Source organism: Mustela putorius, unplaced genomic scaffold (genome assembly GCF_011764305.1).
Source record: "Mustela putorius furo isolate JIRA1106 unplaced genomic scaffold, ASM1176430v1.1 tig00000421_pilon_pilon_pilon, whole genome shotgun sequence".
Lineage (NCBI taxonomy): Eukaryota > Metazoa > Chordata > Mammalia > Carnivora > Mustelidae > Mustela > Mustela putorius.
This window is the reverse complement of record NW_025421375.1, coordinates 9,037,978-9,326,335: the sequence shown is the minus strand read 5'-3', so window position 1 is coordinate 9,326,335 and position 288,358 is coordinate 9,037,978. Positions and strand designations below refer to the sequence as shown.

Below are 288,358 nucleotides of genomic sequence, written 5' to 3'. Positions count from 1 at the left end.
TAGAGTGATCAGGAATTAATCAGGTTTTTAAATAGGAGAGAAGTAATTCAGAAAGTACAAACAGCACAGAAATGAGTCTTGAATGAAATAGCCAGGTATCTGGAAGACAGAGTTCTGATAAAAGCCACTGAAAAGGTCTACTAGACCTGGAGCTTGCTGATGATGAACTTTCAAGGATCTCCAGAGATCCAGGGGACTCTAGACCCCACTGATCACAGCAGCAAGTTCAATAACACGCCCCCCATGTATTTCCCCTCCTTCCCCGTCTCACTCTCCCACTCTCTCTTGAAATCACTCCCTAATAAATTACTTACAAACAAATCATGGTTTCAAGCTCTGCTTTCTGGGAAAACAACCCAAGACAAAATGATTCCTATTTAAACTGTAGTGTGAGCAATCTTAAGGTCAATACCAAATTTTACAAATACCTTAATACTTCCCATAATATTTCACTGGTAGGTAAGTCTTAGTCACATGCAGAGTAAAGACTATGGAATTCTGCATTATTTACTGACTAAAGAACAGACTTGTATTTTGGAATTAGTTCTCAACCCACAAGCTGAGGACATGAAAAATCTGTTCATTAGACAGAACTATCTGTTGTGATGGGAATTTGTCCCAGTGGGATTTGAGCTATTATAAGCCTACCTACATGATGCCTAAGAAACATACATTGAAATGCCTGTTTTAAGGAGGGAGAAATTATTTTTCTGAATGGTAGGAAAATAAAGATTCTTCTTATGAACCAATTTTTGTTCATTTCAAATTATCAGTAGCCAAAAATAATCTCTGAGGCAAAGGGGATTCCCCGGAAGGCTACTGAACAAAACAAAAGCTTTGTCAAAGGAAATGTTGGGTGTGTTAGTGTGTGGAAATGATCCGGGAACTTTTTTTATTAGCAGAATTGGTTTCAGTAATTCAGTAATGAGTGCTCTGCACGAACGGGATACCTCGCTAAGTACAGGAAAGAAACAAAACAGGCATCTTCTTCTTTCAACTGAGCATATATTTCTAGTGGAGACATAGACAATAAGTCAAAAAATACAAACCGTAACTAAAAATCATGGTAGGTGCTAGGAAGTATTTTAAGGAGAGAGAATAAGGAAAAAGAACAAATTTAGATTAGGGTCAGGAAAGAGCTCTCAGTGTGCCAGATGATGCTGAATCCTCAAAAGTGAGTAGGAAGGAGTTATTTAAATGAAAAGTAGAAGGACAAGAGGTCCAAAGAGAAGAACACTCGTGTGCTGATTTCACCGGGGGGAAAAAGAGCTCATTTGATTCATGGAAGATTTAAAAAAAATTAATGAGTCAGAACATAATAAGAAAGGTCAAGAGGGGTAGAGGAAGCTGTAGGAGTGGGTGGAGACTAGATATGCAGCTCTTTGATGGTCGTATTAAAATATTTGAAATTTATAATAAATGCAGAGAGGCTCAAGGAAACCATCTTGTGTAAAGTTAAGCCAAATGCAAAATAAATAAATAAAAAGCATCACTCACCTTCCTGGCAAAGAGTGGATCATATCATCTCTTTCCTAAACAACAGCTGCCAGGGACTTTATTATTAAAACATCCAGTTTTGATGCTGGATATATTAATAGGAAACTCTGCCTCCCCAGATTTCACCCCATGTGATTTATCTTGATTTCATGGAACAGAGTTGTAAGACGGATCTGGGACAAGCCAGATCTGAACTGCAAGTGAGAACCCTCACTGGGAGTTTGTGGGTTGAGAACTAATCCCAAAATATAAGTTTGTTCTTTAGTCAGTAAATAATGAGCAATCCGAGTACTTACTCTGCAGGTGACTAAGCCTTGTGAACTATTATGAGAAGAATCAAAGTATTTCTAAAATGTGGTATTCACCTTGAGACTTACTCACCCTATAGTGAAAATAGCAATCACTTTGTCTTGGGTTGTCTTCCCAGAAAGCAGACCTTGAAACCATGACTTGTGTGTAAGTAATTTATTAGGGAAGTGATCTCAAGAGGGAGTGGGAGAGTGGGATGGGGAAGGAGGGGAACCCAGTGTGTTTAGCTTCTAGGGCTCGGGTGGGGATAGATGGAGTCAGGGGAAGAGAGAGAGGAGGGTCTCTCAAGCAGACACTGGGCTGTACGGGAGTTACCTTAAGTTTTTACATCGTCTTCACAACCACCTTATGAGCTAAGTGCACTCACTTCCACTTTACAGATAAAGGAAAGGCAAGTCAGATCAGGTCCCTGACTCTGAGGACACAGCTGGGATGGCACTTCGCCACCAGAAGTGGAGAGGGGAAAAAAACCTGTTCCCTTTCACGCAGAACTTTGCCTTGTTCCTCATAACGCCCTCCAAATGTCTGCCTGCGGCCAGTCATTTATATCTGCGGATTACTTGACGATGTGACCAGATTGACGAGATTGTGGCCATCCTGCTGTCTTCAAATCGCGTCATTGGTGTCAAATAAACAATGAGCTCATTAAGAACCACTTGTGAAACAATTGGGCCGGGGGACTTTTCGCTTGGCAGGCGTGAAAGCCGGGAAAGGGGACTGGGCTGCAGACTCTTGCAAGGGCCCCCAGGTCACCCAGGGCCAGGGCAGCCGCGTCTGCACTCCGAAGGCACGTCCCGCGGGGCACGCGCGCGCCGACCTGGAGAAAACGAAGTTCCCACCCCCGCCCCCACCAAACCGCCTCTGCAGCCGGGTTTCTCTCCGTTTGCCGTTGAAGAACACCGCCAATAAACCGCCGCTAGGGGTCCTCCAAGTAAAAATAATACGAGAAACAGTACGCGCGCGCTCTCCCTCCCTCTCCCCCCTATTCCGCCCGAGTGAACCGCACGCTTTGGGAACGAACTTCAGTTGTCGGGGTTCTTGGACTCCCGGGCTCTTAGGGACAAGCCGTCCTGAGTAGTGAGGCAGCAACACCCGACCTCTGTGATTCAAAGGGTGTTCCGTCAAGCAAGGGGCCGCGAAGCTGCTCGTTTTCCTTTTCCGTTAGGATTTGTCTCCTTGGGCTTCAGGAAGACAGACCAGGGAGGCCTGGGACGGGCGGACGCTGCTGTCGCCCGAACCGCCTGGCTCTCCGCGGGGGCAGGGCGCCGCGGGGGACAGAACCCCTGGGGGCCCCTGAGCTCCGGCACTCTCCGAGCGGCCGCGCCATCTCCACTGTACAGAACTGTGCTCTAGCGGGTCTCTAATGGCTAAACCTCTTAACATTTAAATGAGGTGAATTGCAACCATTGCTTTTCCCTGAACAGAGCAGGTGCGATCGTCTCTGTTTGCTCTCTCGTTATTTCATGGGCATATAATAGAAAAGCACCATTTGGCCAAGTACGTCCCCTGTCCCCCGTCCCCCGTGCCCGGTCCCCCGTCCCCCGCTGGCAAAGTTACAAACACGGACTTCTCCCCCTTGCTCTCTGCAGGCTCCGCGTCCCCTCCTCGCCCAACCGCGGGTCCTTTTCTCCTTCCCAGCGTGTTTTTGCCATCCCCCCCCCCTCCGCCTTCTGTCTTTCCTCGTCCACTTTCTCTCCCTTTTGAACATTTTTACGCGCGCACACTGCTTATCAGCTTCTACGCGCCCAACTTGAATATGCTTGCCCTGGCTTTACAGTCAGGAAGGGAGGGGGCACAAAAAAGTACAGAAGAGGAAGGGAGAAAAACAAGATTTATAAAACAGGTGTCTTGATCTGCACCTGCCCAAAACTTAGATGGAAATTAGGCCACCAGGAGGGGAGCGGGGGAGGGGGGGAGTGATGCAAGCCTAGTGGGCCGCTTCCCTTCTATTTCCCTGCCCCCAGTGCCGGACTCCTATATCATGTTGTAGGAATTTCTAATCTTACCATAGCCCGATGACTCATACCGACTGACTGGCTCGCTAGGCTTCTACAAAACACCTGGGAAGATAAACCTGACCCAGAAAACAATCTCTGGCTCCAGGTTAGCCTTTCAAGGTAGGTAGGGGAATTTTCAGCCCTCATTTCCATTTTGTTCACCTGATTCACAGACCTTAATCTTGATTTCAGACATAGTTATGTCTGAGAGTCAAAAAGGATTCCCAAATGAAGTGATGAACCACTGTGGACTGGGCTTGCTTCTGCCTGGGGAGGGAAACTGAAATGAGCCAAAGATGACCTTATTTGGGGCCAGAAAGTACCGACGTCGCTGTGGAAGGGCACCCTGTCTGCTTGCAGAAGCTTCTCTATGGCTCTTCAAAACATCCCTCCTCTGAAGCGCCTCAGGGTCGCGCCTTGCCTTTCAGGGACACATTGTCTTTACCTCCTTAAGCCTAACTAAGAGGGTCTGTAACTAAATGCTCTCTGAGCGCAAGCCGTAAGGTAAATGAAAAATGGGATCCACAGAGCCTAATTCAAAATTTAAATGTGAACTCAACCCAAAGAAACAGTCCTATACTAGCTCGCCTCTTCTCTTTGTATGCGAATCAGAAGGGAAAAGGATTTAAGAAAATACTTTTCAGGAAACACACAGTGGAGTCCTGAATTTAGAAACTCTAGCCATAGAAGTAAGTCATAATCACCAATAAATCACTAGTCTGTATGACCCAGTAACTGTTTGTTCAGCTCTTGTTTCTAAGATAATATTTATCAAGTGCTTCAAACACCCCTGGCTCTGTGTTAGGAGCTCTACAAACATTAGTTAATTTAATACTTTCAACAACACTAAAAGGGGTATCTTGTTTTTTAATGGCAGTATAATGGACAAATAATATTGGGTAAGTTAAGGTATATGATGTGTTAATTTGACACAATTATAGATTGCAGTGGGATCACCACTATATATCATTATATGCTTAACAGATAGGAAAACCGTTGCTCAGAGAGGTCTGAAACTTTTTTAAAAGTCAACAGCAATTTCCTCTGACATAATTTGACCCTGAGCATGCCTGAGAGCCTGAGGGACCTGGGTATTAGGAAAAACTGAATTAGAATTTAATGGAAAAAGAGATCGTTCATTAATTTTTGGACCTTCAAGAGTGAAAATGCCTGATGTTTCTCATTATACAAAAGAGGGAAACATACATTCTGACCATCACCTGCTTTTGTCTTTCTCTCCTTTAGAAGATTACCCATACTCTTTCCTAGTAGATGCCATTCCTCATTCAAAATAGCCATGGGTACAGAGCTAGCTGGCAAAGGCTCAGAATTTGAAAAACACAAGTCAGAGGCTGGACTCTTATTCATTTGCCTGGCTGACCTGTCACTGTTGGCACTACTCGTGCCCCTGCCATGGAGACTGAGTTTGAAGGGTAGAGGAACCATAACTTTTAGAAATCTGAGTGCTCCTCTGTGAATGAAGGGGAACAACAGTGAAATGCCAGCAGGATGGAGGAAAATTCACTGCTTCAGCCAACCTGCATTAGAAGCTTGTCTGTAGTCCTGTAGTCTAGCCCTGAAACATTTCCGGAAGCCTTTTACTTCAGTGCTCCTCGGTGTGGTCCAAGAACTTCTGAGTGAAATAAGGACAAAAATTGAGAGTGTGTCGAAACCTTTGGTAGTACCACAGCTTCTAAGCAAAAGATTCCAGATGTCCAAAACTATCTGCCTGCCCTGGATTGGAAATAAAAACAAATAAAAACAAAAATCAAGACAAATGGTTTAAAAATCACTTATTCCTAATTCCATTAGGATCTTGGTTGTTGTTTCCCTGTCTCCCTTGTAAGGCTTAAGAATCATTCAGCAAAACCCAAGTTGAATGCCTGCCTCTCCGAGTAGAACCTAAGTTACCCAAGGGTGGGATTTTGTTTTGTCCCCTGCTCCAACCCTGATTCCTAGAACGATGGCTGATGTTCAATGAATATTTGTTGATTGTGGAAATGCACTCATTTCCCAGTGGGAAATGTGCAAAAAGTCTTATCCAAGAGTTGCCCTTGTCCATTTAAAGATGACCCAGGTGATGACGGATCCTCTGCACCCAGGCTGCCTCCTTACCTTCCTCGCATCTCTACCCCTCACCCAGCCCAGACCTCCACCTCCCCAAGAGGAGAGACAGGAGGAATTGTTGACATTTATTTTCCCAGATTAGCTTCATGATCATTTGGGCATTCTCTCCACACTGGTCCATTAAGATTCTGATTGACATTACACTAAGGATAGAAATTAATTTAAAAAGATACACATCTTTACACCTTTGAGCCTTCTCACTCATGAACATGATATGTCTACTTATTTTCTTGCCTTTCTATAACTTATAGCAAATTTTGTTATTTTCACATTTACTGGTAATCAAATTTTAGGATGATTTATTTTGATAGTTGTGGTCATGTATGGGGTCTTCCTAACATTTTATTTTCTAAATCTTGGCATAATGGAAGAAAGGAATAATTTTGTGAATGTTTATTTTGTGTCCATTCACTTTCAATAAATTTTACCAATTCTAAGAAATTTTTATTTGATTTTCTTGGGTATAATATCATAATATCAGTAACATATCATTTTATCTTGTGCCATGTCCTTCCTCTAGTTGTACCTCTTTTTCAGCTTTTTCTTACAACATTCACAAGAGTGAATTCTTCTTGAATAAACTTTTGGTTGGGAAGACATGTAAGATATTTAAAGAACAAAATTATGAGAGTCTACATCTCAGTCTGGGATGCTGCCAATGCAGTACTTAGAGGAGATTTATTGCTCTCAATGCTTATATTAGGGAAGAAGAAAAGAAAAAATAAATTAAGTCAATACTTGATAAATTTTGTCCTCTTTAAGTTATAAACCAAGAGGAAAAGAAAAATGAAGTAATAAAAAAGAAGAATGAGAAAACGAATTGGTTAAAAATCATCCTGCATTACAAAGAGTTTAAGAAGCACTAGCCAACTATATTAAGGTCTTGGTCAGTATCTCTGGGTCTGCCTTATAAAGCCTAAGAATCATTAAACAAAAGCCAATTTGTAAAGAGACATTTTCCTTCAGTCAACAGACTACTTTCTAAAGTTTTTGAAGCCTATAGGTCTTGAAAATAAAACTAATTGATATCAGTAATAGTAATTTGTGAACTTAAGACTCCAGTGCCATATTTGAGGTGAAATACAAAAGTGTGATCTGCATTTGTTTTAAAGATGGCAGATTTATATGTTCAAGCACTCAGCCACAGTGTGCTAGGTCATTCTTGTTAAGAGTCAGAGCCAGGGGCACCTGGGTGGCTCAGTGGGTTAAACCTCTGCTCAGGTCATGATCTCAGGGTCCTGGGATCGAGTCCTGTATCTATCTCTCTGCTCAGCAGGGAGTCTACTTCCCTCCCCTCTCTCTGCCTGCTTCTCTGATTACTTGTGATCTCTGCCTGTCAAATAGATAAATAAAATCTTAAAAAAAAAAAAAAAAGTCAGAGCCATTTCCTGCCTGTCCTATAAAAAAGAAAGAACTGGTGGGGCATTTCTTCAACAACAGCTATAGAAACCAGCTCCAGGAATTGCCCAGATGAAGAGGATTGACCCAGTCTTCTTGGAGATACAGAGGCTGTGGAAACAATCCTCACTGCTTTCCATCAGTTTGTAGCAAACCCTGACTAGAGGGGTGAGCAAATGTCATTTATAAACTTGGCTGCCTCAGTCCTTTGTTCAGTAAAAATATCTCCCCAATGAATAATAAAATTTTAAGTTTCCCATCAGGAAAGTCAGGGGTTAGAGGTTTGTTTTTTTTTTTTTTAAGATTTTATTTATTTATTTGACAGAGATCACAAACAGGCAGAGAGGCAGGCAGAGAAAGAGGGGGAAGCAGGCTCCCCGCTGAGCAGAGAGCCCGATGTGGGGCTCAATCCCAGGACCCTGGGATCATGACCTGAGCCCAAGGCAGAGGCTTTAACCCACTGAGCCACCCAGGTACCCCAGGGGTTAGAGGTTTAATTCAGACCTCTGGGAAGCCCTGAACATGAAAGCAAATATATTGAAATTATATTATATTATTCAAATATATTGAATTAAATGTGTGTCTAGATTAAGAACACCCCAGGATCTTGTCAAAATGAAACACAAATCTTTTCTGGAACTTTGGACATCTTCATCCAAGTCTCTACAGTATTCTGAAACAAATACAAGGAATAAGATGTTATCAAAATGAGCAAAAATGTGTGAGAAAAACAGTACTTCCAGGAATGAATAGGCAATTGCCAAAATTAAAAACTCACTAGATTCTTTAAATAGCAGGTAAGAATGAGCCAGAGAAAGAACCAGAAAGCTAGAAGCTAGGCCTGAGTAAATTATGCTTAATATTTCACAGAGAGAGCTGGAAGAAATACAGTAAGAGATGTGGAGGAGTAAATGAAAAAGGGCTAATAGTTGGCCAGTTAGAGTTCCAGAAAGAGAAAATAGAGAAAATCAGATAGTGTTAGTTTTGTATAACCATGTGAAAAATTACCCCAAACTTAACTTTAAAAAGCCAAAGGTTGCTTCTCATGGCTTCAGAAAGAGGTTTTGGTTTCAGTTTCAGAAGGAAGTTTCAGTTTCAGTGTCAGGAATCCCAAAGCTGCTCTTACCTGAGTTGCTCTGGCTCAGGGTCTCACAGGAGGCTGCAGTCCTGCTGCTGTCAGCCAATGCCACAGTTACCTAGAGTTTCACTAGTTTAATTAGCCAGGATGATATAAAAGCTCTAAACTTGTATGTAGCTATCAACAAGGTCTCATAACATATAAAGCCAAAATAGTAATAAAATTGCCAGGAAAAGTTGACAAATCCACCATCAGTGGGGAAAATTTTTGAATACCTTCTATATGATAGATAGATAAAGTAAACCAATATAATCTTGGGAATAAAGAATATTACATAATGGGCACAAATTAAGCCCTATATGATCAGAGAATACATATTCTTTTTAAGCATGCATGGAACATTGATGAAAACAGACCATATATCAGACCATAAAAAATGCTCTGTAAATTTCAGTCAGTATCATTCAAACCATGCTCTATTTCTTCAATGCAATTATATTTGGAATCAGTAAAAACAACTATTATAAGAAAACAGATTTGGAAAAAATCATAAACACACTTTATTAAACAGCTAGAAAATCTAAGAAAAAATCATAATGAAAATCAGAATAAAGCTAAGACTAGACGGCAACTTTTATAAGGACAAGAGCCACATGTGTTTCTTTAATAGCTTTACATTCTGAGTGTAACAAGGACCTCATCAGTAATTGCCAAATAAATATCTGAATGGATTTGAATTATGAAAGTTAAAAAAGTATTGGCATGTTTTTACGTTCTTGTAACTGCTTGCATTTTTCTGAGGTAGTTAAAAAAAAAAATCTCTAGATGTTGTTATATTGCAAGGTGTCCCTAGCTGAGTTGTTTTAAAAGTCCACTTATAGGAAGATTAGTTAGGTAATTTTTTCTTCTTTATTTTTCCTGAGATGTAATTAACAAGTAAAAATTATATATCTATAGGGAGTACAACTTGACGTTTTAATATACATACACGCTGTGAAATGATCACCACAATCAAGTAGTTAAAACATTAATCACCGGAGCACCTGTGTGGCTCAGATGGTTAGGTGTCTGCCTGTGGCTCAGCACAGAGTCTCCAGGTCCTGAGATGAAGCCCCACATCAGGTTCCCTGCTCAGCTAGGAGTCTGCTTCTCCCTCTCCCTTTGCTTCTCCCCCTGCTTGTACTCTCTCTGTCTCTCTCTCTTAAAAAAATAAATAAATAAAATATTCATCACACCATACATACCTTTTTAAAATTTGTGTTAAGAACACTTATGGGGGCACCTGAGTGGCTCAGTGGGTTAAAGCCTCTGCCTTCAGCTCAGGTCATGATCCCAGGGTCCTGAAATCGAGCACCGCATCAGGCTTTCTGCTCAGTGGGGAGCCTGCTTCCTCCTCTCTCTGTCTCTGCCTGCCTCTTTGCCTACTTGTCTGTCAAATAAATAAATAAAAATCTTAAAAAAAAAAAGAACACGCATAGCAAATCATAGGTATGAAAGTATACAATGAGATATTGTTAACTATAGTCACCATGCTGTACATTACATCTCCAGAACTTACTCATCTTGCATAACTGAAATTTTGTACTATTTCATCAAATTCTTTCCATTTTCCCTATCCTCCACTCCCTCAATTTCCTGGCAACCACCATTCTACTCAGTGTTTCTATGAGTTCATAGAAATAAAATATTTTATTTTACTTTTTAAAGATTTTATTCATTTATTTGACAGAGAGAGAGATAGCATAAGCCGGCAGAGCAGCAGGCAGAGGGAGGAGCAGACTCCCTGCTGAGCAAAGAGCCCACCATGGGTCTTGATTCCAGGGTCCTGGGATCATGACCTGAGCTGAAGGTAGCTGCTTAACCCACTGAACCACCCAGATGCCCTGAGTTTAACTATTCTAGATTCTACATAGAAGTGAGATCATACAATATTTGTGTTTCTGTGGTTGGCCTATTTCACTTAGCATAATGTTCTCCAGATATATCCATATTATCACAAATGGCAAGATTTCCTTCTTTGTAAAAGCTGAATAATTTCCTATTGTATAATGCATGTAATTTTTGTAATTACCATAACAGGTTGAAGCAACTCTTTTCATGAAATCTGTTTTTAAAAAAAGAAAAATAAATGCAGTTATAAAAATAAAGGAAAAAATAAGAAACAATCTATTTCTACCTGGATACAACTATGCATATAAAAATGATTTTGTCTCAGAAAGTGAATCATATACCATAGCAAGTCAAATAGCATGGAAATATTATATTCCACCAAATCTCCACTCTATAGACAAATGAGGACCAGAGAGAATAACGATCTTTCCCAGGGTCCTTTCAGAAAAGGACCCATCTCCTGACTCCTCTAATTTGTAACTGTGCCATGTTTACATAATGTGTCTTCCACATGGTTCCTGCTTTCACACATCATGACCTCCTCCTTCAACTACCTTTCCCCAAGTGATCCCTGAAGAACCTGGCCTAAGAGTGTAGATAGTATTTACAGTCATTTTCAGGAATTTCTTGTTATGTATGCCTAATCAAATTACTACAAAATTATGTATAGTCCTAAGTCCTAAGAAATTCTCAGCTAAATACTGCTATAAATTGTATTTTATCAAAAAATTATATTGCCCCGTGTTTATCTTCATAAATTCTATCATTTCTATCAGCTCCTGAGGAAACATTGGCACAAATATTTCTGAACCAACTACCTATGTGGTCAAGAGAGGAAATGGGACACCAATACTGAGTAATGAGAATTTATTCTAACTGAAGATGTCTGAAATTAGCCAGAATGTGTTTTTTCCTTTGTGCTGTGTAATCCGAGTTTAAATTTTTTTAAGGGATAACAGGGATATCACTCGCAAAACAGAAAGGCTTATCTTTGGCAGTCTAAAGTATTCCAGTAAGTCATAAATCAACTGGTCATTTCTCCATTTAATAATTTACCACCTTATCAAAAGCATCTCGTTGTTAGCTTTTTATGAGGCTTATCATCTAGAGACAGCCTCCAAAATTAGAGGCTAATAAATTATTAGCTACATGTCTAGATGTGCAACAGCTGACGGAGGAGTAATAAAAGATCCCTCCCTTCTTACTATTCAGCTGGGTAATTAGTCTGTATTCACGGGCACAGTGTTGTAAAGATCTAGAAACCATTCTGTTATTGTGTTCAATATATGCAGCTGGGGGTAAAGCCTGGCGAAAGGGTTTTAGAAAAAGAAGCTCAGTAACATTTGACTATTTCTACTGGTCACATTTAGACATCTCAAACCTCTACCTCCCTCTGCCATCTGTCTGTGATAGAGGCAAATACTGATTATTTTGATTTATAATTATGAAAAATGTGGGCTTTTTGACTACACTGTCAGATTTCACTCATCTTGATTTGGCTTTTGGAAGTCCACATAATGCCAGCAAAAAGGCCACTTTTTTAAAAGCAAATCCTAGGGTGTCTGGGTAGCTCAGTCAGTAAGCGTCTGTAAGGGTCCTGGGATCGAGCCCCACATGCTTCTCCCTCTCCTCTGCCTGCCGCTCCCCTTGCTTGTATGTGCACTCAATCTTTCTGTCAAATAAATAAATGAAAATCTTTTATTTCCTGGTGAATTTACAAGCAAATTATCTAAATATATCTTAAGGGGGTAAAGATCTTTTTTTTTTCCTTTTTATTTATTTATTTATTGTCAGGGAGGGAGAAAGAGGGAGCAGAAACAGGGAGCAGCAGTAAGCAGAGGGAGGAGAAGCGGCTCCCTGCTGAGCAAGGAACCCAGTGACGGACTCAATTCCAGGATCCCGGGATCATGACCTGAGCCGAAGGCAGATGTTTGAAGACTGAGCCAAGAGGGTGAAGATCTTTTATATTCCATTAGATAGTGAAAGTTTTCATGCACTTCAGAAGTATCCTTTCTAGCCCCATCTAGATATGTAATTATGTCTTGCCTTGGAAGATCACAGACAGACTAGATAGGTAGATGGATGGGTGGATGAAAGGAAGGGAAAAAAGAAGGAAGAAAGCAGTGGGGGGAGAAGGAATTGAAGGAAGGAAAGAAGAATATATAGGTCACTAGGGACCTAGAACCTATCATCCAGGCTTGCAGTTCTAGAAATGTAGTATGCTTGATTTTCTCAGTATTGATGAGCCTCTTGGAAGTGGACTCAGTCCAACAATCCCACGTAAGAATATTTATGTTTATATTCACAGTAATTTTAAAATTTCACTAGAAGAAATCTTCCTGACCAAAATCTAAGACCCACTGCCTGCCTTCTTCTGGAAAGATGTAGTCAGCAGAAAAGTTTGGTCAGTGGAGAAAGAATTTGAACCAAAGGAATTGATATGCTCTCGCAGACGTCACTTGAAAGTATAGAAAAAAACAGAACTGAATAGCTAAAGTAAGCGAGCTGATGGCTGAGGCAAAGAGATACACATAGCCGTACGTTCCAGAAGTCACCACATTCAAGATTCAGTCCAGAGATCTGAAAGGGCAGGAACTCAGTGCTGATGGTAGTCACAGAAGACCAATCAAAGAGGGAAGAATGCTTGCTCATGTAATTCACAATAAAGGAATGTATATGTCAACACTTTCCACAAAATATTTCCTGCTTCTCACTTTTCCCCCACTTTGTTGTTACTAGACATGCTCACTGCTTTAACCAAAAATAAATAAATAAATAAATTGGAGTGAAACGTGTCATTTCCAGGCTGAAGATCCAAGAGGCAGGGTCTGATTTGCCACATCCCCTGCTATGGTTAGTATGGAAGCAGAGATGACCACATGGAACAAAGCCCTATGTCAACCTTTGCTGGGCATGTGTATGAGAAAGAAATAAATAATTATTGGGCTAAGCCACTGAGACACTGGGGTTGTTTGTTCTGAAATATAACCCAACCTATCCTTCCTGTTGTGGTATATAGGCTGGAATTAAAAATTATTCTAAATTAAGGCACCACCTTCTTAGAGTCGAGGAACAATGACAATCTAGTTAATACTTAGAAGTTGACTTGTTGTTTATATAATCAGAACAATGGGAACTGAACAGTGCTGTTAGATGCCTGGAAAAGCGTAATGAACTGCCACTCACTATAATTGAGCATACTTTCCAGTGATTGCGTTAGACCCACCTGCCAAACGCCATAGCTCATTTATTCATTTACTCATTCATTCATTCATTCATTCAACAATATGTATAGAGTGCTTACTCATGATGGATCCTGCGGATACAATAAGGAAAAGACTGAGACCATCCCAGTCCTTACAAACTAGTTCTTATTATCTTAGCCTCCTTACTCTCATTCTTCTTGATTCCACGAAGATCACGTACTTTACACAAACACATATTCTTTATTGGGACAGTTTAGGCTACCACTTTCCTTAGTTATATTTTTGTTCTAAACATACACCATCAGTGCTTCTGAAACTATAATGTTTCTTTTCTAATCCATTCCAGACCACGGCTTTTGTAAAATGCTGTACAATAAAAACAAGTTACTAGAAAGACATTTCATGTGTTTCAGTGTCAAAGCAATGGTGGTAAGCTATAAAAGTTTCTAAACGATTACTTGCAACTCTGTACTTCTCTCCTTCCAGGTAGACAAAAATTCACAGACCAGCACTGGTCTGTGGACAATACTTTGAGCAGGACTCCTCTGGACAAGCAGGGAGAACTAATACAAACTAAGTTTTCTATTTGCTTTTGTAAAAACCATCTGCCTCTTAATCACCAAAGTGGTAAAGTTTTAAATGCCAAGTAACCTCTTCAGGTTGGCCCCCGAGGCCCATTCAGCTAATTGTTTGTATGATTATTTAGTTAGTATTATTTTAAACCAACTCACTTTTTTATATGGACCAATTTTTTTAATGTCTACTCCACACATGTAGAAAATCCATTTCACTTGCCATAAATAAATGCAACTGAGCAAAGAAGTGGTTTAAATAAGTTGTTACTCAAGTCTAGGGAGAGAGAGGGTGGCCTGCTCTGAGAACAGTTCAAATGTTACTAATGCAGAACTAAAACTTCCTACTTGACCTAATCAGGAGACTGAGAGGAAATTAAAGAGAACTTTTGCTCATTATGTATTTCAGTGCTATGTAATGCCCAGTTATGTTCCATCTAAAAGCATTTTAAGGATCAAGCCATAGTTTCATTATTTTTCAGAAAACAGGGCAATATTTTAACTCATCCCATATGAGGGCCATCCAAGTTGTCCACCATGACTGTGTCTGTCTACAGCCGCCTGTCAGGTGGTCCTAATCACATGGGTAACTGCACACAGGTATCAGATGTCACCACTTCCCCTCCTGATCACCCTGTCTTACAGACCACTGATACTGTAGACCACAGGCCCATTGCAATTCTGAAAGTAATACTCTCCTTAGATCTATACAGTCTTTATGAGCCTTTTTTTTTTTTTTTAAGCAGACTCCACGTGCAATGTGGGGCTTGAACTCACAACCCAGCGATCAAGAGTCCCGTGCTCTACTGACTGAGCCAGCCAGGCGCCCCTGTGAGACTTACTGGACTCCAGTTGTAGCATCTGACACACCATAAGCATCCAACTAACTTGTATTTTCTTCCTTCTTCCAATAATAACCAGTTTCTTTTCCTGATGAGATGAGAAAAAAAAATTTTGAAGGCTGGAATTCCCCCCTCAGGCTCCCTTGTAGCTACAAGGAGGAAAAGTATTCTTACACACTTATTTTTTACTGTTGTAGTTATTTAATTACAATCCACGATTTTTTTCAAGAGAACATTTTGCCTGGTACATACACAAAAATATTTACAGAACTTACCAGAGGTTAGATATTATGATTAAATTAGATAATTCACAAAATAAAAATGGCTTAAAACAACAAAAAAAATCATGACCCACAGTTATAATATTGGTCATATCCGATGGACCTCAGAGGTTTGGCGTGGTCTCTCAGTTTTCATGTATCCACAACTTTATCCAACTTTGAACATTACTCTGGCATTGGGGAGCAGAGAGTCTAAGGTCAGAAAAAGAGTCATTCCGCCAGTTGTGAATTCTTTGTTATTTACTCCCAACTCCCTGGCTTCTGGGTACACATGCTGTGCATAGGAACAGTCTGAAAATTTAAATTTGTATGATATTCCCAGACACGTGAATATGAGCCAAATCTTACAACAATGGAGAGATCCTTCCACAGGCATTTCTTACCTAGTGTTGAACTTTATCAAAGAATTTTTTCCCCCAAACTAACAGTTTCAAATAAATGCTAACCATACAGTGTCTCTTCTCTTCCCTCAGGATATACAAACCACAGAATTCCGATGACTCACCCCAAAATAGCTTATGAATATGCCAGGGGCGGAAGGGCATGCTGTTTGGTTCTCTAAAACTTCCTGCCAAACTGAAGAAACTGAACATACACAGATATTTGGGGACTAACTGTGAGTAATAATGAGAATTTAATCCCCTTTAGTCTTCTGAGTTAGCAACAGCTTGCCTAAAATGTCCGGTTACATCCTGTTTGCTACGCATGTGACTCCTCGAAAAAATAATAATATAATATTATTAGCACAATGTTTCATTGTTAAGACTGCTATTATCTATGTCAGTGGTTCTCAAACATTGGCAGCCATTTGTACACTAAGGTCATCTCTTGGAAGAACTATAAATTCATGGTTTTATGAAATGAACATGTTATTATTGTGAAATAAATTGCAGGATTCAATGTATGGAATTTTAGGGCTCCACAAGCTCTTAAAAAGGAAAGGCAGTTACTTATATTGATTAAAATCTTGGATGTGAATCTCAGTTCTTACACCAGCTATGTCACCTTTCGTAGGTACTTGAGGTAAGTCCTATTTTTCCCTATGTAAAATGAGGATATTAGTACTATCTATGTTTAAGGCTAGGATTCTAGGTCCATAGGGTGAGGATTAAATAGAGAATGTACACAAATAAGGAGTACTGTTAAGTAACTAAATTATCTAGTGCGATCTCTTTTCATGAATAATGAATCTGAAGACCAAAGCCATTAATGACCTTGGAACAGTCACACACCCATCTCTGCATTACAGAGCATTATAATGTTGTGGTTAAAAACAGCCCAATTCAGGGGGATATGGGGTATGGTGAGGGCTGTGAAGTATATAAGCCTGCCGATTCACAGACCTGTACCCCTGGCCTAATAATATAGTATATGTTAATAAAAAGAAAAAATTAAATTAAATTAAAAAAAAAAAAAACAGCCCAGTTCAGGCCCCAGTTTTCCTACTTGCTAGCTGTATAACCTTGGGCAAGTCGCTTCATTTCTCGGTGCCTCAACATTCTTATCTATAATATTAAAATAATAGTAGTATTTTTCTCACAAAGTTGTTAAGACAGCAAAAAAAATGTAACATGTCACAGTGTCTGGCATGTACACACTAATCAATAAATACTACCACACCAAAATTAAGAAGTTCTGGTTCTCCCAAAAACAAATTTTAGAGTAAAATGAATGTCAACAATGCCATGCTCCTTAAAACTAAATCCATAAAAGCAACCCAGACCTAAAATAAATAAATAAATAAGTAAGCAAGCATCCAACTCAAAAATGTGTCAGACACAGTTTACAAGGTGATCAGATTATTTGCAGATGCCTTTTCAGATCAAGGTACGTGTCTTCTTCAATGACGTTTGTGTGTCATGTTTCCCGTCTTTTATAAAGGAAGGATACCAACGCACAACTTAATATTTCAAATAGTTGCAGGAGTCACTTTGATTGGAGTTTGAAAGGAATGCCAATATCCAGCTGCCCTTGACATGTGTGGAAGAAGTGTAACGCAGTGGGAGAAGTGCCAGACCCCCCTTTGCAGTCCAGGCTCTGCCATGTGTCCAGATAGACTCAAGCTGCTGGATCTCTGAGTCACCATCTATAAAATGGGGACAGTTTCTGCCTTGTTACAAATCCTACATGGAAACAAGTATGAGACATGTTTCATAAATGTAATATGTTCTATGATATGCATTCTTTAAACAGTTATGGCAGTTATTCAAAACTATTCTGCAAGAGTTAAGGGTCAGAAATATACTTTCCTTTTTTTTGCTTAGTACATACTCAAAGGACATAGAGACTCTCGTTTTAAGGAGCAGTACAGGAAAGAAACAGGAGAAAGACTTTAAGCCCAAAGACAGAAAGAATTTGAATGTTGCCCATCTTGACATGGGATAAAAAAGCATGCAAGACTATATGCTTCCATATCTCTTGACAATAATTAGCACCCATGGTAGGTACTTAAGACATATTTGTTAGAAGAATGGATGAGACGCAAATGAAAGATGTTAGGATTTACTGTGTCCAGCCCTTAGAGGACACCACTGTATCCCTACTCCCACCCATTTCGTCCCTAATTTGAAAATCCCAGAATTAGGCACAGCCATTGATGACCTCCAGGAGTTATATGCCTATAACTGCTAGCACCTGCACAAAAGACTAAGAAGGTGATTATGGTGTAGATACAGAACTTCTCCCCAGCTCATCATTTGTTATTTGTTTGTTTTTTAGCAATAGACCACCCTTTGTCTTTGCATTGTCTTGAAATTTTGTGAGTGATTTCAATCCTGAGTTGACACCAAGGGCTCAAAGGACCTGAGAAACCATACTTCCTACCCACAATAGACGTCATTTCCAAAAATGAGAGCAAAAGCACCTACATGACCTTTTCACTCCCCGCGTTTCTTGAAACACCACAAAAGAATGAATAGGAACGTTCTGTGATTTGGGATGGGAGCCTGGACAGGTATGGCCTCTCACAGCAACTCGCACACAGTCCCAGAAAAAACTTGCCAAACAGAACTCTGCTAGGGGACTTCAGGGAGCACTGCGATTCAGACTGCTGCCTTCCGGTCCTATCAGACCAAAGATCAGTTGGAGATGCTTCAGGGTTGCACGTGTTTGCTGGCCCAGAACTCTTAGTGCGTCATAGCCTCACCTGACACTGACTCATCGTTGGATGGAAAGCCAAAGCCTAATTGTGTTGGTCATGTGTAGCTTCCCACTTGCAACCAAGTGTTCCAACCCCTTGCAGAAAAATTTCACCTTGCTTTCCCACTACACCCTCAGATATTTCTAAGACAATAGACACCGCAGACTTCTGAATTCTCTTGCCACCCTGAGTCTGCTCCTGTCTCTTCTGATGGCTCCCCTCCCCCATCATGGCCCACCTCGGCATCAAACCTGATGAAGCTGCTGCAGGGGGTTGGGGCTCCTCCCTGTGGGCTCTCAATAAATATGCATCCAACTCAGTTGGGTCACTCTCAGAGATAAGAGGCAGCCCGGATGACCAGATTTCCTAAATACATCTGAAAACCCATTACCTGGGGTCAGGGTGACAGGAGATTTTTTCTTTACAGAAAAACCAATTTTCTCAAATGCACAGTGGTAAGCCTCAATACAGATAACTGTGTCTTACTTGAGCTTTATAAAAAATTCAACATATCTGGCACAGGAGCTTAAGATTCTGAGGCAGAAAATCTAAATGGGTAACAAAATTCTCCCGAAGTAATAGGTGGTTCACAGACATCAAAGAGTCAAACCCAACATGAAATATGTATTGGACAAAAATAGCATAGAGCCAGCTCTTGTTTCTTGATATTTCAGGCTGCATGTTTTCCCATCTACCCTGGCAGATTCCTTGTCTTATCAGTTTGTGTACACATTGTGCTTGCAAAGTGCTAGAAACATATGTATTTTGGATTTTTTTTGTTATAGAAATAAAGAATGGATGAATGTGAGATTAGTAAGAACTAAAGAGAAGAAAGGAAAAGGGAAAGAAAAAAGAAAGACTAAACCTGTGGCGAATCAACATTTACTCTATGAGCATAAGCACTTTGTGTTATTTTTGTGCGACTTAACACCCTAATTCTAAAAATGAGCCTCTGAAGCCCGATTCTGTGTACAGCGGGCTGCGTGGGTGGGAATGGAACACCCAGCCCTTGAAATCAAAAGAAAAAATTGGGGAAAGAAAGTTTCACAATACTGTTAAAAAGAATACCCAGGTTATTCAAGGTAAAAATACTGAACATGTGGTAGGATCAAACAAATCTCATTTACCAAAGACGGGCATAGTCAATACTTCTACAATTCGAGAAGGCAAGAGAGGCTCTGGTGGGCAAGAGCACACACAAAAAATACCTACATAAATAAAAGTAGGTGGGCCTCAAAGAATTTAGGAGACTTAAACAAAACAGAAAAAAGAGAATTTTAGGGACCAAACTGGGATTGGTGTCTTCTAGGCGCATGCATGTGAGATGACTGAAATGAATACAAGCCACCACCAGGGAATGAGGAGGAGATAGAACGAGAACCGTCCCTCTCCCTTCCTGGAGAAATCAGCAACTCTTAATTGTAAATGATAACATTGCATAATAAATATTTTTTAAAGATTTTATTTATTTATTTGACAGAGATCACAAGTAGGCAGAGAGGCAGGCATAGAGAGAGAGAGAGAAGCAGGCTCCCTGCTGAGCAGAAAGCCTGATGCGGGACTTGATTCCAGGACCCTGAGATCATGACCTGAGCCGAAGGCAGAGGTTCAACCCACTGACCCCCCCAGGTGCCCCATAATATTGTATAATAAATATTAATGATATCTATTAACAAGTAATAGCTACAAATCCACATTGGGTGGAAAATTATGGAGAAAGAAAAATGTTGGGCAAGAGTCTGGCAAGATCACTTGGGGATAAGTGTGGAAGGCACAGGCCACGTCAACCAAAAAGCAAGTATGTGGAACTGCCCTTGCCCACAGCAGAGGGGGACAGCTCTCTCCTGGGTGCTCACACAGCTCTGTTCACACATAAAAGCCCGAGCAAGTATTCTTATATATCACTGATTTTGTTGTTTTCTTTGCCAATTGTATCATCTCCTGTCATAGTATTAGCTTATAGCAGGTCCTTAATAAACAGTTGTTGAATGAAAAAAAAAATTAACCCATGTTATGGACTCTGACAATGACAGACTTTTCAAGCAGCTTAAGTGGGAGTAAGTTCAGCTTTAAAAAAAAAAAAAATGATACATGCTTAAGAAAAACAAAACAAAACCCTAGAACTGACTGTAAATTTGAGCCTGCACTGGACTATCCTAAACAAGGAAATTCAGTAAGAATAGTCTCCCAACCTGGACAAAGCTAAACTCTTATCTATTCTCTGCACCTGTAACCGCTTGATTTATAAATAGTTTGCCCTTTTACTTTGCTTCATGGTCAGCTGCACAGCAGAAGAAATGCCTAAGATCACGTTGCTGTTGTGACTGATCTTTGCAAGAACAGTGCAGTAGATGAAAGTGAGAGCATCTGTGATGTGACTTGCGAGAGAGAGAAAGAAAGAAAAGAAAAGAGAAGAAAAGAAAAAAGAAAAGAAAAAGAAAAAGAAAAAGGGTGCCTGGGTGGCTAAGTCATTAAGCATCTGCCCTCGGCTCAGGTCATGATCCCAGGGTCCTGGGATCGAGCTCTGCATCGAGCCTCACATCAAGCTCTGCATTGAGCCTGGCATCGAGCCCCACATCAGGCTTCCTGCTCGGTGGGAAGCCTGCTTCTCCCTCTCCCACTCCCCCTGCTTGTGTTCCCTCTCTCGCTGTGTCTCTCTCTCTGTCAAATAAATAAATAAAATCTTTTAAGAAAGAAAACAATAACACTGAAAAGAATTGGGGTACCATGGAAAGAGATAGCGCAAGAAAAGAAAATGATGAACTAGTTTCTGAGAACGTTTGCCCTTATAAGGCAGATGTTACTATATCTTAATATAAGTTGCAAAAACACACTACCCTAATTAATTAGCTCAACAGTATGGTACACAGCCTCAAAATTCGTCATTATGAAAACTATATGGTAGCACTTACTGGTTGATCTGTTCAATATATACTGACCTCCTATGTACCAGCTCTGCTCTATATGCTAGGTGTGCACAAGGGAATAAAGCAGGCAAAAATCTGTCAGAATGAGCCTAACATTCTAGTATAATGTGCATAATATAATGCTACATCAAGGCCAAGGGAAAAAAATCCAAGACAGCATAAAGGAAAGAAGATGAGCTATAGTGACCTGGCAGACACAGCTGGAGACCTCAGTTCTGATCCCGACTTCTATAATGTCCAGCAGTCAGCTGCTCTTCCTGATTCTCTTTTCTACAGTTCTTTTTTTTTTAAATATTTAATTTATTTATTTTACAGAGAGAGACAGCAAGAGAGGGAACACAAACAGTAGGAGCAGGAGAGGGAGAAGCAAGCTTCCCACTGAGCAGGATGCCTGATGCGGGGCTTGATCCCAGGACCCAGGGGTCATGACCTGAGCTGGAGGCAAACACTTAGCCACTGAGCTACCCAGGTGCCCAAGAGCACACTTTTGAAGATGTCACAAAAATATATCCTTATATCTGGTTGGAGAACTTATATCTGGTTGGAGAATAAAATACCCAGAAAGTTACTAGCCATAATTCTGCACTCACCCAGTTTTAAGACCTTCTGGTCTCAAAACCTGTGTGGACCTTAAAAACAAAAACAAAGCTGAAAATTTAATTTCCAAGATTCCTTGGTTACTGATGCCTCTCCCCTGGGCCCCACCCCTGACCCCTCATCCAGCACCTGACAGAAGTAAACATAAATTCTTTCTAGAGGAAAGCCATTAAACTTAGGCTTCAAAGAACTCCCACAGATAAGGTGGCAAGGTGTTTATATGCAATAAAACCAGCCTCCAGGCATGCAAATCAGTAGGAAGAATAAATTCTAACAAGTAGTCAAGATATTAAATAAGTGTACTATTTCAAAGAAATAAATAAGTGCAAAAACATGTAAATAATCATTGAAATTAGAAATGCACTGGGGAAAGTATCTAGCCAATATATGGGGTCATGTTTATTCTTGTAGGCTTGTATCAATGACGCATACTTTTATCCCATCTTTATTTTTGACAGCTTTATTAGGTATAATTGATATACAACATTGATGTACTCATATTTAAGGTACAATTTGATGAGTTCAGACAGATGTAAACACCTGCGGTATCATCACAACAAATTTTGAAGTACACTATTATTGTGTATTGTATTGTTAACTACAGTTACTATGTTGTACAGCAGATCTCTAGAACTTCTACCACTTGCTGAAGATGTATACACATACTGAAGCTTTTTTTTGAGAGAGTGTGCAGGTGTGCACCAGTGTAGGGGAGGGGCAGAGGGAGAGGAAGAACCTCAAGCAGGCTCCACACTCAGCGAGGAGCCCCATGTAGGGCTTGCTCTTATGACCGACCCTGAGACCATGACCTGAGATGAAATCGAGAGTCGGTCGCTTAAACGACTGAGCCACCCAGGCACCCCTCCCATAATGAAGCTTTATAACCCTTGAACAATAACTCCTCATTTTCCCCATCCCCCAGTGTAGTCTCTGCTTCTATGATTTTGACTATTTCAGATTCCCTATCTAAGTGGGATCATGTAGTATTTGTTCTTCTATGACTAATATTAGTATAATGTCGTCCAGGTTCATCTGTGTTGTTGCTGCTGGCGGAACTCCTTTTTGAAGACTACATAGTGTTCCATTGTCTTATATATTCCACGTTTTTTTAAGCCATTCACCTGTTGATGGACACATTGATTTTTCCTATTTTTGGCTATTCTAAATGATACTGCAGTTACATGGAGTGTGATCCATATCTTTTCTATGAAGGTATCATAAAATATAATGATTTCCTTAGAACGAAGTTCTTAAGTGGGGTCCATAATGCTTAGAACTCAGGGAGTCTGTGAACTTGAATAGAAAAAATTTCATATTTATTCATTAGTAGAATTTCTTTCCATTTTGAATGTAAACAACAGACAATAGTAGTTGTAATGAACTGACTTTTTCACAATTACGAATCTCAGATATTTTTATATCATATAACAGTTATTTTGCAGATATCACAGAATATTTTATACTCATCTCATTAGAATTATAGTACTCATTATAATAAACCTACAGTGACTACTCTGTTATAAAGTGATATTTTTAGTGTGTACATATTACCAGATCACGATTTTTAAATTTTTAATTTTTGGATACCCATGTTTCAAGATAATTGGTTTACTTTTTATAACTAGCTTCTTTGTAGTCTGGTATATTTGATTTTATCCATTTAAAAAACATTATGTAGAGACATCTGTAGACCTTATCTGACAGCCACAGTTGTCCATGACACAGTAAAGATTAAGAACAATACTACACCAAACAAACTCAGAAAAAAATACTATGACTCTGAAAATTTAAGTTTAAATTAATTTCCTTTTACTAGCGCAGAGGTCCAGAGGGGAAGGGAAAACTGAATGGGAAGAAATCAAAGAGGGAGACAAACCATGAGAGACTCTGGAATCTGGAAACCAAACTGAGGGTTACAGAAGGGAGTGGAGTGGGGGATGGGGTGACCAGCTGAAGGGCATTAAGGAGGGCACGTGTGGTGATGAGCACTGGGTGTTACATGCAACTAATGAATCACTGAACACTACATCAAAAACTAATGATGTACCAGGTGGTGGGTATTATTGAGGGCACGGATTGCATGGAACACTGGGTGTGGTGAAAAAATAATGAATACTGTTATGCTGAAAATAAATAAATTTAATTAAAAAAAAACCAAAAAACTAATGATGTACTACTATATGTTGGCTAATCGAACATAATAAAAAATTAATTTCCTTTTTATTTTTTAACTCTAAAGATGATCTTTATAAGTCAGCTAGACAAATTTTATTAAGGGCATTTTGTTTTGGCTTTCACATTTTTATATAGATGTTTGTCACAAATTCAATAATGAAAGAGGAAAGAAATAAAGAGAAGAAGAAGCGGAAGACACGTTTTGCAATCTGTCAAGCTATAAGCTTTTACCTCCTGTCTTAGCAAAAACAAAAAAACAACCCGCCCCCGAAAAAACATTTGAATGCCTTTACATTCTTAGTCATTTCCACATCATTTATCTAGAAATTTCTACCAGGCATATTTTCAATCTCTTGAGGAAGTAAGTTACTTAAACTTACAACCTGGCACATAAAATAGAATTTTCACTTTCAGATGTTTGTCTGAGTTTGGGTATTCCATGGTTTGTCTAACAAGGCTGCTTTATCACATTCTGTCTTCAATCTCTTTCTAAAATGTAGAAATGAAATTTAAATATTTTCCCTTCACACTGATCTTTCACTCGATTTAGCTCCCTCTCTGGCCCTTTTGTCTAGCGTTCTATCTTAGTCCTTGGATTTCTGCACGTTTGTGTCTCAGGTTCAGTAAACTCAGCTGACCCACCCCACCCCAACCAGAACTTCAAAAGAGGCTGGGAACAGCCACACTTGTTCTAGCTGGAACATCATCATTCTAAGTCCCTCCCTGTTTACTCTTGAGATGTTTGGGTCTCCTTTCATCTCCAGTTCTCGGATTCTGGCACAATAACCCAGCTCTGACGTCAGCATCTAACCGCCTGGATTCCAGACTGTCACTGAAAGTTTTATGCAGTGATGATTCTGGGGCTGTGCTCTCCACACAAATTTTGCAGTTTCTGCTGCCTTGAGGGAGAAATCCCCTTGTCTAGAATAAGACTTCCAATTGCCAGAGGATAGGGATGTGGCCAGCTATTGCTTCTTTTCATACAGCCCAGCAAGGCCTGTATACCATTTGCCACCACTGAAAAGGACTTTTCAATGACCCGTTGTATGATATCATTGACCTTCTCCTGTAACTAAAATAACATGAACCCTCTTGTCACACTTTCATATCCACTTCAGCAAAGTGACATATCCAATAGAAAAGTGGCCTTTTCTAAAGTTTTCTCAGGGGTTAGAAAGTGCAACGAATTACACCTCACAATCCAGAGAAAAACTTCCAGAAAAAAATGTTTCTTACTCATCTTTTTCCCCCAAATCCCTACATCATACAGCAGTAGACCAATCTCCCTCTCTGTCCCTCTCGCTCATTCTCTCTCTGAATCTCAGCTCATTGCTGATTTCTAATTTCCATGCAGCTAGAAAAGAGAATGAGGAAAATCACTATGAATTCATGTGAAGCAATTTCCCAAAGACATGAAGAGACTTACAGCACAATGCATAACAACATGTGTTATGCTCCCTTTTGTGTGGCGAATCATACACGTACCTGCATCTCTTTACTAAAAAAAGAAAAAAAAAAAGCAATCAATGAGCAACATGAAAACTATGCACATGGTTACCTACAAGGGGTGAGGGGAGCAGTGACTATTTTTATAATTTTGACTTGAAATCATGTTAATATTCTGTGTACTCAGGGCACCTGAGTTCAGAGGGTTAAGCCTCTGCCTTCAGCTCAGGTCATGATCTTAGGGTCCTAGGATCAAGCCCCGCATCAGGCTCTCTACTCAGCGGGAAGTCTGCTTCCCCTCACCCCCGCCGGCCTTTCTGCCTACTTGTGATCTCTCTGTCAAATAAATAAATAAAATCTTTAAAAGAAATATTCTGTATACTCAGAGAATAAACAAAAATTTTTTTAAAATAAAAAAGGATAAGAAAGAGGAAAAAAACACTAAAACTGAAAGCAAGTTGAAACAAATGAATCCAATGTTATTTCAAAAAATAACATCAACAGGGGCTCCTGGGTGGCTCATGGGCTAAAGCCTCTGCCTTTGGCTCAGGTCATAGTCCCAGGGTCCTGGGATCGAGTCCCGCATCAGGCTCTCTGCTCAGCGAGGAGCCTGCTTTCTCCTCTCTGCCTGCCTCTCTGCCTACTTGTGATCTCTATCAAATAAATAAAATCTTAAAAAAAATAACATCAACAAAAAACCTATATTACAGGGATGAAATGTCAGTGAACAAGCTACTCCAGGACTCTCATGGCTGCAGCGTCTGACTCAGGGGCTTGGGCCATGCATAAAGCAGGGGTTGAAGAATAGCAAACATGTTCTGAATTCTTAGTAACAGGTTTGTTTTTGAGTGGTATAGGCAAAAGAATTCTGAAATTATTTTATGTCTATTATAGGATTTAGAAAATAAACTAATAAATAATAAATAATAAATTAATGTATGGAGAACCATGGTTTTCTCACTGTGGAAGGAAGGACAAACTAATATGGAACAGGGAATACAAAAACCCTGTGAGCATAGAACCAAACTGGTAGTATGGGCTCAAGATTTTTAATACACATATTTCTATACATGTGTATGGGGACATATATATGTATTTGTGGAATTTATGTTTATGCATACATACAGCATGTGTTTATGTAATTTATATATGTGTACATGTATCGCATATGTGTATACATAGAGATTCTGTGAATAGAATTAAGATTCTATACGTAAACCTATACATATAGTTATAAATCTATATGTAGACATTAACTAAGATTCTATTTACAGAACGGCTTACAAGCTATCACAGTAGCAATGAACACCCCTAGTGCCCAGATCTTAATCTCAAATACCATTTCTCACTAAAGGGAACCAGGAATCCCAGTTTCCCTGATATGAGGCTTCATTTAACAGCTCAAACTGAAAATTTTTAATCTACTTTTAAAAGAAATAGTTATGACTAAGGATTAAAGATCTCCAAATGTTCTCCATGTTCTTTTGAAAGGTGTGTAAAGACCCTCAACTTTTAATATCTTAAAGTCAAATCAAATTCCTAAAGTCCTTTGGCAAATAACTTCTTAAAATCTTTAAAGTCCCTACCTTATAATTTGAAACAGAAATGAGCTATTGATATGAGTTTACTGGGCTTGGGGATAGCAAAAATGTCACAATGCTAGCAAACCTAAGACTGTGTCTATACCTATGTCACCAAAGAAACTGTCTAGGAAATAGATAAACTCATAGATAGGTAGCCTTCATGTGGAAAACACATTATTTTTTCTTCAGGAAACTTTTTTTAGATTAGATAGCAGTAACTCAGGAAGATCTGTGATCTGTGAGTTAAATCTGCCTTTAACACTTCTAACCTCTAAGCTTGAGAATAACTAAGTGACCTTTTTTTTTTTTAAATCCAAGAAAGTTGACCATACAAGGAGAGTTGTACACCTTTTGTTCACCCCAGGCAACCTCCCGTTTTGCATCGTATTTCACTTAACTTTTTGACACCAAATTTACAGTTTCTTTACCAAGAATAGTAGTCTTAGCCAACCAGTATATTGTGAAGAGAGGCTTATCATAAAGGGGGAAAAAAGTATATGGTCTTCTCATAGTTTTCTTATAATGAAGTAGGACCATAGGTTTCAAGGGAGACCTACCTTCAGATGCTATCAGGAAGGAGCCATTCAAATCCCCACTAATCCCACAGCAAATGACTCAACCTGCTTCCTATTTATAAAGTCAATGAAGAAAGGGGTAGCCAAAGCCCCAAGGGGTAAAATCCCCTACTTGGGAGCCAAAGCACTGCCGTAGGCAGTTAAACCTACATTCTACCTAGTATGACTACATAGTCAGTTTGCCAGCAGGTCGGGAAGCGTGGGTGTCCTGAAAACTCAAAACAGGAAAGAGACCATTTAGGTCTACTAGTTCATTCTTCAGAGATCAAAAGTGAGGTGAAGTGAATTGCTCAAGACAAAACAAAACAGCGGCACACCTAGGACTAAAACCCTACTGTTTGGTCTAGAGTCCAGAATTTTCTCTGGAACAGAATTTGTGTGATGCTGCATTTTTTTTTTTAATGTAAGCTGCTTTAATCAGCCAATAACACAAGTTATTAAGAGTATATAAAGAAACCGTTGAAGTAAATTTACCAATTTATGGAAATCATTACAGATGAAAACAAAGGCAAGTGATGCAATGTGAAGAAAATGAAAAAATTCTTCAAGCATGGCATGTTAGCCCTGAAAGAATACTGGAAGGCGATATCCTTCAGGGTTTTTACAAGAGTTTGTCGTTGTTTTGGTCTTTTGTGGTTGTGTTTTTCCGGGGAAGAGGAGAAGTCATTTTGTTTGGTTTTGCTTGTTTACATCCTTTGTGTGTGTGTGTGTGTGTGTCTCGCAATTTTTTGTCATTAACATATAATGTATTGTTTGTTTCAGGGGTACAGGCCTGTGATTCATCAGACTTACACAATTCACAGCACTCACCATAGCACACACCCTCCCCAGTGTCCATCACCCAGCCACCCCATCCCTCCTCCACCCCACCCCAGCAGCCCTCTGTTTTGTGAGATGAAGAGTCTCTTAGGGTTAGCCTCCCTCTCTGCTTTCCTCTTGTTTCATTTCAAACAGCGCCCCCCAGGTACCTTTTCTTTTCCGGGGACTCGGTGTGAAAAGCCCCATGGACTTGAGCCCCTTGTTTTATTCCACGGGAACTGAAGGCCAGACACCAAGGTCTTTCCCTTAGAAGCAGAGACGTTTCTTAACGAAGTAACGAAATAAAGATACTTTCTCAATGCGTTCTTATACTGTTGCAAAGGGAGGCAGAGGGAAAGGAGGAAGGGAAGGAAGTGGGGCGGGGTATCTATCCTCTGCGCCCCCTGCCCCAAGCCCTGGCAGAGCGCAGGCGGGCGGCGCGCTCTGGACGGAGACCGGGGAGTCCCAGGCCCAGCTAGACACAGAGAGGCAGCCGCCCATCACCTCCAGGAGACCCAGGAGGAGGTAGGAGGCCGCCGGAAAGCTGGAGATCCGCTTCGCTGCTTGCCGCTGGGGTGGGAGCGGGAGTGCAGCAAGGTGTGGGCTCGCCTGGGAGCGAACATCTGGAGCGTGGAGGCTGTGCCGCAGGGGGTTGCAAAAGCAGATCGGGTCCCCGCGGGGCTGTAGTTTACAGTAGAGTTAGGATCGCTTTGCGTGTGTGTGTGGGGGGGGGCGCAGGATCGCAGGGGCGCTAAGAAAGAATCTCCGCAGGCCGATTTTTAGGGAATATGTTGTTGAGATATTCCAGACTGGGTTGGTATATATGGCTAACCCGGTGGATTGACAAGACACGGTGCAATCTTCAAAGGGCTTTTGCAAAAGGTGTCTGCTCATTGCTAAGGTTTCAGAAATACCAACCTGCACCACAGTTGCTTTGGAAGAAGGATGAATTAAAATGACTTAGCTCCTAATGTTAATCTTGAACCCGAGGAACATGAAAATCTAGCTTGGTGCTCCGATTTAGGAAATGACTGCGCCTGAGTAAAGTTACAGGAAAGAATCATAAAATGGAGGGGTCCTTAAAAAAACCGATCAGGCCCAGCACTCCTTTTCCCCAAAAGTTAAATATTTAAAACAACCAAAACAATTATTTATCTTAAAGTTAATACTTTCCCAGGTATATTAATGACTCATTAATCATTTATATCACACAACACATTTTCATTGACTGTCATGTTCAAAGTAACACAGGAGATTGAAAAGAAAGAGGCAGGAGAGGGAGAGGGAGGGGGAGGGAGAGCGGAGGAGAAGGGGGCGGGAGGAGGGGGAAGAGGAGGTGGAGGAGAAGAAGACGACTGCAAAGAGGATCCTCTAACAATCTGCCAAGGGCAGTGCCTGGGTGACTCAGCTGGTTGAGCATCTAACTCTTGGTTTTGGTTGAGGTCTGATCTCATGGGTCTGGGATGGAGACCCTGTGGTCTCTGAGCTCAGCAGGGAGTCAGCTTGAAGATTCTCTACCTCTGCCCCACTCCTGCTCCCTCTCTCTCTTAAATAAATCAGCCGCTGCTCTCTCTCAAATAACTAACTAGATAAATAAATCTTTTTTTAAAAGATTTTACTTATCGGGGCGCCTGGGTGGCTCAGTGGGTTAAGCCGCTGCCTTCGGCTCAGGTCATGATCTCAGGGTCCTGGGATCGAGTCCCGCATTGGGCTCTCTGCTCAGCAGGGAGCCTGCTTCCTTCTCTCTCTGCCTGCCTCTCAGTGTACTTGTAATATCTCTCTGTCAAATAAATAAATAAAATCTTTAAAAAAAAAAGATTTTACTTATTTATTTGACAGAGAGAGATCACAAGTAGGCAAACAGGCAGGCAGAGAGAGAGAGAGGAAGGGAAGCAGGCTCCTTGCCAAGCAAAGAGCCTGATGCGGGACTCAATCCTAGGACCCTGGGATCATGACCTGAGCCGAAGGCAGAGGCTTTAACCCACTGAGCCACCCAGGTGCCCCAACAAATAAATCTTTTTAAAAAAATCTACCAAGAAAAGATCATTCTAGGTCAATGCACATTAATGTGCCAAGCGGGCATAAAAGTTCTGTTTAAAAAAAAATTAAGTGTGTGATAAAGTTATGACCAAAAAATTAATAAGGAAAGGAAACGTTATCCTTTATATGCTATGAAAATGAAATGATTGGAAAAAGTCTTGTCGGTGCTTCTCATCACACCATACTTCTAAATTTAATTCAGAAGGAATAAAGAATAAAGTATTTTTAAAAGTCATAAACCAACATGAAGCAAATTTAATTATATATTTACTACTTGAGAATAGGAAGGACTAAGCAAAATCTTTGAAAGAAATAACAATAAAAACCACTGACAGGCTTAACTGTAAAAAATGTAAAATCTCTTTAGGAAAAAACAAATGAAATTAGAAGAAAAACTTAGAAAAATATTTGCCAGTGTAAAACAACAATATAGAAAAAGTTTATATCTTTACTATAGACAAAATATTAACTCAGTAAGATGGGTCCTGAAATAGAAAGTTGATCAAACATATTAACAGGCAAAAAAATTACAGTTATAGATAAACATTTGAAAAAATATTTCCATAAAACACTGAAACATAATTCATTGTCACAAAAACTTAAATGGAAAAAAAAGAAGACAGATGTAATATTTTATGCATCAATTTATCCTAAAACTTGTATGTTAATATCGTATGCTAAAGAAGTAGAATTAAAATAAGTGCTTATTTTCTGGAAATTGGAAAATAATTTCTGAGGGACCATTAAGCAATAAATACTAAGAATCTTACAAGTATTCTTACCCTGAACACAGTAATTCCATTTTAGCAACTTAATCTATGGACTAGTCATAGATTCACACAGATTTGTGAAAATAATGATTGTTGTTCAGAGACTTGGGAAATGCATAAGATAAAATGTAAATTGCAAAAAGTGGGTTACAATTAATAAAAGCCTCTTTGTACACATTACATACACCTATATGTGTCATAAACGGCCACACTGAAGACTAGAGGAAATATTCCAGAATATTGAGGGTCATCACTGGGTCATGAAATTATGATTAATATCCCAACATTTTTATAAGGAACACAAATTGCTTTCATTACCAGCAAAATAAATATAAAATGGAAAACAATACAAAAGAACAAAAATAAATTATCCAACATTCTCAGGAAACCAAATAAAATTCTATAAAAATAAAAAGCAACACTTTTAAATTCTAAAATATTATGCAATTTAAAGCTAAGGATTTTGCAACTTAATCCCTGAGAAAATGATTACTTTCTCTATAAAAAATCACAAGTCTAGCCTCCTCTTCCTCATCACCATATGTTATTAGTGTAAGTGTGTCTTCAAATAATTGTCTTTTATGATTTCTAGTGACTTTTCACATTCTTTTTGCAGAATTATAGCAAATGGGACATGTTGTTAAGATATGTGAGACAATCATGTAAATTTGAATATGGATTAAATATATTAAAATTTGTTAAATTTGTAAGTTGTGATGATATGGTTTGCACATAAAACATATTCTTTCAATCAGCAATGCACAATAAGTATTTATGGGTGAAATGACACAATGTCTAGAATTTGCTTAAATACTCTAGCCCCTCCACAAACACAAAAGTGAAGGTCTAAATGAAACAAGATTGTAAAAATATTTATAATTCTTGAAGCTGCATAATAGGTTCATGAGAATTTATACTTTTTTCTCTCCTTTTGTGTATGCTTTAGATTTTTCACAATAAGTTTTTAAAATGTCAATGGAATAGTTTGGGCAGCTACTAATAAATATATTTGTCAAATGTGAAGACATCATCCAAGAGAAATCCAATAGAATGACAGCTTTTAAGGCAGTAGGATTTTTCCTCAGTACTTTTTATATTGTTCAGCTACCACTGGCTTTTCAGTTACTTTCCCTCCCCAACACCTCCTGTTCTACTCCTTCCTGTTAACAACATTTGTCGCTACATGAATACTAGACGTGGGTCAGGAACCATGATGGATATTTTTTTCAAATTTCAATAATCTAAAAGCTGTTTATCCTATTTAAAAGAAACATATTCTCAGGGGTGCCTGGGTGTCTCAGTGGGTTAAAGCCTTTGCCTTTGACTCAGGTCATAATCCCAGGGTCCTGGGATGAAATCCCTGCTCAGTGGGAAGCCTGCTTCTCCCTCTCCCACTCCCCCTGCTTGTGTTTCCTCTCTTACTCTGTCTCTCTCTCTCTGTGTCAAATAATAAATAAAATCTTTTAAAAAATTCTCTAATTTATATATATTTTTTTTAATTTTTTATTTTTTATAAACATATATTTTTATCCCCAGGGGTACAGGTATGTGAATCACCAGGTTTACACACTTCACAGCACTCACCAAAGCACATACCCTCCTCAATGTCCATAATCCCACCCCCTTCTCCCAAACCCCCTCCCCCCAGCAACCCTCAGTTTGTTTTGTGAGATTAAGAGTCACTTATGGTTTGTCTCCCTCCCGATCCCATCTTGTTTCATTTATTCTTCTCCTAATTATATTTTTAATAAATAGACAAAAGCACATTATTTCATTTGTATTGTTTTAAATAAGTCAATATTTCCATCAGTTACAGGTGGAAATAATTTATTTGTATAACTGTAAAGAAATACCATCCAAAAACCTGGCCCTACCCTGCTATTCCTTGTTGCCACAGCTGGGAGCCAAGTTTGAAAAGTCCAGAAAGAGGAGATAGAAGGATACAGTTCTCTTGTGTTATTTCAATATTTGTCTTTTCTCCTGCCATAGATTTGAGATAGGAAGCAGCACAGAAATATATTATTATAGGAGATGAAACCTCTTGATTATGAAAATCTCTTATCACCTTCAAACTTGATACAAGACTTCTGCCCACATTTGGCAGTTTGTAATCTGCCCTGTCCCAGAGCCCTAAATTAGTGGAGCCACCACGGATGAGAAGCCAACACAAGGGGATTTCAGGCCATCACGCTTGTGTGACTCTAATCCATCTTCTTGATCCTTACTCATCTCTGATCGCCAGGCTCTATGCCCCGCCCTCCATCCTGGCATGTACCACCAGAAGTCTTGATACTTATGATTTTTCCTACCATTTGTACCTTCAGTTTTCCCCCAAAGACATTTATTTATCATCCTGCTTTCGGTGACTCGCCTCTGCCTGAACCTTGGTTCCAGTGAATTCTCCATGCCTTTCAGCTTTTTTTTTTTTTTTTTTTTTAAGCTTTCCCACTTTCCTGCTCCTCCTCCAGCTATTCAAACCACACCCCAGCGTCGTCGCTGGGCACAGGTACCTGATGCTTCCAGGGCTAGGGGGTTGTGATACCGTTCACGACCAGCCCTAAGCATGTGATTCTCACAAACTGTCACTTTGACAAAGATTTGTAAAATAAATGCTCATAATATGTATTTGCTGAGGTGTTTTTACCATCACCTTGGCCAGAGGGAAAGGATGTGGGCTTTGCAGTCATAGCGGACAATGAAGCACATTTACTTTTCGGTGCATTTTGAAAGGATAGCTTCTCTCATACCCACTTGGTGCAGATATCGTTTCCTGGAAACAAGGAAAATGAGTAACACTTAAACTTGAAGCTAAAACCAAAAGCTTTGCTTGAATGAGTATTTTCTAATTATTCCGCAACCCAATCTTAAACTAGAAAAATTACCCAGACTAACTAAATCAAAACTTTGAGTTTTACTTATTTTCCCTCAGTTTGCATTCAAACATTGTGTGACTTAAAACTTTTTTTTTTTCAACTACTCACTTATTCAACAAAACAGCTTGTTCCTGTGGACCACTCTATTCAATTCAACCAAATTAGCTAGGCATCAATTATGTTCAAAATACTAAAATTAGGGGCGCCTGGGTGACTCAGTGGGTTAAGCCACTGCCTTCAGCTCAGGTCATGATCTCAGGGTCCTGGGATCGAGCCCTGCATCGGGCTCTCTGCTCAGTGGGGAGCCTGCCTCTCTGCCTACTTATGATCTCTCTCTCTGTCAAATTAAAAAACAATAAAATAAAAATTTAAAAAATACTAAAATTATAAATGTGTCATAATAATCATAGATGACAGTTACTAAGTACTTAGTCTGTGCTAGGCACAGCAATTGTCATGCATTGTTTTTTAAAAGATTTCATGTATTTATTTGGGTGAGACAGAGCAGAACAAGAGAGAACACAGGGTTGAGGATGAAAGCAGAGGGAGAGGAAAAAGCAGAGTCCCCAGCTAGCAGGGAGCCTGACATGGGGCTTGATCCCAGGACCCTGAGATCATGACCTGAGCCAAAGCCAGAAGTTTAACCGACTAAGCCACCCAGGACCTGTGTCGTGTATTATTTAACCCTGACAGCAACACTACAAAGTACGGGGGTTATTATTTTCAGCTGCTAAACTGAAAATTCCTTAGTATAGACGTTTAGAGATATTTTAAAGTATTATCGAAAAATGAATTACAGGGGCACCTGGGTGGCTCAGTGGGTTAAGCCTCTGCCTTCAGCTCGGGTCATGATCTCAGGGTCCTGGGATCAAGCCCCACATTGGGCTCTCTGCTCAGCAGGGAGCCTGCTACCCGCGCCCCCCCCACCTCTCTGCCTACTTGTGACCTCCATCTGTCAAATAAATAAATAAAATCTTTAAAAAAAAATGAGTTACATTTTTAAACTAAAAAATGACAGGCTGCCTGGGTGGTTCAGTTAGTTAAGCATCTGTCTTCAGCTCAGGTCATGATCCCAGGGTCCTGGGATCGATCAGCATGTCAGGGTCCTTGCTCAGCGGGAAGTCTGCTTTTCCCTCTTCCTCCGCCTACTGCTCCTCCTGCTTGAACTCGCCATCTCTTTCTCTCTCTGTGTCAAATACATAAATAAGTAAAATCTTTTTAAAAAACGACATAAGAAACACATATAGGCAAATATATAACCTTGGAGGCAAATGACCAGAAGACTATATCTCACTCTGAGTTCACGATGGTCTTTGCCACTGATGTCCTATCATAAGAGTTTCATCATTTGTTAGCATTTCTTCCAGGACATGGAAAGGTGTGAGGGAGAGGAGAAAGGAGAGAACAATCCAATTTAAAGTTTGTCAGCTGCTAGATGCTCTGGTAAGAAGTTGGTTAAGGGATAATCAGAAATGACTGATTTGGCCAAGATTTTGAATTCACCATAATCTCCAAAATCCAGATTTACATATCAAATTTGGACACTGAACTAGAAAGCATTCACTTTTGGACACCTATAAAAGCCAGAAGATTTCTCTACATTATCCTATTTAGTAATTACATCTAGATGACATAGCAGGTTTTCATACCCCTGTTTTATAGGTAAGGAAATCAAGTCTCGCAAAGTAATGTGCTCAAGATACCAAAATTGCGATGTCTCTGGGGAAAGTAGCTGAGATGACTCGGAGAAATTGAATTTTGAGATTATGTAGATGTTGGTTCAAATTAGAGCTCTGATATATTCCTGCTGTGTAACCTTGGACCAGCTCCTTACCCTGTCTGAACTTCTGCTTCCTTAACCATAAGATGGAGATAATGATACCTAATACATAGACTTATATAATAATTAAATGAGGTAACGTATACACAGGAGATGAGTTCTTCAAATGATAGTTTGAATTGATAGTACAGATGATAGTTCTTCAAATTCCTCCCCAGTGTGATTTATGTAGTAAAGGGAAAACCCAGGTCTGCCTCAGTTGGGCCAAGACTCTCCCTCAAATGGCAGTCACTGTGCCCTAGAGTAAAAATGTAGAGAAGGACAGAAACTAAAATGAAACTTATGCGAGGAAAGGAAGGAGCTATGGCCAGAATAAGGAGGGTCAAGGAGCTCTCCACATCAAAGCTTCACTCATTTTAAGCAACATAAACCACATTTCTAAAGGAGTTTTCTTTAAAGATATGGGTTGAAGTAGCTCACAAAATCAAAGGAAACTTGAATAGAACAAGGCTTTTTGCACAACCAGGAAAGAGGACTCAGTCATGAAGGCAGGTTGGACAGTTTCTTCAGGATACAACCAAGGAAATGAAGCCTCCAGCCATTTTCACTCCTTAAGCCACTCACTAAGTTTCAAGACCCTGGGAGAGAGAATCATGTTAGTCTGTGCTGAGTCTTGTATTTGTCCCACGGTTAAAGGAGTCTAGTCACCTATGGCAGCCAGGTTACTTCAAATGACAGGGAAGGCAGGATTCACCAAGGAAAATTGGAATCCCTGAAGAGAAGGAGTATGGAAGCCTGAGCAGGTGGAAAGAACAGGGTTCACAAGAAAGTATATGTAGGTGATGGGAGAAAAGTCACAAGAGGAAGCCTCTTTTATACCATTGATCAAAGTTTTATAAGTGTTCCTTTGCCTGGGTGCCCCATGACAATGCGGGCTCCTTAAGGGCTGGGGGCTTCTTTGAATATCTGTCCTTAATGAAGTTCCCATAATCAGCAAATCTTAGCAAATCTTAGATGTGTAGAAAGTTCCTATTTCACCACACCAACGTCACCATGGAACAATTATTGGTTGGATCCCATAAACAAAAGAAAAATATTCATTTACAAATAGGGCACATAGATGAATAAAATGGAGGATTAGATGTTGAATCTAAATAAAAAATTTGTTAATAATAACAAAATTAATAAATAATTTAATAATAAATTAGTTAAAAGTTCAAATTCCATTCTCTAGAATTTGTGACTAATATAAGTGAGAAAGAAAAAAGATCTTTAAAGTCTGGTAAACAACAGACACAACTTTTACTGTGTACTTTGATATGCACAATAAACTTATCCCTTCATAGTGAGGTTTGTGGGGTTTTTTTAAGATTTTATTTATTTATTTGACAGACAGAGATCACAAGCAGGCAGAGAGGCAGGCAGAGAGTGAGGAAGGGAAGCAGGCTCCCTGCTGAGCAGAGAGCCCGATGTGGGGCTCAATCCCAGGACCCTGGGATCATGACCTGAGCCAAAGGCAGAGACTTAACCCACTGAGCCACCCAGGGCCCCCATAGTGAGTTTTAAAAGAAAGTCAAAATTTCATTTAAAAAATAAATTCGAGCGGCGCCTTTGTGGCTCAGTCAGTTAAGTGACTGCCTTTGGCTCGGGTCATGACCTCAGGATCCTGGGATAGAGCCCTGTGTCAGTCTCTCTCTCGCTCTCCCTGTTCTTGCTCAATCTCACTTTCTGTCACATAAATAAATAAAATCTTTCTAAAAATGTGATCCATAGAGAAAGATGCTGGCCCTTTACATCCATCCATGCCAGGGTGAGGACATACTTTATCCACTACCATACCCCAACAACCTGCAACTCTGAGTTGTTTTCTCATAGGAGCATATACGTTTATTGATTTTCCCATACCTTTTGCACATTCCCTTAGTAAGACTATATTTCAGAAGGTTCGAGATAGAGCTTAAAATGTTGGAATACAATCTAAAACATGGGCCTTAAAACTAAATGGCTCATGTGGGAATCCAACTCATATTTATTGACTATGGACACTTGCAATTGATAATAAATGACTTGCCCTTGGTGATATTATATTGCCCTGAACTAACAAAGTCACCTCTCAACTAAGGGTGACATCATAAATGCTCTCTGTCTGCAATAGTTTCGCTAGAGTGTGGTGTCCAGGTTTTGGCCAACCGCCAGTCCAGATGTGATACTGTGAAGCTACGTTTTAGATGTGATTCACATTTAGTCTGTAGACTTTGAACAAAACAGGTTACCTTCCATAATGTGGGCAAGTTTCATCGAGTCAGCAGAAGGCCTTAAGAGCTAGAACTGAGGCTTCAGGATAGATATAGATGTATATGCTGTTTGATCTGTTTCTCTGGAGAAGCCTGATGATACAATATCTTAGAGTGTTTCCAAAGGTTTTGTGAATGGAAAGTAGGTGACTCTCTTTTTTAAATTTAAAATAGTGCAATTAAGCGATTTTTCTCTGATTCTATAGCTTATAAATCTATAAATAGCACATTTTCACTCACTTCCTTGTTTAAAACCCACAAATGGTTTCCCAACCTCCAAAATTCTTAGCATAGTCTCCAACGCCCTGTGTGATCTGCCCCAGATAGGCTCATTTGAGCAGATTCGCAGACATCACTTCCTACCGTTGGATATGACAATCAGTGGGACAAAGAATGCCTCAGTCTCTCCCTGGTGAACAAAGGACTATAGCACTTATCATAGATGCTCTTAATAGTCTCAGTGGGATATCTGAGTGGATTGTCCTATCACTTGCTAGATTATTTCTGTCCAGACAACAGGGGCCTGCCCTCAGATGCAGATTACTGTCTACTCAGAACTACTAAGTGCCAATGACGAGGCTTTATCATGGGCGCTCATTTCCCAAACCCCTTTCTATAACTCAGTCTATTTTGACAATACAACACCCCCATAGGTGTGTTACAATCCACTGTCCTGGTCTCCTAAGGTACACACCCTGATCCCTTTGATGGAACTCGAGAAACTCCGTGGTGCCTATGAATTATTAGAAAGGACATCTTTGTATCATTAGAAGCACATTTACAGAACTATCTCTCAGGTTACTGCCACAGAAGGCACCTTATATCTACTTTGGATCCTTCTTTATTTTCTTCAGTTTGAGTGAGAAATGTTTTCTAATACGGTCTAATGTTCCCTTGTGGGGTCTAGAGCTCCCTGTGCCCTGATTAGGTTGTCCCATTCCTAAATAATATGGCCATATGGTTTGTCCCTATTTCTGAGTCATTCTGCACCTTCTCCTAAACCTGTCTAATAACACTCTGTTGTCAAAATACAGAAGAACTGAGGTTATCCCATTCCCACGCCTCAACAAGCAGGGTTGAGAGATAAGCTACTTACTTTTGGGGAAATACGCTAATAAGAAATTCCATAACAGAAAGAGAAATCTGTGGAAATTTCTCAATAAAATTTAGTAATGGAATGAATGTGTAGAAAGTTACAACTATACCTGCATCCATCAGCTGGCTGTGCCACCATATCTTAGGCTATAACACACACACACACACACACACACCCTCATTATCACCACCATCACAACAACAATGCAAAGGGACAAGGAAAAGGGACAAGTGTCCCATAATCCTAATCAATTATAATCACAGGATTATAAAAAGAAAAATCTGGATTGTGTGACTGTAAGTATTAAATGAATCAACAGAAGAAAGAGGTTCTGTGTAGGACCTAGAAAAAGAGAAGTAAAGCAAGAAGTGGTCAGTGTCTTTCACGCATCATCCAAGGGGGAAGTGACTTGAACCTTGAGCTTGGACCTACCATTTCTCTAGGCAGATAATAAAGATAATAGCTCCCACCCACAGAGTTCCTGCTCTGTGCCAGGAAAGTTCTAAGCCCTAGGCATTTACAAACCCATTGAAATGCACAACAGCCTATAAGTAAGTGCTGTTATTTCCCCCATTTTCAGGTAGGGAAAACTGAGACACAAAAGATGTATTTATTTCCCTGGCCCCAAAACCAGGAATGGAGCTGGACTTGATTCTAGATACAGGCCTCCGGGATCTGCTCTCTAAGATTAGACGAGTAAAACTGGACAAGACAGCTTTCCTTTCTGTTTAGGACGAGGGAAGAAAAAACTAGTGTTTGTTGGGCAAACGTGAGTTGCTGAGTATTAGGCCAAGAGTGTTACATATACTGTGTTGGAAACAACCCCTGAATCAAACCATCTGATCCTCATTTTATGGAGGTATAATGGGCCTCAGAGAGGTCCCTGGAGAATCAAGTACTTTCTTGAGGATTACTTGGGGAACTTGTCAAAATCAGACTGTGTTGGTTTCCTTTCATTCATCTTGATACTAAGCAACAAACAAATGTAGTATATTAAACAGATCCCGGCAAGAAGATGCAATCTTGAGATTATGGTCCATGTGTTTATCTGATATGGACCAATGAACCATTTGATAGAACATGCCACACACACACACACACACACACACACACACACAAAACAAAAACAGGAAATTCAGTTCAGCTGTCTTCTGAACTAAGTCAAATTTAGTTGAGCGTGACTTAACAGATTCCATTCTGCTGCTTATATGAGTCAACAGAGAGTGTTATGTTTAATGAAAAAGACGTCTCAGAATCTGCAGAATTGAGTATATTTTAAATCATTCCAATTGTTTGGTTAGTACCATAAAAACTTGTTTAGATGTAGGAGAGAGTTAAAATAGAAGTTACAAAAGCTGGAGCCAAAATCAGCATCCAGGAATCTCTCAAGTACAACAACTTACCCTGAGACATTTCCTTCAAACAAATTTACATTTTATTTTAAGGATAAAAGTAGTGGACCTTCTAGAAGGGTCTATGGAAAATAAAGATAAAAATTGAAGACTAAAACTTACTATCCTATGGTGATCATGTTAATATCTGAGGCTGAGATAGTATTTTACAATGCATACACGTTAGATAATATTTCTATGATGCTCTTTATATACTTCTGGGTCTTTCTCAGTTAACATTTAATTCAGAATCTTTTCCTATGCTATTAAATATTTTTTGAAATTTAAAGATTGCATAGTATTTATAGCCTAGATATACCACAGGGTATCTTCTGCTGTCAGACATTCACTTCTGTTGTTAGAAGCTTGCACCACAATAAACCAAAGAATCAAAGGTAGCGAGAGTATTGACACATTACTCGGAAAAACTGAAAATAAGGAAAAGAATCAAGCATGTATCATGCCTTTCCAGCATGAACTCTTTTAGAGTAATCAAATTGTCAGAGAGAGAGAGCTTTTCTTTACAGAAAATTTCCAGTTCATGCAAAAGGATTGGTTGAATTAGAAAAAATACCATTTTGTAGGTTCTAATGAAATAATGGCTCTAGGCAATGATCATTAATAAATGTAATAACTAATAATTATGTAAAAAGTCAATAGGAACCTTGATAAAGAGCGCTCTCCAGAACTACAAATCAATCTTAGAGTCACTGAAAGTGGGGCAAGCAGAAATTATGTGCATACTGATATAATACAACAGGAAGTAGAAAACACCACACACACAGTATTCTTGCCCCCCTCAAAAAAACCTGAAAATGAGCCTGACTAATCAAGCCTCATTCTAAGTGCTAGTTTACAGAAAATAAGAGAGAAAGAGAAAAACATTAAATGATACCATGAGGCAGACATCAGCTAAGTCTGACATTCTACAGGACAAATGACCTAGTTTATTCAGCAAATAAATAGCAGGAGAAAGAGAAAGGGGGGACTGTTACACGTTAACTTCAGAGATGTGACACCGGTATGTGCAATGTGCAGACCCTTCTTATGGATTCTAATGTGAGCAAAACAATTATCAAAAGACATTCTGTAGTCAAGGAAGAAATGTGACCATAAACCTGTTTAATTCCCTTAGACTTAATAATGACATTTGAATACTTTTTGAAGCTTTTATCATATAGAAACATTTGCAAATAAAATAATAAGAGGTCTTTCATTTGCTTTAAAATAGTTCTGGACAGAAAGCAAACAGAAACAGATGAAATAAGAGTGGGAAAATATTAATAATTTCTGAAGCCAGGTAATGGATACACAGAGATTGATTGTCATATTCTCTCTACATTTATATTGGCTTTTCCATAATAAAAAATTTTCCTAAAAATATTTTCCTAAAATATTAAAATGAAAATCTTTGTATATATATGGAAATAAAAATCTTCGCATATATATGGCAAAGTTATATATAAATATCATTTCTGTAATATAGATATCATATATAGGTATGCTTCAGGATATTTATCTATCTTTGTTTGAAATTTTTCCTAAAACCACAGAGTATATTCCTAGAAAGAGAATTGTGAGGTCAAAAGGCCAAACTTATTTGAGGTTCTCAAAAAAAGTTTTAGGTGCTCTCCAGAAAGTGTACACCAATTTATGACCCCACCAATGTCTATCACCAGACCATTATCAAAATTGCATATATGTATTTTGAAACATTCTATTTTGATAGAGAAAGGCTATCTTGTTTTAAGTAATCCTTTACTTAGAAAATGAGTTGAAATCTTTGAATTAAAATTAGCCTCTTGTATTTTGTCTTCACTGAATTTTCTGGTTAAACCTTTTATCCATTTTTTACTGCAGTCAGAGACTTTGGGCTTTGAGCTATAAGAATTTTTTTATATACTAAAAATAACAGCCCTTCTTAATCTGATGTCAAATACTTTCACATCTATTGTTTGATTTTTATTTTGTTCATTTATGACTCTTCAAAAGTCAACTTTCATGTAATCAAATCTATAAACATTTGTGCTTTCTTTCATTGCCTTTATGCTTAAAAATTCCTGTCCCCTCCTAAGATGAGGTAAATACACATCTTCTTATAGATTTTTAATGATTTTTTGCTTTTTCATTTTTAATCCATCCAGATTTCATCTTGGTAAGTGGCTTATGGTGTTAATTGGCATTTTTAGTCTTTTTCAAATAGTAAGTGATTTTTTTCTTCATTTTTTTCTTTTCTTTTTCCTTTTTTGGGTTTAAGACACCTCCTGACACATAATAAAGCTCTCCATATACTCTTGTATGTTTCTGACCTCCTTGATAACACAGCTCCCTCTTACTATTGAATTTTGTGCCTACACCATATGATTATGATTTTACACAGAGATATTTGCAAATGACATATCCAATAAAGGTTTAGTATCCAAAATAAATTTTAAAAAACCTTTACAACTCAACACTAAAAAACACAAATAACCCAATTTAAAAATGGGCAGCAGACATGAACAGATGTTTCTCCAAAGAAAACATGCAGCTATCCAATAGACACATGATAATGTGCTCAACATCACTCATCATCAGGGGAATGTAAATCAAAACCACAATGAGATATCACAGCACACCTATCACAATGGCTAAAAGAAAAACATAGGAAACAACAAGTGATGACAAGGATGTAGAGAAATAGGAACCCTCGTGCATTGTTGGTGGGAATGCATACTGTGGAAAACAGTATGGAGGTTTCTCAAAAAATGAAAATTAGAATTATCATGTGATCTAGTAACTCCACTATTAGATATTTACTCAAAGAATATGAAAACATTAATTTGGGGTGCCTGGATGGCTCAGTGGGTTAAAGCCTCTGCTTTCAGCTCAGGTCATGATCCTGGGGTCCTGGGATTGAGCCCTGCATGGGGCTCTCTGCTCAGCAGGGAGCCTGCTTCTCCCTCTCTCTCTGCCTGCCTCTCTGCCTACTTGCGACCTCTGTCGTCAAATAAATAAAATCTTTTTAAATAATACTCTTTAAAAAAAAGAAAGAAAACATTAATTTGAAAAGATAAGTGCACCCCTGTTTACTGCAGCATTACTTATAATAACCAAATTATGGAAGCAACCCAGTGTCCATTGATAGATGGATAAATGGATAAAGAAGATGTGGTACATATTTTTAATGGAATACTGGTCAGGCATAAAAAAGAATAAAATCTTGACATTTGCAATAACATGGGTGGATCTAGAGAGTATAATGCTAAGTGAAATAAGTCAGTCAGAGAGAGACAAATACCATCATTTCACTCATAAGTGGAATTTAAGAAACAAAACAAAGAAGAAAAGAGACTGACAAAACAACAACAGACTCTTAACTAGGTGGTTGGGGGTGTGAAATAGGTGAAGGGAATGAAGAGTACACTTATAGTGATGAGCACCAAGTAATGTGTAGAATCAATGAATCACGAGACCATACAACCTGCAACTATTATAACACTGTGTGTTAATTATACTGGAATTAAAAAATTTTTAATAATAAAAAAGTGATTAAAAATTACTTTTTTAGGGGCACCTAGGTGGCTCAGTGGGTTAAAGCCTTTGCCTTCGGCTCAGGTTATGATCCCAGGGTCCTGGCATAGAGTCCTGCATTGGGCTCTCTGCTCAGCAGGAAGTCTGTTCTCCTCTCTCACTCCCCCTGCTTGTATTCTCTCTCTCTCTGTCAAATAAATAAATAAAATCTTTTTTAAAAATTACTTTTTTTAAAAAGAGATAAGGTTGTTAAACTAAGGAAATGAGAGAAACAAGTAAAGGGCAAGAGATATTACAGCAGATTCATTTCAGTGTATATCGTCTATATCACTCAATATTTTGTCAGCAGCTATACAAATTCTGTGAGTTCTAGAAGCGATAGCAAAGCCCCTAAGTTGGTGTACAGAATGTTATTTTATTTATTTACTGCTGTATGTTCTTGGACAAAGTAAATAACTTCTCTTATCCTTCCCTACAAAACAAAGATAACATCTATAACATGAGGTTCTTATAAGGTTCAAATGTAGGTGAGAGGTATTTTTATTACTTTTTTAAGAGGGGGTGGGAGCAGAATGAGAAGGAGAGAGAGAATCTCAAGCAGACTCCATGCCCAGCATGAAACCCAACATGGGGCTCGATCTTACAACCATGAGATCATGACCCAAGCAGAATCAAGAGTCAGACTCTTAACTGAGTCATCCAGGCACCCTACAAAAATATTGATAATGCCCAGGATAGTGTGAAAAAAAGGGGGGGGGAACCACTAATCCATTGGGAAGATGCTAGAGATGTTTGCCATGTCTTTTTCAGTAATTTCTGCCGTAAAGATGTTTACTTTTAGGACAAATGGGTATTATGTAACCTGCCACCTATGCTGAAGAGAGTTAGAAAACACACAGAGAGTCTTCTTTAGTTTGTGGCATCATTAATGGAATTAAAATTTTTGCAGTCAACTTCGACTCTATTTGATCAACTTGCCTGAAGTGTACAATGGACTCCTCACTTGGTGCCTTTTGGACACTACCAGCATGGCTTCACCTGTACACTGAGGAGTTGAGAGTAGAAGAGAAAAAGCCCCCAATATAGTTGTAAACAAATGGGACAAAAACAAACAGCCGTCCTTAAACATACTTCAACAAGTAAGCTTTATATATCCCTCATCTCTAATATCAGAAGCTGTGATCTGTGCCTTTAAAAAGATGGAACCAGCACTCACCAGCGCAGGTAGGACTGAAACACAGCTGACACCTGGGGATGGTAGCCAAGCTTCCAACAGTGATCTGGAGTGCCTGCCCTCCCCACCTCCTGCTTTAACAGCATGGTGCTTACCTATAGCTGAGCACCCCACTGTCTTTGTCATCAAGCCTCAGGTTTCCCCATGCTGGCTTTTCTTTTCTGCCAGCCAGTCTGTCTCCTTGCTGGCTTCCCCAACTTCTGCTGTCCTCACTTACTGTGTCTTGCCTTCCTCCCTAGGTCAACAAGCCCTAGCACGTGGGACACAAGGAGGAGCAACCTTTCAATAAATATACTTGATAAGTAGAAGTGAGTCTCGAATGAACAGAATTTAAAAAAAAAAAAATGCTACTAAGAAGGTAAAAGATGCCAGACTCAAAAATGGCAGAATGCAGCCTTAAGGCAACCGCAGCCATAAATTAGAGGAAAGTTGAATCCTAGTGGAACAGACTCCCTGACGGCTTACGTTTGCATTTCTCTTCGATCAGAGAGAATAGCTCAAGTGAAAACCATATATGCTTTCCCACCAATAGTGTAAGAGGGCTGGGGCGCCTGGGTGGCTCAGTGGTTAAGCCGCTGCCTTCGGCTCAGGTCATGATCTCAGGGTCCTGGGATCGAGTCCCGCATTGGGCTCTCTGCTCAGCAGGGAGCCTGCTTCCTCCTCTCTCTCTCTGCCTGCCTCTCTGCCTACTTGTGATTTCTCTCTGTCAAATAAATAAATAAAATCTTAAAAAAAAAATAGTGTAAGAGGGTTCCCCTTTCTCCACATCCCCTCCAACACATGTTGTTTCCTGTCTTGCTAATTTTGGCCATTCTAACTGGTGTAAGATGATATCTCAATGTGGTTTTAATTTGAATCTCCCTGAGGGCTAGTGATGATGAACATTTTTTCATGTGTCTGATAGCCATTTGTATGTCTTGATTGGAGAAGTCTCTGTTCATGTCTTCTGCCCATTTTTTGATGTGATTATCTTTTTTGTGTGTGTTGAGTTTGAGGAGTTCTTTATAGATCCTGGATATCAACCTTTTGTCTGTACTGTCATTTGCAAATATCTTCTCCCATTCTGTGGGTTGCCTCTTTCTTTTCTTGACTGTTTCCTTTGCTGTGCAGAAGCTTTTGATTTTGATGAAGTCCCAAAAGTTTATTTTTGCTTTTGTTTCCTTTGCCTTTGGAGACATATCTTGAAAGAAATTGCTGTGGCTGATATCGAAGAGATTACTGCCTATGTTCTCCTCTAGGATTCTGATGGATTCGTGTCTCATGTTGAGGTCTTTTATCCATTTTGAGTTTATCTTTGTGTACAGTGTAAGAGAATGGTCGAACTTCATTCTTCTACATATAGCTGCCCAGTTTTCCCAGCACCATTTATTGAAGAGACTGTCTTTTTTTCCACTGTATATTTTTTCCTGCTTTGTCGAAGATTATTTGACCATAGAGTTGAGGGTCCATATCTGGGCTCTCTACTCTGTACTACTGGTCTATGTGTCTGTAGTATGCCAGTACCATGCCAGTACCATGCTGTCTTGGTAATCACAGCTTTGTAGTAAAGCTTGAAATCAGGTAACATAATGCCCCCAGTTTTATTTTTGTTTTTCAACATTTCCTTAGTGATTCGGGGTCTCTTCTGATTCCATACAAATTTTTGGATTATTTGCTCCAGCTCTAAATGAAACAGGTTCAAATAACTTCTCAGCCCCGCTTGGCTTCTTTCACTTTTAGTAATGAAATCTCCAAAGGGGTTTATTAGTCTTCATATGAGAGCGATCAAAAGAAGAAAAGAATGGCATAATGGCCGTGTGTGTGTGTGCACTATCCTGAAAATCTATATACCATCTAATACTTTAATTCATCCATTGTATTCCCTGTTGAACTAGATTCATACTTACATGTGTAAGATTGAGTTGAATGTAAACAAAACAGTCCTATACAACCTTCTCTAAAACCACCAAGCACAAACCAGAGCCCCAAGTCGTCTGCCATCCAAACAAATAAAGCCGTAGCCTTTCTTCTCATACTTCAGTTGTGAAATTAGAAGTGCTTCTTTTTTTTTTTAAGATTTTTATTTATTTATTTGACAGCGAGAAATCACAAGTAGATGGAGAGGCAGGCAGAGAGAGAGAGAGGGAAGCAGGCTCTCCGCTGAGCAGAGAGCCCGATGCGGGACTCGACCCCAGGACTCTGAGATCATGACCTGAGCCGAAGGCAGCGGCTTAACCCACTGAGCCACCCAGGCGCCCTAGAAGTGCTTCTTCATTGTCTTTCCTAATTCCTCAAATTCCTACTAAACGCCTACCATGGGATAAACAAAGCCAGGCATGTGTCCATCCATTTTTTGTCATTAAATGACATAAAATCCATGGTATTACATTTTGAATTCAGCAAAGAACACAAAGCTGAGAGAAACCAGACAGCTATGATGAACAGAACTTAAATTTTAACTCAGGTCCTCTGATTCCAAGACCTTTCCACAAGCTTAGCTTTTCTTTCCTGAAATCCTTGCTAAATTCAGTGAGTAACTGGATATAAAGTTTTATCATCAGTAATAATAACAACAAACACAGGAAGTATCATTATAGAGTATACTTTAAAAAAGTCAGATTGTTTTCGCTTGTATTTAAAATTGGAGGGGCACCCGGGTGGGGCAGTCAGCTAGGAGACCGACTCTTGGCTTCAGCTCAGGTCATGATCTCAGGGTGTGAGACTGGGCCCCACATTGTGCTCTGTGCTCAGTGGGAGTCTGCTTGGGATTCTCTCTCTTCCTCCTCTCTGTCTCTCCCTCTGCTCGTACTCTCTCTCTCAAATAAATAAATCTTTTTAAAAAACTAATAAATAAAATAAAATTGATAATAGATTTCCAAGTAGGAAAAAAAAAAAAGAGCAAAATCCAACCGTTCTCATCAACATGTAAAAGCAAAGTGAAGACAAATGTCCAGACTTTGAAGACAAGCAGACATTCCTGAAAAGCAGCTTCAGCTCTGTCTGTATTTACCATCTCTGTTTCTCTGGGTGAGTCACTTCACCCCTCTAAACCTCGGCTTCCTCATCTGTAATGTGATGTTAACATCTTCACTCAAGGATTAAATCAAATACCACATAATTACCCTGAGCATAGCCAGAAAACCATAGTTGGTACAGTGAACTTTCAGGTTTTTAGAAGCAAATTAACAAGATTTGCAGAATGAAGACGAATCAAGTTAAACACATACATTCACATACATAATACACAATTATATATGGATGTGTGCCTGTGTAAATTAGATGAATGTACACATTATTTAGAAAATATGAAAATTGTTGCCTCTGGGATCAAACATGCAGTACAAAGTAGCAGATGTGTCTGCTCAGCCTAGCTCCTTCTCTTCCTTCAACCTTGCCATCCCCACCCCATCCCTCTCTTCCAATCCAGGTCAGGATTTGACCTCTTCTTGATCTTCTCCAATGGTTGCTGCCTAACCTCCCCATGTATACAGTTCACCTGTGGAGGTGACAAGTGTCCCAGGTCCCCCTGCACCCAGGAACTTAACAGGTACCCACAAGGCTTGGAGCAAATATGATTACATTTACAGATTATTTGGGATTATTTGTGACTTTTCAACACCTTGTCCCACTCCAGGTCCCTACATACAAAACACCACACATCACCATTATCAATTTATATTTGTTTTTGACTTTATAACTTATATTTATATTTGACTCTTGCATCTTCTTCACCGGGCCTTCCAAATGGCCCTTCAGCTTATGTGTCTACACTCTTAATGACAGGGGGATAATTTCCTCTTAAAGATGTACCATATTTGATATTTTGATAACTCTGGAAAATTCCTAATATTAGACCAAAGTCCCCCTTTTTATGATATTAATATATGTGTTTTCTTCTCTTTAATGATCCTTTAAAAATCTTATCTAATCCCTTTTCTATGAAGTCAGATGAATTTCTGTTGGAGTTCTTTTATAAATCAGGTTGTACCACAAGGGCATAATGCTAAGTGAAAGATGCTAATCTCAAAAGATGATAAACAATATGATTCCATTTATATGACATTCTGTAAAAAAGCAAAACTATGTAAGGACAGAAAACATACTTGTGGTAGCCAGGGGCTGGTGGCACCAGTATCAGACCACAGACAGGTGTGTAAGGGAAGTCTTCTGAAATTATTCTGTGTCCTATTATGTTGGTATGTGGGTAGTTACAATAATCTATGCATGTATTAAAACTCATAGAACTGTATGTTTAAAAAGGTAACTATTACTATCTGTAAATTTCAAAAAGAATTATTTATTGACCTCTCACTCTGTGTGTGTCCTATGATTCTTTCATTTTAATCTTTATAATGACCCCATGAGAAAAGTAACATGATTATCATCCCCATTCTAAAGGTAAAGAAACTGAGACACAGAAGCATTATAACTAACTTGCCCAGGGTCATAAAACTTGATAGAGGCAGAGCTGGAATTTAACCCAAGTAGTCTGATCCCAGAACTGAATATCTACACTGTCCTATGCTGTCTCTGAAAGAAAGGGAAAAGGAGGGGCACCAGGGAGGCTCAGTGGTTAAGCATCTGACACTTAATCTCAGCCAGGTCTTGATCTCAGGGTCGTGAGTTCGGGCCCCACGTTGTACCCCATGTTGGGTTCCATGCTGGGTGTGGAGCCTACTTTAAAATTTTTTTAAAAGAAAATGAAAAGGAGCTTCACTTACCCTCTGTCAATGAAACCACATGATCTATTTAAGGAGTAGAACATCAGAGAGAATTGCATCAACACAATTAACTTGCAAATACCACTAAGATCGAACATTTCTGGGCCACAAAAAGTCCTAATTGCTGTTTTAACAACTAATATTTAAACTTGGCAGTTTCCAATTTTTCTTGCAGTGAAATGTCTTATTAATCTACTAAATAAATTGTAAAATCAATTTTCTAATGCCTGTGTACACTGGTGGTAAAATCTTTCCCTAACTGTCCCTTAAGGAATCCTGTTTCTGATGTGAAGAAAATGGAGTACATCAGTTGGAGGCTCAAATAAATTGTTTACAGTTTCAAAACTCTTATTCCACTCCTTTTGCCTTCCCACTCCCCAAAGCTAAATCCTTCCGGATATTTGTTAGAACTAAAACCTCTTAGTAATGAGACAAGCAGATAAATACACCCACGTTTGGTGCCTTGTGGTCATTCTTACACATTCATTTAGGTTTCTCAGTGCCTGCATTCTATATGCCCACAAACTCTATTCCATTCACTTTGCAAAAATAAAGCTATCGCTTTATTTTTGGTAAATGGTATGCTTCAAATTCAGTAGCAGCTGCAGCTGGGAAGAGAGCGAATTATGATGGCTTTTTAAAAATAAAAGTTACAAAGAGGGCCTAAACTTGGTAAGCACAATCTTGAGATAATACAGGTTGCTTAGCTTTGATGTAAAAATTTGGTTCAAGGGGCTCCTGGGTGGCTAAGTTGGTTAGGCATCCGACTTTTGCTTTCCACTTGGATCATGTTCTTGGGGTCCTGAGATCCAGCCCCACATCAGGCTCTTTCTCTCTCTCTCTCTTTCAAAAAAAAAAAAAAGTAACTAAATAAATTTTAAAAATTTTAATAAAAAATAAAAATTGGTTCAAAAAAATCTGCTTTGCAATTTTTCTGTCCAGTACTTGCTCACGGCGGTTGTAATCACTTCAGCTCCCTACCCAGGACAGATTACCGATGCGGTCATGTACACATTCGCCATTTCCAGGCAAGAATGATCTGAGGTCTCTGTAGTATTGCTGCCTCAGATCACCTTCCCTGAAATACTCAAGAGTTTAATGAGCTATTCTCAGCCTATCACCATCATCTTCCGAACTTCTGTAGGCTGAATTCCCTTACTCTTCAGGGACGGCTCTTCTAATAAATCCAATGCCTTATGTAACCTACAATTAAGTTCAAGCAAAGTCACATCAAAAAAGGAATGAAGGAAAGACTGTGGAACCTACTCTGTCATTGGAGTCCGACAGTCCCGGCCCCCTCATCCTTCTGTCACTTCCCATCAGCCTACTGCAAGACCTATTACTGAATCTCTGGCCACCTTTTTTCTACAAAAGGGCTTCAGCCATATTTATCTTTCAGGGCTACAGTTAGAATCAAATAAGATGATGCTGACCTAACTGGGCTCTCTCTAAGTGATAGTTATAATTACAGTCAAGGAGAGAAATCCTACAGATGGAACAGCATTTGTCTATGGCCATTTGCAGCTTTATTTCACAATAGTTCCTCAGGCAAATTTGCCTACTCCCTGCCTCAATATCAAGTTTGATCTTGTTACAAACTCATGGGGCTTTCAGTGTTAATTATTAGTTATGAGCACAGCTCCCATGGAACACAATGGATTTTGGTTGATGAAATTAGGCTTGGGAGAGAAATATTTCAGAGATCAGAAACGGCTTTGCAACCTGAGGCAGCTAGCCGGCAGATTGCACAATCGTAATTCACAGGCGCGAGCACACACGCCCACACACCCAGGAAATGTGGGGGTTCTTGTGGAAATCAGTAGCTTATCTATTATGTGCACTCCGGAGCTGTAAACAAGACCATGTGAGGACTCAGCTAGAATGCTTCCTCTGACTCAGTATTAAACAAACTTCCGAACTGTTAGGGAAGGAAATAAAGCCACTGGACCCCCAAAGACATCCACGACAGAGAGCCAGGGATCATGGGAGTTGTTAATATTTAATTTCTGTCGGAGACAGATACAAGAATTAAAGTAAGTTTTGTCATAAAAACAAAATGTTGCTTAATAACCAAAAGCGAGCATGAATTAGAGTCAGTTGTAATCTTCATATGGACTGCCCTATCAGAAATTTGCATGACCTTTGCGGAATGGCAGGATTTTTAAAAACCTTTGGTGTTTTACTCCATGAGACTCCTAGCACAACTTTCTATTTGGTGACAATAACATTAGTGTCATGGTCTATAATATGATGTTAGCTCAGAATGAATCAGAGACAAAGATCTCACCAGTGGTGGAAAAAAAAAAAAAAACCCTAGGTTTTTTTTTTTCTCATAGATTCTCGTAGACAGCACAACATGATATAGTGGGAAAGACATGGGCTTTGAAATCAGGAGTGCTCTAACCCTAAGTTTTCTAGCCCTGTGATCTTGGGCAAGTCACATCTCCATACTGAGATCCTATTTTCTCACCTGTAAGATCATGACACTGAGGAGGCTCTTGTTAAGATCAAATCAGATATTAGATGAGTAAGCATTTTGACAAGAGTGATACGAATATGAGGTATTATGACTCACTGCTTTATCCTGTGACTGTCCTCATATCATCTGAAACAGAGTTCAAGTTTAGAAACACCCTGGCATTGTTGTTGCTTGAGGTAAATAACAAGCTCTAAAGCTTACTTCCCTTTTGGGCTTCATGACATTTTGATTTTTAGAAAGGAAAAAAGATGGCTACCGCCTGTAACCGGAAAGCTGCTGTTACAGCTGAATCCAGAGGATACAGATCTTACTTACGTATAATTTCATTTCTGAGTTTTAGAAGACTGAATCCAGAATTCACCAATTATAAAATAAGAGGAAACGGTGAAAGCACCCTAATCCTTACCAATGCCCACAAAGGAGGATGTTTTATTAAGTGTTGTCTGGGTGCTCAGACAGTAAAGGACATTTACCATTTCCGGCAACCCAAAGCTTGACCTCACACTTGGACTTCTGAAGGTAAACTTCCTGAGAGGAAATTAAATACAGAGAACCCCTCCCAGTTTGACATACCAAAAACACCATAAGACTAAATTAATTTTTAAAATTTTACTCTCAAAGTATCAACTCCAACAGAAAATGCAGTTTTTTTTAAAATTTAGAATAAGAAGTGAAAGCAAAATCAAAGATATTCAAAATATCCTTTTCTTCTTGCCTATGTCCCTATAAAAATTGGCCCTAAAGTAAGATGAACTTTCTTCCTTCTTTCCCTATAATATTTTTACTTAAACCCTAATCGCCAAGGCTTAAAAATGAAAACATTCAACTGAAAGGAAAAGAAAGACCTATAACAGCCACATTTACATATGTGACTTATGTAATTCAAGTCAAATATGAAAATTTTGTACCCAATTCTCATTACTCAAGCCACCCAGGATGATTCAGGTTTGCTTTCTTCTCTGAGGTATGTTGCACCTTTCAAGTTCAATGGACACTCTGAAAGGTCAAACAGAGTCCATCCTTCAGGCAGACGAAACACTGTTCTATTTTTAAAAGACCTCTAGAGAAGGAAATTCCACAAGCTTCCCAGCTACACATTCCAGTGTCTATCAAATTGCACTGTCTGAAAAATTTTCCTTCTCTCTTATCTAAATCCCTCATTCTGAAGTTTAAGCCTGTTGCCTCCTGTCTGGTCCCTGATGGAGATGATGGAGATAGTCTCATCATCCTTCATAGAGCAACCTCCTTGCGTGAGGCTCTTCTCAAATCCCGCAAGCCAGAAGCCCCTTGATTTCTTTTATTTATTTACTTATTTATTTATTTATTTTTAATTTTTTTATTTTTTATAAACATATATTTTTATCCCCAGGGGTACAGGTCTGTGAATCGCCAGGTTTACACACTTCACAGCACTCACCAAAGCACATACCCTCCCCAATGTGCATAACCCCACCCCCTTCTCCCAACTCCCCTCCCCTCCCCCCCCCCAGCAACCCTCAGTTTGTTTTGTGAGATTAAGAGTCACTTAGGGTCTGTCTCCCTCCCAATCCCATCCTAACACTCTTTGTCGCAGCTCTTAAATCGTTGCTGTTCCTCACCTATCATTTTCTGCCAAGTTTTCTTCCTTCCACCTTGTATTCACATACCCTTTTAAAAATGATACTTATAAAAAGCAAAGGAAATCAAAATTTGCCAGTAACTTTACTGCACTAAAGAAACCTTATTTTTTATTTTGTTTGTTCTCACCCCTCCTCCGGACACATTCACACATCCTTGTAAATGTTATGTGCAATTTTATTGAATGTACTCCCAGTTTTAAAATTTCTCCTTCAGTTTCACACCCCAGAGCATGTGTTGAGTGAGCTAGCTCATTGTCATAACATTAATAATGCTGGTGCAAAGGTCAGGAAGAATTTCCTCCTTCGTTCAATAAAATTAAATGATGGATTATGTAGTACTGAAGCTCTCTCTTACGTTATAAGAACTGAAAGCATTTGACATTGTCCTTGACACCTCGCAGGTCTTAACAAGACACACAGCCAGCTTATTAGAATGAAAAATATACTTTCTAGATGATCCCCGCATCTACCTCTACTGTGCAAACCTAGGTTGGTTGAGAGAGCTGGACCTCAGGGGAGGGCTGAAGCCAGGAGTGGAGAGTCACCTGGCAAACGTGTGGAGGGGCAGGAGCTGTGGCTACATGGTCACACCTCCTAACATCTACGGGGAGATCAGATCCCCTGAGGACAGAATGCTCAGTCCTAAAGGGAATTCATACTTGTGTGCCTTCCAATTTATAGTTTTCTCTTTCAAGAATGTTTCTCCCATGGGGCACCTGGGTGGTTAAGTCGTTAAGTGTCTTCCTTCAGCTCAAGTCATGATCCCAGGGTCATGGGATCGAGCCCCACATCGGACTCCCTGCTCCACTGGGAGCCTGCTTCTCCCTCTCTAACTGTTCCTTCTCTCGCTGTGTCTCTCTCAGTCAAATAAATTAAAACTCTTTAAAAAAAAAAAAGAATTTTCTCCTCTCCCAGTCTGTGTATCTAATCCAGAAAGTTCATTGTTCAAGACTCTGACCTAGGAATACTTGACTTAAGAGGTTGTCCCTGATACCCTAGACTGAGTCCCTCTTTAGAGCTTCCCACAGCAACTTCTGCCTGCAGCATTTACCACCTTCCTGTTGACTTTGCTTTCTCTACCATTATGGGAGCAGAGATTTCTTGGGTAGGGACTATGTCTTCCTCATCTTTCAGTTTACTCATGCTCATATCGCTTCTACCACCTGAGTGGCTTATTAAATGAGTGAAATAAATATAAAGAGGTATTTAGTAGAGAATGAAGTCACTTCATTCTCTAGATAAGGATAGCTTTCATGGAGGAGTTGACATTTGTCTTAGACCTTGAAGAACAGTCAGGATTGGGGCATGCAAATTTAGGAGAAATGTTATTCTAAAGAATTACCTGAACAAAGGAGCACAGGGAAATAGAATGTTTGGAGAACAGTTCAGTTTGGCTGGAATATAGGGTCTGTTGTGGGAAGAAAATTTTTTTTAAGATTTTATTTATTTATTTGTTAGAGACAGCACAAGTAGAGGGAGCGGCAGGCAGAGGGAGAGGGAGATGCAGGCTCCCTGCTGGGCAAGGAGCCTGATGTGATGCAGGGCTTGATCCCAGGTCCCTAGGATCATGACCTGAGCCGAAGGCAGATGCTTAACTGACTGGGCCACCCAAGCACCCTGTGGGCAAAATTTTTTAACACACCGACAAAAAAAAAAAAAAAAAAAAAAAAAAAAAAAAAAAAAGAGAGTATATTTGGTCTAAAGGATATATCTTTATAGACAAGGAATAACCACTGAAGTTGTTTTTGTTTAAAGATTTTATTTATCTTTTTGAGAGAGAGAGAGAGTGAGCAAAAGAAAGCACAAGTCAAGAGAGAGACAAAGGAAGATGGATAAGCAGACTCCCCTTTGAGCAAGGAGCCCGCGATGGGGGGACTTGATCCTAGAACCTTGGGATCATGATCTGAGCTGAACACAGATGCATAACCAACTGAGCCACTCAGGTGGCCCACCACTGAAGTTTTTCAAAGAGATACATGACAGAGTAAAATCTATATAGGAGTCGAGTTTTAGAAATGGTTGATACCTGTATTAGACTAACCCTCCCACAGATAACAGTTATAAACTCCAAATTAGTATAAAAAACAATTATTTAAAATTACTTGAGAACAATCAAAAGGAGTCCAAGATAGAGAGGATTCAACCCTTTGCAGAAGGCAATTGCACAGGGTGAGGCTTAATCTTAGAAAGCTTCTCTTCTGAGAGCATTTCTCAATCCATGTGGTTCAGGGTGGCTAAAATTCATAAAGAAAGCCATTGTCTTTCTGACTTAAGGAGTTAGAGAATGAATCAGGGATTCATCAGGGATGCCTAGGTGACCAAAAGGAGGGAAAAACAGAGAAGAAAGCCTCCAAATCTCTATATAAACTCCCCTCAAATCCTTGACCAACCACTGAACTGTCCATACATGGAGGAGGATCCAAATAGCCCAGCAGAGAGCAAGCCCTTAAAAAGGCTGAAAAACTGAACAGAGATTTCAGCTGAATGACCACCCCCCCCATGCAAAAAAAAAAAAAGAAAAAAAAATCAGCAATCTTCAAAGGTAAAAGATCCCAAAATCCCTATAACAAATTATCTGCAATGCCTTATATATGAAGTCACTAGAAGAAAAGGGAAATGTGACCTACCACCAAGAGACAAGGGATGCCTGGGTGGCTCAGTGGGTTAAGCCTCTGCCTTCGGCTCAGGTCATGATCTCAGGGTTCTAGGTTGGAGACCCACATCACAGTCTCTGCTCAGCGAGGAGTCTACTTCCTCTTCTTTCTCTGCCTGCCTCTCTGCCTACTTGTGATCTCTCTCTCTGTCAAATAAGTAAATAAAATCTTTTAAAAAGAGAGAGAGAGACAAAATAGTCAAGACAAAGCAAACTCTGAAATGATGTAGACATCATAATTAGCAAAAAAGAATTTAAAGCAAGAATCATAAATATATTCAAAGACTTAGGAGAAAGTAGGATTCCTCAAGAGTAAACAGATATGGCAACAGAAAAATGAAAGCTATAAAAAAAAGAACAAAATGGAAATTCTAGAGTTCTAGCAGTGAATGGAGAACTCCCAAATGAACCCAAAAACTGAAGACTGAAGATTTCAGGAGGAAAGTGGGAGGGATGGTGGCGAGAGTGAACATTAAGGCTGATTTGCTAAAAGAAAAAAATACTGAAAAAAATGACCCTTCGTTTTTCAGAGCCTTTATGATGATGGACCAATGATATCAAGAGGTTTACATGCACATGCATATAATCAGAGACCTACAGAGAGAGGAACAAGAAAATGAAGGGGAAAATATTTGAAGAAATAATGGCTTAAAACTTGAAAAATTGTTTAAAATATTAACCAACATAGCCAAGAGTCCTGGTGAATATGAAGCAGGAAAAATATAAAGAAAATTAGACCTAAGTACATCAAAAATTGAACTAGTGAAAGCCAAAGATAAAGGGAAAATCTTGACTGCAACTAGAGGAGAAAGAATGTATTACACAATGGTACAAATCATGCCTGACTTCTCAATACTCACAATGGACACAAAACACAAGGGAGCATGTGGAAGTAAACAAAAACCTATCAAACCAACATTATATATCCAGTGAAAATATCCTTTGAAAAGGAAGATGAAATGGACTTTTGGGGATGAACAGAAACTATAAAATTTACTACCAACCAGTCTTCTCTAAAGGAAATTTTTCAGGGGCGCCTGGGTGGCTCAATGGGTTAAAGCCTCCCAGGTCCTGGGATCAAGCCCCGCAGCAGCCTCTCTGCTCAGCGGGGAGCCTGCTTCTCCTTCTCTCTCTGCCTGCCTTTCTGCCTACTTGTGATCTCTCTGTCAAATAATTAAATAAAATCTTTAAAAAAGTAAAAGAAATTTTTCAGGTTGAAGAAAATGACATCAGATGAAAGCTCAGGAGTCATAAGAAAGGATGAAGAGCCATTAAAATGGTAAATAGGAATAAATAGGAAAACCACCTTTTTTCTTCTTTTAATTGACTTAAAAGATAACTGAAAAATTTAAAGCCTTCCAAGGATTGCAGAACATCTGTGGAAATTTTTAACATCGAGATCAGAACCAAACAAAAAAAATTCATCAAGGCACTTCACTTGAATCTTCAGAACACTGGGGACTAAAGAAGATGTTACAAGCTTCCAGAAAGCAGGGGGAAATCATTATGAACAAAATTACCTCGGGATTTTTCAATTACACTGAAAATAAGAAGATATTACTTTCAAATACTTGAAGGAAATTATTTTTAACCTGTAATTCCATATCTACTCAACTAAACTATGTAGAAGGCAAAAATAAAGACTTCTTCAAACATTCAAGGACCCAAATAAAAAAATTACCTCCTATGCATCCTGAGACTGTTGAAGCAGTCTCCAAGAAAGAAAGCATGATGTATAAGAAATAGAAGTTTGGGTACAAGAGGATCACAAAGAGAAATCTCAGGAGAACAGCTGTACAGCAGACGTAGAGATAAAAACAGACATTTCATGGAGATAAATTTCAAAAGCACTCCATTTTCAACCATTTTCTGGGCTACTTCAGGGACCTTTTCAAGTTGACAGCTTAAATCCCTGCGGAAACTCTATTCAATTATTTGTTGCATTTTTCTATTTCTCCATTTATTTCCTTGGCACATACCAAAGAAGCAGCAAAGACAGATAGCAGAAGATAGGATAGAAAATAGAAGCTAGAGATATATTGTAAAGTAAGGATTTTTTCTTAGCTTGAATTTTCCCAAAAGTAGTGCTGGAGGCAAGAACTTGCAAACAGGAGGCAGAAGTGAGGAGAGAGCAAGGGAAAGTGGAAAAAAGCAAACACACCACTTCATCTTTAAGATAACTACTGTAGGCAATTGGCGCTCAGTCATGATTGGAATTTTCTTTTTTTTTTTAATTTTTAATTTTTTATAAACATATATTTTTATCCCCAGGGGTACAGGTCTGTGAATCGCCAGGTTTACACACTTCACAGCACTCACCAAAGCACATACCCTCCCCAATGTCCATAACCCCACCCCCCCTTCTCCCAACCCCCCTCCCCCCCAGCAACCCTCAGTTTGTTTTGTGAGATTGAGTCACTTATGGTTTGTCTCCCTCCCAATCCCATCTTGTTTCATTGATTCTTCTCCTACCCACTTAAGCCCCCATGTTGCATCACCACTTCCTCATATCAGGGAGATCATATGATAGTTGTCTTTCTCTGCTTGACTTATTTCGATAAGCATGATACGCTCTAGTTCCATCCATGTTGTCGCAAATGGCAAGATTTCATTTCTTTTGATGACTGCATAGTATTCCATTGTGTATATATACCACATCTTCTTGATCCATTCATCTGTTGATGGACATCTAGGTTCTTTCCATATTGTGGACATTGCTGCTATAAACATTCGGGTGCATGTGCCCCTTTGGATCACTATGTTTGTATCTTTACGGTAAATACCCAGTAGTGCAATTGCTGGGTCATAGGGCAGTTCTATTTTCAACATTTTGAGGAACCTCCATGCTGTTTTCCAGAGAGGTTGCACCAGCTTGCATTCCCACCAACAGTATAGGAGGGTTCCCCATTCTCCACATCCTCGCCAGCATTTGTCATTTCCTGACTTGTTGATTTTAGCCATTCTGACTGGTGTGAGGTGATATCTCATTGTGGTTTTGATTTGTATTTCCCTGATGCTAAGTGATATGGAGCACTTTTTCATGTGTCTGTTGGCCATCTGGATGTCTTCTTTGCAGAAATGTCTGTTCATGTCCTCTGCCCATTTCTTGATTGGATTATGACTGGAATTTTCTAAAGAGTATATAGAATGCCTTTTGGAATTGTTCACCTAAGAATAGATTATTTTTATCCACCACTCCTATCTCATATTAGTTGAAATTTACTTGAGGATATATCAACCCCTATGTGCTTCCAGATCAAGCATAGCTGGTCTTTGAAAATACCTAGGGGCCAAATAACCTGTGCCTGAGAAAAGATGTCAGCCTGAAATAAGCTATTGAATGTGCGCTGAAATCAGAGGCAGATCTTAGAGGAGGTGAGTCAAGAATCCGGAAGCAATTCACACAGTCTGTCCTTTGTCTCCCTCAGAAATTCCTCTGCCTCTAAGTCTTCAAGGTCAGCCACAATTTCTACACCACTTCATAGGTAAAGTTTACTACAGCAATCTCCAGTCTTCAGTGCTGCAACTGGTCCTGAAGTCATTGATATCTTACTACCTCCTCCCTATACCACCTTACTACCTCCTCCCTCCACCATCAATATTAAACTTCCCTCTCCTCCAACCACTACTCCTACTTGTCCAGGTTCCTAGCCTCGTGGGGTGATGTAACCTGCATCCCTAGCTGGCTGAGCTCTTGGCTATCCTGCTGGTGTCAGACCATGTTGGCTACAGTTGTCATTCAGCGTTATCGCCAGGCATGTAAATGACAAGACATGCCCTTGCCAGTGCCTTAGTTACCCCACTTTGCCCAAGGCTTTTCCTCAAGTCTCCTCTTCCTAAATCACTCCCATTGAGAGTCTAGTACTATATATTGTAGCTTGGGTTCTACCAGAAAGCAAAGCCCTAGTCAAGGAGATAATCCCAGAGTACAAGTGGGAGACCAGGGAAAATTAGGGAAGGGAGAAATGTCTACATAAAGTTGCATTTCTGACATCATGGCTCTTGGATACTGGGGTTTAATTTTGGTGTCTAAGGAACATAAAGAATGTGTTTCAGAGCTGTCCTCTAGAAAGACAACTGGGGAAAGCATTAATCCATAGGTTTCCATCTCTCATTGATTGAGGATTTCTCTCAAAGTTACCTTTCATAAATTTGGGGGCTCCATGTGGAGCTTTACAACTAGGATCTCATTACAAGCTGTAGCATGGAAGAAGTCCTTGAGATACATGGTGTTCATATGAGATGAGACTCTGTTGTAATATGAGACAAATCTAGGTTGGAATCAGAGTTGAGACTGAGAAGATATGGTTTTGGGTCTTAGAGGCTCTGATGGAGTCTATCTGAACTTCTAAGGAGTTTGGACTTAAATTGGTAAAACATAAGTATATACCAACGAGTTTTAAGAAAAAGACTGACATAATTAGGTTTGTATTGTAGGGAGATAACACCTGAGATGCTGAGGAGGATGAATTAGGCAGAGAAGGGGATGGCAAAGTAGTACAGGAGAATGTTCTGGAGATTCTGCCTATGGGTGATTGTGCATGAGAGCAGTGTCCATGAAGAAGGAGGAAGAAAGGAATTAATGAGCTACTTGAGATATTGAATCAATGAGGGAAATTTGGGAAAAGCTTCCCACTGATAATTTGCTCAAAAATACTATTTTAACAAAGTATCAGCAACCAGACATTACCTGTCAGTTAGTAGGGAGTGGAGAGTTTGTTGACATAATCAATGTGGTTTCAAACTCAGGCCAATGAATGGATCATGATGCTAGACATAGGTATGTGCATAGGAAAAAGAGAAAAGAACTCATGTGTTAACTTTCTTTTCCCAAGGGGGTGGGTAGAGGAGAAATTGATGTGATGTTTTACTTTCATTTTCTAAATTATCGTTTTTGTGGAATTTTTATCTTTCACCATGAGATAATAGTATTAGGTTCTAGAATCAGGGGCAGGGGGAATGAAGACATCAAAAATAAAAAAGAAATAGAACTTCTTCCATATACACACATGAAAAAAAAAAAAAGATTGAGAGAGAGAAAATCTTGTCTCTTACGCCCAGAAAATTTAATGTTACATACTTGAAAGGGAGGTTTTTTTCTTTAAATAAATAATATAAAAGAAAGTTTAAAAAATGTATGGAAAGAATAAACTGCAGGAACAAACCACCAAAATGTTGAAAGCACCAAAGTCTATCCATTCATATGATGTATTAATATATAAGTGATATAAGATGAAATAAGTTAAAAAAAAAAAAAACCTTTAGTTTTGGGGTTTATCAGTTCCAGTGTGGTTTTGTGCTCTCCTCTGCATCTCTTCAGCTGTTTTTGAACACTTAACAGATTCTATGCTACCTTTTTTTTTTTCCCTTTGTGGGATTTGTATTCCTTCAAAGACCTAGCCCCATACTTTTCTTTTTTATTTTTTTGTCAACGATATTTAATGAGCAGCTACTATATTATCACTGTGGTAGGGGCTGTGGATGTTATCATCCCTACCATAGACATAGTACTTACCCTTCTGATAGTAATTACCTAGCTTTGTACCTGACTTTAGCACTTAGTTAACAGTATAACTTCAAGTAATTCACTTATTCTTTCTGAGCCTCAACTTTGTCATTGTTAAAGGGTGGGGAGAATATTGCATGTACAGGATAGCATTGAGATGGATATTATTCATTTATTCATGCATTCATTAATTCAATAAATATTTGTTAAGTGCTCTCTACATCTAATATGTATGTGTTTTGTGAACCAAAAATAGTATGTCTCTAGTGTAAATTTTTATTGTGTATATGTAATAAACTGAACTAGCATTTTTTACTTTTACTTGCTGGTCTGTTTATTTTGTTTAAAAAATCTTTTTTAGCCATGATGTTCTATAAATTCAAGCACCAAAATGCGTCATCTTCTAGGTCAGAGTTGCTAACCATTTTCATGTCTAAATTCAACAAATCTGTGAATCTGAGAACAGAGGATAACATTTTACTCAAAGTGGTCAGACACTCAGCCAACAAAACTGGAAAGTAAACAGAAGCAAGAAGAGAGCTAATGAATAATGAGAGCATAAAGGAAAGGAGGAAGTTTGAGGGATGGTTTTGAAATGTGCTTTCGTGAAATCACATGTGCTCCCTTTTTTCTATTAATATTTTGAATGTGAGGACTACGGGAAGAAAGCCAAATACCTCGCTGATAACCAAACTGCTTGTTGATTGGACTTCTGTGGACCATTTTATAAGGTAACTCAGCATGAGACGTCTGGAATATTTGTGTTCTGACATTCGCATTATTTGCTTTTGAGACTAAATCCCACACATATCTTTATAATATTTAATATAAGCAATAGTCATGGCAGAAAACCAATGGTACAGAAGCTGCCCTTACTTTGGTGAGAACATCAAACTTAAAGGAAGAGAAATATTTTATTATAAAGCCCACAATTTTGACCCAACCTTACTCCTTGACAGATCCTGGTGGGATTAATTACACATAGACATTTTTCATACCATTTGCTACCTGCAATCTAATATTAGCTCTTCTGCTTGATGAAGCCTTCATCATACATATATGCACCTCCATATATATTTTATGACCTCAAGGAATTTGAGAACTCTCCCGTCTGCTGCCTGTTCCCTTTATCACTATGTCAACATCATAACTGATAACCAGGAAAAAGAAGCAAACCTGGGTAGAAAATGTAGAAAAGGAAGAGTTAAAAGTCAGCAGACAGACCTAGTGACTTTGGAAATGAGTGGAGTCTCTGACTCACAGTAAAAAGTACAGCACATAAGTCCTTGACTCCAGATCAAATGTTTTTCCACAGGAACAAGGATTCGCAATCCTGATACTGCTGTACATGGACCCTGGACTTGGCGGATGGTGGGAGCCCATTGTCCCACTGGTGGTGTGGAAACATTCCAATAAGCAAGAGGGGGCTGACATGATCCAAGTGGTGATGGATTGGAGTCAGAAACGTCAGTAGGAACTCACGTTTAGGTGGAAAAGCTAGTCTCGTCAGACAAATGCTGGTGAACACGTCAGTGGTGCATAACCCTTTAGTATGTGTTCACAAGAGCCTTACATTGTTGTTCACATGCGACTTTAATAATCTACCCTCAGGGCTGGCAAGCTGTTTCTGTAAAGGCCTGAAAGCAAATATTTTAGGCTTTGTGGGCTCCATGGGCTCTGTAAAGACAATGCCATTCCGCCCCTTGTGGGACCTCAGTAGCCATCAACAAGCCCATGGGTGAGAGAGCAGGGCTGTGCTCCACTCAGACAGGGCACCACACCTGACCTGTAGTCTGCTGATCCCTGATCTCTTCTACAGAATCAGAAAAGTGAAAGAAAATACATGAACAGGACCACATGTGCTGTATGAGCTCAACACTGGAAGAAGTACTTGTAGAGAAAAATGTTAGCAGAAACTACTCGGAAACATTAACCAGATTTTTCCCTGGATGGTAGAATAAGAACTTTCCCCGCTCCTTATTCCTACCATTGCATTTTCATGTACTCAGAGTACGAAAAAGGAACCCAAAAGCCAGTCTCTGAATTCGTACTTTCATCAGAAAGCCAGAGATTCCCAGGTCAATTTAAGATTTGGAAATGTTCTTCTTGGTGACAGTTTTTTGAATATCCATTCAAAAAACAACAACAACAACAAAACTTGAGTTAATCTTCATTCAAGTCTCCATATTTGGACATTCAGAAGCCATCTTTTGCAATATTGCTTGCTTCCAGTCAACTCAGATTATGGTTTTGAATCTATCGTTAGTTATTCGTGAAATGTTTCACTTCTTTCAGAGCTTCTGAAGCTTTAGGAGGATCGCCTACAGGCACAATATTGGAAAATGTTGCCTGCACTCCTCAAGCTCTTCTTAATGACTCGTGTTCTTAATAGCCTCTGTTTAAGTGACAAAAGAACCAGTGTTGTTAGGAGGGATGTACAGTGCATTACACAAGTTTACCCTGGCAAGCCACAGGCCCTGATCTGGAATCCTGTGTCAGCACTTTTTAGTCCCACGAACATGGATACAGATGGGTGTGCAGGCTGCTCCCGGCTCTTCCCGGGGCCAACCAAAACATGGAAAACAAAGGCCTTTATAAGCTCAGTGCTGACCACAGTCCCTACAGCATTGCTAAAGTCACATTTTCCTTTGACTTTCCATCTACAGAATACCTCTCACCTGAGAGAAATCAGATTGTATTCACAGGCCAGGACTCCAGCTTGTTCTAATGAGGGTATGTAATTGCTCCCTCTGGAAAAGGGAAAATGGAGCCTTGGTCTTTCTCTAAGAACTTAAAAAACAACCCAATGAGTCTTTGAACACAGGACACAAACCAAGGACAACTAGTTAGCCTGGAGGACAGGCATGCAGTAGGCTGACACCATGCAAAGAACAGAAAATAAGGCCATTATCTGAGACCATTCAAGGAAGGGAAAGATACACTTTCTCAGCTTCGCCAGCACCTCGAAGAGCCCCAACTTAGCCACCATAAAGTCATCCTCTCCTGTCTTGCACACCATCCATTATTCTCTCTCAGAAGGAATTTTGTGCTATTATAAGTAATCATCCTATTCTGGTTGAAACCTCTAGTTGCCTTACTAGAAACATGCTCTTTGTGAGGGCAGAGACCACAGTCCTTTTGTTTTTAGTTTTTGTTGTGTGTGCTGTTTTCTATAATAAATACGTGATAAACATTTGTTGAATGCATAGATGAATCACAGAATAATTGTAGAAAGACCCCGGATTACTAATCAGAGAGTGTGTGTTCTAGTCTGGCTCTATCAACTGTGAGATATAATAATTAGGTTCCCACCATGATGGGAACACCCACCCCAAATCTTAGCAACTTACCTGGGAAAGCACTAACTTTTGCCCACATCACAAGTCTGCATGTTTGCTGAAGCTCTGCTAGGCTTGGTTACAACCAGCCTTCAGGTTGGAGTCAGGCTGGCTCCCCACATCTCCGCATTCTGGGACAATCTTCTACTTGGAGCATGTTTTCATTGTGAATGGCAGAGGCATGAAGGGGAGAGAGGAAACACACATACCTCTTCAAGCCTCAGCTTGGAACTGACACACTGTCACTTCTGCCTACTTTCCATTGACCAAAGCAAAGCATATGGCCAAGCCCAAGCTCAGAGAGCAGGGAAATAGACAACAGTCACACAGTATTCCACAGCGAGGAAGAGGAGGGAAGGGAGAATTGTGGACAAATAATATTGCCTATAACATTAGACAAGCAAAACGCATAGTTTCAGTTTCTGGGGGAGGGGGAGGGGAGGGGAATGACAATTCTAGTCCTGATAAACACAGGGCTCTTCTGAGGGCCATATGTTCTTATGTAGACATTATGCAATTAAAATTGTTTAAGCAAGAGCCTGACATTGTGTTGGCACCAGATAATGATTGGAAATAACAAGTCCATTTTCTTCTTCCTCTAGAAAAAAAGACGACAATCAAAATATAATACAATCGTTGCTTCACATAAGTTGTGTATAGAATATTGTGGGAACAGTAGATAGAGTTATAAAGTTGGCCTGAGTCATGTTCGTGATGTTCTTCAAGCTACTTTAAAATTAAGGAAGAACAGCCGTTGTGGAGAAGAGGGAAGTGGAAGTGTGTAGGAAGAGAGGAGGCGTTTGCTTTATCAGGAACATTTCCTTTTTAGAGTAAAGAGGAAAGATTTGAAACAAATACGGCAAAAACCAAAGCTGTCATCTGATAAATCTGGATATTGAAAAAATGGAGTCTGTTATGTTACTTTCAGTGTATGTGTGAACTATATGATAATCAAAAATTAGAATTTATAAATTATTATAAAATCAGTGCCTGGCAGACGAACAAGGGAAGGAAGATATTCTGGGCAGAAAGAGGACACGTGGTAGGAAAAATGACTTGGTCTTTTTTTTTTTTTTTTAAGATTTTATTTATTTATTCAACAGACAGAGATCACAAGTAGGCAGAGAGGCAGGCAGAGAAAGAGGGGGAAACAGGTTCCCTGCTCAGCAGAGAGCCCGATGTGGGGCCCAATCCCAGGACCCTGAGATCATGACCTGAGCCGAAGGCAGAGGCTTAACCCACTGAGCCACCTAGGGACCCGGGTCTTAATGGATAATAGAGCGTGAGGGGAAACGGTGGGAGAGAATGAGACAGAGGAACAGGAAGGGACAGTATTAGTGTTATACAGCTGCGATACAAATACTGGGTGACTTAGAACAGAAGAAATTTATTGTTCCACCATCCTCTATCTGAGGTCAAGGTATCAGCTGGGTTGTTTCCTTCTGAGGGCTCTGAGAGGAATCTGTTCCATGCTTCTGTCCTTGCTTCCAGTGAGGGCCAGTCATTCTTGGCATTCCTTGGCTCATACATACACCACCCCAATCTCTGTCTCCACCTTCACCTGGCATTCTCCTTGTGTGCCTCTGTCTTCACATGGCCATCTCCCCCCCGCATCCCCCTCTATGTCCAAATTCCCTCTTCACATAAGGACTTGTTGTCATGTTGGATTAAGTCATGTTGGATTAAGAACCCACCCTACTCCAGTTGAACCTCACCTTAATTTAACTAATGACATCAGCAACAACCCTATTTCTGAAAAAGATCACATTCTGAGGCACTGAAGATTAGGATCCCAACAGATCTTTTGGGGAGACACAATCTAACCCAGATTTATGATATTTATGATAATAGCCAAAAATGCTACTAATCTTTGGCTATTATCATCAGCAAATTTTTGTATTTCCTATGAAAATTCAAAGGAAGAGCATAGTATATTATTAACCAATTGAAAGATCTCCTCAGGGAACCTATGTCTTAGCTGACTTGAAGGAAGGAAATGACCAGAAGGACGATGTTTTCTGTGTTTCTTCCACGTTACTCTTCTTGTGCCTCCCAGGAGAACCCCCACCAGGCTCTGCTTCGCAGCAGCCCACATGGGGTGACTCACCATCCTGCCCCATCAGTTCTGTCATCTGAAGAAAAAAGCCTCCGGCTACACCACCACTCTCTGGACTGCGGTGTTTGGCCCTGAAGTTAATTTTCAACCCTGGGCTCTACAGAAACGAAGTTGCACACCAAGATCCGGCAGCAGGGATCTGCTTCCTGGTTTATCTCTGTTTTAGGAAACTTCCTAAATGGGCTCTTCATGACGCATGGACAGAATTTTCCATCCTTCAAAATCTGTTTTCCGGTTTACAGCAAAAAAAAAAAAAAAAAAAAAAAAAATGCCAGTGAGTTCCTTCAAATCAATGCTTAGACCACTTGGCCCATTCCTCGTCCTAGCCAAATGCTTTTCCCCTCTAACTGAACTATGACTGAACTGTCTAGCTCTCATCAACTTCTCTATCCCCCATTTCACTCCATTCTCTCCTTGGCTCCCTATTTTGTGAAAAACCACGTCCTTTTGTTCTTTGAGCATTCCCATGCCCTTTTTACCTCCAGGCCATTTCACAAGGTTCTTCCTCCAGCTTCTCAAATGTCAGCTTCCTCTGAAACTTCACTCTCATTCTCAATTAGCACTTCTTGGGAGAGGTCGTCTGTACCCTTCTTCTCCAGAACAGCTTCTTCAGATTCTCAGATTTCTCGTGTCATTTATTTCCTTTTAGAATTATTTGTTCATTTCATTAATTCTGGCTGACTGTATGTCTCCTTTAGAAAATGAGGAAATGTGTCCACCTAGTTCAATAATAGCCTCTGTACCTGGCACTTAATAGGGGCCTCATAAATGGAAATTAAATGAGAAAAAATAAAACTTTGGGCTCAGGCCTTCTCCACCAAGTCTTCACAAGTTTAGGCTCTAAGCAGGAAAGGTAAGGCCACTTGCTTTAGTGGCCCGTTAGTGCCGGTGTCCCAGGTCTCTGATTCTGTTTGCTGGGTTACTGATACCTTATTCTGAAGTCCCTAATCTTGGCTTTTGGATTTAGTTCCAAAATTCTGGATTCCAGACCCTGTTTACAAGAGACAGGGCCTGAGGAGATCAGCTGGGCTTCTCCCTACCTCTTCCTGCACTCGAGGTTTTGTGGGCTGGGAATGATACTTTCTGCTCCTACCTGGCTTAATTAATAGCCACAGAACGGACCCCAAACCTCCAAAAGCCCTCCTTGTCTGACTCGGTTCCTGTCCTCTCTCTCTCTCACGCCCATCTTTCCACTCTGAATCTTCCTTCTTTTTATTTCCACCCCAGTCAGACCATGACAACAAACATAAAGGTGTGGTTCCTATGAACACCACTTTACGAACACCACTTTTTAAAAGCTAATCATTCCCACTCCCAGCAACCTCTATTGGAGGCTTATGCAAAACTGCTAGTACACCGTTTCACTAAATACAACGAATCACCACATTAACAATTAGGATCGATGCATTTGCTGACTCCAATACAGACAGGGGTTACCCCTGCCACATTTTCAAGTTTGGGAACTTTTAGACACCTTTCAGATATGGATGAAACCATTTATAGCCTTGATAGTGGGGATGCCTTGAAGACTTCCCTCCGCAAACCTAATCTATCACTTTCTTTAAAATCCAGTGTCCGGAAAGCATTTGAGAAAAGCTTCAGTGAGTTGCCTGGATATTGTCCAAGCTCTGGATACCATAGTTAGTCACACGGAATGTGGAATGGGCTAGACGTCTTGGAATTATTCTCGTTAAACTGGTGTAAGCGATTGACCCAAAAGCTTTAATAATCATTATTTGTTTAACAAGTTCCTGTGAGGAAAGCTATGCAGTTGTCTTGTGAAGTAGCTTCTTAAAAGGCTTTTATTTTGTCTGGATATGATAAGAATCATTACGTGGTATGTCTAGCTGATGACTTAGTATTCTTTCAGCGCATAGAAACTTCTATGGGAAAAAGAATTAGACAATAAGCACCAATGACTTAATACATGCCATGTTTCCAATTCAATTTGCTTTGATAAAAATCAAATAATCCCCAGGAACACAAATATTTATCTACAGGGATTGGACAGTCTGTTAAAATTGGCATTCTCAGTCCCTCCACAACATTCATTTGTCCTTTATACGACCCACACATTGTCAAGAGGTTAATAATGTTGAAAAATTCCTGTGGTGTTTTTAGTTTTTGTGCTATCTGGCAGAGAGCATCAGGATCCTTAATTTTGTTTTCAACATAGCATATTCTTTATTCACATTGAATGTTCCTCAGTCTTAATCAACAAAATAGGAAACAGATTGTTAAATTCTGAAGTCATTGTAAATTCATAGCATTTTTCCTTTGAGCAAAAATATTTTACATGACTACAATGAAATATGAAAAGAATCTGTATGATCAGGAAAAAAAAAATTTGTATGGTCAGAAGGGTCAACAATTAAAAGAATAATAATGTGTCCTGAGTGAAACGGACCAAGATTCTAAAGGTAAACAGGTATTATTAAAGAGTTTGGTAAAGTGAGTTTTAAATGTGTTAGTGTTTATATTATAGAATATATTTCAGAATATGATCTAACCCTAAATATAATTATATACTACATTGCTTGTGTGCAAATATTATTCTTTCCTATTAGCATTGTGTTAGTTATGTTATCCTAAATACTTCAGCACCAAAGTAAAATATACCTTAAAAAAGATAAGTTAGGGGTGCCTGGGTGGCTCAGTGGGTTAAGCCTCTGTCTTCGGCTCATGTCATGATCCCAGGGTCCTGGGATCGAGCCCCGCATCAGGGTTCCTGCTCAGCGAAAAGCCTGCTTCCTCCTCTCTCTGCCTGCCTCTCTGCCTCCTTGTGATCTCTGTCTGTCAAATAAATAAATAAATAAAATCTTTAAAAAAAAAAAAGGTAAGTTATCTACTCCAGTAAAATCATGGCAGATAAACCCTTTGATCAACTATGTCAAGTATATGTTAAATCATAAAATCTCATAGGAGTCCCTATAGAGGACACCTTCATACTTTCAAGGTTACTATCTTCTTTAAAAGATTTTATTGATTGATGGAGAGAGAGAGACTATAAGTAGAGGGAGGGGCAAGGGGAGTGAGAGAGAGAATCCAAACCAGACTCTGAGCTGAGCACAGAGCCAGATAGATGCAGAGCCAGATAGATGATTGATCTCAGGACCCAAAGATCATGACCTGAGCCAGAATCAAGAGTCGGACACTTAGCCAACTGGAGCCACTCAGGCATCCCTCATGGTTACTATCTTTTATACATTAGATTCCTAATGTGTTTCAAATAGGATTGGAAAAAGTAATTATTTATAGTGAGATAGGGCAATAAATGAGAGTCATCAAATTCAAAAGCATTCATGGGCTTCACTTCCTCCAATAAATCTCAGGTGTTTAGAAGAAAAGTACAGTGAGAAGAAAATTCACATCAAAACAGCAGGTAGAGAAGTAAGACTCCCAATTTTAACCCATCAGGGAGGTGGATGCCTCTAAAAACCGTAGGTTGTGTAGCTTCTTGTTAGTCTGTATGTTAAGCACATTGTTGTTAAAAAGCAAAGCAATAGACCACCATTTTTTCCTAAAGTGACATGTAGCTTGGAGATGTTCCCACTGTCCCCAACTTCTTTTTTGGACAATAATCTCCTCCACTACCTTTACTTACCTTATCCACTGACCCCCACCCCCATCTCTACCACTATTTTTCCATCTCCTTTGCCTCCTTCAAACTGATCTTGTCCCCTGAGCCCATTCTGACCAACCCCAACCAGCCTCATTCATGCCTATCTCCACCTTTACCCCTACAGCTTCACTCTCACGCATGGTCCCTCTGCTCAAGGCTATTTTGCCTTGGGTCCATGTTCAGTGGCTGGTTGAGTGTGTGTGTGTGTGTGTGTGAGAGAGAGAGAGAGTGAGTGCTTATGTTTTGGAGTTATTCTCCCTGTGCTCAAACCCCAGCTCTGCTCTTAAACTGCTGTGAGGTGGGTCAGTAATGCCATTAAGTCACAGTGCCCCTTTCTGTAAAGTGAGGATTATAATGGAATTTACCTAATAGGGATATTGAGGCTAGAAGGAGATAATGGAAGTAAAGCACTCAATACAGTGCTGGTAAACAGTAAACACATAATAAATATGGGTTTTTATTATTCTTGTCATAGTTGTTATTTCACCCACACAGAGGTAATTCTCTTCAATGAAAGAGGAAAGTATTTTATATGACTTTGTAACACCCTGTAGGTATGACAACTGCACGTTTGAAATCAGGTCAAATCACCCAGCAAATCACACGCACTCATGCAGCAAAGAAACAGAAGCAGTGAAATAAAAACAGCCCCAGGTGATTTGGGATGGGAAAATCTCTGTGTCCCCAAGTCCTGTGCTTTGCTCTTTTCATAGCTTGAGTCCTCGAATGAAAGTATGCCCCGTCTACACAGTGAAGTTAATTACTTATTTGTTTGGGGATTCTGAATCCATAGGCAGATTAGAACAAGTTTTTTTCCCCTCCTTGCATGAGATGCATAAACAGAGACACCTATGCAGTTGTTGCTGTTAGAGAAAACCTTATCTTCTCTTCCAACAATTTGTTGTGAGGACAATATCAGGTTAAAAAAAAAAAAAAAAAAAAAACCTTCCCAGTACTAGGGTGGGAGGGGTCAACAGACAGAACCCAGTGGGTGAAACAGACGTGTTATCATGTGAAAACTGGTGCTGGGAGGAAGTTGCTGATAGAGCTGGAACCCCTGTTGACAAGGAGAATGGGCCAGAAGCTCTGTGATGTCCAAAGTCTTCAGTAATTGTCAGTAATTATAGCTGAGAACAGACTGGACAAACACCTTCAAGTCTGTTAACTGGATTGTTTTGGAAAATCCCAGCTCCACTCTGAGAATCTCATCTGCCTAATTCTAATCTTGTCAATATTTTCAATGTGCATTTGAATATAAGAACCAGAGCCTTCTGAAACACTGCCATTTGGGTCAAACTAGGGAAGGACCAAGAGGGGAGTGCGGGAGGTACGGGGCTGCAGATTGGTGGAACAAGAAAACAGCTCCAGCAGAGACTGGCCATCACAGAATGCCTTTCTATGGTTTTTAAAGGGAATTTCCAGGATGGACACACCTCATAGACAAATGTAGGTAAGTATTGCAGTACATTCCAAAGTCAAATACAAGTACTTTTTGTCATCTTCTATCCATGCCCCTGTTCCCAAGCATTTATGCAGATAACTGAAAAATGACAGCATAACACATTTCTTTCCTTGGCTCTCCATTTCTCTGAAGGCAGACAAGCTATGATACCGAAGGCAAACACACCACGTAACAAAGGAGATAATTGTGTCTCTCGGGTAATCCAGTGATTTTCTCCTGATGGTTGTGCCCTTTTGGTGCCCTTCCCAACACTGAAAGGAATCAACACACGTGCACCCACGGGAATAGAATGGCTCCAAATGGCCTTTTGGTCCCACATTCCTAATTCTCATAGTCCTCACACTCTTCTCCTGGCCTTGCTTCATTTTCAAAGTGAAATATATATATCCCTACTGTACCTTAGTTTGATAGCTGATCTATTGTTGTCTCTCATTGTGTTTTTTTAAGCCATCACTACTGATTATCCATTAAGACTGTGTATTGGAGGGACAAATATCCATCCCGTACTGGGGTAAGAACAAGGGCCTGAAAGGTGAAAAAGCCTATGGGTCATTATCTAATCACCACCAAATGCAGACACACCATAGTTTATGTCAGTGTGATATATAGCATACAATTAAGGCAGAAATTATTGAGGCCAGGTGTAGACACCCAGTTTCTCCACATACTGTTTTCTCTACTTTGGTGTATGCTTGAAATTTTCCATCATAAAAAAAGTCAAAAATTTCTATGACATCAGAGAGACAAACTCAGAAAAGAAAAAACAAATGGGTCTGAACAATATTCTCTGATGTCAGATTACTGTAGGCCTCATTCCTCTGCTCAGCAGACCTCCAGTGTTCCTCTTTGCAACCTTGGGAAGCTTGTGGGAGGAAGACGGGTGTTTATTTTTAGTGTGAGTTACTTTAGTGAGTGCCCAGTTTTCTTGTTGAGGTGGCCCACACAGAAATGCTATGTATTTGATTTTTCAAACCACATGGAGGTAAGGAAATAAAAAGGGTAAAGACTTTGGCATTGGACAGAGTAGATTTAAACCCTCTTAGGGTTCAGCCTGGGGGAAGTTACTAATTTCTCTGACCTTTCATCCCTTGTAAAGTGGAGTTCATATCAACCTCACAAGGTTATTATAGGAAAAGTGCCGACTCATACGTCTGGCAAATAATAGATTCCCAATGCATGTTCATTTCCTTTTATTTAAAGATTTTTATATATTTATTTATTTGAGAGAGAGAGAGCTAGAGAAAGCATGAATGGTGGAGAGGGGCAGAGGGAGAAGGAGAAGCAGACTTCCCACCCAGTGGGGAGCCCAAACTGGGGCTCGATCCCAGAACCCTGAGATCATATCCTGATCCAAAGGCAGACCCTTAACCGACTGAGCCACCCAGGCCCCTGTCCGTTCATCTTGTGATAGTTTCAGTTGCTAATCATAAAACAAGTGGAAGAAACTCCAAAGGCTTTCTAAGATATAACTCTGAAATCTTTTTAGTTCTCCAAAACACCAGTAAAATCTTGGCCTAGCCAGTCACTGCACATCATTAGTAGCAGGGCTATTGACAGACAAGGATCCCATGTCTTTAGACAGATTGGACACCAGGTTGTGTGGCATTATTAGAAAGGACAATAAACTTTCAGTTAGCGACATGAATTCTCATCTCCACTTTCTCACTAAGAGATTTTGCCTTTAAAAGGGACACTTAACCATCTCTTCCCTTGGAGAGAAAATCTTTCAAAAGCATTTTTAAGCTCCCAACTTCCTAAGACACAGAGAATGAGAAGCCTAGAAACTGACTCAAATATATGAAATTAATAATTTGCTGTGTCACTATCCTAAATAGAGAGACATTGGTTTGGTTGTCCTCAGCTATGAAAACCACCCTTATTAGACTTTGACAAAGTAAAAGCACTATACAAATATGAGGTTTTGACTCTGGATCAAACCACCTTCGCCAGAGGCCACTGCAAATAATAGTTGTGTTGTGTGATTATTATTGTTCTTACGATGATGAAAGCAGGATTAGGACTTTAATGCAATAAACAGGTGCAAATCAGCTAAAACCCAGGACAGAGAACAACTGACATTGTGGGACGTCAAGTGTCAGAGGCAGCGGGCCCCTGGCCTGGCCCTGTGCTTACTGCGACCTTGGCAAGCTACTTCATGTCGAAGAGCCTCAGTAGCTTCATTGCTGGGATAAGGCATATCCTTCTTTAAAAGTTGTCAGAAGTTACATGAGAAAATGCTGGAAAAATGTCCCTGGCATTCTTAAGTGCTTAAGAATCTATTTTCTTCCTAGATTATGCTGAGTGAAATAAGTCAAGCAGAGAGAGTCAATTATCATATGGTTTCACTTATTTGTGGAGCATAACAAATAACATGGAGGACATGGGGAGATGGAGAGGAGAAGGGAGTTGAGGGAAATTGGAAGGGGAGGTGAACCATGAGAGACTATGGACTCTGAAAAACAATCTGAGGGTTTTGAAGGGGTCGGGGGTGGGAGGTTGGGGGAACCAGGTGGTGGGTATTGGAGAGGGCACGGATTGCATGGAGCACTGGGTGTGGTGCAAAAACAATGAATACTGTTAAGCTGAAAATAAATTTTTAAAATTATTTAAAAAATAATCTATTTTCTTCCTGAATTTCTACTTTAGAAATAGGATACCAGCTCCTTACCAATAACATTAATTTTTCTGAGTTAAAATTCAAAAATTTTACATTTCATATTTACGAGTTACTCATTGTTATATGTGTATGTGTAAGACAGAGACAGAGACACAGAGATGACACACTTATAGGGTTTCAAAAAGCAGCAAAATCTTGACAGAAGAGCAAGAGGACAGCAGTCAGCAGAGCTGAGCAATCACAAAGGCAACATGGGACTCATGGACAGACCAGACAGATTTAAGGATTAAATCACTCTCAGTAGGAAACTGTTTCCTTCCATCAAAAGTCACAGATGTCTCAGGGATGCCTAGGTGGCTCAGTCAATTAAGCATCTGCCTTTGGCTCAGGTCAGGATCCCAGGGTCCTGGGTTCAAGTCCCTCATTGGGCTCCCTTATTGGGCTCCTTCTTAGTGGGGAATCTTCTGCTGCTTCCCCTTGCTTGTGCACACATGTGCTCTTTCTCTGTGTCAAATAAATAAATAAATAAATAAATAAATAAAGTCTTAAAAAAAAAAACAAAAACCTATGGACATCTCTAAAGTCCTTGCCACCACAGCCCCAGACACAGGCAACTTGTGCACGTATTTTGGTCAAGATGATTTGCAGAACTAGGGGGTATTGTGCTGAGTGAAATAAGTCAATCAGAGAAAGACAATTATCATATGATCTCATTCATATGTGGACTTTAAGAAGTAAAACAGAGGATCATAGGGGAAGGGAGGGAAAATGAAATAAGACGAAATCAGAGAGGGAGGGAGACTAACAAGAAGAAACTCTTAACTATAGGAAACCAACTGAGGGCTGCAGGAAGGGAGGAGGAAGGAGATAGGGGGCTGGGGTAACTGGGTGACAGGCGTTAAGGATGCACACGATGTGATGAGCACTGGGTGTTACATGCAACTGATGAATCCTGACCTCTATCTCGGAAACTAATAATACACTTGATTTAATACAGTAATACAGTAAATAATTATATATATATCATAAGTTTTATATATATAATATAAATATTAATACAGTAAATAATACACTGGCACTTAAGTGAAATAAAATTAAAAATAAATAGAAATTAAAAGTCACATGTCTCTAAAGCCTTTGCCACCATAGCCCCAGTCACAGGCAACTTGTGCGCGTACGTTGGTCAAGACGATTTGCAAATCCCCCTTGAAAAACACAGGCCTCACACCTCCAGCGTATCCCATATCTGAAGAATTCAAAGCTAAGAGTGAGCCTGCACAACGCATGTGAACACAGCTGAAGCATCTACATTTGAGATGTTACGTCTTAAACAAGTGCCGGAGACAGAATCCTCTTCAGTGGAAAATCAGCTTTGACTCAAGAAAGTGACCTGTAAAACCCTGGACAGTGCAGGATGTGACCCCAGCACTCATACTGACACAAATCAGCAAGTGACTCAAAACCCAGGGGACAGGAATAAACAACCCCACAGACAGAACAACCCAGAAGACCAAGCATTCCCCAGACCATATTTATCATCATCCTAATGGTTTGGACTAGGGGACAAGCCACTTCTGGTATCAAAACCACTCCATGTTGTGTGTTAGCTTTGCTCTATGTGAATTCAATATGCAGATGAATATATATATTTTTCATTGTTTAGGCTGAGTTTTTCTCAAAGATGGCTGGCAGTTTTGTTTAAAAAAAAAAAAAAGATGGCCGGTGTAATACACCACCACATTTACAGAGAAATACCTATAACAAACGGTGCCGAGACACCCTAATCCCATTTGAGAACACCACCTTTTATGTGTACACAATAGGTATTGACTCTGGCCCCTAGAATTTTCGGGCCTCACACCACAAGATGGGATTTAGGGCACTTACATACGTTAGCTATCTTTCTGTAGCGGCTCACTATAATGGTTGGTGCTCCCAGGGCTTTCCTAATTTAGGACAAAAGATTATTTCACTGTGTCTCTGTGCCAAACTGAAAAAGCAACTGGTCTACCTCAACATTTCTTCAGCTCATACGTCCTTCTCAGTGCCTGACTCCTTTTTTCTTTTCTCTTTCTAGCCTCAGAGTTCCTTTCTCCAAAGCTATTCATCTTTTCCTCACCTCATATCAACAAGGAAATCATTTAGCTGATGAGATTGTTTGCCCCAGTTTACTCTGTGGTAAAGACAGACCTTCCGTATTGTGGAATCCTGGCCAGAAAGACAGCTCGGCTACAGCCACCGCCTCCTCATTCTTGGAGGGGGAAAACCCAGACATGTCTCGGGACCTGCAACTGCCCCAGCCTGAGGAGACAGGAACGTCCGAGACAAGAGAGGAAATGCTATGGACAACAAGCAGAAGCCGCACAGTCCACCACACCCAGTGGTGGAATTTGTTCCCAGTAAACACACATTGCTCTAAGTACCATTATTTATTAGAGATGAAAGAGAAAGATCATCTGCTTCTCAATTCAGTTCCACTCTTCATAGGATACACATGGAAAGTGGGTATCTGCGCTTCTGTGATCCAGAAACTAGACTGCGAAGCCCAGAGCTACCTAAAGTTTGCTCTGTTCCATGCACCTTGTGTACCATGTCTCCCTTGAAACTCCAAGATGGGCAGTGACTTCCGATCAGACCGGAAAATCATGAAACATGAATAACCTGTGGAACACTCTTTGGAAATCAAGTCAACATTCTTTAGGAATGATACAGCGTTGAGAATTAGCCTTATTAAGCAACATTTAACCTAAGTGAAATGATAGTAAAGAGAATAAGGAAGAATAAAGAAAAAGAACAGTGGAAGTACCAGCCATAATCCACATCCTGAAGGGGTCCTTCCTGTCTTAGCCCAGCCTGTCTCCCCGTAGTTGAGGATGCTATAACCATCAGAACTTGGAGAAATCTCCCGGGTTCCTCTTCTTCTCTTGCATAGTATCTCTGAGCTCAGTCCAAGAGCCATGTATCCACCTCTCTCCAGCTCCTAGCTCATGGTGAGCAAAGCATTTAGTCATTCCTCCCGGCCCATATTCCAAACACCTTGCCATGCTTCCCTGGGTATGGTGTTCAGAGTCAGGACCCCATTTTTTTTTAAGCTCTTCAGTGATAACACTCTGTTCTTTCAATGATGGATCTGATTTTTCGGATCGTCAATAGGTATTCACAGCCAGTCCCTCTAGGGAATAAAATTGGTCATCAAGCCAGCTAAAGCATTTTCTGTTAAAAATAAAGTGTGTGTGTGTGAGAGAGAGAGAGAAACTGGGCCAGAAAGATGTTTCCACTGAAACATTTAAATATGTTTTATGCCAGTATGTGTGAAAAATTTCCAAGGGTCACAGCTCTGAAGGACAATTCACATTTGGATATAGACATTGTCCTCTGTTTGCTTTAAAAGATTGATTATTTTATAGCTACAACTCATAAAGCCTGTGGTCATAAAACACCTCCCTCTATCTTGGAGGCAGGCTACACTTGTATAAATAATGTTATCAGGTTCTAACTCAGCTAAGACCACTGCTGGCCCTAAACGTGGCTAGACTCCACGCTGCACTCACGTAGCCAGGACCACAGAATCTATTCCCAAAAACAAGTATGACTTCTAGCTTACATGGGAAAATAAAAAAGGAAATTTTATCCCAAAAGAATAAATATTAAGAAGGATAAGAAGTGACTTAAAAAATCAAAATAGCTTTAAAAATAGAAATAAGCATAATATTGGCTTGGGGGCATTTTTATCAGTTACAGAGGGCTTTTAAAGAGAGAAGCAGCAACTCTATCTTGATTCCACATCTGCTACTTGCCAAGGTGTGGTCATCCGTCTTCAACAACCCGGCTCTGTCACCATTTAGCTCCAACCGACTTAACTGTGCCCTTTGTCACTTTCCAGGCCTGCTCCCCAAATCTGTTGTTTGCTACTTTAGAAGCTCCTTATCTCCTACAGCTTAGTATTCTATGCCTACTACTTCCACATTTTGTTTACCTGTTCCCTTCTTAATCCCCTAAGAAGTGGGATTGTGGTTTTCTGAAATAAAGACTACACTTCCAGTCAGACAGAGATGGATTCAAATCTTGGCTTTTAGTGGTGACCTCAGAAAATGTAATTAATCTTTCTAAGTTTTCCAAATTAAAAAAAAAAAAAAAGATTACTGTAGGTTGTCTTAAATTATTTAACATATGTTCCTTAAAAAATTTTTAAATGACTACATAAGCCAAGTATTTATGAGTTTGTTCAGTGTGTTTTGTTATTTTTTTCCCCAAGATTTTATTTATTTATTTGACAGAGAAAGAGAAGGATCACAAGTAGGCAGAGAGGCAGGCAGAGAAAGGGGAGGGGGGGAAGCAGGCTCCTGCTGAGGAGAGAGCCCAAAGTTGGGCTTTACACCAGGACCCTGGGATCATGACCTGAGCCACAGGCAGAGGCTTAACCCACTGAGGCACCAGGTGCCCCTGTTCATTGTATTTTGTATGCCTACATCATATATATAAGTTTTATGAAGTGGGAACATAGTCTAATCTTTCTTGTTGTGCAGTCTGCTTTGTTTCCCTTTACATTACCAGTAATGCCGCCTTTGCCTGTAGATCTTTGCAGGGACCAAGAGCCACATAATCGTAAGCATATGCCTTTCTGTTGTGGTTGCTGAAATGCTGGCATTGTGTCTGACACTAGAAGGTTCCTCTCCATTTTGGTTTCACATTTGCCTCCCTCTGCGTGCATATATTGGCCCTCCTGCTGTCCTCTAGAGCAACACTGATGAATCTAATCCCCTCATCATAGGCAAGCCACCTACCCACTCTTCACCTCCACTGTCGTCCACCCCATGGGAGAGTATCTCAAAGCTATCTTTCAATTATTATGGTTGACATTAGCAGCTATTTTCTCTTTTTATATAACCAATACATTTTCTGTGCATTGTTTCAGTCTCTGTAACATTGTCAAAAGCTGTCTTAGCTTTTGAAGTCAGACCGGTAGGGTTCAAATCGCAGTCACTTAACAGCTGCATGTCCTCTCTGAGCGTCTGTGTCTTCCTCTGTAAGACAAGGATAATAGAAACCACTTTGTAAGGTTGTTCCAAGGATTATATGATTCCCAGGAATACCTACAAAGTGCCAAGCTCAGTAGTTGGCACGAGGCAAGCACGATGTTGGCTGCTGTGAGGAGGAAGAAGATAAAGATGTATGTGCTCGGGAAAATCACTGCCGTCTTTCCATGTCTCAGTTTCCTAATCTGTGAGATGAAAAGGAAAACGGATAAACGCTGACAACAGTGGTAGTGATGATGACACAATCCTTGAGCCCTTGACACTTTTCAAAGCACATCCATACACAGTGGGTCCCTGGGGAGCACTCACTGGTATCCCCTGCTCTCGGCATCTCCGACTTGCCGGCACAGCCCAGCAATGTGCCGCAGAACATAAATGCTGACTCTGGCCCTGGGCCTCCATTTAGCAGAAAGATCCAAAGTCCTCACAGACCTTATCCCTCCGCCAGTATCTGACTTGCTATCTGCAAAATAATTCAGGCCCATAAATCTAGACTCCCAAATGACACCAAGAGACTGGAAAGAAAGAGACAGGCAAAGAATAAAACAAGGCAATCGTCTCTGTGGAGCAACTACACCATATCACACTACGCTGTTGATCATTGATACCATATTACGTACCCTATAGACCATCAGAATGTCAATCCCATGGAGTACTCACAACAACCTAGGTGGAAGGTTTTATTACCCATATTTCTGAGAATTCCCTCAGAGGAGTTCAATAGGCGTGCCAAGGTCACACAGCTACTGACTTTAAAACCAGGATGGAAGTCTGACCAAGCCCAAAGTTCAAGCTCATGCTAAAGTTCCATGCTGCCTCGTGGAGATTTGCAGTCTACTAGGATTGCCAATTTTTTTTAAGTTTTGTTTTTTTTTTTTTTAATTTATTTGACAGAGAGAGATTACAAGTAGGCAGAGGGACAGGTAGAGAGAGAGGGGAAAGCAGGCTCTCTGCTGAGCAGAGAGCCTGATGCAGGGATCAATCCCAGGACCCTGATATCATGACCTGAGCCGAAGGCCAGAGGCTCAACCCACTGAGCCATCCAGGTGCCCCTGTTGGTTGTCATTTTAACTTCTCCACTAAATCTTGAGCCCATTGAAAAGTTCTGCTCCCTAAATGGTGCCAAGAGCATGAGGTATTTTATCATACATAACTAGCCTATAGGTGGCGCTACTTTTCACTCATGAGTGATCCAATCTGGCGCCTCTCCCGAAAGCTTCAAAGCAAAAATGTCACTGTATTTTGAGGGCACCCAGAGATGACTCTGCCTCAGAAGTCTATCACGTTAAGTGATCAAGACAGCTGTTGAGCAACAACATTTCTACCATATTTACAGAATAACAGAGAACAAACACGTCTGAAGCATGATCATTGTTCCATACAATAAATATTGTCATTGAGTGAGCTCAGGCCACTTATTTTGTTCTTGTTCTTCCTCATTTGTCACCAACACACTTCTTTGCTCCCTGATTTGACGGCGGCTAGCCCTGAGGGCACATGAAGGTGAAGTTAGCATAAAATCCGTTGCTAGAAAAGTCTCCAGTCAGTCAACAGACTTGCTTTCCTGTTTAAAGGAAGCAGCACGAAAATGAGAGAGCAATGAAGTCACGGTCTGGAGACCCCAAGGATTTCACTGCCTTTGGCAAACTCCACTGATCTAGAATACTTGGCTTAAATAAGTGAAATTGCAATTATATGTTAAGACCCATCTACGTTATCTTCATTGCCATTTCAGTAGACAGTGACTAGATGTCAGGCAGGGTACACTAACTATTATTGTATTGGGGCCTCACAGATAATCCCGAGAGGTAGGCACAAGTGTTATACCCACATTTAATGAGGAAGCTGAGGCAAAAATGTTATGTAACTTTCCCATTGTCAGAGAACAAAACAATGGTAGCATGAGGATGCACACCCCAGCACCCAGACTCCAACGTCCATGCTTTCTCAAAGCAAGTTTCTGATTGCCTCTGGAGAGTGGTAAGATACTCAGGTGCATGCCCATAAACAGGAACTGTTTAGTTTAATAGTTTTCATGAGATTTCTCAATCCATTTAAACAATCCTGTACTAATCAATTGGTGTGATGAAAATGAACACGATCTCCGTGTGCTAAGCAAACCCTAGCTACGGAGAGCACATGAATTTCCTCTGTAGGGTCACTTGGTTTACCTGCTGGGTTGATCACACACAACACTTGAGTTGGAATTACACTGAGAATTTCTGGCATGGGTGGAGCTACCTGGTGGTAGGTGTACTTAAGGGATTACATTTGATTCTCACAGTGACTTATACTGGAAGTCTCTGACAATGAGAGGAATAGCTGTTAGAAAGGAAAGGTAAAAAGAAAGCTGTCCGTCCGTGGAACAGTTTGTTACTGGTTTGTTTCAGAGCCTAGAATTCATAAATCTTCCCCTCCTTTTGACTTCACAAAGGTCCTTCTCTTTCCAGAAAGTTCCTCTTCTTGGAGCCAAGGACCGATAAGGAATGAAGACAGAACAACAGGTGCCTTGTTGTCTCAAGTGGCTTATTGACATCGCTGAGATTTTTCAGACTGGGTAGTACCCATTCAGCTCATTATGCCCCTCACAGCAATAGTCTTCTTCTTCCCTGTGGGAAGAGAGTGAAGTAGGGTGGAGTGAGAAACATATGAGTCTCTCTCTCTCTCTCTCTCGTTCTCATTCTCATTCTTTTCTCATTCTCTCTATTTTCAAGTTTAATGCAGCTCAATTTATGTTCCACAAGGGAAGATCCCATTACAGGAGCTATGTATGTGGCCACAAGATACAACTGAAAGACATAGGGGCATAAAGGCTTGTAAAAAGGCACCTAGGACACCACACCCTGGGCAATGGCTCCCTGTGTTAGAACTATCTGCCAAGGACACGTGACAAATGGCACAGCCCTCACTAGGGGTCAGAAGGTCGAGATCCCAGCGTGGCTCACCCTGTAGTCTTGGGCAAGCTCCTTTTCCTGTTGAGGCTTCACTTGTCTCACTCTTATAAGGGATAAAGCTTCACCATAGGGTTAGTGGAAATTCATGAGATCTCGGGCAGGCAAACACGCTCTAGGTCATTCTAGGGGCCTGTGTCAACAATGGTTGTGGGCTGATTTTCCAGAGTGCTGGTCTTGCCTCTCACTCTCACCGGAAGCTTGTCCTTGATCCTTCCACCTCTTCCCAAGCCCAGAAGAAGTCAAGATTTGCCATTGCCTTGGGTGTGATCCCAGTCAGTCTTACTAATCAACATGACTTCCTGTTTCTCTACAGTGAGAAAAGAGGAGGGAAGCAAGGTCTGAGGGGCGTGGCCGGGGCCGCACCAAAAGAGGACCTCAGCAGGGACGAGAGCCTGCTCAAGCTGAGTCAGTCCTGTGTTTTTTTCCTGTTAAATGATTCACAGGCCAAGGCAAATCAGCCAGAGATAGGTGCAAACTCTTCTCTGTCTTTCGTGAGCTTCCAGATGAGTTGGTGATTTTTGTTTTTGTTTTCCTGTCTCACTGCACTTCCCTTGGAAACAGGATTGTGCTGTTTTCATTCCAGGTTGAGTTCCCCCGCTCCCCGTCATTACAGTGTCCTGGAGTGGAGGGGTTGTCATATCCAAAAAACACTGTGCTCATACATGACTTTGAAACCACTTACAGGGTTATTTGAAATGTTATTCATATTCCTTACATTTCTTGTGTTTTTTGGACTCAAGTAGATTAAATTATAAACAAAATTTCACAGCATATTATAAATAATGAAGTCTGAGTTTTGTAAAAATCAAGCTCTAGATGTGTGAATTTCCTATATGTGTCTTAAAAGGTTTATTATTGTACATACCCAAGACCTTTTTCAGTTATCTGGGTTTTTGTTTTTGTTTTTTAAGATTTTGAGAGAGAGGGGCCCCTGGGTGGCTCAGTGGGTTAAAGCCTCTGCCTTCGGCTCAGGTCATGATCCCAGGATCCTGGGATTGAGCCCCGCATCTGGCTCTCTTCTCAGCGGGAAGCCTACTTCTCGTCCTCTCTCTCTGTATGCCTCTCTGCCTACTTGTGATCTCTGTCTGTCAAAAAAAAAAAAAAACAAAAACAAAAAAAAAAAAAAAACAGATTTTGAGAGAGAGACAGAATGAGTAGTGGGAAGGAGCAAAAGGAGAAAGAGAGAGAAGCAGACTCCCTGCTGAGCAGGAAGCCTGATGCGGGTCTTGATCCAGGACCCAAAGATCATGACCTGGGGTGAAGGCTGACACTTAACCTTTTTTCAGTTATTTTGAATGGGAATTCCTTCTGAATATATAACAGATAAAATACTTCTCTTCATTCATTATTAAAAGTCATGGTCCTTAATCCTTTTAACACTCCCAGCCACCATTTTGTCCTCTCGTGTTTAAGTGAGGTCAAGTTTCATTGAGGCCCTTCTTCCATGTTTTGCTTAATCTCCATGTGTATCCATAGCCACAGCATCCTTTTTAGCCAAGTTATTCAGGAAGAGATGGTTTTACTTTTTGGTTAAATCTGGGTATTCCCCAGCTTAAGACACCCAGTAACTTCTGATTAGACTTAGAATATTAGTCAAATTATTAGTCAAATATTAGTCCTTTTCATGACCTATAGAGCCCCATATGGCCTATTCCCTGCCTTTCTTTCCAACTAATCTCCCCCTCCTCCACTGTGGCCCACACACTGGCTTTTTCTCTGTTCCTCAAAAGGGCCAGGATGTCTCAGGTTCTTTGCACTTGGCATTGCTACTTCCTAAAAGAGTCTTCCCTCATTTTCATCTGACTACCTCCTTCTCCCTATTTAGTTCTAAGGTCAAATGTCACTTCCTCACAGAAGCCATCAATGTCTCCCACACCAAATAGGTTTTAACTATTTTCCTGTTTTGTTTTCTCCCGAGCATTTAAAGCACTATTGGAATGCTTTAATTTGTTTCCTTATTTTTTAGTTTTTGTCAATATTTATTCTCTGTCAGGTCTGCCATAATTCAGGAGAAGAAGGCCTTTATCTGTCTTGTTCACTGTTTTATCACAGTTTCCAGAACAGTTCTTGACACATAGGAGGCACTCAATAAATGCTGCTGAAGGAAAAAAAACTTGGCTCATCTCCACACCTACTTAAAGCTCATCTCCATTTGCTATGGGGAGTTCTGGTTGCCTTGAGTCTTATTACACATTGGGTAATCCAGTCTGAATTATCAATTACAATGATATCCTTGGATGACTGTCACAACAGTAAAAAGATGGTAATATCCATGTCATCCCATTCAATTTTGGAAAGACACAAAAGAGCTAATAGAATGTTGATGGCACACCCTAATTTCTTCAGTAGTTCTTTTCAAACTTTTCCAAAAAGATGTAACTAATAGTTTAGAATAGTGAATAATCATATTCAGAAGGAGATCAGAAGAGGAGTATAAAATGGCCTTCAAGGACAATATATCTTTGAAGTCACACATTGTGTTTTTAAAATCCAGAAGAATTTTGTATTCTAGTAATCACATATCTGGGTTTGATTTAGCATAAAAGAAATTTTCCCTCAAATTTGTTGGAAAAAATGTGCCCTCCAAGAGATGCATCTTGTTTACCCTGGAAAATGACTGAAAACCCCCCAGGTACCTATTATTCAAGCTGATAATCATCTAGAAATAATTCTGGAGGAGCCTTGAAGGGAGAACTGCCCCTACTCATCCTTTGTTATCCTCACCCCATTTTCACCCCAGTGAGGAAGAACTCAGGAATAAAGGCACCTAAGTGAACCTTGAGTCCTAATGGGCGCCAAGTTTTGAGAAGGAAAAGAGAGAAAAAAACTATATCTTTCTGCATCCCTCTCTTTTCAGACTTTTCTTTTAAAACATTTTGCTTGGTGAGGTGAGAGGTACAAGCTCTCCTTGTTCTTGGGAGGAGAGAACCTAGAGTGAGCATATAACGCACTTCGCCGAGGATCATCCTGGTTCTGACTATGTGGTTGTGGCAGTATTATCCATTCACCCTTTCCACTTGTATAGTATATGGTCAGCCCAAGGGATGCCTTCCCCACTCTCCCTCCCACTTAAAAGAACAAGCAGGAGCCACTATAAAGGAGTCTGAACAACACGATGTAAATCTTCTTCCAATCCAACATCAACCCACCAAGTAAAAGGAGTCCTTGTGACTCAGATGAGTTGTCCATTTGATCCACTGAGAAAAGTCACAAAAGTATTTGGGGTCCAAACTTTGGTTTTAGCAATGATATTTTCTTTGTCTAATACATTTCTACAGTTAGGAATTGGTGATTACTATGGGTTGCTCAATGAGGACTGGAGATTCAGGACCCAAGCCATCATATGTACATTACAATAATAATATATTTAGAGGAAGAAGACAAAAGAAAAAACCGGGATGGTAAGAGTGAATTGAGTTCATTAGTAAAAGCATTTTAAAATAAAGTAAAATGTGATGAACAAAAAGTATGCAGTCAGAGATGCCACATGAATTTGAATAATCAGCCCTTTCAATGACCTGACATTTGAAAGCATGAAAAAGAAGACCGACCGTTATCCCATGAATGTACCAAAAAAGATTGCTGGGATAGTAATTATGGTGGCCACTGTGGGAAGCAGAATAGACCCATGGTCCCAGCTGCTGCCCTCTGAAATCCATCACCACATTTGCTCTGAGGCTATGCTTTCTGTGGCCACTCGCAGCCATGACTAAGCAGAGCAGGGCCTAACACTGACCCATTCCTAAAAGATGCAGGACTCCTCTAATGGGCAGCATTTGTTTGAGAACTCCACGTTAGCCTTGCCAAAACTTCCTCAGAAATGAAATCTGAGGCAAGAAAAAAAAAATTTTTAGAGATGTTATTTATTTGCTTATTTTAGAGAAAGAGAGAGTTGGGCAGGGGAGAGGGGAGGACAGAGAGAAGGAGAGAGAGAATCTTAAGCAGAGTCCCTGCTCAGCACGACCCTGAGATCATGATATGAGCTGAAATCAACAGTCAGATGCATAAGTGACTGAGTCACCCAGGCACCGCCAGAATTGAAATCTTGAGACATTTCTTCCTTGCCTTCTTTCCCCCTCTCCTTCATGGGGATCAGTCCTGCATAGCGGCCTGACAGCTCTCCCGGCCTCCTGCAGCACCCTTCCCATTTTTTTCCCACAAGGTTTTCCTTAACAAGCCTCTCGCATATCTATTCTCATCGGAGCGTCTGGTTCTCGGAAGACCTGAACCAACACAGTGACCCAAGTCGGGATCTATTTGAGGGACAGGAAGAATTAGGCCATTTGATGCATTTAGGCTAATTTGATCTAATTGTAAGAGGAAGGGTAATGGGTGATCATAAAAGAAGTTTGAGGAGTTTAAGACTTAAAAGGGAAGTTTCAGAGAATAAGATGTGACAGAAGTGGTTACGATGGTGGGGGTGGAAGTGAGAATTGTCCGGGTCAGAAGTTATTCATTTGCATATTTGATGCTACATTAGGTCCAAAGGCCTGTATGAGATCTTTTTGATGCAGAACTCAGGAAATGTTGACAGCAATGTTTCTTTCCATCTAGAAGAAGCCAAACTACACTGAAAGAGAAGAAAGTCAAAGCAGAGAGGGAAGCAGAAGCAAGAACTGGAGGGAGATCCTGAAGGGAGTTTTTGACCCCTCAGTTCAGCTTTTCAGGAAGAACATCATCCCTGTAGTTCCCATAGTTTGACTGTTCAGCATTTCTCATTTTACCTAAACTGGTTCAAGATGGGTTTAGTCACTTATGACCAACAGAGATGTGACTCACACAACAGAGAAATTTATTTTGTTTTCCCTTAAAAAACATCTATCATTGTATAGTTTAAAAACATCCAAGGCCACATTGTTCATAACAGAAAAAAAAAAAGAAGAAGAAGAAAAAGAAAAGAAAACAACCCAAACACCTACCAATGGTAGAGTAAATTATAGCAAAGTCATCCAATGCAATATTACTAACTATGTAATGTATGAACCACATATCAACTATAGCTAAACATGTCAATAATGGATAAATCTGAAAATAAAATATTGGAAACTAGTAAGTTCTAGAAGAATTCATACCATAAGTTCTCATTCACATCAACTTTAAAAACAAGTACAACTAAACCATGTGTTATCTAGAGATACATACAGAGAGGGCAAAACTAAAGAAAAACAGGTAACAGTTACACAAAATTTAGGATAGTGGTTACTTCTAGAGGTAAGGATAGGGTGTGACTATAGAGGACACACAAAGACATCTAAAGGACTGAAAAAGCTGAATTTCTTAAACTGAGAAGTGTTTGTTATTCAACCTGTTTGTTTTCTACTTCTGTGCATATATATTTAACTCACTTACATATAATAATTTTAAAACTAAAATAATTATTACAATAACTAACTACCACATTTTGAGATGATTACGTAAAACTATAGACGTTTAACGACAGTGTCTAACACATAGTAAGCTCTCAAGAAATAAGAGGAGCCATAACACTAATATTATGACATGCAGATATTTGAACCTCTTAGAAGAAGAAAATACCAAAAAGTATGTCTTCATCTGTGTACACCAGGTAGTCCAAGATGCCTGAAAATCTATGTTAGAACCACAGCCCTATTAGAGGTTGAAACTTAATGGTTTTCAACCTCCACTCACCTAAGGGATAGTTACCAGAAGAGACTCTCAGATTCGCAGCCACAGACAACTGACTTGGTTAGTATCAGGCACCCCGTGGATAGCCATACTAATGAACATAAGGTGTTTAGTTACCTGATATCATATAATTAGCCCAACATTTAAAGAAAAATGATTGATTAATATATGCACCTTAGTAGACAAAATAATAAACAATGGATCAAGTGTCAGTTTCAAGCTATTCTAACTTGGCCCTATTCACAAAATAAGAGAATTATAGAATTCATAAAGTACATCATCTCATTCAACTATTTAGTTTACAGCTGAAGAAGAAAAAGCTCGGGAAGGTTATATGGACTCTTCAAGGTCAACAGTGACTTTGTGGTAGAGTCAGGACTAGAACAGAAGTTAGGATGGAAGCTTCAGAAAATGTCTTGCTGTTGGTGTTCACAGATCAATTAGAAGGGAAGACGGGACTAGGGAAGAAGGAAAAGCGAGTGAGATTAGGTATGGAAAATCCAGCACTAGTTTCCTTCCAAAGGAGCAGAGGAGCTAGAATCCACTGAAGCTCCCCATGGAGACAGGCCTAACACACCACTTTTCGAGTAACACCTTTGAATGAACTCTTTTGGGGACAAATTCCTGGGAAGAAGATATACTCAGTTAATTCTCAGAGCAGAAAATAGGTCATATGCAATTTCCGGGAAATTTCTATCTCAAGCTCATTCTCAGCTCTGTCCCCTGCATCTAATACCCTTGATGGGCTTACAATCTAATACTTACTCTTAGGTAATTACCTTTCTCTTGAGTCATGGTTATCCCTAGCCAATCACCAATCTAAGGCTAGGTTCACTTTTATTCCTTCAATAAGTACCCCCAGGGATGAAGGCTCTGTACTAGGCACTATAAATTTGATGCAATCAAATTTAATCAAACTTTAATCAAACTCCATTTACCCTGTCCAATCATGGGAGAGAGTGAATTATTCAAAAAAAGAACATACCACCTGGAAGTAACTTGATACAGACAATGCCCCTCAACCCTTTTGTCACAAGACAATTAAATAAAAGCTCATAAAGAACCTTTGCTTCCTTTGGAACCTTATCAGCTTGAGCCCAGCTGATAGGGAAAGTAGGTCTTATGGCTGAACTCTTGAACCAGGAAAGGATCAGTCCAAAGTTTCTGTCAGGTGACGTGACCTACAAAAAATATTTCCACTCCTTGGCTTATCTTTATGACCGACAAATGATTGCCTCTTATTTGCTCTATGTGCTGGAAAATGTGGTTAAATTGCTGAAGCTGTCCCAAACAAGGAGTTTCCTTCTAGGGAAAAAAATACTAATACATTCATCCCCTAATGCGAGATTTAATTAATGAAAAAGTAGCCTAGGTTATCAAACTATGCCCTTTCTTGAGGGAGGGGAGGTCTGATGCCTCATGATTTGGAAGCTTTGAACAAGCAAAAACACCTCTAAAGAGAAACCAGACCCTTCTCTAACTTCTATATTCTAACTTGTTGCCACTCTGCAGCTCATGAGAAGAAAGTATGACCTCATCCGTCATTCACTCACTCTTATCCACCAATTTAATGAGTTTCACTGGAAATTCCCATTTTGGGGGAAATTTCTAAATTACAAAATCACTCCTTTTTGTTACTTATAAATGAAAAACTTGAGTTGTAATCAAAGTATAGTGGATAATTTCTCCAAAGGAAAAAATTCAGTGTGCAAAGCCAAATGTAAGCCTCCTGTTTATTAAAGGGAGCTGCATCTGAGATCCTAACACGGGACTGTGGGCATCCAGCGACTTCCTGTGTTGGCACAGCTTAACCAGCTGATGACTTCAGAGACTGCCAGCAGAAGGCGAAGTTAATGACCGGCTACCGAATGACCAAACAATGCGCACAGATAGAGCTCAAACAACTAGAGCAATACCCTCTTCTCAAGTGATTTATTGTCTGAAACATGGAGTTAAATGGAGCAGCCACTATATTTAAAGGCAACAGTCAGTGAACAAAAGCTATTTGATCAAATGTTAACCTCCATAGTCCACGGCGAGAGGCAGGGATTTACTCAAAATGTAGCATCAGAAGAAAGTTACTTTTCAAAAATGAACCCTTTTCTGAAGAAAACGTAGAAAGAAGGAAAAAGTACAAACAGGTAAATAACAGTAAATACACCTATCAGACAAGGTCATAGCCATTTTTTAAGAATCTCAGAAATTATTCCAGTTTAGATAAAATAATTTGAAAAGATAAATATTTTCATAGTCAGAAAAATTAGGTTGGTGGCGGGGGGGGGGGGGTTGTCTGTTGGTTTAGTTTTGCTTGTTTTAGTTAACTTCCCTGTCAAGGACCAGTTTGTGCCCCAGACCTTGACCTGGTAATAGATTCAAGTCCCTAATCAGAGATATGGAATGCTGTATCTCATGACATATTCTTTCTCTGTCCTTTAAAGCACATATTGTTCCCTGCAAAGGGACATTACCATGAAACTAAATGACACAGTCAGTAAGGACTCAGATGGAGACCCTCCCTCCCCAGGCTCCCTGAAGATCCTATCAGAGCCCCTGTCAGTCACCCTTTAGCACAACCAACAAACTGTATGTGTAGTTCCAGTGCTGGGTGGAGGAAGCAAGGACAGCAGAAAGCAGCCTTAGGTCATCCTCCCAAGGCCCCTGGTGTGGAAGGAACAATCGCGGAGCTCACACAAACGATCATTGTCATCCCCGGTATGAGGGCTTGGGGTGTGGGAAAGGAAGTGCGGCCCGGAATTTGAAAGCTAGAATAGCAAGGTAGGAGATCTGAGAGCTTCAAGAGGAGTCTGTTTTGTTTATTTTTAGTCTAGACTGAGAGTGCAAGGACTTAGGAAATATGCGTTAAGTTAGAAGACACCCTGGGGTTGTTTTCTTTCTCCATTTGGAGCCCTGAGTAATAGGGCACACGCCAGTGCCTGCACCAAGGCTGACTAATGGCTGTAGAAATGCCCTCCCTTTCTCTCCGCATCCAATCAGGAACCAAGGACGACTGCCACTCGTTTCTCTGGACCTCCTCCACCTTTCCCACACTACCTGTGTCTGCAATAGATCAGATATCTCAATATTTCTCACCTGGATTAGAGCCCCTGATCCCTATGCCATACCACTTTCAAAAGAACAGGTTCAAGATCGCCCCATTTAAAAATTCTTTAGTGGCTTCCAATAGCCTTCAGGTTAAAATCCAAACTGTCCCAGCGTGCAGGTTCTGATAAGACAATTACCTTGATTTCTATCCTGTCATTGCTATTTACCAATCTGGGAAAGTTTCTTAACCTCTTTGATCCTCGATTTTGTCATCTATAAAACAGGAGCACAACCGTGATTCTTCATAGGTTTATTGTTAAGATCAATGAGATACTCCTTTCAACAAGCTTAGCGTTGCCTAGTTCTCAGTCATTTTTGGCTATCATTGCTATTGTTATTTTACCAACTTCCTGTTAGCTACAAAAGCCCTCCCCACCTTGGCTCCTTCCTCCTCTCCAGTTATACATCTTGCTAACAGCCCATCGTATCTGAAGGATCCACTTTGTGCCAGAACCCAATGCCAAAGGATTTACATATATTCTCTAACATTCACATCTCCACATGATCTTGGTACAGTTAGGGAAACAGAGACTAAAAAAAAAAAAAAAAAAAAAAAAAAAAAAAAAAAAAAAAGTTAAGGAGCGCCTGGCTGACTCAGTGGTTTAAGCTTCTGACTCTTGATTTTGGCTCAGGTCATGATCGCAGGGTCATGAGATGGAGCCCAGAGCCGGGCCCTGTGCTCAGCATGGAGTTTACTTGAGAGTCTCTCCCTCTCCTTCTGCCCCTCCCCACACTGGTGCATGCACACGCAATCTATCAAATAAAGTAACCTTAAAAAAAAAAAAAGTCAAGCAAATTGGCCAAAGTAACCCTATATGAAGTGGTGAAGACCAAGAGAAGAGATCTCATAAAGATAGAAATGCATGAGGAGGGACATCTGGGTGGCTCAGTGGGTTAAGCCGCTGCCTTCAGCTCAGGTCATGCTCCCAGGGTCCTGTGATCGAGTACTGCATCAGGCTCCTTGCTTAGCGGGGAGCCTGCTTCTGTCTCTGCCTGCTTATGCTCTCTCTCTCTCTGACAAATAAATAAACAAATAAATAAAATCTTAAAAAAAAAAAGAAAGAAAGAAAGAAAGAAATGCATGAGGAGCCCCAGTCACCAGCCATATTTCAAGCGTCTCCGGTAGTCGCTGCGTGAAATGGCAGGGAGCTGTTGTCACCAAGCCCTGCCCAAATCGCAGATTTGTGAATTAAATACATGGTTGTGATTGTTGATGCCACTGAGTTTTGGAGTACTTTGTTATGCCCTAATAGAAAACCAGATCAGCCACGGAAACCTCCAATGCTATTTATTCAGTTTCATTTCCCCTAACAACACACCTCTCACAGACCTCACACAGGTAATCACTTTTGCCTACAAATCACCACCACCCCACAACGCCCCAGCCAGCATGCACACACACACACACATACACCCTCATTTAAAGAGTGACTTGGCTTTCAAGAGTCATTTTAGGTGTTGTAGTTTTAGTCATCTTTCCCAAATTCAGAAGTGAGTGGTTAAGGACTCAAACTTCTAGTCAAAATGTCTAGACTTAAATGTTTTTTGTTCACTGCTTCCAAGCAGTAGGACTTAATGTCTCCAAACCTGTTTCTACAAAAGGGAATGATAACCAAACTCCTATCTTGGTATTACAGGGATTCATTTATAGCTCCTAGGAAAGTTCATTTATAGCTCCTAGGAAAGTTCCTGGTATTTAATAAGAGCTCAATACGTGTTGCTGTAATTAGAGCATTAGTTATACTACATTGCAATTATCGTTTTTTTGTTTGTTTGTTTCCTCTTCTGAACAAGAACAGTGTATGCTCAATGCCTTGGCACCTAAGATTTGCAAAAATATTTTTTTGCTAAATACAGAAACAAATGAATAAAGAAGCAAACAAAGGAAGGAGGAAATGAACAGGTATGTATAATCTAACCTCCTTTCAACTCTGCAGATCTAGCGTGTAAGAGGGGTAAAATGAGGTGCACATATGTGGCTCAGTCAGTTAAGCATCTGCCTTTGGCTCAAGTTGTGATCTTGTGGTTCTGGGATCGAGTCCCATATCAGGACTGCTAAGTTCCCACTCACATCCCTGCTGAGCAGGGAACCTCAGTCTCCCTCTTCCTCTGCCTGCTTGTGTTCTCCCTCTTTCTCTCTTTCTCTCAAATAAATAAAATTTTAAAATCTTTAACCAAAAAAAAAAAAAAAGGGGGTAAAATAACCCCGATCTCCAGCCCTATGGGAAGAAGGTCTGGTTCTGGCTGCATACCCTTCCTCGTGTTGGGACCAGTTCTCTTTTCCTAGTGGTAGTACCACAGCCATTACTTCTGAGACCCCCTCCTACCCAAAGCCATGCAGAGAGCATCCTTTCTTGGCCAAGAGAAACATTTTGCTCCTAACACTCCAAACCAGATGCCAGGACTAAAGGAAAACCAGCACCCAAGTCTCAGATGGCCTCCAACTATAGATTCTCTATCCTCCTCTATTTTATAGCCTGCCATTAAGACATCTGACCTTGCCAAGTAAAACCCAGTTAATCCTTGACAATGTCAGTCCCTTTTATGGGCTCCTCGATATGGCAATGCCATATGGTAGCAGTGCTCTGGGAGGGACTCTGCTCTTCCCTGACAGGCAGGTTTATGCTGCACTTAACAAATAAGGTCCCTCTTGCCTCGTGCACGGTATCTCCCCACTGATTCCCGCTCAACTTAGTGAAATTGAGAAGAATTACTAAACAGCAAAACAGCTCCATTAATAAGGTGAGAAGTTTACCCTTAATTTTTGTTTTCACTGTAGAATTTGCATATATGAATATTTACGCATGAAATTCTCATTGTAGCAGCTAACCATCTTGCATATGGTGGTTCAGCTCCAACTATGGCTGTTGGAACTCAACGATCAAGTCTATTTCTTGATGGAGAAGTGGTGAGGTTCTGGAAGAGCATGTAGAACCAAAATACCCTTTCAGCAATTTGGGGGGAAATAAGATGGGATACATGCAGCAGAATACCAATGTCATGCTGGAGCATCTTAATTTCAAGATCCAGAAAACCCCAATGCCCCAGGGAGTCCTTCACTGTGCCCTCTGGCCTCCACATAAAAGTGAAAGTTTAAATATTTATTAAATGAGTAAAATTCAGGGTGTTGAATGTCTATAGTCATAAATTGCTTTAAAAGCAAATGTGGACTTTATCTTATTATTGTCATTATTGCAGATTCTAAGCTTTTTATGAGCTTAATCATTTCTGCATTCTTTCTCCGGAAGGAGCTCTCTCGAGTGGGCTGAAAATTAAAAAAGATTTCTGCAGTCTGCGAAAGTTAGAGACTTCTGGGGCGTGGCCCCACATTCTCTGATTGGGCCGCTGCTCTCGAACGATGTGGGCCTTTTGCTGTTGACTCACCAGAGGGCAGCAGCTTTGCAGCTTGATGTCAGCACGCAAGAATGCCAGACACTTCTCTTTCCCAGCTGCCCCCCACCCAGCCCCCAGGAGTAGCCCAGAATTCAGCAAAGCTGTGTGGGTTAACCTCTGACCAGCCTCCTGGTTGGGCTTCTTGCTGCCCTGGTTACCATGCTCCAGCAAAGAAAATCCCCACCACATCTCGGCAGGGAAACAATGAACTTTTCCAGCAATGGGTCTCTGGGGATACCGATGTAATTGGCTGATTAAGGCTTGGATATTTGGGGGATTGGGTATATTTGAGGGTCTGGATATGGTTTTCTGGGTGCTCCTCTTCAACACACACACACACACACACACACACACAGAGTCTTCTCTAGAAGGAAAACAGCGCAATACAAAAAGAAAGCTGCAAACAGGCACTAGCAAAATTTCTAGATCTGAATGGATTATGTCTTGTTTGTACTTCTGGTATTTGATCAACTCAGTTTCCCCCATATTTCTGACTATCTCAACTGAAGCCTCAGATCTAGCTCTAGCCTAGCTTGGACTATCCCCGAGGTCCTTTCTGCCCTAATGGTCTATGTTTCCATGAAATTAAACCACAAAGAGCTTTCTGAGAGGAGCAGCTTCTTGATGATACTCAAGACCCAGCCGGGTTGTCTGCCCACAGTGGGTACGCCTAGATCCATGAGCACCTATTTTTATATGTGACCTACTTTCACATCTCATCTCCCCTTAGGAAAAGAGAGTCTTAGTCCTATGTTAATTAAAATGTTCATATTTGTTGCATGTTTTTGGTGGTTTGTGTGGTTTGGGGCAACTGAAAGTGGTCAACAGACAGGAGACTTAAAGTAACCATGGCAATTAAATCAGTAGTTAAGCCAAGGTGAAATGGATTGGTCACAGAAACTAAGTCTGCCCTAATTCCACTTGCTAAAGTGTGGGGATCCCAGAGCTTAAGGCCATGTGATTCCCTTGGTACACAAATAGTTGAGGCAAAGCCATTCTCTTTGATCTTACTCTCATTCCATTTCTTTAACCTGATGAGTTGTACCAGCCTCCACTCCCCGCTCTACTTGAATGTCCTCCAGGATTCTCTGGTTCGCTTACTGTAGTAGGCTAAAGGGTGGTTCCTAAAAAGATATGTCCATGTCCTAATCCCCAGAACCTGGGAATATGACCTTATTTGGAAAAAGTTAAGGATCTGGAGATGAGATCAATCTGGATGATCCACGTGGGCCCTGAATCCAGTGACAAGTATCCATATAAGAAACACAGAGTTTGGGGTGCCTGGGTGGGTGGCTCAGTCAGTCAAGCCTCCAGCTCTTGGTTTTGGAGCAGGTCTTGATCTCAGGGTCATGAGAGGGAACCCCATATCGGGTTCCAGGCTCAGCACAGAGTCTGCTTGAAAATTCTCTCCCTCTGTCCCTCCCCCCACTCCCACCCTTTTTCTCTCTCTCGATCTCAAATAAATAAGTCTTTTAAAAAAGAAACAAACAAAGACAGAGGAGAGACCTGGGGGAGAAGAGCACAACGCCATATTAAAGATGGCGGCTGAAGTAGAGTCACAAGTCAAGGATCTCCTGGAGCCACCAGAAGCCAGAAGAGGTAAGGAGAGGACTCTCCTCTGGAGTCTCTGTGGGGAGCACCGTTACCGCCAACATTTCGATTATGAACTTCCTAACCCCAGAACTGTGAATGCATTTCAGTTGTTTTAAAGCAACCAAGTTTGCGTAAGCAGCCAAATACAGTTATAAACTCCAATGCCTTATAAGAATCATACAGGCCATGGGGCGTCTGGGTGGCTCAGTGGGTTAAGCCGCTGCCTTCGGCTCAGGTCATGATCTCAGGGTCCTGGGATCGAGCCCTGCATCGGGCTCTCTGCTCCTCGGGGAGCCTGCTTCCTCCTCTCTGCCTCTCTGCCTGCCTCTCTGCCTGTCTCTCTGCCTGTTTGTCATCTCTCTCTGTCAAATAAATAAATAAAATCTTTAAAAAAAAAAAAAATCATCCAGGCCATGAAAAGAGCACGCTGTCTAGGTAGGGAAATCATGGTTTTAGCATCCCATATAATTTTTCATTAACTAAAACTGATACTCTCAAAGGCAGGGAAACAACAGAAAGTGCAAGCTGTCTTCAGCCAAAGTGAGAACAAATGTCCTAGCCAAAAGAAGTCTCCAGCACCCAGATCCATCTAATTGTTACCATATGAAAACATGAACCCAGCATTACATCTTCCCATTTTTACTGGATTTTTATTTTCAATCTCCTGCATTTTAAGCGTTGGTTCAAAAACCAAATGGGCAAACTGCCCACTGTGGCCCTAACCAAACGAATGTGAGGACTTAAGTATGACCACAAGTGGCCAGTTGCCGGGAGCTCATTGACCCTTCTAACAGTATTTAAGGTAGGTGCCATTGACAGTTCATGACAAAATAAAAAACAGGGCCTTTTTTTTCTCCTCCTCAAACTGGTCTGGCACCCCAGGCCACTTCCGGTCAAAATCTTTCTCATAGTTGGTGTAGGCAGAGAGAGATATTCTATTGAACCCTGAGATCCTATATCTCCTTCCTCCTTCTAGGCCTCTCCTCTTAGTTTCTGTATGGTAGCTTAATTTGCACTGTGACCAGTTAAGAGTCTAGAAGTCGTGTGTATGTATTTTGAAGAGGATCATGGATAGCTACTTTGCAGTACAATGTGTGATTATTTTAGGAGGAAATTAAAATAAAATTATTCACCAGGAAGAATTAAAATTCAAAAGCCATTTTTCTGTTCTCATTTTATCCCAAAACATTAAAATATATTTTACCAAAATATATGGTATTTAGGTCAGATAAAACTGAAGATATAAAACTGACACAGAATGTGGACACAGTCTCATATTTACTTTATTAAAGGTTGCTACTTCTGTGATCATTTATCAAATTTTTTAAAAGATTTTATTTATTTATTTGACAGAGAGAGATCACAAGTAGGCACAGAGGCAGGCAGAGAGAAGGAGGAAGCAGGCCCCCTGCTGAGCAGAGAGCCCGAAGTGGGACTCGATTCCAGGGCCCTGAGATCATGACTGGAGCCGAAGGCAGGGGCTCTAAACCCACTGAGCCACCCAGGCGCCCCCATTTATCAGATCTTTAGAGTTATCTATTTCCTACTTTCAGACAGTAAGTGTCCTGCAGAGCACTATAAAGTGAGACATAGTTCCACTAGGTTGAATTTTTCAGTCTGTCTATGAAGCTGATTAGGAAGATAGCTATGATCTTTGAAAGTGCTACAAAAATAAATTTGATACAAAGATCTATATTGTAACCCTTGGTTGAGTCCATAGTAAGGAAAGAAAGTTATAATAAGTTTTCATAATTGATCTCTGTGTTCTCATGGAAATACTCTAAAAATAAATAGGACACACTTCTTAAGATTCCCTCTAAAAGGTATAAGAATTTAAAAGATTTTCAGAAATAGAGAAATAAGTTTCCTTACTGGTGGAAACTTTTCCTTAATCAAATTAAAGTTAAGGACACAAAGAACTCTAACAACTCATTAATAAGGCAACCCCATTTTAAAATGGGAAAAAGACTTACATAGACATTTCACGAAATAAGATGTATAAATGGTTTATGAGCACATGACAATGTGCTGAACATCGTGAGTCATTAATGCACATCAAACCCATTATGAGGGACCACTTCACACCCTCCAGGATCAAGTCCGTCAAAAAGATAGACAATGACAAGTGTTGGTAAGGACAGGCTTCTCGCAGGAACCCTCCTCCATATGTTGTTGATAAGGAGGTACAGCAATGCAGCTACTTTGAGAAACAGTTTGACCATTTCTTGTAGAGTTAAATATTAATTTCCATTCAACATAGCAATCCCACTCCTCGGTGTCTACTGAAGAGAAATGAAAAAGTACTTCCACACTAAGACTTGAACATGAATGTTCATAACAGCATTATTAATAATAGCCAAAGAGGAGGAACATCTGAAATGTCCATTAACTGGTGATTGGATACACAAAATGTTGTATATCCATGCAATAGCTTATTATTTTACCATAAAAAAATAAAATACTGATATATACAACATTTATAAACCCCAAAAACATTATACTAAATGAAAAAAGCCAGACACAAAACACCACATCTTATATGATTTCACTTATATGAATTGTCCAAAAAAGATAAAGTCATAAAAACAGAAACTTGATTAGTGGTTGCCTCTGTTTCTGGGGTGAGAAGGGATCTGACTGTGATGATGAAAATGCCCTAAAACTGTCGTAATGCCCTAAAACTCAGTAAGTTTAATAGAAGTCATCAGATTGTGCATTTAAAATGAGGGAATTTATGGTGTGTAAGTTAAATTCCAATAGTTGTCTTAAAAAATTAGAGAATCATTAAAAAGAAGAAAACCTGACATACAGAAGATTCTCTTTTATCCAATAACTAATCTGTCAACAAATTTGTCAATTGTTTCTACCAAATACCTCTTATCTTTTTAAATAATTTTATTTATTTCAAGTGCATGATAGTTCAAAATATAACATGTACAAAATAGAACACAATGAAAATTTTTTCTTCTACTATTTTCGCTCAGCCACCAAATGCCCCTCCTTGGAAGCAATCACTGTTACAGTTTCTTGTGTCTCTTTTTAGAAACATTTTATGCATTTCTAGAAATATATATGTGGGTGTGTGTATTCTACCCCCAACACACACACACACACACACTTTTCCCCCACAGCTTGCAGCATATTATACAGTGTTCTAAACATTTTTTTTTACTTAATAATCGATAACATATAAGAATCTAAATATCACTCAAATCTTTTCCCGTTTTACCGTCCCACTGCCAGGGAACTGGCTGAGACACTGAACACCTCTTGCTTGGACCACTCTGTTGCATCTAATTTGAGATGTCATCATCTGCTGCCGATTAAATTATGACATAAATGCTGCCAATTAAATTATGACATAAAATTCATTGTAAGATACACCCCAATTTCAGGGGGGAAAATGTAATTTTAAAAAGTACATATATATGCACAAACATGTAAACAATAAAATAAGGTAACATGGTCCCAACCAGTCCTCCAACATCAACCCTGGCCCCTTTTCAATTCATCGTCTCCTGCCCAGAATGATTTTGCTAATCTTAAAGTTTCACCTTTTCATGCCTCTACTAAAAATCATTTATGACTTCCCATTTTGCTATAGAATGAAGTCCAAATAACTCAGTGTGACAAGTGTCAGTGTTACAAGATCCTTCCCTTTCTTGGCCTTATTTCTTTCCACGCACTGTAGGCATGCCCAACTAATGACCCTTTCTCAAAAATGTAGTGTCCCTTCAGAACTCTGTGCTTTGGTACATCTCGTCCCTTCTTGCCTGGAATACACTTGACCCTCACTGGGAGGACCTAGCTAAATACCATTTGTCCTCTAAGACTCATCTCTGGGAAAACTGCCACGAACTTCCCCAGCTCAATGAAATATCCTTTTCTGTCCTGCCTCCCTCCCTGTGCTTGATTTCATGCAGAGCACTCCCTGCCCAGCATCGGGCTTCGTTGCTCTCTTGGCTGTCTTTGCAACTCTTACTTTTCTCCCATCACCAAAGATTGCTACAGTGCCTCGTCCATGGCAGGTATTCAACAAATATTTATTGAATGGATGTGTACTTTGGCTCCTGGATATAATCAACACATCTGCAATCACAGAGGTGTGGTCAGCTTATTATAGGGGAAAGTACACTGGATCTGAAGTCAGAGGAAGTTGGTGGCAGGCTCTGATACTTCCAACGGCTGGTCTTAGTTTGGTCAGCTCTTGTTTCTAAGACTTGGTCTCCTCATCTGAAACCATGAACAGTACTACCTTCCTGGAAAGGTGACTGAAGTGATTAAGCTATGGAAGTCACTGGCGTAGAGCTAGTGCTCAAAACACAGCAGCTTCAATGACAGTGACTGGAAGATCCAAGGCCGTGGGATGGATTTTGAATACCCTGAAAGCAAACACACCACTGAACATATACTGTAATACCAAATGGACTTTGGGACGCCTGAGTGGCTCAGTTGATTGGACGACTGCCTTCGGCTCGGGTCATGATCTCGGAGTCCCTGGATCGAGTCCTGCATTGGGCTCCCAGCTCCACGGGGAGTCTGCTTCTCTCTCTGCCCTTCTCCTCACTCATGCTCTCTCTCCCTGTCTCTCTCTCAAATAAATAAATAAAATCTTTAAAAAAAAAAAATACCAAATGGACTTTGTTTTCCTGCTCTTATTTTGTATTATTTAAAATAAAAAGTCATGCCTCTTGACAGACTTGAAAAGGTGATAGATACCATGTTTCAGAAATCCAGGTGACCAAAAAAACACGTGGACCCAGTTCTTGCTCAGAGCCCGACTCCAGCCCCTTGTAGATAGCTTTTTAAATCCTTCCTGTGTTGGGCGCCTGGGTGGCTCAGTGAGTTAAGCCGCTGCCTTCAGCTTGGGTCATGATCCCAGGGTCCTGGGATTGAGTTCCGCATCGGGCTCTCTGCTCAGCATGGAGTCTGCTTCCTCCTCTCTGTCTCTCTCTGCCTGCCTCTCTGCCTACTCTTGATCTCTCTCTGTAAAATAAATAAATAAAATCTTAAAAAAAAAATAAATCCTTCCTGTGTTTTATTTGTAAGACAAATATGAGCCCAGCCAAATATCTCTATTATATTCCCCTCCTTTTTACACAAAATGTGCCAGGTTCTATATATACTGTTCTGCACGTGGCTTTTTCCACTTAATATCAAAAGGGATTCTGTGACCTTCTAAGTTTGCCCCGAAGAATTCCCATCAAGTAGATAAGTCGTGGAGAGAGGGATGCTTGGGCATTGCAGCTCTGAACTATAAGCAGTAGGTAAAAGCCTTGCTTGACTTACAGGCTCAACTACAAAGTTACTGCGTGATTTACACAACAAACTACCTGCCTGCTGTTGCGGGCCACAGGCAAAAAACACTGAAAGGGGTACAAAGATCTCAGTATTAGTTCCTCGAGTTCCAGGAACGCTGCAAACAGCACCAACACCTACTGTTTCCTACCTGTTCTTCATCATGGAATCAATATTCGCCCCAGTGAGCCTTCATCTTGGAAAGAAAAGATTATTTTCAGAATTGTAAATAGCCTCCATTTGGGGGCTGTGCCTCAGGTTCGGAATGAGCTCCTCCGCATTTTTCTGAAAGGCTCCCTCTGTTAGGAAATCAAGAGCTGGTAGTAGGAGGGGCTGGTTTGGGCTCTGTAAATAGCCCTTATTTTTTCAGTTTTGTTGATCACATAAGTGATAATGTTACAAGTACAAGAATAATAAACGTTTTGCAAAATGAAGATGTTAGAATAACAGACCTTCCTTTCCCTAGCACGTGTAATTATGGCTCAGGTTGCCCATGTCCTCTCTGCCTTCTGATTTCTTTCTCAAGCATCCATTACCTGAGTTGGTGACCTAAAGTTCCAAACTCTCATCTGAATGGCCCTTTTTCAACAAGATAAGATGTACAACTTACTCCTGCCAACTAGGACAGATGGAAAAAAAAATACTAGAAACAACTATTTCAGGCAGTTTTCTCTAACATTAATCATTTTCCATTTTGCCATCTAATTGCTGCTGTCAAGGTTTAATAATGATTAGTATTGTAGCCAATACTTGTAGAATGCTAGATTTATATCGGGCACTATTCTAAGTGATTTATATTATATTATATACATACAGTCATTTAATCCCCATGAAATCCAGATGAAATTCATAGCATTATTTTTTTTTATTTAAAGATTTTTATTTATTCATTTGACAGACAGAGATCACAAGTAGACAGAGAGGCAGGCAGAGAGAGAGGGGGAAGCAGGCTCCCTGCTGAGCAGAGAGCCCAATGCGGGCCTCGATTCCAGGACCCTGAGATCATGACCTGAGCTAATGGCAGAGGCTTTAACCCACTGAGCCACCCAGGCGCCCAATTCATAACATTATTATCTCTATTTTACAAATGAAGAAACGGAAGCACAAGGAACTGAGCTATTTGTTGATCACACAAATTCCAAAAATAGTATGTGGCAGAGCAGAGATTTAAACCTACGAGGTCTGACTCTCAGCCTACGGCTGGAGTTTGCCGGTCTGAAAGGGAGGAGGGGAAGCAGACAATTTTTATCTGAACCTTTCCACTATTAGCAGTGACTTTGGGTAAATATGTCAACTTGCGGAGCTTCCGTGTTGATATCTGTAACATGAAGATAGAAATAGATACTTCACGGTCTGTTGAGAGTAGTAAATATAAACACACATGTAAATATCTGGTTTGACCAAAAGTACCTAACAAATGTCATTTCTCTGTCTCCTCCACCCAAGTAGTTCTCTATTTTGAGATTATCACAAGCCTTTGAGAGTCTCCATCAGGAACCACTGGGGTTACTTCCCAGCTCTGTCCTACACCAGGTGCGTGAACTGAAGCCCCCGTTTCCTCTACTGTAACCTAGCAATCATAAAATCCATTGTGAGATTAAGTGGGATCATGTTTGAAGGGCTACTAGCACGATGCCTGCACACAGTAAATGCTCAGTAAATGACAGCAGCTATAAAGATGGTGGGAATAAGGAAGAAGAGGGGACTCAAAGGAACGGAGGCAATGATGGTTTCAGCTTGATTCTTCTTTCCCACCTAAAAATAAAACCTGCCATCTGCCCTCCAGGGCTGTAAGGAATAAAAAATTTTGTCACTGTTACTTCCTGGAGGGAGGGAAATTATTTGAAGCCTACCCCTCCCCCTCCCCCCAGTGACTACACTCAAACACAACAGTCTCAACCTTCTAGTGCATAAAATTATCTGGGACATTTATTAAAATTGCAGATACCAGAGAATACCCACAAGTTCTGGTCAATAGGAAAGGAATGTGGCCCAGCTCACACCCAGGTGATCGTGTTGGTAGCCCTGGGATCATACTGACACTGCCTTGGGGTTAAATCAGCATATTTATTGCCTTGAGCCAAGACTATTCTAAGAATCGAAATGGGACTCTTAGTGAGATTTAAGAGTGACTATTGCTTTAAGGGGATTATTTATTATTAATCGCTGCTTACCAACTCAAAGCATTTCTTTCAACCATGGCACTGTTTAATTTTTGAGAATAAAATAAGTAACAAAATAGACACCTCTTTGACAAATATATGGGTACTCAAATACATGTGAGTATTGATCTCAGCACTTTGAAGGAGCCTTAAAAGAAATTCCCGTGTGGGGGCGCCTGGGTGGCTCAGTCTGTTAAGCATCCAACTCCTGATTACAGATCAGGTCACGATCTCAGGGTTGTGAGATGGAGCCCTGCATGGAACCCCCCCACTCAGCTGGAAGTCTGCTTGGGATTCTCTCACTCTATCTCTCTCTCTCTGCCTTGCCCCTCCCCTGCTCATGCATTTTTCTCTCTTTCTGAAATAAATTAATTAATTAAAAAAAAATTCCAGTCTATTTTCATTATCTCATACAACCTAGTCTCAAATGTCAGTCCCTGCTAACCTATAAATGATTTCTTCCAATATTTACCTACTGTTACAAGAAAGAAAATGAATTTGTGTTTTCTGTATCTCTGAAAGGGTTTCATTGCCTTAGTCAAACTTTGTTTTATTTGACTTTGTTTTATTCAAATTTTATACCTCATACACCCATCAAGAATGTCTCAATGTTGGGGTGCCGGGGTGGCTCAGTCGTTAAGCGTCTGCCTTCAGCTCAGGTCATGATCCCACTGTCCTGGGATGGAGCCCCACATCAGGCTCCCTGCTCTGCGGGAAGCCTACTTCTCCCTCTCCCACTCCCCCTGCTTGTGCTCCCTCTCTCACTGTCTCTCTCTGTCAAGTAAATAAATAAAATCTTCAAAAAAAAAAAAAAAAGAATGCCTCAATGCACTTCACAAAGTTCCTCCAATGAACAGTTCCAGTATTAGGAAAGACATACCCATGGTTTGTGTCACTTTCTAGATTAAGAAGTTGAGGGGAAAAGGTTACATATCCATAGACCACAAAGAAAGTATACACGATGAACTGTTATCAAACTGATTCTGTGCCCAAATTACTAGACTTTGTCTGCCATCAACTACATTTAGCCAATCTTTGTTTGCTTTAAAGAGGAAGAACTCTTGGGACACCTGGGTGGCTCAGTGGGTTAAGCCTCTGCCTTCGGCTCAGGTCATGATCTCAGGGTCCTGGGATCAAGCACCACATCAGGCTCCCTGCTGAGCAGAGAGCCTGCTTCCCGCTCTCTCTTTGCCTGCCTCTCTGCTTACTTGTGCTCTCTCTTTCTCTCTCTGTCAAATAAATAAATGAAGTCTTAAAAAAATTTTTTTTAAATAAAAAAAGTAAAAGAACTTTTAAAGGTAAAAAATGAAATTTTCATATATCACTTTTGGCTATAATTATGGCTTCCATGGTATTATTAAGGAATTAAATCTAAAGTCCTTTCAGAGACAAATTTAAACTCATAACCTAATGAAGCAGATAAATTCATCGTTACTAATCTTAAAAAAATTTTGGAACATTCGATAATTTTTAGTTGTTTCTGCCCAAACGTTGAGTACATGAAAAACTAAAGAAAATTGAGAGGTAGTTCTTAATATAAACCAAGTAACTTCACTTGGGGATAATGAACATCTCACCTTCTATTAGGTTTTTTTAGTATTTTTCAAACAATTGTAATACAAAGAATTATACCAGGTAAATATCACCAATTTCAGATCTCCTCTTCAACATTAATTTGATCAAACACTTTTAATCCAAATATTTCTTGCAATATTTGGGAGTAAAATGTTTTAATTAACCATTCACAAATGTCTGAAATTAACAGTTGGCTCAATCTCATGCCAAATTTAAAGAAAAAAATTTTTAAATGCTTAGTTTAGGATTTTTAAAATTTCATAGCCCATGAACATTTGTTCCAAAACCTGTTTGGGGACATATTTAACATCTTAGCCCTGCAGTTCAGTGTTTTTAATATTATCTTCTAAAATTAGAGATTAAAACAGTCTATTAAACTTGTTATTTATCATACCCCTTTTAAGGGAAGAGTTATTTGTAAAAAAGTTGGAGGCTGTTTCTAAAAATTAATGGGCCACCCTAAATTAGAATCGCGTGGTATCTGACTCAGCTGACAATGTGGAAAACAGGTACCTATCGGGTTTCTCTTTGGTCTGGCAAACAGGTGTGTTGTAGGCTGCTGTTGCTGGTCCAGCCAGACACTCAAGTTCAGACAAAGGCAATCCAGGGTTCCTAGTCATTTTTGTTTATTCTAACTAAGGAATACTTGTGAACTCCATCCAGTCCTGGGAGTCTTCTTGGTCAGGGACAATTTTACTGGGTACATGACTCGGTGATGTTATCAAAGACCCTGGCTCTTGCCATACTTTCCTCTGCCATTCTTAGCATGTCAGTGTTATTTTCAGATTTACTCCCTCATGATCTCCAGAGAGCTTCCAGAACATCAACCCTCTCATCTAACAATGACCAGATTCAGAAAAGTGTGTGAACCACTGCCCTTGGCCCTTTCAAGAGCAACAGAAACTTTTACCAAAAATTTCCCCTATTCACTTTCACATTTCATCAGCAACGTTCCACCCTGTGCCTGTATCTAAATAAAACATTGCCAAGAAAAAGAAATTACCAGGATTGCTTTAACCTAATCCCCATTTGCCCACCAGAGGGACTAATGAAGATACCACGCCTAATAACAGAACAATACTGGGGTTCTCTTGGCTGTTGGGCAGGCAATCCACATTGTTTGCCATGAGCTTGCATAACACAAGATTTTAACAAGTCTTAGGGGTGCAAAGAGGCTAAAAATAACATTGGAGAAAAATCTCATTTCAGCATCACAAAGAAGTAATAGAAACCTGAGCCATCAATAGACACACAGAAGAAGGTAGTTTGCAAAGTAGAAGATGGTAGTTTTTTTCAGGGTCCAGCTAAAGTAAACTCTCAAGAAAATATTAATCTCAGAGATTTAAAAAACATTAATTGGATGATAATCCTTCTCCCCAATCCCACCTTACCCCTCAGATCTTATGAACAGGAAAAAGATATGTAAGGGCAATCCCACAGCAGTTTAAAAAAAAAAAAAGTCATTATGGTTATTCTTAAAAATTTGATCTATTTTTTTAAAGCTGCACAATTGGCTACTACAAGGAAAAAAAATAAGAACATTATTGGATTTCATGGGACACTTTTCATTTTTTTTGAAAAAATTCATTGACATGTGGAATATGTCAATAGGCATCCTTATGTTACCTGTGCATGAAACTCATAAATGTTTTAATCCGCCCTGACAGGTAGCTTTAGTGACAGTAAATGAAATAAGATATAAACTTCCAGGTTATTTGTACTGTAAATATTTCCCAAGCATAATTCTTGGCTTTATTTCCTACTCCAGAATAAGTGGACTTTCATACATGGTTGAACTAGGATCTGGATGGAGACATGAGGAGACAGGAAAGACCATTCGACAAATATTGAGAAATATTGAGATATTGGTTGAACGCCTAAGGGATGTCAAGTTCCTTGTGTTTATTCTGATTCAATAACTCCACAATATAGACATTTTTGTCCAATTTTAAAGATGTGAAATTGACAACCAAAGAAAGGGAGTGATCTTCTGGAGTTTAAAAAGCTTGTAAATAGTGAACAAAGATTTGAACTTGGGTCTTTCGGAACCCAAATCCCATATTCTTTCTGTTGAACTAGCTTGCATCTGGAGGACTCGTGCAGCCAAATGCCAAAGGACAAAGTCAGGAAGTTATAAAATGGGATCAAAAGAACAGGTTAAGAGATGTTGAGAAATAGATAACCAGAAGTCAAAAACAAATCTAGGTGACAAATAGATATTTAACACCTATTGTGTCCCAAGCATGGAAAAGAGACTAGAAAACCTGTCTAAATGTAGTGGGGCAGGGAAGGACATCAAGTATCAATAGTGACTCCAAGATACTTTGAGATCTCAAGGGAGGGGCTTTTTATATGTTCCTTGGTGTGGAGCCAGAACAGGGAGTAGGTGTGGCTGGGACGTGGGGATAAACAGGCACACCTGGGGAGCAAGGAATGTACTTTACAGGGTGGGGTTGGGGGAAACATACTTTATTATGAGGTTGCCTTTTCACCGCTAGGTAAGATTTCCCTTACTTTACACTTCTATGGATCTGGGGTGGGGGGGCAAAGTCTAGCTACCTAACTCTTAAATCAACTAACACTTTTTCTCCTTGATCACAGCCCAAATATTCGCATGTTTTATATGCTGGTTGAAGTTATTTTTATCATAAATTTTAGGTACCACAATTTATCAGAAATTATTAAAGCTATGAAAGTGTTACTATATTTGAGATCCCTCTGGAAAAATGATTTTAGCATTTCTTCTGTTCACGTAACAAAAAGTGGGGGCTATTTTTATCTGAGATGTCATCTGAGTGTCAATGTTATCTAGATATCTGTCACTTAAAGAAACTAAATAATGTTATTACTGTTGACGGTCCAAATAATACCTTGCAGTTTCAGCTGTATGACTCATCTGTAGAAAAGAAGGCAGTTTCTTTTAGTGTATCAATTTTAGCCCACCAATCTTCACAATGGCCTGCATATTTTTCATTAGCCCTTTTCATAATTATCAGTGCTATCAAGAAGACTTGGTAGATGTCTGTATTTATCCAAACCTAAGGAAAAACAGTGTTGGTGCTAGGACGTATTTTCAACATGGGCTTACCAAGAGTACATTCAGTTTCAACCCAAAGCTGGATATACCCTGAAAAGCAAGCTGGAAAAATCCCAGGAGGCCACACTATGCAACAGAATTTCAAGAGACAGAAAACCAACCATACCCCTTTCCCTTACCTTTCTCAGAGAGTACAAAAAAATGTCGTCTACTCCACATGTTACATTGGTCAAAAGTCAAAAGTCTCTCTGATCAGTCTAATACTATTGATGTCTAGAGAGTATACATAAATTCATTTTACCAAATATCATTTATGAAGCATTCCATTTCTCAAAAAGCATTAAACTCATTTTTCTAAATGAGTTTTTCAGTATTTAAACGTATTTTGGAATTAACACACAAAGGTTACTGGTGGTAGATTGTATTGCTTCTTACACAAAGATGATATGTAGATTGTCAGCCTGACCAAAAGCTCTGAGCCTGGAGTCAGAAGGAGTCTTGGGTTCAAGTCCCGGCTCAACCATTAAATTCTCCATGACCTTGGGCAAGTTACAAAACCTACCCAAATCTTTTCATCTACAGCATAAAGATAATCAATTTTATTTTAACAACTTGTTTGTCTCCAATGAGATGGTACGAATAAGTGGTTACAGTAGTGTATGAATCTCAAGGACCTATAAAGAAATGGTCACAAATTCCAAAAGCAATAGACTCAGTCAAGGGGCAGAAAGGAAATACATTGACGATATAGAGGATTATTTGACTACTGAGAGAAAATTGAAGGTTTGGGTATTTTAAAAATTCCATGAAAAATATAGAGCAAGCACTCTCCAAACACCAACTGATCTCCACATCTTCATCTGCAGATTTGACCTCTACTCCAAGTGGCAGACTCTGATATCCAGCTCCCCAGAGGAACTTCAAAACGATTGTTATTTCTTAATTTAGTGGAGGGTACCCATAATTCGCTCAGTCACAAAATTCAGAAACCTGGCTGTCATCCTAAAATCCTCCCTCTGTCATGTTCCACCCCAAACATCTAGATGAAGATCAACAGAGCTGTGGTTCTTGAACCTGGCAGGGCTTCAGAACTAGGGTGTTTTGTAAAAATACCAAGCCTACCCCAGAGATTCTGATTCAGAAGGCCTGAGGTATGCCGTGGGAATCTGCATTCAAAAATAAATAAACAGGGGCGCCTGGCTGGCTCAGATAATAAAGCATACAACTCTGGGTCTCAGAGTTGTGAGTTCAAGCCCCACACAGGGAGTAGAGTTTACTTGAATGAATGAATGAATGTATGAACAGGTACTCTGATGTTCACTGAGATTTAGGAGCCACTATTATAGTGCATCTGCTCACCAGATCTTGTATCAGAAACTTCTTCACATCTTTACTGCAACCCTCTTACTTCAGAACCTCATGTCCCTCTTCAATACTGAAATCAGTCCATTGGTGGTCACCCTGCATCTAGTACCCCTGGCCCAAGACAGGGGTACTAGATTTCATCTATCCTTCTCAGTGCTGCCAGATTTATTTATCTGAACCTAAGCTTTAGAGAAGAACATATCTAAATTCAAATCCTTGCATTGCTAATTGACAGGCCTGTAATCTTGAGCAAGTAATTCATCTCTCTATGACTCAATTTTCTCATCAGGGAAATGAGGATGACACTAATACATATTAAATAAGATTTGGATGGGCTAACATCATAAAGCTCTCAGTACAGGCATACAGCAGGTCTGTTAGAATTACCATCATTATTGTCTTTGTTATCAAGACAGGAATCTAATCATCTAATTCTTGTTTCATGTCTTTCTCCTGCTTCTAGTCTCTTTTTCAGTAAGCAAACCCCCCAATTAGAGCTTCTTGATTCTACACCTGAAGCCTGCCCAGACTGCGTGGTTCAGCCAAATGGGAATATCTAGTCTGTGTGACTCATCCAACTACCAACTAACCAGACTGAAGTGTCCTCACTCTAAATGAAGTTAAGAAGCACAATCTTCTGTATGTTTTCTATAGCACCCGATTTACCACAGATATATGGTATGCATAATTAGACACGCCTTTCCAAACATAATGTTCTGAGTGATTCTTGCCTTAGCTAATAAATAAAGGTTAAGCTCAGGTCGAAGTAAAGAAGGCAGAAGCTCAGATAAGCTCAGAGAAGCAGTCTGGAAAGATGTCCTTTTCTGGGGGTGAGTGAGTCTAGTGGTTAGATCAGCAAGAGGGCCATTATTCTTTACTGAGGGTGAAACATCTTGATTTCAGAAAGGTACACTGTGGTTGAAGCAGTACCCCCCCACTAATGTGGCTGGGATATCTGAAGGGCAAGAGGGAGGCAGAGTGAAGCCCTTGGGAAGGGAAATTCGTAGAACATACACAATGGTGATGATGATGATAGCTGACTTTTACTGAGTATCCACTGTGGATTGGGTGCTATGTTTATTCTTTTTTTTTTTTTAATTTATTTTCAGCATAACAGTATTCATTGTTTTTGCACCACATCCAGTATTCCATGCAATCCATGCCCTCTCTAATACCCACCACCTGGTTCCCCCGACCTCCCACCCTCCGCCCCTTCAAAACCCTCAGATTATTTTTCAGAGTCCATAGTCTCTCATGGTTCACCTCCCCTTCCTATTTCCCCCAACTCCCTTCTCCTCTCTAACTCCCCTTATCCTCCATGCTATTTGTTATGCTCCACAAATAAGTGAAACCATATGATAATTGACTCTCTCTGCTTGGCTTATTTCACTCAGCATAATCTCTTCCAGTCCCGTCCATGTTGCTACCAAAGTTGGGTATTCATCCTTTCTGATGGAGGCAAAATACTCCATATTGTATATGGACCATATCTTCCTTATCCATTCGTCCGTTGAAGGGCATCTTGGTTCTTTCCACAGTTTGGCGACCGTGGCCATTGCTGCTATAAACATTGGGGTACAGATGGCCCTTCTTTTCACTACATCTGTATCTTTGGGGTAAATACCCAGTAGTGCAATTGTAGGGTCATAGAGAAGGTCTATTTTTAATTTCTTGAGGAATCTCCACACGGTTCTCCAAAGTGGCTGCACCAACTTGCATTCCCACCAACAGTGTAAGAGGGTGCCCCTTTCTCCACATCCCCTCCAACACATGTTGTTTCCTGTCTTGCTAATTTTGGCCATTCTATAACAAACATTTTCTCTGTCACAACTGTATGAGAGGTTGAGTGCCAGATGGGAAAGCTGAGTCTCAGAGCAGGAGTTATGAGACTTGTGCGAGAATACGCAGCTAGTAAAATAACCCACCCCCGCAACCCCTCCCCACCTCCCAGTCATAAAAACATTTGAGCCCAGTCATAAAAACACTTCTCATTCAAAGACACTTTAGTTCACTGAGCACAGACCCGTCCCAGGGGCACTTGTGAATCAATTTGCATAGTGTGCTCAAAAGAGCAATTAGGGCCTGTTTCTTTAATCCCTAAGATTCTTACCCCCCCTTTTTCATTTTAAATTTTTTATTTAAATTCTAGTTTGTTAACATATATAGTAAAATTGGTTTCAGATCTACAGTTCCGTGATTCATCACTGAAATATAACACCCAGTGCTCATCACAACAAGTAGCCTTCTTAGTCCCCATCGCCCGTTTAGCCCATCCCCTACGCATGCCCTCCATCAATCCTCAGTTTGTTCTCTTATAGTTTAGAGTCTCTTCTGGTTTGCTTCTCTCTCTCTCTTTCTGTCTCTCTCTTTTTTTCCTCTATGTTCACTTGTTCTTTTTCTTAAATTCCACATATGAGCTTGGTTCAAGCCAGAGAGGGTTGAGTCTGCGGGTTGCAGGTGAGACTAGAGCACAGAATGACTTGGGTGTCTCTGATCCTACCTCGAAGTCGGCAAAATAGCTGCAGACACTGGCTTAGACAACACTGTTCTTTGAACGCACTCCACTAGACTCTGCCCATCACATAAAAGTAAATAATATCCCTGAGAATCAATTTTGGAGAAATAATCTAAAATATTCAAAGACAGCCTCATTAGGGGCGCCTGGGTGGCTCAGTGGGTTAAAGCCTCTGCCTTCGGCTCAGGTCATGATCCCAGGGTCCTGGGATCGAGCCCCGCATCGGGCTCTCTGCTCGGCAGGGAGCCTGCTTCCTCCTCTCTCTCTCTGCCTGCATCTCTGCCTACTTGTGATCTCTGTCTGTCAAGTGAATAAATAAAATCTTAAAAAAAAAAAAAAAAGACAGCCTCATTAGTCATAATCCAAAAAGAAGAAGGGGGGGGTGGAGGAGAAGGAGAAAAAGAAGGAGAAGGAGGAGGAGGAAGAAAATGAAGAAGTAGAAGGGAGGGAGGGAGGAAAAGAAAGAAAGAAAAGAAAGAGGAAAAAAGAGAAAGAAAGGAAGAGAAAGGAAGAAAGAGAAAAGAAAAGAAAGAGAGAGAGAAAGAAAGAGTAAGGAAGGAAGGAAGGAAGGAAGGGAAAAGCCCAACAACACAGGAACAAATAAGTAATTTTGGGGTAAACACACGAAACAGCCATTAAGATTTTTACATGACAAAATGTGCATGACAACTTTGAAACAGACTGATGTATAAACTGAAGTTTTAAAAAAAGGAGTCAACATTGTATCTACCATATGGATATAATTATGTTTTTGTCCAAAGTGTAGGAAACAAAACAACAACAAAAAGAATGTACCACAGTCAGAAGGCGGGGGTGGGGTGGGGGGTTGACCCTAAGCAGTGAGAGCAGAGGTTATACTGTTTATTTTTCTGCTTGTTGGCATTTTTTATTTTTAAGGAGCTTAATTCTCTATGTAAAACAAAAACAAAACAAAAACCCAAAAAAACTCCCAAAATACTTTATTTAAAAATAAATATAAAAAGACTTTCCAGAACTCCTGGAAAGTCCTAGAGCATTTTGGAATTGTTTCTGAGTCTGGCTCAGCCTGCCCTCCTATTTTGGTCATCATGCCGGCGTGATCCCGTGACCCAAAAGCCTGGTGGCCTGCGGTAATCAGAGCGATGAAGTAACTTCCCTGGAGTTTTGAGAGTTTTGCCATTTTCTCCTATACCTTAAAAAGAGCCGTCAACAGGTTTTTGGCTTCATAAATGATCAGCACTTCAGTCTTCCTCCCAGCAGTCCGTTTTCACAGTGATGTGGTGAAACACAGGACCACACAAGCAAAGACTGGTTTCAATTGTTAAACATTCCCCGTTGTGTTTGGTTTCTTTTTCTCCCTTACAAGTTCCCCTAGAACTCATCTGTAAACTGCTGTTCCTGCAGGATTCCCAATCTACAGAGCACCCCACCACCGCCACCACAGCGTATTCTGAATAGAAGTAGCGGGGTCACAAGCTTGCATCAGCCACTGTTACCTCAGAATCCTCACCTAAGGGGACACGGATGCCAGCTTCGTCACAGCCAATACAAAAATACCAAAGGACTCTTGTTACCGTGTTCCAGTGGTCGGTACATACTTTTCAAGTTCTGTTCTAAAGTATCTTGGCAGCCATTTTACCACAAGGATCCAGAGAAGGCAAAAACTGTTCTTGCATCATGACCAACAGCTTGGGGAAGGCCCAGTCCCTTCACACACACACAGGGCTGGCTCCATTTGTGTGCACAAAGCCAGACACACTGGGACTCCTTCATGTCTCCTGCCTTCTGTGGCTATTCCTTCAGCACTGCCTCAGAGATGTAGTGACGAGCACAGAACGCTCCAACGGTGCCTCTTTCAGACCTGTAAGTGTGAGACACACCTGGTTTTTCCCAACTGCTGTCAGCTCTGCTTCAGTGAACAGACAGATTCAGGCAAATTCATTTCTGTAAAGCAATACTGCTCTATATGACGATACCAAAACCACATATGAGGGCTGACTGGATTACTAGAAAGACACTTTGACCAACAAGGATTTCAAAAATGTGCCAACTGCAGTATGAAGCCAGATGAACCCAAGAAGGTTAAGAAGAAAAAAAGCTGCAATAGTGGAGGAGAGACAGAGGTATCTAAGGGGAATATAGATCTAAGAATGATTAAAGAAATCAAGAGAAGAGTAAAAAAACAAACAAAAAACCAACCTGAAGCAAATTTCTATTCTGGGGGAAAAACAACAACTCAATTTTACTTTCCACCAGGACGAAATTCACATTTCCACAGATCGTTTACCTCACCTAGAGCACAAACCACCACACCCTCTCTTAGCCATCCTTTCTCTTCCAACCCTTAATGAAATTAAATAATCTCCAGTATTCATGTTTTACATTGATTTTTTTTAAATTTTAACAAAATGAATCAGAACTGAGGAAGATAAAGTTAAAATATGATACAAAACCAGTTGGAGAAATATATTCCAGAGGCACCTGGGGGGGCTCAGTCAGTTAAGCCTCTGCCTTGGGCTCAGGTCATGATCCTGGAGTCCCAGGATCAAGTCCTATGTCTGGCTCCCTGTTCCTGGGAGAGTCTGCTTCTCCCTCTGCCCCTCCCCACTTGAGTTCTCTCACTCCCTCGCTCACACTCTCTCTCTCAAATAAATAAATAAAATCTTTAAAAATATATATTCCCCAGAGATTGACAACGGCTTCGTGTTAGTTGCTGTGGCTTCCTTGGGTAAGCATCCATGATTATGGCCTTCCCCAGCTCTCATGGGGAAGCCAGACAAACTCAGTAAAAATTAACACTATTTATCAATAGTCTTCATTTTATCAAACTGTGAGGAAACTCAAAAGAAGACTATACATGTCTCCTCTTCCCTTAAGGAGCTGAGAATTTCAAAGTTCTAAAAGGGTCTCTGAGAGCTGTTTTACAGTGGAAATAATGTATTTTCATCTGATAATGAAGAAAATGTGAAGGGAGGATTGGTTGTTTAAAAAAAAAAAAACTACAACAACAAAGAACTACCCCGAGAATTTGTTATTCAAAATGCAATCCCTGGGAGCTTGCTAAAAATGTAAAATCGTGGACACTACCCCAGATCTACTGAATCAGAATTTGCATTTTAACAAGATCTAGAGCGCAGAGAGCAGAGAGCGCTCCTTAAAGTTTGAGAGGTACTTACCTAGGACTTCTTAACCCCTTTAGACTCCCTCCCCCCCCCCACCCTGTTCAAATTGCACTGCATACAATATAGTTTAAAATGTTGGATGGGGTAAAAAAAAAAAAAAAGAAAGAAAGAAAAAGAAAAGAAAAGGTGTAACTGCCCCAAATAGTATAGAGACTAGATCAACTTTCTTTTTTTATTTAAAAAAAAAAAAAGGTGAAGCATTTCAGAAACTACAACCAAATTAAACAAGTACAGGAAGAGGGAAAATGGGGGTTTCAGTTACTGATAAGCTTGATATGAGTCAAGTGACTGTGGGCTACAAAAAAAATTGAAAAGCAAGCAAATACAAAAGCTAGAGATCACATGAATAGAAGCATGTATCTAAATCGAGAAGATGACTGCACTACTCCACCTCGCACTGATCATTACGTCCATTAATCTTAATCTTAAAGTACATTCGGTTCAAGCTGCCATAGTTAAGGTTACAGACAAACAAGAACATGTTCAGAAAAGAGGGTCCAGGACAGTGAAATTGAAGTCACGACCTGGAGTGGGGGGAGGAAGTTGATTTGGGGGGAGGAATTGGAGCTGTTAACCCAGTTGCAAAAAGACATGTTCAAAAAAGCTTAAAATTATAAAGGAATGTTATGCGGGAAGCACGTTTGGTCTGTGACAAGCATTTGGGAGCCACTGGTTAAGGTGTGTGAGGACCATTCAAGCCCTATAAATCCATTACTTATGGGCTGAAATGAATCTCTACCAACAAGATAGAGAAGCAGTTACCATTCTTGAATTACGGGAGAGGAGAACCTGATCCTTGATGGATTTTGGTCTAGAATGAGGTTTTCTGAGCTTTTATCACCCAGTTTCCTATGAAATCCCTACTTTGGTAATCATTACAGAAGAAAGGGGCTAAAAGTGACCCCCCAAATTCCTTTCTTCTATCCTATGATCCAACACATTTGTCACTTAGCCTCACGTGATACTGTGCACCTGAAACATGGCTAGTGGAACTGATGAAATAAAATTTCATTTTCATCTAACTTGTTAATTGAAATAATAAATATAATTATGTACACTGACATTCAGTTTGGTTATTGGAAACATTAAGCATGTTTGAAACATTTGGCATATGAATCTACTTTTTCAACTGCATATATTATAAATCTAAACATTATTTCCAGGACGATTAAACACCTTAATTAACACATGCTATAAGTGGAAAATATGCCTCAGATAGAAAATATTTACATGAAAAAATGAAAAATATTTCAGTGTTTTGTATATTAATTACACATTAAAATATTTTAGACATAATTTAAAATATATCCTTAAAATTAATTTTTATTTTGTAATATGTCTATTAAAAATAACAAATGCGGCTCACTTTATCACTTCATATTTCTATTAGACATCCCTGTGCTATGTTATTCTGAAATTATTTTTTTTATTCATATTCAAAAAAGAACTCAAGCCTCTCCAAGCTGAAGCCGCCAGTCATTGAGTATTCTATCAAGGAAGCCTGATTTAAGAAGGAAAGACAAAAACCGCCAAGAAGAGCAAGATCTCCGGCTTTGCTCCCTCCCCAGACCCTTACAAGGATTGCAGAGGTTTAAGCAGAACCTTTCTTAAGAAAAAGTTTCCCTGCTCCAAGATACTCCCAAACAATGAAACAGGACATTTCTGGAACATACTAAACGTTAGAATTCCTTCCCCTTATCTGCTCTTCCTTCTGGTCAGAGGTAGTCCCACAGCTGGTTGCCCTATTTTGCTGTTGCCCTATTTGCCCTTGTGTAGGACGGGTCATGGAGAATACTACTCTGTTCCTTCTGTCCTTCATGGGAGAAAGCAGTGAACACTAAGTTCCATACCCCTGGAAGCCTGTGTCAGGAATGAAATTACAGCCTGTGTCCCTTCCTCCAAAAACTCAAAACTTGAGATTGTGGTTTTAGAAATGAGACTAGAATGCATCCTTTCTTTCCTCTTCTTCTCCCCCCAGGGTAGTGCCGGCTTCTGCCAGTTAAGGCTTCTTTCTTTCTCAAAACCTTCAGGAATCCCAACAGTTCATTCACAATGACCTTTTCTCTACTTCTGTTAGTCCCTGTACCTGCCTTTGTTCCTATTCATCACCACCCTCTGAGTTAAAGGTCCTCTAGCACCTCCTGAGGTGTGCTTCCCCCACCATTGCCAGCATGCAAGCAAAGGCCAACATGCAAAGGGCATCCTAACTAATTTGTGGGCCTGGGAATAAGGAAAGAGCTAGCCTAGAATCTTACAGTGCTTCCCTAACCTCAACGATTCACACATCACCTTCATGTTTGCTGCCATATCTGAGATCCTCCAGAATATTTTTAATATTGGCCTTTAAAGCAACTCACACTTTTAATTTAAATAAATGCATTAAAGAAAAATTTAAATTAAAGAAACTTTATGTCACTGCTATAGATGGAGAACTAATGTTTGTCATATGCATTAAAAATACACAATGAACAAAATAAAATATTCATCCATGCAGCACCTAAAATCCTCTCTTTTGGGGCACCTGGGTGGCTCAGTTGTTAAGTGTCTGCCTTTGGCTCAGATCATGATCCTGGGGTCCTGGAATCGAGCCCCAAATCGGGCTCCCAGCTCAGCAGGAAACCTGTTTCTCCCTCTCCCACTCACCCAGCTTGTGTTCCTTCTCCCTCTCTCTGTCTCTCTCTCTGTCAAATAAATAAATAAAATCGTGGAAAAAATAAATTAAATAAATAAAGTCCTCTCTTTCACCACCAATAGTGTGCCATTGAAATGGAGGAATGATGTTCTAGAATGTCAGTCGCAAACCAGATTAAAGTCTAAAATGTGGACATGTGGGACGCCTGGATGGCTCAGTGGGTTAAGCATCCACCTTCGGCTCATGTCATGATCCCAGGGTCCTGAATCAAGCCCCACGGCAGGCTCCTTGCTCAATGGGGAGCCTGCTTCTCCCTCTGTCTCTGCCTGCCACTCCCTTTGCTTGTGTTCTCTCGACAAATAAATAAATAGAATCTTTAAAAAAAAATTGGGGCGAAAATAAAATTGGGATATCTGAGTGGCTCAGTGGGTTAAAGCCTCTGCCTTGGGCTCAGGTCATGATCCCAGAGTCCTGGGATCGAGCTCCACATCGGGCTCTCTGCTCAGAGGGGAGCTTGCTTCTCCCTCTCTCTGCCTGCCTCTCTGCCTACTTGTGATCTCGGTCAAATAAACAAATAAAAAAAACCTTTAAAAAAAATAAATAAAATAAAATGTGGACATGAGCCTATAAAAATTGCATGGCAATCCAATCCACATGGTTTAGGAGATCCGATGGAGTATCTTTAGGACAAAGACTCTCTGAACCATGGTCCACAGATATGCCAATCCTCTCTCTGGACTCAGAGCTGAGGAGGGCTGGGGAGTAGGGAAAGCACAGAAATTCGGTCAAGTCCAAGAAAAGCCAAAATAATTCCCAAAACTCGTTCCCCACCCCCACTTCATGCTCAGCTTCTAGCTTTCAGCAATGGCATCTGAATGAGCAACATATCGAGAGTCTTGGGATGGAATGAAAACTTTAAAAGGGAGACAAAAAGAAACAAGGATGTAAAGGCTGAAGTTTACTCAGAGTGTGCTGTGTATCCCAACGGGACCAGATGGGTCTCTCAAGGGCTTCTCCCCCTCCCCGACTCCTTCATCAAAGACTGTATTTAGTGATTGTTTCAAAACCCCCCTTAAGCCAAGTTCTGCAGATAAATTCATCTTGGCTTCTTCTTCTAAGTCCTCTTTCTTACTTGGGACTACTATTTTTTTTGGGGGGGGGGGGTGGGGACTACTATTTTTACCAGTACGGTATAGTTGCTCCTTGGCCATGCCTGTGAAATGAAACAAAACTTTTCCTTTTGGAAATAAGATCTTAAAATTCCAAAACCTCTAATTTTATTAAAATCCCCTAGGTGCGTATAATGACTTTAGATTTAGACAACACTGTAGGTTTACACACATCATCCTACTTCAATCAAGTGTTAAGTTGAAACAGAAAGAACAGGTTTAAAAGAAGAAACTCAAGTAAATAAACACAGATTTTATATGATATGTCCATAGAGATTTAGGCAGTTAGGATGATCAAGAAAGAGAATTTCTGATAGCTGGATGGGTCAGAAAGAAACAAGCAGTTTCCTTTACACCAAATAAAACTAAGGGTGGTGCAAAGAGGTTATTTTAGAGGTAGATTTCCACGAACTCTCAATCACTCTCAGTTAACAGAAAATTACACCCATATATTCTTAGAAATTTCTCATCTCTCTCCTCACTACATAGTGCTAGGGTGGTAATCTTCCTCTTTGAGGTGGTGTTTATTCAATTCACGTGGCTTGATCTGAAAATGCTAGGGGATTTTTGCATACTTTCCCAGCCTAGATGCACAAATACTATTAGAAATATTTAGCAAAAGAAAGTAAAGGTTTGAGACATATTCCAGATAATCTCTTTGAATAGTGAAAATATTGCCCTAAAAAAAAGCATTCCTTTAGAAGCAAGCGATTATTTTCTTGGTAGGAAAAAAATTATTGAAAATGGTTATCTGTTTTCAGTGGTATAGTGGTTCTCTTTTAATTCTTTTGCCTGAAAAATCTGACAAATATTGTTTTTCTAGGACCATTTATAAAGTAAGAAGACAGTATTAGTTAGCCTCACAGAAATTAATAAACAGAGAAAATAATATTTTAGTAAGTGGCAGAGGCCACATAGATATAAAATAATGTGGACCATGCAAAAAAAAAGGGGGGGGGATGGTCTATAATCATATTAATTTTTAAGGTTAATTGTACTATCTTAACATGAACTTTCACATTCATGTTTTCTATCACAAAGACTTTCAGGTTCATTATCTCTTTTCACTTTCTGTAAAATAAGATTGCAATATTATGCTCAACTCAGCTATGAAGACAAAGAAGTCTAGAGAGGTTAAATAGCACTCCAAAGTTAAAAAGCAAAGTAGTAAGTTAACATTACCATTAACCTGGGACTTTTCTCCTCTGGTCAAATGATATGACCAAACTGTGGTACGTCTTCATTCTGTATATCGACCTTACAAGTTAGACTATCTTGTGTTCCTGTCCTTTTTCTTCTTTGGTACCTAATGCATCACTTGAATATAGTTCAACCTCACTAATACAGTGCTGTCTAATAACATTACTTGGTTGATGCTGTAAATAACCAGTGTGTTGGGCAATACCATGAGAAAGATACCATGATTCCCATTCTACTGATGACAAAACCAAGGCTTAAAGCGCTTATGTCATGTGTGCAGGGTCACACAGTCCAAAATGGTGAGGGAGGAGACAGAATCTGGGGCTAGCAAACTGCAAGGCCAGCATCTTTGCCCCTCCAGGGTCACTTTCCAGCCAACAGAGCTGTTTGCAGACAGGCTAAGAAATAGACTGAAGCTGGTCTTCATCCAAGCTAGAAAATTACTTTGGTGAATCACATTAATTGCTATACTACAAAAAAATTATCCAATAGAGTTCATCAAGTAATTGATGCTTATAATATCATACAGAGAAAAATGTTAGCAAGCTGTTCCCAAACTTGAAGGCAATCACTCCAAAAGTACCCACAGATATTAGCAGTGACAACCGTGGCACCAATCTGAGAACTTATGATTCAAAGCCAATTCTGTGTGGGCAGAAACATGTTTTTGTATATGTATCTGGTTCCTGATCTGCCTGCATTTCTCGGGACTCTGCTCTATGCTTCCCTCTGACTGCTGGACATATTGCCTCACTTCTCCTACTGACGCATAGTGACAGCCAAGCCCTCTCTCTAACCCTCCCTTATTTGGGATCACACGTCCCCTGGATTAGAAGGCATCCTTTAATACTTAGGGCTAAACAGTATCAAATTGAATCTCTGAATACAAAAATAAGTAATTAATGCTGACTAGAAATAACGACTCACGGGGCGCCTGGGTGTCTCAGTGGGTTAAAGCCTCTGCCTTCGGCTCAGGTCATGCATGATCCCAGGGTCCTGGGATCGAGCCCTACGTCGGGCTCTCTGCTCCACAGAGAGCCTTTTTCCTCCCCTCTCTCTCTCTGCCTGCCTCTCTGCCTACTTGTGATTTCTCTCTCTCTGTCAAATAAATAAAATCTTAAAAAAAAAAAAAAAAGAAAGAAAAAAAGAAAAGAAATAATGACTCACTTTTGCAGCACCTAACCCGTAATCAGGAAATTGAACATGGCATTGAACCCAACAATATAAAAAACAATTCAAAGGCAAGATTTCCCCAGGATATGTAGGAATATGTAGGATCTACAATGGATGACTGAAAATTGAGTGTACTTTTTCTGCAAATCATAGAAATGGACAAGGAGTTAGAGATAATCACATCCCATGAACAACTCAGGCCCAGAGAGACACACCCAAGGTCACAACAATAATTAGTGGCCGGTGGGCCCAGACCCAATAATGCCAGATTATTGGTTGAATGATCTTTCCACAATACTGTCACTCAGAAATGTCATTTTTAAACTAAACTCAGTCACACTCTCAAACAGGTGGTTCCTCCAAAAGAGATTTCTAGATACATCTATATTGAGGCCCTCTCATACCAATGCTTTTAGAATGCTGGATATTCCTAATCCTGGTCTCTGAGTCAAGAGACCTGAGTTTTAGTCTCAGTTTTTAACTAACCACTTAATAGTGAGTCAATCTGGCATACTGGTTATTAGCCTCCTCAACTGTACATGAGAAAGCCAGGTGTATCTGTTAGGTTACAACTGACCAAATAAATAAATAAATAAATTTTATATCTATATAGAGACATAGATATAAATTATATATGATTTATATACTTATATATAATTTTAATATATTTTATAATAAATATTTCTTCTTTTGTTAAAAAGATTTTATTTATTTATTTGACAGACAGAGATCACAAGTAGGCAGAGAGGCAGACAGAGAGAGAGGAGGAAGCAGGCTCCCCGCTGAGCAGAGAGCCCGATGTGGGGCTCGATCCCACGATACCAGGATCATGACCTGAGCCGAAGGCAGAAGCTTTAACCCACTGAGCCACCCAGGCACCCCTATAATAAATATTTCAAACTGACTTAAGCAAAAAATGCAAACTGACTTATCTGTTATAAGAGTTCAGAAATACACATGTTTCGGGTGTGGCTTTTTTTTTTTTTTAAGATTTTATTTATTTATTTGAGAGAGAGCACAGAGCAACAGGCAGAGGGAGAAGGAGAAGCAGGCTCCCCGCGGAGCAAGGAGCCTGATGTGAGACTTGATCGCAGGACCCTGGGATCATGACCTGAACTGAAGGCAGACACTTCACTGAGGGAGCCACCCAGTCATCACTTAGGTGTGGCTTAGTCCAGGGGCTTGAATGATGTCACCAGGATGTAATGCTCTCCTATCTCTCTGTTAGTCTTTGCTGTACATCAGCTCTGCTTTCGGGTCCCATGTGTCACAAGAAGGCTGCCAGTTACACTAGGCCTATCTGCTCCCAGATCCAAGTCTTTTAGGTCAGACAAATCAACAATGATGCTCAACAAAACACTTTTAGGTCACTTGCATATGCATTGATTTCTGGTTCTGTGAGCTTCTGTTAATGTCTCTCTTAGGTTATAAGAACAAATGAACTGTTTTAAGGAAACTTGGTAGCTCTCTGTGTCCCAGAGGTGGGCATTTGTTAGATTCCCTCCACCATTGCCATGACAAGTAACGGGTCTTTCCTCAGGTGCTCCATGCTTTGGTCCTGCCTCGTGGCAGTTTCCTCCGTGTACTCCCCTGTCATGTGTCACTCTGCCTTTGTATACACTCTTCCTCTGTCTTGGATGCCTCTGTTCTTCCTTATCTCTCCGAAAAGTGTCTACTGCCTAAACAGAACATCTCTTTCCTTAGGAAAGCTTCCCTCATTACAGTCCCCCCTTCAGGTGAAATTAACCACCTTGTACTTAAACCTTCTTACCTCCCTCAACCGGCATACATGTCATATTAAGCAGTGTCCATATGTTTGCATAGCTTCTTTCTCTGAGGATAATTGGCACAGGGAAGGCAGGAACCATGCCTTATCCGGAGTTGCATCCCCAGGGCCAAATACAATGCTTGAGACATAGCAATCATTCAGTCACTCAATAAATTTTAACGAATCAATCAATGAAACAATGAACTTTAGTTCCTCCAAAATAAAACATTACTGACTCCTATTTTTCCCCTAAAACTTACAATTATGCTATGGAAACCCCACCTTTCAGGTTCCTTGATGGACCACACTCTCAAATTCAGGCTTGTGCATACTGTCCCATCTGCCTAGAATACCCTTCTCTGAGCACAGGCCTGCCTGGCCGCTCTACCTCACGACCCTGAGATCATGACCTGAGCCGAAACCAAGAATCAGACACTTAACCAACTGAGCCCCCCGGGCGTCCCAGAAATACAGATGTGGAACACTTGCCAACCTCACTGACTCCTTTTACCTTCTTCACTGTACCCCAACATACAGCCTGCTTTTGGACTTGTGTTTTGTAGCTGAATAGAAAATATAAAAGACTGCTTCCTTGTTTTATTTTTTTTAAGATTCCATTTTATTTATTTATTTGACAGAGAGAGCTCACAAGTAGGCAGAGAGGCAGACAGAGAGAGAAGGGGAAGCAGGCTCCCTGCTGAACAGAGAGCCCGATGTGGGGCTCAATCCCAGGACTCCAGGATCCTGGCCTGAGCCAAAGGCAGAGGCTTTAACCCACTGAGCCATCCAGGCACTCCAGCTTTCTTGTTTTAAAAAAATATTATATTTATTTGAGGGAGAGAGAGAGAGCAGGGGAAAAGGATGAGGGAGAAGGAGAGAATCTCAAGCAGACTCCACAAAAAGTGTGGAGCCCATTGTCAGCATCGATCTCATGACCCTGAGATCACGACCTGAGCTGAAATCAAGAGTGAGAAGCTTAACCGATGGAGCTACCCAAGGGCCTCCTAAAGCCTGCTTCTTAAAATTTCAGGTTCCTTGGTCTGCATATCACTGTAGTCTTTCAAAAAACAATTCAATCAACAAACATCATGGAAGTCTGGCTATGTGGTTGGCACTGTTCCGATCACTGTAGGCTGTGCACCTTAAGAGAGGCAGACACTTTGTCCTGCCTTCATATGTCACCTCTCCACATCCTTCCTAGACACAGAGATGCTTGTGTGTGTGTGTTTATCCTTCTCAATTTCCTCTTAAATCAGCATTCTGTGACCACGGTCACACACTTCGGTGCTGTGTTAGGTGAGAAAGCTGAGATAGTTGCTTATATGACTCAACCCAGCTCATGTTCTTTCCAGAGCGTCATTTATTTGACATCCCACACTCATTCTGACCACATGGCCTTGGCAGCACCACTAAGTCCTGAGGATGGCAATGATTAAGTCCAGCCTCCTAAATAAAAGATGCATGATAAATCTATTTGCTTGCAGTGAGAAAAATCATGCTAGTCTCTGGCTGCACATTAGAGCCAGTGCCATTCTACCAAAAAAAACACACACGTTACATTTTCACTGGCCTACAAAAAAGAAAAAGATGTCATTAAAAAAACGTGTTTGTCCTTGGCAACTGGGGCCTTTCTTCCAGAAGCTGATTCTGGAGAAGGATTGTAACAAAAATCTTCAGCTCCCAAATCCCTAAGCGTTGAGGGGGACACCCCATGGAGTTTGGACTGATGTGATAAAGGATAAGCATAAAGTTTGGGAAATTCTCAAGAAGCCAGGAAAGCAACATTACCAAGGTAGAAAATGTAAGTGGAGTAAGAATTTTCTTACTCAAATTAATGTTTACCTAGTAAATGTCAACTCTTTGTCACCCAGATGGTGCTAATTCTAGAGATGTCAGGGAAATCGGTGCGGGGAGATCCCAATGGACAAAATCAGAGAGCTGGAGAGGATTCAGTATGAAAGATCTAAGAAAAAAGACCCTGGGAGGTAATCAGCCTTCCAGGCGAGCATTCAAAGCCTCAAACAAAATCAATGACAGTTCAAAGAACTTCTGTCTCTAGGCGATTCTCCAAGGCAGCTTCTACATGAGGACTCAAAATGGCACTTATGCCCAGAATGAAGAGGCAGGGGTACAAACTGACCCTGAACAGAATATATCGCATGATGTTGTAAGCTAAGACAGTAAAGGGAACATACAGCCTCGTTTTTCTCCCAAGACAAAAAATCACATTTTGCTGCCAATAATCTGTGCGCCTCTTAATTGTTTACCAAATGTGTTGTGTTGCACTCAGCAACTGAGATAGGTATAGCCAGTTACTCTGAGGCACGTGGTTTCTGCAGAAAAACAGTCTCCATGTCCCAAGCCATGAAAGGAAACCAATCACCCTTGGTAGAAAGGTGATGACAGAACGAATCTAATGAACCTGCTTAGAAATTAGCCTTTAAAATTAAAGTTTCTTCCATCACAGAAGCCTCTGTTCCCCTTCCGAGAATATCTAACATCTCAAAACTCAAGTACAGTCTCAGTTAAATTTCAAAGGGCGGTAGGAAGTACTAATAAAGGAATGCTTTTTTTTTTTTTTTTTTTAAATCATCTCTGCCTGGCTCCACAAGAGGCTGCAAGATTTTAGACAGTTTAAAACTGCAATTCTCAGAGTCTAGTACCACTTTCCTGTGGCTATCTTCTGTCAAATCATCCAGGGGAACCTGCCAATCTTGGCTTAAGGCGTGCCAACCGGCTCAGCTCTGCAAGTGAGCCAGGAGCTGGAGGCGTCCTTAAGCTTGGGGCGAGGAACTTAGTGGGTGGTCTAGAAGGGAATCTGGGCTTTGTAACAGAAAGATACAGAGATGGAGCTTCTGGCCAGAAGAAGCTGCTGAGGGAGACATTCAAACTCCAGGGAAAGATGCCAGTCCACATCAAAACTACACAATCACCAAAGAGAATCACCCAGGTGCCAGCCTCACGCTATAAATAAAGCATCTTGGCTCTGTCCACGGGAAGCCCTTATTATCCTAGGGAGATGTTGCACATACACAGATGAGCACACAAAGCAATACATCAAAGGTGTGGGTAACAATGAAACTTAGCATACGTATAGCGATCAGAGTTTTTTAAGTGCTTTTCCACAGATGACTTCATTGAGTCTTCACAACCCCAGGGGTGGAAGACAGGCAGATATTTTATTATCATGATCGTTGCGACTACCTTTCAGCTTTATTATGAGGCTAGGGATGAAAGGTTATTGGAAGCTCTCTTGCATGTGGCCACTCATCACATCACAAGACCACCCCAGGGATAAGAGGCCTGATCCCTCCACCCTTCACACAGGAAACAGCCCATGCTCAGTGACTTGGTGACCCCAGTTCCCACACAGTGAGCCCACCCACACATGACTAGGCCAGATCCCACCTCAGACCTTCAGACATTGTCACCAAATGATTCACTCCATCTTTGGAATAGCTGTGGTCAATTAATTTCAATTAAGGATTCCATTCCTATAATCCTCAAACGCCAGAGGAGAGCCAATTTCTCTCCCCTGTCCTTAACCTCTTACTGCTCTACACTTCCTCTCTGGCTTCTCTCTTCAAAACACTATGCCTTCTGGAATCCTCTTCCTTTTTGTTAAAAAAAAAAAAAAGAAAGAAAGAAAGAAAGAAAGACAATAGAACAAAGAAACAAACCAAAAAACCAATAAGCATCTCCCCACATTATGCTGTGTATTTCACCTACCATAGACTAAGGTAGGGGTGACAATCCATGAGCTCCTTAATGACACTTAAGAACAACCACACTTCTACCCTGGTACCAATCCCATCGACTCATACCTACCATGTACAGTTCTATGTTTCTATCATCTACTGACATTCTTTAGGACATGACACTCTTCTCTCTTTCTCAACCCCACCTCTGCCCACATCTAGAAAACATTAGTATCTTTGTGGGCAATCCACCCAACACCTTCAAGCTACTATTCCTTGACCTCAAATATACAATAATAAATCTCACCTTCACTCAACTTAGACTCCCCCACACTCCAGTGAAAACCTCCTGAACTTTGTCATCACCAAGAACGGTTTCACACGCAAAATCTTAACTGCAAACATTGCATCTTCTGACCCAGATGGCTTTCCTTCTGTGTTCTCAGGACCTTCCCTTGCATGCACCCACTCCTCAAACTCACTGAGTCCTACAGCTCCTGGGTCTTCACTTCCCCCGCAGTCCATCAGCCTTCCTCTAAACAAACTATAGGTAGTAGAGTATCTGAACTACCCACCACCAGCACACTCAAATCCATGCATGTCTCTTTCTACACTGCATTCATTAGGCAAACTCCCAACATAAGGTTAACGTCATCTTGGTAACTAGAAGTTGAATACTCCTTAGGAAAATGTTATAACCATTTGGATTATCGTTATAACAAACATATGGTCTCTGATTTTAGGACTTCAGTACACCTCCCCAATCCTTTCCCTTGATCAACTCTCCTTCCTACTTTCCTTGGTCATTGTTTTAAACCTCGACATCTCTATTGAGGACCCCTACCAGAGCCTGTTCCCCTACTGTAAGCAGACATTATCCTTTTAGCCACTGGAAAAAAAAAAATGATGTCCAGAAATGTAAGAGGAAAATTTTAGTTTCATAAAATCAAACTCTTTTTTTTTGAAGAATCTTCTGCCCTCTTTGTGAGACTACTATTAAAAAGAAAATTTCTCAAGCCTCATCCTAGGTTCTCTTGTCTTTTCATTTTCAGAAGTACATCTCATCTACTCCTATACTTCAATTATCTCCTTTATGCAAAGGACTTTTTAGTCTCTGTTAACCATTCAGACCTCCCTCCTATGTATCATTAAAACTTCAACCCAACATTTCCACATATATACATATTGACAAAGTCTCTCAAATCCTCACGTCCAAAATTAACATCTCTTTTTCTCTTAGTCTCTCTCTCCATGGTACGTTCATGCACTCAGGCTCTCTCTCTCTCCCTCTCTCTCACCCATACCCACACCCACAACCCCCCACATACACACACACAAATTGATTCTCCTATCTCCTGCTCAGTAAAAGTCATCACCACCCAGTTGCTTGAGAGAGAAACCTCGTAGTCATTCTTGCCTCCTCCCTCTGCCTCACCCAATTCATCAACGATTTCTACTAATATTATCTTTCCTCAAATCCAACCACTTCTCCCTGTTCAAATAATGAACAACAACCTAGTTCAAACAAGGAAACTAAAGCTAAGAGAGAACTTGAGACATTGCACAATGTCATACAACTAGTAAACAGCAAAGCCACCTCAGATTCCCATCTGCTTTCAAAGCCCATGCTTGAAATTAGAGAATATTTTCTCACTTGGAGGAACTCTCTGAGTGAAAGATATCTCCGAAAAATACATATTAGACTATTTCAACTGCAGGATGTTCCAAAACCCAACCAAAGAAGACACTGGGGGTAATCAGCTGTCCTAGGAAGCATTTAGAGCCTCAAACAAAATCAATAATAGTTCAAAGAACTTCTATGTTCAAAAGGGTCTTCTGAGGGGCACCTGGGTGGCTCAGTGGGTTAAAGCCTCTGCCTTTCGCTCGGGTCATGATCCCAAAATCCTGGGATCGAGCCCCACATTGGGTTCTCTGCTTGGCGGGGAGTCTGCTTCCCCGCCCCCACTCTCTGCCTGCCTCTCTGCCTACTTGTGATCTGTCTGTCAAATAAATAAATAAAATCTTAAAAAAAAAAAAAAAGGGTCTTCTGAGGTAGTTTCTACATAAAGACAAAAAAAAAAAAAAGTGGACCTATAACCAGAGTGAGAGGGGTACAAACAGATGCTGAATAAAAGAAGCCATTGATGTGACCATTGGTGAGCATGTGTCATGAATGAGAGTAATCTTTTACTTTTTAAGCCGCAGAGATTTTGTGGTTCTAGTTACCATAGCATAACCTGGCTTATCCTGACTCATTCAGTCTCCTTCGTACTGTTTTCAGTCAGGTTTATATGGTGCTCTATCAAATCCAGCAAGAAATAAATATTGAGGGCCCCTGGGTGGCTTAGTTGGTTAAGCATCTGCCTTTGGCTCAGGTCATGATCCTGGGATCGAGTTCCTCATCGGGTTCTGTGGAAAGCCTGTTTTTCCCTCTGCCTCTGCTTCTCTCCCCTGCTTGTGCTTAGTCGCATGCTCTTTCTCTCTCAAATAAATAAATAAATAAATAATCTTTTTAAAAGAAAGAAAAAAAGATGAGGCACCTGTGTGGCTCAGTGGGTTGAGCCTCTGCCTTTGGCTCAGATCATGATCTCAGGGTCCTGGGATCAAGCCCTGCGTTGGGTTCTCCACTTGGCAGGGAGCCTGCTTCCCCCCCTCTCTCTGGCCTGCCTCTCTGCCTACTTCTGATCTCTCTCTCTGTCAAATAAATAAATAAAAATCTTTTTAAAATAAATAAATAATGAAAGAAAGAAAGACTGAAAGGCTTGCAAAGTATTGTTCTCTCCTGGAAATTTTTTCAAATAATTTCATTTATTTTCTTACTAGGTTCATGTGTCTCCCTGATTTCTCTTTCTATACTTCTGATGTCAGTGAAGGTGTCCACTGGAGGGACTGAGAAGAAATGAATGTTAGGGCAAAAAAACTAAATAAATGGCTATTTTTCTGGAAGCCTCCCAAATAAAATTACCTTGAAAATTACATAAAGAATACACCCTGCAAGCCTATGGAAGATGATGTAACCAGGGTCTATTCTTTCTACTACTCCGTCTTTCTCAAGCTACATCTTTACGTCTTCCTGAGTGTGGCCAGCCAAAATATTCTTTTCCCTGGAAGCTGCATCTACCTTTTTTCAGTGATTCAGAATTCTAAATTACGTTTGGTAAAAACATTTGGAGTCTAGCAGGAATAAATTCATGTCTTGATTCTCTGCCACTTCCCAGCAATGTGACCTTAGGCAGGCCTACAATGAAGGCAATGACGTATCACCCCAAAGGGGCATTGTTAGGTTAATACCCCAGTGGACATTACAGGGCATGGCAGGGCTTAGCAGGTGCCTTGAGTACTGCTAGGACCACTATCTGGTACTAAGTACCACTATCATTTGCATCCTTATTGTTATTTTCACTACACAACAAATATAGGGGGACATAACATTTGTTGGTCTATCAGGACATATTTTTGTGTATCCAATCCATCGCCACTGGGCCTGAAAGCCAAGAGAAGGTGAAGATTGTTTTGTAACTTGGGAGAAATAAATTCCAACATAGATGTAAACTGAGGAACACGTAGCTCCTGTGGACAATTCAGTTCTGGAAGGGAATCAAGAGACAATCTCTGTAAAATTAATATTCTTTATTTTTTTAAGATTTTATTTATTGATTTGACAGACAGAGATCACAAGTAGGCAGAGAGGCAGGCAGAGAGAGAGAGGAGGAAGCAGGCTCCCCACAGAGTTGAGAGCCCGATGCAGGGCTCGATCCCAGGACCCTGAGATCATGACCTGAGCCAAAGGCAGAGGCTTAACCCACTGAGCCACCCAGGCACCCCCAAAATTAATCTTCTTTAAACTTAATATTTATTTTTATCAGAGTGATTCATGTGCATTTGGAGGCAAGATATACTACCATAGGCTTATAACAAAAAATAACGGTTGCTTGTTTGGGTGAGGTAGAGGGGAACTCAAAATATGGTAAGGGTGAGAGAAAGGCCATATCTAGACTACCTCCAAGGTTGGGGGCCTAAGCAACTAGGTAGGTGGCAGTCTTATTAACTCAGATGGGGAAGACTGGTAAAAGAGGAAGATTTCCAGGAGCAAAGTAGAGGGGCTGTGGGAGCAGAGAATCAGGAGTTCTAATTTGGGCCTAGAAATTTAGAAGTCAAAGTGGAATTTTCAATAGACAATGTGATGTAGAGCCTAGAGGTCAGGGCATGGGGCTGGGGAGACTTAACCAAGTTAGAGACCACTAGCATATAGAAGTTAAATATTGAATATTTAAGTGATAGCAATTTAGGAACAATTGGATGCTGAAGTTCTTCGATAGCCCTTCGGGTGAGGCGACCAAGAAGCACTGGCCAGCTAAGACTGGTGAAGAGCCAAGAGGTGCCATGATTCTGGAGCAAACAATGGTTCAAAGAAGGCTGCACGGCCAGCTGTGTGCATGAGGCTCAGACAGCCGGCCTTCATTTCCCTGCCTCCACCCAGTATGGCAATACTCACAGCTCCCTTCCCCTTTCTTACAACCGTGTGCTTCTGCTCTTTTCTCTTGCATTGGGATTGCCTCCCTCATCTGCCAGCATCCTAGACTTTTGACCTAGCAAGAACGCCATGACCTTGGAAATGCATTTCCTGACTCCACTAATAAAATATGCCCTCTTCCACCATAATCTCTCATAGCCCTTTGTACACTGTATTTTATTTTGTTTTCTGCTATCAGTATATGTATATGTATTCTCTCTCCATTCTACCTGTATCCCATCTGGACTATAGTAAAGGCCTCACAACCCCTCACAATGTAGCAGAATATTTGGCATGCATTAAGTGCTCAATGAAGATTTTCAATGAGTCAAATCCAAAAACACAAAACTCAAGTCTGGAGAAGTATCTACAAAGGACAAAAATCTTTTATCACTTTAGGTTTCTGTTTGCCAGCACAAGCATCATCTGCACCCAAGCCCAGGAATTTTTTACGCATTTCCTGACCCTCTATAACAAAACAGTAGGAGTGATCATTCCCAGAAAACAAATCTTTTTTTAAATTCTTTTTTTTTAAGACCATGTAATGCAGACAGTCCTTGTCTTCATAGATCCTGAACTAATGCCTATTTTAAAAACCATTTTTTAAAAGATTTATTATTTATTTAAGAGAGAGAGAAAGAGAAAGCCAGATAGAGCACAAACAGGCACTGAGCAGGAGGGAGGAACAGAGGGATAGGGAGGAACAGAGGGAGAGGGAGAAGCAGATTCCCTCTGAGCAAGAAGCCTGATATGGGGCTCGATCCCAGTACCCCGAGATTGCAACCTGAGCCAAAGACAGATGCTTAACCGACTGACCCACCCAGGCGCCCCTTTAAAAACCATTTGACTGATGTTCCTCAAGATCTCGGGTATGAAAATAACAATCTGCAAAAGTCTCGTGGATGAAACAACATTTGTGACCCCTGAACCTCACTCTAAAAAGCTAAAAAAGACTGTACCAATTTAAGCCTTGGGTTATAGGTCGGGCAACAATTCTTGAGTGTTCTTCCTTCCAACATCAGCATGTACTTGAATTCTCTGATACGGGGGAGGATGAGTGTGTTAGAAAGAAGTCATCTGGAAGGTAGCTCTGGTCCAGAGTTGGAAGAACAGGAGAGAGAAAAGCAGGTTATCGATGGGAAACACAGTCAAAGCTTCATGAACCAAATAGAATTTCCATAGGCCTAACGATGAATGAGAATCACCTGCCAAGCTTCTATGTGCAACCTGCCATAAAAATGGCTGGGATTTATGGCAAGGACGTCAGTATGATTCCCTTTATGCCCTCTTCTATGGCGTACTACGTTCCACCTCAGTTGTCTTCCAGACTAACCGCTCTTTCAAGGTCAATGGCAATTCAGAAATACAGATCCTTATACTTTCACTAAAAAGTCCAGGTCCTTCCAGATCTTTGCAAATGGACAAACAGCCCAGTGATTAAGTATATCCCTCCTTTTTAGGTTGTATTCCAGACCCACCACATAGTAATGTTGTGATCATCCAAACTGGGCGTTTGTGCTAAAATTCCTCCTTCCTGCACTTTCAGACCCGCATATTACAAATCAGAAAGATTTCTGAGCGTGCGAGGTGAGCGAGGTGACACCTATCGCCAGTGCCCAGGAGTAGATTGCCCCAGTATAAATAATCAACCCAACCTCTTTGCTGGCTAACATTTTCTCACAAGACTAAAAAGTCCCGTAACCTCCTTTTCTTAATGGTGGCGCCACTTCAACCACACTCTGGAAGGTATTGGTTTCCTTAAGTACAATGTGGACCCATCAGAATAAAAGGGCAGCATGAGGGAAAGGACAGTATGAGGCTTTGTGGCCTATCGACTCAGTTGCTCATACAAGAATCTGGGAGGGGGAAACCCCCCGAAAGATTAGTCACTTCATTTTGTGTTGCAGAGCTCAATTCAGGTTAACAAAGCATTTGCCAACAAAGGAGATGGGAGAATGGCAGTATTCACTTGCTCTGGACTGAATAAACAAATGTGGGATTTGTGGGCTGACTAATGTCCTGGGATAAACCAGGCAGTCAGCCAGATTCTAGGAGTTTTGATGAAAAGACCGGCAAGCCCACACTTTTCTTCTTGGAAAGTGCTCCATGGGAGTATTGATGTCCACAGGGCCGCCCAGGCCTTCAGCTTGCCTTAAAGTTTCATCCATATTCAGCCACGGGGAATTCTCAGTGGCTCTGTAATCAAAGACCTAGATCAAGCGATAGAAGCTGGATTCTGTCTTCTTGGGAAGTGTTAAATATGCCATTCATCTCCTTTTAGAGATGTGTTATCTCTGTCCCCTTTTAAATACGCCATTTTCCCTGAAAACATACAGGTAGGCCACTAAAATGTGACTCTGGTTCTATCTTTCCTTTCATTCACTCATTTCATTCATTGGTCACTTTCCATATGGTGCTCCAGGCACCAAGTAAGTGCCTGTGGGTAAAATGGTGACTGACTCAGACACAGTCCATGCCCTCAGGAAGCCCCCAGACCAAACTTTAAATCTTTAAGAGCACTGGAAAAATAATAAGGTCCTGTAATTTTATTTTTGGTTGAAGGCAAGTGTTAAAATTTGCAATGATTTTTATTGGCCAAGGCAAGAAGTCCTTCAGTTAAGGCCACAATATAAACTTTAGGGATGTCAGAAAGAAGACTAGGGCTTGCCCTTTCTTTCTACTGTACTGTTAGGACCATACAGCCATGTTTGAGATGAAAGCTGATTTTATTACAAACTGCAGCTAGTGAAACGTCAAGGGTTAAGTTTCACAGGTTCTCAACTGACTCAGGAAAAACTTCCCGGCAGCAGCTGATACAATCTTCTTTAAATCTATAAATGTGGTTTATCTACCCAGATCAGAAAAATGCAGGGGCGCCTGGGCGGCTCAGTCGGTTAAGTATCTGCCTTTAGCTTGGGCCATGATCTCAGGGTCCTGGGACAGAGCCAGTGTTGGGCTCCCTGATCAACAGGGAATCTGCTTCTCCCTCACCCTCTTCCCTTCCCCTGCTCTTGCTCTTTCTCTCTCTCACAAATAAATGAATAAATTTTTTTAAAAAAGAAATATATATGGTACACACATAGAACAAGTCAATGCGAACATAATACAAACTAGAAGAAGAAAGCTCATGGTGGTAACTGACAAACTGAGCATTTTAAGTGTCTCCACAAAAATATCCAACCTTTCTTGATATTTAGAGTCTTAGGAGGTTTTTACTTACATGGAGGCTTTCATACTTCCCTTCTGAAGACCCAGTCTTCAGGATTCCTTAGCCCTCCAGAGTGCCAGCAGAAGGCTGCCAAATGGCAAATATAGAGAATTAGTTTTTCTTTTTAAGATTTTATTTATTTGAGAGAGAAAGAGAGCGTGCAGAGGGAGGGGCAGAAGTAGAGGGAGAAGCAGTATCTCCACTGAGTAGGGAGCCCGAGGTGAGACTTGATCCCAGAACCCCGGGATAATGACCTGAGCCAAAGACACCCCTAGAGAATTAGTTTTAAGAGGCAGTATTTGTAACAGCATTTAGGAGGAAATTCAAGCAGATTAGCAAAGATTTTAAGCCGGCTCTTTCAAAAAAAAAAAAAAAAAAAAAAAAAAAAAAAAAACAAAAACAAGGCAAAAAACCAAAAACCTGGCAAGGAATCTTTATGAAGTCATCAAATGCATTCAAGTTGAACATACTTCGGTTAGTCTTCTAAACATCATTCTGCAGAAATGTAGGTATTCTAAAATCAAGGTTTGGGAAAGGAGCCTAGTTCCTGCTTACCCACTGTGAGGGCGGGGAGGGGGGAGAGTTGAAAGGGAATGCTAGGGACGAACAGCAAGAGAGCTATTTCAGGTTTTAGAACTGGGAAAAGGGACCTGAGCCCGGGGCTGGATGAAGCCACCCACAAAAACTCGGAGCAGGGGCTCAGAGAGCGCCCCGAAGGACCGAGCCGCCGCAGCGCGCAGCCCGCAGCCCACAAACCAGAGGAAGGCCTGCGCAGGAAGCGGAGAGGTGCGCGCGGGACTCTGGGGTCCGGACAGGATGAAGCCAGTGCATGTGAGGTTCAAGAAAACCGAGCAGGCAATACAGGCGTCAAAGTGTTTCCTGATGTCATTAATCCGGGACCACATCCTGATTTCAGACAACAGGGAACCACGGACGGGAAAGCCGCACGAACCGGGGTCGCTGTCTTCGGACTGTGTCGGAGGCAGTCCGACCCCTCTCGGAGCGCTCTGCGGGGCACGCGCTGGGTCCCACGGGGCTGAGCGATCAGACGGGCAGTGTCCGATGTCCCGGCAAAATGAGACGAGCGACTTGTCTTGACGAGCAGCGCCAAGGAGCATAAAGAGCTTCCCTAGACAGTGCCAGAGCGTTAGGTGCCAAAGCCTGGGGTGGTTATTAGAAAAGGTTACCGCCCCTGATCGTCTGACTACAGCCCATTCCTGCGCGGCGAACAGCCAGGGCAGAATCCGCCGGAGCAGTCCGCGCTCCCTCGGGAAGCCTGCGCGGGTCACCCCGAGCTCACACGAGCATCTCTGCGGCTCGCAAAGCGGTTAGACCGCACTGTTGACAGCAACTCCTGTCGTCAGCTAAGGAGACACTGCCTGGTGGGATTTTAACTTTTAATTGGATGTCAGCCGCGCTGTTTCCTTTGGTGACCTCTCCACGGGGCCTTCTTTGGCAGCCAAGTTCTAGTGCAGTTCACTTCCGCAGTCATCAGAGCGGTAGGGAGGACGAAAAACTGCCCAGGGCTCAAAGCCCCCAGCTCTAGCCTTAATCTGCTGCAAGGCTTTTTTGGCTCAGCCCAAGTGCCTTTCTGTGTTTCCTCTTCCTTTAATTATAAAATCAGAGATATAAAACCCACCTCACATGCTTTTGAAGCCATAGGAGAGGACAGATGAGCTAAAGGCTGTAGAAAGCATATTCCTATCTACACACTTAAGTGTGGGCATGTACATATAACTCTTTTAATGTTTTCCAACGCATAAAAGTGTGGACTGATCAAGCACCTGAGTAAGCTAAGTGATAAAGACGATCTAGATATTTTAGAACAAAATCACCACCCTTACTTGTAGGGGAAAAGACAGTTGTCCAGATGGTTCAGGCTATTTTTCTCTCCAGGTCTCTGTCATGGAATCTACAGACAGCTAGGAGGCCAGAGAGAAAGTATTTTGAGGGAAAAGCAGGAAGAGCAACTGATTATTGTTTACTATATGCCAGCCAATCTACGAAGCACTGTATGGTATTATTTCACTCCCTCTTCATTACAATGACCGTCGCGTGACATGTGTATTATTTAATAACGTTATACAGTATGCCTAAGTTTCTGAACAAATTTATTGTCTAAATGATACTGAAATTCAAATCTGTCTAGCTTTGGGGCCCTCAATCTTAATTAGAGCTTAGTTCTAGCTCTGTGAAGGAAACTGGGCTTCTCTTCTGTCCCTGCTTGAAGCTTGGGCATTTTGCCTTGCTATTAAAAGTTGGGCCGTGGGGCGCCTGGGTGACTCAGTGGGGTAAGCCTCTGCCTTCGGCTCACGTCATGATCCCAGGGTCCTGGGATGGAGCCCAGCGTCAGGATCTCTGCTCGACAGGGAGCCTGTTCCCCGCCCCCCGTCTCTGCCTGCCTCTCTGCCTACTTGTGATCTCTCTGTCAAATAAATAAATAAAATCTTTAAAAATAAAAAAATAAAATTTGGGCATGTGTTCTGGTTGGTCTGTAGGTCAGCCCCACTGTGGTCCCTCACATAGGAGGGACAATTATTAGAAGGGGACATGGGGGTGAGCTGTGAAAGAAGAGTTCCTAAAGAAACAGACAAAAAAGGTTCATAAGTAAAGCACCTATAGGACCCAGTTCTGAAGGGCTACATTTCTTGGGTAAATGCCATAGAACAGGAAGAAATTTTCTTATATTCTCTGGTTATTCCATTTAGAGAAAAAAAACTACTCTTCAGATGTAGCACTGAGCTATTTGGGAATTTTATTCAGTTAGAATGATTGTCTAAAAAGTGATTTCCTATCCCCCCACTGCTACCTCAGGTGGTTGCTTTGGAGTTAGGTACGTTCCAAACAGGCATTCAGATGTGGTCCTAAAAAGCTGTACTGACTCAGGAAAGCTGTCTAATATGCTTCACCAGAATGCTCTAACCCTAGAAGAACATCATAGCATATTAGCTTAGTTATTAGAAATTATCTAGACATACCCACTGGGAAGGTCTAAACAATAGCATTTTTAAAGCGGGAGTAATAATCATATCTGAATGGCTGGCATTTGTTGGGCCCTTGCACAATGGAAAGCATAGTGCTATGCCTCTTACACAAGTTACTGCATTTGGATTTTGCAATATCCTTCTGAGGCAAGCACTGTTATGATTCTCATTTTCAAATAAGAAGACTAAGTTTGTCATCAGTATTTCTCACTGTCAAAATGGCCACCAAAACGACAAAGGAAGGTAGAGTTGAGGCTAGAATCCTGGAACGTTTTTATGTATCCACCCCTTTTGGCCTCCCTACTTTTCCTGTGTTCTCCCAAATATCTTCTTCCTTCACCCAAGGCAGTCTAAAAATCCATTCATTTGTCCTACTTCTTCACTGAAAGGGATTGCTGACTCAGAATATTCCATGAAATTATCTCCTCCTCCCAAAAAACAATAGAACCTTAAGAGAAGCAATTAAAGACATTTAACTTAAAAGGACTTAAGAATGAACTCTGACAGGAAAAAAAAAAGAATGAATTCTGACTCCAAGAAAAGAGTACATGCAATTTATGCAACTGATTGTGAAACCTACTACTCCAATGGAGAACCCTAACTGCCAATAGCCCCATAAATAGTCTCTTCCGTGAAATTCAATAAAATTATTTCATTGGAATTATACAAAAGAGAAGGAAAAAAAGAGATCTTGTTGAGAAATGGAAGATCCGGAGAGGAAGGTCAATATGATGAGGATCTTTGGTTGGTATGCATCTTTTGCCCAGCTCCCTCACTCCTACAGCCTGCCCCCGGTTGAGAGATTTCCCGTCAGCCTCAATATTAGAGGTCCATGACCTGGGGCAGCAAGGTTAGTACAGAAAGACATTCACAGGATAATGTTGACAAGCTGGTTGTTGATGAGATCTAGCTGTAAAATATCCCCAACGGTCTACATCATCCTTGGGTTTCCAACTTAATATTTGTTCTAGTATGTAACCACAGAAAAGTTGGATCTCAAAATCCCCTTGAAGGGAAAATACTTAGGAGGAAGCTATATGGTAAGTCCTTGTTTCTTTATAGTTGTTGTCGTTGTTGTTAATTAGCTCTGTTTTAAAATATATTTTCTTTAGAATCATAAAATGATATAAGGAATTCTGTGCAATTGACCTTGAACTGTAAGCATCAGAATAAGTAATAGCTATGATACATTTTAGCATCTGTAACACAGGGCAGCATTAGAGGCTGCTTTGCTGGGTTCAGACTTGCTGCTTGGCTAACCGATCACAAGTGCTAACGGCTTCAGCTCAGCAGTTCTCGGAAGCATGGAGTTGCAACAGTGATGAAAGAATGTCTCTCTGATGCCTGAGTCAAAGTTAAATCTCAGAAACAACTGCTTCTTTCTCACCAGTTCACCAGCATCCAGACTTTCCTTCTAAAACTTGTGAGGATGAAATATTTTTATCAGCAAACATTCAGTTTCTCCTTTGTACACGGTAGCTACAATAAGACACAATACAGAGTTGTAGAGCTGGTGCAAAACTTGGGTACAGAAAAAAATAAGGAAAAGAGAAGAAAAGGGAAGAAAAGAGAAGAAAAGAGGGAGGAGAGCGGAGGGGAGAAGAGGAATGGGAGGGGAGAGGGGCTTGTGCAAGGACAGGAGATAAAAAGTTTTTTTCCCATCCAGGTTGCTTCCTGTCTATCAGGATCACAAATTTACCAGCATTACTTGCATTTTACCTTTATGATAACTCTGGAGTAATCTGAATAACACTCATTTTTCAGAAAAAGAAACTGGTGCTCACCATAGTGAAGCAGGCCACACCACTAAAAAGTGTCAACCCCAGGATTCCATCCTAGGTCTCTAGGATTTAAAAAAATACTCATTCTCTTTCATCGTATCTCATACATTCTCTTCCCAAGAGAAGACCCCAGGGATGTGTGCTTTCAGTTCTGTAAGTGTAGATAACATATATCTGGTGCCAAGATGACAGAAGCCTGTTCGTTGGTCAATATGACCGACCAAGAATGAGTTTTCTTCTCCTCATCAAAAGAGAGACTGGAGGGGCGCCTGGGTGGCTCAGTGGGCTAAAGCCTCTGCCTTTGGCTCAGATCACGATCCCAGGGTCCTGGGATTGAGCCCCACCTCGGCCTCTCTGCTCAGCGGGGAGCCTGCTTCCCTTCCTTTCTCTCTGCCTACTTGTGATCTCTGTCTCTCAAATAAAGAAAAATAAAAATAAAATAAAATATTTTTAAAAAGAGAGAGAGAGACTGGATATTGGAGAAAGAAGAGGCAAGTGTTAAAACTGTTAAACATAGCAGATATACCTGAATCCCCCTTCCTAGATACCTTTATCGCCTTGGAGAGAGTACAGAGTGGAAAAATAAATGGAACATGATAGACCTCTACTTGATAAATAGAATACAATAGTTGTACCTTTTAATCGAGCACAGATGTCTACTTGAAACCTATGCACCAGACCCTCCTGCATTTTTCCTCCTCTTGCAGCAACTCTCTATTACAGAGTCAGGTCTCCATGACAACCTTAACGGTTCCTTGCAGGCACAGGCAGCATAGCATCCTATCTGGATTCAAATTCAGGGTCCATCATAAATGTGGCCTTGGAAGCATACATTATTTTACTTCTCTGATCTTTATGTGGTTCCTCAGTCTCTAAAAAGGAGGATAATATTATCTCATGGAGTTGCTATGAAAATTAAACAAAATGAAAAAAAATTAAACAAGATGATGTGCATGAAATTCCTATCATGGTGTGAAGATATAATAAGAGTCAGTACATTCTTCTCAAATCGTTGCTCTGATCTAGCTCAATAAACTACTTTCAGGTTGCTCTGAGGTGTAGGGAATCATTCTGATAGGTCCTATTTTCTACAAGGAAAATTTATCTGGAAGAAAAGAAGCTGTTCAAAGAAGCTGAGAATTTTCTCAAGAGACCTGAGCTATTTAAGTTGTCCCAAATTTGTTTCCTATGTTCTGAGGCCAGGGCAAACAAAATTTCAGTCTATTAAATATTTAATATTTAATACAGCCAATATATTAATTTTGGGTCCAATTTATGAAACTACAATACGTTATTGTACTATTGTGTGTATGTGTGAAGTATTGTTAAATGAATGTCATGGTAATTTATGAAGATTTTAAAGAGCCTGAACACAGTTTTGAGGAATTTACATCATGGCAGATCTTTATACTGTTGTATCTTCACTTTTGTAACATATTGTTAAGTCTATATGGCTTATCTAATACCAAGATCTTTTTAAAAAAGATTTTATTTATTTATTTGTCTGAGAGAGAGAGAGAGAGCGCACAAGCAGGGGGGAGCAGCAGGCAGAGGGAGAAGCAGGCTCCTCACTGAGCAAGGAGCCCAAGGCAGGACTCGATCCCAGGACTTTGGGATCATGACCCGAGCCAAAGGCAGACGCTTAACGTACTGAGTTACCCAGGCAGCCCCTAACACCAAGACCCTGGTAAAGAATACAACCTCCAAAAGTAACTTCAGACTTAAAGTGAACTACTTTTTGGCCTGCATTATGACAAAGACCAGGGACAGCCTATGTATTTTACTACTTCCTCCATCAAAACCACAGCTACCACCAGCACCCAACAAGTACCACTCCCCAAACCTATTCCACTTATTCAACATTGAGAGGTGAAAAAAATAATTTACTAATTTAATGAAGCTAAGTTATTTGTACATTTTCTGAGACAGTTCTATGAATTATCATTAATAATACATACTTATGTCAAAAAACAAGCTATAGAGGTTATAGGAGTGACTCGGTGAGATTACCAGAGGGTTCAAGTCCAATGCACACCCCCACTAATTTAGCAGTGGAGTTGAATGAATTAAAGTCTCTAAGCCTCAATTTCTACACCTACAAAATCTAAACAAATTCAATACACTATGTCATTCAATTAGATTAGATATGTTGATTAGTGTTTTACCTAATATGTAAGAAATACTCAATACAGTAGGTACAGTATGCTAGAATACAAACAATTCATTTTCAGTTTATAAATCTGCCCGTTTTCCCCCCTTTTAAAAAAATCCACATATTTTTTCTTTCACTCTTATTTTTAAAGATTTTATTTATTTATTTGACACATACACACACACAAGCAGAGAGAGCAGCAGAGGGAGAGGGAGAAGCAGACTCCCCACTGAGCAGGGAGTACAACACAGGGTTCAATCCCAGGACCCTGATCATGACCTATGCGGAAGGCAGATGCTTAACCGACTGAGCCACCCAGGCGCCCCTCACTCTTAACCCTGCTATATTATCTGTTTTGTAAAACTCCCTTAAATCCCTTGTGGAGGGAGATGAGACATTAATAAAAAAAGCACACACAAATAAATAAATGATATTTTCCTATTTTTTTCTTCAAAGAACAACTTTCTGAGCACTGAGTTTGGGAAAGATATGTTCAGTAGATGATCATCTGGTTCTTTCTACCTTGAATCCAGAGCAGGGTTCTCAGGAGAGGGTCAGGAGGGCCATGTGAGTTTCTTCACATTTTGCCTTCAACCTCTTTTCCCAGCCAAGATTTAAAAAAAAAAAAAATGTGTGTGTTCAACATTTCCAATCTTACTGACTCATCTGGCAGAAAAAAGAAATCCAGATGCCAGGAGGAATCGGAAGGGGGAAGAAAAAAAAAAAAAAAACTGGTGGAGGAAAAAGGTACCGGAAAGAGGGGGAGGTAGGAGAAGCATGTCATATCTCATCAAGCTATAAAAAACCAATCTTGAGGATTAAAAAGGAGGAAGCAATGACCTTCACAAGTAAAAACAGGGCCCTGGAAATAGAACAATTCTTAAAGTATAATTCACACCAAAGAGTGCTAACAATCACATTGTTTTGTTTTTTTAATAAATGACTATGTTGTAATTCAGTTAAACTCAAGGTACTATCAAAAATAGGCATGAACCTTTATGGGAAGGCCAGGGGTAAAACTTCTGAAACATCCATGTTCAAATATACTAACAAATCCAAAGCTGAACTTTAATTAGACTACTATGAAAAATAATCAGAGTATGGTTACGCAAGTATATACATATGTCCAAAATCATCAATTATATGCATTATGGGCAGTTTTTGTATATCTATATTTCAATAAAGCTTGAGGAAAGAAGAAGGTCAGAGTAATTGTTTGATAGTTTAATTATGTGAAATAACTAGTGTATTTTAATCTTTTTCTTATACTTTTTAGCTAATTTTTCCACAATAACTGCTGAAGATAAATTCATTATTTCTTACAGCTCCCACCATTTATGTATATGTCCAATGAAAATATCTCATCGACATAGTCCATGCACCGTTAAATGTTTCAACTTTCTAGTTTTGACCATTCTGAAATATATTACCTATGCCCAGAACACATAAACATGACAATGGACAGCATACCATTCCTTCTTCTATTTAACTATCATTCACCAAATTATCTCTTAAATACACTGTCTTCAACATTTTCACAGGGAAGATAAACAATGGAATGTTAAATGAGGTCTAAGTATCCAGAAAGTTCATGTCAAAGAAGAATTAAAAGGCTGGTTTATGGGGTATAGAATACTATTTAGTTAGTTGGAAAATGATGATTCAGCACCAAGTTAATGACACTCTGCTAAAAACTCAGAATGAGAAAAAATAAGACATGGTTTGTACTTGGAGCTCAGCATTTGCTGGAAGCAAAACTCAGGCATGCAAAAAAAAACAAGTACATGTCATAAAATTTGTGATGAAAATATCAACTATGAAAACACAGGGAAATTTTTCATAATTATAGCTGTGACTCAACTTTTTTCCCTCTGTAAAGTGAGGGAGCTGTCTTAGGTCCTGTATGTCTTTTCCAGCATTCATGTTTTGGGATGCTATGTTTAGAACAATGTTTATTTTACTAAAAAAATTTTTTTTGCCTTTAATAAGTTAGGCACTTGTACCAGAGAGTGCAAAAGCCTTTTGAACAAATGTCATGGGTCAGAAGGACAAAGATTAACAACAGGAGAAACAAAAAACCAGTAACTGAAGAAAAGAAAACGTGTTTTAATCTGATTTCTCTAATCTGATCCTGCATTCCTAGAATGTGTTTAATTACACTAACATCCTTTTTCTGGGGTTATTATTTTGTTTGATTAACAAATATATGTGATTTTAAAAGTTTTTTAATCTGCCACCATCACATCCAGTTTACATAAAATAATCAGTTGTGGAAACTCAGTCAACTAAAGAAAAGAATAAACTGAAAACATTATGACGTGAGTTCGTTACGGATGCCCTAGGCATGAGAAAGTTCCACTACTACTTTTCCTCTTTCCCGCCCCTTTGTCTCCCAGCTCTGTGATATGCATGCCTGTAAGAGAGCAAAGATTAAATAAGATAAAATTAAATGACACACATAAAGCCTTCAATAAATAATAGCTCTCGTGACTTGCTTATTATTACCACCACTTACGCATTTTATTTTTTCTGCCATTCTTCACTCTCAAACGTGGGCCTTAACTTTTGTAAAGCCTCCCAAAGTGTGATATGTGTCATACTTGAGAGCACTTGAGCACTTCAGAAGGTCTGGGGATGCCTACCAACAAATATATGTGTCTATGTGTGTGTATACATATGTATAGATGTATGTATTTGGATTATAAATGACTAATTTAGCACTGATATATACTGATTTGTGCTACTATAGGACTACTAAGTCAAATATGTATGTTTAATACGTTAACATATATAGTTTTATATATTTACTTTATTTATTTATATGTATATTTTATCATTTGTTATTTATATTTATTTTATATAATTTATTTTATTTATATATTTAACATATATTGAAATATATAATATATATTTAATTTAGTAGTCATATATTTATATTAGAGTATATTTGAAAATGTTATAGCTAGCACATCAACCTAGTGATTTAAAAGATAGTACTATTAAATAAATTTAATTAAGTTAAAAATAGCAGTATAGGGGTGCCTGGGTGGCTTAGTGGGTTAAAGCCTCTGCCTCCGGCTCAGGTCATGATTTCAGGGTCCTTGAATAGAGCCCCACATCAGGCTCTCTACTCAGCGGGGAGCCTACATTCCCCTCTCTGCCTGCCTCTCTGCCTACTTGTGATTTCTCTGTAAAATAAATAAATAAAATACTTTTTAAAAATAGCAGCATATTCACAGAGGCATAACAGCACAGGTGATATGTGACTATAGAAAAATTATGAAGATGGTCCACGAACAACTGGAGTTTGGGAAACCATTAGCTAAAGCAACCAATGACTGTTTTCACAATCTAAGGAGTGGGAAAGTAGTGTCACATTTGGAAAGAGGCAAATGTCTTACTTTCTAAATTATAAATTATTTCCTTGAGGGGAAATTCAGTCTCCACCCAGGTGAATACATTAATATGTGCTCGACAACTGATTGCTGCATCTATTTGAGGACAATTGAAGGTGTGTGTGTGTATGAGTGTGTAGTGTGTGTGTGTAACTGCAGGGGTGCTTCTGGACACAGTGGAGTCAGGATACAGCAGTGGGGGTGGGAATAACTCTGAACTCACAAGGATAGATGAACCAATCTTCACTTGTTCACTAATTTTACATGTTGAAATCTACAAAAAGTGCCTATGCTGTATCTTCCCAAAAAGCATTTGTGCACTTCTTGCTCTTTTTTTAAAAAATATTTTATTTATTTATTTGACAGAGATCACAAGTAGACAGAGAGAGGGGGGGAAGCAGGCTCCCTGCTGAGCAGAGAGCCCGATGCAATGCAGGGCTTGATCCCAGGACTCTGGGACCATGACCTGAGCCAAAGGCAGAGGCTTTAACCCACTGAGTCACCCAGGTGCCCCACTCTTCCTGCTCTTTAAAGACAGAAATAATAATGATTTGCATTACTGAGCCCTGTCAATTGTAAAATTTTCCACTGAATATCATAATTATTCATTTATAAGTCCTTGAAGGTAGAAAATATCTAGTTCACAAGTTTATTTCTAGAGCCCAGGTCAGTGCCTGACACAGTAGAGGTGTTCAGTAAATATTTTTCAAGTGAATGAAGTTATAAATTAATGCTTCAGTCCAAGAGAGCTGGCAGGAGCAGGGCTTTGGGAGAGGAAATAGGAAAGAGAAGCTTCAAGACACAAAATCAAGCCATTTATTTCATGGCCTCTTCTGCCTACTAGGTCTAGCAAGGAGACGCCCAGCAGTGATCTCACCTGTAGAACCTGCTGGGCAAGGCCAGCCAGCAAGCGAGGTGGGTCCCACCATTCGGGTGTCAAACACAGTCAACCTGGCTATTAGAGTCCCAGAAGTGCAGTGTGATTGCTCTCTCTCTCTCTCTCTCCATCCAGATCTGCCCGGGTAAACTTGATCTAATTGTCCACCGTGGAATTTGGCCAGTACACTGAGATTATAGTATGTTGAGAAATTTGAACTTTAACCACATATAAATAAAAGCACAGGGACCAGGGCCACTCCCTCTTATTTCTGGGTTTTATTATTTTTTTTTCCCAAAAGAAAACAGTTGCTTAGGAGTCTGTGAATTTTCTCTCTCTTTTTTTTTGTTTATTTTTAAAATATTTTATTTATTTATTTTAGAGAGATTGTGCTTATGTGAGCGGGGGGAGGGGTAGAGGGAGAAGGAGACGCGACTCTCCAGCAGACTCCCCACTGAGCACAGAGCCCAACTCGGGGCTGGATCTCACCACCCCGAGATCATGACCTGAACCAAAATCAAGAGTCAGATGCTTGGGTGCCTGGGTGGCTCAGTGGGTTAAAGCCTCTGCCTTCAGCTCAGGTCATGATCTCAGGGTCCTGGGATCGAGGCCCGCATCGGGCTCTCTGCTCAGCAGGGAGCCTGCTTCCTCCTCTCTCTCTGCCTGCTTGTGATCTCCCTCTGTCAAATAAACATATAAATAATCTTAAAAAAAAAAAAAAGAGTCAGATGCTTAACTAACAGAGTCACACAGGTGCCCCGGGAGTCTAGGAGTTTTCAGTGAGAGGGAAATATAAGTCTAACTGATTCAATTTTTTTTTTAAAGATTTTATTTATTTCTTTGACAGAGACAGATCAGAAGTAGTCAGAGAGGAAGGCAGAGAGAGGAGGAAGCAGGCCCCCTGCCAAGCAGAGAGCCCGATGCGGGACTCAATGCCAGGACCCTGAGATCATGACCTGAGCCGAAGGCAGAGGCTTTAACCCACTGAGCCACCCAGGCGCCCCTAACTGATTCAATTTTTAATATAAATTCTTCCAAATGTCTTTAAAATAACTAAAATCTATTGAATACTTATATCTGGAATCTAAATAAAAAGCAGCACCGTTTATTAGTCCTCAAAAAAGTCTGTTCGATGCAGAGAAAGATACAAAATAAGTAAGATTCAGTCCCTAGAGCTGCCTTTTCAATCAGATGTCAACTGAAGTAGTGTAAAGCTCTAAGAAAATATTCTCCTTGTCCCTCAGCAATCGATGCAGAAAGGTTAAGTCTTTCAGGTTTACAGTAGAAGGTCACCATGCACATAATCACATGTCCATGCAGTAGATTTTAATGTTCCTTTTTAAGCAAATTTTCCTGGCCAAGAAAAATTGTCTCGGGGTTATGCTTGTATGGTATTCTCAAGCTTTCTGGGTGCAGCTGGGCAAAGTCCTCTCCATAAACAAACTAGAGGTGGATCAGGGTTTTCTTCACTTTAAAGAATGGTTTACAGGAGGATCCCAACAGCTAGACAGTTTCCACAGTGCATTACACTTGTGTCCATGCTAGCGACAAATCTTCAGGATCACACCCAGTGAAGAGCCTCAGTTACACGTGTAAGAGTTATTCTCTTCACCAACGCAGCACTGACTGCCTTGTTTCCTTTCCCCCAATATTGCCTTCTTTCTTGTATTGGAGGACACCACTTTGCAATACGCCTTCTCATCTCTGTTTTATCTCCTATACCATCAACATCTCTGGTACAGTTGTTTTCTGGTTTCACGGCTATTTCTTGACAGAAAGTTACTTAGTGAGAGAGCAGGAGCGGTATAAAACCACAGGAGTGACTAGAAACGTCACGGCAAGCAAAGCCAATCTTACTGGCAGTGAGCAAGGATAGAGAGAATGCTGGATTGAAATCAGAAAATCTAGGGATTGGTGCTGGCACCGAGGATTGCCTGGTGGCCCTGGAATTCGGGGAACCTCATGAGTAGTTCAGTTTCTTCCTTTACCTCAGGAGTATGCTCACGGCCCTGGGTGCTTGACAGAAATGACAGTTCAACTGAAACAGACCGCAGGAGTTTTATGTTGTACTAAATTATAAATTGTACGTCTCTGTATCCCATGATGAAGTGGTGGGTGATGATGTTAGGAGAAGGAAGCCACGCACCCCAGCTGCCCCCAGCCCTCTGTCTACTCTCACCCGGACAGGACTAATTCAGGGAAATTATGGAGTTTGTTCCTCCAGGTACAAGGAATCCATACCTATGAACAATCCTACCATCTTTTGTAGACTCTGTCCAGTTGGATGGCTTCATCAAGCTCTTCCCAAGCCTACTTTATACTTTATGGTGCTACTGGCCATGATCTCCTTTCAACCTGTAAGCACTGTCCACACCCCGACCTGCAGGCTGGCTGTTAGTGAGCATCGCTACTAGACCAGATCTGAGCAGGGTGATGGCTCTGGGGCTAGACTGGTATAGGTCCAGACATTGGCACTATCATGAAGTAGTTGTGACCCCTGAAACTTGTTATTTAATTTCCCCGAGACTCCATTTCCCAATTGGTATAGAGAAGACCTGAATAGCTACACTGCAAATGGGTGGAACAAATTAAAAACAAACAAACAAACAAACAAAAACAGGCTTTATTATAGCTCAAGAGCTGAAAGTAATAGACATCAGAAATATATTTAGAATTGTCCAGATATTTGAGTTACAGTCTTTTAAAAATAAAAGAGTTTAAGGAGAGGCAGCTGCGGGGCACTTGGATGGCTCAGTCAGTTAAGTGCCTGACTCTCAATTTCACCTCGGGTCATGATCTCAGGATTGTGAGATTGAGCCCCGTGTCGGGCTCCACACTCAGCAGGGAGTCTGCTTAAGATTCTCTCTCCCTCACCCTCTCCTTCTCCTCCCTCCTCCCACTCTGCTCTCTCTAAAACAGATAAATAAATCTTCAAATAAATAAATAGAAGCAACTGTGCAAGTAAAAGGAGATACATTTAATGCTTTCTTTGAGCTCATAGCACTTGGTTAGATTATCAAATTTGCACTGGTACAAAACTAAGCCTAATAAGTATTTAATTGTTTTTAAATAATTAAATAAGTACATAATTTAATGAATGAATGAGTGAGTGAATGAATAAATGAATGAATCAATCCCACTAAAGCTGTTTGGAGAAATATGGAATTCTATATACCTCCTCTAGGTGGCGAACTGATACCTCCTACCGTGTGTTGCATTTCCTGTGTCTGCCACAATTGATAGGAAAACTGTACTAGAGAAATCTATAACTTTATGTCTGTCATAGTCTAGAAGTAAGAAACCATTAATGTCTTTCTGCCAAAGTTATCTCTTTATTTTTACGACTGTATGCTTCTTGTCAAAAAAATTGTTTATAGAAAGTCATTAAGAAATATGGGGCGCCTGGGTGGCTCAGTGGGTTAAGCCTCTGTCTCCGGCTCAGATCATGATCCCAGGGTCCTGCGATCGAGCCCGCATCGGGCTCTCTGCTCAGCAGGGAGCCTGCTTCCTCCTCTCTCTCTGCCTGCCTCTCTGCCTACTTGTGATCTCTGTCTGTCAAATAAATAAATAAAATCTTTAAAAAAAAAAAAAGAAATGTGATTGTGTAAGTACTATAAAGAAACAGAGTTGTGCAAGAGACTCCTCAGAGCACTTCTGCAAGCTTGCTGTGAGGACTTTCCATTTCATGGTGTACTCAGCAAAACATTGCTTTGCCCCAAGCTCATTATTATTTTCCTAGGATGTTCATTCTCTTCTTAATATGGGAAAAAATAAAATTCTATTAACAATGACTTCTTCAAAACTAAGCCTCAGCTATATTTTTTCTTCTAGATTCCCCGTGACAGTAAGAGATAAAATTGAATAAGAGCTAAATGCATTATCCGGTCAGTTGACTAGAGAAGAACTATCCGAGGAGATAAATGAATCCAAATTCATTGCTTTAATTTTCCTTCAAGCCAGGATATGAGGTCCCTGGATGATTTAAAGAATTCCCACCAAGCTCCATTTCCCTTTGTATTGACATAGTCTATATTTTCTTATAAAAGGAAACATGACTCAAAAATATCTTGGAGTGCCATGAGAGCTGAAGGACAGAGCTAAAATCCATCTAGGAGCACACCAAACAGGAACAACGAGAACTGAAGATGCCTGTCCTGATTCCAAAAGCGAGGGGAGGAGGTGAGTAAAAAGAACAATGACATGTTCTAGCCCAAGAGCTAAAATTAAATGCATGTAAATAATTCTTGTTGAAACTAGAAGCCAGGGTAGATTAGGCAAACCAGGTAGAGAGTCCTTTCTTGCCAAAACATGTCAGGCTAAGAGTCACCTAGCATTGAGACATGGCTACTGACAGAAGTGAGGTTAATACTGGACAGTCATGGGGTATTCTGAACTCGCATAGCAGCCCTTAAATGCCACTATGTACCTAAAGCCCATAGATTCCATTTTATCCTATCCAGAAAGCTGAACGCCCGTTGTCCAAATACAGGAATCTGAACGAGAATTTCTAGCGCACATGTAAATATCTCTAATACCCATTTCTTAAGCAACCACTCTGGGCCAGGCTCTTGAATAATACAAAGATGAATAAGGCATAGTCCCTGCCCTCAGACATGTACACACATAATTATATGAGATTAACCTAGGGAGAGGGAGAGGAAAAAAAAAGGAGCTAAGGCCAGACAGGTACGCTGATGCGAGAGTGTGGAAGATCCCATCCACAGCTGGGTTCGTGGCAACTTGTTGGACCAGAATCCAGCCATAGTAGTAGTTTCTGCCGAATGTTGAACCGAGCCTATACTGCTGGGTCTCTGAAGCAGCTAAAGCCATGGAAATAGACCTGGAAAGGGAGGTATGAACATCTTATACCTTTCCAAAGGCATTTTGGGCTAGTTTCATTACGTCCTTCCCAAAGGTATGCAAGAAGCCCAAGGAGTTACAGAAGAAAACACCCCCCATTAAATCAACGTGTTATTCCTAGCTCTGTCATGAGAACACAACCCCAAACCTTCCTAACTAAATGAATAAACCAGATAATAATCATTAATAGGGGAATATAAATAAACCACAAACTCTCTCATATCACAATTTTAAAGGAATAATGTAGCTCTAGGAGAGAAACATCTCCATACAGACAGAAGTAAAAGAAAACATCCAGGAGGAAAGAATTTGGGCTACAAACTCACCTTGGTATTTGATACAATTTAAAGACTTTTTCTAGAGGCGAAGTAAAAGCAGAAAACGGCACAAATATGTTAATAAAGTATGAGATATGATGCACTCTTTCCTCATCACTATCACGTTATACTTCCAGAATTATGATTCAAAGTGGATTTTTTTTTTTAATTTAAAAGTGTTGGGGTGTGGGGCGCCTGGGTGGCTCAGTGGGTTAAGCCGCTGCCTTCGGCTCAGGTCATGATCCCGGGGTCCTGGGATCGAGCCCCGCATCAGGCTCTCTGCTCAGCGGGGAGCCTGCTTCCCTCTCTCTCTCTCTCTGCCTGCCTCTCTGCCTACTTGTGATTTCTCTCTGTCAAATAAATAAAATCTTTAAAAAAAAAATGTTGGGGTGTTTGGATTGTTAGCTCACCTACAGAAAAACACCGTATCTTGAAGGGCAGTGTGTGAAAATTTTTAATATTTTCCCTAAATATTACTAGGTTGTTTTAGGCCTTTTCTCTGTAGCCAGTTTTGCAAGCTAACACATGTTTAAAGCCTTCAATCCAACTCACCCATGCACACTCCAATTTCAGTTCATAGAGAGACATGTACATTTTGACCCGACTTCTCTTATTAAGTTGATATCCTATCCTCCTACCAGCCCAAGGCAGATCAGTGGGCATTTGTCTTGACTCTTCTTTACAAGAAAAAAAAAAAAAAAGAAAAGAAGAAGAGGGAAAGGGGACTCAAGAAAAGAAAGGGACCGACCACCCCATCTAATAGCAGGAACTGAAAGTCGCCTGTTAACTGTAACCCTTCCATTTATGGTAAGTCAACAACCCAGGCCCGGTGGCTTCTGCTTTATTGTGATTGTATAATTTTCTCCCTCAGTGAAAAATTCTCTTTTCGGTAAGTTTTCTACAATGACTCAAGACCCTTGGATGTGATAGCCTTGTCTCCTTCTAAGGAAATTCAGAAATACAAAAAGCTAGACCTCAGTTCTGTGAGTCAAGTAGCCTCTAGAAATGAGGCAGAATGCTACCGAAAGAAAGCCAGTGCAACACACAGAGGATGTGGGGTGCAGCCCCATAGCTCAAATCAGCCACCTTTTACAAATCAGTGACCTTTTACAAAGGCTAATACACAGAGAAGCACCACTGAATTGACGCCTAGGTTCCGCAAGTTGATCAGGTGTGTCCACCCTCTCCGGGTGCCACAGCCCAAGCTAGACACACCCAGACTGTCCCACTCACAGGGCCACCAGGGCTGGTCTCAGTTCAAGTGGGTGGAAGCTTACTGCCATGGGGTTACGGGAGAGCTGTGTTGGATGCCAGTCCACATAGGCGTGATTACCCAACAAGGAAAAGAAAGAGCTAAAGCAAACAGATGCACACATGTCTGCACAATTTCTTTGAAAAGGGCTTGATGTACAAAAATGAAGCCTAACAGCAAATGGTATTAGCTCAATTCATATGAAATACGCACCAACCCTCTCTAAAACAATTTTCTAATTCCAGCAGAAGTTGTTTCAGTAGTGAACCGGCAAAACCCCGTTTCAGTGCCCTTAGTAGCACTTACTGGTTTACTGTAAAAAACACATGAGCTAGACTAAATAAGCAACAAAAACAAAAACAAAACAAAACATAACCCTAAAAGAATTTAAAGTAATATTGCTGTAATGATGATAATAATGATTACAGTTACCATTTACCTTTGGTCTCCTGGCTTTTTCTTTACTATTTCCTTTCACCTACACTGGCCAGCTTGGGCCTCCTCTCCAAGTCATCCCCATAGGAAGTTACCCACCCCCGCCCCCACCACCCCTTCTGTCTGCCCAGAACATGCATCCAGGGCCAGAGCTCAGTCCTGCTGACTGGGTCGGTGCCTCCTCTGCCTTAGGTGCATGGGAGCTGGGGAAGGGGCTTTTAAGAAATAATAAAAGGAACAAAACAAGAAAGTCTTGGGGAGTTGCCACCTACTCAGATCCTTGAAGGCTGCATGGTTTTGATGATCCCGATTCACTAGGAATGTCTCCTTGCCAGCCAGCCAGGGCCAAGGCCCAACCCCTGACCTGCTGAGGGCACAGGCCTTCCCAGTCCCCAGGCTGCCACCAGCCCAGAGGCCCTTGTCTTACAGAGGCCCACGCCTGAGGCTGCAGAAATCTGGGGCAGCCACTATCAAGAAGCCCATCCCAGGGGCCAGAATTCCTTTACCAGTATGGATTCACTTTGGGACTACATAAGTAAAGCAGTTGTGGTTTTTGTGTTTTTTACAGTTTTTTTTTCCCCTAAAAATGATTTGCAGTTGTGTGTGAAGCACTGTACCCTGATATGTATGTTCTACAATAAAAAACAAATTTAAAACAATTGTTTTAAAGCAAGCCGGTTTGCTATAGTTAGCTATATAACTTCATCTTCCTAAATGCCTGATGAGGTAGCTTTTTTATCACCATTTTACAGATAATGAAGTTGTATAAATCTAAAATAAATATCTTCTCCCAAAATACCCAGCTAGAGTAAAAGAGCCATCATCAACTCCAACTGAATTTTTTCCACTCTACTAAGGGTCAGCGAACTATAACCCTTGCGTCTTATCTGTCCCGCTAACTGTTTTTGCAAATAAAGTTACTTTGGCATTCAGATATTCTCATTCATTTCTGTATTATCTGTGGCAGCGTTGGTTTTGGGACAAGAGTTGAGTAGTCCCGTGAAAGGAACCATATGGGCTCACAGAAGCTAAACAATTTTCTAATGGGCCCTTTAGAGAAAAATTTTGTCAACCTCTACTCTTCAAGGTGCCATTAAGAATTTTTATGGGACGGGGCGCCTGGGTGGCTCCGTGGGTTAAGCCGCTGCCTTCGGCTCGGGTCATGATCTCAGGGTCCTGAGATCGAGTCCCACATCGGGCTCTCTGCTCAGCGGGGAGCCTGCTTCCTCCTCTCTCTCTCTGCCTGCCTCTCTGCCTACTTGTGATCTCTCTCTGTCAAATAAATAAATAATCTTTAAAAAAAAAAAAAAGAATTTTTATGGGGCTCCTGGGTGACTCAGTGGGTTAAGCCTCTGCCTTTGGCTCAGGTCATGATCTCAAGGACCTGGGATCAAGCCCCGCATCGGGCCCTCTGCTCAGTGGGGAGCCTGCTTCCTCCTCTCTCTCTGCCTGCTTCTCTGCCTACTTGTGATCTCTCTCCCTCTGTCAAATAAATAAATAATATCTTTAAAATAAAAACAATTTTAGAAGTTTGAGTCTAAAGAATATTTTCAGAGAATTAGGAAATTCTAACCAAGCAGGAGTTCACCATCATCAATTTCTTTGTGAACAGCTACCCAAGGACATTTTGCCCATGCAGAGAGCTTTCTTCCAGTCCCTAAAAACCCAGGGAAACAGTATTTGTTTTAGAAAACAAGAATTGAATTTCACTGACCCACTCATTCAAGTCCTTCCCAATTCTACCTCTGGCTTCTCCTCGCCTCAGCTGCTCACGGGACAGCTCTTCCAACTGTGTACCTAAGAGAAAAGGAAGGAGAGGAACACAGTGAAAAAGTGTTGCTATTGCTTCATGGAACTTCCATTCTATTTTCAGACCCTGCTCCTATGCCAGAGGGGAAATTTGAAGGAAACATGACAAATACCAGGGTTTACCTCGTTGAGACTTGTCAGATTGATGCAAGCCTGAGGGGGTAAATTTATAGACTAGAATAATATAATTTTAATATGGAAGGCACGTCAAATAATAACCAATTGAAATGATTCAGTTCATCAAAAACAAGAACAACAAGAAAAACAAAAAATAAAAAACAAGTACCCAGCAAAGCCGGGTGACTGACTTCTCCCAGGGTAGCAAGAGAGAAGAGGTTTCTCATCCATGCTACCACACATTCAGCAGGATCTGGTTTAAGGCCACAACTGTATCCTATTCTTCATATCCATTAATGTCATGTCCTTTCTCAAGGCCACACCTTCGGTGGAAAGAGTACCTTTGGGGAATCAAGCCAGTTCAGGTTCAAACCCTCTTTTGATCCTTTACTCCTTGTGCAAACTTAGGAAAGCCAGTAAACTAGTGGAAGCCCCTGTTTTATAGAAGTAAAATATAGTTAATTGTTCCCTGAGTGGAAAGAAGAGAAAATGGGACATTCAGTGCCAAACAAGGTGCCTAGCACACTGGAGGCACTTTCTCAATACATGGCAAACACAACTATTGGTCTCAAGAGACAAGCAAAACTGCATCCCTTCAGTCTTTTACTGGGCCAAGGTCAGCAGGTATTAGCAGTTGGACAAAGAAACATCTCACGGTTCAGGGCAAGATGATAACCTGCTGGCCACATATTACAGAGGCATTTCCACTCTGAGGGAAATTTAGAGTTTTCACCTGAGAAAGCGAAATGTTAATTTTCTAATCAAGTCTTGTACCAGTTGCATATAATTGTTATTATATGTTATGATTTATGGACAGCCTTGTTTTTAATTATGAGGTTTTTATTGGAGAGACAGGTTTCGGGGTGAGTTTGCCATCTGACTTGCCAGCACTTGTTAAAAGTTTTTATAGTGTGACTCATTTACGTGTGTGTGTGTGTGTGTGTGTGTGTGTTTAGGAGTGCTATTATTAAATTTTGCTGGCATATAGTGAAAAATTTGGGACTCAAATTTGTCCATATATTTACCTCCCCACCCCCTACTCTATCCTTTCACATACCTCCCCCTCCCCCATCTATCAAGGCTAGCTTCAGATGATTCTCAGGGTTGCCTACAGAGAAGATCACTTGGAATGGTCCTTGCCAATTCCCTTTAGCTCTTTGTGTATGTGAAACAGAAGAAAACCCTGCTCAAAAGCGAAAATCTTTCATGTAGTATGGTGCATGGAAAAACTAGAGGAAATAGTAAGTCGGCGTAAAAGCAGGAATGCTATATCTTTATGCTCAAGATTTTAAATTTATTTTAAAGATTTTTAACTCACTTATTTGAGAGAGAGAGAGAGAGAGAGGGAGAGAGAGAGCATGATCAAGGGGTAGGAGCAGAGGGAGAAGCAGACGCCCCCTGAGCAGAGAGTCTGATGGGGGGGGGACTCCATCCCAGGACCCCACGATCATGACCTGAGCTGAAGGTAGATGACGCTTAACAGAATGACCCCCCAGGTGCCCCTTACTGTTTTTAATTTTGTAGAAAGAGCATCTGCAGGAAAAATCACCTTCACATTGAAGTCAGCGAGATCAGTCTAGATCAGTGTAGATCAGCGCTTTAGATCAGTACAGATCACTGTAGATCAATGCTATAAATTGCCTACAAAGGAAAAGAGAGAGAACATGAGTACACAAAGCCCACAGAAGAATAAAGATATTTCCATAAGTAGAAAAATGAAAACAAAATGGAATGGATAGCATTGATTTCACTCCATGGTGATTCAATAATACCAACAGGTAAACTTTTGTTAGATGTGTGCATGTGTACTAGGAAGCCAACATATGAAGCCTGGAACAGGCCATTGTGGAAAAATACAGGTGATAACATTTTGCACAGGCAGGAGTTTTCTTTTGTACTGTTACTGACTTTAAGTTTCCAACTGTTCTGTTAATTAAAAGTATGAAAGATTAGGAGAAATAAAGGGAAGGAGTGAAAGAGAGAAGGTAGGGAGGAAAGAATTGGAAAAATAAGAGAAAGAAAAAGCGGCCAGTGTTAGCTGTCACAGTTCGACAGAACTGCAAACACTTGGGGCCCATGTCCAGCAATGATAACTCGGTTCCAGCCGCCCTGAATCACTTCTGGAATTGAGTCCTGCAGACTTGTGTTATATATTGCTGAATAACAGATTAATCCTTCCAACTCAATCTGCAAAAGTGAATAGCTTAACATGCCTGTGGTCAAGGCTCTGGAGTTGGCTTCACTGGGTCTTCTGCTTCACAGTCTCCCACAGGGCTGCATACAAGATATCTATCAAAGCTGGGTCTCATCTGAAGGCTCGCCTAGGGAAGGATCTGTGTCCCAATTAACCACACGAAATTGTTGGCAGGATTCATTTCCTTGAGGGATGTTGAACTGAGGGCTTCAGTTTCCTATAGTGCTTGGGTCCCCCCTCCTACGGCAGCTTGCTTCTTCAAAATCAGCGTGAGAGAGAGACAGAGAGAGACAAAGAGAGAGAGACCTCTAGCAATACAGAAGTCACAATCTTTTGCAAACCAAGCAGGGAAGTGACATCTCCCCTAGGTTGCCATATTCTATTGGTTAGAAAACAGTTTCTCAAGTGGGATTACACAAGACATGAATACTAGAAGGTGAAGTAATCAGGGGCTGTCTTAGAGGCTGCCTACCACAACTTGGCAATCTACTCTCCTTTTCTTTGCTAACTTTTTCCTGTTTCATCTCCATTCAGATTACCACAACATTCCAAAATAGTCCGGTCTAAATAGACAAAGGTTTACTTTTAGGTCTAAGTATGCATTCCTCAGAAGAGTTAGTAGTATAGTAGAAGCAGTGGGTTGATAAGAAGGTATGAACACCAGGACCAGTTCTGGAAATTTACTGGTGACAAGAGTTTAATCCAAGAGCCTGATTTTCTCATCTTTGAAATGGGGATAATTATGTCTTCTGTATTTACCTCACATAACTATTATGAGGACCAAGCAATACCATGTGTAGCAGTGTTTTCCAAAACGCAGTAACATAGCACTGGAGGTACTTCTGATGACTATAAGTGGTAAATGGACTACAGGTGGAACTTTTTAAAGTGCATTAGAAAAATATAACTTGCACAACAAAACCACAATTTTCATTGCTAATGTCGCTCAGATGAGACTTAAATGATGTTGGAAAAAAGGTGAGCCAATCTGAAGGAAACTATTAAGAGAGTAAAGACAGATGGTCTAAGAATAGGGCAAACGTTATGATAGTGATATAGAAATGATTGCATAAAATATAAAATGCTCCACAAAGGCAACCAATCCTGTTCATTGACTCATGCTCCATGACTCTGGTTTAAGAAGGAAACTAGATAAATTCTTTGCTATCAACAGAGCAAACCTAAGTACAATGGTGAAAGAAACGACCATTCGAAAATCCAATCCTGGGGGCGCCTGGGTGGCTTAGTGGATTAAAGCCTCTGCCTTCGGCTGGGGTCATGATCCCGGGGTCCTGGGATCAAGCCCCACATCAGGTTCTCTGCTTGGCGGAGAGCCTGCTTCCCCCTCTCTATCTCTGCCTGCCTCTCTGCCTACATGTGATCTCTGTCAAATAAATAAATAAAATCTTAAAAAAAAAAGAAAGAAAATCCAATCCTAAAAGTTTTGCCCACAAAGAGTCCTTCCCCTATTACTTCTTTTTCTTTGTCTCATTTATCACTTTATCATTTAAAGTGTCCCCAGAGTGCCTTGAACATATTAATCAAGCTATGAAAGTTTACTGACATGGTTTTATTTTATTTATTTATTTATTTATTTATTTATTTATTTATATTTAGACTCCAGTTAGTTGACATAGAGTTCAATATCAGTTTTAGGAGTAGAGTTCAGTGGTTGATCATTTACATGTAACATATACATATAGTATAATATACTAAGTATATAGTATAATACATTTATTTCATTTAATGTAATATAATCTAGCTCTGCCTACATCATCATTGCAAATGGCATGACCTCTTTCTTGTTGATGGCTGAGTAGTATTCCTTTGTGTATATGTATATATGTGTGTGTATGTATATGTAATATACACATACTGTATCTTCTTTATCTACTCATAATTTGATGGCATTTAGGCTCTAATAATAAAACACTTATATCATTTGTTCTTTGATGCCCTTTCTTTCCTAGCAATATATTGATAATAATTTGAATTTATTAGGGGCTTACTGTGTGCTAAAATATACATATACTATTTCAAGGAATACTTCTCCTATGAGGAAGGTTGTGTTATCATACCTTACAAACAAGGAAACTGAAGTCTAAAGATAAATTACTTGGCCAAAATCACTAGATTTCTAGACTAGAAATAGCTAGAAAGTAACACTTTTACATTTCAGCATTTTTTCTCTGGGATGTAGGAAAATACATCGATACCAGATCATTCGAAAGAAGGTCAGAGAATGAGTCACTTTTTGCCAAATACTACTTACCCAAACTCTCACCCCACTCATTCCCAGAGGCAGAGGAGCAAACAGAAAGATAAGGTTCAGACCCTGCCGAGGGATCTTCCGAGGCAGAGATGTCACACTCATCACCCCCTGAATGACCTCCCAACCAAGGAAAGTCTACAAGCAAAGAAGAAGTGCATTACCGATGGGCTAAACACCTGTCGAGCTGTTTGACTTCAAAGTCTCTCCTTAAAAGAAGACATCATCTCACTTTTGCTTTTTTTAGAATGACATGTAAATTTTGGCTGAAACCAGATACTCCAAGTGATAAGGATAACTGAAATGTGTTTCATTCTTTTTCAAAAAGAGCTTTGAGCTTTATATCTTTAGAGCTAGAAAAATAGACCTTAAAAAAAAGGTATTTTGAAAAAACTGATTGCGAAAGCTATAGCTCACTAACCAGGAAGTGGAATTCAAGAAATTGCAGAAGGTAGAATGGTCCCATATAGGAAATATTACTTTCTATACTCAGATTATCTTCTATCCATTTTGAAACACAAGACAAGTTATTGCTCAGTTGAATCATGGAATATTAATATGGCAATGCTTTTATATTGATTATGTTTTGCTAACTCTTTAATTTGTTTAGAAACTTTCATGTCAACACTGCCTAGGTTTATAACCACATCAAATACAATTTGAGCCTAAAGTCTCAAAGTTAAAATTCAAAAGCTGCTGTCATAATGATACTAAATTTTGGCTTATGATACTTTTTTCTAAACTTTCATTTCAACTATGCTTTGGTTTATAACCTAACCAGTTTTTCAGCACTGAATTATGAGTATGCATTTAGTATGGGAACAGCAAAATTAAAAATCTAAACCTAAGGGTGCCTGGGTGGCTCAGTCAGTTAAGGGTCTCCCTTCTGCATTAAGCTCAGGTCATGATCCCAGGGTCCTGGGATCCGGTCCTGCTTCGGGCTCCTTGCTCAGTGGCACCTGCTTCTCCCTTTCCTTCTGCCTGCAGCTTCCCCCTGCTTGTGCACTCTCTCTCTCACTCTCTCTCTCTCTATATATATGTGTGTGTCAAACAAATAAATAAAATCTTTTTAAAAAGTCTAAACCTGGGGCTCAGTGGATTAAAGCCTCTGCCTTCAGCTCAGGTCATGATCCCAGGGTCCTGGGATCAAGCTCTCTGCTCAGCAGAGAGCCTGCTTCCTCCTCTATCTGTCTGCCTCTTTGACTACTTGGGATCTCTGTCTGTCAAATAAATAAAATCTTTAAAATAAATAAATAAATAAATCTATAAAAAATAAAAAAATTTAAACCTAACGTGCCTTATTTTGGTACCAAAGTCTACTTCTTGAAACAATTATTTTAACAGTGCCAAGGTTTCTCTGAGATGAACAATCACTTTGAAATCAGTTTATGAAATCAGGAAATGGTTTTATTATTGATTGATTCATATAACACAAATTATTTTAGAAGTCTTCTTGTAATGTGGGTATTGATTTTTCATAATCCAGACCTTGTATGTTTGATCATGTAATATAAAAATATGAAGCACTCTTTTAGCAAGAAACAACAAATGTTGGAGAGGATGTGGAGAAAGGGGAACCCTCTTACACTGTTGGTAGGAATGCAAGTTGATGCAGCCTCTTTGGAAAACATTGTGGAGAATCCTCAAAAAATTAAAAATAGAGCTACCCTATGACCTGGCAATTGCACTACTGGGTATTTACCCCAAAGATACAGATGTAGTGAAAAGAAGAGCCATATGTACCCCAACGTTCAGAGCAGCAATGTCCACAATAGCCAAAATGCAGCAAGAACCAAGATGCCGTTCAACAGATGAATGGATAAAGAAGATGTGTTCCATATATACAATGAAATATTACTCAGCCATTAGAAAGGATGAATACCCAACTTTTGCAATAACATGGGTGGGACTGGAGGAGATTATGCTGAGTGAAATAAGTCAAGCAGAGAAAGTCAATTATCATGTGGTTTCACTTACTTGTGGAACATAGGAATAACATGGAGGACATTAGGACAAGAAAGGGAAAAGTGAATTGGGGGAAAGCGGAGGGGGGGATGAACCATGAAAGACTGTGAACTCTGAGAAATAAACTGAGGGTTTTGGAGGGGGGGATGGGTGAGCCTGGTGGTGGGTATTAAGGAGTGCACGTATTACATGGAGCACCAGGTGTTGTATATAAACAATGAATCTTGGAACACTGCATCAAAAACTAATGATATATTTTATGGGGACTAACATAACACAATAAAAAAACAAAACATGAAGCACTCTTTTAAGTGCTATGCCTATAATGCCTATAATGTGATTGACTCTACAACAGAAACTGTTGCCCCTGCTGTAATATAAGAGCCATAAGACAGGTGTCTTTTATTGTTTTGTCACTAATGTATTTTAAGGACCTAGAAGAGTGCCTGTTACGTAACAGATGCTAAATAAATATTGGTTAAATAGCTACTAGGTGAATGGAATAATCAACACAGTTTGTACATAGAAAAAAACAACCATGAAAAAAATTCTTCATTCAGAAAGGGTGTTATTTTTAGGTGATTTTCTGATAATATTGTTCTGCTCATTTTTCTCTCATTTTGGTAAGAATAAATAAAGAAAGAGAAATTTTAGAAGAAATTCTTATCAGGAACATTATGTAGTAAATGCTTTCTCCTATTTGTTTTTTTTTTATTTAGTTCTCTGAATTTTTTTCAGTAGATTATTCTAAGTTTGAATTTGAATTATGTTTATGTCTTGGAAACAGGTCCTTATATATAAGTAATCAAAGAAAATGTTGAACATGCAATTTTTTTAAATAGAACAGGATTAACAATGAAAAGGTTGATGAAAAATGTCTTCAGAATGAGCAAGTTTAGCGACAGAAGAGGTGAAACCAACATATATTATCAAATATTTTTGGTAAAATATTTTCAGAATTAGTTGAAAAGTAAACTAACCTTCTATGCTAAACTTTGTGCCAAAAATTTTCATTTCTTCATTTAGTAGCATAAATTAATCCGTATTAGGAATATGCACTCCTCTCTGAGCTACAGACCCATCTTTCTAACATTAAACATTTCTGTCTAGATATGTCACTATTATCTCAAGTTCAAGCTCTCTGAACCTGAACCCATGATCTTCACCTCAAACTGCATTCTCATCCAGTGTTCCCTATTTTGGTAACCATAAACACCAACCTCTCTGGTTGTACAAACCTGCCTAACACATTCTTCCTCATCTGTTATCTCAAGTTACTTGCTGAACTCTGTTGAAATTATTTCTTAAATATATCTTAAAGAATCATCCTTCTTTCCATCTTAGGTACAAATAAATACTTTAATCCAAACTACCATAATCTATCCTCTGAGCTACTGGTCCACCAGTATCCACTCTAGTTTCTCCTCCAAACCATTCTCCAAAGCACGTGCAAAGTGGTGTTTTTTTTTGTTTTTTTTTTTTTAGTTTAACTGAAAATCTGATCATATCCCTTCTCTGCTCAAACCCATCTCTCTTAAGATCTATTTATTTGAACGAGAGAGAGAGAGAGAGAGAACGTGTGCACGTGCATCCACACAGCCAGTGGGGAGGGGGCAGAGGGAGAGCCAGAGAGAGAATCCTCAAGCAGACTTCCCATTGAGCAAGAGCCCATTGAGAGGCTCAATCCCAGGACCCCGAGATCCTAACCTGAACTGAAATCGAGAGTTAGCTGCTTAACTGACTGAGTCATCCAGGTGCCCCAGCCTTCTTTTTTATAAGATAAAGATAAAAATGCTTCAAATGGCCTCTTCAGCCCTACAAGATTTTGCAGTGTTGATGTCTCCAACTACAGCCAGCCGTATTCTCCTCCTCCATCCCTATGTTCAACCATAATTCCTTTAGCACGCACAGGCTTTGTCCTCCCTCAGAGGCTGCCACATGCAGTTCCTTCAACCTGGAATGTTCCTCCTTGAACTACTGCCCCATACCTTTGATTACTTAATACCAACATAACCCTGCTGATCTCAACACCCTTGATCTCTTTGACCACCAGACCCTCATTACGCATTCAGGTAGCACCCAGGACTTTTATTTCATGGAAGTTACCTAATCTTTTGTAATGAATAGTTTCTGACTTGCTCATCACTTGGACCAAGCAGATAGTATCTGATATTTAGTAGAGGTTCAATATCCAATTTTTACAACTCGAAATCCAATACCCAATTTTTAATGGATAAGTAAATATTTTACTAGTTAATATTTCAAGAGTTTATTTTAGCATTGTTACTCAAAACATGGATGAACTAAATGTAGATTAAGAATATATTTCTAATGTGCTTTGGTGAGTGCTGTGAAGTGTGTAAACCTGGTGATTCACAGACCTGTACCCCTGGGGATAAAAATATATGTTTATAAAAAATAAAAAATTAAAAAAAAAAAGAATATATTTCTAAGGGCGCCTGGGAGGCTCAGTGGGTTAAGCCACTCCAGGTCATGATCCCGGAGTCCTGGGATCGAGTCCCCTATCAGGCTTCCCCTGCTCTGTAGGGAACCTGCTTTTCCCTCTCCCTCTATCTCTCCCCCAGCTTGTGCTCTCTTTCTCTCTCTCTATGTCAAATAAATAATAAAATCTTTTAAAAAATTTTTTAAAAGAATGTATTTTTAGGAGGATATAAACGTGGTGGTATTATTTACATCACATACATGGCATATGTGATCAGAAGAAAGTTAAGAACAGCAAGAAAAAACAGTTCATCAGGATCCAAAGCTGCACAGAAGAAACTGCAAGAGATGAAGTATGGGATTATTGGGTCTAAAAACAACAAAGCCATTGGTTACCTTGGCAATTAGTTACTTGATTTTGTGTAAAATTGGTTACTAATTCTGTGTGAAAGCCAGCTCACTGAAGGTTGAAGAGTGAATGAAAATAGAGATAACATTCCTCTTCCAAGGATCTTAACATCTGATTATGCAGTTTCTTGGGCCATGCAAAAGTTAATTTTTGATTGGGTATATGCTGTATGATTGGATCTACACAAAAGCAGCAATCTCAGATGAGAAAAAAAAATCAGGTTCCAATTCACAATGACTCATAAAGATGAAAGCTTGAATGCAGGACTGGATCCATTGCATATCAGATTACCAAATCTTCAAGCCAATTGATTCTGCTGAGATATGTGTATAGGTGTGTGTGTGTGTGTGTGTATACATGTCTTTTTTTTTCCCTTAACAATGCCTCCTAAAATTAAAAAAAAAAAGTCCCCCCAAATCACTACATTTTATAGAATGCAGGAGCCCCAGAAAAAATATATACTTTATCAGAAATGTATCAATTATCTCTAATAAAAGAGTACTCAACATAGGGACACTAGGGTGGCTCAGTCAGTTGAGCAGCTGACTCTTGATTTCAGTTTAGGTCATGATCTTGGGGACCTGGGATCAAGCCCCATATCTGGCTCTGTTCTCAGCGAGGAGTCTGCCTAAGGATTCTCTTTCTCCTTCTCCCTCTGCTCCTACCCTCTCAACTCATGTGCACACACGTTCTCTCTTTCTCTCAAATAAATAAATAAATCTTTTTTTAAAAAAGATTATTCAACACAGTTCAGAAGTAACAAATTTCTGAGGGAAAAAAGCAAATTATGTAACTTATGCTAAGTAACAATCTTCAAAAGAAAATTAAGATAAAGTAAAATTCTCAATTTGTTGATCTTTTCAGCATATTTTCTTTTTTTAAGATTTTATTTTATTTGAGAGAGAGAGAGCATGAGGGGAGGAGAGGGGCAAAGGGAGAGGGAAAAGCCAACTTCCTGCTGAACAAGGAGCCCCACACGGGGATGGATCTCAGGACCCCAGATCATGACCTGAGCCAAAGGCAGATTCTTAACTGACTGAGCTGTCCAGGTACCTCTCAGCATATTTTCAAGATATCAAGCTCCCGAGTCTCTCTCTACTTTAAAAACATGTTTTCCACTAACTCAACCTCTCTCTCCCCCTTTCAGTATTCCACTTACAATAGTAAGATTTGTGAGATGCACTTGCTCCTAATATTAAGACTATACCTCCAAAATAAGAGAGAGAGAAGTCTGGGTACACAACTTAGTTTCACAAATAATTACGGACTCCTAGATCACTGTGTTGTTCAACATACCTAACTTTAACATAAAGTCACATCAGTAGTAAGGTAATATCTGGATACTGATACTGTCCCCCTTGGCATGCGATGGCCTACTGAGTTCTCTTCAACCTGAGAAGGCTCCTTCATCACGAAATTTCTGGCAAACAAGAACTGTACATTACTGGTATTATACGGTACACAAGTGGGGGCACCTGGGTGGCTCAGAGGTTGAAGACTCTGCCTTCAGCTCAGGTCATGATCCCAGTGTCCTGGGATCAAGCCCCGAATGGGGCTCTCTGCTCAGCGGGGAGCCTGCTTCCTCCTCTCTCTGCCTGCCTCTCTGCCTGTTTGTGATCTCTGTCTGTCAGATAAATAAATAAAACCTTAAAAAAAAAAATAAGGTACATAAGCCAAGATTGGCCTACTGTTTTAAAGTGGGATCTCTGCCATGATTAAATAGTAAAGGAAAACTTTATTCAGGGACAATCTTCAATGAGAAGATTAAAATTTAATAAAATGAGAAAATAAACAATTTTATGCCTGAACTGAGTTCCATATACTTCTATGAGTACCCCTGAAGAAGTTCAAACTTGCCTAGTACACACAAAGTCTGAACATTCAGTCGGGGGTGTGTGGAAGGGAGATAGACAAATCATAGAAGCAGAAGATTTATGATTTTATAATGAAATCATCCCTTTGATCTCATCTCCCTCTATCCATGTGTCATTTTTTTTGTAAAGTCTTTTACTTATTTGTCGGAGAGAGAGGGTGAGAGCGAGAAAGACCACACAAGCAGGGGGAGTGGAGGCAGAGGGAGAAGCAAGCTCTCCTCTCTGAGCAAGGAACCCCATGTGGGACTCGATTCCAGGATGCTGGGATCATGACCTGAGCAGAAGGTAGACACTTAACAGACTGAGCCACCCAGGCGTCCCATCCATGTGTTATTTAAATCAGTGATTTTTTCTAAGGGAGCCACCCTATTTTGGATATTCTTAGTGGCATTTTTGGTTGTAACAAATGACTTGGGGGCCCTCTGGACTCAAAGTTAGGCCCAAAGGCCCACACCATTGAACTTTCAGTAATCCCCTGGACATTCATGAAGGTGAAAAATGTGTGTAAATATTCTGAGCTAAGAAGCTAAAGTTATGTTTTATATGTGAACATAAGGGCCTTGAAATATAATGGCTTCCTGGTTAGCAATAAGGTCCTCAGCATTGACGATGTACTTTTTCAATACCATTGTCTCAGGAAACAAACTGAGGGTTGCTAGAGGGGAGGGGGCGAGAGGGATGGGGTGGCTGGGTGATGGACATTGGGAGTGTATGTGCTATGGAGCGAGCTATGAAATGTGTAAGACTGATGAATCACAGACCCGTACCCCTGAAACAAATAATACATTATATGTTAATTTAAAAATTAAAAAACAGGGCCCCTGGGTGGCTCAGTGGGCTGAGCCGCTGCCTTTGGCTCAGGTCATGATCTCAGGGTCCTGGGATCGAGTCCCGCATCAGGCTCTCTGCTCAGCGGGGAGCCTGCTTCCTCCTCTCTCTCTCTGCCTGCCTCTCTGCCTACTTGTGATCTCTCTCTGTCAAATAAATAAATAAAATCTTGGAAAAAAATTAAAAATAAAAATAAATGAATACCATTCTCCACTAAAAAGAATCGATGCTCCTTGGAGAAATGGTTGGTTCTATACATAGCACATGAAATGTACAAGATAAAACTGAAATACATTGTCATACCAAAAATCAAGGATTCTGTCAAAGATTACTGGAGTCACATTAAAAAGACTCAGGAATTGACTTGCAGAGGCTCTCACTGGCCAAAGATGGGCCTTGAGCATCAATAGGAATGATAATTATAGTGGACGAAAACACATCAATTATGTTCAAATTCACAAGTTGACAATTAGTCAAAAATCATTAGTCACCTTTGAAAGATGCTGAAGCTCAAATCGTTAGTTTTAAAACCTATAAATAAATTTGAAAATAAAGTACTTACCTTGTCTTTCTTATATACACCCGAGGGCAAACAAGTAGATAGCAAAGGAAGCTTTCTCTTTATAGAAGCTTTCCCTTTATTTTTTTTAATTTTTAATTTTTTATAAACATATTTTTATCCCCAGGAGTACAGGTCTGTGAATCGCCAGGTTTACACACTTCACAGCACTCACCAAAGCACATACCCTCCCCAATGTCCATAACCCCACCCTCCTTCGCCCAACCCCCCTCCCCCAAGCAGCCCTCAGTTTGTTTTGTGAGATTAAGAGTCACTTATGGTTTGTCTCCCTCCCAATCCCATTTTGCTTCATTTATTCTTCTCCTACCCACTTAAGCCCCCATGTTGCATCACTACTTCCTCATATCAGGGAGATCATATGATAGTTGTCTTTCTCTGCTTGACTTATTTCACTAAGCATGATACGCTCTAGTTCCATCCATGCTGTCGCAAATGGCAAGATTTCATTTCTTTTGATGACTGCATAGTATTCCATTGTGTATATATACCACATCTTCTTGATCCATTCATCTGTTGATGGACATCTAGGTTCTTTCCATAGTTTGGCTATTGTGGACATTGCTGCTATAAACATTCAAGTGCACGTGCCCCTTTGGATCACCACGTTTGTATCTTTAGGGTAAATACCCAGTAGTGCAATTGCTGGGTCATAGGGCAGTTCTATTTTCAACATTTTGAGGAATCTCCATGCTGTTTTCCAGAGTGGTTGCACCAGCTTGCATTCCCACCAACAGTGTAGGAGGGTTCCCCTTTCTCCGCATCCTCACCAGCATCTGTCATTTCCCGACTTGTTGATTTTAGCCATTCTGACTGGTGTGAGGTGATATCTCATTGTGGTTTTGATTTGTATTTCCCTGATGCCGAGTGATATGGAGCACTTTTTCATGTGTCTGTTGGCCATCCGGATGTCTTCTTTGCAGAAATGTCTGTTCATGTCCTCTGCCCATTTCTTGATTGGATTATTTGTTCTTTAGGTGTTGAGTTTGCTAAGTTCTTTATAGATTTTGGACACTAGTCCTTTATCTGATATGTCGTTTGCAAATATCTTCTTCCATTATGTCAGTTGTCTTTTGATTTTGTTAACTGTTTCCTTTGCTGTGCAAAAGCTTTTGATCTTGATGAAATCCCAATAGTTCATTTTTGTCATACTTCCCTTGCCTTTGGCGATGTTCCTAGGAAGATGTTGCTGCGGCTGAGGTCGAAGAGGTTGCTGCCTGTGTTCTCCTCAAGGATTTTGATGGATTCCTTTCTCACATTGAGGTCCTTCATCCATTTTGAGTCTATTTTTGTGTGTGGTGTAAGGAAATGGTCCAATTTCATTTTTCTGCATGTGGCTGTCCAATTTTCCCAACACTGTTTATTGAAGAGGCTGTCTTTTTTCCATTGGACATTCTTTCCTGCTTTGTCGAAGATTAGTTGACCATAGAGTTGAGGGTCTATTTCTGGGCTCTCTATTCTGTTCCATTGATCTATGTTTCTGTTTTTGTGTCAGTACCATGCTGTCTTGATGATGACAGCTTTGTAATAGAGCTTGAAGTCCGGAATTGTGATGCCACCAACTTTGGCTTTCTTTTTCAATATCCCTTTGGCTATTCGAGGTCTTTTCTGGTTCCATATAAGTTTTAGAATTGTTTGTTCCATTTCTTTGAAAAAGATGGATGGTACTTTGATACGAATTGCATTAAATATGTAAATTGCCTTAGGTAGCATAGACATTTTCACAATATTTATTCTTCCAATCTTCCAATCCAGGAGCATGGAACATTTTTCCATTTCTTTGTGTCTTCCTCAATTTCTTTCATGAGTACTTTATAGTTTTCTGAGTATAGATTCTTAGCTTCTTTGGTTAGGTTTATTCCTAGGTATCTTATGGTTTGGGATGCAATTGTAATGGAATTGACTCCTTAATTTCACTTTCTTCTGTCTTGTTGTTGGTGTAGAGAAATACAACTGATTTCTGTGCATTGATTTTATATCCTTTCCTTTTATTTTTAAAGATATGAACATATCTTTAAAAAATAAATAAAATATAAAAGAGACACAAGAAGACTGCTATCAATATCAACAAATTTCAATATGCTGACATTATTTTCATCCTTATTCAAATAACTTATTAATAAAAATGAAATGTGTAAAAATTTGGAAAGACTCCATTATAGACTGAACTGTGTCCCCCCTGAAATTCCTACTTGAATCTTTAGCCTTCAGTATCTCAGAATGCCACTATATTTTAAGGTAATGCACGTAGAGAAGTGATTAAGTCAAAATGAGGCTGTTGGAGTGAGTCCCAATGAAATCCGAGTACCGTCCTTATGAGAAGAGGGAATTTGGATACATAGGGAGATTACCAGGGACTTACATGCATACAGGATGGCTATGTGAAGCAGCAGCAGGAATGAGACCCCTGCGAACCAAGGAGAGAGACCTCAGGAGGTGAGGTCTGTGAGAAAATAAATTTCTGTTACTTAAGCCAATTAATCTGTGGTATTGCTTTATGGCAGCCTTGAAAAACTAATACAGATGCTAAAATATCCGTTCAGTTAAACTTAAATAAATATGGGAGGGGTGCTTGGGTGGCTCAATTGGTTGAGTGTCTGCCTTCAGCTCAGGTTGTGACCTTGGGTCCTGGGATCAAGTTCTCCCTGGGGCTCCCTGCTGAACAGGGAGTCTACCTCTCCCTCTCTCTCTCTCCCCTGCTCATGCACTCTCTCTCTCTCAAATAAATAAAATCTTTTCTTAAAAAAGGAAAAAAAGAAAGAAATATGGGAATACAGAAAGTGATATACTATGAATCCTGAAGCATAAATCTCAACTGAGGAAATGGAAAAGAATCAAGCCTGCTGATGGGAGGTGGGTCATATGTAGTTTGAAAAAGTCCCCCAAATAATTTTGAATTACATTCTCTCCCTACTTAGAAGTCTTGGCTCCAATCATATGCAAAATTATGTCCCCATTTCTTTTGGTCACTCAACTGATGTGTACTCACACTTTCATAGTGAGTTCATACATAGTTTTATCAGCTATAGAATATGAACATTATCACTGGGAATTTGTATAATTTATAATATTGAAACTGATTCTACTCCTTCACTTCCTTTTTTTTTTAAAGATTTATTTATTTATTTATTTGTCAGAGAGAGAGAGAGAGGGAGGGAGGGAGGAAGGGAGGGCATGAACAGAGGGAGCAGCACACAGAGAAGTAGGCTCCCCACTGAGCAAGGAGCCTGATGTGAGACTCGATCGCAGGACCCTGAAATCATGACCTGAGATGAAGGCAGAAACTTAACTGACTGAGCCACCCAGACATCTCTCTATTCATTCCCTTCTATATACCTCCAAAATTCTATGCCAATTTACCATTTACTTTTTCTCTTTTCTCTCTTATAAATTAAATGGCATAGCTGTGACAATTCTAAGTTTCAGCTGCCCAATATGTTCCCATCCACTTCATCTCTTAAATGTGTTTAAAGCATTAACCATGGGTTGTGTTTCCTCCTAGAGACAGCTGGGTTTCAGGGAGAGGCAAATGTTTCATTAGCTCACCCTATTGTCCAAGACAAATGTGCTATTGTATTATATGTGAAATGTCATCTTTGAAGTCTATTAAGGGTGTGCTGTGAGGTGAACCATCTGGAAAACACAATGTAGGCTGGAAAATAATTATAAGCCAGTTCATCGCACCTTTTTTTTTCCAGTAGGCCTACCATGACAGCTGCTAAAAACACTATGTAGTGTTAAGGGTAGAGGCTCTGAAGCCACACAGGTTAGACCTTATCTCCATCGATGCTTAACCAGTATGTAAGTTACTGGATTTCTGTGATCCTTTGGTCTTGTCTGTAAAATTGAGAAACTGATACATTTTGCACAGGAGTTTTATGAGACTTAAATGAAATAATACTTGTAAATCACTTGGAACAGAGTAGACATTAAGTGTATGTTTCCTCTCTTCTTTTAAATATAGAGACTATTTCATGTTCTTTACATAGAGAATATTAAATAATCCAGTAATATTTGGAAATCAGATTGAGCAGTCCATTGTAAAGATGTTTTGTAAAGAAGTCCATTGAGCTTCCATGTGGTTCTTTGGATTTCCAGAGAGAAAAGGGGTTTGAAAGATCAAGTGTGAATTTTCTTAGGAATTCTCAGTCTGGAGTGGGTTAGGACCACCAAGAAACGCTTACTAGGAAGGCGCTGTCCGTGGTGCTAGTAAGCGCGCATATCGCTGGCAGCATTTCCCCTGCCCAAAATTCTTTTCCAATCAGCTTACTTAGTGAAGCTCACATATCTGCCTCGTGGAAGATTCTCAGTCATTTGGCTAATTGCCTTTTTCCCTCAGTCATTTGGCTAATTGACTTTTCTTTCATCTCTTTATCTACTCCAAATAATTTTCATTTTTCAGACACTTGGGCCATGCTTACCACTTAAGAAGGTGGCTCAAAAATTGGCTCAAGCTGGCTTTGTTAGTTTCAGAGAAATACAAAGCTCAAATCTAGAACATAGGAAACAATTTCTGATGCATTCTTTAGAGACTCTTCATCTGGTAACTTCTCTAAGAAACCCTTTGCATCTCCATCTTGATTTAAGTTCCCCTCTTCTTAGTCCCTATAGATACATCCTCAGTAATGTTATTGCATTAAGTTGAAACTCTCTATTTACTAGTTTGGGTGACACTACGGAGACTTTCTTAAAAGCCAGCACCCATATTTTAATTCAATTGTGTACTCCTAGATTATAGGACGTACTGAGCTAAATTTTGTTGAACTAATTTAATTACTGGATCCGTTAGAAGACCCCAACAATACTCCTGTATTTTTTAAAAATTATTTTTATCAACATATAATGTTATTTGCCCCAGGGGTACAGGACTGTGACTCATCAGGCTTACACATTTCACAGCACTCACCATAGCACATACCCTCCCCAATGTCCATAGCCCAGCCATCCTATCCCAACCCCCATCACCCTCCAGCAACCCTCAGTTTGTTTTGTCAGATTAAGAGTCTCTTATGGTTTGTCTCCCTCCCGATCCCATCTTGTTTCATTTTTTCCTTCCATACCCCCCCATGCCTCTCAACTTCCTCATATCAGAGAGATCATGTGATAATTGTCTTTCTCTGATTGACTTATTTAGCTCAGCATAATACCCTGTACTTCCATCCACGTCATGGCAAATGGCAATATTTCATTTTCTTTTGATGGCTGCATAGTATTCCATTGTGTATATATATATATATATATACACACCACATTTTCTTTATCCATTCACCTATTAATGGAAATCTAGGTTCTTTCCATTGTTTAGTTATATACATTGCTGCTATGAACATTCAGGTGCACATGCCCCTTCAGATCACTACATTTGTATCTTTAGGGTAAATACCCAGTAGTGCCATTGCTGGGTTGTAGGGTAACTCTGTTTTCAACTTTTTGAGGAAAATCCATGATGTTTTCCAGAGTGGCTGCACCAGCTTGCATTCCCACCAACAGTGTAGGAGGGTTCCCCTTTCTCCACAACCTCACCAACATCTGTCATTTCCAGATTTGTTAATTTTAGCCATTCTGACTGGTGTGAGGTGGTATCTCATTGTGGTTTTTATTTGTATTTCCCTGATGCCGAGTGATAACAATACTCCTTTAAAAGGCAACCTGCCTTGTTATGTTTGGCCAAGCACTAAATTTCAGGGTAGTTAGGCTGTTCTGATTAAGATACTCTGGACTAAGTCCATTCGTTACCATACCCACCACTATCAGTCTGATGACTCAAACCCTCAGAGTGACTGCCAAAGAAACAATGCCATCCATTTCAAAACTCTGGCTTCCCACTGTCCATATTTCCTCTCCCTTCTTCCATTCTGCACACACACACCTGTAATACCCAATACACCATCAATGGGGATTGACCCCAAATACTGGTCAAAAACAGCTCATCTGGGGCACCTGGGTGGCTCAGTGGGTTAAGTCACTGCCTTCGGCTCAGGTCATGATCAGCAGGGAGCCTCCTTGCCCCCCCCCACCACCCTCTCTTCCTGCCTCTCTGCCTGCTTGTGATCTGTGTCTGTCAAATAAATAAATAAAATCTTTTTTTTTTAAACCAGCTCATCTATGCTTTTCTTTTTTTTTTTTTAATTTATGTATTTGACAGAAAGAGAGAGATCACAAGTAGGCAGAGAGGCAGGTAGAGGGGGAGGGGGAAGCAGGCTCCCCGCTGAGCGGAGAGCCCGATGCAGGGCTCAATCCCAGGACCCTGAGACCATGACCCGAGCCAAAGGCAGAGGCTTAACCCACTGAGCCACCCAGGTGCCCCTATGCTTTTCAACCAGAAGTTGACTTCTATTCCTCTGGCCAGACCAAGGAACGGAGCCACCATCAACAAATAAAAGGACTTTTCTCTTTCAGATAAGAATAGAGGTTCAAATAAGAGGGAAAGATAGAGAAATTAAGAAACTGAAAACTAAGAAATGGGGTTAAGGTAAGAGGAAAAAATGGTTATTAATGCTGCCTCCTTCCCTTCCCTATCTGGGTGGATTTCAACTGTGTCTCTGTCAGTAGATCTTCATCCCTAACCACCACTTCTATGGGCTCCCCTATCTTTGAAGAGTGCTTCCTTATTCTTCAATGGAATGGGAAGGGGGAGTCCAAGCTAAGGTATGCTAGAAGAAACATGTGAAACAAACTCTCATTTATGAGTAAGCAAGCAATTGCTCTTCCTTAGGCACTCCTCTGCACTCTGAACCAAAATTAATTTGTAAATAAGAACTGTTCCATGTTAGAAGAAGCTCAGTCTAATATAGTTCCATACCAAAGCTTTCAGGCAACAGATACATAACTTGTGGTTCTCTTCCTATTTTAATCAAACATCTGTCATAGTTTTTTAAATCTTTAAAGCAATGCATATGTTAATTCAAACTCACCTAGGAAGATTGGGAAGAAAAGCAATTGGCCTTTAAATCTTCAGAAGAGGATTTAATGACAGGTTCGGCCTGTTTAATGACAGGCCCAGCACCACACCTCTGTTTTATTATGCTTCATTATTACTGCATAAATTTCCTTTATTACTCATGATAAATAAAAATCAAATACTTGCGAAGTGGGTTTAAGTAGGTAAGAGTGCAAACAAAAATAATACTATTCAAATATCATGAAACTGGAATCTCAGATTCTTAAAATATGTATTTATATTTTTTAAATGTCTCACATGTACCAGGTTGACATTGTCATTCTCAAACTAGGTTCGTTTTTTGGTGTTGTGTATGTGTGTATCCATTATTCAAAGATGAAAAGAATAAAAAGCACATTCAAAACAGGATTCTCAGGATTTTTCACTGTGACTGACTTTTCACTAATTCAACTAAGAAAACACACCCAAAAGAGAAGTGCTAAACTTGATGCAAGATGCGAAGCTACTGAAATTCAAATACTCCCTGGGGATGAATTTAACCGGCATGACAGGTGCAAAACTGTCACTTTCAGAAATCTTAAGGGAGACAAAGTTACTTTAAATGCCTTTCTCTTAGCCAGTCATTCAATTGCACAAGGAACGACTAACGTTTCCAGAGTGAAACCACCTGGCACCGGATTGAAGGAATAGAAATCCTCTGCTCCGCCTGCTGGAGGGAGGGGATTAGGAGCCGAGTGCATTGATTCAACTTTTCCAAAACCTTGGCTAAGGTCTTTGCTGGACGCTGGGCGAGCAGGACTGCCGGCTCGGCGCGCCCGTGTCTGGCGCATGCGTCCCAGGACCGTCTGGCCAGGCTCCCGTCCCCCTCCCGCCCCTCCCATCGGGCCCCCGCCGCGTCCCCACCCCCCCCCCCTCCGCCTGCCGCCTGCCACCGCCTCGTCCCTGTAACGTCATCTGCGGGCCCGGCCTCCCTTCCCGCACAGTGGGAAGTGCCAGCGCTGGCCAGCCGGACGGGAGGCGGAGCCTAAGGGGGTGGGGAATGCCCTGCCCCGCCGCCCGCCTGGAAACGGATTCATTCCCAGCCGGCTCTCCACCTAGCCGGAGCAGGCTCCGCGGAGAGGACGCTGCGACGCGCCCGCGCTCGGCGGCCGGAGGCGCCCTACGCTCGGCTGCGGCCACGGGAGGCGCTTTTTCCCGGGAGCCAGCCGGGAAAAGCCCAGTTTAACCACGAGTGGTTAGGCCATTGCACGGGCCTCCCAGCGACAGAAGGACAGCGAAAGAGGGCTGAAGCTGACCTGAGCTTTCCCACGCAGGGGAGAGGGCGCCAGGGCGAGGAGGGGAACAAGGGAGGAGTGTGGCGAAGCTCACGGCCCGCGGTGGATTATCCGGGCCGGTCTGCGTTTGTGGGCTGCGAAATGCGCGAGGAGGACAAGGGCATGCTGGGTGGTGGCGGCGACGACGCGGGCCTGGCCAGCGCCTCCGCACGGGGGCAAGTGGAGACCGTGCGGCAGCTCCTGGAAGCCGGTGCGGATCCCAACGGAGTCAACCGCTTCGGGAGGCGGCCGATCCAGGTAGCTGGGGCCCTGGGGCCTTGCCGGCAGGGGGCGCATGAACAAAGGGGAGCGGCCTCCGTGGGACGCGGCTGGGACCGAGACCTTCACCAACGTACCTGTGTCTCTCTTCGTTGAGGTGTGGAGCCCAGGTGTAAAGCAGGTTCTCCCCCACCAAGGATCCTAAAGAAACGGATTGAAAGAAACCGCGTCTTCAGTTTGTTTTTCTTTTTAGTAGCGGGGAAAATGTCCATATTCTCTCTCCCATCTCATGATCACAAACGCAAGGGAGAGGTTCAACTGGGGAGAAAAGGAGAGGTTATTTGGGGAGGAAACCGTTTGTCTTCTCTGTCCTTCAGTAAATATTCTGTCAACTTGCATTGATAGAGATAATCAAATGACAAATTACACAATCTGGATTAGATTTGAGGAATCACGCAGAATCATAGTGCATCAAAAAAAATTACCGTGCACTTCTCGGCTGCAATATGAAATTCTTTGTATTCTTTTCTCATAGAGGCAAACTGAATACAAAGAGATAAGTCAGGATTCCTCGACCACAGTACTTAATCCTTCCTACGTTAGCAGTGTCTCGAGTGTTACATGAGAAAAAATATGCTTCTATAGATTTTTGCTTAATTATCAGTGATTAGGTTACAAAAGCATGCTGCAGCAACTGTTAGGCAGAGGGTCTAGATACATAATTAGCCTCTTAATTATTAAAATCCTTTATTCAATATATTTATGAATCCCTTTAATTAGTACTGGCATTTTTTAATTCTTTTAAAACCCAAGGTAATATTTTGTGCTTCACTGTTGAGTATAATGGTTAGTATTCATCTCAATGTCACATTCTAGAACCAAGCTGTTATTAAGGAATCTTATTATGTAGATTTTTAAAGAAATATATGTTCATTTCTTTCGCATTCTTAGAAAAGTGTTATAAGAAATGAGGGACAGCTTGGGGTGCTTGGGTGTCTCAGTCGGTAAAGCATCTGACTTCTCCTGGGGTCATGATCTTAGGGTCCTAAAATCAAGCCCTGCCTCTGCTCCCTTCTCAGCGAATGTCTGGTTCTTACTCTCCCTCTGTCTCTACCCCTCTCCAACCTCCCCTGCGTGTGTGTGTGTGTTCAAGTGCACACACACGAGTCCTCACTCTCTCTCTCTCTCAAATAAGTTGATAAAATCTTGGGGAAAAAAAGAAATGAGGAATAGTTTAAAGCAGCATAATATTGTAAAGTAGTTCTTAAAGACTTCAAATGATATTAATAATTTCAAAAGAGATTTTAATTATAGTTTTAATCCATCATTCTCTGAGATACTAAGAACAACTTTTTCTTCCCTCTATATGTGAAATATCTGATACACATCACTAGTGGAAATGATAACATATCACGGTTTTTAAGGGAGGAAATGGATGTTTCTAATATTCATGAAACAAAAAGTACTGTCTTAAATTACATGGCACATTTTTAAATACATAAGCTCACAAGAACAAATAACTCCATTTTGTATATTTAGTTATCAAAAACTGTTTTATTTTTAAAATAAAAAAGTAAATGCTTGTATAATGTACATATACACAAGTGGATGCTACAGGTTTACAGCTCCAAAACATCTTTTTTTCTAAATAATGTATTGCTCTGATTTGACTAACATCTGAGCTCTTTTTTATATAGCAAATTATTTAGTATCTAACATTATAAAATCCTATTACATTATAAAATCCTGTACAATGTAAATATAGTGTTTATGTTACATGTTTGTTTACAAAGAAAAACTAAACAACTTAAAACATTGTTTCTACTCTAAAAAAACATTGTTTCTACTCTAAAGCATTATTCTCTCAAAAATATCAGCTCACTGCCCTCCTAAATATTTTTAGATCCAGATTATGGCTGATGTGGAAGAGACATCAAGGGAAATAATCTAATTCTGTAAAAACTTTTTCTTTCTTTCTTTTTTTTTTTTTTTAAGATTTCATTTATTTGACAGAGACACAGCTAGAGAGAGAACACAAGTAGGGGGAGTGAGAGACGGAGAAGCAGGCCTCCACCGATCAAGGAGCCCAATGCAGGCCCAAATCCAGGACGCCAGAACTATGGCCCCAGCCAAAAGCAGAAATTCAAGGACTGAGCCACCCAGGCGCCCCATAAAAGCTTTTAAACTTAACTCCGCCCATAAATTATTTAACAAAATGGATTCCTCTGTTCTGCCGGAAATCAAAATTTTCTTTTTCACACAACAACTATTAGCGCTCTATTATCAGCTCTTGCTTGTCCCTGCAGCTTGGAGAAAAATGAAACCCAATTAGGGCTGAGTAAAGAGTTATAAGGGCGGGGTGGGGGACGGTGTCGGGATTTCATCAAAACAGGAAGCATAACCAGACTCCTGAGACTTGTAAGCGCCCCTGCATTAGGTGGCTACTCCGTGAACAGGTATTTATTTGAAATGGTTCTACCTGTCCCGGCCCAGGCCTTCATCTCACTGCCCTGACCACTCTGCTCTCTCTCTCTCTCTCTGCAGGTCATGATGATGGGCAGCACCCGCGTGGCCGAGCTGCTGCTGCTCTATGGCGCGGAGCCCAACTGTGCGGACGAAGCCACCCTCACCCGACCTGTGCACGACGCGGCCCGGGAGGGCTTCCTGGACACGCTCGTGGTACTGCACCGAGCCGGGGCGCAGCTGGACGTGCGCGATGCCTGGGGCCGCCTGCCCGTGGACCTGGCTGAGGAGCGGGGCCACCGCGCTGTCGCCCGGTACCTGCGTGCAGCTGCAGGAGACTGATGACAGGTACCCCCAGCCGCCCACAACATTTCTTTTCTCCCCTGTTCCCCACCCCCAACTTAGTGCATGGGAGGCTACAAATGTGGAGCGGCGGAAAGCCTGAAAGCCTTCCAGGAGACTTGACTCACCGTCCCGGAGGAGAAGCAGACAGTGAATACAATTTTTTTTTTTTGTCTTTGTTCTTTTCCTCTGGATCCTGCCCTCACACTCACTCACGGCGCAGCCAAACGCAGAGGTGATGCAAATGGACTTCCAGAGAGATTCAAGAGCTGAATGTGAAGCCCCCGGGTGTCGGTGTCCTTTACTTTTCAGGGTTTTCTGGCAAAAAGCGGCCCATTAAGTCCCTAACGACCCCAGGTGTTTGCCAAACTTCACTGGAAAGACGCTGGCGGCGGACTGGGAGGCGGCCATGATAGGCATTTGAGCTCGAGGCCGAAGACACGTTTGTCCCACTGACCTTGAAAGAGGGTACTGGAAGCCCCTACTTTAGGTCTGAGGCGCCTGGGGCTAGAAGGAGAACTCTGAAGACTGAGATGACAACGAAGATGCTGAAGATGAGTTCGACAGTAGACAGCATCAGCAGGTGCCCAGGGCTTTACAGGCTGTGTGTTGCCATCCAAGTCCCCTGCGAAGCCCTGGGGACTTGCACCCAGCTCCGCAGGATAGTGACGGGAAAGGAGGATTCCAGAGCCACCTGGAATTTGCCCACAGGTTCTAGGATCCCTGGGTCAAGAAGACACAGAACAGCTCTGGAGAGGGGCGGGTGCCAGCTGTTTGTTACTCAATCCACAGGAGATTCTTGGAGAGTTCAGAAGTCAGCGCACAGGGTGATGTGGTGGATTGCAGTAAGAGCGACTGTCACGATTAACTGTAACGATTTGCTCCATCTATATACGATAGGATAAAGGACTTCCCTCCCCCATGAGATGAAAAGATTTTGCAATATTTTGTATTTATGAGTTGTTCTTCAGTAACAATCTTACTGGGGAGGCTTTAAATAACAAAGTAACTTGCGCTTGGGGGTAAAGAACTATAGCTTTTAAATCAAGCTCTGGCACAGTGCCAAAGCTTAGACCCTTTCATCCTTAACCTATTTATTTCTTTGTTAAATTTTCTGACTGTATCCTTTACTAGAGTGTGTCAGAGGATCAAACTATGAAATATTCCAATTATCTTGTAAAAAACTGATGCACTTACCCAGTAAACTCTCTTGGGGTATTTCCCAAAGTGTGGCTGAAAGAGTAAATTGAATATAAAACTGTTGAAAATAGATGATGATGGCTCACAGAATGTCTTCATATCTGCAGAACAAACTAAAAGTGCACGGCTTTGAGATTTAATGTCCAGTGTTGCTTGATTCCTTACGGCATTGGAACAACTGATACATCAATGCTTTAATAAACAAAAACAGTAGATTGGATTCTAAGATGTGGATATTTTGGTTTAAAAATGTATGATCATGGATTTACCACTAATTCCTGAGAAATGTTAAAGACTCAAAGAGGTTCATTTCTCTCACTCTTTGTAATAATTATTGATAAATGATACCAGCAACAATTGATTTTAAAACACTGCTATATATACTAGGAAAAGGTTTATGAATTGTGGGAGAGAGAGAGAGAAACAGAAGAAAAAAAACTAATTTGAGAAAAGAAGGGGATTCATTAAATTGAATTTAAAAATCTTTACTTCCCCATCAGTTCTTTATACCCAGATGAACACATTACTGGGGAAAGTTAGTTGAGAATCAGAGCATTTCTTATTGGGAAAAATGTGGAAGCACTTATTGATGTTAACTTGTTCCAGGCATATATTAAAATACATTTGTTCATTTAATATTTAAACCTGATAGATGTCATTTTCCAGATGAGAACAAGATAGAGAAATATTAGTTGATAATTTTTTTATAATAGGGTATAATTTTTCCAATGTTCAAGACATGGTTCAAGATTCTACCTGAAGAAGAGCAAGTAGAATTGGTGATCTGGAAAAATGATAGAAGTCATCTGAAGAAGCAATTCTGTGGACTGCCTTATGTACAAAATACAAAATTCATTGTCACTTAAAATACAAAAGGTCTGAGGTGCCTCATTGGCTCAGTTGGTAGAGCATGTGACTCTTGATCTTGGGGTCATGAGTTCAAGCACCACACTGGATGCAGAGATTTTATTTAATTAATTTATCTTTAAAACTGAAATAAAAGAGTTCTGCTTCCGTGTATATGTTAGCAGCTAATTACTCCAAATTCTGACATCCAAAGTTTTCATTATTAACAACCTATTGAGTCTTCTGTGAAAACTTGAATAATTTGAGGGTTGGTATAATTTCTTAGTGTTCAATTCACTAAGCTGCAAATAGACATGAACATGGAGATGACAGATGATAGATCATATGTAAGAAGATACAATTTTAATTTTTAATTTTAAAAATTAGTTGAAGGAGCAACAATGTCACAATACTTCCATGATCTTCTCCTGTTCTACTTATAATGCCAGGGAAGAAAGAGGGAATGTAGTTAGGACCTGATTGGAAAATGGAAGACCTGGGTCCCAGTATTAGTTCTCCAACTACACAACCTGAGTCTTGTGACTTAGATTAGTCTCAATTTCCCTCCTTTATAAAAGATAGGCATTAGACTAGAGTACTCCAAAGTTCCCTACCATCACTAAGGCTTTACCCCTTTATGAATTTGTGGCATAGATGACTGAGTGAGGTCTTATATTTTATTAGTAATAATTGTGCCATATCACAAGTCGAGGAAAGATATATAGAAGAATAGAGAGGAAAGAATTCTGGAGCCCTGGGAGGGGGGAAAAATCTTATTTAAGCACCACCTCCACCAGTTACTTGAAAAATTACAGATAAATTTGTAAGAACTAGGAGCAGAAAGAATGCTTTGCAAATTAATAGTTTGAAAGTTAATGTCTTTCTCACTTTGTTTTCACCTCTCATTTTCCCTGTTGCTTTCTGCATTTCTCTTATGCCAATGGAAGCCACTAGAGGAATTAATTTATTAAAATGAGATAAGCAAGTAGAACAAATAGATTTATAAAGTAATACTGAAGTAGGCAATACAAACTAATATAAGTGTTCTGAAAGAAAAAGTGGTTTTGGGGTTTTTTTTTAAGATTATTTATTTATTTATTTGACAGACAGAGATCACAAGTAGGCAGAGAGGCAGGCAGAGAGAGAGAGGAGGAAGCAGGCTCCCCGCTGAGCAGAGAGCCGGATGTGGGGCTCGATCCCAGGACCCTGGGATCATGACCTGAGCTGAAGGCAGAGGCTTAACCACTGAACCACCCAGGCACCCCTCTTATTATTTTTTTTTTTTAAGATTTATTATTTATTTGACAGATCACAAGTAGGCAGAGGCAGGCAGAGAGAGAGGAGAAAGCAGGCTCCCTGCTGAGCAGAGAGCCGGATGGGGCTTAATCCCAGGACCCTGGGATCAGGACCCTGGGATCACGACCTGAGCTGAAGGCAGAGTCTTTAACCCACTGAGCCACCCAGGTACCTCTTGATTTCTGAGTCTTGATCTTGGGGTGGTGAATTCAAGCCCCAGGCTGGGCTGTAGAGCTTACTTTAAAAAAGGGAGAGAGAGTGTGTGTTTGCGCATGTGTGTTTGTGTGTGTGTGTGTGAGAGAGAGAGAGAGAGTTGGGGGTACCAGAAAGAATAAAGTGCTAAAGGCGAGAAAATGCTAAAATATGTAGTCATTAGAAAGATAAGTAACTCCGGAAACAGCTGTCATGGATCTGACAGACCCATTTCTAAGGATTTGTACTTTCTGGTTTGTTTCTCTTGGATTCCTTGAAACTTTAGGTCCTTAAATTTTGCCTAGGAGATTGTAGAAACCAGCTGGTTGGGGAAGACGTCTATATCACCTAAATGTGCACCTGCCAGCTCTCCAGGAGGGCAGAGAAGAAGATGAAAGCAACAAAAGGAATACAAGGAGGAACTGCCCTGTGGTGTTTTGTGGAAGAAGGGCCAGTAATTCAACAGAATTAATCAAATCAAAACAAAACAAACTTGTTTGATCTACATATTGATGGGAATTGTGAAATGATCCCAGGCCTAAAATAATGAGAATCTGCTCATTGCCTACTGCCTTGGTTTTCTATAAAACTTGTCTCAAGTTCAGCTATGACAAATAGGATGGCTCCTTTCTTGCCTCTTGACTCCTGTACTCAGATTTTACTATCATTTCTTGTATAAGGAAAAGAATTACTTTACTTTTAGAAGTGGTACAATTTGTATATCATTTATATTTAGTTATAGAATTATGCATAATATGTATCATGTATAATATATATAACTCTAAATTTAAGTATTTAAATTTATATGTATTTAATTTTAAAATTTTAATTTAACTATAAATTTAAATATTTAAATTTACATATATTTATAACTTCATTATTAATTTTATCACAAATTTGCCTTGAAACTAGTGCTGCTAGTGAAATGATACATAACTAGCATGGATTACATACTAAGCTCACTAATATAAGTCAACCGGTACCTCAAAACTGAGCATCCAACTCTGATTCACTAATTTAAAGTTTGAAATAAGTAGAAACCAAAGATTTTGCTGGGGAAAAAAACCCTGAGAGATGCATGAAGATGACATGCCTACTCACAGCTATCCGTGTTATAGTGGAGGTGTACAAAGAAAGCCCAAACACCTGTTGATCCCTTTTCCACTCAGAAGCCCTGGGCATTAGATTTCCAGCACCTGTGGGTCTGAGTTGCTGGGTTCCACCACCTCTCCTCGGGCACAGGAGAAACTCTGTAACCCCTGTATCTCTTCCCAAAATGCCACCTGGAGTTATAAACACTAACCTTGTCTAAAATATTCGGCCATCTTTGATTACTCTCTAATCTCTGGATTGCCTTTAATAGAGTTACCACAGACAGATCTATCCAGGATTGCAGGAGCCTTTTGATCTGCCGAAATCTCACCATATACAACAACAACAACAAAAGTAATGTCATCCCCTCTCTAGAAAAAAATTAAATGACATTTCATTTTACATTCACCTCAGGTATTATTTATATCTTTACAAAGATAGTGCTGTCCCTGCCAGTCATTGGAGACCTGTAAAGATAGGGACATGGTTCTCAATCTTGGCTCCATTTGAGAATCATCTACATAGAGAAATGTTTTAAAATTTAGATGTACTAACCATCAGGTCTACAGAATTAGCATCTCTAGGTGTGAGCTGTCCTTGGTGGTTACTTTAAAATGTTTGCTTGTGGTACACTTTCAAACAGTACAAAAAATAAACTTAAGTAAAAATCTCCTAAAATCTCATTACCCCTCCCCATTCTCACTACCAAGGGGTAATGACTATTTTTAAATTTTTTAAATTAACCTTCCAGAAATATACGTACATACAATTGCAAACACCTCTCACTCAATGCACACATTTGGAAAACATAAATGGGACCATACTATTCCACAACTTGTGTTTTTTTTTTTATTAGTAATAGATCTTTGACAACTTCCATTATCAGTACAGATAGATGCACTTCATTTTTTTATGGCTGTATAATTTTATATTTTATGGATGAAACCCAGTTTAAAAAAGAAATTTATTGACAAACACATAATTTATCTCCTTTTTCCTTTCTTGCTTTTTTTTTTTTGCTACTATATATGGCGCTATAAGGAATATTTTTGGCATCCTTACATGAACAATCTACAGAAATTTATAGGAGACAAACTTCAAGGGTTAAGAATACATCTCTCTCCAAAAAAAGGAATACATTTCTCTCTCACACACCCATGCACACAAAGTGTGTGCATATGTCTTTGTGTCAAATCTTTCCAAACTTCTATGTGCATGTGTATATGTGTATGTCTGTATATCTTCAATATTACATATGAGTGTGTGTGTCTATATATATACATATATATGTATACATACATGCTGGTATGAGTTATTGAGTTGAAGTGCTGAGTTAAAGGGACATATATCTTTATATGTGTGTATAAACATTTATCCATATATATAAAAATACAAATATAAATACAAATACATGCATGCATGCATATCCCTTTCCATACATATATATCACTGTACATATATGGTATATCTATTTCTAACATGTTTATGTATGTGTATCTTTGCATACTTACATGAGTTATAGGAGAGGAATTGCTAAGTCAAAGGGACATATATGCATGTTCAATTTTTATAAATACTCTGAAGTTGCCCTCCAAAACAATCACACCAAGTTACAATAGTGTGTGTGATTGTTTCCTAATGACTTTACCAACATTAACACTCCTTTGTAAATTTTTGCCACACCCATAGATAGTCACCGTTTCTGTTACCTTTCTTTACAAATGAGTAAAACTGAGTATCTTTTCATATATTTTTCTAACCATTCGTATATGCTCCACTATAAGCTACCCATTGTATTCTTTGCTCATTTTTCTACTGGTTTACCTTTTTGTTCCTATATGTATTTATTTATATATTCTAAAACTTAATCTTTTGTCATACGTTCAATGATAGTTTTGAAATCTTGCTTATGGTGACTTTTGTCTTTTATCTTTGGGGTGTTCAGTTTGAACATGTGCAATATTATGGAAGTTTCTCATGAATCTGATCATCAGGAGTTACCTGAGAGAAGAAATTAATATACTGTACACGATGCGAAGGGGAGGCAAGTGGTACAAAACAAGTCATATTAAGTAAAATATCCTCTTCTATCTCTGCCTGTGCTGATCCAAAATAGAAAATAATTTTCCTCCATTAAAAAAATCTAAGATCTATGCCCTAAACTTATGAATAAGAAAAACACTGAGAGAGATCCATTTTTTAGGCCCAAGGAAAAGAGCAAAGAAAATAAATCACATTCGGTGATTCTCTATTTGCACAAATGACCCACTGATAACTCAGTCCCTATTGACTCCAGCCTTTAGTACAACAGAAGGAACACAAGGCTTGTAGGGCAAAAACCTTCTTGATGATTCCAGCCCTAGCACTTGCTGGCCATAGACTGTCCAAGATTTGAGCCCCTCTGGGCCTCAGTTTTCTCACCTGTAAAATGGAAGTAGTAATCCCAAATTCAAAGGGCCACTGTGAGGATACAATAAGTAATACAGGAAAAAGTGTGTGCACATACTAATGCTCGGTCCTTGAACATACATTTTTTTGAAGAGCACACAGCCAAAAGTCATTTGGAATTCCAAAAGTCTTTGTAATGCCACAAATTGGTTGTTTTGCTAAAGATTCATCTTCATAATTGTATTCTCCTTAGTCTACTATTAAAACTGCATAGAATTGCCCCTGCATGCCACAACTTACAAAACACAGGTGTTGGGCAGCAGGGGAAAATCAAGATGGAATGTAAGTTTAAATTTTAAAACTTATATTCATTGAACGTGGAGCTTATTATAATGACCTTACTTAATGCTCTTACTCAAACGGCATTCCTCTGAAGTGGGCAACTTCCCTATGCCCAGAACAAGTCTGGGTGGAGATGATAGGGCTACAGGTTTTGCATCAACATGGGACTGGAGGAGATTATGCTAAGAGAAATAAGTCAAACAGACAAAGTCAATTATATGATTTCACTTATTTGTGGAGCATAAGGAATAACACGGAGGACATTAGAAGGAAGGGGAAAATGAAGGAGGAGAAATCGGAGTGGGAGAGGAACCATAAGATACTATGGTCTCTGGGAGACAAAATGAGGGTTTTAGAAGGGAGGGGGTGGGGGGGTGAGTGAGCCTGATGATGGGTATTAAGGAGGGCACGGATCGGATCGCATGGAGCACTGAGCCTTATAGCAAACAATGAATCATGGAACACTACATCAAAAACTAACGATGTACTACTGTATGGGGACTAACATAACATAATTTCTTTTCAAAGTTATACAGGCCCAATCAATACAGACAGATTCCTGAATTTAAATTTGTCAGCAGCCCCCACAGACATAATGGGATTATATGATATTTAATATTCAGGTGTCACCTGGGCTAGGTTACAGTACCAGCTGTTTTGTCAAACACGAGTCAAGATGTTGCTGGGAAGGTACTTTTTAAGTACAATTGACATTTAAATACATAGACTTTGAAGAAGGCAGATTACCCTCCTTAATGTGTGCAGAACTGACCAAGGCCTTAAGTGAAAAGACAGGCTTTTCAAAGAAGAAACAATTCTTTCTCCAGGCGGCTTGACTCAAAACTGTAGCCTCAGCTCCTCCCTGGGTCTCCAGCCTCACCAGCCTGTCCTGCAGATTTCAGACTTGCCAGCCCCTATAATCAGGTTCGCTAGTTCCTTAGAATAAATAATACACACAGGCACATGCACACCCATCCTGTTGGTTATGTTTCTCTGGAGAACACTAATAGTTTCAAGAGATGTGCAACACATGTCTTCTTCCATGGTTTACATGGTTTACTGCCACAGCTAATCCCCTGCCTGTAAACCCTCATTCTTTCACTTCTCCAAGGTTCCTTCAACCTTGAGAGTTCCTTCCCAATGCTCCCCTGTTCCATCCCTACCTGGAACTGGAACAGGGCTGGGCTGGAACAGGGGAGCATTTTTCCTCTGAGATGCTTTCTCTGAACTACCCACCCTCTAAAGTGCCCCTTCTCTGGGCCATAAAATAAAATCCCCTCACTATGATTGTATATTTTTACTAATTCATCTCTCCTCTGAAGTATTTTGGGGGGCATATTTTTTGGTATATTTGGTATATTTTAGGGGGTATTCAGAGTATTTTGGGGGGTAGGGTCGTCGGTGTAGCGCAAGAGCGCAGGATTTGCTTCCCATGGAGTTTACAGACTACTGTAGGAGACAAAACCACAAACAAACAATTAACATAGGATAATTTCTGTCCGCTAAATACAGGAAAAACAAAACCCATGATGATAATATGGGGCCTGATAGAGGGAGAGTCTCGGAGCAGGGAAACTTGAGAAGAGATCTGAAGGAGAAAGAGCTAGCCTTATGAAGCGCGAGAGGGGTTTCACTCCGGACCCAGGAGGGCCGAGTAGCCCCAGCAAGGAGCACGGTGTTCGGGAAATCCCGAGTGAATCCTACAGAAGAGCGGAGAGGTGCGTTTGTGAAGATCTAGACATTTGGAACAGCTATTTAAAACTGTACCTAAGTCTCACTTCGACCAGCCGGCCCGATCCACGGCTAAGTCCTGCGATGTGGGGAGGGATGGAGAAGGGGAAGAAGCCTGTCGCCAGACCCGGCCTCTCGGGAGTGTGCGGCGGCTCGGGCAAAGCAAACCTCCCTTCCTTCAAGTACCGCGGGGCTTGGCACCTGATCCCTAAGGCCCTGTCGACTCTGGTGCTGCGGGTCCTCGTCTGCAACTCAGCCACCAGGCCCGGGCACAAGTAGAAGCCGCAGCGCGGCAGGCCACCGTTAAGGTTCCGCGAAGGCTGGGCCTAGCTAGTCCCACATCCTCTGCCACACGCCCAGCCGGCCAGGCCGCGCCGGCAGCCAGCGACGCTCTAGATCGATCGCGACTGACTGCAGGCCGGGGAGGTTGGGGCACCGGGTCAGCGCCGCCCGCCTGAAAGCCGCGTCCTGCGCTCGACCTCCCGCCTTCGAGGAGCCAGCGAGCCCGCGTCCGAGCTCCATCCAGCCCGGCCGCCGGGGACCTGCCGCACTGCGCTCGGGAGCTGAGCTCCGCGTCCTCAGGCCGCCTCTGTCTCCTCGACTCACCCCTCCTTTATGCTGCCGCTTCCTTTCCTTCCCCCGCTTTTCCTGTGCCGAGTGGACCACGGCGGGGAAGGGGGAGGGGAGGAGGGACGGTGGAGGGCAGTAAATAATCCGTGGCGTGGAAGACGAGAGGCGGCGGCGGAGCAAGGGAGGAGCGGGGGAGCGACCACGCTGAGGAGTCTGGCGGCGAGAGCGAACGGAGTCCGAGCGCAGGGAGGATGGCGGAGGAGGAGGAGGGCCGCCGGCCGGGAAACCGTGGCTGCGGGGAAACCGGGAAAAGCGGGGAGCAGCCCGTGGGGGAGGGGAGTGCCGCGGGCGGAGGAAAGAGGAAGAAGCGTTCAGATGTTGCGCTGCTTGTCGAAGGTTAAAACCGAAAATAAAAACTGCCTGGCTTCTCCGCCCAGCCCCGCGCCCTCGGCGACGCGGGGAGCGGAGAGTGGAAGGGGAGCCCCCGACCCAGCAGGGACCCCGGCGTTGGGGTTCGGCTCCACCTACCTGGTGGGGCGCCCGGCCCGCTTGCTCCCGCGGCGCCAGCGCCACTCAGTGTCCAGATGTCGCTTCGGCTGCAGGCAGCGGTTTCCTTTAATTTCGCTCGTTTCCCAAATGTAGAAGTGGAGCTTAGCGCCATTTCTTTCAAAACCAACATCCAGCGTCCTGAATGGCTGATGCGGCGCGGAGATGACCTTGCTTTTCCTTTCTTTTTCTCTTTTAAATAATCCGGTTTGGAGAGATGGAAGAGCCTTAGCCAGTGGCGCGAGGGATGAAAGAAGGCGGGTAGGGGAACCGGGGCGCGAGCAGGACTGGGAGCCGCCGCCAGGCGGTGGTTCCTGCTTACGACCGTGTCAGGTGACAAATGTTGCGAGGGGGCGGGGGCCTGGAGATGCGTTCTGGCGACAGGCCCTTGAGCTGTCACCTCGTGGGGCGCCGGCGCGGAGGGTGGGAAGGTGGGGGAGAGCGCGGATCGGGCGGGAAAGAGGAGGAGGAGCGGAGGCAAGCCTTGGGTGCTTGCGGCCCGCGCGCGCGCAGCCCTCGGGCTGCACCGCCGGCTTTTCCCGCGCGCGCCGGGCGCTGAACGGTTCTGAGCCCGGGGGAGGTCGGGGGGCGCGCGAGGGCGCGCAGGGAACGCGGGGGCGCGCCTGCGGGGCGGGGAGGGGCGGGGGGCGGTGCGTGGGTCCCCTAGGCGATCGGGGGGCGGACGCGGCTCTGCCTACCTCTGATGCCAAAAGGCGGCGCAGCTGTCGCGGAGCACAGCGGAGGTGGCGGCAGCGAGAGTATGGTGCGCGCGTTTTTGATCACAGTGCGGATTCGGCGCGCTGGTGGCCCGCCGCGAGTGAGGGCTTTCGTGGTGCGGATCACGCGGCCAGCGGGTGAGTGGACAGAGCCGGGTGTGCGGGCCGCTGCGGCCCTGGTGTTAAAGCTAGTGAGGAGCCGTCGCCGAGCGCAGCAGCCGCATCCTGGAAGAGCAGGTAAGAAAGGCCTCGAAAAGTCCCGGGCGCAGTCGGCCCTTGGAAGAATTTGTTTGTTATGATTTAATACAGATAAACCATCTTCCGGACCAGGATAGGAGGAGGAGGTTTTTAGGGGTGGAAGCTCTCTCCTCTCTTTCCCCATTCAGGTTACAGTTACTTAGGGGTGTATGGCTCCCGATATATTGAGCCCAGAGCCCCCTTCACACGCCTCCTCAATCCCATGAAAACTCCCGGGAGAACCGGGAGATTCTATTCCACCCTAGAAGTCAGGCACTCCTGAATTTCCTGGGTGGGAGTCAGTAAACACACACACACACACACACACACACACACACACTGAAGATGTATTTCTAGGGCGCTTTACTTCGCCCTAGAGGAAAGTATTACTAACGGTCTCGGTTTTATGGGGGCCACCTGTTTTCTCCCCAGCCAGGTTAACCCTCTCGGCTTACAGTAGATGGAGGATGTTTTTTTTTTGGGGGGGGGGGTCGCACATGGCTTGACTTCCCTAAATAGCAACACTGATCGGAGGAGCAAACACTTGCCTTTGAGGTCAGTAGAGAGTTGGGCTTTGGTAGTAAGGTGAAGATCATATTTGGAGCCCTAACAGATTCAGACTGCTCGGGATGATACTTAGCAAAATGTTTAGCAAAAAATAGACCTGCAGTGGTGAATATGAGAAATCACAACCCATCACGTTCTAATCATCTCAGGCCACAATTAACACTTTTTAAAAAATGAGGCCTACTTCTTGAAAAACAAAATCCTAGGTAGTTTTGTCCTCACATCAGACAAATCTTTACTCCGTGTAATTTCCTATGACCAGAATAATTGAAAATATATATTGCTACAATATCCAGACTCTTAGTTAGAATCTGGATATAAATCTAAAAGCCGCTTAATGAGGTTTCATTTTTGTGACCTTACTTGGGGCATCCATTTTCCCGGGAATAGATGTTTTGAAAAAACAAAGGCCAGGGGAAGGGGAATTATTTTTTTATTGTAACGTTAATAGGCCTTTGTCATATAAATGTAAAGCTTAAAACTGGGGGGTGTTTAGTTAGGTGCCTCAATTTACAAAAATTTCCAAGCAGGGGCACATGGCTGGCTCTGTCCATAGAGCAGGCAACTCTTGATCTGGGGGTTGTAAGTTCGAGCCCCATGTTTGTGTAGAAATTACTTAAAAATAAATCTTTTAGAACATTTACAAACAACTTATAGAGTAAATACTTACTTCTTTTTCATGTTATTATGAAACTTCAGGTTTTTTTAAGAATTAGTAAGAGCTTGAAAAGAGCTTGAAAAACATGCTATGTTGCTGGACTTCGTTTTATTATTTTTTAAAAGATTTTATTTTTTATTTGGCAGAGAAAGAGATCACAAGTAGGCAGAGAGGCAGGCAGAGAGAGAGGAGGAAGCAGGCTCCCTGCTGAGCAGAGAGCCTGATGGGGCTCGATCCCAGGACCCTGAGATCATGACCTAAGCTGAAGGCAGAGGCTTAACCCACTGAGCCACCCAGATGCCCCTTCACTTCATTTTAAAACATTAACAAGACTTTGTTCGTTCGTTTGTTTGTTTTAGGTGCTTTATTCTGACCAGCAAACGTTTAGCCACCTTATTTTTTTAATATCAGAGTTGTTACTCTTACTCTCTACTTAAAGCTATATGTTACTTAAACTGTTAGGTTGCTTCTTGAAATCTGTAATAACAAAGTAGAAAATTTTAATCTATGTAATCTTAGTTATGTGTTTTCTATTTTTAGGAATACACAATGTAATAGAACTACTTTAAGTTAGATACAGTATTCATTTTATATTTTTTGAGATGTTAAAAATAGAAAAATAATAGTTTCATTGAAAGTATCCATTTATTTCTTGTTACTTGAGTATAAATCAATTTTCAAGGATAACATGTGAAATTATTTTAAAAATGCATTGGCTATTTAAAAAGCCCAATTTTTAGTAAATATCTGGTCCAATTTTTAGTTAGGTGCCTCAATTTACAAAAATTGGAACTTAGAGTGCAACTTAGAATAGAATATGTCTTAAAAAGATGTGCAGGGCACCTGGGTGGCTCAGATGGTTGGGCGTCTGCCTTTGGCTCAGGTCATATTTCCAGGGTCCTCAGATCAAGCCCCCTACAGGGGCTCCCTGCTTGGCCGGAAGGCTGCTTCTGTCTCTCCCACTCCCCCTGCTTGTGTTCCTGCCCTCGCTGTCTCTCTTTCCATCAAATAAATAAATAAAATCTTTTTTTTTAAAGTTGTGCAATTACCCAACTTTATTTGTGAAATTATACACTATATGTGACATATGGAATTATTAATTATAAATGTTTGATTATATTTCAATAAATATATATTATGCCTCTGGCTATACTGACTTAAAAATATATATGGATGGTAATTACGTTGGGACTCATTCAGTTTCTTAAGAGCAATGCTAAAAATTATTTGTATGAATTAATACAAATATATAAGGTGTAATTATTTTTTATTTTTAAGGGTTCTGCAACTATGTTAATTATGACTTTTTATTTTTATTTTTATGTGACTAGAAAATGTATATAATAAAATTATATATAATATATATAACTAGTTTCTTATTCACACATGCCTGATGAATTACATTAATTGATTTGTTACTTCTATCTTGGTGTATTTACAAAACAGTCATATTTTTGTGGCATGAAGTATTTATTTGTTTACTCCTATTTGGGAACCCTTAGGGTGTTTTTTTTTTTTTAATCACCTTTAACAGCATAGAGTTCTCTCAAGGTAGGCACTGTACAGCTAGCATAAACCATTATTTCCAATGTGTTCGTGATCCCCAGGTTGTATGATGTTCTAAAGAAACAATGACACTTTGAGTAACCAAAATTGAATATCTATATACTTCTTTGGGGACTCTTGAATTTTAAAAAGTCCATTGTCATCCTAAGATAGAGAGGACATAACTTGGTCTATGTCCATAATATTTTATATGTCTCTTTAATTACATGTTAGTTCATCATTTGTAACGACTATGCTAGAGTTAAGCTAAACCATTTTTCCAACATGTGAATGACTCCTGTTAGTAAAGTGATCCAAACTATCTCAAAAATACTTTCTTAAATAAGGCTGAATATTTGACCCAGTATTTTTCTTCTTTTTAGTTTTCATCCTTTTTGAGAAGCTTAACAATCTCACATCCCCCTACATATTAAAACACCTTAGGCCAGAGAATCCTTCTATCTGCTACAAAATCTAACTTGAGAATTATTATTTCTGCATGAGAACTATTATTTCTACATGAGAATTATTATTTCTACAGTTTAAGTTATGTAAACAATGGGTATACTTTCACTTTCTAAATATAAAATTATAGTATTGAATAGCTTTTTTTAAAAAGCTACAGATTTCAAAATTCTCATTCTCACATCATGATCACTAATATTGTATCTGTTTATTGACTAATGAGCTTCATGCACTTGTTAAACACCCTACTGGCAAGGACAGTCTTATTGTAGGTATGAGGAACTTTTAAAATATTCATACATTTTTGGAGGCACCGTGGTTGGCTCAGTCCCAAGGACACAGGACTCTTGATCTTGGGGTCCCATAAGTTCAAGCTCCACACAGGGCATAGAGTTTACTTTAAAAAAATTTTTTTTAATCAGAAAAAAAAATTCAAACATTTTATTCAGTTACTCTCTGGGTAGGTATTATCCAACAAAAGAAAGATTATGACAAAGATCAATGGACAAATAGTAGCAAGAATTAAAAAATCCCTTGAATACTAGCAATAAGATGATAAATTGCTGCACAAAACTATGCACTGGAATAATGGTCTGGAATATTCTAGACTCTGGACTATTATGGACAATCATTTTTGAAGAATGTTTAATGGACTGTGAAATGATGGCATTAAAGAGTAGGTGATTTTTCAAGATTTAAAACAGTAAACAATTCTTAGTATTGCTTTTCTTCTTTTTCTCTCTCAGAACACACACACACTCACACACACACACACACCCTGTTTATGTACGAAAATATTTTGCTACAGTGCTTTCCTTAGATGGGGGGGGGGGGACTGGGAATGGTAATCTATAATTTCTTCGTTATACTTTTCGAGTTTTCCAAAGTGTCCTGACCATTACCAGTAAAAAAAAATATAGGTCATTTTCAAAGCCTGAAATGATCCGTGTATTACGGATGAACTAGAGCCTGCTTAGCGTTAGATTGGGGGAGGCAGTAAGGAAACTTGAGTTGTGCAAGTATCATGTGTAAGAAGGTTCTTGTAAAGTCTGGAGACAAAGCTGTGGCTTCAGACTGACGCACGCCGCTTACAAGCTTCGTTTTTACCTAGAGGTTAGATGCATAGCTGTGCCTTTTTTCCCAAGGGCCTGGGTGTTAGGCCTCCTGTCACATACTTCCAGCCGGCTTCTAGGACTCCCTCTCACGGGTCCTCTCCCGACCACTTCACGCCGAGGCTCACCGCCTCCCAGAGCCGGGTGAGGGTTGCAGCGGGCCTCCCGAGGACCTGCTGGGGAGAAATGGCCCGCCAGCCAGCAGGAAGCGAGACTCGAGTCGAAGCTGCTGCAACCTCGCCTCCTCTGCCTCCCGGCTGCAACCAGCCTCCCGGACCTTACCTCCTCCCCACCCGCTCACTTCCTAGGGACGCTGCGGATGCCGGAAATTTGATTGGCAGCTGGGGTAGAGCCCTCGAAACAAGAGTTGAGAGGTGGAGCCCACTGATCACCCCACTCCGCGAATGCACCCCTTCTGCTTTCAGCCGCCCCTGGGCCTCGTCTCACACCCCAATATTTCCTCAAGTAGGATTTGGTCGGAATAACACAAGGGATTACACGTAGAGCGGGAATGGGGCTTCACTAGGTGAAGGAGGAAGTGGGGGCAGGCAGAGGCTGAGGTGGTCTCCTGGTCTTGCACTAGGAGAGGCGCAAGGTAGGACAGAGGATGTCTCTTGGTCACCGCTCCAGCTAGGAACTGGCTAGCCCTTTCTTCTGGAAGGGAAGATCAGGGAGTGGGTCAGGTTGATTCTGAGACGCCGTGGGGAAAATGTCCAAAACTCTCGGCAGCCAATCCCTTCTGTGCCAGGTGGCGCCCAAAGAGAACTACTGAAAAACTCCCTCATCCTTGTTACTCTGTCTGCGGTACAAGACGGGAAGGAGAATGACCCCTAGTATTTTTCCAGTGATGAAGAATTTGCCTCAAATTCTTCTCTCAACTGTTTTTTTCTCATACTGCAGCTTTCCTCCTGTTTGAGAACTTTCCCTCCGTTAAAAAAAAAAAAAAAAGTATTAATACAAGATCAACTTCTATGACGGTAAGCCAACAAATGGAGAAAACCTTGGGAATAAATAAAGGTTTTGTTCAGTAAGGGAAAGAAGGCCTCTCTATAAGGCTTTCCTCCAGCCTGGAAAATACCCACCGACTCGGGACCTGCACAGATTCACCAGGTCCTACTTCATGCTATTTCAATGTATTCAGCAAAAGCACTTACGTTGACAATTGTTGAACTTACTAAGGGTCAGTAGCATTTGTTTTTTAGAGAAAGGAAAATTGAAGAAAATCTTTGTTTCTCATTGCAGGCTTTATAAAAAAGAAAATATAAAAATGACTTAATTCTTCAACAAGATCATAGTTTTTCCCTTCACCTCAAAACAAACAAACAAACAAACAAACAAACAAAAAAAACAACAAAAAAAAAACCCTCAGAATTTATTTAAATAGTTTTAAAGCCAGTAAGAAGAAAGGTTTTGTAGTGGTTCAGAGCTACATGAACAAAGATATGTAATCTCTTAAACAAACTGAAACTAATAAAATTGTGCAATCAGAGTGGTGTAAATAAATATCCCTTTACTTTCTCAATTTAAGCATGAGATTAGTGAGAAGTCAAGGAACTAAGGCAAGGCTTATTAACAGCATCATTACCTGAACTGCTGTTTAAAATATACACTTCTAGGGCTCACTCCCAGAAAATCTGATATAGCATATTCGATGTAAGTCTCAAGAATCTGCATTTTATTTTATTTTTTTAAGATTTTATTTTTATTTATTTGACAGATCACAAGTAGGCAGAGAGGCAGGCAGAGAGAGGGAGAAGCAGGTTCCCCACTGAGCAGAAATCCAGAAATCTGGATCCCAGGACCCAGAGAACATGACCTGAGCTAAGGCAAAGGCTTAACCCACTGAGTACCCAGGCACCCAAGAATCTGCATTTTAAGAAGCCCTTGAGGGGGAGTCTGTTACAGGTGCCCTTTCTGCAACATCATTGGCAAATATGGACAGTGTTGCTTTTTAAACCTTATTTTTGCTTATTTATTTTTAAATCAAGGCTTTGGCCTTTTAGGTAAGATTTAAATTTTAGAATTGGTCAAGTCACACTTTGAGTCCCAGGAAGGATACTGAGAGTCTGAGTAATCAATGAAGGAGCTAATTTCCTAAATAAAGGAGACTTTTTATTATTATGTGATCCTTCATCTGAATTGGAAGATTATCTCTTAGATGCCAGATTTTTACTGTCAGAACATATTCTGGGGCAAAGGATGTAGTAGAATATAATTATACTTGTGTGTTAAAGCCCTAGACAGAAAATTTCCACATAAACATTTATGATATATTTTTTTGAAACACTGTACATACTTACCCCTGCTTACATTGTTGAATAATTCAAGATGGATAGGTAGATAGATAGAATATAAGGGGTTTCTTTCAGTTCATTTTATTATCCGAACAGAAACCAGGCTGGTAAAACCAACAACCTAAAATTATGTAAGAGAGGAAAAACAAAACAAATGTTTCACAGGTTTAAATGACATTTATCGATCACAGCAAAATCACAGTAAAATGTAGGCATAACAGAATAAAGCACTTGTGGATACAGAAATTAGGGGTCTCTGTATCTGTGTAACAGTACAATGACCAGAGAAGAAATATATGTAACTAATGCAAGCTAAAAAAATCATTAGCCATTATAAGAAAAACTAAATTATTATGCCTTCCAAATTATAATTTTCTGTCTCTAAAGTACATTTTGTCTAATGTCATACTTACTTTGCTGGTGTATTAGGGAAGCTTCTGTTTTGCTTTCTTTTCTTTTCTTTTTTTTGAATGCCACCATTTTCTTGCTCTGAAATCTCGAGGCTGCCAGATGAACTGACTCAGCAACCGTACAACTCTTTCACCCAATTTAAAGAAACAGCAGCCATCCAAAGAACAATGACTCCCCCCAGATGCAAATCTTTCTTACCTGTGGAAGAAATAGTATATTTTAACTTTGAAATGATTGTTAAATGTCCACAGAACATGGGACACCTTGAATTTCACTCCATTCGGTTTACATGCTGAATAACTGAAGCTGAATATATTTTATCTAACATATGATTTTTAAAAGAAGTTTATTGAAACTTTCTTCCAAAGGTTTGCTTCCTCTATTCCTTCAAAATAATTATAAAGAGCTTAACAGTAATAGAGCACATCAACTCACATCATCTCCTTCAATTGTCACATTATCCTTCTGTTTTAGAGATTTGTATTTTCTCATTTTATACACTGGAGACTGGGGTTCAGATAAGTTGTTTTATGATCTACTAAAAGTCATTCACTAGTAATTTGCGTACAGTTGGACTGGGTTTGCTTCTTGTCCCCAAATGCCTCCACTTACAACTTTAAAATATATATATACATATATATATATACATATATATACATATATACATATATATACATATATGTATATATATTTTAAAGTTGTAAGTGGAGGCATTTATATATATATGTATATATATATAAAGTATACATATATATATAAAGTATACATTAAGTATATATTATAAAGTATACATTATTTCCACTATGATTCAAGAGCAATAAATGGGAAACCTGTGCACAACCATAGGAATCACTTAAAGCATGAGGTAGAAAAGTCACTTCCTTGGAATACATGACCTGGGATTAGATTGTTTCCTTTACTTACTAGTTGCACAGTGTTAAATACTCCATGTTTCCATTTCCTCATCTGTAAACCTGAGCCTGTAGCCTATAGCATTCATCTAATGAAAACTAGATGTAATAGTATATGTAAAGATACATTAAGAACTTTCAGTTGGCATGTATTTGCCAGTTGTTGTTAAAGTGCCAAATGAAACTATGCCCTTAAAAGCACATTAGTTTACTTTTACAGTAAATGCCTACTTAATTTGACTTTAATTATCCAGATTAGCTGGAAATTTCTGAAATCCATTTTAAAGAATGTACATATTATAATAAAAATATATTTATTAATTCAAATCCCTGCCATGTGAAATCAGTGTAAATTTGCCTACTTTTTAAAAACCCATACCTGTTACAGAAGCCCTATATTATGGCCTTTATAGTAGGATTCTGAACTATAGTATTCATGAGCATTAAGTAGATATTAAATAATATTCATGAAGCTCTGTTTTCTAAGATGAGATATCAAATTAATTTTAAAAAGCTGAAAAAAATTTATTGATCTTCCTTCAATTATCAAAAAAAACTCAATATAACAATAATTTCTGGAGGGAGCACTGAGATCGTAGACTCTTAATTCCTCCAGAAGGTTGCCACCAGTCTGACATCTGAATCAATAGTCTTGGCATAGTGTTTTGTAAAAAGAAAAAAAAATAGTATAAAGAATTCTGTGTGTGAGAGAGAAAGAGAATACAAGGAAAGAGGAATAGAAACATTAAAGTCATCCTCAGAACCTTCAGCATCTCTGCCTTGGAAGGTGGCATGCAGTTATTTAAATTTAGAAGGATAACAAAAAGGTTAAATATATTATGTTAACTTCCTTAAGGCAAAATTGACTTAGGTGTATAAAATTGGGGCAAAGTAACAAATGTATTATATTGTCATTACCAATTTATTTATTTTGTTTTATTTTTTAAAAGATTTTATTTATTTATTTGACAGAGAGAGCAAGAGACACAAACAGGCAGAGCAGCAGAAGGAGAAGGAGAAGCAGGCTCCCCACTGAGCAGAAAGCCAGATGCGGGACTCAATTCCAGGACCCTGAGATCATTGAGCTGAAGGCAGATGCTTAAGCAACTAAGCCACCCAGGCACTCCTCATTGCCATTTTAAAAATGGAGTTTAGAGGTTATCATCTCACCCATAAGAAAGAAAAATGTAAGACTGTACTTTTAACCCAAAGACTCAAAGAAGAATGTGAGTGGAGATGATACATCTGTAAGTAAAAGGTGCTAAACATGAATAGGAATCATTTCCTGATTTATTCAGAATTCATACATATGCATTATGAGGTTAATTCCTCCTAAAGGGCTTTAATCACATATCAGGTGAAGAATGTCACTTGAGGAAGAGTGATCCCCCAAACAAAAATTATTTCTTATAATCTTTTATAATATCAGGTGACATTTTGGCTTCAGAAATCCAGGGAAAGAAAAAAAATGTTTGAACATAACAGTAGGACTATAGATCCCCCAAGAAAGCAGGCTACTCTTAAAGAGGGCAACCAGTTCTCCATTTGAAGAAGAAAGCTTCAACTTAGATGATTCCCCCTGAAATTAGAATATCCGAAGTCACTGTTAAACCCAATCAACCATGAACAATCAATTCCCACCCCCAAGAGTGAAAAATTTAATACAATATTATTTCTCTGTGAGTTTCAATAGTTTCTTTGCTTTCTAATAGCACATCCATAACATCAGCAGCATAAGCAAAAATAGAGTAGTATATGTGTCCAAGCTTAGCAACTAAGAGAGCAACATGTGTTTGAAAGGAGAAAATCTATCCCATCAGTAGGAAAAAGAGGGGGGTTAGGAACAGAGGTTTAGAGAAGGAAACTTCATATCCCTCCGTTTTGCCTGTATTGTTCCCACTGTACCTGGTCTTGGACCTGCACACCAAGGAGTGCCGGTGGGTGGTAGTGAGTGAAAGGAAAGCACTGAACACTCACACACTTTGTTGTTACTTCCCATGATTTAATGAAGGTTTTGTGCAAGTTTTGTTTTAACACAGCTCTGTTCTCAGGGGGTTAGAATTCAAAGAAGACAAAATTAATCATCCCTTGTGGAAGGGAGTTGGCTTGTTCAAACCACAGGTACCCACCAGAATGTGTAGTAACCATGACAGAAATACCCCAGAAGAAATTGACTTTGATGGCCTAAATCAGTAACATGAGATAGTAAATGTCAACTAGTGTCCAAGAAAGGAGGTTCTACTTAGTAAGAGTCTACTGTATGCTTAGATTTTTATATATCTGACATTCTTTATTCTTTATAATAGATTTATATATAATATAATATAGATTTATGTCTATAAATCTATAAAATAGATTTATATATAATATATAATGTAATATATTATATTATGATATAATATAATACCCTATGAGGTAAGCTTTGTTTTCCCCCCTTTTGAGAGGTGGGAAGATAGAATCTCATGATATAATGAGCATTGGGTGTTATATACAACTGATGAATCACTGAACTCTACCTCTGAAACTACTAATACATTATATGTTTATTAACCGAACTTAAATTTTAAAAAAGTTTCCATAATTGTTCAAGCCCACAGAGCTAGTAAAGGAAAGGTCGGGTCTATGAGGGTATTGAGACAGATTGTCTCATTACCATGCTTCATTTGTGTTCAGCTCCAAGACAATTAAGGATATGTTGGACATTCTCACCAACCATGTCTGTCCAATTCAGAGTAAGTAGCTGTAGCCACAGAAGAATTATGGAGAGAGGATTAATTTCAAGACTGCAACTAATATTTATTAACTGTGCAACAATGGTAATGTGCCACCCTTCCATTTTCTTATTTATAAATCAAGGGGGTAACTTTTTGAAAAGCAAATTTGCAATATGTGGCAAGAACTCTTATACTTTTGGAAAAACTGCAATACTCTTTATTGTAGCAATTAGAAACCCCTAAAATATGATATCACTAAGTAAACTATAATATTATCTCAATAGAATGTGTTGCAACTGTTAAAAGTAGTGTTTATGAAGTGATTTTTTAAGAGAATTTAGGGAAATGTTCTAATGATAGGTGAGAGGAAAAGCTTATTTCAGAATTGTACTATATCTGCAAGAACTAATCAAGGAAAAAAAGAAAATATTTCAAAATTTTAACAGTCATTGCTTCTGCGCAGTGTAATTTTTCATTTTCTTTATTTATCTTATTCCTTTAACAATTTTGATACATGGGAACTATAATCAGGAAAAAATTATTTAAAAATCATGGAGTGACTCTGAAAGGACATGAAAGTCCAAATTTCTATCATTATATGTATTATTAACCACCAATACGCCACTCAGAAACACAGTAGTTCCTGAAATGGAGATCCTGTCACCTCAGTCCAGGATTTGCCACCTGCTGGTGGGCAAAATTCTCAAAGAAAAGAAAACATTGCTTAGTTGCCCACCCCATACTCTACAAATCAATCAACAGGGAGACACACCAGGAAGAGTGTGGACCACTCAGACACAACTGCTGACCTTGAGCTCAAATTCTATCTCCTTGTGCATTGTTCCTTAAGCACTCTGGGCTTTTTTTTTAATTTATTTAAAGATTTTATTTATTTATTTGACACACAGAGAGATTACAAATAGGCAGGCAGAGAGAGGGGGGGAAACAGGCTCCCTGCCAAGCAGAGAGCCCCGATGCAAGGCTCCATCCCAGGACCCTGAGATCATGACCTGAGCCAAAGGCAGAGGCTCAATCCACTGAGCCACCCAGGTGCCCCTGGGCTTTTCTTTTCTGATCTATGAAGGAGGGGTAATACCCTCTATCCCACAGGACAGTTTTGGGATTAGAATTGATATATGTAAAGCTGTTTAATGCTTGTCACATAGTTGGAGTTCAATAAATGGTAGCCATTGTGATTTTCTTGGCAATTTTGAATGAATTTCCTATTGTCCCTATTTCTCTTAATTATATGCCGTATTACTTATTTTATTCCTCAGGATGAGGCTAATTCTCAAAATCTGTGCAAGTAAACAAATTATACACACAAATACATAGTATAGATAGATAGATGTACATATACACACAAGCTATGTTAATGTTTTAGTTTTCTTAACTGGCCAAATAGCAACAGATAGATATAAATAATTCACTTCAGAAACTTCTCAATATGCAAAAGCAGACATTTATAAAACAGCTGAATTCTGGAATGATTGTTTTCATGAGCTGCAAAGATTCCTCATTTCATAAGAATCCACTCTATAGATTCTTTTAACAGTTAACTCCCTACATGGATTTAAAGTCACATTTGTTTTGCACACAATTGGGAAAAGACATCTGCTATATAACATTTACTACACCTCTAAGCCGTCCTCAAAATGATCTTGGGAAGATGACAGATAATGCAGATTCTATACCCAGCTAATACTTTGGAAACTAAAGTTGAAAAATTGTGACTTACCTATAATTATGCATCAAGTTCATTATAAGTGAAGTCATTTTGAGTTTCGTGTTCCTTGCCAAAGTCCTGTCTGAGCAAAAAGAGAAAAATTATAGTAATTCTGAGTGAATGGAGATGTCATGGAGTCCCTAAAAGAATGCCTTACTTATAGCAAATATTCAGTAGTTGTGCTATATTGAATTCAATTAGAGAATATTACAAGGGAGAAGGAAACATCTTCCATCTTGGATCTTCCATAGATCCATCCTGGATCCCCTTTTCTCAGCAAACTTGTTGGAGGTTTGCTCTGTTTTCTCAGGGGTGTCGCTTTCATGTTAATGGTGCCTTTTCTTCTTGTGGAAAAATAAATAAAGGGAAACCTAGTCTTTAATTCTTTACCATTTTTTGTGTAAGGAAAGCCTTGCTTCCCATTTAAAATATCCAGATTGGACACTGAAACCTCAGAATTCTTATGCACGGGTTCTTCAAGGAATGAGCATGTTTCTTGGTTGAACAGTAATCTTTTGAGGCACAGTCATTAATATACTTGCTTTGTAAATGGGGATATTGAAGCCTGTATAATGTATGGCCTGCTCGAGGTGATAGGTGGTAGAGCTAGGCCCGGGGCTCTCTTTTCCTTACATTATTAATTTCTTCTAAATTAAAGGGGCACATGACATTATTCTCCCATTGCCTTAGTCTTCAAATAATCCTGTCACACCCAGCATTCAATCCTAGAGCCCATCTCTAAAGACTTAACCCAGCTGTGTCCAGAAGCTCTTTTACAGAGCTTACCTTGCTCTGATAAGCTATTTCCTAAGAACCTCTCCTTAATAATGGGATCCTCTCCAGAACCTGAAATACATCTTTTCTCTGGTACCACAGGTCTGAGGTGTCAGTTGCCAGAGTACATTTTCCTTCTCCTCTATCTTGATGGTAGACTCCCCTCAAGAGCTCATCCTGTTTCAAAACCACCTTCCCCCTCCAGAGAAGCAAACATGTTTATGGTTGTTACCAATACACCCTCTTGACTAAGGACCCTTCTTTTGCACCCCCAGCTTAAAGCCAAGCACCTGACATACAGTATCTGTCTTCAGTTACTCTTTGTCAAAGTTATGAATGATGGTTTTCAGAAAGGCAAGTCTTGTCTAATAAATGTATCATATTCATTTAATTAATTAGAATGGTTAATGTATGCACATAGTACAAAATTCAAGCATTACAAGTTGCAGAATGTGAAAAAGAAAGTCTGGGGTCCATTCCAGTTCCTCATTTCTTTCCCCCACAGTTAACAGATTTTTCCGTAACTTTCCAGAGATGTACTATGTATATTTTATTTTTAACTTCAAACTGTATTTTGGGCAACCATTTAATGGCAATATTAATATTGAATATGGTAAAGAGATTCATGCTTTTAAACACAGCTTTTGTGTGGGTTTCCCTTGATATCATAACCTCAAGAAGTACAAAGAATAGAGCAAGATAGATCTCATTTTAAAGATATGGACATCGAAGCTAAAAATAGTCTTGAAGGAGTTCAGAGTCAAAAAAGCAGTTCACTAGGTACATCAGGACTGTCACTTGGTCTCAATTCAGAGCTACTTCTCCAACAACTTTTATTTTCCAAATAAAGTAATATTATATTATATGTTTGCACACAATGCATATCATACCTTGCCAATCCTGCAATGCCTTGTCAGAATCAGAACCTAATTTCAAGATATTACCTTCTCAAATATCTTTGTATCTCTTTCTGGTGATGTGTTAAAGTGATAGTCACATCTAGAATGACAATCTGAGCAGCCCCTTCCAGGCTCCTCTGAAGGCTTTTTTTTTTTTTTTTAAAGATTTTATTTATTTGATAGAGAGACATAGCAAAAGAGGGAACACCAGCAGGGGGAGTGGGAGTGGGAGAAGAAGCAGGCTTCCCGATTAGCAGGGAGCCTGATGCGGGGATCCATCCCTGGACCCTGAGACCATGACCTGAGCCAAAGGCAGTCACTTAATGACTGAGCGACCCAGATGCCCTGAAGGCTATTTTTCCATTTTATTTTCCAACTTCTCCCCACACATCCCAGTGAATTATTTTCTTTTCTTTTTTTTAATTAATTAATTTATTTTTAGCATAACAGTATTCATTATTTTTTCACCACACCCAGTGCTCCACACAATCCTTGCCCTCTATAATACCCACCACCTGGTTCCCCCAACCTCCCACCCCCCCGCCACTTCAAACCCCTCAGATTGTTTTTCAGAGTCCATAGTCTCTCGTGATTCACCTCCCCTTCCAATTTACCCCAACTCCCTTCTCCTCTCTAACTCCCCATGTCCTCCATGCTATTTGTTATGCTCCACAAATAAGTGAAACCATATGAATATTGACTCTCTATGCTTGACTTATTTCACTCAGCATAATCTCTTCGAGTCCCGTCCATGTTGCTACAAAAGTTGGGTATTCATCCTTTCTGATGGAGGCATAATACTCCATAGTGTATATGGACCACATTTTCCTTATCCATTCGTCCGTTGAAGGGCATCTTGGTTCTTTCCATAGTTTGGCGACCGTGGCCATTTCAGTGAATTATTTTCAGTGTTCCCAAACTTCCCCACCCTTTCCACCAAATCCTTTGATTTGTAGGGTTACTGGGGCAGCACCATTAAGAGGCTTTCTTTAAGTAAAATAGGTTCTCTTGTTGTGTCATGATCTCTACCCTCAGCTGGGTTCTCCAGCCTAATGAAATATTTCTCTAAGTCCTACTCAGCCCATCCCTCTCTCCTCATCACAGATATTCTAAATCTTCACCACTCTCACTTCCTTTTTTAAACGTAATTTTCATTTAAGTTCCAGTTAGTTAACATACAGTGTAATATTAGTTGCAGGTGTACATCTTAGCGATTCACTAATATTAATATTAGTTTCATGTGTACACTTAGTGATCGTATGATTGCTTACATACAATACCTGGTGCCCATAACAACTGCCCTCCTTAATCCCCATCACCCATTTCATCCATCCCACACCGCCCTCCCCCTGGTAACCATCAGTTTGTTCTCTATACTTAAGAGTCTGTTTCTCTTGGTTTGACTCTCTTTTATTTCCCCTAAGATCATTTTTTTGTTTCTTAAATTCCACATATGAGTGAAATATATGGTATTTGTCTTTCTCAGACCAACTTATTTCCCTTAGCGTAATACTCTCAAATTCCATCCACATTATTACAAATGCCAAGATTTCATTCTTTTTGATGGCTGAGTAATATTCCAGTGTATGTGTCTGTCTGTGTGTCTTTATCCATTCATCAGTTGCTGGACACTTGGCCTCTTTCCATAATTGGCTTTTGCAGATAACACCACTGTAAACATCAGGGTACATGTATCCCTTTGAATTAGAATTTTGTATTCTTTGGGTAAATACCTAGTAGTATGATTGCTGGATCAAAGGGTAATTCTTTCTTTGTTTTCTTTTCTTTCTTTCTTTCTTTTTCTTTTTTCTTTTTTTTTTCTTTTCTTTCTTTTTTTTTTTTTTTTTTTTTTTTTTAAGAGAGGAAGGGACAGAGGGAGATAGAGAATCTCAAAGCAGACCCTGGAACCCCATGCAGGGCTCAATCTCACAGCCCTGAGATCATGACCTGAACTGAAATCAAGAGTCCGACATTTAACCAACTGAGCCACTCAGGCACCCCAGGGTAGCTCTATTTTTAACTTTTTGAGGAACCTCCATACTGTTTTCCAGAGCGGCTGCACCAGTTTGCATTCCCACCAACAGTGTAAGAGGGTTCCCCTTTCTCCACATCCTCACCAATACATGTTGTTTCTTGTGTTAATTTTAGCCATTTTGAGGTGCCTGGGTGGCTCAGTCAGTTAAGCATCTGCCTTCAGCTCAGGTTATGATCCTGGGATCCTGGCACCAAGTCCCACATCAGGCTCCCTGCTCAGCAGGGAGTCTGCTTCTCTTGCCCTCTGCTGCTCTCTATGTCAAATACATAAAATCTTTTTAAATATTTTAGTCATTCTGACAGGTGTGAGATGATATCTCATTGTAGTTTTGATTTGCATTTCCGTGATGATGAATGATGTTGAGCATCTTTTCATGTGTCTGTTGGCCATCCATACGTCTTCTTTGGAGAAATGGCTATTCATGTCTTCTGCCCATTTTTTAAGTGGATTATTTGTTTTTTTGTTGGGGGGTAATTGCATTTGCTAAGTTCTTTATATATTTTGGATACTAGCCCTGACAAAGATATGCCATTTACTCTCACTTCCTAACCCACCATCTTATCCTCACTGCAAACAAGCCAGCCTCTTCGTTCATGAAAGGAAGTGCTTCAACTTCCTCCCTGCCCTGACCTTTTCTCCTTTCTCAAATCTAGCTATATCTTCTGTGTCCAAATTTATGACCACTCCCTGTGCCTTGTATTCCTTTTCTTTTTGCCTTTTTAGGGACCTGGGGTCCTCAGAAACACCTTATCTTTCCTGAGTCCTTCTAGCTGTCCTTCTCTTCACCTGGCACCTTTCCTTGTGAGTGCTTAGGTTCTCTCCACCCTTCCACCTACCTCCCGTCACACTATATTGCTATGAACTATCAAGGCTAAGCTGGGGAAAAACAGTCCACATAGTGTCCCCACTTCCTTGCCATCCCATACATCCCTGGCTTTCCTTCTGACAGTCTGAGCTGCCCTTCCCAGGCTCCTTTGAAAGGCTTTTTCCACGAGTTTATATCTCTAGCTTCTTGCCATATCCCAGTGAATGATTTTCAGTGGTCCCAAATTTTATGCCTTTTCACATGCTCTCACCTCTGCTTGGAACATCTTTCTTCTCCTTTTATTGTCTTCATACTCCTAGGCCTCTCTCCAAGGCTTGGGTCTGCTTTCAGCATCCATGCAGCCTCTGCCCAAGCCATCAGAAGTTTGGTTCCCTTTTCATTTTCTTGTGTCATCCTCTGCTTCCCTTTGCTCTTCAACACACATTACATGTAATGCCAATTTAATACCTACAACAACTGTTTGAAGCAAGTACTATTATTATCTCATGTATACGGATGGGAAAACAAACCTAGATGCAATAACTTTGTTCAAAGTTATAGAGCCTTAAATGAAAAGTACAGCTTTGAACTCAAGCAGCCCTACTCTAGAACCCATATGTTTAACACCCCACTGCCACCACGCCCCACCCTTAGCCTCTGAGTTTGTTGAATGAATGAATGAGTGTTACACTTTTTCTTAAAAAAACAGATCAAAATTGAACTAAGTTAAAAATTCATAGCATAGATTTGCAAAACTGCCAAGGGAGCACAAACCTAAATAAGGCCATGACATTCTCAAGGAGGAGGAAAATTAATTTTGGGAATGATAATATGGAACAAAGTTTAGGATTCATAAAGCTCTTTGGCTTCATCATCTCATTTAATCAACCTGTGAAATATATTATGAATCCCGGGCAATCTGAGGCTGAAAAAACCAGTACCAGGATCCTGGGATTTATATTTTATTTCTTCTAAGGTACTGGCCCTCAGGTCTGAGCTGATATGGAACAGTAAGTTGGGAGTATGGTAGGTTCTCTAAAAGAAAAACCAAGAAAGTTTTACACTACTATTATCACTTATTTACACAAGATTTCTAATGCAGTATGGGATCAATTTCTAGAACTAAGGGGCCACACCCAAGGATGCCATAACCTTCTGAGAGCTCTACTGCAGGTGTCAGAGCTAGGATATACCTGTCTAAAACCTGTTGTTGAAAGTCTGCCTCCATGTCTGTATATAATTCATCCAAGGGTGGTTCTATTTGGTTCCCTCATGCATTTCCTTCAACAACAGTAAATATATTGCATAAGAATTTAATGAGTTCTCAAATAGGAATCAATAGGTGAGTTTTAGAAGAACTTCTGAATTCCCTGAAAGTTATATTCAGAAATGCATGTGCAGATAGGGTTGCCTCTGTGGCTCAGTCAGTTCAGCATCTGACTCTTGATTTCAGCTCAAATCATGATCTCAGGGTCATGAGATCAAGCACATCTCTCCTCAGCTCAACAAGGAAACTGCTTGAGATCCTCTCTCTCCCTCTCCCTGTACCCCACCTCACCCTTTGCTTGCCTGTGCTGGAAGGAGCTCTTTCTCTCTAAAATAAACATATAAATCTTTTTAAAAATACATATGCAACTGAACACACTAGTTTAAAAAATTATGGCATACTTTATTTTTTGAGGAGACGGTGTATAGCTTTCAACAGATTATCAAAAACCTACTCCCCCTGTTCCAAGATTAAGAGCCATTATTTTAGTGATGGAAACTAATACTGATATGGGTCTTAAAGCCAGACACATTATAAGGGAAATCTGTTCCCTCCTTCCCAATACCACAACCACTATTTCCCCCTTCCCTGTCATACCATACCTTAAGCTATGTTAAAGAATTTTATGTTCTCAACCACAGTTTGAATTTCCCATACCATTGTTGCCCAGATTACTGGGAGGTGTCTGGAAGAAAATGTAGAAAGTACAACAATTCATATTTTTAGAACAGATTTTACATCCCATAAGTGTTTTAACTGGCATCATTTGATTTTTTTTAAGTAATCTCTAAGCCCAATGGGGGCTCAAACTCATAAGCTAGCAATCAACAATCATATTCTCTACCGACAGAGGCAGCCAAATGTCCCTTAAGTGGCATCATTTTATTTATTTATTTATTTTAAAAGATTTATTTATTTATTTGACAGACAGAGATCACAAGTAGGCTGAGAGGCAAACAGAGAGAGAGGACGATGCAGGCTCCCTGCTGAGCAGACAGCCTGATGCAGGGCTTGATCTCCGGACCTTGAGATCATGACCTGAGCTGAAGGCAGAGGCTTTAACCCACTGAGCCACCCAGGCGCCCCTCATTTTATTTTTTTAAAGGTTTTATTTATTTATTTGAAAGAGAGAGCACAAGCAAGCAGGGTGAGGGGCAGAGGGAGAGGCAGACTCCCCACTGAGCAGGAAGCCCGACTGGACTTGGGGCTCTATCCCAGGACCCTGGGATCATGACCTGAGCTGAGGGCAGACACTTAATTGGCTGAGCCACCCAGGTTCTCCAGTGGGTATCATTTTAAAACTCCATGTTTTGCTTGAACTAACAGCAACTGAATGTGTTTTGGGGGCTTGAAGAGAAGTCAACCAGGGATTGAAACATAAATTTTGAGTAGGCTGTGTTATCTAGTAAAGATTAAGCATGTGCTTTAAGGCATCAGCAAAGCCTGAGCGATCCAATTTTTAAAAATAATCTATATTTAAAAATATATTAGCCACAGGAAAAAGTAATAACCACAGGTAAAATTAGAACCATGCTGGATTTTCTTTTGCTCTTAGTTCTGTTGAACTTTTCATTAAATATGAGGGCAGTGGAGGGTGTCCTTTATCTTTTCAGTGATTAGGGTCTTCTTGGCCTTCCCTTTCATATAATATTCATAATTCTATCCAAAGCATTTTATTCTCTGTGCCTCACAGCAAGACTATAAGAGAATCCTCAAAATATAAAATTTAAGAGCTAAGGTATTAGCTCAAGATGTGCCACGCTGTTCTAAATATGTTCATCAATTCATTTAAAACTCACAACAGCCCGATGAAGTAGGGACGATTCGTAGCCTCCCATTTAATAATTAAGATAACTGTGAGCTTTTTCCAGTAGGAAAAAGAGATGGTTGGGGCTGGGGGGGTGCGGGAAAGGAGCGGGAGTCTTTCCAATGGGGGAGCGTGCCTTTCCGCTGTTCTCCCGGGAGGCTCTGGACACGAGGTGAATGTGAGAGACTCTGACTCACTAAGCAACTCTGTTTCTAGAGCTCTGAACACCTTTTTTTCTTGTCTAGGAGTAATTATTTATTAAGAGCGGAGTCTGTCAGCCCAATAACTCTCTCGCCAGCTTCCTATCTGCTTGTTGGCAGAAATCTCCATCATCTCTGTTAAAACAGACCTCATCTTCTCTGAACCAGCCCCTGTACAAAAAGCACTAGCACTGGGCATTGCACAAGTTTGGGAAACCTTCGCCTTCGCCATCCGTTTCACAGGGTGTGTGGGTGTGTGTGGGGTGTGTGTGTAGTGAGGATAGGCTGCTGGCAGGTGGGCAAACTCCCCCAAATGAATGTTTGAGCAAGGATTTTTAGCATGGTGGACTCAGCATGTGAACCCAGGTGTTGGAACGGTAGAAGGGGTACAGTTGTCTAAGAGTAGGGAAGCCTCACAGTGACACGGCAGGGCCCTGATCACCAGGAGTTTGCTGTTTCTCCTGATGAAAAGAGGAAGCAATGCTTCGCCTACGACATCAAACACCCTGGTTGGAAATAAGCGGTTAGGAATCCTGCGCGGCTTTCGAATGCGAGAGGTTGTGCAGGGGAGGAAGGAAACAGGAGAGCAAAGTCGCCTTAACCCACTGAACTCGCTCTGAGACCTCGAGCGAGTCTCAGCTGGGGGCAGGGGGAGCACAGCGCCGGGAGGAGGGCTGGCGACGCGGGCAGGGGCCGCGGGGTGGGGGTGGGGGCGGTGGCGGCGGGTCCCGGGCGCCCTCCCACAACGGCCTTGTCCCGCTCCCGGCGCCAGCCTCCCGGGCAAGCCCGGACAGCAGAGGCCCCGCGAGGGGCGACTTCGGGCGGCGGGGCGGGCTTCACGTTCACAGCGAGTTCCGAGCGAAGGGCGCCGCCTCGGGGAAGCAGAACGGCGCTCTCCGGGTGGGAAGACTCCCGCAGGACTCCTCCAGGGGGCAAGAGTCTGGGGGTGGCTTCCGCCGGTCCCGGGTGGCGAGAGGAGGGGCGGGCTGGTCACGCGAGGCTGGGGCGGGCCACTGGCGCCCAAGTGCGGCGGAGGCGAGGGGAGGAAGGAGGGAGCCAGCCAGGGGGGCCAGCGCTGGGGAGCCGCATGGAGCCCTCCGCAGACAGGCTAGCCACGGCCGCAGCCCGGGGCCGGGCTGACGAGGTGCGGGCGCTGCTCGCGGCTGGGGTGCAGCCCAACGCGCTGAACCGCCAGGGTCGGAGCCCGATTCAGGTGGGTGAGCCAGCCGCCCTGCCGGAGGAGGGGGAACGGCGGGCGACTTTGGAGCGCAAGGTTTGTAAGACAGTCGGAACCAGGCCGGCGTTTCGATTCTCCGTGAAGGGGAGACTTCTTGGTGAGTTCTCAGGTGGACTTTGGAGCCGAGACTTCCCCGTGTCCACGTCCTGGGGGCTTAGGAAGCCACGGAGCAAAACGAGGAGGCACGTGGGGTGAAGCTTCCTAGAGTGGTATGGAGATGGGGGGGGGCGGCGGTGAACCTACTCGTGTTAATACAGTCCGAGGTATGTTCTTTATCTGATACACGGTTGCGAAAGTTTGCGGTAAAAAGCAAGATTTTAAAGAATGGAAGGTTTGTTTGACCCACTAGCCCGGAACTCAAAGATCCCCGAAGGGAGCTGATCATCTGCCTTTGGTGGTGGTGGGTGTGTGTGTGTGGGGGGGGGATTGCAATGGAAACCTTCTGCCGTGTAAATTGAATAAATATCAGTTGAAATTATCCAGAAGCAACTATATATTATTGTGTTTATTTTTACTTTAACCGAGTAAGGAAAATACATGCTTGTTCTAAGAATTTTGGTAACACAGATATATATGAAGAAAAACATTTGTGTGATCTTGCCTGAAATAATGTCAACTTAGTTACTATTTTGAAGGTATCTCCTATTATTTTTCTTATTTTTTACTTTCTTGCTATAGATTGACTTATTTGGGACAGAGTTTTCAATTCCTCGCCGTTCAAAAATGTCGTTTCTCCCCTCCTCACTTCAGTTGTGTGTAGGAGTGGAGGTGGGGGGGGGGCGGTGTTTATTATTTGTGGTGGTTGTTTGCCGTCACTAACTTCCTAAATCCAGGCTAAAAAAACGATTTCTTCTTGGCAGTAACCACCCTAGTTTTATTCCCAATGTCGATAGTGATTTCTGATTCTGAAAAATTAAATGTATGTGAAACAAAGGCTTACTGCACACATTCCAGCATAACAAGACAAAGGAAAGTAACTGTACCTGCAACTTCACGGATTTCACAAGTCAATCTTCCCTTTCCTGAAACTATGCTACACAGGATAAATTTTATACTTTAAAATACAGATATAAAAATAAAACCAAAATGCCTTAAAGTCTGAGATTATTTGGGATTTAAAGTGTGAAAAGATTTTGAGAGGAGAGAGATCGTGTGATGGTAGAAGAAAAGCATGAGTCCTTTAAAAAGTATGCATGCATGATTCCTAATTTCCCTAAAATTTTGCTTGGTGACTGTGAGTTTAACCTTGAAGTTCTGGAATATGTTAGAAGAGACTTCATGTGTTTAAATCAAAAAGAAAAAAAAAGAGAATTGGATAATTAGTTTTAACAATTCTTTTTTAAACTAGGGAAGATAAGAACATAGAGAAAAGGGGTCATGATTTTGGTTTAGAATCCTAACCAAACTTGTGTTTAATATAAAACTAATTAGTTCATAGAAAATTTTAATAAAGGTTAATATCTTACCAAATGGATTTAAGCACTCTACAAAAATTCATTTGATTTTTTTCTTTTTGCTTTGGATTGCTATTAAAATATTTAAATGTTAGGTTTCCTTTCATACTTCAATACTGCAAAAATATAATGAAAACCTGTAAAATCAGTTAAATGATGACATATTTCATTGGATTCAAAAAATGTTTCATCTATCATATTTTCATCTGCATTATACATAGACATGAGGTTGACTTCTAAGTAGAGGTTTTAGACATGAGTTTTCTAACTCTGGCACTTGCCTTACAGCTCCCAAGATTATGGCATCCTTGGGTGTGGTCCCTTTGTTCTAGAAACTGACACTGTAATCTATTAGAAGTCTTGCATAAATAAGTAATGGACTAAGTTTTTCTTTTAAAACACTGAATTGTTCTAAACCACTGCAAGTTTTTATTTTTGTAGCTGTAATTTGGTTCACTTATATTTTCTATCTTTTTGAAAATTAAATCAGTTTCACTTTCTCTAGGACAAGAATCAACCACTATAGTATAACTTAATATGTTTCCTTGGTTTAGAGAAATTAAATAATTCATGTTTAATGTAGAATGTAGTTAAAAATAAGGAATTTTTCTGTATACAGTCACTGTTGTCTAGCTAATATCTAATAATGGTTGACCTAAAAAGAATTGTCTTTACTATCCACCATGCAACACTCAAATCTTAAGGTTGCTGTGATTGTGGATACTATTTAAAAATTCCCCTTTGGTAATGACTTTGTTTCAAAGATGATTTATGAACAAAATGAGGGGAGCACCTCCTGTTTGATCTCAGAGTTAAACTTGGGAAGTTTCTTAGTTTCCTATTTCTGCTGTAACAAATTACCACAACTTTCGTGTCTCAAACCAACATAAATTTATCATCTTATAGTTCTGGAGGTCAATAGTCTAAAATGGATCCATAGGGCTGCATATTTTTTTTCTTTGAAGTTCTAGAGGGAAATCTGTTTCCCTGTCTTTTCCAACTTCTAGTGACCATCAGCATTCCTTGGCTCATGGCCCCTGCATCTTCTCTCTGACCTCCATTCTTAGTTCTTTTTTCTGTAACCTTCTTATAAGGAAACTTATGATTACATTGGGCCCATCCTGACAATTCATATTAATCTTCTTCAAAATACTTAACTTAATTACACCTGCCAAGTCTCTTTTCCCATGTAAGGTAATATAGTCACAGCTTTCAAGTGTGAGTTAGTAGACTTTTTTGGGAGCATCATTTAGCTTACCACAAGAAGGAATTTGGGGACTGGTCAGAATTCAACGTTTTGGGAAGCTAAGTGTAAATTAAAAATTTTATAAGAATTTAAAGGTCTGTTGTTGTTTTCATTTTCACTTTTTAACATTTACCATGTTCTGGGCTTGGATATACAGCAGAAAACCATATAAAATCTCTGGGCCTTACATAATTTTGTATCAAAATGAGAGGGGCAATCAAAATGAAAGAGGAGGTTAGGCTTAGAAGCCAGTTTGTCTTTCACCCTTTTGTTATTGTTTTTGACTCTGGCAATGTTGTGTGTGTGGCTGGAACTCCGCAAAAGTTTGGAGGATATAATGGAATTCAGTGTGTAGAGAAAATGGAATCAGTAGAACTGGCTAAGGGAGCTGGTAACTGAAAGCAAATAGAGTAACTAGATACCTGTGGCTTGTACTGGGCATCTGCACAGCGTGGAGGCTTCACAAATAGCTTCTTTCTTCTTTTTTTTTTTTAAGATTTTATTTATTTATTTGATAGAGAGAGATCACAAGTAAGCAGAGCAGCAGGCAGAGAGAGGGGGGGAAGCAGGCTCCCTGCTGAGCAGAGAGCCCCATGCCGGTCTTGATTCCTGGACCCTGAGATCATGACCTGGGCGGTTGGCAGAGGCTTAACCCACTGAGCCACCCAGGCACCCTAGCTTCTTTTTTCTTGCCCCTGCCACCCGTCCCTGCCCTGACCACTCTGCTCTCTCTGGCAGGTCATGATGATGGGCAGCACCCGCGTGGCCGAGCTGCTGCTGCTCCACGGCGCCGATCCCAACTGCGCGGACCCCGTCACTCTCACCCGACCTGTGCACGACGCGGCCCGGGAGGGCTTCCTGGACACGCTCGTCGCGTTGCACCGAGCCGGGGCGCGGCTGGACGTGCGCGATGCCTGGGGCCGCCTGCCCGTGGACCTGGCTGAGGAGCAGGGCCACCACGCTGTCGCCCAGTACCTGGGCGCAGCCTCGGGGGCCACGGAAGGTGGTAGCCACTCCCATTCAGAGGTTGCGGAAGGTCCTGCAGGTGAGGTGGCAGAGTTAAGAGTTGAAACTCGGAGAGCTTCTGCAGCCCACTGCATACTTCTTTTTCAGAAAAGAACCTTGGCTTCGGGAGAGCAAGGTCTTGGGTCTCGCCTCAGCTCTCACGCTGCCACCTTGTAAGACAATTCCACTGCCCCAATGGACTGCGTCGCTTGGGCTGCGGACAGGAAATAGCCTAGATGGATTTCCACAAGTTTAAGCCTATCCCACAAACCGTGCCCCTATTCCCGCAAACACTCACCGTCTCCCGAGCTCAAGCCCTAGACTGTAATATTGATGACTCAGGAGTCTAGGGTGTAGTGGCCCCTCTTCCTCCAAATTAGCAGGCAGCAGCATCCATTCAGCTACCCTCGGTTTCCACATTAGCATATCCAGATAGCTGGACCAACCCCACAAGCATTTGCACGTGGCATCGTCTGGCAGAAATCCATCTCCCCCAACTCTACTGCAAAATTTGACTAAATCTGACCCTCTACTCTATGCGGTGGTGTTTTCCAGAGCTGCCCAAGGGAGAGAGTCCTCTCCAACCCTGGCAGTCTGTACACGGGGATTTGCTACATTCTCTGAGAAAGAGACCCTCTCTTAAGCTTTATCCTCTCTTCGAGAGAGATCGCTGAGAAAGGGAGATGGCCATGTGATCCTCTTTGCCTTCTCCTTCTACAACCACAAAGCCGCCTTCTTCTCTTGCGGCACCCCTTCTCCACCTCCAGTCCTACTTGCCCGAAATACCAATTTTACTGATTTTTTCTGAAAGGAGAACTATTTTATATATATGAAATTAACATGATATTTAAGGTAAACTGTGACTTTTAAGATTCCAAGATCTATCCCATTTGGGCTCAGAACTAGGGCACTAGACCCTCTGGGCCTTAGTGGGGCCAGAGAATTCACAGGGGAGAAGCTCGCTCTGAACCCTAGACCAGAGATGCAGGGAGTTTTGCGCTTTCGGCGTGGGAAGTTCCATCTCCTTTGGCCTGCCCACCCTCCCTCTCCACCAACCGCAGTTCGCATCGGAACACAGCGCAGGGCAAGGGACCAATCATAGCGCCGGTTGCGCGGAGCAAGAAGGGGAGGAGCTGAAGAGCCGAGAAGGATTGGAGGACTAACTGGGCCGTAGGCAGAGAGAGTAACCCTTTATAAGCAAAACTAGGAGCTCTGACCCAAGCACACAAGTCCGTCCACTCCTTTCTTCCTACTCTCCCCTCCCTCCTTCCTCTTCTTTATCCAACTACATAATCAGCTCCATTTTAGATGGGACTTAAAGTAAATGAGACAAAACAGGAGTCCTGCCCTCATAGAGCTTACATTCTGGGAAACCTACTTTAAGCAATAAACGTATTTTCAGAGATTTAGTTTGTTAAGACCAATGTGACGGATACGAGTGAAGTCTGATCTGGAAGAGGGGCTCAGAGTGTCAGAGAGCCTGACTGATGAAAAAGAGATTCGCTACTGGAAGCCTACACACTCTCAAGGGCAAAGCCTGGCGGTTTGGGAGGACAGAAAGAGGGCTGGAGCGTGCACGCAGCGCCATCAGAGAGGAAAGTCAAAGAAAGGATGTTGGGTCCAAACCTGGATTTTGTTTGAGAAACTTTAGAAAGCCATTAGCGGGTTCGGGCGGAGGACCCTGGGGGGAAAGATGACAGGACTGGAGCCCAATGTTCCTATACTGCCCGGCCGCTCGGGCTCCTCAGGGGCCCCCAGCTTACGCGCGTCGCGGAGTCGCTCCGCGCCAGGTGGTAGAGACGCCTGCCCATAGGCGCAAAGCCAGGCGGCATTTTCATGGCCGGCGCCTGGCACTGTGTGTGGCATGCCCTCAGCACGCCTTATATACCTGGGTTTCCCTATCGCAAACCCGCCGCCCCGCGTGGCCGCGCCCTGCCTGCCCTCGCCTGGCGGGCCCCGAGCTCGGCGAGCTTCGCCAGCCGCGCAGTGGACGCGATGCGTTATCGGCGGGGCTGGGGAAGAGGGCGGCTGGCAAGGTCCAGCCTTCACGGACAGACCTGTGCTGAGAGGTGGTCGACCTGGATTAGAGGCCAGCGAAGCCGGCTGAGAACCTTGCTCGTAAGCGTCGGAATACCGGACGGGGGAGACCAAGAGGGGAAGGAGGGATAGGTCGCACATTTCTAGTTTCTAATGTGTTTTTTCTTTCTGCCATCTGCAGACAGCCAGGATTTCAAGAATGACTGAGATCTAAAGACACCTCAAAAATGGTCTGATCTTCAATCAACCAAAGTGAATTACCCCATCCCACCCTTGCTGGCTTTAATTGGCATTTATCAAATAAAGCTTTTTAAACTGTAGACTGCTTCAGATAAATCTGCCTAATTCGCCCCCTAAATTTCCATTTGTATTTCCATTTATACACTGTTATAAAAGAAAAAAAACACTGTTTCTGCCTTTTTATTATTGGGCTGTAATCTTCTGGAACAAGTCCTCCCCCCCCCCTTTTTTTAAAGATCTCACTTATCTATTTGACAGAGATCACAAGTAGGAAGAGAGGTGCGGGGGGTGGGCAGGGGGGGAGCAGGTTCCCCGCCGAGCAGAGAGCTCGATGCGGGTTTGATCCCAGGATCCTGAGATCATGACCTGAGCCGAAGGCTGAGGCTTTAACCCACTGAGCCACCCAGGCGCCCCTGGAACAAGTCCTTTAGGCCTCTGTAGGCAGTTCCTCTTTCCAGCCTCGCACCCCGCAGGACACTGTTGTTATTACAGACATTTAGTGAACTACGGATCCGAAACTTAAATGGGTTACATGGCCTTTCCTGTGTCAAACAGCCATCAAGTGGTAGTGCCAAGGTTCACTTAAAAAAAAAAAAAAAGGTATTATTTTGTTTACTCATTTATTCAGCCAACATTTATGGAGCACCCCTTATGGAATCTCACCATGAGGAGGGAGGAGAAAGACATCAATTAACACATGACTACACATTTTAACACCAATTTCACTGATTGGAAGCTAGTATTTTTTCCCAAAAGACACGTGTAGGCTGCAGTAAGAGTACACAGCATGGACTGTTATGACTTCTAGATTTCAGATGATAAAATGTCAAGAGCTGGGTCTTAAGATGGATGAAATGAGGTAAAAATTTGGTGAAGAGAAACTCTATGGAGACCTCAGACTGACAGACTCACACTACTTATCTGGCTGTAGGAGCTGAGCCTCTCAAGGTTTGGGATATTTTGCCCTAAGCTCTGCAGCAAGCATGTGACAGAGCCAGCACAGGGTTGTCCACAACCACAGAGCCGGCTCCGCAGCCTGCTTGGGGGTTTGACTAACTGCCCCCAACCATGTCCCGCCTAGCTTTTGTAAACTCCCCCACAGTGGCTCCAGAGGGCTGTGAAGTAGCTACTGAACACCACCCAAACCAAAAGCAGCTCCAGCTTCTCTACCACAACAGGGGGAGGGACATGGCTCCAACTTCAGCTGAGACCCAGCTGAGGTCATGCTGCCTCCTCTGCAGTAGCGGTACCATAACTCCATGACTTATTTTTCAAGGTGCAATTCATATAACATAAAATTAACAATTTTAAACTGTACAATTTGGTGGCATATAATAAACTCACAATGTTGTGCAGCCATCACCATTTATCTAGTTCCAAAACATTTCGATCACTTCCAAAGGAGACCCTACACCTGTTAAGCATATTCATTAAATCCTCTCCACCCTCAAGACCTGGGCACCACTAATCTTTTGTCTCTATGGATTTATCTATTCTGGACATTTCATATAAGTGGAAGCATATAATATGTTGCCTTTTGTGTCTGGCTTCTTTCATTTAGCGTAATGTGTTTGCTGTTCTTCCATGTTGTAGCATGTACCAGGACTTCATTCCTTTTTATGGCTCAATTCTTTGGGTCATATCCCTAGGAGTAGAATGACTGGCTCATGTAATACTACTGTGCTTAACCTTTTGAGGAACTGTAAAACTGTTTTCCACAGGAGCTGCACCATTAAATATTCCCACAACAATATACCAAGGTTCCAATACCTCCATATCCTCAATAACATTTGTTATTTTCTGTGTTTTTCTTTTTTTTTTAAGAAGCCGTTCTAGTGGGTATAAAGTGGGATCTAATTGTGGGTTTAATTTGCATTTCTTTAATGACCATAGATATTGAGCATCTTTTCATGTGTTTATTGGTTATTCACATATTTTCTCAGGAGAAATGTCTACTCAAGTCCTTTACCCATTTTTAAATTGAGTTGTTTTTTCTTTTTGTTCTTAAGTTGTAAGTGTTCTTTGTATATTATGGATATTATACCTTTATCAAACATATGATTTATAAATATTTTCTCTCATTTTATGTGCTGTCATTTCACTTTCTTGATAGTGTCCTTTGATGCACAAAAACTTTAATTTTGATTGAGTATGTATGTATGAGGTAGGACTCTAACTTCATTCTTTTTCACATGGATATCCAATTGTCCTAGCACCATTTGTTAAAGAAGCTATTCTTTGCCAATTGAATGATCTAGGAACCTTGTCAAGAATCAATTGCTATAGAGGTATTATTGGCTTATTTCTAGACTCTCAGTTCTATTCCATGAAATGTATGTCTGTCTTTATATCAGTTCTACACTATTTTACTTTAGCTTTCTAGTATGCTTTGAAAATGAGAACTGTGAGTACTCCAACTTTGTTTTTTTTTTTTTTCAAAATTATTTTAATTTGTTTTAAGCTTGTATCTAGGGTCCCTTGCAATTCTATATACATTTATGGATCAGCTTTCCCATTTCTACCAAAAAAAAAAAAAAAAAAAGGTCACTGGATTTTCATGGAGACTGCATTGTATGTGTAGATCATTTTGGGTCTTCCATCTTTCAATATTAAGTCTTCCAAGTCATGAACATAGGATGTTTTCCCATTCATTTAGTCTTTAATTCCAGCAATGTTTCATATTTTCAGTGCACAGGTACTGCACATGTTTGGTTAAATTTATTCCTATTTTATTCTTTTTGATGCTACTGAAAACTGAATTGTTTTCTTAATCTTTTTGGGTGGTTCACTGCTAATGTATAGAAATACAATTGATTCTGGAGTGTTGGTCTTTTATCCTGCAGTCTCACTAACACTGCTTATTAACCCTAATAGTTTTTTAGTGGATTCTTTAGGATGTTTTACATATAAGATCATGATATCTGCAAAGAAAGAGAGATTTACTTATTTCTTTCCAATGTGGAAGCCTCATTTCTTTTTTCCTTGCCTAATTTCTCAGGTTTAAAACTTTCAGGACAAAGTTGCTTGTAAAACTTTGAACAGAAGAAACAAAAGCAGGCATTCTTTTCTTGTTGCCTGATATTAGCAGGAAATCTCTATCTTTCACCATTATGATGTTAGCCTACAGTTTTTTCAAAAGTGCCCTTAATCAGATTGAACAAATTCTGTTCATTCCTATTTTGTTGAAATTTTTTTTAATCACGAAAGTGTTGGATTTTCTCAAATTCTTTTTCTGTATTGACATGATGGTATTTTTTTTTCTTCATTGTATTTTAATATATTACACTGATTGACCTCTATACGTAAAAGCTTTGCATTTCTGGGATAAATTTTACTTGATCATGGTGTGTAATTATTTTAACATTCTGTTGGGTTTGATTTGCAAAGACTTTGTTGAGGGTTTTTTTTTTTTTTTTTTAATCTATATTCACAAGGAGTATTGGTCTGTAGCTTTCTTTTCTTGTAATGTTTTTGCCCAGTTTTGGTATCAGGGTAATGTTGGCCCCATCAAATGAGTTAGGAATTGTTCAATATTCTATTTCTTAGGAGAGCTAGAGAAGAACTGGTGTTAACTGTTCTTTAAACATTTGATACAAGTCACTAGTGAAGCCATCTGGTCCTGGACTTTTCTTCAGTCAGGAAGTTTTGAGGACTGATTCAATCTTTTGTTATAAGTCTGTTCGCATTCCACCCCCCCCCCCTTTTTTTCTTTGAGTTTAGGTAGGTTGTGTGTTTCTAAGGAATTTGCCTGTTTTATTTAGGTTTGTTAGCATTCATTGTTCATAGTTTTATGATCTCTTTTATTCCTTTAAGGTTGCCAGTAATGTCCCCATTATGCTGTGTATAAGTCCTCTGTTTCTTGATCAAGAGTTCCTAGGTTGCTGCAAACCTGCAACTACTTTCTAGAGTTCCCACAAAGTCAATTCTGACGCTGATCTTTTTGGTGCTTCTGTTTAGGGATGGGCTCTTGGCGCTTCCAACCCTTCTATTTGCACTGATGTCACTTCTATTTTTTGTTTTCTATTAGAGTATAAAGGCCAACTGCTTCTGATCGGCCAAGTTCCTTCCCCCATACATCCCGCCTGACTGTGATTCAGTGCCCCACTACTGACCTTACCACCATGTGGGTGTCTGTCCCTCACCACTTCTCTGAATATATCTAGCTCTGATACTAAGCTATGTCCCTTCAAATGTTTCCCACATTTCCTTCTCCTCTCCACCCCTCTCCGGATTGTAGGAGCTCACTCCTCCTTACTCAACTGTCCTGCGCGCGCGTGCGCGTCCGCCAGTCCCCACACCCACACACTCACACACAGTCACACACAGTCACTCTCCTACCCTTAGCCAGCAGGCTCCGCTGTGGCGTGGGCCCCTCAGGAACTGCACTGGCGCCTACTTGGAAACCCCGGGGGCCCTCGGGTCAGGCGGCGCTTCCCTCCGAGGCCGGCTGGGGCCGCGAGCTCGCCGAGGCTCCACGTGCGCGTCTCCCCGCACGCCACCCGCGCGCACGCCGTCCCGCGCGCACGCCCACGCCCGCGCGCCCGCCCGCGCCTTCGCGGAGGGATCTGGGAGTGAAGCTTCGGAGTGGGCCTGGGTCGCATAGGTGCGTTTGAGAAACGCGAGGTGGGCTTTCCATGGATAGAAAAGGAAGAGAGGGGGAAAGAGAGGAAGGTGCGAGAACGGGAGAGGAAGAAAAAAGAGCGAGGCGCGGCAGCAAGACCGCAGCTCCGCGCTGAGACAGGGGCTTTCCCGTGGTAACCGACCAAATGTCCAAGCCAACCAGCCGTGGGGTGTGTAGGGGTGAGGGGAGCGGGCGGGCGGGCGGGGAGCAAGGATAAAACAGAAAAGGCGGTGCTGGACTGCAGCATTTTTAAGCTAAGTCTGGAGCGCAGCCTGGCCCCGGCGAACTGGGAACCGGGAAGCGGTCCTGGACGCGGCCACGCCTCTAAGACGTAAAGCGGCGGTGATCTAACCTGGGCCCGCGCACCCCCAAGCGGCCGGACGCGAAGGGTTGGCTCCCCACCTCTTGCATCTCCGTTTCAGGTCTCACAGCCCTGGTTTAAGCCCTAACACTCAAGTAAATAAGCAAATAAAAATATTTAAAACAAATTTTTAAAAACATTTTATTAATTTGACAGAGAAATCACAAGCAGACAGAGAGGCAGGCTCCCCGCGGAGCAGAGAGCCCGACGCGGGGCTCGATCCCGAGACCCTGGGATCATAACCTGAGCTGAAGGCAGAGGCTTTAACCCACTGAGCCACTCAGGAGCCCCGCAAATAAACATATTTTTAAGTGAATACTTCATTAGCATAAGCCACCTTTTTTCCTACTCGAGCTTTTCTTTAAATGAATTGTCTGAAGGACCGTTTTCTGAATTCTCAATCCTCTTTTCATCAAATTGCGGACACAATACTTGGGCGTTGCCACAGTCATATCTGTAGATAATTTGGTCTTAGAAAACTGTTTCTCTTGAGAGGTTGCAGCCAAAGAACAAGTCTGAGAAAATAGCTCTTAAATGTTTTCTCTTTGAACTACTCTTTTGAGATTAAGTTATCTTTAAAGTTTCTCTGAACAGTTTTTCTGAGAACAGTCTATCTCTAACTTCTTTCTCCATTTAGATGGATGATGTAGCCACTCCAGATCGTACTTGCACTTCTGTTTACTAGGAAAAAAAAAAAAAAAGTGAGATCTGAAGGAGAGATAGTGAAGAACTCTCACTGTAAGTAATTTTCCCATTCACTAATTCATTCCAGAAATAATTACTGAGTATCTGTTGTATGTCAGACACTGTTAGGCAATAGGAGTAAAGGGCTCATAATCTCAAAAGAAAGATTAAAAACAAAACAGGAGGTATATGTGGTGGTTATAAGTTTTCCTATGTTCTGTTCTAGTTCTTACTGCAGGAGAAAAATTATTAAAAGACTAAAACCATACCTGTTCCCCCACCAAGCTGAGCCTTCTTGATTTCATAAAGATCACCAAAGATAATTTTTAATGAGCAAGAAAACAAATCAACATGTTCTACCCAGAAGACGCTAGTGATAGTATTTTTTCTTTCTTTCTTTTTCAAAGATTTTATTTATTTGTCAGAGAGAGAGAGCGAGAGAGAGCGAGCGCACAAGTAGGAGGAGCGGTAGGCAGAGGGAGAACCAGGCTTCTTGCTGAGCAAGGAGCCCCATGTGGGCCTTGGTCCCATGCCTCTGGGATGCCAGGACCTGAGCCCAAAGCTGACACTTAACAGGCTAAGCCACCCAAGCACCCAGTGCTTTCTCTTTATTGGAGATGAAGAAAGAGAAAGACAGAGAGAAACGTGTTCCTCTCATTATAAATCATTTAATGGACTGATTTTTTATTGTTTTCACTGGCTTAGGTGTGAAAACTGTTGTTACAGATGAAATACGAAGTTAGCAACCCAGGAAATAAATCTGAGGATTCTTCTAACCCAACTTCTAAGTAACCAAGTCTGATAAATCTTTATACTATTTTAAAGCTATTTTAACATGTAAAAAGTTTTTTTTTTTTAAGATTTTATTTATTTATTTAACAGAGAGAGATCACAAGTAGGCAGAGAGGCAGGCAGAGAGAGAGAGGAGGAAGCAGGCTCCCTGCTGAGCAGAGAGCCCGATGCGGGACTCGATCCCAGGACCCTGAGATCATGACCTGAGCCGAAGGCAGCGGCTTAACCCACTGAGCCACCCAGGCGCCTGTAAAATTTTTTTTTTTTTTTTTTTTGGTTAAAGATTTTATTTATCCATTTGTCAGAGAGAGAGAAAGCACAAGCAGGCAGAGTGGCAGGCAAAGGCAAAGAGAGAAGCAGGCACCCCGCCGAGGAGGGATCCCAATGCAGGGCTGGCACCCAGGACCCTGGGATCATGACCTGAGCTGAAGGCAGCCGCTTAAATGACTCTGCCACCCAGAAATCCCTAACATGTAAAAAGTTTTTATTAGTTGCCATACTCTCAAGCTTTAGATAGGAACAGTAAGGCAAAATAAAATTTGGCCTTACACATCAAGGAATCTATATAGATGGGAAACTGAGAAAACTACTTTGCATTCAGCTAAACAATAATCAAATAAAATGTTTTCCTAAGGATCTTTGAAATGAGATTGATGAAATGAGGGAAGAGAGAAATGGGAGACTGTGTATATCTCGTTTTGCCAGGGAAATTACCTCAAATAAATAGTTCTCAGAAAGGGGCAGTTGTCCACTGGGTCCACCACTGAACTAAAGGTGGATACTTCTGGAATGTGCAATCAGAAAGTGATCCAGTGCAATGAGAAAGTGAGGGACCAGTCAGCCCCCAAGCAGAGTTTTCTGCTTTACGGAAGAATAAAATTAATAATTTCTATGACCATCCTGAATGAAGTAGATCAATCATGTATAAAGTAAAAGAAAGAGAAGGGACTCGATTTCACAGTTTCAGTTAGAAGGTAGTACTGTCCCAGGAAATGGGTCTTTGATGCAACTGTGTTACCAACCCCTGGGCAAGGTTAAAAATAAGCCTATATGCAAATAAGATCAATTTTCTTTTCATTCTTTTTCTCTTGTGCAAAGTGTTTTTGTAGTGTCAGAGTGTGGATAATATTGCTGAAGGGGATAAATTTATATAACAACCACAGAGAAAAATCAGCAGTACTGATGAAAAATTTACAGGGACATCTCTTTGATTCAGTAATTCTATCTCTAGAAATTATTCTGAAGACACATTTATATGTGTGCAAAATGGCCCATGTGTAAGAATAGTAACTATAGTTTTGTAATAACAAAACACATAAGACAATTTCAAGGGCCATAAATGGGGAGGGATTAATGAATTTATGAGGCTTCCCTAATATTCATAATATATAGCTATTAAACAGAACGCAACAGATCCAGCAAAAATGTGATTTTCAAGATACATTGTGAGAGTAAAAAAAGAGAGTGGTAGAGGAAAAGGTATGTAAAATAGTTCAAATTAAATTTTAGAAATATTTGTATATGTGCTGTTCATACATAAAATATTTCTGGAAATACATGCAAAATATTGTTGAGTGTTACTTCAGGGGAAGGACATGGAGAGCTGGGGGCCGTGTGGAAGGAGATTTATTTTGTACAGAATATAATTTGCGACCAGTTTTAAAATCAAGTGTTTGAACTACCTAATACAAATAAATAAATAACTATTAAAGTAAGCCAAGCACTGGTAGCAGGAAGTTTTTCTAGAACTGACCACATTCTATTTCATAAGAATTGTGCAAATGTCAATGTTGCATTAACAGGAAGATAAAAAAAGAAGAGAGATCAGGGTATTTCAGTTAGTGAGGCCTTATCTAAGCCTTAGTTTCCTCATTTGTAAAATGGGTACAAGGGTGACTATTTTTCAGAGTTGTTGCCTGGATTAGACATAAAAATTATTATACATATTAGTTCACACACACACACACACACTCTCTCTCTCCCCTGGCTCGAGCCTTCAGTTTACCCAAAATAGTTCCCAGAGAAAGACCAAGCTGGACTTGAAGCAGGAAGAATTTAAGCATACCACCCAACTTCTCACCAGCATAGGATTTAGCATTAGCAGTTAAGTCCCACCCCCTTGGACTTCTGTTATTAAACAAACATTACCTTTGCAGTACTGAGCTAGGTACTTAGATACAATGATGAGCAAGAAAAAACTCTGCGCTTTAAACTATATTAGGCAGTTTATACATGAGTGAATGTGCATTCGAGTCATACAGAACAAAACTACTGTTTCCTTTTGCTGCTCCACAGGGGGATCTGCTGATACTCTCATAAAGGTGGGGGAGATCCTTTAAGACTTGTGGTTTTGTTTGGTGCATGTTGCTTCTCCCCTTATATGATATGCATCATAAATTCTGCACTGTTCTGTAGCTGGCTAAAATATCAATATGTCTTGGAGATTTTTATAAGTCATAAAGATTCTCCCCTATTCTTTTAAACTGCTGAAGATAGCCTATCATATGGAAAAGTGTACCAATTACTTAATCATTCCCCTACTGATGGTCATTTGTTTTCAATTTTTACAAGTATATGATGCCCTAAAGAACATAGTTATACATGCATCTGTTTCATATATTCAGACACTTACTTTTTCTTTCTTCCTTTTCCTCTGAGGCTATTAGTCCTTGGTTATATACATTACAAATGTCTGCCAGCTTGTTGCATGTATTATTACTCTGTGTATGGTATTATATACATTGAATAATATATATTCAACTTACAGAATTTAAATTTTTTTGATTGAAACAAATGTGCCAATCAACCTTTAAAAAAATAAGTTTGTTGTCATGTTTAAGGTATTTTACACACCCAGGATTGTACGCACACATTCTCCTATATATTCAGTTATTATTTGACATTTACATATTTTATCTACCTAGAATTTACTTTCCATGTATGTCAAGTTGTGGTAAGCAGTATAATGCTTTTCCCCACAAGATGTGTGTGTACTAATCTCTAGAACCTGTGAATATATTAGGTTTCAAGGCAAAATGAAATTAAGGTTACAGATGGAATTAAGGTTGATAATCAGCAGATTTCAGATGATGTATTAGTTTCCTATTCCTGCTATGACAAATCACCACACATTTAGTAGCTTTAAAACAGCACAGTTTTTACACACTTAAAGTTCTGGAGTTCAGAAGACTGAATGAAGTAAGTTTCACTGGATTAGATTGAAAAATGTAGGGCTGGTTCTTTCTGGAGGCTCTGGGGGGAAAGTCCCATACCTTGCTTTTTTCAGCAAGTGGCTACTTGTATTGCATGACTTCCTCTGCCTTCAAAGCACATCTCTCTAATCTCTGCTTCTGTCATCATATCTCCTTCACCTTCCTGTTGTCAAATCTCCTTGGCCTCTCTCTTATAAAGATGCTTGTGATTATATTTAAGGATTATATTTAAGGATGCTTGTGATTCTAGCTCACCTAGAAAATCCAGGATAATTTCCTCATTCCAGGATCCTTAACTTAATTACATATGCAAAGTCCCCTTTTTTCCATAAAAGTAACAAGCATAGGTTCCAGGAATTCCAGGTATTTGGGGGGACACTAATCAGTCTGCCACATATAGAGAGTTTATTCTGGATTATCCAGATGGACCCAACATATTACAATTCTTAGGAATAAAAGAGGGAGCCAGAACAGAGAGAACCAGAGAGATAGCAGTGTGAAAAGGACACAGCTTGATGTTCCTGGCTTTCAAGATGGAAGGAGGATGCAATAAAACAAGGAATGGGGGTGACCTCTAGAGAGTCACCCACAAAGACAAGAAACAAATTATACCTAGAGTCTCAAAAGGGAACACAGCCATGTTAACACATTAATTCTAACCCAGTAGACCCATCTTAGCATTCTTTTTAAAAACTTTAATTTTAGGAGAAGCCTGGGTGGCTCAGTCAGTTGACCACCCAGCTCTTGCTTTTGGCTCAGGTCATGATCCTAGGGTCTCATCTCAACCTACATCAGACTCTTTTCTCAGCGGGAACTCTTCTTGGGATTCTCTCTCTCTCTCCCTCTGTCTCCCCTTGTGTGTGTGTTTTCTCTCTCTAGAATAAACAAATCTTTTTAAAAAATTGTTATTTATTTATTTTTAAAGATTTTTACTTATTTATTTGTCAGAGAGAAAGAGAGAGAGAGGGAGCACACAAGCAGGCAGAGAGGCAGGCAGAGGCGAGAAAGAAGCAGGCTCCCTGCCGAGCAGAGCCCAATGTGGGGCTCGATCCCAGGACCCTGGGATCATGACCTGAGGCAAAGGCAGTGGCTTAATCCACTGAGCCACCTAGATGTCCCAATAAATCATTTTTTAAAAAGCTTTAATTTTAATAAGAACACTTAACACGAGATTTACCTCTTACCAGTGTTTTTTAAAGATTTATTTATTAGGGTGCCTTGGACGGCTCAGTTGGGTAAGCAGTCTGACATTGGCTCAGGTCATGATCTCAGGGTCCTGGGATCAAGCTCTATGTTAGGCTTCCCACTCAGTGCAGAGTCTGTTTATCCCCCTGCTCCTTCCCCAGCTTGTGCTCGTCCTCTTTCTCAAATAAATAAAATCTTTAAAAAAATTTTTTTATGCATGCGGCAGGTGTGGGGAGAGGAACAGAGGGAGAGGGTGAGAGAGAATATCAAGCAGACTCCCGACTGAGTGTAGCGCTCCACATGGGGCTTTTCCCCACAAATTTCAGCTCATGACCTGAACCAAAATCAAGAGTTAGATGCTTAACTGACTGAGCCACCCAAGCACTCCTCTTAACAATATTTTAAGCACACAATATGGTATTACTGACTGTAGTGTTGTAGAGGAAATCTCTAGAACGTACTCATCTTGTGATTACTGAAACTTTACGGCTGTTGATTAATAATTACATTTCCCCTTTCTCCAGCCCCTGGCAACCACAGTTACACATTTTGATTTTATGAATTTGACTATTTTAGATACCTCATGTAAATAAAATCATACAATATTTTGTCTTTCTGTGACTGGTTTATTCCACATAGCATAATGTCTTCAAGGTTCATTTATGTTGTTGCATATGGCAGAACTGCCTTCTTTTTTTTTTTTTTTATTAACATATATTACTTGTTTCAGGCGTATAGGTCTGTGAGTCATCAGTCTTTTTTTTTTTTTCTAATTTTTTTTATTTAACAGAACGAGACACATTGAGAGAGGGAACACAAGCAGGGGGAGTGGGAAAAGGAGAAGTAGGCTCCCAGCTGAGCAGGAAGCCTGATGTGGGCTCAACCCCAGGACCCTGGGATCATGACCTAAGGCGAAGACAGACACTTTACCAACTGAGCCACCCAGGTGCCCCTGTGATTCATCAGTCTTACATAATTCACAGCACTCACCATAGCACATACCCTCCCCAGTGTCCATCACCCAGCCACCCCATGCCATCCACCCTCCTCTACTCCAGCAGCCCTCAGTTTGTTTCCTGAGATTAAGAATCTCCTATGGTTTGTCTCCCTCTCTGGTTTCATCTTGTTTCATTTTACCCTCCCTTCCCCTACGATCCTCTGTCTTGTTTCTCAAATTCCTCAAAATAGTTACTCTGATTGACTTAGCATAATGCTCTTAGCATAATACCCTCTAGTTCCACCCACGTCCTTGCAAATGGCAAGATTTCATTTTTTGATGGCTGCATAATATTCCATTATATATGGACACCTAAGTTCATTCCATAGTTTGGCTATTGTGGACATTGCTGCTATAAATATTTGGGTGTACATGTCCCTTCACATCACTACATTTATATCTCTACGGTAAATACCCAGCAATTGCCCTACTAGGTATTTACCCCAAAGAATTGCTTTCTTTTTAAAGGCTTCTTTTCCATTGTATGTGTATACCACAATTTCTTTATCCATTTATTGTTGATGAGTATCTATGTTGTTTCCACATCCTGGTTATTGTGCATGGTGTTACAATGAATATGGGAATGCTAATGTTTTTTAAGATCTTCTTTCAATTCTTTTGGAAATATCTAGAAGTGGGATTGCTGGATCATGTAGTTTAATTTTTAATTTTAATCTTCATTCTATTTGCCATAGTGGTTACACCATTTTGCATTCCCACCACCAGTGCACAAGTGTTCCACATTCCCTATATCCTCACCCACACTTGTGGGTTTTTGTTTTGTTTTGTTTATAATAGCCACCCTGACAAAGTGAAGTGATATTTTATTGTTTTAATTTATGTTCCCTCGTAATTAGTGATGTTGGAGCATTTTTTCATATACCTGATAACCATTTACATGTCTTCTTTAGAGAAATGTCCATTCACTCTTTAGCTCTTTTTTAAAAAAAGATTTTATTTATTTATCCAACAGAGAGATCACAAGTAGCCAGAGAGGCAGGCAGAGAGAGAGGGGGAAGCAGGCTTCCCGCTGAGCAGAAAGCTCAATGTGGGCTCGATCCCAGGACCCTGAGATCATGACCTGAGCAGAAGGCAGAGGCTTACTCCTCTGAGCCACCCAGGCACCCCTCTTTAGCTCATTTTTAAATCAAGTTCTGTGGTTTTGTTGTTGTTTATTTTTTTTACTATTGAGTTGTAGGAGTTTCTTATATATTTTGGATATTAACCCTTTACCAGATATATGGTTCACACATATTTTCTCCCATTCCATAAGTTGCCTTTTCACTCTGCTAATTGTTGCCATTGCTGTAGAGAAGCTTTTTAGTTTGGTATAGTCCCTCTTGATTGTGATGTCTTTACTTTGTTCTTCTTTCTCAAAATTGTTTGGTTGTGTCCTTTGTGGTTCTATTTGAATTTTAGGATTTTTTTCCTTCTGAAAAAAAAAAAAAAAAAAGCCAGTAGGATTTTGATAGGGAATGTTTTGATTTGGTAGATTTGCTTTGGGTAGCATGGACATTTTAACAATATCAATTATTCTAATCCATGGATACAGGATGTCTTTCCATTGATTTATGTCTCCTTAATGTCATTTATCAATTTTTTTAAGTAGGCTCTGTGCCCAGTGTGGGCCTTGAATTCACGACCCTGAGATTAAGAGTCACATGCTCTATTGGCTGAGCCAGCTAAGGCACCCTTCATTATCAATGTTTTGAAGTATTCCATATACAAGTCTTTTTTTTTCTTTTAAGATTTTATTTATTTATTTGACAGAGAGATCACAAGTAGGCATGGAGGCAGGCAGAGAGGAGGAAGCAGGCTCCCCGCTGAGCAGAGAGCCCTATGCAGGGCTCTATTCCAGGACCTGGGATCATGACCTGACCTGAAGGCAGAGGCTTAACCTACTGAGCCACCCAGGTACACCCCCCACCCCCATTACAAGTCTTTTATCTCATTAGCTAAGTTTATTTCAAAGCATTTTCTTCTTCTTTTTTTTTTTTTTAAAGATTTACTTATTTATTTGACAGACAGAAATCACAAGGAGGCAGAGAGGCAGGCAGAGAGAGAGGAGGAAGCAGGCTTCCTGCTGAGCAGAGCGCCGGATTCGGGGCTCCATCCCAGGACCTTGGGATCATGACCTGAGCCAAAGGTAGAGGCTTTAACCCACTGAGCCACCCAGGCGTCCCAAGCATTTTCTTCTTTTTGATGCTAATTGCTAATGGGACTTTTTCTTTCTACATAGTTCACCATTAGTGTATAGAAACAAACTGATATTTCTACATTAACTTTGTATCATACCACATTACTGAATTAATAATTCTAATAGTTGGGGGGGGTTTGTTTGTTTTGTTTTAGTCTTCACAGTTTTCTACATGTAAGATTATGCCATCTGCAGAGATAATTTTAGTTCTTCCTTTCCAATTTGGGTGCCTTTTATTTTCTTGTTTAATTGCGATGGCTAAGATTTCCAGTATTATGTTGAATTGAGGTAGAAAGAATAGGCATCCTTGCCTTTTTGCTGATTTTTCAGTTTTAGAAACAGCGTTCCATATTTCACTGCTCAGTTTGATGTTAATTGTGGGCTATACATATATGACCTTTATTATGTTAAGGGAATTTTCTCTAAATTCCTAGTTTATTGACAGTTTTATCACAAAAGGGTGTTGAATTTTGTCAGATGTTTTTTTCTATATCTATTATTATTTAATCTTTTTAAAAAAGATTTTATTTATTTATTTGACAGATAGAGATCACAAGTAGGCAGAGAGGCAGGCAGAGGGAGAGAGGGGGAAGCAGGCTCCCTGCTGAGCCGAGCCTGATGTGGGGCTCAATCCCAGGACCCTGGGATCATAACCTGAGCTGAAGGCAGAGGCTTTAACCCACTGAGCCACTCAGGCACCCCTATTTAATCTCTTACTGTAGGTCTACTCAGATTGTCTTTTTTTTTTTTTTTAAAGATTTTTATTTATTTATTTTACAGACAGAGATCACAATCACAAGTAGGCAGAGAGAGGGAGAGGAGGAAGCAGGCTCCCTGCAGAGCAGAGAGCCTGATTCGCGGCTCGATCCCGGGACCCTGGGATCATGACCCGAGCCGAAGGCAGAGGCTTTAACCCACTGAGCCACTGAGGCGCCCCTACTCAGATTGTCTTTTTATTCTCAAGTCAATTTAGAAATTTGTGTGTTTCCAGGACTTTGCCTATTTTATTTTGAATATCTAATTTGTTGCATAGAATTGTTCATAGTACTCTTTTATAATCCTCTTTATTTCTCTGACAAGAGTAATGTCTCATTTTTCATTTCTAATTCCAGCAATTTGAATGCCATCTCTTTCGTCTTGATTAATCAAGCTAAAGTTTTGCGAATTTTGTTGTTCTTTTCAGAGAATCAGCTTTTTAATTCATTTTCTGTATTTTTTCCTATTCTGTTTTATTAATTTCCATTCTGATCTATTCCCTTTCATCTTGCTGTAGGTTTATTTTGCTCTGAAGCTCTCTTCATTTTTCTTCGTTCTTTTATCTCTGCTCTTCAGGTTGTATAATCTCTATTGAACTTTATTAAAATTTGCTAGTTATTTATTCTAAATCAAATTTACTGTTGCTGCCACTTTAGTGAATTTTTCACATTAGTCATTGTACTTTTCTACTCTAGAATTTCCTTTTTTAAAAAATAATTCCTATCCCTTTATTGGTATCTTCTTTTTGCTGCAATGTGTTCATCATACCGTCTTAACTCTTTAATCATGGTTCCCTTCAGTTCTTTGAACATGTTTATAATGGCTACTTTGAAAACTTTGTTAAACTTGACATCTGATTGCTCTACAGGCAGTTTCTGTTGTCTGCTTTTTTCCAGAATATGGGTCATACTTTCCTGTTTCCTTGCATGACTAATTGTTTTTATTGGAATCAGGACACTTTAGATAATATATTGCAGCAAACTGAATACTGGTGTCTCCCCTCTGCTGCTCCTTATTGTTCTTTATTAGTTTGGTAACACCTTATTTTATTGGAGTCTATTTGTTTCTTGCACCAGTAAGCTTCTGATACTGTTCTTTAGAGAGCATATCCTTGGGTTATGGGCACAGTCACCCTGGGTTAATAGTGGTTGTTTGTTTCTTAAGATTTTATTTATTTGACAGCGAGAGACAGGGAGAGAGGGAACACAAGCAGGAGGAGTGGTAGAGGGGGAAGCAGCCCCCCATTGGGCTCTCTGCTTCCCGATGAGCAGGGAGCCCAATGTGGAGCTCAATCCCAGGACTCTGGGTTCATGACCTGAGCTGAAGGCAGACGCTTGACTGAGCCACCCAGGCGTTCCCAACAGTGGTTTTTTTCAAGGTTCTCTATGGTTGTCCCTTTCCCTGGTCATACCCAGCTGTTAAACTAATTGCGGGGTGATTTTTTTTTTTTAATTGCTTACAATAATACGCTGGGGCATACATGCTTATAAACTATACCAATGAAATTGGGACTCCTTCGAAAGAGTAGTTCTGAAGTTGGTTACTGATGTTTGTTCTGATCCCAGACAGTCTTCTGTCAGCAATGTTTTTCCTGGACCATAAGCTGGTCCATTTTAGCTTATATGCCAAATGATTCTACCAATATCATCCAAGTTTCCCTTCCCGATCATCCAAATTGCCCTTTACTACTACCTTCACTGTTTTGGAGGAGCACCCTTAGGCCTGACCTTCTCCACACTCTGTTGCAAATGAAGGCAGTTCCTTTAGTAAAGAGCTGGAGTTCTCTGGTTTATTACTTACTCTTCTTCAAGGCAAAATCTCTTTAAGTTATGGCTATGGAGCTGGAAGTAAGAATAATGGCAAGCTTCTCTCTGAATGACACTCCCAGCTGAGGAGCTGAATGCCAGTGGTGGTGGTTGGTTGTGGGGATGGGAGGGCAGTAGCTTCAGCTATTTTTTTTTTTTTTTTTTGCTTGACTCTCCCTAAGTTACAGGCTGAGGGAAGGATGATTAGTGTCCCTGTATTCCCAGTAACACCACATTACAAAGTAGAGTTCCTCAGGGGCTGGATCATCTCTCACTGACACTTGCCTTTAACATAACCTCAGTTGTAGACAGGTGGGGGACAGGATGAGAAATACTGACATCCTGCCCCTCCTGGGATGATAGTTCTCCATCTGGAAAGGATGATGAAGGGAAGATGAAACTCTGTGTTCTTGGCTGCACCTGTCTAAAGTAAAAAGTTTCCATCTTGCTGAACTGGAAGGGAGGAAAGGGGAAGCATATTTTTCAGTTCAAATACTAAAGATGGCCATCCTTCCTAGTATGTTCTAGTAAATTCTCTTGGATGCGTGTTTATTTTGTTGCCAAGTGTTCTTCAGCCATATCCAGAAATTTTGATTAGTTGTTTTGAAATAATTTTCACTGATTTTGCTGGTGAGATTGTCCACAGAATTCCTTATGCTGTTATGCTGAGAGTCAGAGGAACGCTACCCATCTTCTTCATTTCCTCTTTCTGGAACATGTATCCTCTCCAGTAAGATTTATACTGGGACTTCTGCTATGTCTTCCATCTCAATTTCTCTCTGTATTCTGAATTTATTTTTAGTTTCTAATCCAGCTAACCAATTTTCTCTCCAACTCTAATGTTCTGAATTACTCTTTTGAGTTTTTAATTGTATTGACTATATTTTAAATTTCCTTTAGTACTGTTTTTTGTTTGTTTTTAAAGATTTTATTTATTTATTTGGCAAAAAGAGAGAGAGAGAGAGACAGTGAGAGAGGGATCACAAGCGGCGGGAACGGGATAGGGAAAAGCAGACTCCCCACTGAGCAGGGAACCCAATGTAGGGCTCGATCCCAGGACCCTGGGATCATGACCTGAGCTGAAGGCAGATGCCTAACGACTAAGCCACCCAGGTGCTCACTTAGTTTTTTTAAAAATCTGCCTGGTATTTTAAGATAGAGTCTCATTGTTTCCTTATATTTTCTTTTCTTACAGCTTTGTTTCTAACCATTTATCCAGTATGTATTTCATAGTATATATCTGATCTATTCTTAAATTCTAAAGAATTTCTTGTTTACTAAACTTGTTTGCCATGACTGATTACTAAATTTTATGAAATGCTTTCTGTGTATATATTAAGATTTATATAATTAAATTTTATTTATTTATTTGAGTGGGGATGGGCCAGAGGGAGAGGGAGATAAAGAATCTCAAATACGCACCACACTCAGTGCAGAGCCTGTTGAGGGCTCGATCTCATGCCCCCGAGATCATGATCTGAGCCAAAATCACAAGCCAAACGCTTAACTGAATGAGCCAGCCAGGCACCCCAAGATATTTGAACTTTGAATATTCACTGCATATTTGGTGCCATGAGAGAATTTTAATTTATTTTCAAATGTGTACTAATGAAATTGCGGCTCCCTTAAAAATAGTTACCCCTTAGAAGTAACATGGAAATACTCATGGAAGAAATTATATGGTGTATGTGAAATGCTTCAAAATCACATGGGAGGAGTATAGGGGGTGGGAATATAGAAGCAGCACATTGGCTATGAGATGATAATTCTTGAAGCTGGGTAATAGATAAAGGTTCATTACTATTCTTTGTATTTGTGTATACATTTGGAATTGACTTTCCTGTTCCTTCCTGCTTTAACCTTGTGATCTTGATTCTTACAGGGAGGGAATTTGTAAACTAAAATGAGGTCAAAAAGAGCAGTTAATGAATGCATCATCACATTCCGATGTGTAGACTTTTTAAACCTGAATCATCTATAAAGCTGAGGGCATCGTTTGAAAACACTGACAACTTCCTGTTAATTTTCCCTAAATGAAATCATCAAATGCTTTTGTTTTTATTTTCAAAAAAAAAAAAGTGCTCTGCAACAAAATACCTAAGAAATCAAGCACACATTTCACACATTTTTAAAATTACACTTAGGTATTGAATTCTAAAACACTTAGGTATTGTACTTTTTCAAAAATTATTTCCTCAAGATCCTGCTGATATGATCAGCTGTTCAATTTCTCTGTGTTCAGCTTACTGAGTGAGGTAAAAACAACTTTTTATTGATTGCTCATTTTTAAAAAATATTTTATTTATTCATTTGAGAGAGAGAAAGGCAGAGAGCACAAGCAGGGGGAGAGGCAGAGGGAGAGGGAAAAGCAGAATCCCCACTGAGCTGGGAGCCAGACATGGGGCTTGACCCCAGGATTTGGAGATCATGACCTGAGCCAAAGGCTGACGCTTAACCACCTTAGCTACCAAGGCACCCTTACTGGTTGCTCATTAAATGTAAGGCATCGGCCAGGCCCTTAGGAATCAGTCTACCATTTGTAGAAATATACAGTTTCTAGGGGCAGCTGGGTGGCTCAGTTTTTAAGTGTCTGCCTTCGATTCAGGTCATGATCCCAGAGTCCTGAGATCGAGCCCCTCATCAGGCTCCCTGCTCAGCAGGATGCCTGCTTCTCCCTCTTCCACTCCCTCTGCTTGTGTTTCCTCTCTCGCTGTGTCAAATAAATAAATAAAATAAAATCTTAAAAAAAAAAAAAAAGAAACCTATAGTCTCCTTGGGAAGACAAATTACATGACAAGATGAACAAGGGAAGGATGTAAGTAATTGTCAAGGCATCAGAATAAATTTTATATGCCTTTTTTGTTAACTCAAAATTTGGTACCCAGAATTCCTAATTCCTTCCATTTTAGTAATCTTAAACCCTGAAGTGTAGTAGTAGTAATCTTAAACCCTTAAGTAATATTAAACCCTGATTAATCCCTACCTCTAAGATAGCAAGGGGACATAAATTGGGAAATTAGAAGAGAACAGGTAGAGGGCTCTAGTAACATTCATTAAGGCACCAACATAATATCTGTAAATATATTCATTTCTTTCTTGGTAAACATGGACTTTTGGTTTCTGCCATGCCAGGACGCTATGATACTTATCATGAACTGAACTGTTACAAGGAGCCAAACTCTAGGCGTAGGGAGAAGTGATTTGGAAATGGAAGCATGACTAAAATCTCCACAGGCAGAAGTGTCACAGATTTATATATTTAACCAATATATATAGTAATGTTTATGTGTCAGTTACTATGCTAATTAGACAATGAATCAAGCAATTATAGTGTGACAAGTACTACAATAGAACTTTAATAGACAAATACTGTAACAAAACAGGGTGTTTGGGGAACACAGAGAAAGGCCAGCCAGCCAGTGAGCCAGAAGAAGGAGGGTGGTGGTGGACCAGAGTCTTTCAGGTGGAGACACAACAAAGGGCAGAAACAAGAGGGAGACCAGCCGGCTTGGACCTGAGGTCTCAGAGCTGCTCTGTCCCATACTGGAGCCATTTAGACATGTGTGACTGTCAACCACTTGCAATGTAGCTAATTGAGAAACTGAATTTATAATTTTATTTTTTTTAAGATTTTACTTATTTGAGAGACAAGAGAGTGAGCGGGGGATGGGAGAAGGACAAGCAGACTTCCTGCTGGACTCCCATCCCACAACCCTGAGATCATGACCTGGGCCGAAATGAAGGGCTGGCTGCTTGACTAAGCCCCCCAGGCACCCCTGAATTTATAATTTTAGTATATGATTTTGATTTTAATTCAACTGAAATTTAAAAATTGGTGTTTCAATATACTTGCAATGACTTGTGTATATGGATCTACCTTTCCTTTTTTTTTTTTTTTTTTCAATAGATTCTAGGAGTGCCTGGGTGGCTAAGTTGGTGAAGTGTCTGCCTTCAGCTCAGGTCATAATCCTGGCATGCTGGGAGACCTGCATTAGGCTCCCTGATCAGCAGGGAGTCTGCTTCTCCCTCTCTCTCTTTTCCCCTGCTCGTGGTCTCTTGCACTGTCAAATAAAGAATTTTAAAAATTATCTAAAAAATAGATTTTATTAAGTCCAGAGCAGAAACCACTTTTTTTCTTGACAGAGAGAGAGTGCATGCACGAGAGAGCACAAGCAGGGGGAGCAGGAGAGGGAGAAGCAGATTCCCCACTAAGCAGGGATCCTAATGTGGGCCTGGATCCCAGGACACTGGGATCATGACCTGAGCAGAAGGCAGATGCTTAACTGAGCTACGCAGGCACGCCTGGATCTACCTTTCATAGTAAAATTTATAAAATTTAATACAGATCAGATTATTGCTGATAAAAATTAAGCATCTAATTTGAGATGTGCTGTGATTCCTAGTGTGAATGTGGGTTTTGAAGAGTCAACAGTAAATCTATGTTTTTGGTCTGAGGGATTGGAAGGATGAAACTGCCAACAACCAAGATGAGGGAGTGCTGAGAGAGATTGGGGGTGGGGGTGGGAGGTTGGGGACTGGAACAAGTCACTGAGGAATGAGTGAAGATGGAGAAGTCCAAGACTTGAGGCCTGGATCAGGTAACTTTAAAAGATCTGAGAACAGCAAGAACCAGAAAAGACTGAGTAGCAACCTCTGAGGTAGAAAGAAAATGGAGTGTGGTGTCCTTGGAAGCCATGTGAAGAGTATTTATCAAGGAGAAGGGAGGGATTAAATAAATGTATCATATGCTGCTGATAGGAAAAGAAAGATGAAGTCTCAGAACTGACCAGAAGATTTAGTAAGGCGGTGACCTTGACAGTGGTAGTGGCGGTGTTGAAAGTGGGGTGCTGGCAAAATCTGGATTGAAGTGAACTGAAGAAACAAGGAAGAGGAACTGGAGACAGAAGAGATCTTTGGGAGCTATATACCAATGAAAGGCAAAGCAGTAAGACAAAGAGCACACTGATTTGTGTCCAAGAATTTTTTTTTTAATGGGGTAGGTACAAATTAAAATTTTTTTAAACTTTTGCCCTGGAAGAAATGATACAATGAGGGAAAATTTGAGCATGGAGAGGTAGGCAACCACTAGAGTGAGGTCTTGGACCAGGTGAGAGTCACAGAGGAAAGAGGATTTGATTCTCATGTACACAAATATTCGTTGAACTTGTGCTGAGTACAAGGAACTGAAGATCCCAAGTGGAAAAGATGAAGTTCCTGCTTTTATGGAGGTCTATCAAATAGGGAGATGGGGAAGTCCTTAACTGAGAGCCCTTTCAAATATTTGAAATTGTTTTCCTTTCAATGGTTAGAGATACTCAATTTATTTAACCATTACTTATGTGTTATGATCTTCCCAGTGCTCACACCCTTCATATCTCAGAGATTATCACTATGCTTTTTTTTTTTTTAAGATTTATTTATTTGAGAGAAAGAGAAAATGAGAGGGAGGGAGGGACAGAGGAAGAGGGAGAAGCAGACTTCCCACTGAGCAAGAGGCCCGACTGGGCTTAACCCAGGACCCTGGAATCATCACCTAAGCAGAAGGCAGATGCTTAACTGATTGAGCCACCCAGCAGCCCCTATTACTAAGTTTCTTATCAGAAACTTTCTAGGAAAATAAAGCATAAATATGCTATCCACACATCTGAACTGCATTCTTATTTCACTCCACATATTTTTCTGATTTCCACTTTAACCAGCCATGATTCCATACTACTGCATAAAGATAATGCATCATTTATTTGAATTGATGTACCTTATTTAGATGCCACCATTGAGAATTTTAGCCATTCCTAAGCTTTTGCCTATTACAAACAACTCCAGAATGACTGGGGCTGATGTGCAAAACATTTCAGGTCTCAAATATAACCTCGGTATTCAGCCTTCTCCATCTTTTTTGGTTACACTCTACATATGAACTATTCTGTTTCATCCACAAAATTAGGAAAAAACAATGCAAAACAATGCATTACCAATAAAGTTTTCTAAGTAAATGCAAATGCACTTCTCAATAACTTGGCACTATTCCAAAGGGCTAAGTCCCTAAGCTACAACTTTTCCATTATGCCCATAATCCACTGGGGAAACTGAAATACTCAAACCGATTGCCGTGTTCCCTTAATTGTATAGCTTAAAAAAGAAAAGTTAAAGATGATGTAAGTAAAACACAATCCAGGAAGAAATGCTCAGCCAAGTCCTCAAGAAAGAGGTATCCAGATGATTATATTGGCTTTGTTTAAGGAGTGGCTGATGGGTAAAAACAGCAAAACAGAAAAATACTCCATATGAGAAGTCTGAAAATTAGGTTGCTAGAAAAGGCTACTGAAAGAAGAAAGACATCCCTGAAAGCCATCAGAGAGACCTGTATTTTCTGAAGGCAGCAAGAAAAATGCCCACATGTTTTTGCCTTGACATCCTCAGAAATGTACTAAGAATGAAGGAAAGAAGGTACATATGGTATTACAGAGTAGTGCAGGGCTTACAGTGACAGGAAGCCCTGAATTCAGGCCTGTTCTATCATCTGTGTATCTCTAATGTGTGACCAGGGTTGGATCCCTGTGCTGGGGAGTGCAAGACTCATAATCCCATGTAACCCAAACAGCTCAATATCAATGCTGGGGAGTAACTGGTTTATTTTGTTGTTTACAATTAGCAGCTTATTATCTCGAAGACAGTCTCCTAGACATAAAACATTGACTTTACAGACTCTTTAAACAGATAGGCTATATGACTAAAGGACCAGTAATAGACCACAGTGAATAGTACTTAAATCTGAGGGAAAAAAAGGATCTCCCTGTGAGAGAAAACAAAACACAATCCTATAAAATGAACAACAAAAAGCAGAGGAAGAAGCAAACTTCCATTTTATGAAACACTCCAAACCACTAACGCATGTAAAATAACTCACTAATGCATAAAAAGTAGAAACAAAGGTCAAATATTAATTTAAAAAATACCTGACACACTAGCATATATGTCTAGTCTTTTATAGTTTCAGACTCTCTGATGATTAAACACCCAGCTTTTCTCAAGTTGTTGCAGGCCCAAGTATCGTTCTCACTCTACAGTTATTAATGATCCTCTTTTTTAACACAATCTGAAGACAGAACTCAAACAGAACTCTTCTTAGAATTACCATCTTAAATTCTGCTTCACATCAGTATGTTTTCAAGAACTGGACCTTTTTATTTTTAAGACAACTTTATTATTTGATTATATTCATTGTAGAAAAATGTGAAGACACAGAAAAATATAAAGAAAATGAAAATGATTCAGTGTCCCAACCCCAAGTACAGTAACAAAAGATTATATATCCATTTCTGATATTTTTCTGATTTATGTAGAACTTTAAAACAAAATTAGCAATGCAAAATGTGTGCACATTTCCTTTTTTCATTTTGTATTATAGAGCAACCATTTCTTTAGGACATTAAATATTATGTGAAAACATGATCTTCAGTTTGCTCTTCACAACCCAATTAGAGCTATGCTGTAAGGTACTTCCAACTGTTGGATATTCAGATTGTTCTGAATATTTACTATTATAACTAATGGTATATTAGAGGTCCTTCCCTATATATAATTCTTTGTACCTCTGATAATTTTTTAAAGATAAATTCCTAGAGTAACCAGCACAAAGGGTATAAGTATTTTTAAGTTTTTCGATACATTTTAGCAAACTGCCCTCCAAAAAGACTACAAATTTATAGTAACACCAATAAATAGCCTAAGACTTCCCATTTCTTCTTTGTATTTCCTTGGTAACATAGGAACTGGATATTACCTCCAAACCTTATTCTTACAAATTTACTGGGGGAAGGGTTGGTGGGGTCTTATCTTTTTTTTCCTGAAGGGTCAGAATTTTTCCACATTTACCGGTCATTTCCGAAGCAGTCTAAGCCTTCGAGAAGGCTTCTTTGATACATGCATGTCTTATCATGTTCTTCCTTAGCAGGCAAGGGTAGGAGGGCTGCATGCCTTTTCCATGTTTTTTCCAAGTTAAGCCGAAATTTCTCAAATGACTCAAATTAGGAAGTCTTCCTGTCACCTACGCAGCCATGCTGGTTTAATGTCTTGGTAATAGAACAGAAAACTGGGCCATATTCTAAAAGGAAGAAAACAGGCACAGGTCACATTTAACCAAGCATCTGCTGTAGGTAGGGATTCTGAAGATCAGGATAATCGCCAGGAGTATTTAATTAAAAATCATATTTTGATTTCAGAGACTGAGGAGTCATGGTATACACACATTCAATAAACTCCCCAGGAAATTCTCAAGTTCACCAAACTTTAAAAGCAACCAACGACATGTGGGACTAGTGATAGCCCCTAACTCTTAGTTCCTCTCTCTCCTTTCCTGTAGAGTGAGTTGTGCTTATTTCAAGAGGGCTGTTCAGATTCTCACGGACCTCCACCCCTTTTCACCTCACTAGGATATGTTTCATACACCAACCTCCAGCCTGGATTAATGTAAATCAACCTCTGTCATTCACCTTATGCCAGTGGATAAAAATCCTTGAAATTTTAGTACATTTGTATCTCTAAACATAACAGGATCCTCTTCATCACTCTAAGTCTTATATATCTTTGTAAACCATGGCTGACCATATAGTGGGTGCTCCCTTAAGTGTTTCTGAAATGAGTGAATGGATAATACACATTTCAGTGTAGAGGGGACTGAACATGCTACCCCAGAATACCCCAGAATAAGGGATTATTAGTAGGGTGTTCCTTAATGCAACAGAATGGAGGCCGTGAGTCTCAGTATTGTCTAGAGCAGCAATTCTTCATTTTCTTTCTTTAGATCATATATGTCTTTGAGAATCTGATGAAAGCTATACACATTAACCCTCTTTAAAAATACATACATACATAAACACATTATTTTTACATACTTTCAGTAACTTCACAGGAAAGGAGAACATGAATTTCTACCATTCAAGCATTTTTTAAAAAAAGATTTTATTTATTTATTTGATAGACAAGATCACAAGTAGTTAGAGAGGCAGGCAGAGAGAGAGAGGAGGAAGCAGGCTCCCTGCTGAGTAGAGAGCCTGATGGGGCTCGATCCCAGGACCCTGGGATCATGACCTGAGCCGAAGGCAGAGGCTTTAACACACTGAGCCACCCAGGCACCCCATTCAAGCATTTTTTACTTAAAAATGAAGCTGAAACAATAAATTTATTGCTTGAGAAATTATCTTTAAATTCAAAAAAGATTGTGGTTAAAATGGGGTCAGTTGAAAAACTTAAAAAAACAAACAAACAAACAAACAAAGAAAACCACAACAGCCCATCACAACCTGCAGGTGACAATTGCCTTCGCAGTAGCAAAGTATGAGTCACAGTTCCTATAATCAATAGCTTGCTTATTTAGACAGGCTAACGTTCTGCTGTTTCTATTACACTGCACTCAGGGCAATGTACCAGTTTGCAGTTTAAACTGACTTTCCTCAGTTCTTAGAAATTAATTTATTTCCCCTTTCTTCATAATTATAATAAGGCTTGCCTGTATTTCAGTTATGATGAAACACTTCATGGGGGAAAGAGGGGCTATCGTTTACTCATTAAAAAACAATAGCTTCTAGGTCTATAGGCTGAAACCAAACATGTGTTTCCTGTCCCTTAGGGACTTTAAGTCTAGTGGGAAAAGATGGAATACAAGTTCCAATATTCTTGACTTGGCCAGGGCATAGAGCTGAGAGATACCTTGTTACATGGAGGAGTACTGCAGCCTGCTGTATCTGCTTGTGACAACCGGCTCTTTGTATCTATCAGTGGTTTTGTATTGATAGTCTGAAATTAGCTGGGCTGCAGCATTTCCACTAGGCATTCGGTATCAATTAAAATCATGGCTCCTCAGTGCCCAGCAGCTGTCAATCACTGACCATCACACAGTGTCTTCATCATACTAAAATTGTGGCTCTCGTTCCATGGCTCCTTGCTGGTTAGCAGTTCAGGCAAGGGAGGGCTTTTATGAACTTTTCAAATCATCTCTCAACTACTTGTCATAAGACCCAAGTGTCTAGGTGTGTTCTAGACCTTAGGACAGGCTGGCTACCTTCCCTGGATACTAGGGGAATGTAATATCTAACTGGCTTGAGGCAACACCTTATCCAACGTGGTTAATCAACAGAGTCACAAAATATCCAAATAATCCAGAGATGCTCATGTATCTCTGAGCTTTAGCACTCAGTTTAAATTATATTCTGGGAATTAATACTAGAGTTGAAAAGCTACCAATGTTTATCATTAATCACTGTCTTAGTCTGATACAATGTCAACACTAAGCAGACATTCCTTGGCACCGTTTTGGTATTCCTATTAGTGCTTTGGCTTTAAAGGCTGCCTACACTTTGCCAAAGAGCAGTTTTGTCAGCAATGTAAGCCATGTACAGAACAAGCACTCTCAACCTCCTGAAGCATTATTTAGGGATGCCCTGCAAAGCAGGACAATGTTAAGAGGTTAGCAGACTAGATAGTAAAACTCTCACCACCTCAACTTGCACTACTTGCCCAAATATGTAACTACTCAATTTCACACTGGTTAGTATGGTGGTTAAGAGCATGAAAACTTGTAGAGAATTTCTGGACTAGTAGAAAATACAAGACGAGCGGCCCAAGGGTGAAATGCAAGTAAGAGAGAAAGGCAGCTGTGCAAGTGTCTGCTTGCAGATGGCCGAGGGTACTTACCTTCAGGTTATGGAGGGTTTCTGACCATTCCATGGACCCTATCTGAGGTATGGTAGTGAGGAGCAGACTTTTGGCTTTATTGGCATTTTCTTTCAGGGTCTTTAGGACCCGGTCCACCGAAACCTAGAGAAACAACAGCACAGGACGTTACTGGCAATTTATCATCCTACCGTTCTCCACAGAACATTTTCCTGAGTTCATTCCTGATCCATAAAGTCAGTTTATGCCAATTCCAATCCCCTGAACACCCGTTCTGCATTTTTCAAGGCAGACATGGTCCCAGCCGGGGAGGTCTTGGGAGAAACCCAATGACATCTCTGAAAAGACACGGTCTCAGATGTATAATGTGTTAGCATGGTCTGGAAAGATGTGGCCAATTCTCCTCCTGTCCATAGAAAAATGGATTCCAGTCTTAAAATTGTTCCTACACTGGCTAACCAATCATAAGATAAGCACATGGCTCTTCTTCTTCTTCTTCTTCTTTTTTTTAAAGATTTTATTTATTTGACAGAGATCACAAGTAGGCAGAGAGGCAGGCAGAGAGAGAAAGAGGAGGAAGCAGGCTCCCTGCTGAGTAGAGAGCCCAATGCGGGGCTCGATCCCAGGACCCTGGGATCATGACCTGAGCCGAAGGCAGAGGCTTTAACCCACTGAGCCACCCAGGCGCCCCAGCACATGGCTCTTCTTGAGAAGACTTTGAGTTATTGAAGAGAAATGCTGGAATCAGAGTATTATCACTTCTACAGCTCCCAGTGAATTAATGGATGGGTGGCTAACATCACAGAACAACAAAAATCCCAAACCAAACAAAAAATCCACTTTAATGAGCTTCCTGACAGGAAAACTGAACACCAGTTTTGACATCTAAATTGGATCAAATCTCTGGAACCAGCTGTCAATTTACAAAGAATACAGAGGACTGAGAAATCTGTTAAACTACCCCAAGGAGATGAGTTCAGTGATCCAAAAGGTTTCCTGTGGGAAACTCTAGAGGACAGTTTCTTTTCAGAACACTTGGAAGTAAAAAAACTGTGATACTTGAGATAACTAGAAACATTAACTATGCTTTGATGTATTAAGGAATTACTGCTGGTATGTGACAATGATAAGGTGGTTATGTTAGATGTTTATGGCTAAAATCATGGATCAGAGTCCAGATGAAATATAACTGGCCCTAAGCTGGTATGTTCACAAATGAAGCTGGATGTTGATTCATAAAAGCTCATACTGTCCATTGACTTTTTGTATGTGACTGAAATTGCTTCATAAGGATGTCGAAAAAAGTTGTGAATATAAAATCAATGATCAGAGGTGGAGTACTTGCCACACCTCAAGGGTATCTGAAGTTGAGGGGCACAAATATTACACCTTTCTATTTCCTGGAGTTTATATAAAGTCCAGATCCATCCCACAAACCTGAGGTGTGTTTAAAAAAACTGATGAGCAGTGGAGCAGGTGGGAGTCCCATCACTGTGGGAATACAATGCAGTCACCAGATGGGAGCTGCCAGGAACATGCAGAGGCTTGCTTGAAGCAGTCTTCCAGGCTCATGAAGCAGGCTCATGAAGCACCCAAGAAATTTACCTTGTATTTATTTTTTTTTCCTTATACTTTTCACATTTTTCTTTTGACTGATATTTCTTTTTTTTTTTTAAGGACTTTATTTATTTGAGAGCAAGCGAGAGAGAGTGCAAGAGTTGGGGGAGGGTAGAAGGAGGGAGAAGCAGACTCTACTGAGCAGGAAGCCCGATGTGGGACTCGATCCCAGGACCCTGGGAAAATACCTGACCTAAGATCATGACCTGAGCTGAAGGCAGACGCTTAACCATCTGAGCCACCCAGGCACCCCTTCCTTTGACTGGTATTTCTGTACAGATTCTGATCTCTTTTTCTTGTCTTTATTCCAGGTGCTGGGATCCACCCAAAATGCCTGTTGTACTAACCTCCTCACAATAAAATCTAAACCCTCTGTTGAAAGTCCAGTTCACATGTCAAGTTCTCAAACATTTCCGCACACCCTCCCCCATCCATCATAGTGGCCATGTGAACTACAGAAGCTATAGGAGCTGCTCTACATACAGGATTTGGTCCCATTCTCCCAGAAATCCTGCAAGGTCAGAACTGTAAGTAAACAACCTCCACCCCTCACCTCAGGCTCCATCCCACCGAAGAGTAAATGGATCAATGAATGTGCCCAGTGTTCCAGGTAAATGGAGCAACAGGAATCTGAAGGTGGGTGTCTTCAACTCGAAAATCTTTGTACCGCCTCAAGCTGCACATCTGGTTTAAAGCACAGTGACATGCATGGCTGGCTGATGACGCCACCTGCATCTGTGCTTTCTTTGTGGCACTAAGCATCATTATCTGCCTTCATGCCTTACTGCTGACAAACAGCTCAGTCTCTCTGCTTTCAACTCAGGTGGCTCCAACTGACAGCTTTCCAAACCTCACGTAGTAAAGGAAGCACCATGTGCTCTGCAGAGGAGACAGGTGTCACCAGACTGAGCAGAAAGCCACAGGCAGGAAGGAACCTGCTCTCTGGCAGTGGCAGAGGCTGGAGCCTCCTACTAACTGGAAGCAGCTTCTCAACACCATGAAGCTGAGCTGTCCCTTAGGTGACCAGAGCTGTGAAGTTAAGACCAGATGCTGCTGTGTCAGGATCTCGAAGTTTCTTATACACAAAATACCCCAGTAGTCAGCAACAAATTTATTACACTGAGGAGTCGGTACAAGGTATTCACACAAAACAAAGAACTGTGTTCAAGTCCAACCAAACTCCATATACACAGATGGACTGACAATAAGGGTATCTTACTGTTTTATAGGAAAATGGACAGTGCAACAAGCCGCTCTGAGACGGTGGGAAGGAGAAGAGGTCACCTTCCATAAATGTGCTCACAACAGACAACCCCACACTTGTTCTTTACTTTAAAACCTCTTGACTGTAATTTTGGCCCTTCCTCTATTTTATTTCTTAAAGATTTTTAGTTATTTGAGAGAAGGTACGTGTGTGTGCGCACGCACAAGCAGAAGGCAGGGCAGAGAGCCAGGAAGAGAGGGAATCTCTAGCAGACTCCCTGCTGAGTGGTGAGCCTGACAGGGAGCTCAATCCCATGACCCTGAAATTAAGAGTCAGGTGCTCAACCAACTGAGCCACCCAGGTGCCACCCCCCTCCCCGGACAAGACAAATGATCCAGTTCCTTCAAGTGAAATGCAAGGAGTGAAAAGACAGAGGAATCTTAGATGAAAGGAGATTTAAGAGGCAGATCGTTTAAATGCAATATGTGGATTATAAGGAGTATGAGGTTATGTCAGACAAGAAGGAAAATGTAAACAGTCTGGATTTGGTTATACTAAGGAAGTAATATCAATATTTTTTGGTACAGTAGTGGTATTGTAGTTATTTTATTATTTAATTTTTTAATAAAGGCCTTCTGGAAAAACATTTTTTTTTCCTGGAAAAATACATCAAAATCATGACGGCAGGGGAGAGAAAAGTGAATAGGAGCATATACAGGACATAAGACTGGCTGTGGCTGGTAACGTTGTATGATGGGTAACTGGGGGTTCCTTATACTAGCCTTTCTCCTTTTACTGACGTTTGAAGTTTTCCACAGTGAACATATTTATTTTGGAAGCCTGACTGAAGTGGTCCAGTGTCTTCACATACCAGCTAGACATCGGTATCTTTCCAGCCCAGAACCCCTCACTCACCTCCCCTGTGAAATACTTACATGGTCTACACAGTGCTGTCTCCCTCCTTCCTCTCCACCCCACCCAAGTGTGCCTGTCTTTCCCACCACCCTTCCACCGGAAAGGCTTCCCAGACTTCAAATATTTGGTTGGGTCAACTGGCTATGTGCTCCTCACCATACCAACTCCATAGCCCTGAGCTTTCTTACAATGGTTGGCTTATCTCTGCCCTTCCTCACTAACCCTCAAAAAGCCCCAAAATAGTCGTTCCTCACAGGCTTGTCTCTCTGCTGTCACAGTCCCACACCAACATCATGCAGTCATGGTAGGTTAAATAGAGAAAGTACTCTTACCAGGCAGAGGTAATGAAAACACACACAATAACCAGTAGCACATGATAAGGAAATTATAACCAAAACACACTTTCATCCTTAAAATAAGGCCCAATCTCACTATGATTCCCGTCACACCTACATGTTCACGATGTACTGTTTATCTGTGGATAAAAGTATCTTTTTCTTCTCTGTGGAGATCTTTGTATCTTTAAAAGAGAACTATAAAGAAAATACCTGACCATATATTCAGGGCTGACTTTAAAACCTGGCAGAAAGGCACTTTCTGGAACTAATACAAGAGAACAAATGGTGAAGACACTCTCTCAACAGCTCCCACAGGGCCCGGAAACCCAAGCCGTACATGTTGGGAAGAGAATTCCACCTACCGCTTCCTCGTGCTCCTTCCAGCAGTCATAATCTGTCGCCATGGCGATACTTGCATAGCAAATCCCAGCCTCCTTAGCGAGAACCACCTCTGGAACTGTGGTCATGTTGATAACATCTGCTCCCCAGGTGCGGAACATGAAGCTTTCTGCCCGGGAGCTAAAACGAGGTCCCTCAATTGTGACCATCGTCCCTTTTGAGTGGCATCGGAGTCCTAACTTTTTAGCAGTCTCTATGAGGACCTAGAAAACAAAGAACCACAAACTCAAAACATACAAACGTAAGTTAACAGCTTACTATTTTGCTGTTTTTTTTTTTTTAAAGATTTTATTTATTTATTGGACAGAGAGAGAGAGAGAGATAGCAAGAGAGGGAACACAAGCAGGGGGAATGGGGCAGGGAGAAGCAGGCTTTCCGCTGAGCAAGAAGCCGGATGCGGGGCTCAATCCCAGGACCCTGGCATCAAGACCTGAGCTGAAGGCAGACGCTTAACAACTGAGTTACTCAGGCACCCCAACTATTTTGGTTTTTCCCCCCTCATGTTTGACAAATGGCTAGTACCTGCAGTCCCTCAGACAGCCTGGAAGATCACAGAAGGATGTTTCCTAGATCCTCACCCCATCATATAACCCTGTTCCCCTGAGCCCTTGCACACACAGTTTACAGCTACAAGAGCAAATAGTGATTCCTCAGCAGCTTGAAGAGACTAAGCTGGGTTGGGAACAGGGACTTGAGTCTGAGTCATTTACCCCATAGGCTGAGCTTATAAGGTGCCAATCCTATTCACATCTCCTCAAAGACACGTTAAGAATGATTTCCAAGCTCCTGACTGGTCTTAACACAAAATCTAAAGACTTTTATTGAAGCTTTTTTTTTTAATTAGAAAATGATTTTGGGGGTTCCTGGGTGGCTCAGCTGGTTAGTGTCTAACTCTTAATTTTGGCTCAGGTTATGATCTCAGGGGTATGAGATAAAAGCTCTGTGGCTAGCTCCGAATTGGGTGTGGAGCCTGCTTACGATTCTCTCTCCAATCTCCCCACCTCCAGAACAAAGAAACTGATTTCTTCATAATCTCTTTTGCCTGTTGTCTCTCCCAAAGGCAAAAACAGAATGGGACTGTGCTGGTTTTTTCTCTGTAGGGATAAACTTATCATGGCATCTTACTTTAATGGCAAGGCCACGCATGGGTTTTAATTATTTAAAAGTTTGATCACGGGCGCCTGGGTGGCTCAGTGGGTTAAGGCCTCTGCCTTCGGCTTGGGTCATGATCCCAGGGTCCCGGGATCGAGTCCCGAATTGGGCCCCGCCCCGCCTGTCTCTCTATCAAATAAATAAATAAATAAATAAATAATCTTTAAAAAAATAAAAAAAATAAAAGTTTGATCACTTTCTCCAGTGACTAATTAATAACACACATCTAATTCTCAGGCTTTAATTTCTAGCCTGTGCTTTAACATTCCTTTATAATTCAAAAAAAAAAAAATTTAACTGTTAACCCACTTAAGTACTGCCAAAAATTCACTTAATCTTTGTATGTTTTCATTTTCTCATCTGTAAAATGGGAATAATGAGATTGTATTACAGAAGTACTGTGAGGATTAAATAAGCTAAAGAATAATACAGCTAAGGATTGCGTCAGGCACACTGTAAACACTGGATAAAAGCTAAACCACTCTTCTAACAATTACTAATCCTGGCACCTTCTATACTTGTTTGCCAAATAACTGGCAAAGATTCCTGAAGTACTTTATATATAAAATGGTGTGACTCAACGTCAATAAAAGGCTCCAATTTAGGCCAAAGTCTAGCCTGCACATGTTAACAAATAAGCAAATTAACCTATTTTTTTAAAAAATAATTTTCACTATGATACAGCAATGTGAGAAACAGTTTTAATAAGAGCCTTGGCAACACCAAATTTAGAAGTGTGACAAATCACAGACAATGTGTAAGTTGATGTTATATCATGTTTATTTATACTATGTATGCTGAAAATAAGATTATGCTTAATAAAAACTTTCCCCTTGAGTACAGGTTATAAATTCAAGGGCCTAAATCACTTATCCTTCACCTTTCCCTCCCCCACCCCCAAATTAAAATATAGCCAGCCCAGTCTCATCTTCATTCAATGTCTTTTAAAATCCTGAATAACCAAGCCATATATTTTGGCCAAACTTGACCAATGACTCCAGAAATGACTGGAGGAATACCACAACCACCTTGTACACTGGGCTGTGGCATGTTCCGTTCTCACATCCCCCTAGCTGGGGGTGCCATGATGGTGAGGAAAAGGAAGTGAAGGATTATGGATGTGGACCAACCACATCTGTAAGACATGGGGTCTTATCACTTGAACCAGCACTTTGCACCCCCACAACCACAAGAACAGACAGCTCCAACATCATGTTATCAGTAATACAAACCACAGGCTGAGAGATCTGTGGGTCTGAGGCAAACATGCTTTCATTTGCATGTTTTTAGCAATAATTAAATGGAGCTCCTGAGTCTACCACCATCCTTCAAATATATTAACAGTATCAGACCACCAAGCTATATATATTTATGTGTCTAGACTCTGAAAGACATTGCTTCCGATTACCTCCTAAAATGATTAGAGGTGAAAATATTTTGGGGGTAGAAGTGACGGGGACAAAATATTAACCCCACATATGTGACAAATGTTTTTTCTACCCAGGCTCTGGGGAACCATTTCACCTTCCCAAGGGAAACCACAAGCTTCTTTGGGTAAATTTTCTAAAAACATTCTATCTGCATGTGGATATTGTCATATTTACCTCCTTATATATAACATATGTGGCAGAAATCTTGTTCACCATTTGACAATTCACCTTGACAATCCTTTCTCATCCGCACACAAAAGTACGTTATGTACTTTGTGAATGTTTTAAGTTAAAGTGATTATCGCCAAGGGGCAGCACCATCTACTCTACATTTCTGGACAATATTTATAAATCTCTTTCAGAGTAGGTAGGAATAAAGTTATATTCCGAAGGCTTATTTTCCCCATTTTCTTTTTAAAATTTCTTTTATTTGACAGAGAGATAGAGCACAAGCACAAGCAAGGGGAGTGGCAAAGGGAGAAACAGATTTCCCGCTGACCAGGGAGCCCAATGTGGGGCTCAGTCCCAGGATCCTGGGATCATGACCTGAGCTGAGGGCAGACCCTTAACCAACTGAGCCACCCAGGCGCCCCATTTCTCATTTCCCACCCAGGTGTCCCACTTCTTAAATCGCCTTTGCTAGCATTCTTTTAGTCTTACATGGGAGAGGGTGGGGGTCCCCCCTGGCTTGGCTAGACCAAGAATAGCTGAGTTAAAGTGGTCTCAAGGGAGGCCAACTGCTATTGGAAATGATCCCCAATTGCCAAGCCACCACATTTGCATGTTTCCGCATACATCATTAGTATTTCCCCTCCCTCCCCTCTACTGCTGGTACCTGAATTCAGTGTTTTCTATGGTACATGATCTCAGGCCTATTCTTAGGCCACCCCCATTTAGAAATGGACAAGAATTTTACACACATCTAATTACCCCCGGAAAGCAAATGTATTACGTGGACAGATCTGCGTTCCAAGGAAAGACTAGCAGCAACGTTCTGATATATTCTGTTAATAATTACCTAGAAACATATATATCCCAAATACTCAAATACAAACTTAACCTGCCATTAAAAAAAAATAAGTAAAAAGTATTTTCACACAAATCAGAGAGAATCAACAAGCAGTAGTCTATCTAAAAAGGCTCTCCCTAAGTCCTGGCTTCAGATTTCTTCTGAAAGACTTTGCTTCTGATTACCTCCTAAAATGATTAGAGGTGAAAATATTTTGGGGGTAGAAGTGACGGGGACAAAATATTAACCCCAAATATGTGACAAATGTTTTTTCTACCCAGGCTCTGACCCAGGCTCAAGACCACCGTGAGGTTAAGAAGCCCTTGTTGTTAACTCTAAGTTAAATACTTTTACATAATTACGCAAGGCTGAACACAAAAGCTGCATTAAATCATCTACTTTCCATATGCAGTGTTTAAAACTATCTGAATGAGTACAATGCTTAGATAATTCCACTAAAGGGCTATCCCCTTAGTTCAAAGATTTTACTGTAATCCTGGAGTTCAGAAGGCTGGAGAGTAATAGCCAAACTCAGCTCAAAGGCCAATGATGCCAATCTTTATCAAAAACTGAATTCTTAAAAGCAGTTAGCAGTTGCTGATGTCTCATAACTGGCAGGTACAGCTCAAAGCACTTTATAAATCACAAATCACTCATTCATCCTTCACACAGTGCTGTGAAGTATACATTCTCATTACCTTCACTTTTCAAACGAGGAAACTGAGGCCCAGTGGCATTAAATAACTTATCCAACAAGACACAACTATTAAGAACAAGAGTAGAGATTTGATCCCAAGTAATCTGGCTCCAGACTGTCCACTCTTGACTAATAGGCTGTCCTACACTAAATGATATAAAAAGTATTCCGACAGCAAAATCAAAACCTATGAAAAAGATAGGCTGCAACTTTGAGTGGCTCAGCTTATCAATGACTGAGAGTAGTGGAGGCAGTACTAACAAAGGGAAAGTCTTCTAAAAACCTTGTAGAAGAAGCAAGCTGGAGTGGGGAAGAGGGCCACTTGCTTGTTAGCTAATTAACTGAACTCTCTAGATGCCACCCCAAGCCCTTATGACTTATTTTGGCACACCTTCCAGAAAGACTACGAACCTCTCTCGTTTTGGGGCAGAACGGCTCAGCCATGGGAATATGGCACACTCCTCTGGTACAGGAATGACTTCCATCATAGAAGGTCTGAGGCCTTTTAGTGGTCCTACAAAATAAAGTGAAAAGGTTTTGTTTTTTAAAAAAGCCCTCAGTCCATCCTGTGGGGGCCGGTGAATCCACAGTACCTAGGTCAACACCTTGGTCCTTGCTCTAGAATCAACAGCTATGGATAAGCTGAAGGAAACTGCTGGAAAAGCCGCTTACAGGATGGTGTCCGGCTTTTCTGGCTCTGGGTTGGTAGCAACATACTTTCCAACAGGAATTTAAGTGTGTGGTCCGGTGACCGACAGGACAACCACAGCAGATTGTAGGTACAACTCAACTTTGGGCTTGGGAGGCCCAAAGAAGTCACAATCCCTGTAGACGTAGAGGGGTTGTGCAGTGAACCCCATAGATATCCACCACTTAGATTCAACAATGCAAACTTTATCACACTTGCTTCATCTGTTAGCTTTTCCATGGTTGCAAATCTCAGACTTTGTTGTTTCACGCCAACTTCAGAAGAACCAAAATATGTGGATTTTTCACTGTAATGTCATGATCACATTTGATAAAAATCAATTCCTCAATCCCAACTAACAGAGGAGATGCAAATTTCCCTGATGGCCTCAAAAATGTCTTTTTTTTTTTTTTTTTTTTACTTATTTTTAATTTTTTAACTAGTACTTTTTAGTTTCAAGTTCCAAACAAGGTTCTAACCTTGCATTTGATGGGCCTGTCTCTCATGAGGGTAGTTCCTGCCCTCCATCCCTGACCTTTGGCCCACTGACGAAAAGAGCCATTTGTCCTGCTCCACTTTCAGGAATCTCGTTGCCACCTCATTTAGCTTATTCCTCTACCCACTGTAATAAGCTCTGAAACCTTAGTTCAAAAACAGCCAAGTCACCCTGCAATTTTTCACCTGAAGTTTTCAGAATAAAGCACTTTCTGTGTCCTTTATATTGTTCTCAACTTGAACTCATGAGTAATACAGGAAAGAAAGTCTTCATCTTTCCTATAGAGGGGAGGGCCGGGGAGGGACAGACCAAGGGAAAGCAGGGGAAGCTGGATCACTTCATGTCTCCTTCTGGGAGCGGCAGGGAAGGGAAGAGCATGGAGAAATATAATGGTTCCATTTATCCAGCTGGTGCATCCACCTACCAGAATTCATCAGTTACTTCCATCCTGTCACAGAGAAAACAGTGACTCTTAGCTGGCACCAAAGCCACTTGGCTCCATAATGAAGCCTCCATGCTCCGCAGGGATGAAAACCTGCCTGTGCTCCTCCCAGCCCTCTTTCCTCTGTCTTTGGGGAAGGCCCAGTTGACCCTCAAGCAATTCCAGATGGGGTTGAAGAACAGGTCAAATGGCTGTCCTACTCCCCATGAACAGAGGCTTTCCTCTTTTGGTGAAACTAACCAATAAAATGGTGCCACGTACTCTAGTCCTGGCTTGGTATCAGCCTTCTGTGAGTCAGGTATTAGCAATATCCCCATTTACAACTGTGATGAAGTAGGAAAACGGAGTCACAAAAACCTCCAGCAACTATATCCCCATAAATGTTCATGCAACAACACCCCCACCTTCTGTTTCTCTCTCTTCTCTTTCTACTCCTTCTTTGCCTGATCATTCCTCTTTGTTCTGACCTTCGACCTTAAGACAAAACATGAATTAGTTATGCTTTATGTTATGTCACATACACACAGTGCTAATTAACTACAGTTCGTTCCCTCTGTCAAGTGGAACATCTTACACTTTTCTCTTTAAGCAAAGCTCTTTAACTACTAGCTACAACTGCTGTATCTGTTTGATTCTCTATTTCCAATCATAAAATGTAGTTCATCCACCCATATGCACAGGCATTGTGACATGGAGTCAACCAAGATGTCCAGACGATTGCCAGCAGCTCGGAAGCAAGGTCGGAAGCTAGAGACAAACAAGGAGCCAGCCCCAAGGAGAATCTACGGTTGAGGCCAGAGCCTCAGAGAACTCAGCCCTGCAGGGGCAAGTGAAGGGCTGCGCCCTGAGAAAGACATGAACACTTTAATACCAATATTTCTAATGGTTTCAGGGCTGTGCTGTCAAGATCCAGGAGAAGGAACGTGTGAGAAAACACCTCTTCACACAGCCTGCCCACCTATCTGTCCTGTTCACATAACTAACTTAAGTGTCAACGCATTCAATGAAAGATTTAACGACTTAAACTAAAATCACTGTAAACAGCAATACTCCTGTCCAGCATAAAATGGTAAGGCATGATTGATGCTGAATGCAATTCTGACCAAGAGCAATGGGATTTATAATCATGAGGGGCAGGGGGAATGGAGCACATTTTCTTCCCATAAAAAGTACAGTGTATAAATATATTTTCTCTTCCTTATGATTTTCTTAATAACACCTTTTCTGTAGCATACTTTATCATAAGAATATAGGACACAATGCATGTAACAAAGTATGTAAATCAACTATTTATGTTATCAGGCTTCTGGTCGACAGGAGGCTATCAGCAGTTAAGTTTTTGGGAGGTCAAAAGTTACACATGGATTTTCAACTGAATAGGGCTCAGCACCCCTATCCCCATGATGTATAAGGGTCAACATTCATTTGTTACAGCAGCAACAGAACACTAATACATGGGCTTATGTGGTTTAAGATTCAGCCAACCCCAGCTATGGCTTCCACCAGTTATAAAGAAATGATGCTGAAGGTTGGCCCCAACTCTAGCTTCATTAGCAAACCCTCCCAGCGAGGCAAGGGGACTGCGAATTTTACTTCCCTGTTAGCTTGGGACCCCAAGGGAAAACACTTTGGGACTGACTGATTTGGCTGGGTTTATCGCTCACTCAGTAACTCCGTGCCTCAGAGAAAAGTCAGTCTGATCTCTCTACCTCAATTTGTATCCATTTCCTCATATTTAAAATGGGGGAATAAAGAATACCACCTGCCTTCTAAAGGTCAATGTGAAGACTGAATGAGACACGGAAGGCAAGCGCTCAGCACTAGCAACCACCATTTATGGAAAATCTGCTGCTGTACTTCTCAAGTGCCCACCTTAGGACTTGACGCATGTATGGACCTCAAGTTGAAGGTCCACAAGAAAACAGTCTGAGGCTCTCAAACAGGGACACATACTAAGGGAACTGAAGTGTGCACACGAACAAAAAACTGTGCATGGAAGAGTGAAGGAGGCAAAACTGTGTTGTGTACTGGCAAGAGCAGTGAGTTCAAGACTTCCAAGGAGAGAACACTGAGCACTTTTCACACACAGAACAGCGAAAAGCCCAGAAAAAGACAGACTGGTAGGTTGTTGAATCGGCTGATAACTGACTAGAAGACTTGAGTCGGCTCTCGGACAGCCATTTGTTAGTAATTTTCCCCTGAGGAAAAGTGGAGCTGCAAATAACAAGAACACTTGTCCTACAGCAGAAGCAAACACAACTGCACATCTGTGAGGCAGCACATGTCCCCAACAAGCCTCAACATGCAGGAACATGACTCAATTAATCTACTGGCAAAGCAGGGCCGACGGCTGATTATAAGTAGTGTGGTTTTGGGGAAATGATTCCACCCACATCACTTAAAAGGTATCTAAATAGTAATGCGCATGGACAAACTCAAACTCAATTTCTAAGAAACCAAAATTAAACCAAAAAAATCCTCCCAATCCCTCTTTTCTTTTTTTAAAGACTTATTTATCCCAAAGACAAGGAGAGGGAGAAAGAGAGAATGTGAGCAGGGGGAGGAGAGAGACAATTTTCAAGCAGACTCCCCACTGAACTCAGAGTCTGAAGCAGAATTTGATCCCACAACCCTGAGATCATGACCTGAACCAAAATCAAGACTCGGACCCCCAACTGACTGAGCCACACAGACGCCCCCACACCCTCTTTTTATTAAAGCCTGAGTTCTGAGGGAAAGTGGAAGTGTTCTATATAGCAAGGCGTCACGGCCATCCTGCTAGTTCCTCTAGCAATTTATGCCACGAGGATGTTCATACAAACACAAAGATAACTGGGCATACCAATGTTAACCAACTCAAGTTAATACAAACAGGAAACTGAAAACAACCCACTTTCACTCAGAAAGCAGCTTAAATGAATCACACTGCCAACAATGGAAGAGAGTATGTAAGGAGGAACACAGTGGCATATGATGACACGTGTGAGAAGCTGAGAGAGATGGTTTAAAGGGAAGACTGCACATTGTGAGCTAGGATAGAAGAAAAAGACAAACTGTTCTTTTTCTAGAATTCCTACAGAGTCACACAAACATTTTTTTGTGTGTGTTAAAAAATATATAAATGGTAGGTAATATGGACAATATGCTCAATTTAGTTAATGATGATAGATCTTTAAGACATTTCTGTATCAGCACATAGAAATTTATTTAAGGTTCTGAATAGAAGGCCATGGATATATCAGTATATTTAAGTTATTATACAAAAAACAGGCAATTAAAAATGGTACAACTTATATCTCTGAATAAGCTACCTTATACAGGTTCCTCAAAAACTGTCAAGGAACTGATACAAAGGCCTCCCACATTTCAAGTTTAATGGACAGATTTCACCCAATTTCCCTTCAAAGGGCTATGGTAAGGACACACCCACTGGAAACAGAGGAGGGTTTCACTTTTTACCATATACCCTCCTGTGCTGTTTTCATTTTATCTCATTACAAGTATGTATTACTTGTAAATGCTCTAAAACACAGGTTAGGTTGGACAGCATTTTAGTTTTAACATACACTGTAACACCAAAGACAATTTAAGTTAAAAATTTTTAAACTATACAAATAGAAGATAGCAAAAAAAAAAAAAAAAAAAAAAAAAAAAAAGTAAGGTCAAGTCACCAACCAGTAAGATCAAAAGAATATTTATATTCTAGGAAATATGCATAATTTTAAGATCAATATGATTAAGAATAAGCTTTCTAAATTTCCAGGTGTATATATATATGTGTGGGTATGCACACTTGGACAGCACTATTGTGAGCATGTTTACTTATCTTTATTTAAAGATTTTATTTATTTACTTGACAGAGAGAGACAGAGAGAGAGAGGGAACACAAGCAGGGGGAGTGGGAGAGGGAGAAGCAGGCTCCCCGCTGAGCAGGGAGCCTGATTCAGGACTTGGTCAGGACCTGAGCCGAAGGCAGACACTTAATGACTGAGCCACCCAGGCATCCCTGTTTATTTATTATTTATTTATTTGAGAGAGCGTAAGCACAAGTGGGAGGGGCAGAGGGAGAGGGAAAGAGAATCTCAAGTAGACTCCATACTGAATGCAGAGCCCAACCCGGGGCTCAATCTCACATTCCTGAGATCATGACCTGATCCAAAACCAAGAATCAGAAGGTGCTCAGCCAACCACACCACCCCGGTGCCCCTGTTGTGAGCATATGTATAAGTGAAGGGTCAAATCCTAGAAGATTTAGGTCATGGAGTTAGGGTTCCCATCTGAAGGAGAAAGGTAGAGTGCTGAGGGAGAAGAAGAGAGTTTAACACTGAAGTGGGGAGGGGAGCCTGGGTGGCTCAGTGTGTTAAGCATCTGACTCGATTTTAGCTCAGGTCATGATCTCAGGGTCCTGAGATCGAGCCCCAGGTCTGGGTTGGGTTCTCAGCCGAGAATGGAGTCTGTTTAAGATTCTGTTTCTCCCTTTCCATCCTGCCCCTCCTGCCCCATCCTGCTTGTACTCTTCTCTCTTAAATAAATAAAAATAAAACTATAGGGGCACCTACGTGGCTCAGTGGGTTAAAACCTCTGCCTTCGGCTCAGGTCATGATCCCAGGGTCCTGGGATCGAGCCCAGCATTGGGCTCTCTGCTCAGCAGGGAGCCTGTTTCCTCCTCTCTCTCTGCCTGCTTCTCTGCCTACTTGTGATCTGTCTGTCAAATAAATAAATAAAATCTTAAAAAAAAAAAAAAAAGCCAGTAAAACTATAGTGGGGAAAAGTACCGGAAATTTTGACACGAACAACATGAATGGCAACCCATTATGACATGGAATGAATCCGTTCTCTTCACCAGAAGGGGCTGAGAGCTTCTAAATTTGGACACGTAATGAAGAGCCCTCCATTGCTCTGACCTAATGAGAGCTTACAGTGCCACAGGACATGAGTAAAACCTGTATTTAAATCCCAGTGAGGAGGCAAGACTGTTTAATAAACATGTACAGTTTTCTCCTCCCATTTCATACTTTTCATGAGGACTTGCGAAACAGGGCATGCAGACCGGCAACATAATAGTAAAACCCTGGCTCTGACATACGTGCTGAGTAAAATCTCTATGGGCCTCAGTTTTCTCATCTGTACAAGGGGGGGTCATAAAAGGTATATCCACAATGTTTCCTAGTGCTGTGATAATTCGCAGCATGAGGAACACAGGACTACAGAAGCAGCTTTGCTTCACCGTAAAGTATCATGGACATGGCTCCAGGTCAGTGTTATGTAACTTGAACAAATCCTGTTTACAACTTCATCGCATTCCACAGGATAGCTGTTCAACCACTGCCTTAGGCTGCTCTTAAGAAACAACACAAACACATCCTGGTTACATGTGTCTAGAAAAATACACACACCATTTGGTGCTTTTATTCTTAGAACTATAAACCACAAAAGGAAGGCTCGTTGGAAAGGCATAAATATTTTAAACCTTACTGAGTCACACGACCTTTTAAAAAAGGGGCACCTGGGTGGCTAAGTTGCGACACTCAGTTGGACACTCAGTTAACAACTCTTGACCGTGACTCAGGTCATGCTCTCATGGGCAGTGAGATGGAGCCCCGTGCAGGGCTCCAAGCTCAGCACGAAGTCTACTTGAAGATTCGCTCCCTCTGCCCCTGACTCGCATGCTCTCGCTCTCTAAAAATAAATAAATCTTGGAAAGAAAATAAAAAAGAGGGGCGCCTGGGTGGCTCAGTGGGTTAAAGCCTCTACCTTCAGCTCAGGTCATGGTCCCAGGGTCCTGGAATCAGGTCCCTCATAGGGCTCTCTGCTTGGTGGGGAGCCTGTTTCCTCCCCTCTCTCTCTGCCTACTTGTGATCTCTGTCAAATAAATAAATAATATCTTAAAAAGAATAGAAAAGAAAAGAAAAAAGACAAGAGTTGTAACTATCTCTACCAGCAATAGGTATGTGAAGGTTAATTACCCAGGACCTAAGAGCATCTGACACGTGGGAAGAGCTTAATATTTTCTTTCACTTCAAAATTATCCAGAAATAACAACTTCACGTTCAAAAGAATAGACGTAACCAGATAATAAACATTAATACTTCACTGGGGAGAGGGAAATGGGCAGTACAAAGGCTATGTTAGAAACTACGGCGGAAGTGACAAGATATTTCTAAGTACATGTCAAAGATCATCAGCATTGATGAGAAAAGGAAATAGGAAAAAATGACATCATATTACAGTTAAGTGCTGAGGTGTTCTGCATACAGAGCTTAGTAGGACACTCATTCCCCCTGGACTGTGATGTGAAGTCTGGGCTGGTACTCATCACTGCTTGGTAAAACCCCAACCAATGGGGCACCTGGGAGGCTCAGTGGGTTAAGCCTCTGCCTTCTGCTCAGGTCATGATCTCAAGGTCCTGGGATCAAGCCCCCCACCTGGCTTTCTGCTCAGCAGGGAGCCTGCTTCGCCCCGTACCCCTGCCTGCCTCTCTGCCTCCTTGTGATCTCTGTCAAATAAAATCTTAAAAAAAAAAACAAACCCCAACCAAATAAAGGGTCTGAGGCAAGCCCTCCCAGAGACATGTGGATGCTCCATTTTCAGCACCTTTTTTTTTTTTTCCTTAAGTGGGCTCCATGCTGGGCATGGAGCACAATGTAGGTCTTGAACTCACAACCCTGAGATCAAGACCTGAGCTAAGATTAACAGTTGGACACTCAACGGATGGAGCCACCCCGGTGCTCCAGCACTTTCCTGATCATGTCTTTCTCTCGTGTTTCCAGGGAGTAATGTCAAAACTGGCTTTGCAGGAGGCATGCTGGGCAGAAAAAGGGTTGGGAAGAAAAGCACTGACCAGATGAAAGCAGTGGGGATGGAGAACAGAAGGTGGTTCAAAGCAAGCACAGGTATAACCCAAAGACAGACTCTGTGTGTACCGGCGACGCAGGGCCACAGCAGCAGCCACCAAGTGGACAGCAGCACCGCTGTATCAACCTAGCAACTTTCCAAGTAGGGAACAGGGAACCAGGGTGGGGTGAGAGTGAGAGTGAGAGTATAGGGATGGAAGATATCCAAGGAGGAGAATCCATTTTTTAAATTTTTAAAAAAATATTTTATTTATTTGACAGAGCGAGTGAGCATGCACATGAGCAGGGGTAGCAGCAGGCAGAGGCAGAGGGAGAAACAAACTCCCCAGGAAGTGGAGAGCCGATGTGGGGCCCGATCTCAGGACCCCGGGATCGTGACCTGAGCTGAAGGCAGATGTTTAACTGACTGAGCCACCCAGGCACCCCCCAAGGATAATTTAATTTTGAGTTATAAAGCATGAGGTATCTATGGGACCCTGTCCTGGATCCAGTGGCCAGTGTGACTGTGAAGGGGGAGGGCAGGACTGAAGTCCGTGTGTGAGGGGTGGGTGAGGTCACAGGCTTTGGACATTAACCGAATTCAACATCCACAGGTCCCACCTACTAGCAAATGACCGGTATGTTGGAGTCTTAAGTTTCCTGGACTATAACCCAGGAAAACTACCCTCGTATGTGGTGAGCAGGATTAAGTGATTTGTGGCACTTAGTAGTAGTTCAAAACTTCGGAGCTTATCAGCAGTTTTATTAAGAGAAAGGACATAAAGTCAGGCTGCAGAGCAGAATGCGGGAAGTCCCGGGAACATGGGAGTAGCCGCCTGGCTCCCAGGGACAGGTGCAGGCAGGAAGATGACAGAGGGCAAGCATGCAAGTAAACTGGTGAGAGGGAAGGGGAAGGAACATGGTCAGTTTAGGCCAAATAGCTTCTGTTTTCACATAAAGAAGAGACATTTTCAACCAAGAGTGAAGGAGATGGGGAGGACGCCGTGGGAACAGTGAAGATTTTCAAATAGCTGCTAAGAGGCATGGGAAAAGAGCCAAAGGAGGGCTTGCTGGGCAACTGCTTACCATAACTGCAGCGAGTGCGGATAAAAATCCACACCCTGCCCCAGAGGTCCAAAGACTGGTGATTAATGGACATCAGAGCACACCCCAACCTTCAGGCCAGTCCGCGACAGGGGCGGGGAACAGCAATCTTACATCATGGCACTGAATCCGAGAGGGGAAGCCCAGAGCTTTGGGAGGGGAAACAAAATGACATCATCCCTTACTGTCATGTTTTACAGTGGGGACTTTCCTGTGAATAAACCAGCAAGTATTGCCCCCAGACTTAGTCAAAGCTTTCCCTAATGGAGCAAGTGCAGGACTCTCTGAAAAGGGAAGACATCACAGCTCAGACATCAGAGCACAGCACCCTCACCTAGCAGCAAGTACGCTAAGTGACCAAAGAATCTGGGGGCAGAGCCAGGAAACAATTCTGGATGTTCACACTTCCACACTGGGGCTTCTCCCACTGCATTCTTCCAGCAGAATCTAACTGGGGGCCTCAGGCACATCAGGCCAACGTGGGAACAGCATTGGGCAGAAAACATTTGCTGGCAGGGATCACGCCCTGATGTTTTTCATTGTAATTTTTTGGTTGTATTTGTCTCATTGAAAAAAAAAAAAAAAGTCCTTATCTGTAAAACATTCCTGATAAAGACCACTATTAGGAAGTAAGAATCTGGGCACCTGGGTGGCTCAGTCGTTAAGTGTCTGCCTTTGGCTCAGGTCATGATTCCAGGGCCCTGGGTTCGAGCCCCGCATTGTGCTCCCTGCTTGGCAGGCGGGAAGCCTGCTTCTCGCACTCCCACTCCCCCTGCTAGTGCTGTGCTCCCTCTCTCACTGTGTCTGTCAGATAAATAAATAAAATCATAAATAAATAAATAAATAGATAAATAAAAATAAACAAACAAATAAATAAATGTAAGAATCCTATCTTTGTCCTTAACAGATATGTTTGCTGGGCACAGCCTGAGAGAGTTCACACAGCCCTTGTGGGTGAATGGGTCCTACTAAACTGCATCTTTTAAAAAAACAATTTAATAGAATGTGGGCATCTTTTCCAAGAGCTTGTAGATATCTGGTGAATTCAACTCCTTTCCACAGTAACAATCAGGACAGATGGTGAGGAGGTCGGTCACATGTGGAACTGCTGGCATCCTCTACCCGTGGCTACCTTGCACAGTGTGGAGAGTAACTGGGGGTGACAGGAACACGCTGCACATACAAAGGTTTGTACCCCAGAAGAAGCTCCAAATTATGAATCTTGGGGCATCTCTGTTGTAAGATCCTTTTAAAGTATAAACGGTCTCTTGGGACAGACAAAAGGTCAGACAAATTCTTTCCCGGGTTCAGATGGATTGTGGAATGACCAACCGGAAGAGAAACAAGTTCCACTTTTAATCAGGTTTGATCCCAAATTGTCAAATGACCTGTGGCTCTAAAATAAGGACCTCCACTGAGGCAAAAGAAATGGATTCATCAAACCCCATTCATCAGGAGGTATGAGGCACCAAAGACACTGTGGGCGAGCATCCTCCATGTCCTTGGTTATCAGGTGCTATTTTTAATTTTGGTTTGTGAGGAACATAACCCAGGGAGCCCCGGACCCGGGGCCAGGGCACAATCAAGTAACCTATCCCTCTCCAGTAAGAATGGGAAAATCACAAAACCAACAACACGTGTCTGGTATTTAAATTCTAGAGCAAGATCCGTTTTGCTTTCTACAGCTGCCCTAATCACAAACACAAGAAGATTATTTTGACTTTAAATATTAAGTAAGGCATTTCCTTGTGTGTCTGAGGAAGAGAATGCACAAGGGCACACACCCCAAAAATACCTGGAGCCACTCCCCTCCCCACCGGTCTGTTGTCCTGCTCTCTCCAGGTCAGCCACACCCAATTCCCCTTCTCTCGGGCCCAGGCTTTCAGCTCCTCACAGGCAGGAACACAGCAGAGAGAAAACCAAATTATTTTCAGAAGACAATGAGCTTATTAAAAGAGTTTCCAGCCCATCAGACTCCTTTAAAGGTATATTCCGTTTTTAGAGTAGAAATCCAAATGTTTTTTAAAAACAACTATGAAGTCAGAGCCACCTGTCACTCTTCAACCTAGATGGCCTCTCAGGTATGCACAGCAAGGCTGAGGGACCAGGTCGGTGGAGGTCTTCCCTACTCTGGGCACCAAGGGCAGAGGAAGTAATGTGCTTTAGTTCTGCCGTCTAATAAGCGAGAACAGCCACACTACTCCATCTTGAATTTTTTTTGTTTTTAATATTTTATTTGAGAGAGCAGTGAGAGAGCACACAAGCAGGGGGAGCTGTAGGCAGAGGCAGAGGGAGAAGCAGGCTCCCTGCCGAGCAGGGAGCCCAATGCGGGGCTCGAACCCAGGACCCCAGGATCATGACCTGAGCCGAAGGCAGGAGCTTAACCGACTTGAGCCACCCTGGAGCCCCCCCACCCCAATCCTGACTCTTTATCACACATTTATGTTAGGGAGAGTAAAAGGATCCCTCTCAACCTCTGAAGGCCCTGTTAGCACGAGGATATTTGTTCCAGGAGAATGTGCCAGAAGAGTGGCAGCAATAAGCAAATGTGTTTCCAGGTCAGACCCTGGAGAACGGAGCTCAACTTTGGATTCTGAAGATAGGGCCACGGGCCACCAATGTGTCTGAGGCTAAACAGAGCCAAGACAAAACCTGATCCAGGGCTCCCGTCCCCGTGGCTTTAATCCACTGGGCGGCTTCACAGAATGCTGGGGTTTCGCTCCCCAAGCTGGGGCGGGGTGTTTGGCTACAGGCAGCTCAGCCTCTAGCTCAGCGTGGGGCACCGAGAGGACACATTGGGTGCTTGCCTGAACCTGATTCACCTTAAACAAAGTGCCATTATTAGTACAACACAAGAAGGCCACTACTCATAAGGCAAAAAGTGCTGATTCTCTTCTCTTATGAGACACACATACAGTAAATCATGTATGTGCCCAAGCCTGGTGAACTGACTCGGCCAGCAGCAGTTATCATTCAGAAACCGCGACCAGCAGCAACTGACCACAAGCCACCCAGTACAATCTTAAATTTTCCAACAGATGCATTAAAAAAAGGAAAAGAGGTAAAATTAGCTTCAATATCACATCTAGGCCAATAAATCCAAAATGTTACTATTGCAATATGTCATCAATAGAAAATTTGAGATTTCTTCTAAATGACATTCCCTTAGGGTTCCTCCTCTTAAGAGAACGTTTCTTCTGGGGCGCCTGGGTAGTTCAGTGGGTTAAAGCCTCTGCCTTCAGCTCAGGTCATGAACCCAGGGTCCTGGGATTGAGCCCCGCATCGGGCTCTCTGCTCAGGAGGGAGCCTGCTTCCTCCTCTCTCTCTTCCTGCTTCTCTGCCTACTTATGATCTCTGTCAAATAAATAAATAAAATCTAAAAAACAAAACAAAAAAACAAGTATCATAAAAATACTAACCGAGCAACTACAGGCATGTGTATGTGTGTTAGGGGTAAAGTGGCAAACAGTCTTTGCCCTCACACGACCTATGTTCTAGAAGGCAAGATGAACAATACATACATGGTGTCAGGTGCTGAAATAGTAACAGGAAAAATGACAGGTGAAGGGCATGTACGAATTTCAGTCTGCCCCCATTATTTATTAGGCTGAACCACCAGAAACTGCTGATATTCAACCATTTCTAACCTAGACCTAGAGAATGGTCAGTTTCATACACTTCCACCTAACAGTTTCACTCCACCAGAAACCATCAGGAATGCTTCTGATGGACTCTAAATTAGAACAGTTCCCTGACGGACAGAAAACACAGAGAACTGGACTGAATCCACTTCCCTCCTGTGGAAGAGGTGGGAGCAGTGCTTGGGTGGAAAAAACTCGGCAACAGCAGATGGGGAACGTAGGATGGACGGAGGTGATCGTCTCGGGACTGCAGCAGGAGCCACTGGATGGCTTAAACTCGGCGCCCTTTCTCCCCGCCACCGATTCAAGGCGCAGAGTGTAGTTACCTGTCTGTCTCTGAAATACCACTCTGGGAGGTGGTTCCTTTCACCAGGAATTGTGGGGGGCCTGGGGGCAATGGAAAGGGACCCCTAGGAGACCACTCACTTCACTTGTGACTTCAACTACTTTATTATTTTTTTTTTTTTAAGGTTTTGTTTCTTTTGGAAAGAGGGAGCAGGGGGAAAGCGGGGAGAGAGCGAGAGAATCTCAAACAGACCCCATTCTGAGGGTGGAGACCGATGCGGGGCTTGATCTCACGACCCTGAGATCAGGACCTGAGCTCATATCAAGAGTCGGGATACTTAACCAATGGGACCCACTCTTCAACAACTTCTAAATTCAGAAAAAGTCTAGGATCATGGCAGTTTATTACTGCTAAATTTTTTTTTTTTTTTTTTGGTAAAGGAACGTTATATATTACTTATACAATTAAATAATAAAAAAGCCCCTAGCTCTTGAACCAACTGGTCGATCGTAACACCATGTAGAGACAACCAGACATGACAAGGCTGCCGATATAATGCAGAAGGGAGGGTTCTTGCCGAGAACGTGGACCTGGCTCTCCTCAGGTCCAGATTTACCAGCTGTTTATAGCAAACACGGGGGACAGGAGAAGACACTGACACTTAAGGAAGCAATCTGTAAAATCTGCTATAGGGACGCTACAGGACAAGAGAAAGAGTAAAAGGTGGTGGCTGAAACATTATTAGCTCACACATGTCACGACTGGACCCCCTCTGGAATCTTACTTGAAAAAGACAACTTAAAAAAAGTCCCGGAGACAACCGGGAGAAGGGGAGTGGAGTCCAGACAGCGGAACTAAGGAAACATGAAGCCATTTGCTTGTGTCTACGGGCGGGCATTCTTATCTATTCACATTACAGACCACAGCGAACTGAGGAATGGCAGAGCGGGGAACTGGTCACCGGACAGCTGATTCTTACTCTGGTCTGCAGCTGTTTAACAACTTCCCACAAGGCAAAACTTCAAGCACATCCGTGGGCCTGCCCTCCGCTCCTTCCCAAGCCCCCATACAACCTCCATTTGAACTGGGAATGATCTCCCCCGAGCCTTAAGCACCTTAGAGGGCCTGCTCACCTGTCGATGAACTGATCAATAATGACGATATCACCGGGCTGAATCTCCTCCCTCAAGGAGCCACAGGCCGTGGTCACTACGATGTGTGTACAGCCCTCCTCCTTCAGAGCCCAGATGTTTGCCTGGTAGTTGACTTTTGAAGGCATAATGGTATGCTGTCTCCCATGCCTGTGGGAAGGAGCACATGCAGCCAGTGAGCGAGCGGGGCACTCGAATGCTGTTAGAAAACTCAGTTTATGGCGGCGCCTTCCAGTCCTTTCCATTAAAGCACTTTTATGGGCCGAGGCCAGGGCATAACTAGCCTACTGTAAATACAAACCACTTGGTCTTCATATGCAGGCCACCTTTATGTGGTATGTGTTTATTTTCCTATCAAGAGCCCATATGGAAGATGTACTGTGTCTGTCCTCTAGCATCCCAACACCCCAGAATCTGAGGCAGATGGTTTCACACAAGCCACAACACGGAAAACAAGAGGTGCCAGTGAAGAAAGACACAAAATCGAAGGAGAAACTCAAGCCTCCAGCTGACTCTCTTCATTCCTTTGTCTGATCACCCAAATAAGTTAGTAAATAAACTCAAAATTAAGAGCTCCCAGCTGTTAGGACACTAGCAGGTTTCGTCCAAGAACTAGTCACCTCAGGCAAGACCACTGTTAGTGGCTGAATGGTGCCCCCTCCCCCTGCCAGAGTTCATATTTTAAAGTCCTAATCCCCAGAACGCAAATGTACTTGCAGAGAGGGTCTTTCATATGGTAATGAGGTTAAAAAAAAAATGAGGTCCTTAGGGTGGACCCCAATCCAGTGTCCTTATAAAAGGAGGAAATCTGGACACAGACTTGCACACTGGGGAGAAGGTGTGATGACACAGGGAGAAGATGGTCATCCATGAGCCAAAACAAGAGAGGCCTGGAATAGTTCTTCCCTACTCCCCGCCCCCAAGCCCTCAGAAGAAACCAATCCTGCTGACACCTTGATCTTGGAATTCTAGCCTCCAGAACTGTGAGCAAATCTGTGTGTCCATCCAGTCTGTGTCGGCTAGAGCAAACTAACACAACCACCAACGGTTTCCTACCACACTTCAAATACAATCCAAACACCTAACCACGGCTCTCATGTCACTCGGGCACCAGTGTCCTAACACAGCCTCAGCTCTTACCCCATGTCAGCCTCACCGGCCTTCTCGCTCATTCCTGGCTCAGGTTTCGAGCCCACCGAGGTCTCCACTCCACACAGAGAAGTGCTTTCCACGACCACTGAGTCAAAGTACACCACTATCCCCTTTTCTTTCTAGCCTCTGATGGTAACTCAAACTACAGCTCCTTTTCCGTGTCTATCTTTCCTGCTAGAATCAGTCCGAGAGGTTGAGGCCCTCGTCTGTGCTCCTCTCTGGGACGCAGAACACAACCGGGAGCATCAGTAAATGGCCAGTCAAGGGAACCCAATTTCTAAAATTATTTTTAAAAATTCACATGTTAGGTGACAGGCTTATTTAAGCAGTATTTCATAGAGTTAAAATCATTCTGGCCTGCTTGAAAAACTACCAATACAATGGTGTAATTGTCCACCCCGGAGAGGCCAACTGTCAAGTCCAGTGTCCTTCACGTGTGATAATGCAGAAACAGGCTTTCAGGAAGTAGGTAAATACAAAAATCTCACTTTCTACAATGATGATTAAGTTTGGGCTTTGCAGTAAAAGCACCTGAGTTCAATCCTAGTTTTACCGTTTACTAGTGATGTGACCTCCTCATAGCCACTCCACGCTCTCCATCCAATTTTTTCCACGTAGAAAATGGTTAATCATATTACCTACACCATAGGGTTGTTATTAAATAGCTTTCATCATCCCATGTAGAAGGAAAACTTTATTAGTCTTTTCTGTTCCCCAGCAGAATTGGGAAAAACATCAAAACGCTTTGACCGTAATTTCAGACAGGCACAGCCTGTTAGGGTTCTTACCACGAGCGCACAGATGACCTCTCAGAAGGCGGAGGTCCTTGAATGCACACACACTGTCTGCATTTTCCTAAGGCTGGTCTCCAAAACACTAATAAGAATTTTCAAAAGAAATTCAAAAACCCAAAGTCATTAAACACTTGCATTCGAGGGACAAACACAATCCAACACAGTTCAGTTCAACGGGCAGGAGTGTGACAAAACCCTCACTGGAGGGCCACATCACCAGGTGCTTTCTGTTGGGAGCCTGGAAAAAACATGAATCAACCCTCCAGCAATGACCCCGGACCAACAAGGAAGGCTGCCTGACATTGACCTCATGAGACCATCTGAAACTAAAGCTTAGTTTCACTGGATTCAGCAAGTCACTTTTGTTTCCAAAATGTAGTGTGGCAGACAGACTCTAGGCTGATCCCCATTTTCGTGCTCAGTGTTGTCGTTCCCTCCTCCCCCACTGCAGGTGCACCTGTGATTTGCTTCCTGCCAATGGGCTCCACCAAAGGTGCCGGGGGGGGGGGGGGTCACTCCCACGATCAGGGGCCACCTCGCCAGCTGGCCCCAGAGAGCCCCTCCTGCTGGCCTCCGGGAAATAAGCCACTGTCACAGGAAGGAACCATATGACAGGGACCGTGGACAAGCCTACAAGAGCCGAAGGCCTCAGGCCTACAACTGTGAGGAACTGAATTCTGCCCACACGCGGGTAAGCCTGACTGAGAACCTGTGGCTCCAGAAGAGAACAAGACCCTGAGGAAACTTTGTGTGACCTTGTGTAACCCTGAGCAGGGGTCCTAGCTAAAGTCCTATCCCACACTCCCCATGCTGAGAAAATGTGGGACACCGTCCGTGTTCAAAGCGGCTCAACCTGTGGTAATTTGTGCACAGCATGAGAAAACGAATGTCTGAGTGCCAACACTCCCTCCCGGCCGGTCACAGCGGAATGGCGCTGGTCTTGTCAAGGACACAGAGTGTGGATATCTCCGGGAACCCGCTCCCTGCAAACCTGTAGCTATTCTATTACCACACAAGGGGTGTGAATAAAGCAGTTTATCTTGTTAATTAGAAGAAAAATAATAAACTAGGGAAAGCACCTCTCCTCTCACAGAACTGAAACCAGAAGCTTCAATTTTGGTCAGACCCTTTCTATTGCCTCCTGATTAGTCCAACCGCTTTCCCAGGCTAAGGGGAGTGGGGTGAGCTCTCTGACCTCCAAAATCTCTATAATTTACCCCAAAACTGTAAGCAGTAAATAAAGGTGACAAGATACTCCAAGTCTACCATCCCTAAAAACTCAAGAGCACACCACCACTCTCTCCAGGATCTCAGTTAAATTTAAACCCTGTTAGTAGCAACATTCAAAAAGCTTAGAATAACTTACCTTGCAAGGAGGACGCAATCAACATTCTTGATCTTCCCCAAAATTAAGGCATCAGAAGGCTGAACGTAAGGAAGAACGGTTACAAGCCAAGGACTTGCAAACATTCACATGTAAACAATTTAAAAAACTGCCATTTCAATCGTTGGGCCATAACAAGATCCACAGAAACCTGTAAGATACACTTGAAGGAAGTAAGGGAGTCCAGATTTGACCGACATAATCCCCCCATAAACACCGAGCCCTCTGCAGGCGTGGGGTTTACCGGAGCCGGAGGGGGCCTCAGGTGCGTGGGCAGGTACCACTTAGTAAGATCTATTTGTAGCAAGCACCCCGGGGGACTCTGGTGTCACGCTGGTCAAATACAGATGTGTCGAGGGTATCGGGCAGGTCCGAGAGGGCAGGTGTGAGAGCGCAAGGCAGTAAGGAGGGAACGGTCACAGAAGTGAAGAGCTCAGCCGCAGAACCGTCTGCCATGTTCACCAAGTCTAAGGTGGCCATGGGATGACCTGAGGTAATGGACGGGGAGGTCCTGAGAACTGGAGAGGGGTCAGAAAACACTAGGCCATGAGATGAGCTAAGCTGAGAGCAGGACGTAGAGAACATGAGGTCAGTCGAAGACCTGGCTGGAAAGGAGGGCTGGGTGGCAACTGCCGGATACAGGGATCCTCGGAGGAGGGCCAGACCCACTGTGTCTGGAAGCAGCACTACGGAGTGAGGGGAAGGCAGACATCTCATCCTAGCTGGGAGAAGCAGCAGCCCATTTAACAGAAAAGGAAAAGTGTCTTCTTTCCAGTTTGGTCACGCTATTGCTTTCTGGATTCTCAGGAAATCCCCCCACCCCGCACTCAGCTGCCCCTTGGGCCAGACTTACTAAGAAAAGGCCACTTTGCATTATTTGTTCCTGCTTGATGTATGTCTGCATAATTAATATGGAAGACCTATAGGCCCCGAATTAGAAACTAATTTGAATGCCAGTGATCTGAAGACGCACAGTTGCTATCTCAGAAAGGAGTCTCTGGCTTCTAGAGATAAAAACTGAGAAGTTATGTGTGCATGTTCTCAACCCTGTGAGGTCCCTCACAGGCATTCTTAGGGACTCTGTCTCAGCTGGTAGAACCAATGACAGGACTGCTGGGCCCTCAGCTTGGGGCAGACAGCCCTGCACTGCCAAGACCAAAAAAAAAAAAAATATATATATATATATCTACATATATATATATATTTGTATTTTTACAAATATTTATAAATAAATTTATATAAATATATTTATCTGTGTGTGTATATATATATATGTGACTTTATTTATGTGTAAGAGAAAGAGCGAGGGCACTAGCAGGGAGAGTGGCAGGCTGAGGGAGAAGCAGGCTCCCCGATGAGCAAGAAGCCCCATGTGGGACTCGATCCCAGGACCCTGGGATCATGACCTGAGCCAAAGGCAGACGTTCAACCAACTGAACCAGCAAGAAGAAAGGGAAAAGCTGGCATATCTCCGCGGAATGGATGGATATTAACCTTGCCAAAGGGAGTATCCACGTATTTTTCAGTTCTTCCTTCTAAGATTTCTGGATCATCCAGGCCTGTTCCACCAATTATTCCAATCTGAAGGAGACAATAAAAAGACAATATATTTGGTCATTTTTCACTAGAAACAAAATCATTAATTCAAGCAAATCCATTTATTCACATACATACACTCATCTCCATTCCTGCTAAACCCTATTGCTTTTGTTTTTTTTTGTTAAATTAGTTTCAGGATAGAATTTAGGGATTCATCAGTTGCATATAACACCCAGTGGTCATTACATCAACCTGCCCTCCTTAACAACCCTCACCCAGTTACCCCAGCCCCCTACCCCTCTCCTGAAACACTCAGTTTCCTAGAGTTCAAAGTCTCTCATGGTTTGTCTCCCTCTCTATTTTCATCTTATTTTGTTTTTCCTTCCCTTCCCCTATGTTCATCTCTTTTGTTTCTTAAATTCCACATATGAGTGAAATCACAAGGTATCTGTCTTTCTCTGACTGGCTTATCTCATTTAATGTCATACCCTCTAGGTCCATACACATCATTGCAAATGGCAAGACTTCCTGGGGCTTTTTGATGGCTGAGTAATATCCCTTATCCATTCATCTGTCAGCGGACATCTGGGCTCTTTTCATAGTTTGACTATTGTGGACATTGCTGCTATAAATATTCAGGTGCACGTGCCCCTTTGGATCACTATATTTGTATCTTTAGGGTAAATACCCAGTAGTGCGATTGCTGGGTCGTAGGGTAGCTCTATTCTCAACTTTTTGAGGAGCCTCCATGCTGTTTTCCAGAGTGGCTGCACCAGCTTGCATTCCACCAACAGGGTAGGAGGGTTCTTCTTTCTCTGCATCCTCATCAACATCTGTCCTTTCCTGACTGGCTAATTCTAGCCATTCTGACTGGTGAGAGGTGGTCTCTCACTGTGGTTTTGATTTCTATTTCCCTGAAGCGAAGTGATGTTGAACACTTTTTCATGTGTCTATTGGCCATTTGGATGTCTTCTTTACAGAAATATCTGTTCATGTCTTCTTCTGTCCATTTCTTGACTGATTATTTTTGGGTTTTTTTGGGGGGGGGGTATTGAGTTTGCTAAGTTCTTTACAGATTTGGAAAATAGTCCTTTATCTGATAAGACATTTGCAAATATCTTCTTCCATTCTGTAGGTTGCCTTTTAGTTTTGCTGACTGTTTCCTTTGCTGGGTAAAAGCTTTTTTTTTTTTTTTTTTTAAAGATTTTATTTATTTATTTGACAGACAGAGATCACAAGTAGGCAGAGAAGCAGGCAGAGAGAGGAGGAAGCAGGCTCCTTGCTGAGCAGAGAGCTGGATGTGGGCCTCCATCCCAGGATCCTGGGATCATGACCTGAGCCAAAGGCAGAGGCTTTAACCCACTGAGACACCCAGGTGCCCCTGTGTAAAAGTTTTTGATCTTGATGAAGTCCCAGTAGTTCATTTTTACCCTTGCTTCCCTTGCCTTTGGCGATGTTTCTAGGAAGAAGTTGCTGCAGCGTTGCTGCCTGTGTTCTCCTCAAGGATTTTGATGGATTCCTGTCTCACATTGAGGTCTTTCATCCATTTTGAGTCTATTTTTGTGTGTGGTGTAAGGAAATGGTCCAGTTTCATTTTTCTGCATGTGGCTGTCCAATTTTCTCAACAACCGTTTGTTGAAGACCTGTCTTTTTGCCACTGGACATTCTTTCCTGCTTTGTTGAAGATTAGTTGACCATAGAGTTGGGGATCCATTTCTGGGCTCTCTATTCTGTTCTCTTGATCAATGTGTCTGTGTTTGTGCCAGTACCATATTGTCTTGATGATGACAGCTTTGTAATAGAGCTTGAAGTCTGGAATGGTGATACTGCCCACTTTGGTTTTCTTTTTCAACATTCCTTTGGCTATTCAGGGTCTTTTCTGGTTCCATACAAATTTTAGGATTGTTTGTTCTAACTCTACGAAACATGCTGATGGTATTCTAATAGGGATTGAACTGAATATGTAGCTTGCTTTGGGTAGTGTAGACATTTTAACAGATTTTGTTCTTCCATGAGCATAGAATGTGTTTCCATCCTCAATTTCTTTCATGAGTCACATCCTTTACCTCTTTGGTTGGGTTTATTCCTAGGTATCTTATGGTTTTGGGTGCAATTGTAAATGGGATTGATTCCTTGATTTCTCTTTCTTCTGCCTCATTGTTAGTGTATAGAAATGCGATTGACTTCTGTGCATTGATTTTATATCTTGACACTTCACTGAATTCCTGTTTGAGTTCTAGCAGTTTTAGGGTGGAGTCTTTTGGGCTTTCTACGTAGAGTGTCCTGGCGTCTGGGAAGAATGAGTATGGCTTCTTTGCCAATTTGGATGCTCTTATTTTCTTTCTGTTGTTGGACTGCTGAGGCTAGGGCTTATAGTGCTATGTTGAACAGCAGTGGTGATAGTGGACATCCCTGTCGTGTTCCTAACTTTAGGGGAAAAGCTCTCAGTTATTCCCCATTGAGGAGGTTATTAGCTGTGGGGTTTTTGCAGATGGCTTCTGTGATACTGAGGTATGTTCCCTCTACCCCTACACTGCAGAGAGAGGGGGTTCCTGCCGGTTCTGCTGCTGGTTGGGCGGCTGCTTGCAGAGCGGTGGCCTGATCCTGCTGTGCTTCTGTTTATTACAATCCCAAGCTGAGAGCCACTCCTGGGCTCTGATGGCAGCCGGCTTCCCCACTCCGATGCCTGGGAGCTCTGCTGCCCTCAGGCACCCCGGGTCTTCCTGTGACCCTGGAGATCCTGGGACCACACTGTCACCACCCAGGATTCCTCCCTGCTTTGCCACCCAAGTACCTTTCAGGCAGGAAGTCCCCCATCAGAACGGACTTCTGAAAGTTCGGATTTTTGTGCTCCACTGCTCTATCACCTGCCAGTAGCCGGTAGCCGGCAGACAGAGGCTCCCTCCGCGCCCCGCCCCCGTCGCACTTATCTTTCCTTAGAACTCAGATTCCCATCTGTGCACCTCCTGTCTTGCAGAAAGTGGTCGCTTTTCTATTTGCAGAGTCGCAGCTACTCTTTGATCTCCAGTTGAGTTAGCAGGTGTTCAGAATGATGTGAGAGCTGTCTACCTGAACTCTTGGGACCACGCGAACTTGAGATCCTCTACTTCTCCACCATCTTAACACCTCCCAGCCCCAGGCGTTTTTAAAAAACTGCACATTACTGAAAAACAATCACCCATTCAATAAACATCTAAGGGCCCTCAAACTTCAGAATTAACCAAAGCAGGGGTCATATATTGCTTACCATACAATTAACAAATTAGCACAGAAAGATACTTTAGCTAGCTTAAGTTACAAAACCAAACCTAAAATACAGGCACGTGGTTGCAGATAGTACTTTCTAACCAATTTTAAATTTTATTTTCTCTACTAAATGGAACAAGGAATGTTCAAGACTTCCAGGACAGAAAAATATTCTGTATGCCCAACTGGTCATGTGTCTTCCTCATTATACCATTTGATAAAGAAAGGAGAAAAATTTCTTTCCTATGCCACTAAAATCAGAGTTGTAAGAGTTCACGGATAGAAAAGTCTGGAAGAGCATGGAAAGTTGGTCTCGTGTATATTTATAAAATCAAACTATTCTTCCTATCCATGTAAATATAAATAAGTAATGCAGAGGCAGTTCTGAATTTTTTTTTTAAGTTCAAGAGTTGTGTTGTATTTTCCAGAGATGAACTCATCAGCCCTTGTCTTCCAGGGGCTAATCCGAGTTACAGGAACCTGGTTCTGCAACTCCAGAGTTAATCTGATTTGGTGACTAAGAAACACAAACAAGAACAATTACAAAGACAGCTAAATATTAACTGAATGTCAACTAAAAAAATTAAATGACGGAAATAATTAAGGCTTCTTTGAGCTGATACTTCCTAAAGGAAAATTCGTATTTAAACTATCAGTGACAGGTTAGAGAGATGACACTTTCTTAGAAACCAAATGGAAAGTGACCTGAGCATTTTTTTTTTCAATGCAAAGCTTTAAATCTATTACCACTTGAGCAAAATTTCTACTCATGAAAGACAGCAGCTCCTTGAGAAAAAATTCCAGGTTAAGAAGTCACTAACACCTGAATAATTTTTAGATCAGGTTACACAAGTTGATTTTTTAAGTATTATGAATGGCTACCTCTCTGCCTCCCCCCACCCCCATTTTCTGGAAACAAACAAACACATAAACAAACAAAAAACAGGAGGGACAATTTATTGAGATCTCACTGAAGAACTGCTAGTGACAGGATTCAGAACCTTAAAAGTGTCCCCACCACTTCCTAAAGTGACTAAACCAGTTTTTGAAGTTGGTGCCACCTTGTGGCATGTTGTTGAAACCACAGCAGGTTACACCCAGGCAACCCCACCTCTCTCTCCTATCTTGCCACCACAGATCATCCTAAAACCTCCCAGTATGACGGCTTTTAAGCCAACAGAAGTGTTCATTTAAGTCAGTACACTTAAATCATGCCCATCCACTAGAAAAAAATTGTAAACTGGTTTTATACAATCCTAACCCTTCTTCCAGCTACCTTCTCCAGTTGATTGTTCATCTCATACATCTCTGCACCATCACCGCAGGTCACAAAACCAAACTGCTGACTCTGAAATTATTCTCAGCCTAATCTTGGGGGATTCTGTTGCTCTTGAAAACCTTTGCCCCCCCCAAGGCTTTATTACCAGTTGGACTTGGCTGTTTCTGGATGCACCCTAGGCCATGGCATCTCACAATCTGGATTCAACACTGGACTCTCAGACCTGTACATACACAACAAAACTGACTCTGTTGAACCACCTCTCAGTTTGGGGCAAGCTAGCCCAGCACTGTAGCAGTATATTAAGAAATGCCGACCAGGGGTCCTGCCCAAGTTCAGTGCCCTTGAGCCCACGGTCAGCAGCCACAAGCTTCAGTCACAGCACCTCGACCGCATGACTGTGTTAGGTAGCTGGTAACTCAGCCCTCCAGAGGAACATGCACTTGGCATGAAAGCAAGAGCTGCTGCTGCGCCCCCCAGAGGCTGGGATGGGGTCTCTGGCACTGGAATTATCTGTAGGTGAGCATGTCCAGTCACCCAAATGGCTCCAGAAAAATCATACAGGCACACAGGACAAGTGTAGCAACTGCATACTGCCACACAGGGAAAGGGACCTCTATAACCAGTTTCCTGCAGCAGAGGGAGGCCATCCGTGTCAGGATGGGGCAATGTCGCCACCTGCTGGCTCCACAGCAAAGTACAACTACGATGGAACTCTCAAGCACCCTGGCCTAATTATGTGTCACCTTGCAGCCTCTAAATGCAATAGCTGATCCCTACCTGCCTTGCTAATAAAGTCACTGTGTCTGAGTACTTAGATGTCCCAGGCACTGTGCTAAGTGCTCCAGCCACTTTACCTCATTTGATCTTCACAACCACCCCGTAAGATACGCCCTCCAGTATTATACCCATTTTCCCAAAGACAAAGCAAAAGCATCAAATTAAGAAACTTGAAGAACAAATCATAAGAAGGGAACCATGTCACACTCAACTGCTATGATGAACTGTCTCCCAGTATCCCCTTTATTACAAATAAATAATTTGTAATAAATAAAAAAGGAGTCCTTTATTACATCACACCCCATCAAGAAAGTTTTACTCTCTCCATGTACTGAGGAAACATGCTGAGAGGTGAAGTTCTGGGCCAAGGTCACAGAGCGAGAGATCTAAGCAAACACCTCAAGAGAGAGGGGCCTCTCCATCAGTGACCTCATACACACTCGGGAAGCAACGACACGACCTTAACAGGCCGCCTGGGCTAGAAGCTTCAGCCCTTTAGTCCAGGTTATCCTAGACTGCCTAGAAATATATTTGAGGACTGGGATGGAATTTCTGGTCCAATCCTGCCCAGCCAGGACTTCCTTACATGAGATAAAGTTCTGAAACAGAGAGCCCCTCGTCAGTCACAGTCACTGCCAACTTCTAACAGCTACTGGTTCATCCCACACTTTCTCCCTGACAGACCACTGAGTCAATTTCCTTTAAAAGAGAAGAGGGTTTGACTTCCTCCCTGAGAGTGCAAAAGCACTTTATCTAAATGTTGGCTTAATCTGGCCAGAATGGTTATGTCCAGCAAGGCTGAAAGGGCTCCTATGAACCCCTACCCCGTGTCTATTTCCCCTAGTACCTGGACCCAGGAGACCTCACCTATCCCAACTGGTTTCAATAGCCCCTCCCCATCACTTTGAGGCCCAGATACACTACCTTAAAGAACCTAGCACTCCATGATGGCATTCTCAAAACACAGAAGCCCAAGCAGTTGAGGCTAGCTCATGCCAGGGAGGTGGGCTGCCTCTAAGGGCCTCACTCACAATGAGGCGCAAGGACCAGAGCTCAAGCTGGCGGCGATCCCTGAGCACTTCAGGGCTTCAGCTCTGGTGCCACGGACATATCTGGCAAGCCAACAGACAAACGTTCTTCCTTTACTGAGCCAACCTGGCTTCAAAGCCTCCCAGGAGAACTTGTAAAATCCCGGAAGCCCAGCTGTGTGGGGAGAGACTGGCCAAATGTCTCAGTCTGGGTGGCCTGTTCCAAACCTGCAATACGGTCCACAGAGATTGCTGGTGGCTCGATTTCCGACAAGACACACCTCTCTGTGAGCCACCCCTGTAGGTGCTGCTTACAGGCTGCACTGTCCCTACCCCAAAACCTACATTGAAGCCCCAACACCCAATACCTCAGAATGTAACGATTTTTAGAAAGAGGATCTTTGATAATTAAGGTTAAATGAAATCCCAAGGGAGAGCCCTAATCCACTCTGAATGGTGTCCCCTACCTTGATCTTGGCCCTCCCACCACCTCCAGGCTCCAGAGAAAGACATTTCTGTTGGTTAACCCACCCAGAGTGTGGTACTTTCTTTGTTAGCACGGCTCTAGCACACTAACACAGGAATATGATATTCTGGTCAGAGAAAATGTTAGGGCTCAGAACTCCATTGCTTTTACTTAACAGACCTCCCCTCGCAAAGTCAGGATGTTACTCTAATGGATACCCTCTTGAAGAAACAGTTTGCCTCCTGAAATTGCCAGTTTTGGAGAAGGCTTTTCCTCAACACTTCCTGTATTCTGTAGAGCTTTCCACTTGCCGGACAACAGGAATCTTCCCAGGGCTCCCCCTAGGGCAGCTCCTGGATCTGAGAGTCTCTCGGGGAGCTTTCCATACCAAAGCAAGGGTCCCAGATTTTAGAGACTCCATAAATCGGGCAGGGCAAGGTTTGTTTCCTTAAAGCTCCTCGGGTAGTTCAAACATGTTCCCGGCACTGAGTACCCTCACCCCAGGGCCTAGCATGAACTTCCATGGTCTGGGCTAGCTAAGCGCTCCCGAGAGAGGTCCTGTCTGTGTCCTAATTCCCAGAACCTGCACGTGTTACCTCACCTGAGGAAGTCAAAGGTCTGGGGAGAGGGAGATCACCCTAGATTATCCGGATCAGCCCTAAATGTAACTGTAAGTGTCCTTATGAGACAGTCACGTAAGGAAGAAGGCAACGTGATTTCTAGTAGCTGGAAAAGCAAAGAAACAGACGCTCCCTTGGATCGTCCAAGAGAAGGTGCCCTAGCACCCAGGCTTGAGTCCAGCAGGGCTCATCCTGTACTTCTAACTTCAAGAACTGTGACAGAACACCTGGACAGGCTTTTAAGCCACCCAGTCTGTGGTGACTGTTACAGCAGCCACAGAAATTCATATGCCAAGAATCACCTGATAAGGTTGCTAAAAAATGCAGATGCCTGGGGTGCCTGGGTGGCTCAGTTGGTTAAGCATCTGCCTTGGGCTCAGGTCAGGATCCTGAGGTCCTGGGATGGAGTCCTGTGCATCGGGCTCCTTGCTCAGCAGGGAGTCTGCTTCTCCCTCTGCCTCTGCAGCTCCCCCTGCTTGTATTCTCTCTCTCTCTCTCTGGTACATAAATAAATAAATAATCTTTAAAAAAATTAAAAAAAAAATAAAAATGCAGATGCTCGCCCCTTCAAAGCTCTCTAGGTCGGCAGCAGTCACACTCTCGCGGACATCTGAATATACTGAGGCTCTTAAAACCCAGACTGCAGGGCTTCCCCTCTGGACCCCCGATTCGGCAGGACTGGGATGGAGCCTGAGAAGGTGCATTTCTAACACATCCCCAGGTGGGTGCAGATGCATCACACACTTTGGCCAATACTGCCTTAGATGCTTCTGAGACCCAGACTAGAATACCGCCATCACAGTCCCAGTGAAGCACGATGGTCCACTGCACACAAACATTTCTATCTCCTGTCTGCTCATCTGTACTGGGAAGGTTAGGATTTTTCCTTACTCCGTGCAATGGTGAGAATCAAGTGAAATGATACATGAGCATCTGTCACTGTTTCCGTCTATACTCCCACATCCAGCATAAACAAAATAAAAATAAAGATCCCTCCAGGCAACAACAGAAGGCCCCTAGTCTCCTGCTCTTTCTCTGCCACTCAGGACACACACCAGGCTGCTCTCACGTCTCCTCACCAGGCAGTCTCTGGTCTCAGGGATCTGGCCCAGGTCCCTCACCCGGGCGTGTACCAGCTCTCCTGGGAGTGTCTGGGAACCCATGGGGACATTTCTGGCTGCCACGAGGACTGGGGGGCGGGCTACCGGCACTTTGTGGGGAGGGGGGCAGGATGCACCACAGGTCCGGCAATGCTGTCCTGCCCAAAATGCCACCGTGGCCCTAAGCATAAAAATGAAGGCTCGCTGGTTCTCTGGCTTCCAACTGGGACCAATGGGTCAGCTGTCCCCTGGTTTCTGAGGGTCACTCAAGGACTTCCTGCATGAAGGCCTTTGCCAACCACTCTTAGGCATCAAAAGGAGAGCTGAAAAGGCCCATTCATTCCAGTTTAGACGCCGTGACTTATCTGTCTCTCTTCATACCATTTTGTTAATAGCCCACTACCCACTTTTGATGGGACCATATGTCCTCCTTGTTGTAACAACCATGATTAATAAGGCTTATGTCTAATCCGCCAGAGCAAAGGCTGGGCAGCTGCCTGGGGGAGCAATAGGCCACTGAAAGAGCCCTTCAGAATGTTCTGTCAGGGTGCCAAAGACCTGTTTGGCCCTCTCATGGTCATGCAGACCACCTCCCCATGGCTGACGCTGGGGGACGCTGTCTCTCCGAGGTCCTCCCAGACAACAGCTGTCATTAACACCACGGGAGAGCACCCAGGGGGCACCGGGTGGGGGCGGGGCGGGGAGGTGCATGATCTCTCTATTCACACAATAAAACAGGGCCCAGAGACCCTATGTCCAATTTCAGAACCGCCTCATAGTATCTGGTTGGTGGAAGGCCAGGCTCTAGGCCCAATTTTGTCACTATCCAGGTCCAGCAGTGTTGTTCTGGACACCTCCGTTGACCTCTCCAGGCCTCAGCTTGATGTCTACGAAAAGGGGTTTGTGCAGCTATGTGGTCTTCAGAATGTTCCAGCTCTCCAGTCTATGATCTGGGGACAGAGTATGGTTTTTATGACCCTGGTTTGCTCTGTGCACTAGCACCTGCTGTCCCCTGTATTGGATGCCCCCTCAGCAGTCTGGGGCATTCAGTGTTGCCATCATGGAGCCGTCACCTTTCTAAGCTCAAAGAGTAATCAGCAGGGGCGCTTGGGTGGCTCAGTGGGTTTAAGCCCCTGCCTTTGGCCTAGGTCATGAGCTCAGGGTCCTGGGATTGAGCCCCGCGTTGGGTTCTCTGCTCAGTGGGGAGCCTGCTTCCCCCTCTCTCTCTGCCTTCCTCTCTGCCTACTTGTGATCTCTGTCTGTCAAATAAATAAATAAAATCTTAAAAAAAAAAAAAAGGCAATCAGCAGGCAGGCCTAGCACTGTTTGTCCCTCTTAATTTTACACTCAGCAGCTCGCCAAGACCAAAAATATACGTCATTCAATATTTACAGCAGGGCCCTAATCAGCGCCCATTCTGCAGTTAAATGCACCGCGCTAATTTGCCCTGGAAGCTACGCTGCTGAAGAATGCCAAACAAGACTGAAGTGAGACCATGTTCAACATCATCCCTCTGTGAGCCAGGCAAAGCATAAAAGATTCCTCTAACTCTAAGGAAAGAACAGAGGGTCGCTGGAGGGGAGGCGGATGAGGGATGGGGTAACTGGGTGATGGGCACTCAGGAGGGCACAGGATGCAATGAGCACTGGGTATTACATGCAAACGATAAATTGCTGAATTCTCCCTCTGAAACTAATACAGCATATGATCATTACATCGAATTTAAATAAAAAATTTTTGAAAAATCATCCCTCTCTGCTTTTAATGTCACTTTAAGCATATTCCTGCAAGGAAAAGGTGATCACCTCCTGCTCACCCATTAGAAGGGGTGGCCTAATAAGACCTATGACAATAGCAGCTGGAGAAAAGACAGGGAAAATTAATTTCTGCTTCCCCTCCCCCTTAGAAGCACTGACATTTACTAAGTTTCAGTCAGGTAACAGACGGATCATTGTTAACTAGCCAGGCAGACCCTGCAGGAAAACCCCACTTAGAGAAGGACCCCTAAGCTTCAGGTAAGCATCATAACAGTGTTCTGCCTTGTTCTCTGCTACTGATAAGGGAGAGGTGTTCTGCCAGTATTTGTTAAATCCAAGATTCTTTTCAAAAGGAAAAACAAATTTCATGTCTCTGAGTAAGAAAGCAACACTCTCCACCCTACCCCTTCTCCTTGTTAAGTGTCTCATTAAGAGCCTGATAAACCCATCATTCTAGCTGAATACACAGGGCAGAGATCTGCCTGCTCCCAGAAGAGACGAACACAGAGGCGGGAATCGGGAGCTGATTCATCAGGAAGAATGAAGACGGATCTACCCCAGACATTTCTATCCCACCCACCAAGAATTTCGAAAGTCAAATTAACTGAGTTCTTGGCCAATCAACAACCTGGAAGAGATCCTGAGTTTTAGCATCAATTTTTCCATTACACTGTAATACTACACACTCTCTCCCAAGACACTAACCAGGATGTAAGTGTTTAAAAGCCTCAGGGAAGCTCGCTGCACCCTTCAGAACTCATGCACTCCTCTGGCCAAAGCTCCCACAGAACAATGACGCCTTGTACAGAGACCTGTGCGATCCGAGGGCGCAAGGAAACTGATCTCTAACTTTCAAGGTTGCAAACAATGCAGTTTAAACCCAGAGGCCTCCAATCAGGGAGCGGCCCTGTGCTCCATTTCGGTGAGGTCCCAAAGTCTCAGAATTCCCCAAGCGTTGCGCTGCAGGCAAAACTTCAGGCCAGAAAAGCCCTACGTTAGGAAGAATAAGAAAAAAGCCGGAAGCCTGCAAAAAAAGCAAGCACCCAGTTCACGTGGGCTCAGCGAGCCGAGTCGGAGCGGAAGACTTGAGTCCCGCAGGCACTAGGAGTTGGTCTCAGCAGCTTCAGGCGACCACCCCGCGCGGGCCCGGGGGAAAGGAGTAGTGCCGGGGAAGGCTGGGGGGCGGGCGCAGCCTCCGCCCCCTGCTCTTCTCCAAAGGGGCTTGCCCATTCTCGGCGCGGCGCGGGTTCGCTGAGCCCAAGGTGGTGGTGATGGTGGGCGGTGGGGGGAGACTGCAAACGTTCCCTTTCCCCCAACCCCCGCCCCTGGGCAAGCGACCCCGGGGCCGGGCCCCAGACCCTGGCCGCGGTGGTGGGGGCTCACAGGCCAGGCGCGTGGCCCTGGGGCGCGGTCCCCCGGGGCGGGAGCGAGCGCACTGAGCAGGGCGGACCGCAGCCGCCGGGGCGGCTCCTCTCACCTTCACTGCCGTGGGGGTGGCACCCGAGGCCATGTCTGCGTGGGGTGGCGGCTGCGGTGGTGGATTCGCGGGGCCCAGCAGTGGAGGAGGTCGGAGCGGCAGCGCGGGACGAAACAGTGCGGAGTCCCGCGGATGGCCCTGGCTCCTCCTCTTCCTCCCCGGGACAGCTGGATTGGCTGCTAGCGTGGGATCGCCCCCGCCACCCCCTTACTCAATACGAGGTTCCCGCGTCCCGCCCCTTTTGCAGACCTTTCCGGTTCTCCGTGGTTTCTTTCTCCAGCTCGGTTCTAAGTAACGGGTTCACGACTAGGATAGTAACGGAGATCGTTGGTTAGCCTTGGTGTTGGCCCACGCTCTGTGCGTGCCCTTGAGCCAGATCCGTTAACTTTTGCGAGATCCCTACGAGGAAGAGCGCCACCCCGCACTCTGCACACCCGTAGCTGCGTTCTCGGCCTCCCGGGGGGAATCAGGCCGGTCCGCCTTCCAGAAGTTCTCGCGGGAGGGAGACTCCTCCGGAGGGAACTGGCTGTGCGCCGACCTTCCTTCCAGCTGCGGCCACGCGGCGGCCGCGCCCTGCTCTTCCCGCCAACGCCACCAGGGGTTTGCTGCTGTCCCTAATTGCAGGGGGACCGCGCAGAGATTGGGGTACCCCAGACTCGGGCATGACAAAAAGGAAAGAAACAGAGTAACCTGCTACCGGGTAACCTTTCTGATGTGCTTAGTCGTCTTAAATTTGTGAGGAGGAGGCTTTTAAGAGGGTGAGACACTGCCAACCCCCCAGTTTGGCTTGAGGCGGCCAAGGCCATGTTTGACCTCTCCCACCCCGGCGGATGTCCGGTACACCTAGATTCAAAAGCCAGACGCGTGGGTTCATCGCTTCACACTCGTCGTTCCCGCCCCCTCGAGCGCACAGCACCAGCTGTCCACTTGGATAATCCCTTCTCAAAGTCCCCACCCCTTCCCTGCTGGGATAATCTAGTTCATCATCCTCCCTTGATGGATTAAGCTCTCCAAAACGAAATGCTGGATGGCAGTCGTGTGCAGTCGCACAAATACTGCACATCACCCGGGGGTGGGAGGATGGCTGTGGGAGCATATACTGCCCTCTTTCTCTCCAGCAGCGAAACACGGACACCAGACACGAGCACAATTTCATTTAAAATATCCCTGGGGGCCGGGGGCGCCCATACAACCTGTTTACCGAAATAGTAAAGACTTTCACTCCATTGTTATATTTTGATCTAGGTCTAACTTTTCCTACAGTGTAAAGTTGGTGTGTGTGTGTGTTTTAATTTCTCTTAAGTTATAAAATGAAATGGCTAAGGAATAGAAAGTAGAAGATTGGGGCGTTCTTTTGAAAGGGCAGAAGGCTGGAAGTCCCTCAAATGTGTTTTTTTAGGAGCCTTTCTGCTGATTGCCCTACTGGGGAGCAGGAAGCCCACTGATCAGCAGGTAACTATTGGGGAGACCTGCTACCCTCGGGTTTACGGGGTCTTGGTGATTAGGAGTCCTTGATCAGTTTCTGTGCTTTGATGTGACCAGCAAGTCCAGTTTCTACTCAGTATGGTGTCTCTAACAAACGTTTGACCCTGTAAACAGTTTACATCCTGGAAACATTAGGAGACCCTCGGAGAAGGAGGTGGAAACTCGGAAGGGGGTAAACTGGCTTCTGGACTTTTCTACTGTAACTTGCAGGTCTGCGCTCAATCATTTGCTTTTGAACATGGGATGTCTGTGAAGGGAAAATTGTCCCAAATCTGTTTTTTTTTTAAGGGATGTAATTAATAAGCCATTACTATGGGGAAATTAGCAATTCTAGACAAAATTTAAGCAATTTTCTAATCTCTTGTAAGAAACCAAGCACCCACCCACCAGCTGGTTGTCAGGCACTGTGTGTGTGTGTGACAGGTAGTTCAAGACAAATTCACCCACCTCCCAAGGGGACTACTGCACTTTTCATCCTTATGTATTATGAGAAAAAAAGCATGCAAATACTTAGGAGCACGGGACTGGCAAATTACAGGTCATTTGAACCTGCAACAGCCATTACAGTTTTGTTTTTTTTTTTAAGATTTTATGTATTTATTTGAGAGTGAAGGTGAGAGAGAACATGAAAGTGGGGTGAGGGGCAGATGGAGAAGCCGACTTCCCACTAAGCAGGGAGACCAACATAGGGCTGAATCCCAGGATCATGACTCTGGGATCATGACTCGAGCTGAAGACAGATGCTTAACCAATTGAGCCACCCATGTGCTCCTACAGGGTTCTTTTCATAAGAATTCATTTTAGAAGAATGTGTCAAAATAAGTTGTCAGTTAAAAACATAGTAAATGAATACAGAGTCAGCCTGTGTCAGAAGATGTACTTAGCGAGGTGGCAAAGCTAATTCAAAGGAGGATGTAAGAAGCTGAAACCACAGAAAAGAGAATGTTAGAATAAGATAGCAAAATTAGATACAAAACTGATTTATGTTTTACAAAAAAATAAAACTGCAGCCTTTAGGGGTGCCTTGTCTACCAACAGATACCATTTTCAGCTTTGCAAAAAAAAAAAAAAAGGCAATCAATCATAACAAATAGTAATGTATTCAGAATCTGAACACTGTTCAATAAGAAAAATAAAACAAAGTTAGAGCCCTTAAGTTAGGGGTCTGCAAACCTTGTCCATTAAGAGGCAAAAATCAAGGAGTGTGTGATGCTTGAAAACGTAGACAAGGTCTAATGAAATAAACATAGCTATATTCTAATACAGCTTTATGGAAACTAAAATTTGAATTTTATATATTGTTTACATATGACAAAATATTATTCTTCTTTAGATTCGCCCCACAACCACTTAAGATTGTAAAAATCATTCTTAGTTTGAATCTATGCAGAAACAGCTGGTTTGGCTAAGGGTGAGGGCCATTGTTTGCCACCCACCCTGGAAGCAGATGACCCTTGGGCAGACTTGTTGGATAGGCCTTAATGTGTCTT

At 41.3% G+C, this 288,358-nt stretch overlaps 3 protein-coding genes and 2 long non-coding RNA genes across 7 annotated transcripts; 3 read left to right on the top strand and 2 right to left on the bottom strand.

Annotated features, from left to right (window-relative positions):
* Nucleotides 1–114,158: 114,158 nt before the first annotated feature.
* On the bottom strand, nucleotides 114,159–135,464 carry LOC123391984. Its single transcript, XR_006606660.1, has 2 exons — nucleotides 133,490–135,464; nucleotides 114,159–115,056 (listed from the first exon to the last, which is right to left on the bottom strand). It is a non-coding gene; the product is annotated as an uncharacterized LOC123391984 (long non-coding RNA).
* A 40,636-nt stretch (nucleotides 135,465–176,100) lies between these two features.
* LOC101672835 (cyclin-dependent kinase 4 inhibitor B) lies at nucleotides 176,101–180,933 on the top strand. The gene is made up of 2 exons (XM_004761805.3): nucleotides 176,101–176,747; nucleotides 179,253–180,933. Exons 1-2 carry the CDS (start codon nucleotides 176,592–176,594, stop codon nucleotides 179,511–179,513), a joined length of 417 nt encoding a protein of 138 aa, XP_004761862.1. The 5' UTR covers nucleotides 176,101–176,591; the 3' UTR covers nucleotides 179,514–180,933.
* A 9,505-nt stretch (nucleotides 180,934–190,438) lies between these two features.
* On the top strand, nucleotides 190,439–218,158 carry LOC101672555 (cyclin-dependent kinase inhibitor 2A). 3 transcript variants are annotated; one of them, XM_045079674.1, is made up of 3 exons: nucleotides 190,439–190,570; nucleotides 215,535–215,841; nucleotides 218,020–218,158. In XM_045079674.1, exons 2-3 carry the CDS (start codon nucleotides 215,538–215,540, stop codon nucleotides 218,043–218,045), a joined length of 330 nt encoding a protein of 109 aa, XP_044935609.1. In that variant the 5' UTR covers nucleotides 190,439–190,570; nucleotides 215,535–215,537; the 3' UTR covers nucleotides 218,046–218,158. The 3 variants fall into 3 exon arrangements, with proteins under 3 accessions (XP_044935609.1, XP_044935608.1, XP_004761861.1); XM_045079673.1 differs by having other exon boundaries at nucleotides 190,536–190,669; XM_004761804.3 differs by lacking the exon at nucleotides 190,439–190,570 and adding an exon at nucleotides 211,851–212,072.
* A 4,227-nt stretch (nucleotides 218,159–222,385) lies between these two features.
* On the top strand, nucleotides 222,386–247,362 carry LOC106006732. Its single transcript, XR_001181007.2, has 3 exons — nucleotides 222,386–222,681; nucleotides 223,698–223,798; nucleotides 247,288–247,362. It is a non-coding gene; the product is annotated as an uncharacterized LOC106006732 (long non-coding RNA).
* Nucleotides 241,301–285,590, bottom strand: LOC101673321 (methylthioadenosine phosphorylase). Its single transcript, XM_004761808.3, has 8 exons — nucleotides 285,384–285,590; nucleotides 273,586–273,672; nucleotides 272,074–272,132; nucleotides 268,744–268,911; nucleotides 254,532–254,634; nucleotides 249,796–250,035; nucleotides 245,381–245,503; nucleotides 241,301–242,792 (listed from the first exon to the last, which is right to left on the bottom strand). The coding sequence occupies exons 1-8, from the start codon at nucleotides 285,414–285,416 to the stop codon at nucleotides 242,754–242,756; spliced, it is 852 nt and encodes a 283-aa protein (XP_004761865.1). The 5' UTR covers nucleotides 285,417–285,590; the 3' UTR covers nucleotides 241,301–242,753.
* Between the last annotated feature and the right edge of the window lie 2,768 nt (nucleotides 285,591–288,358).

Coding starts and splice junctions, on each gene's coding strand:
- LOC101672835 (XM_004761805.3), top strand. CDS start 176,592: ATGCGCGAGGAGGACAAGGGCATGCTGGGTGGTGGCGGCGACGACGCG. Junction 176,748..179,252: donor TCGGGAGGCGGCCGATCCAG/GTAGCTGGGGCC, acceptor CTCTCTCTGCAG/GTCATGATGATGGGCAGCAC.
- LOC101673321 (XM_004761808.3), bottom strand. CDS start 285,416: ATGGCCTCGGGTGCCACCCCCACGGCAGTGAAG. Junction 254,635..268,743: donor ATTGATCAGTTCATCGACAG/GTGAGCAGGCCC, acceptor TTTATTTTGTAG/GACCACTAAAAGGCCTCAGA. Junction 242,793..245,380: donor AAACCCTCCATAACCTGAAG/GTAAGTACCCTC, acceptor TCTTCCTTTTAG/AATATGGCCCAGTTTTCTGT.
- LOC101672555 (XM_004761804.3), top strand. CDS start 211,947: ATGGAGCCCTCCGCAGACAGGCTAGCCACGGCCGCAGCCCGGGGCCGG. Junction 212,073..215,534: donor AGGGTCGGAGCCCGATTCAG/GTGGGTGAGCCA, acceptor TCTCTCTGGCAG/GTCATGATGATGGGCAGCAC. Junction 215,842..218,019: donor GGTTGCGGAAGGTCCTGCAG/GTGAGGTGGCAG, acceptor TGCCATCTGCAG/ACAGCCAGGATTTCAAGAAT.